This window comes from Haliotis asinina, chromosome 16, assembly GCF_037392515.1.
Source record: "Haliotis asinina isolate JCU_RB_2024 chromosome 16, JCU_Hal_asi_v2, whole genome shotgun sequence".
NCBI classification, from domain to species: domain Eukaryota; kingdom Metazoa; phylum Mollusca; class Gastropoda; order Lepetellida; family Haliotidae; genus Haliotis; species Haliotis asinina.
The window spans coordinates 9,784,083-10,031,074 of NC_090295.1; the positions used below are offsets into that span (position 1 = coordinate 9,784,083).

At 39.3% G+C, this 246,992-nt stretch overlaps 4 protein-coding genes and 1 pseudogene across 6 annotated transcripts; 1 reads left to right on the plus strand and 4 right to left on the minus strand.

Moving 5' to 3' along the window:
* Positions 1 to 556: 556 nt before the first annotated feature.
* Positions 557 to 30,168, minus strand: LOC137268290 (uncharacterized). 2 transcript variants are annotated; one of them, XM_067802836.1, is made up of 5 exons: positions 30,127 to 30,168; positions 28,171 to 28,193; positions 7,905 to 8,229; positions 6,025 to 6,786; positions 557 to 5,511 (listed from the first exon to the last, which is right to left on the minus strand). In XM_067802836.1, exons 3-5 carry the CDS (start codon positions 8,223 to 8,225, stop codon positions 4,831 to 4,833), a joined length of 1,764 nt encoding a protein of 587 aa, XP_067658937.1. In that variant the 5' UTR covers positions 8,226 to 8,229; positions 28,171 to 28,193; positions 30,127 to 30,168; the 3' UTR covers positions 557 to 4,830. The 2 variants fall into 2 exon arrangements, with proteins under 2 accessions (XP_067658937.1, XP_067658936.1); XM_067802835.1 differs by lacking the exons at positions 28,171 to 28,193; positions 30,127 to 30,168 and adding an exon at positions 19,998 to 20,080.
* Positions 30,169 to 39,071: 8,903 nt separating this feature from the next.
* Positions 39,072 to 55,789, minus strand: LOC137268292 (integrator complex subunit 11-like). The gene is made up of 15 exons (XM_067802837.1): positions 55,634 to 55,789; positions 54,641 to 54,752; positions 53,414 to 53,530; positions 53,020 to 53,118; positions 52,360 to 52,533; positions 51,752 to 51,871; positions 50,486 to 50,581; positions 48,631 to 48,753; positions 47,235 to 47,324; positions 45,946 to 46,108; positions 44,907 to 45,017; positions 42,795 to 42,859; positions 42,014 to 42,156; positions 41,140 to 41,263; positions 39,072 to 39,813 (listed from the first exon to the last, which is right to left on the minus strand). Exons 1-15 carry the CDS (start codon positions 55,744 to 55,746, stop codon positions 39,754 to 39,756), a joined length of 1,710 nt encoding a protein of 569 aa, XP_067658938.1. The 5' UTR covers positions 55,747 to 55,789; the 3' UTR covers positions 39,072 to 39,753.
* Positions 55,790 to 63,500: 7,711 nt separating this feature from the next.
* LOC137268820 (uncharacterized) lies at positions 63,501 to 67,078 on the minus strand (annotated as a pseudogene).
* A 12,725-nt stretch (positions 67,079 to 79,803) lies between these two features.
* LOC137268821 (uncharacterized) lies at positions 79,804 to 149,632 on the plus strand. Its single transcript, XM_067803384.1, has 35 exons — positions 79,804 to 79,807; positions 80,378 to 80,696; positions 81,393 to 81,598; positions 83,264 to 83,475; positions 84,551 to 84,854; positions 87,412 to 87,560; positions 89,304 to 89,496; positions 90,653 to 90,787; positions 97,701 to 97,789; positions 102,196 to 102,333; positions 103,067 to 103,162; positions 103,312 to 103,395; positions 105,138 to 105,283; positions 106,063 to 106,159; positions 107,190 to 107,348; positions 108,495 to 108,614; positions 109,914 to 110,036; positions 110,190 to 110,347; positions 112,122 to 112,328; positions 116,532 to 116,666; positions 118,219 to 118,392; positions 119,988 to 120,150; positions 121,069 to 121,221; positions 121,877 to 122,057; positions 125,870 to 125,939; positions 129,808 to 129,897; positions 130,690 to 130,822; positions 136,302 to 136,403; positions 142,793 to 142,912; positions 143,877 to 144,058; positions 144,585 to 144,724; positions 145,716 to 145,868; positions 147,699 to 147,797; positions 148,718 to 148,809; positions 149,525 to 149,632. The coding sequence occupies exons 1-35, from the start codon at positions 79,804 to 79,806 to the stop codon at positions 149,630 to 149,632; spliced, it is 5,034 nt and encodes a 1,677-aa protein (XP_067659485.1).
* Positions 149,633 to 153,171: 3,539 nt separating this feature from the next.
* LOC137268294 (phosphatidylinositol N-acetylglucosaminyltransferase subunit A-like) lies at positions 153,172 to 187,088 on the minus strand. Of its 2 annotated transcripts, none has more exons than XM_067802843.1 (12): positions 186,785 to 187,088; positions 180,330 to 180,486; positions 176,512 to 176,634; positions 173,896 to 174,071; positions 173,061 to 173,176; positions 172,361 to 172,468; positions 171,535 to 171,641; positions 171,245 to 171,327; positions 170,711 to 170,796; positions 154,517 to 154,700; positions 153,727 to 153,826; positions 153,172 to 153,474 (listed from the first exon to the last, which is right to left on the minus strand). In XM_067802843.1, the coding sequence occupies exons 1-12, from the start codon at positions 186,799 to 186,801 to the stop codon at positions 153,415 to 153,417; spliced, it is 1,317 nt and encodes a 438-aa protein (XP_067658944.1). In that variant the 5' UTR covers positions 186,802 to 187,088; the 3' UTR covers positions 153,172 to 153,414. The 2 variants fall into 2 exon arrangements, with proteins under 2 accessions (XP_067658944.1, XP_067658945.1); XM_067802844.1 differs by having other exon boundaries at positions 186,982 to 187,027.
* Between the last annotated feature and the right edge of the window lie 59,904 nt (positions 187,089 to 246,992).

Below are 246,992 nucleotides of genomic sequence, written 5' to 3' on the forward strand. Positions count from 1 at the left end.
TTTGTTGAATACTATTGGCAATGAGTCAAATGAATCATAACTGCTGTAAGCTATTGCAACGTTGAAACGTGTGTCTCCCCAATACTTTCTTTATTCAGATTTAAGGTAACATGCAACGTAAAACACAACTTTGCAGATTCTGTTACCTTTCGGTATGCACTTACCGAAACAAATTATGAAAAGTACCATTTCAACCTATAAAGTGGAAAAACAACGCGATGAAAAAAAGCCCGCGAAATCGGAGTTCAAACGATTCACTAATTTTCCCCCAGCGCTGGGGAAAAAATGGCTTCAACGGCTATGCTGCGCTGCGCTCATAACGCATGCGCAGTGAATACAATATGCATGCCCGGAGTATGAGGTCGTGAGCAGTAGTCTAATCTTGGTTGTGTACACATACAAGTAAAGTATCTACTCGTTAAATAAAAAAACCCAGACAGACAGACAGACAGACAGATATTTTATTTGAGTCTCACCTCTTTCGCAAAGTACAAAATAAAGTATACATTAACAGCATGTTTATGACAGCCATCCACTTAGGGTTATGAGAGACTAGTAAGAAGTTAAATAGTAAGGAACATACATCAGTAAAATACAAATTAACTTTTATATAAAACACATTTTCTGTGATTTAAAATAAGTGTGCAGGTTTTGGCGGCGGCAAATACAATTTCGGGACTGGACATAACAAAGCTATTTTTTCACAGTCATTAAAATTCACAACATTTAAACATTTTTCAATACTTACAGATAAAAGCTCTTGTCTTAAATCTCTGTATACTGGGCAATAAAACAACACATGACATTCATCTTCAATTAAATTACAACAGTTAAAACATACTCTTTCAGCTAAAGGTACGTTTGTGTAACGCCCCGTTTCAACTCGTAAAGGAGCCACCACGGTTCTGAATTGAGCCAACGCCTATCTGCATGTGAAGGGGAGAGAACTCCGCAGATACCACTCTGTACCGTAACACTACAGGTACACACATGTACTCGACGTGTCCTGCAGTAAATAAACATTTTAAAATTCGTCGTCGTTGCCGCAGAGATGAAATTGTTTAACTCGCCTCTGGCTAGGTCATTGTGGATTAAAAGCATATAAAAGCATTTTAGATAAAAACAGTTCCCCTATGTGTGAAAGCTGTAACTTACACTGCCCGGAAACAGTTCAGCACTACCCCATTGAATGTCCAGCTCATGAAAACCCACGTAAGGCTCTTAGAGACATTATGCTTAATACAACCAAAACTAATTTTACACTGAACGCAATACTTGGCGATAATTTAATGTATGGTTGCATACAAAGCTAAAAGAGCTGTATTAGACTTCCTCGTTAAAACGGAAAAGTACGACTTAATTTAACTGGACAAGAATATAACTGTTAAGTGTTGGGCGCATGTAGGCCTTTTAAGGCCCCAGGTCGCCCTAAAGCCTTACCTACCTACCTACCTACCTACCTACCGTACACGCCCTTGAAATTGCGATAGAGACGCAGCTTATTCCCACCTTGTCCGTTCTTGCTATTCATTGCATCAATTGAGGCTTTCCAGTCCTCGTTAAAACGTTGTTGAATTTTGCTTGCTACTTGAGAGATTATAAATTTGTTAAAAAAAAGTGTTATCCAGTTTGATGAAGTGCTCTAACTCGAGACTCCTATACATTTTATGGACACGATGATTCCAGTTTCGTTTGTTCTTCCTCGCTTCTTCGTTGGCCCACGTGAATACTTTAGCAACCAGTACTTTAGTCTTTCTGGAGACGCATCAGCCCTAACTTTATATAAGCGAGACACCGACTTCCACTGCCTAACACAGGGCGGTACCCAGCCCATGTGCCCCCCCCCCCCCCCCCCCCCCCCCACACACACACACACACGGCACTGGCAGGTGTGTGCTTCTTCTCCACACAGAAAGTTACATGTAGTTTTCTCTATAGACTTTCTCCTAAAATGAACAATTTTTTACTTGCTTGGATTAGTAGTCATCTTGTTGATATTAAACCAGATGTCCAGCTCAGCTAAGAGTGTATTCAAGTCATCTTCATTCTCTGCAAGTAAAACTATATCATCCGCACAGGCAAGAACACTGATGGATTCCTCTTCAACCATAACCCCAACTTCCATTCCATTTATAGTAGTAATCAAGTCATTTATATACAGATTAAAAAGTAATGGCGAGAGAAGACTTGGCAGCTTTGACGTAATCCGCTTTTGACGTCAAAGAATGGGGTGCACAAACCGTTAATCCTGACACATGACTGGACATCCCTGTAGAGTGAAATAATCGCATTATACAGGTTGCCCGTGATTCCAATTTTCAACAATTTCTTCCACATAATCCCCCTGTCAATACAATCATAAGCTTTTTCAAAGTCTATAAAAGCGGCTAGTGTCTGTTTGCCCTTACTTTTTCTTGTTTCCACTATGGATGTTAATGTTGAAATATGCTCCGTCGTCGACCTCTTCTTTCTGAAACCATTCTGCGCATCACATAACAGTCCTCTACACTCCACATGCTCACTTAGTCTCCTGTTGAGAATACAACAGTACAATTTGTATGTTGAACTAGCTAACGTAATACCGTAGTATGACAGAGGGTCACATTGATCCCCTGTTCCCGGCTTTGGGATTGGGTTAATTATACCTTTGGACCATTGTCTTGGGACCATTCCTTTCTTGAAACGTTCATTTAAAAAACGATGTAAAAACTTTAAACTTTCTTCATTTTCTAAAACCTCAACTGGGATCCCGTCACACTCGGTGACTTTCCAATTTTGGCTTGCATAAGTGAGTGCTGTACTTCTTGCATCGTTATTTCACTGTTGAGATAAGAGCTGCCATCTTGTATATCCGCACACACATAATCATAAGTACTACCTGCATTGCTGGTTAACAGAGACTCATAAGCACGTTTCATTAATCACGCACAATCATTCATACCACAGCGTCCATTTACAACACACATACTAACATTTGTTCAAAAATCACATAAACGGCCATGGTTATTGACATTCATATCAATGACATGTCTCTCGGGTAGAAAGTCCACTCCTTCAATATAGTATAGCAGATCCGCACATCTGCTGTTAAAGTCTCCACAAATATATCTAACATTTAAAGACTGGCAAGCATGTATCTGTTCATAATAAAGTTTCATAATACTCGGCTGCATCCACCGCACGTGTACAATGTTCAGGGGGTAATTAACACACACATATTGTTGACACATATTCATAGTGTACTTTATGACACAGCTTCAACCACAAAATACCTTCGTAGGAATTGTCCAGTACATCAACGGTAAAAACATCAAGTAACACCGTCTTCAAAAGGAAACCCACCCCTCCAGACCCACATCTACCGTCTCTGTGTATGTTCTGTCTATTGTGCCCAAACCATGTATAACCATCAACACAAAGTTTACAATCTCCAACTAGGTGCGTTTCTGCAATTCCAACAATGTCAAGATTTAAAGATTCAATAAGAGATTCACGTAATATATGGCTATCTGTTAGAATATCACCTGCGGATGTCCATCTAACCATTTTCCAAAACCCGCATTTAACCTAATAGTGACTGTCTGAGTCACCTTGCTGCTGATTGCGGCCAAGTCGGGACCTCTGACCCCGATCCACACCAGAGGCTTGATGTTGGTTGGTCCACCGCCCACGTGCTGAGTGTTTGTCAACACTATCACGTGTAACCCTGTCGACCCGGTTGTTGTCGAAGTAGCTACTACCCGAAGGCTGATCCCGCCCTCTGTTGTTGTCGGTTCCGGATCTGTTGTGTACCTTTCGACTTCCTCTATCTCGACGCACTGTAGTCCATTCGCTGTCCCGGTTGTCCTGATGGTTCGAATCCGCATATTGAATGCGTCCAGCGTTGTATCGCAGATTCCCTCATACTGCGTTTACCAGCATCCTGATGTTGTTGTACAGGCTTATCACTTTCTATGTAAACATTTCTGTAGTTCCTGTTGTCTTTAAGTTTCTTCTTCTCTTTCAAAATGCACTTTTTATCACCTAAAAACATGCTAATTGTGATAGGCAGATTCTGTCACAGAAAACGCCATGTCTGGTTTATTGACACCTATATGTCTGCCTGTCTGCTAATGACAATATGCAATGTACAACTGACCGCATGCAATTACACCTATCAGGCTTATAAGCGATAAACAAAGAGCCGGCTTAGCGTATCGGCAAATGAATCAGTGGCCAATTAAAAAGCCTCGTCACACTTGAGTGCATTCCCATCAGCTCTGACTGGGTTCAGTACCGCGGCTACTTCGTTTCGAGAGAAGTAAACCCAAGTACAAAATATTGCAGTTTTAAATGGCGAATATGCTATGCTATGCTTTTTACATATTACATATAAGTGATAACTCTGTTTTAATTATGTTTGACTTTTTGGTTGCATGTGACCTTTAAATAATGAATCCAAAGGTGAAGCCCATCATCTAAGTCTCAAAATGATATAATATGACATGATATGATATAGGATCTTTACAGAGCGCACATATACACGCACTAGTGCATGCTCAAGGCTTTGGTCTTTTTCTCTCGAGCACTGGATGTTAATCTCAACTTCCTGCGGAGTATACGACTCTTTCTGTCACTTGGCACACCAAGTTTATTGAGGCTCTCTCATCCTAACGAGGTACCCATTCACAGCTGGGTGGACTGGGACGCATAGTCACAGTACTTTGTCCTAGTTCAGTGCATGTTGCTGTACCCGCAACTAGGTGTTTGCACATATTCATGTGGTCACCATCTGGTCATATATACCAATGGATTTGTGGGTTATTTTAAGCGCGCAGGGTTGTGTACTGTTTAACAGTCATTGTCACTGGATGCTTTGTTAGGGTCAAGAGATAATTTCTCTCCCCCATTATCTTTGATAAGTCTGTCAATCAGGCTAATGAGGTCAATGACCATTTCTCTTTTTTTCCCAGGATCTGATTCAGCGTTGTTAAATAAGACGTATCGATTGTGACAGTCCTGCAACAACCTCTGCATCGGACCTTTCACTGACTCTATGTACTGGCTAAACGTTAGCGACTTTCCATCTAATTCCATCTGACGGTAAAATGAATCTCCATGACTAAAGACGCAGATGACATGTTTCCCAAGGATGTTCTGATCCGACTGGCGGAGTGACTCTATGGCAAGACTTTCTTCCTTGCTCAGGCGCTCGATTGCAGACATAACAAACAGAATTACATGAACACCATCGTGGAACCACCTTCCCGAGAAGTTAAGCATGCTCATCAAATTGTTTTGGGGTTGTTCAACCGCCCCACCAAGATCCATGACGTTAAGTTCCCGCCCCCCGACTGAATCGCTGATCTTCTGGGGCATAGATAACACAGATTCAGTTGGCATTTGGCTGGAAAACTTCTTTTGTCCAAAAATGGTGTTTCCTGTAGTGCTGGCACCACGATTTGCCTTGCCTGTAAGAATGATGTCAAGAGGTCCCCCTCGTGGAAGATCTGCCTCAGTCGTACTTTTCTCCTGAAACATCAACATTAACGTAAGTCGTAGCTCACTTTGAGTTCTTTTTGGTTTACATCATGACGTTCCACTTTTCAGTAACATACTGTGCCAGAAGGGACGGATGTCATGAAGGTTCACGATTTCGACAATGAGTAAGGAGCTGAGTGTATTTAAGAAGGACCTTGGATCACATCCTGAGCTGGCTTAAGAACAAATCTCTTTATACAATGATGCCCTAGTCTATGATGACACACATGTAGCCCCTTCTGCGTGAGGAATGCAATGTTTTACAAATAACAAATCAGAAGTATTCTTTGAAAGGTGTTTGCTGTCAACGTGTCTACATAGCATTTTGCAGATAAATATACAAATATATAAAAAAAATTATACATATTCCAATTTTACAAACATCATTTATCTTATAGTTTTGCACTTTGAACTGTCTGTTCCTGCTTCACAACTATCCTGTAAATTCTTATCTAATGTAACTTATATCTTGTAGATTTAACAGAGCCCCCTGTTCATTCTTACCTTGGATGATCTAACTTTACAGATAAACCTCCAAACTTCCTTTCTGAAACCACCTAATTTCTTTTTAGTGTCATAGACTTTGAATGCGTGTTCAATTGGTTTCGATCCTCCCTTTCTCTTACTGAGGTCAAGTTCTGCTACGACCTTCTGGTAGATCCGTAACACTTCTTTCAGCCGCTGGTCAATGTCACCACCTTCTTCCTCCTGGCTCTCTGTCAGCTCAGTATCAATGTCTCCAAGAAATGAATCTAACTCAGCCTTTGCCACAAGGAGGTCATCGAAATTTGTCTCCAGCTGTTCAAGAAGAACCTCCAGGCCTTTGTCCCTGATCATGTCAGGGAGCTTGCTGGAAAGGAATTTCAAAGGTACAAGCTCACACCTAATTGGACATCCTTTCCCATCATTTTGTTTCTTTACTTCATGTTGAAAGTTGTCCAGTACTTGAAGCATTCCATCAATATCTCTTGGCACTTGACTACTTGGTGTTGTTGAAAAGTAGGTGATGTTCATCTCCGAGCTGCTGGTTAAGTCTTTTTCAAGTTGCTTTAACTTCGCTTTGGCTCCGGCATCCACAAGGCCCTTTAAAGATAATTTCCCTGTCAAGTCAGCTTTGATTTCGTCCAGTTGTCTTTTGTCTGAATTTTTTATCCATATTCGAACTAACAGTTCCCCTCCATATGTGATGCTTCGGATGAAATGAGTCCCTTTGAGTTTGCTCTTTACACCTGATCTAATGTTTGTTTCTTTCATGGTCTCTGTTACCTGTAATAGAAATCTATTTCGAACAATCCTTGTTCTGACAAACTGAAGATGCTGTCAATGTTGTTTACACGTACTTATGTCGGTGTGCACGGGACCTTACAAGGTAATATGCCTATGGTAAAACATTTAAATTCGAAATGTTCGGTGTTTCTGATTGTTCTATAGATATCTTGAATTGAATTAGAGCTATCTTAGGGTGATTTGAAGGTGTCTTGAACTGAATTGAACATATTCTGGTATGAATTGAAGATAACTTGGACGATGACTCACCTTGAACACCATAACACAACATCAAGAGCAACCCAAATCTACGCTGACCCTGACACATTCGCCAAACTAAGATTCCCAAGTTTTGGCCAATCAAAGATTAGACTCACACCTCAAGGAGAACCATATCTCCAAAATGAACAAGGTAAAGCCGCCTGCCAAACCAAAGACTAGACCTTCAACAGATGAACACATCAATAGAAGCACCATCAACCTCCAAACTGCCATGTGACCAATACTACCAGACTGTCATGTGACCAATACCACCAAACTGTCATGTGACCAATACCACCAAACTGTCATGTGACCAATACTACCAAACTGTCATACCATCATACGACCAATGCCTACAACAAATGTCATACCCTCATATGATTAAAACCAAACTGACATATCGTATAACGATTAATACTAGTCAAACCACCAACTGTAATATTATGATATGAGTAATACTTCCTTACTTGCTTAGCGTAATGCAGTTAATACCGTCAGACTGTCATACCATCATACGACCAATGCTACCAAATGACTAATTCTATCAAACATACCGTCATATGCATGATACTACCAAACTATCATACCATCATGTAACTAATACCACCAACCTGACATACTCATACCACTAAGACTACCAAATTGAAATACCATATGCATCATACGACTAAAGTGGCATACTGTCAGAGGACTTATACTACCAAACTACCACACCATCATCCATACTACCAAACTGTCATACCATTATATGAGCAATACTACCAAAACTGTCTAAAAACTATGATACTACCAAAACCTATGATTAATACTATCAAACTGAGTTTCATCGTATGATTAATGCTCCCAAACTGTCATACCGTTTCAACTTTAGCCACAGCAAGGATTTCCAGTGAGTTTTCATCAGCAGTGCACTCCTTCAGATATTTTCCCGCTCCCTCAACCTTGACCAAATTGGCCTTGACCTTGAGTGAGAGCTCTCCAGATACTTCAAGGACGTTGTTCACGTCTTGCGCGTTTTTAATTACAGAGTAATGTGCTCTGTTCTTGTGACCATCTATAGTCTCTACTTTGGACAAAGATGCCTCTGTGAATAGGTCCAGGCCTGAACTGTAGGTCTTCAGATCATATTCTCGCCCCAAGGTCATGCCTGGCTGGTACGGAACTGACTCGGTCTGCATGGTTCTGTAAAGAATGTCATACATAGCCGTTATAATGAGACAACATTGCATATTAACAATAAACGAACACAAACACAGTCCTATTGTTATAGTGTATGCGCATTGTGCATACGTATTTAGTTCTTTGATACCTGCACTGGTGCAGCCCAATATTAATAAGTATAAGCTAGTTATTAGTCTATCTTGAACTAGGTGCTGGTTAATATTTATACATTAAATCAGCAATAAAAATAACATTATAAGCACAATTATGTCACCTCATTTTTCGCTAAACTTTGAATAGCTATGGCACTGAAACGTTGCTATTTATAGACACTACTGGGCTGAGACAGCTCTTGAAAACAGGGATCAGTTGTGATGCTATGGTTTCATGGACACTTTGTCACAGAAATACGTTTATGTGCACTGATACCTCTGACGTTTTAACACACTACATCATCATTTTAAGTTAGGGCTGACAGGTTTATCACACATGCCTGTGTGAAACGCTAAACCTCCTGTCAAAGTAGAGGCCCATGAACTAGCACATTTACGAAAAAAATATATCAGTTTTGTCTAGGAACGTGAAGTTAGAAACGGATTGGGGATTGGGGATTCGAATCCCGAATCTGAAAAAAATAATCAGATTCGAATCCCGAACCTGAATATTTTGTTCAAATTCGGAATTATGACAAACAGTGTCAGTAGACATTATCTCACCCCTTCTATGGTACTAGGGGACGCTAGTAAAACATGAAGACAAAAACCTACATTTGTCCATATTTCAACCTCAGCTTTGACTTTTTTTCATATTTAGGTTTCAGCATTTGAATCGCGAATTTTTTCAGGTGCACATTTTCGTAAGGTTTGAAAAGTGGTCGTTGTGCGAGAATTGCTCCCACGTAGTCCTGGATCTGCGTACGGACATAAAATTACACACAAATGTAGAATATTTAATATCTTATCTGTTGGTATAAATATAACTGCGACTACCTCAGGTGTTTGAGAAATAGAAACTGCTAAAAGTTGTCCCAAACTTTTGTGTGTGTTGAAAAACAGTAAATTTCTCCGTTTTTTTATCGTGCACCAATAAAAGCACTCTGCTACGATTTTTTTAACTTGGCATCTTTACGGAAAGTGTGATCGAAGAAAATACAGCTTGATATCTGAACGGCATAAGTGTATATGAAATGGATGCATGTGCTAATGCATAACGTCATACTCACAAAATCAAAAATGACCAGCAATAGATGTCAAAAATCGATTTTCCTCTATGACGTCAAACGTAGACAGACAGGCCATTCACGTATAAAGGTAAGGGGGCATAACTCCGCTATGCTTTACATTAGGTCAATGTAACTCAGATCACATGGAGAGAATTTGCTGTGGATACGGACAGTATATTCTCGTTATGTTTTGTTCAGAGTGAACCAAATTATTCCAATACAAAGTTCCCCAATGTGAGAGGATACCTTTTGATAGTTTCACAATTTGTAAAAAAACATGTCAGTGTACAACATCAAAAAGCAGGTAACAGCGATGTGGATGTCCCTATCTGATACATAATTTAGTTCTTAGATTCCCATATTCTCCTGTTTGTGTAGATGTATTTTGATTAATTTTGCATCATTATTAACGGAGTAACATCCATATTTTCGAATGTAATGAAATAACTGAAAGTAATGCGACATTTTAGTTGACGTCACGGCATGTTTTGTGCATTTTGTGACGTCAGAAAAAGACGACTGTGGTTGCTGATTAGTATATATCTAACCTAATTTCCACTCAATGTGTAAACGATCTCGGCTTCTGTGTCAGAATTCAACACTTTTTAGCCAAAATATACCAAAATGAATGGATTTACCACTCAAGTAGTGTCCTGAATATATCAACAATTACACGGTTTTACTACATATCTTATTGTGAGCAACACGCGCACCTGCCTTGCATCTACTTAGCGTAAATGAAAATTTCGCAACACCTGAATATTCATTGAATATTCATTTAGGAAATAGACTTTTCTTCTGATGATTATGTATTATTTCACTTCATAAGTATGCAATGAAAGGTACAAAGAAATCGCTTTTTCAGCACAGAAGTATAAGAATATGGGCGTAAGGCTTGTCCAAATTAAGACACGACCTGGTATATATATTTTTAACAATTTTAGTATAAATATTGTTTGAGTTAGATATTCTGCCATCAGATATTTTGTAATCGCATTTGAACTGACTTTATTATCGACAAAAATGATAATGAATCATAAAACGTTCTTGACAAACTCGCACCTGGTCAATCAATATTCATAATTGTTTTGTCTATAAAAACGACACAAACCAATACAATGAACAAGACAATTCCTTCATATATCGGTGCCCCTACATTTCATAAAATGTACAAATCATTTTCATTAATATTATCAGTTTTACTTATAAGCTGGAATTAAATCGCTGTTTATTAACCTGTTCATATGAAACTGCAATATTTGTCCCAGCGTATTGAATATTGTACATCACGGGAACTAAAGCACATGTTGCCGTAATGTCTACGTGTGATCTTCCAACACTTGTGTAGAGGCTTAAGATGTGGTATAGTACACTAAATGAGTCAATTTTCCATGTAAATATTATTCAAACAATCAAAAACGCACATCCTATATCACATATGATATGATGTTGAACATGGATAAATGTAGATACTGAAATCAGTTTCATGACAAAATATCTGAACAATATACACATCACAATACTGAAAGTGCAATCGGTATGGTATGGCCATTGTGTTTACTCTTGTTCAATCGACCTTCATCTCAAAGAAATTGCCTAATATGTGCACCAATGTTGACGTGTGACATCACTACAGATGACTGATTTCTTTCAAAATGGCGGGTTCGCTGACAAGGGTACACAGGATTTTGTGCGGACTCTTTCCTTGATTCAGAGATCTTTCTACAAAAATGTGAGATGTGAGTAATCAGAATTATTCTGACTATCTGTGTATTGTTGTGTGGTTTTATCGTTTGCATTGTAAATGACAGAAGACGCCAGAAATGCCGATACGTACCGTTGTCGTTCTGCGTGATTTTGCGTCAGTCATGGCGTCACGCTGCACTAAAGGTTTGACAGTTTCTTATGAATTATCAAATGATTGCATCGTATCTATTTTGATGTGCTATTTCTTGCTACAATACTCTTCCCCTGATTATTCTAAGCGTATTGAGCCATTGTGGGCACTGATTAGACGGCTGGATGTTGATAAAATTCCGAAAATGCTACACAGTGTAAAATCTGATTTTTCTTTGTTTACATTTCAAACAAGCGCAGTCTTTCGAGCACAGCGTTCGTTTTCATACGCAGTAGTTTTCGTTTTATCTAGACATTTGGTATTGATGACAAAGACCATTTGCAATTCTATTCTAAGATGTTTGGGGAGTTCAATGATACACATGTCGAAACTTACTATGAAATATATGTGATGTATTAGGCGTCTCAATATCGGCCTTCTCGAAACGGAATAGTTTTCGACATCTGCTCCGGTAACAAAGCCCATCTCTCCATTTTGAGACTAAGTCCGAAACGTTTCCATAGAAACCGAGAAAATAATATAAAACAAAAACCTGTAAATACCAAAAGGCACCACTTTGGGGTCTGCCACACATATCTACCAAGTTTTGCAGAAAAAATATTGAACGGTTTTTGAGTTCTGCTTCGGAAACGAAGCCCATCCTTCCATTTTGAGACGAAGTCCGAAACAATTCCATGGAAACCGAGAAAATGTTAAATCTCAAAACCCCGTAAAAAGCAAAATGCACCACTTCAGGTTCTGAGTGATATATCTACCAAGTTTTACAGAAAAATACAGAACGGATTTTGAGTTGTGCTCCAGAAACAAAGCACATCCCTTCACTTTGAGAGGAAGTCAGAAACGTTTCCATGGAACCAGCGAAAATCATAAATCAATACAGTCAGTAAATAGCGAAAGGTACCACTTTAGGGTATCCCCAACATATCTGCCAAAGTTGGCAGACAGATGTGGTGATCGGAGCCGTACGCCGGAAGCCCCGAGGGCGGAAGGAGCCGGAGATTGCCGATCACCAGCAGCAGAGTTCGTGGAAGCCATTACCGTGAGTATGTTGACTAGCTGGCAGGTTGAATCATTTCCCTCAGTTTAGTAGGCATATTCGCCCGGTGGCGTCTGCGACCGACTCTACTAGGTGCATAAACCGATAGTGAAGTAGGAAATCACTACACAGATATTTAGACGGTTTTGAGTTGTGCTCCAGAAACGAAGTTCATCCCTCCATTTTGAGACTAAGTCCGAAACGTTTCCATGGACACCGAGAAAATAATATATCACAAAAACCTGTAAATACCAAAAGGCACCACTTTAGGTTCTGACTCATGTATGTAACAAGTTTTACAGAAAAATACTGAATGCTTTTTGAGTTCTGCTTCGGAAACGAAGCTCATCCCTTCATTTTGAGATGCAGTCTGAAATGTTTCCATGGAAACCGAGAAAATGTTAAATCACAAAAACCTGTATATAGCAAAAGGCACCACTTTGGGGTCTGCCACACATATCTACCAAGTTTTGCAGAAAAATATTGAACGGTTTTTGAGTTCTGCTTCGGAAACGAAGCTCACCCCACCATTAGAGTAACACCAAATTGTTCCATGAAAAAACTATAAATAATGCCAAAACACTGTAAATAGCAAAAGGCACAACTATTGGTTGAGATTATTATTATATCTATCTAGCTTGGTCTAGAATTATTGAACGGTTTCTGAGTTATGCCCTAGAAACAAAATGATTACGGATGGATAGACAGAAGATGCGTCAACTATATCCCCCCAACATTACATGCCAGGGGTCATAAAAAGGAAATGTTATGAAGTTAATATCATTTTCTTTGGCACAGACATCTAGATGCTCACTCAGTGGGATACATCGGTTTCAGGTCACTTTATTTGTTGTTTATGGACAAGTACCCGGGCTCTCAGATTTTCTGATTGAGCAATATCCTGTTCATTACAGCACGTTATGGGATATATACATATATACTCTCCCCCCCAAAAAAACGCATAATGATGATTGCAATATCATGTAGCAATGAATTACTCGTGCTTCATTTTACAAAACGGTTTGTTCACTTTTTGAGTCACAACAAAACGCACCATCCGTAAACATCCGCATGATTTTCAATACCGGTGTGTAGTGTCACAGCATTCACAATTCACATGCAATACACGTGAACATTAGGGATCAAATAGTCTCAATGATGGGTATAAATGGTTGATCGCTGTCTGTCGATTATTCACTGTATTTGGAATATTGTTGACGAACGCAACTTGCCATGTCTAAATAAAGCCAACCGTCATATTGCAATTGGTCTACTTGAAGCTGGCCAGTCTCAATGTGCAGTTGCCCGACGCATGAAATTCATATTCACCAAAGTATTGTTTCACAGTTCTGGGCAGGACATTGCCGGCAGAATTCGGTAGCAGGTGCCCCTCGTATTGGGCTCGTATCGAGCATCCAATGCGGCACAGGGTTCATCACCTGCGTCATCACGGCAGCAACCAGTACCGCTCATCCAACACCCAGATTGAGGAGGCTTTCTGCACGGACAGTCAGAAACAGGTTGAGAGAGGCTGGTTTACATGCCAGAAGACCTTATTTTGGTCGTGTGCTTCGAAAATAACATCGTCGACATTGAGTTCAATGGTGCACCGACGTTCAGGCCTTGAACCTATAGAATTGCTGTAGAATCTGGTTCAGAGATGTATATGAAACATATGTCATATTTAAGGTTAAGCGGCTGACCTTGTGTGCTGGAGATTAGGTGCCTGGCTCTGAGGGTGAGGATTCAAAGCCTAGATGGGACTCAACCAAAAAAGCACTAGAATTTGTACTTCAGTAAGAAAGTGTAATCCCAAATGACATGTGAAAACTAAAATGTTTCAATGCATAAGATAGAAAAATATATTGATAGTGATAGGAAGTCTCTATCACAGATAAAACTCAATGTCTGTTTTATTGACACCTATTTGTTTGCCTGCCTGTCTGCTAACTGCAATATGCAGTGCAGAACTTCAATCAGTGACTCCATGGAATTTGAACTTAACACTTAACAATCTATACACCATACACACAATACACTAGAGTACACACCCACCCGCTCTGACTGGGTTCGGTCTCACAGATGTTTCGGTTCGAGGCAAGTAAACACAATTACAAAATATTGCACATTTGATTCTCGACTGTACGCTTATAATTATATTTGTTTTTGTTCACAATCAGCAATATATATTATATGCTATGAACAAGTGATAATTGTGTTTCAATTATATTTGAGCTTTTGGTTGCATGTGACCTTTAAAAGACATAGAAGTACTAGATAATTTTGATAAATGGATTGTAGAAAGTTAAATATTTTATCATTGGTAGTTTAGATGAATAACTGAAATGGCTAGTGGCTGTGCATCAAAAGGTGTTGAAGTATTGTAAAATTATTGTCCTCCTGAGAGGGTACGTAAGTCCTAAACCATTCAAGGTAAATTTGAACCTACTACTAGTTTTAATAGTGGTATATATGTTCTTTAAATTTGTGGCTAAATTACTTAAATTGATAATAGCTAAAGGGATGGTTTCAATCCACCCTGGGTCCATGCTGGAAGCAAAAGTACTCTAAGCCCCAATGATCCCAAATATGGTGATCTACTTTCAGCCACTGGCAACATATAGCCTGCCTTTCTATTCTATTGTTATACATAGTTAAAATATTTTAAAGTTCATTACTGGTTTTAAACTAAACTAGTTATTTTACCGTCCTTGTTCAGGGAGTTTCATAATTTACCTAAATCTATAATAAACATATAACCTGTCATCAGTCACCGTAGGGCTGAAATATTGAAGGACTGACTTAAACTCTTAACTCTCACATACTCACACGCACGCACGGAAGCACACATGCACACTCATACTCACACGCACACGCACACACGCACTTTTCAGTGACAAAAATGAATCCCGAATCTGGAAAAAAAATATTCAGATTCAGGATTCGAATGAGGTTCAAATATGAAAAACTGTACATTGGTTGTTTATGTTTTTAATATACACAGGCTCACAAGGAGCACCTAGTACATTAGAAGGGGTGGAATAATGCATATTGACACTATTCGTCTTTCTTCAATTGTCATGGAGGGTTGGCGCTTGCAAGCGTGGAAGGGTCACGGCATCGTGGGGATAGAATCGTTTGACAGGTGATGGTGCAAAGAGCATAGTTACAAGGGCACTGAAGTTCCAAATTCCAAATGTGTAAAAGAAATACCTACGTACACACATACGCATGCACGCACGCACGCATGCATGCATGCGCACACACATACGTATGTATGTACGTACGTACCTATGTACCTACCTACCAGCCTGCATGCACACACATACCACCCCCCATACCACACACATACCATCCACCAACACCCCACATCCACACACACATACATACCGAATGTTGAATCTACATAAGAAAAATTCCAAATGTGAACAAAAATTCAGATTACAGATTTGAATCCCGAATATGGACAATAAATTCAGATTCGGGATTCAAATCCCACATATGAATAAAACTAAATATTCAGATTCGGGATTCAAATCCCCAGTCCCAAATCCAAATTCATTTCTAACTGCATGTTGCTGTTTTGCCAATGGAAAAGACAGTTCTTAAAATTCAGGAAAATCATGCTGACACCATGAAGATTTTATTTATGGTAGCATACTGGATAGCCAAAATGAAAAAAAACATTTACAGAATTCTCCAAAATACTTGAACCTTTAGAAATACTTGGAATTAAATCAGACCAGACATATGTAAATGACAAGAAAGCAAGAGAATTTATTGCTCTGGGACTTACATACCCTTTCAGGAGGACAATAATTTTACCATACTTCTACACCTTTTGATGTACATCCACTAACCATTTCAGGTATTCATCTAAACTACCAATGATAAAATATTTACCTTTTTACTATTATTTCTCTTCACGTAATTATTGACTAACTTCCACCAACATTTGTCTGTAGTGGATCGATTTATCGTTTCATATAGTTCATGTGCATACGTCCCAAAATTATCAAGACAGCCAAAACTGGTACATTGGAAAAGATTGTGTTCTACCCTCAGGCTACCAAATCAAAACTAAAGGACCATGTGGAATACCGTAAATTTAAAGCCATAAAGGGCATTTAATAGAAAAACATTTCTAAAAACTTTCCGGACCTTGCCACTAAGAAAGACAACACAAATGCATTTGCTGCCCACTTCTCGACCACATGTAGCTCCACCAACTACCCACCCTCCTTCCAAAACACCATTCAATCCCAGCCCCTCTACACCCACAAACCACCCCACACAGAGCTACCCATACACAAAATCATAAACGTCCATGAACTCAAATCAGCACTTAAAAACAAACAACCCGCCTCAGCTCCTGGTCCAGATATCATTACACACACCATACCTACCAAACTTACACTCAAGATGCAAAACACAACACTCACTCTCTTCAACCATATCTGGACCACAGGTACTATCCCAGACACTTGGAAAACTGCCAGGGTGGTACCAATCCTCAAGTCAGGAAAACCTAAGAGTGAGCCTGATTCCAACCACCTCAACTCGCTTACCCCCACCTATGTAAACCTTTAGAAACCATCATCAACTACAGGCTCAAACACCTTAATCTCTCCAAAAACCTAATTACAGAGGACCAGAGCGGCTTCGCTCCAAACCGACAAACTTTGGACCACATTTTACATTTGGAACAAGATATCAAGGTAGCCCATGCACAAAAACAATACACTATGGCCATTTTCATCGACTTTAGTAAAGTATTTGGCATGGTTTGACACAACTGCCTTCTCCAAAAACCTCAAAAACAGAGATCGGCAACAGAATTCTAAATTTCACTCCTTCCTTAATAGACATATAACTCTCAAATCACAGAACACATATTCTGACCCCTATCCTCTCAAAAATGGCACCCCCAGGACAGCATACTATCTCCAACACTTTCAAATTCATGATCAGTGACATATTTCCTGATAAATAACCCGAATTTCCAAAGCTAAATTTGCAAATGACATCACTTTTTGGATCTCTTCCATCTCAATCAATCAAGTTACCACTAAATATCAAAAAATAGTTAACCACATTTTAAAATGGGCCCAACAGTGGAGGTTCCTCATTAATGTAAAAAGAAACATGGGCATGCTATTCAAAACTACACGAATGCAAAATTATATTACACCCAAACTACACCTAACAAACTAACAATAAAAAAATTGAATTCCAAAAGGAAACAAAGTTTCTAGGAGTAACTTTCGACCAACACATGACATGGATACCCCACATTCACAACTTGGTCAACTAGCGTCAAAAAGACCTCAACCATCAGCGGCACAAACTGGGGTGCCAACAAACACACACTAATCAACATTTATAAAACTCTAATACTGCCGAGGCTGGACTACACTGCCCAGGTCCTCCACTCCCTCTCCCCCTGCAACCTTCAAAATCTAAAGCCCTAAAACTAGTCCACAGCATGAGAAACAGTACCTCCCATAATACACTTCTTCTACTCTCAGGCACCACATCAACCACACAACGAATCAACCAGACATCACTCACTTAATGGGCTGGGACCAACACAACACTCTTTTCAAACCCATCACACATAAATACAACAACATAAAGAAATCCACACTCAAGACGTTTAAACTCAATTCATTAAAAGCTGCATGCCTCACTCACCTCCATAGTCTTCTACATGCACAACAGCGAAACAATGTACAATACACACCTTCCATTACAAGCTACATTCACGACAAACCCCTACCCCTCACAGACACCACCCTTGACACCACCCTACAACAGCTACCCAAAGACACCCACAAATCTACTACATCAAATATTACCAACAACTACATCATCACCAACTGCCCCACCCACACAGATATAATCTTCAAAAAAGAGTAGGGGGTCTTCATTTTTTATATTTACGATTAAAAATATTTGGGAGATTTATCGGAGTCATTCAATGTTGATATGATATTATTAAGTATTTTGAGAGTGCATCACCATTTGCACTTCCTTACAACCATAGTTATTTGGAATATAGTCACTTTTGAAAGATGATTGGTGTATGACATGTAATTTGCATATGTACGATTTTCATTGTAAAACAAACGACTAGAAACAAACACTAACAAATGTGTGATGCAAGATGAGTGTCAAAATTAATGTTCTAAGGAATTTCTCGACCTTCTTGAAAACCGTAAAAATCAAGAATGGGCCCCCATGCACGTATATGGGGATACTGCGTTGTGCACATGCATATCATGTGTTGTGTATAGGGGTGGTAAAATAGGGAACTGGTGGTGCATTCATAAGATGTCTGTCCTCGAAACGTTTGTGAACGTTTACACTTCCTATCCACATTGAAAGTTCAGGTTCCCCTACTTTTTTAAGAGTATATATACACAGACACTTCAATCCAAACCCCCTAAATTACAACCATGCGACCTTCACTATTCAAACCAAACCACTATAAACACTGCAGAACTAAAGCAGCCATCTTCACTAGACTGCACTTAATCCCCACACTCCCCTAAACTTCCTCATCCTCTCCGACTACCTCAGTTCCATCAAATACACAACAAGCATTCCAAATCACGTCCAGACCTCATCCACAACATAGTAATTCAAGCCGACTCACTCAAATGCTTAAACAAGGACATAACATTCATATCGATCCCCAGCCACTCAACACCCAAGTAATGACATTGCAGATACAGTGACCAAGTTAGCCACAACCCACATATCACCCAACATAAACTTCCACACCTCCAAGACAGAAATCGGACAGCTCATTAAATCAAACACAAACACAAACAAACTTTCAACACAACATAAGCACTAACATATCAACATGGGTCACTTCTATCACAAAATCACTAGTAAGAAAAATCCCTACATACCCAAATGCTAAACATATTGATACGGCCATAAACAGACTTGCACACATTGCAAAATCTCAAGAAGACATAAACCACATATTCACACACTACCAACAACAACAAGCAAACATTAACCGACTCCATAACAGTATTCTCCCTAAATTCTACAACAACATAACAATACTTCTAAACCAACACAACCCTCCCAATATCTTCAAAGCCCTAGCTGAGTCTTCCCACAAAACTCCAACCTACTACAAAGAATTTAGAACTTCCCAAACACATTTCTGATACCCCTACCACATATCCTCTACATTCATTTATCCATTCCCCTGTTAAGCGTCAACAATAGCCTATACATTTAGACCCGGTATTCAACTTCACTTATCCATTCTTTGCACTCGGCACGCTCGACAACCTCTCTCATTAATGTGAACACAGCTGTCGTCAATCACTCACAGCCAAGGTTAAGGCCAATCAATTGGGTCTCTCCACTAGCTTGTCACCATCAACTTCTGTCTTTGCCCACTGCCTTCCTCTCTCCCAGCCCGCCTTAAACCCCGTTTCTTTCTTTATAGGTCGCCTTATTCGCTCCATGCAACTTACTGCAATATATCACAGGTCCCAGTATGCTAGCCCGTCGGCTACATTTGCGCAACCCAGAACGTTAATTGTAACTGGACAGGACTGCAACCACGATTATTGCCAACTCAATATGCGACATTGTCACTTGGTATCTTAAAGGTTCCGTTTTGGATGTGAAAGAAGACTTACCGCTTTTAAAATCTTGTCCACAGTAGTATTACACAAGGTGACATTTCTTGTTGCGCGTTGTCAGGAAATGACGTAATGAAAACAGAGACTTCGTTTTCACAGGTGTATGGAATATGTAACAAGTCTTACAAGGAAGCCTATTTATGACGCATTACGCGTACTTGTCAAACGGTTGAAATAACTATATTGAAAAGGTTGGGGGTGTTTTTCTTATTTTTTAATTATATTTTTTCACGATGTAATCTCCCTTTCCTTGTGATCTACTTAGCATCATCTCGGATGTTACGTGGGAACGATTCAGGTGATTGATGGTACAAGGGAGATAAACCTGCACGAAACTTATGTGCTGGCGATGGACTCGCAACCGAACGAGACTTGAAGGGACGTGTTCCAACTGCCAGTTATGAATCGTTTTGGAATGAGTGAGTGAGTGAGTTCTGTTTTACGCCGCTTTTAGCAGTATTCCAGCCACATGACGGCGAGGGACACCAGAAATGGACTTAACACATCGTGCCCATGTGGGGAATCGAGCCACAACAAGTTTGGTTGAGTCACGTCAAGCTTCCATCGCACACTTTATGAGTGCCGGGTTGTCATGGAGGTTACATTCGGTACTGACGTTTTGAATGTTCACATTCACCAATGAATTCAACATTAAACATTCCAGGGCCCTATTTGTATAGACATGGTTTTGTATGAAAATCAGTGGCTTTTATTAACAACAAATTATTATTATTATTATTATCAACATAAAATCAACATGGATTGCTATCACTTTGTCGGGGTTTTTTATGAGTCAAAGGATCGTACGGGTCAGAAATACTAGTGTGGTTCCACCGTGGTCGCCACGAGAAGTTTATGTACGTGCTGAAATCGTATAACTGCAAAAATACAGGTGTGCTTAAATACGTTCTCATGCTCTAAGTGACTAGAAACTCTGGAAATCCAAAATGGCGCACAGGATTTTGCGAGAAATGAATCACAGGCAGAACGCATGTATTTCACTAAGTACTTCGAGTTCGTTTTAACTGACGTTTCACTGTAGACCTGAAGTGTGACAGTTTACCATCGTGATGTAACGAGATATTTAGGCCTCATATCACTGCTTATTCTGTTTCACAGTCAGCAACCCACCTTCTCTCCCACTCCCTACTATCAGAATGTACTTTCCGCAGAAAAGGCCGTTAACCCAGCGTTACCCCATCATTTTCTTGACGGTTCAAATAACGTCGGTGAAGCACCGTAATGACATCATTGTTCAAATGGTGAGTGAGTGAGGTTAGGTTTACGCCGCACTCAGCAATATTCTAGCTATATGGCGGCGGTCTGTAAATAATCGAGTCTGGACCAGACAATCCAGTGATCAACAACATGAGCATCGATCTGCGCAACTGGGAACCGATGACATGTGTCAACCAAGTCAGCGAGCCTGACCACCCGATCCCGTTAGTCGTCTCTTACGACAAGCATAGCCGCCTCTTATGGCAAGCATGGGCTGCTGAAGGCCTATTCTACCCCGGGATCTTCACGGGTCTTGTTCAAATGGGTTTTGGGGTCGTTGTGTAGGTATTTAACATGCGCTTGGTTTGGTTGTTGTTTAACGCCACACCCAGTATACAAGCTACATGGCTGCGGCTGTAAGTGATCGAGTTTGGACCAGACAATCAAGTGATCAACAACATGCTGCTCAGCTGGGATACGATGACGTGTCAACCAAGCCAGCTGACCCGCTCGTCGCCTTGGGTACGATGTGCATAGGTTGCGGAGACCCAGTTGTAACCCGGGACATCACGGATTGAGGTAATAACTTGGGAAAATCTTCTTTACTCCGAGTTCGCAGATGACAACATGACATCCCTGGCGATAATGAAAGGGATTATTTGTTCATATATAAATTATATTTGGAACGACACTGTACAGAAAAGTACAGGTTCAAATAATCTTTTGGGTGGCATTCCATCCGCATACACCCGGGTTACATGCGTGTTACACCCGTGTTACAAATGGTCTTCAGCAACCCACGCTTGAAAGAGGCAACTACAGTTCACTGAGTGTAATGTTTAACGCGTAAGAAAAATTGTTTGTGAGCGTTACGTCAAATCACAGGGCCCAGAGCTTCAGACATTCCGGTAAGTGCACTGTTTTACTGCCTCTCAAAGAAATAACAGACCTAATTAAAATATAATTCATAACTACTTCAGGAGTGTTATTTCAGCAACATTTTGGTGTGAATATTTCAACATTTACACGAGAACTAAGCATGTCGGACCATCGCTTACGTGTCGACCCTAAGTAAGTCATGGCAAATATTTGGCGTAAATATGTACGCATAACTTATTTTCTAAATAATTTTATCAATGAAAAAACACCATTAATTTTGTGTAATACCATCGGGCGGATTATGTAGAAGTTTCCATTATATACGATAATGATAGAAATAATTATTTCAGATCGTATAACCATGACACAACACCACGGTAAAATATGGTGTACGGGCTGTTAGTGTTCGACGTTTTTAAGTGTACGGACTGGTAATGAGCGGTGTACGGGCTGATAGTGAGCGGTGCACGGACTGTTAGTGAGCGGTGTACGGACTGATAGTGAGCGGGCGTTATGATTATCACTGCTTAAACGATTAAACAACTGAATATTTTCAGACGACATGCTTTGTATGCTAGAACATACATTAATTTTACCATATTTAAATTTTATGGCACAGGTGGAGATTTGGGGCACAGAGGGAAGTTTTTTTAAAGAATACATCCAACCTCTTCATGCATCCACCCCTTGTAAGAAATCTGTGGGTGCATGATAAAATTAACATACAGGTCTCAAGAGGAAAGAGAAATTCTGATTTTATACTAAAATGTACCAGCTGCCGTTATGAGTGCCACACACCCTCCAATAAGAAGAAAAACAAAAGACGTGTATACCATAGTAAATCACTGGGACGTTTCAAGTGTTCAACTTGTCAGTTAAAGGTCACATGCAACCCAAAAAATCAAAATCATTTGTTCATGATATGTAAAATGCATTGTTGATAAAGAAAAAATATAAACATGTTATAAGCGTATAATCGCAAATCAAAAGTGCAATATTTTGTATTTGGGGCTATCTCCCTCGAAACGAAGCAGCCGCGATACCGAACCTAGTCAGAGCCGGTAGATGGGCACTCATGTGTAACGATGCCTTGTCATTGGCCAGTAGTTCATTTGCCGATACGCTTAGTCGGCTCTTTGTTTGTGGCATATAAGCCCGATAGGTGCTATTTCAAATTGCATGTGTTCAGTGATCGAAGTATTAATATTGTCATTAGCAGACAGACTGTAAGAGATATAATTGTCAATAAACCAGACATTGAGTTTTGTCTGTGACAGAATCTGCTTATCACAATCAAAATGTTTTTATATAACGAGTAGATTATTTACTTGTTTGTGTACACAACCAAGATTAGACTGCTGGTCACGACCTTATACTCCGGGCATGCTCCATAATGATTATGATCGCGGCGCAGAATAGCTGCTGCTGAAACCACTTTTTCCTGGGGGAAAATTAGTGAATCATTTGAACTCCGATTTCGCGGGCTTTTTTTCATCGCGGTTTTTTCAAACTTAACAGGTTGAATTGGCATTTTTAAGATTTGTTTCGGTAAGTGCATACCGAAAGGTATCAGAATCTACAAAGTTGTGTTTTACGTTGCATGTGACGTTTAACGTTCTCTGACGAGAGTAATAGGCAGCCCCATATCATGGCAGTACATGCAGGACAGTCGTTTATGTGTGAAACCTGTGGTAAGCAGTTAAAGCCAAAAAATACTTTTTACACCATGGCCTCACGCATAAACCAGATAGATATCACAAATATGTTTTGGGGTCATTTGTGTGTGCACTTGCTGTGGAATCTAGTACACAGCGTTTGACACCTGCACATTCATTTACTTCAAGGACTCTCCTTGCAGGTTTTGCGAAATTCACACAAATGTTATTCTGGGGAATGGAAACCTCTTTCGGCTGTACTTGAAATTAGTTGTCCCTGATTTTTAAGGTCACTCACGAGTCGAAGATAACTACTGTACACATAATAACAGTTTTTTAACAGTAAAAACTTCAACCAACAAGGCGTTTTCATACATGTTAAGTCATCCATCAAATCTGAAATTTGTGGTCATATTCCCAGTTGTTGCTCTCGAATTGACATCCAACAGCTCTGGGACCCTGTGATTTGACGTAATGCTCACTAACAAATATTCTTACGCGTTAAACATTACACCCAGTGATGTTATTATTTTTTAACCGCCCGTGAAGATCCCGGCTTCGACTGATCTCAGTAACACCTTCTTGTCGTACGAGGCGCCTAATGGGATGTACCTCGCATGTAAGCGGGGTACATTGACTCTGATGCAAGCGCTATCAGCCAATCAAAAAACGACATTTATGTGTGAAGTAAGATAAAACCCTTTATGCCTGACATTGATAGTGCATAAAATGAAATAGTATGAAATGAATACCAGGTGACGTTAGCATATCCTATGTACATGCTTACGTGTTTAATTTCATGAACTTTGTAGTTCCAAAGGTGTGAATTTTGAGTCAAAGCCATTTCTTTGGTCCTCGGCGAGAGGTGTTTGTCTAAAGAGGTCGTAGATAGGACGGCCACACATATCATCGTATCTCACTATATATCATTCGCTGTATTTTCAGGCTATCCCACGTATGTTGAGGCTGTGATGTCGTGTTGAAACAAGCACGCAGCACACACACTGCATGGTTCAAGAAGGAATGTCAGATATGGACTCACGGAACTGACTCGGTCTGCATGGCTGGGATCGTGATGCATTCAAACGCATTGGCGATTTGTATTTTTAAAAATCTATTAATTACCTATTGTGTTCAAACAGTCGTCAAAATATGTAACAAAAGTGTTGATAAAATGAATTTACACAACTGCACAAGTAAAAAATAGATTTTACCTGAAAATGCTGATTTTGATGAAATTTCTTGCAAGGATGAGAAAGGCATCGCCAAAACGCAACAGAAATCATCTTTCATTTGAAATTATGCAGCAAAGACCATTTACTGTCTGGCAATAAATACCCAGATTACTTTCAGAATTTGGCATACGTTTTGAAGGGGTTTCAACATCAAATCACTACGTCTTGACTCTGCGACATGGAACACCGTCATAGCAAGAATGCATGCTTGAGATATCAATTTCCTGTTGCCAAGCGTCTGAATGTTAGTCTGAGCAAGATATCATGACTTTCAGCAAGGTATGACAAATGACCGTCCCCGTACAGGCAGAACTCGAGTTACCACTGCAGGCCAAGATCGGTACATCCGGGTACTAGAGTTGCGTGATCGTACTGCAACAAGTGAGAGCACAGCAGCCAGGATGCCTGGACTTCATAGGATATCCGATCAAACTGTACGGAACAGGTTGAAAGTCCGTTCCAAGTCTCCGTTATCTTAAAATATCCACTTGGTTGTGTAGACATTAATGTCTTGCACTAAAGTCTATTTGTGGACGAGACACACATGTTTGAAAATACAACATTTTCGCAACAGATTTCTCGTCTATGCATTTCTTTTTCTTTTTGACAGCATATCATGCTGGCAGTCAGGGAACAGTGACAGGGACAGAAGAAGTGTAAAAATATATTTTATTTCAAAATATCAATTACACAAAAAACCACAAAATTACTGAGTAATGGAGCTGTAAAAATGACACGCTACGCGTAAAATCTCTAATATTCTGGACGGAAAAGATGAAAATTGAGATAATTTAACAGAACTCTGAAAGAAAACAGTAACAGAAAGAAAACAGTAACAGAAAGAAAACAATAACAGAAAGAAACAAGAGTGGAAATGGATATATCTATCAATGATCTCATAGAGACAAGTGGAGAATATCAGCGGACAATGACGTCACGTGGACAGGTGGAAAAGGATTATCTTTAGGTGGTAACCTCATGAAGTTATATCCGATAATCTATTTTTCAGATCAGTCAGATCACTTCCAGACATTGTTGTACGAGGTCATCTCAATCAGTTCTTTGATTTCCTTCCATGTGTGTATAATATATATATATAACTTACAGCTTTTCTTTCTTTCATTTTACATCTTGGAGATTATGCATTGGATCACAAAGCCACGTTCCTTTCAGAACATCACTCTGGCAACTATACATTAGAACCTTGTAATTTCCTTCACGAGGAATCTTGAGATGTATTTATGTGGATCAAACTGACATTTGACCTTTAATCACTTACTCCATACGTTTCTGTTCATTTAATGCGAGCCAATGTTTCTCAGAAGCCGATGACGAGGCATTCTGACAATCACGACTTATGTAGCTGGAATATAGGTGTAAATGGGACGTGAGACAACACTGTCTATAAGTGAATGATACAAGCTGGTCAAGAAAGGGAGGAAACATCTGTACACGGGGCCATGAACTTGTAAATATTTATGACTTCGCGCTGTTGATCATTTTCACAAAATCTGTATTGTACATTTCTGCTTTAGACTGTCCGTATTTATGAGGTTCCACTTTGTAATACAATGTTTTATAACGAGGATCTGTCAAGTCATAGCAAGTCAAACCATTTCAGAATGCGCGCAGTACTTTGGTTCACGAATGACCTGAACAGTTTGAATCTTTAAAATACATTTTGTTCAGTGAAATAATCATTGTGTGTTATACAAAGATTTGTTCTATACCCATCAGAAGTCTAGACTTACTAGAGTAAATATGGCCACTTACTTCAGGCAACAGTTCCAAACTATATTTTGCGAATATCCTTTACTGTTTAAAGGTACTGTTTACACATGAACTGGTGCAGTCTAAAACAAATTCCCAACTTTCAAAAGGTTAATGTCATGAATTAAATAAATGATTGAAATAAGTGATAATTGGCGAATTCTTAACAAAACGTATTTGCACATGCCTTGCAGCAGCTTGATGCATGATCCCTGTGCATTTCATCTGAAATATGCAGCTGTTTCCCCCATGTTAGTGGAGAAATCAGTCTTCGGCGTAGCTAGATATTGAATATATAGTGAGTGTTTTAAGTGAGTCTAAACTTTTGATGGGAAGTATCTTGAAAGAAACTAGTCTTCACCGAACTCGTTGAACTGAGCTTGTATTGCTAGATGCTGAGCTCGTTGGAGATGTGTTTCCATGTGATTGGGCAGTTGGCGCAGTACTGCTGTTTGGTTTAATGGGGTTTTTTGGACTCGTTGATGTTGATGGTACTGTTACTGAGGTGGTTCCAGCTGTAGCAGACTTCGTTGTTGGCTTGACAGAAAAAAACGTCAGTTTAAAATATACCTGTGACGTTACTCTTTAATTAGAGGAGACATGTTTATGCCAATTCCACGCCCAAAGCATCTTCAGCAAGCTTTTCAATTTTCAAGTTCAAGTGAATGGTTTAGAATGTTGTTGGCGGTATACAAACTCGAACGAAGCACATAAATTTTGCTACGTGCATTGTCGGCAATGTGTGGGTTGTCAACTGGATGGACTTCCATATATATAATTGTATACTATATAAATATATATAATTGTATACTATATAAATATATATAATTGTATGCTATATAAATATGTATAATTGTATACTATATAAATATATATAATTGTATACTATATAAATATATATAATTGTATACTATATAAATATATATAATTGTATACTATATAAATATATCTAATTGTATACTGGAAACAGAAACGTATGTGGAAAAAGAAACGTCGACTTCGTAATATTAAATGTGACATTTAAAAATCAATGTATTTTAATCTGTTTATGAATACACCGGAAGTCAAGTTTGAGGAAAACTATAGCCTGTTTTGCCCAAGAAAGTTTTGTTTGAGGTTGAGGTAGAAATGTTTTTTGTTTGCAGATAGGGAAGAGTGCATGCATTCACGCATAAATTGCCAGCTTGTTCACTTGTTTCTGAACACACCAGTCATGGCGAAGTAACGATCGATAAACGACAACGAACAATTTGACGTCTACACAATCACACGCGATGTTTCATTTGACTTTCACTATACACATATTTGAAATTATGATTTATAAGTTTGAAATTACGCTAGTCCATCTGTATCCGTCTCATGATCGGTTGAGGGTATTTTTATCAATATTCTAAAACCTTTGGTGATACTTACGTTAATACTAGTGCCGTTTGTCTCTGAAAAGAAAAGAGAATCACGATCATATCTTGTTGAAAAAAATAAAGAATTCAGGCAGGTGGGTTAAAAATTAACTAAAATGTAAAACACCCAATTTCAAATAATAATATACTGAACAGCAACAGAAACGCAAGTTTTAAGCAGAAGACATAAACATGAACGCTTACTTTTATGAAATATCATTTTTTCGAAACTTGCGGTTCTTCTGCTGTTCGGTGTACTGTTATGATAATTAGCTTTGCTTTAAAGTTTGTAAGATCTACTTTCTTAATTTCACTCACCGATTTAATCATTAATTAATATCAACAACTACAATAATTCTGTTTAGTTTTATCTCTGACTTTTATTTGTATTCACATTTCAGAAGCAGGCGAATTCAAAAGCATTGCTATGAAAGGTTCGGATAAATATAATAAACATATCTTCCCTCAGTTTCACCATGCACCTCACCATCATTAGATATCGACAAAAGCAATGCTGTTTACCTCGACATGGATTCCTATCTTTGCCTGATTGCGTGTTCTGCAGTTCAAGCAGGGCAAACTAGTAGTTGATTGTGTATACCACGATCCACGACATACGCAGGTCAGGAATAAGAGCACAAAATGAGCCACGTGGCAAGTTATAACTGAGTTAAATGTTTGAATAATGAGCGTTCTGCAGGTACAATCTACAGGTGAGTGGGTTTTGGTTTTACGCCGCTTTTGAAATAGTCCAGGAACGTCACGGCGAAAGACACCAGGAATGGGCTTCACACAATGTACCCAAGCGGGGAATCGAACTTCGGTCTTCGGCGTGACGGGCGACCTCTTTAACACAAGCTCACCCCACCTCCCCCTAATCTACAGGTAACACACTGGTACCGCATGTGTAGTGTACTCGCTGAGAACAAAACGAGCACAGAATAGAGAATGTCCGCAATCTATGAATAACTCGTTGGTTACTTTCAAACTATTTCTTCTATAATAGAAGCTGCTGCTACTGCTACTGCTACTGCTACTGCTACTGCTACTGCTACTGCTACTGCTACTGCAGGAGCTACCAGTCCCACGTCCATTTACCTGATGAAACCGTCTGCACTGTGCATAAAATCAGCAGAAGAACAAATACCGCTGGCATCTTGGAGCCCTACTATGGTCTGAAGAATAAAGCACCAGCTTTAATAACATACGTATCTCAAAAGCTCAGAAATTTAGTTAGTGAGTGATTGCAGTGGGCTTGAGAAATATTCAAGCGATATCATGGTGAGGGACACAAGAAATGAGCTTCACACTTGGTACCCATGTGGAGAATCGAACTCGGGTCGTCACCGTGACGAGCGGACGCTTTAACCTCTAGGCTACCCCACCGTCCCTTCCGACATTCTCAATACCAGCAATTAGATCGTTCTAGTCAACTGTCACATTCTCCTATCACGGGATTATGAGGAAGTCAAAATCCAAACCCGATAACGATTTGGGAAACGCTTCACCAGCATCTCCCGTGCAAAGTATTTTTTTTATAAGTGATCAGCAATCAATATTTTCTTACTAAATTAGAATAAAACATAAATTCCTGTCTTTAAAATCGGTGCAGAACATTTTATAAAAGTAGCTAAAAAGAAAGATATATGTTCCCAAAATTATTCCCCTCCTTCTTTACGAGCATATCCTCTCAGTGACTGTGGGTTTCTGGTGTCCCTCGCAGTGATACTTACGTGAAGGTTCGGGGAAGAATAGGCCTTCAGCAACCCATGTTTGCCATAAAAGGCGACTATGGGGCAAAACTAAACTCACTCACTCGCAGTGATACTGCTGGACTATTGCTCAAAGCGGCGTAAAACCATACTCACTCACTCACTCATTTAGTGACTGCTTGTTATACGGGCAACAAGATGAATATATTAACACAAATTAATCCGAAAATACAAACAATGCACTATTGAAGTCTTACCTGACGGTTGAGCGGAACACTTTTGTAGCAAACTTAAAATTTCCACGCGGTCCATGCGGGCACGAATTTATACCGACAGTGCCACGCCCATTCTGGTCACGTGGTTTCAATCTCACCGAGAATGTTGTCTGTTGCTATGGATGAATATGTTCAGTTGCGATTGTGCAATGTCGATGTTATCTCTCTCGCGACATTTTTTCATGGAAAGATAACGTGGTTTGAGTATTTGGAAATATTGAAGGTTCGAACGTTTTGCTAGAACGGAAATTTGAAATACATGCGTGAATATTTCAGGAACACAAAAGACAACGATGAACTCATATTAACTACACTAACAAACAATATTCAAGATTTCAACATACAAACAGAAAGGTTTTGTTTAAAAAACTGACACTGAAAGTATTTCTTCCATATATTGACATCACGGTAATGAATGGACACCGTGTTTTGTTAATCTGTCAGGGATATACCTGTGTAAGAAAAAAGTCATTCCACGGTACTATTTCAACACACCATCTCGCGAAAGCGTTTCATTGTCCTACTAAATACAGATGAGGCCATGGTACACCGAAGACTATTGGTGTGCCATACATTCTGCATATAAGCTCTGCATAATGTCGGGAAGTAATACCGTAACGTTTTTCCACGCACGTATCGTTCACACACGCACGCACGCACGCACGCACGCACGCACGCATGCACGCAACAATATGTATCGCTGCAACTATGTACAATATTTTTGTCTACATGTTGCACTATTGGCATTCAGGCCACATGTACGTTTGAAGATCCGAGTTTGACATGATCTTCAGCAACCCATGCTTGTAAGAGGCGACTACAGGGATCGGGTGGTCAGGCTCGCTGATTTGGTTGACACATGTCATCGGTTGCCAGTTGTGTAGATTGATGTTCATACTGTTGATCACTGGATTGCGTGGTTAATTTAGGTTTGTTTTCTGTCTTAAGGTCCGTCGCTGTTAAATTTGTCATCTCAGAACAGGACATCTCATTACACTATACATAGGGGTAGAACAAACTGTATTTCTGCAGTCGTGTCCCCCGACCCCCACCCTCACGCCGCTGGATCAACCTATGCTAATGCAAGGATAATTTGGGCACGGATTGCAGGTTTAACAGGAAGAACACAAGTACAATAGATTATCTCCCACACTGAGAGACCCGAACATCGCCCAGCAATGTTTGTTTGCGCATGCGCACATATCTATGCAAGCCAATTCATAGCAGGTGTTGTCGCAATGTGAAGGGCATGTCCGACAGGTTGTTGCTCAAATATCTTTATTTATCTCTTTGCATTATTAAACTATGATGTTTTATATCAGTTAAGACCAGTCGAGATAAAGAGATAAGCATGCCTCAGCTTGTATTATATGCAGAATAAGACCTTCTGGATCCTTCTCAACCGTCTATGACAACTCATTTGTTCAAAGCTGAATTAACTGCAATGATATATATATTACTCGAAAGTATTGCAATTATTTGTACTTAATTCGAAATTATTTCAGTTATTATGTATATTATTCGAAATATCGAGTTGTATCAGATTAGATCGATTCTATTTTTGTCGTTTTGATAATTTGCTAGATATTTTTTTAAAAACCTTAAAATCGAAATTTCGGGGTATATTTTAGCGTTGCTTTAATTATATTTTCCTTTGAATGCCATTTTATAAGTTGGTTAGTACGAAGCTGACAAAGTTTTACGGGTAACAACTTTATTTATTTAATAAGAGAATTTGATATCTCTAATTTTAATCAGCATTTCTCACATTCTGCTCATTTTCACGATTTTCAAGAAGTTATGGGGTTTCTCTCTCCCCCCCCCCCCACCCCCATTTCAATAATTTAAAATGAAACAACAACATTTGTGCAACAAAGTGCTTTCGTAGTAAATACATTACATTGCTGTCCTTTGTTGTTATGCATAGACACGTTGCTATGTTACCAACTGTGTTTTCTGTCCTTCAGTGTTGTGCAGTGCAGTCATGTTCCCATTGCCAAACAATCGCTTTGTGGGTGACATCCCTTCCATTGTACTCTTTGTGTGTCACACAGCGTTAAATCACAGAGACAATGCTTGTGTGGATTACCACTTACCCGCACTTTGAAACCACAAAACCCAACACAACGCGGGAACCATTTAAGACATAAAAGACTAATGTTTCTTCAGTGGATATTACAGTTATCAAATTACAGCAATGTCATGAAAACCTATCCAAAATATCTACGCTGGTATTCCCCGCTGGAATGTTGCTAAAAGCGGCTTAAAACCGAACTCACTCACTCACTCTACAGTACTATGTACAGTCATCCATTACATTATAATCATTGTTGACGTCACAACCACCTTGCCACATACATCACATTACAACTACAAGGCAATTTACAATCATTCGTCACGTGACAACAATAGGTCACGTTGTCACAAGTCGCATGACAATCATACGTCAGCCTTCAATCATACGTCACATGACAGCCATACGCCACCCTGTCACAAGTTAACTTACAATTATTCGTCATGTGTTAGTTCAGACCGTAGAGATTGAGGCCAAGTGGAACGTTATGCCCATCTTGTCTTGAGTGGATAGAATAACTCTGATGGTTTCGTTGATGTGGTTATTATTGTTGAAGGGTTTTCTGATTTTAAGTGCTATGAAGAATATACTCACTATCCTTTTCTTTCTCTCTCACACACACGTGCATGCACGCGCATACACCACTTTCATGATACATGTTCATTGTTTGAAAAGTATGCACTTGAAAGATAATTACATAACTGGATTACATGTTATGGACTGTTCTCTACCGAACAGCGATCTAATTTACATTATTTTAAAATTGGAGGTTAAAAAAAGCGTTCAAAAACTCCCGATATCAGTTATTTTATTTATCAGTTTTCATGTTACAGCGATCGTCTGCTTCTTGACTCCAGAAACTCAATTTTTTATTTTTATTTTCTGAATGTTTTAACCTACTTTACTCGTTAATTAGTTTTTGTATAAAATACAGCTTCCTATGGCCCTCTGATCTGAATCAAGGGCAGCGTCTGGGTTACACGGTACTAACCGTCACAGTAGTCAATAAACACGTGTTCAACACAAAATAATGTGTCGTAAATTTAAACGAGATTTTTGCTTGTTATCTATTTTTCACAAGTTTAGGCAAGCTGAGTCAACACGTATACATGTTTGAAAACACGGAGGCATTTCGCAAGACAGTCTCTCCACGGTATATGTCAGGTGTGGTTGAAGAGAACATCCCTTTCATTACCGGGCAACTTCTGTTGGCAAACAAATAATAGTCAAGTAGCTGTTTGTTAATGTATTTTTAAATGTTTCAGTCTTTCTATTTTCAGTGACACACATAGCTAAAGGTGCACATTACTCTGACATATACAAAGAAGAAATAAAGTTACATTTGGATTTTGAAAATTGGCAATTACAAGACTTGAACAGAAACGATAACTGAATCAGTGATCTAAATAACCGACATCAAAGTGTACATTAATTGGATTAGTAATGATGACTGAATAAACAAGTACTGAATTATGAAAATATAATTCTACTAAGTGAAAAAACATACGTTTAAGAGATTGGAAGCATGTCACCGTACATTTGTAAGTGAAAACGAGGAAGGAGTATGTGCGCATGTGCGTATGTGCGTTTGGTATATGTGGGACAGTTGTGTCCGGTTTTGAGCCAGTCGATACTGATATACCCTGCTGCAATCACACGGCTCCCGTTCTCCGTGCCGACCGCTCCATGTATTATCAAAAACTCCGTCCCACAGTATTTTTGTGTAAGATCCAACGACACCACCTAGGATATAATGTTTTCACCGTAGATTGTGTACCGTGCCCTGACGTCATCAATGACATGACTCACCAACTATGACGTGGAGAATCTGATGACGTTACAATGCTATGACACTGCTGCACTGCAAATGTACAATCGTAGCTACTCGCCTCTTTCCGTGACCTAACGCCATCCGGTATGCCGGAATGACACGAGTAGTTACAAATGTGCAAATCTAACGCCAGTACCCCTTTCAGAGATGTACATTTTTCACTGAAAACTAATGGAGTGTGAATTTTGATGCTAAAAAGAATCTCACCATCGTATCTTCTGATATCAAATATATCAACACTAGTTGATAAAAGTAAAAATATCCTCGGCAAGTCTCGGTTATTTGTAACTTTATCAATTCAAGGTGATATGTGCCATGTCAAAAGACACGAAGGTGAAATTCGCTCAGTCTTATCCTATAAATACCGAACGGCAAGTCCCGCATTTTGACGTTTGGTATGGGGCGGCCGGGCTCGAACCACCTCGTTTATCCACAGTATCAAGGAGCCCTTGCTATCCCATGCGGGGAAGAGTTATCTGATGAGGGGTGGGTGATTATCAAGTGTGGCCTACACAAAGTGTAGGTTGGTTCTATTTTTGCTTAACGCCGCACTTAACACTATTGCAGCTATATGGCGGCGGTCTGTAAATAATCGAATCTGGACCAGACAATCCAGTGATCAATAATATGAGCATCGATCTACGCAGTAGTTGTACGATGACGTGTGTCAACCAAGTCAGCGACAAAATCACATACCAACACAAAAAGTGAAAGAGTTTATAAACCATCACAAAGTATACTTGTAATTATCTAAAATGACCTTTAGAAGTCGAGGTAATGAAGAATGGTGAAAACTTTATGAATACATGTATACAATGTATTTAATGTGTGAAAGGAGACGTTTCGACAACGCCATTAGAATCTATTCGATACGCCGTCTGACACTGAATAAAAATGTTGGTAATCCCTATCATTATTTCATTAAATAAAGTTTATCATTTTATTATTCACGCAACATGTAAACATAAATTTTGAAACAATAAGAAGTAACATACTGGACTAAGAAACCAAGCTTTAACACGTGTGAAGTTATCTTGACGTGCAAACTGCTGTGAACTCACTGGTGTTATTCAAGGTCAACAATCCCAAATCTCCAGGATAATATTTTTTTCATCATGCGTTTCTTCTGATTGGTTATCACTAATAGGGAAAGAGGTCTGCAAACAAGAATGACAGATCTTGAATGATTAACCAGACACACGTGATACCAGTAAACCAAATGCCATGACTCAGTACAAGTGGGGCCGTAGTGTAATTAAAGGGGCACTGATGCAGAGCGAATAATAATTCTCGTCTAATTACGAAACCAAGTTGCAAACTGGTCAGCATCCAGTCGACCGTGACGGACACGAGGACTGGGCTCCTGTCCACGTAAGCAGACTGTCTTCACCGTAAACAGTGAGTAGGCAGGATGACCGTCACATGCCGTTATTAAAAATATCCATGTATTCCTTGTCCAGTTGTAACAAAATATCCCAGCAGTGTAGTTTATTTCTGATGCCTGGATGGTATAGTGACTGATCCAATTTGATCCTATTTCTGTGTTTTTTTACCTCGATATTTAATCATGTCATATGAAAATATGATGTCTACTGGCACGTAGCAAGCCATTTGTTTCATGTAAGTCCGAAAGATTGCAAAGCTTTATATTTAGATAGTTTTGAGGGTTGACCCAGCTGTCATAGCAAAAATCACACGCACGTTTTGATAGCTACGACCCCAGTTTATTATCTATGATAATAAAAACACACAATTGGTTTATTTGAATTCGTAAACTAATAACAACGACTTTGCCATTGGTAGAAAAATCTGAAAATTTTCCTACGTAAAGAACTGATTATATCTAATTACCCAAGTACACAGCAAATGCCTGTATGTATTTCTTAAGTAACAACGAATTTCCGTTGGTATCCTCAAAACAGTTTCGGCCCAAAAGTGTTTTCAGACTGCACGGGACACAGAATATTACATCTTCCTTGCTGTAACTCGCTGTAAACCTACACGTGTTATTTGTTATCATTCACTTGATGGTCAGTTAATGAATTTATAACAGGTATAAACAGTGGTAACACCACTAACATTACTTGACAAATGTTCCCATTTGGCATTTTTCCTGTCTGGAGTAAATACTCAACATTATAAATTAAGGTCTGTAGTGGCAAATGTATTGTATGTTATGTAATATGTGGATGTAAGTGATGCAAGAGGGTTTATCAGCTGAGTTACAAAAACAAACATCGATGAAAGGGTTAACCGATAACACACTGATTGATTAATTACTTCCACGGCGGATTTGTCAAAGAGGCAGTGTTTATGCGTGTAGATTTACTAATCTATTCTGACTACATCCTGTCGTAAAGTACGAGTGTAAAAACAGCATCCTTCCTGTCACTGCCTTGATTCATTGCTCATTATTGGTCAACTAATGGCGGACATCATACAATTAGTTGCCAGGTGTGCTGTCCTGGGTGCCCAGTGAGATTATGTATACACCAATATGAAAACTTCTCAAACGATGTGTCACTTTTTCGCATATTAGACTGTTGAAATAAAGGGCCACCAATATTTTTTCCTATTGATGTTTAACATATATGGGCGCAGATAACCAAGTGTTCGTAATTCGCAACCTCTGCACAAAACAGTTTTCTCAGGTTCCTCGGTTCCACACTCGTTTTGATAATAATTCTTTGTTTTTCAGTGTCATTCCCCATGTTCATTTGGTTTCAAAAACGTATAAACGTAAACGACAATGCGAACAGTCTTCATGAACCTCTACATAACGGAAAGGGCACTGCATACGAGACCCCTTCATAACGAAATGACACTGTATCCAAGAACCTCTACATAACGAAATGACCTTATCTGATACCCTCTACATAACGGAAATGACACTGTACCCGAGACCCTTTACATAACGAAATGACCTTATCCGAGACCCTCTACGTAACGGAAATGACACTGTATCAAAGAACCTCTACATAGCGAAATGACACTGTATCCGAGAATCTCTACGTGACGGAAATGACACTGTATCCAGAAACCTCTACATAACGAAATGACTTTATCTGAGACCCTCTACATAACGGAAGTGACACTGTACCTGAGACCCCCTACATAACAAAATTACACTGTAACCGAGACCCTCTGCATAACGGAAATGACACCGTATCTGGGAACCTCTACATAACGAAATGACACTGTACCCGAGACCCTCTACAGAACGAGATGACACTGTATCCGAGAACATAACGGATATAACACCGTTCCGGATAACTAGATAAGGAAATGACAATGTATCCGAGACACTGCATCGGAAAACACTTTCAACAGTAAAGTTTGAAAGTGTTCTTATTTCCTTCCACTGGATGTCCATTTACGTTTCAGCTTTGGATAAATTCCTCCGTATGTTTGACGTAAACATACCGATACTATGAAATAGGTGGCGCTGCAATAGTCTTTACCACGTGTAAAGTTTTATCAAGACTTATGTGGACATATCATGACAAACCTGTTCATATGGTGTAAGCATGTAGGCAGAGAGTTCAGGACTATTTCATGTGGTTTCAGCAGGATGGCTGTATATAGCTGTAAGGTCCTGATACTCAGAAACCATGTGAATGAGAGAGTGAGCGTAGCTTTAAACTGATTTCAGTAACAGCTAAACATCTTTGTAGCTGTGAAATCCTGATATTCAGATACCATGTGTGTGAGTGAGTGAGTTTAGTATCACAATCATTTCAGCAACAGGAAGACAGCTTGTGCAGCTGTTAAGTCCTGATACTCAGATACTATGTGTGTGAGAGAGTGAGTGAGTTTAGTTTTACAATAATTTCAGCAACAGGAAGACATGGTGTAGCTGTAAAATCCTGATACTCAGATACCATGTGTGTGAGTGAGTGAGTGAGTGAGTGAGAGTTCAGTTTTACAATAATTTCAGCAACAGGAAGACATGGTGTAGCTGTAAAATCCTGATACTCAGATACCATGTATGTGAGTGAGTGAGTTCAGTTTTACAATAATTTCAGCAACAGGAAGACATGGTGTAGCTGTAAAATCCTGATACTCAGATACCATGTATGTGAGTGAGTGAGTTCAGTTTTACAATAATTTCAGCAACAGGAAGACATGGTGTAGCTGTAAAATCCTGATACTCAGATACCATGTGTGTGAGTGAGTGAGTTCAGTTTTACAATAATTTCAGCAACAGGAAGACATGGTGTAGCTGTAAAGTCCTGATACTCAGATACCATGTATGTGAGTGAGTGAGTTTAGTTTTACAATAATTTCAGCAACAGGAAGACATGGTGTAGCTGTAAAATCCTGATACTCAGATACCATGTGTGTGAGTGAGTGAGTGAGTTTAGTTTTACAATAATTTCAGCAACAGGAAGACATGGTGTAGCTGTAAAGTCCTGATACTCAGATACCATGTGTGTGAGTGAGTGAGTTTAGTTTTACACTGATTTCAGGAAACTTTACAGCAGGGAACACCAGAAGTGCTCTTCACACATTGTGCCCATGTGGGGAATCAAACTAGTCTTTGACATGACAGGTGAACGCTCTAACCACTGGGCTACCACACTGCCCAGGCAACAAAGACATCCAACTCAGGGACATTGTACTGACTCCGAAATCCCCCCTTACTCACCACCAGGCTAGCCAAAAGCCTCTGCTCTCCAGCACAGTGCTCTGTCAACTACATGGACTGAGTGAGTATAATTTTTACACAGCCTTTAGCAATATTCCAGCAATATCACAGAGGACACCAGAAATGGGCTTCACACATACCCACGTGGGAATTGAACCAAGTTATGGGCGTGACAAGCAAACGCTTTATTCTCTGGGCTACCCTTTTGCACACTACACTATGGGTATGACTCTCAAAACTTTACCTTCATTCCACATCTATGCCAAGATGACCTGTTTTCTCACTAATCATATTCCTTGAAGAAACTGCTTGACAGAACAGCACTGCATGTGGAGAATCACACCAACACAGAAAAGGCAAAAGACAGGCCAACATATGAAACTCTGATGTTTATTTTTGATACTTTTATTAATGGCTGTGTTTTTCTTCCACTTACACAATATGTGGTATATTCTTGATTCACAGGACCATATGAAACCAGGTTTTGTTCACAGACTGAACTCAGCAAGTCATATAATTCGACTCCTGTATTGACAAACCAGACATCAATATGACTGATCTTGTTAAGTAAATTCATGGTTACTGTTAGGAATTTTCCCTTTTGGTCCAACCATTTTACCCTCAGAAGGGTTCAAAGCATTTATGTTGGAAACAAGATATTTATATCCCAGTTTGACACACGATTTCATTCCACCATTAGGATGCTGGGTTAAATAAAAATAAACACAGAAATCAGTAAGTCGTGAGTTCTGAATGCAAAAACCAGGTTTTCTTGAAGCACTCATAAAACCTCATACAGGTTTGCTCCAAGACACAAGCTCCAACATGTTAAGGAACAAATGTCTTTCCTAGGAGACTTGTAATTACAAACAGCACCTTGTGTCATGGAATAAATGTCCTGAAGGGAGTATTCTTCAAGGTCTTCTTTCTCCAGTGAACCATTCACAACATGTACCTGTGTTGTGTGAGAGCACTTGCATATTATTCCAGTTATCCCCTCCCAACTTGTCCACGTGTCTCTTATAACTCTAATCACGAAGAGTTATCCCCCCTGTTTCATGATGTCACAAATGTTGTACGTAATGTCTGCAGTAAAAAACTCCCAAGTTCTTCATCCTGTAACAAAGAGTACAATATTTACTTGTGAATACACATCTCATGGTATGACAGTTATATATTCAACAAAATAAGTCAGGGATCATGTTTTATGATGTAATGTGTTTAGCATTCCCAACAAAAGAATGTCTACAGCCAGTATGACGGAACAACCAAATGTTTTTATGCAATGTGACAAGGCCAGCTAAATGTGTTTGCTCTGTATGACAGAACATCCAAATGTTTTTACCCAGCATGACAGTACACCCAAACATGTTTATCCAGCATGTTAGGACACCAAATGTGTTTACCAAGCAAGACAGGACACCCAAATGCATTTACCCAGATTGCAGGGCACCCAAATGTGTTTATCTAGTATGACCAGATACCCAAATGTGTTTATCCAGCATGACAGGACACCCAAATGTGTTTATCCAGTATGACATAACAACCAAATGTGTTAACCCAGCATGACAAGACACCTTAATGTGTTTACCCAGCATGACAGTACACCTAAACATGTTTATCCAGCATGATACAACACCAAATGTGTTAACCCAGCAAGACAGGACACACAAATGTGCTAACCCAGAATGGCAAGACACCCAAATGTGTTTACTATGCATGACAGGACACCCAAATGTGTTTATCTAGTATGACCGGATACCTAAATGTGATACCCTAAACATGTTAACCCAGCAAGACAGGACACCCAAATGTGTTTATCCAGTATGACATAACACCCAAATGTGTTAACCCAGCATGTCAGGACACCCAAATGTGTTTATCCAGTATGACATAACACCCAAATGTGTTAACCCAGCATGTCAGGACACCCAAATGTGTTTATCCAGTATGACATAACACCCAAATGTGTTAACCCAGCATGACAGGACACCCAAATGTGTTAACCCAGCATGACATAACACCCAAATGTGTTAACCCAGCATGACAGGATACCCGAATGTGTTTACCCAGCATGACAGGACACCCAAATGTGTTAACCCAGCATGACATAACACCCAAATGTGTTAACCCAGCATGACAGGATACCCAGATGTGTTTACCCAGCATGACAGGACACCCGAATGTGTTTACCAAGTATGACAGGACACCCAAATGTGTTTACACAGCATGACAGGACACCCAAATGTGTTTACACAGCATGACTGGACACCCAAATGTGTTTACACAGCATGACAGGACACCCAAATGTGTTTACCTATGGTGACCTAGACACCCAAATGTGTTTATCCAGCATGACAGGACACCCAAATGTGTTTATCCTGCATGACAGGACACCCAAATGTGTTTGCACAGCATGACAGGACACCCAAATGTGTTCACCTGATGTGACCAGGACACCAGCATGTCCTTTGTCTCCTCATCCCCCGACACCTTGATGAGCACAGAGTCCTGGATGGTGATGGAGCCATCGCTGGAGTATTGAATGGAAGAGTCTTTCAGATCACTGCAACACCAACATATCAACGTATGTACACTAGAAAAGTAAACATGTTTTAATGTCACATGTATGTCTAATGTTGGAAGAAACACACCCAGCAAACAAGGTATACAGACCAAAGCCCCTGTGAGGTTGCAGCATGGAATGAGTCTGCAGCAACAGTAAGTGACTAACAGATCACTGATTTGGTTGACACATGTCATCACATCACAAGGGAGCTAATTTAGGCTCATCATATCAATCACTGGAATACATACAGACCTCAGTCACATAGTTGGAACATTACTGAGTGTGTCATTAAACAGCAAACACACACACAAACAAGCAAACCAAACAAAAGTTAATATTTGGAACAATTTCTAAACTCCTCTGGATTTGGGAGGCAGGTGATTCGTTAAAATGAATCACAGATACTCTCTTCACAACTAATATGTGAATATGATAAATGCTTAAAACCAAGTATTTGGGCATAAAGTGTTTAGGCCTTTAAAACATGAAATCAAAACACCAACTTCACATGTCAGTCACACCACTGCACAATAGATGACATAACGTCTTTTGGCATTTTTACCAAATAGTTGAGTATGTACTAGTGATACGGCATCTGAGCATGCAGAGCATCTAAGGGCTATAGGCATTAGGGAAACTGGCAGACGGTGTCATTCAGTAGCCAGTAGGTTAAAATGTTGACCACCAACCATATTCAGGGCAACTGAGACTAACAAGAGTCTGGAACAAACTAACCCCTCTGCTTACCTCTTTAACAGATTATAAATCTTGTCCACAGTTTGCATAATGGTCCCTGGCTCATCAACTGATACAGTACATGTAAACCGAAGTTGATGTTCCTCCAGGCCAAGTTCCCGGAATGCCTGTGCTGGCTCCACCAGTTGCAGCTTCTGAAACACCAGGTGTTTGTGAGAGAATGAATCTGAGCAGGGGCTTGGTAAAGTTTATGATGTAACACTTCCCTGACTACGCTGTGTCAGAACAAACGTTTAGCTGGAGTCACACAATAACAGGTTCTTGGTTGGGGACATGTCATCATAGGTACTGTTGGGGCCATGTCATCACAGCTACTGTTGGGGTCATGTCATAACAGATGTGCGATACGGTCATGACATAACAGCTACTGCTGGGGTCATGTCATAACAGATGTAAGATACAGTCATGACATAACAGCTACTGCTGGGGTCATGTAATCACAGCTACTTGGTTGGGGTCATCTAACAGCAGCTGCTTGGTTAGGGTCATGTAATGGTGTATGCTTGGTAGGGGCCATGTCATCACAATGATTTTCACTGATTAATTAGAAGTTTCAAAGCACAATAACTACCTCTGATACAAAACTTACATAACACTGTAAACAAATACTACTGACTGAGCTTGCTAGTCCTTGAATAAGCCAATAATAAGTATGAGGCAGGGCAACAACAGGTACCATATTTTAACTTATTTGCTATGAGCAGCAGGATGCTTAAACCACAAGCACTACATATAACAAGATCTGATAGTCAGATAAAGATGCATGACATACATTGCCTTTCATCATCAAAGCTCCATGGAGGATACGGGGCTGTTTCGGATCAGGAGGGTCAGAACCTGGAAGAGATATGTTCTCATCGACAACTCAGTTTCATCAATATAATCAGTATTCGAAGTAGGGTTTGTACGAGTGCATGAAATGTTCATTACAATCCTGAGTCATTCCAAAATTTATTGGTTTTTTAATATGTTGCTGTTTGAAAGTACTTCTTATAATTAAGTAGATCAGAATCTATGCGTGCAAAACATGCACTCAAAAGTTTTCATGTTTTTTGAGTGAAGAACGCAGGTCTCTGTGTTATCGTGTACACTGATAATCTACACAAGAAACTTAAATGTTACACTCCTCATTACTGTAAATTTATCAGTATATATTTTATAAATACATACTGTGAATATATAATAGGTCCCTACAGTGTGCATAATTTCACAACATATACTGAACAGTAAAAGAAAAGCAAGTTTGCAATGAGTGAGTTCAGTTTTACGCCGCACTTAGCAACATTACAGCTATATGGGGGTGGTCTGTAAATAATTGAGTCTGGACCAGACAATCCAGTAATCAACAACATGAGCATCGATCTGTGCAATTGGGAACCAATGACATGTGTGAACCAAGTCAGCGAGCCTGACCACCTGATCCTGTTAGTCGTCTCTTATGACAAGCATAATTGCCTTTTATGGCAAGCATGGTTGCTGAAGGCCTATTCCACACCGGTACCTTCACAGGTTGCAAGTTTGCAAACAAATGAAAACTCAAAAAAGTAAGGGCTCTTGTTTTTGCCTTCTATGTTACATAGAACTTGCATTTCTTTTGCTGTTCAGTATATGTTGTAAAATTGCGCACACAGTATGGACCCTTTTTGCTGAAGCATTTTGTACTTGGCCTTTGGTCATTCTACTAGTTATAGTCTTCATAGTTACAAACTGCACAAAAGATCAGATCAGTAATGAGTTAGATCTCACTCATTAGGTCTGTTTGACATTTTCATACGATTTATTGTATTTTCATGCCAGAAATGTCACTGTAACTCATTCTGGAATAATCTAGATGAATCTGCATATAACCAAATGACTGGACACAATGAACATCAATCTTTGCAACAGGATACAATGAGATGAAATGGATGATGTCACAATGCCTGACCACCGTAATTGATCTCAGACAGTGCATGTTGCTTGGGAAAAGTTCTAACCAAAAGCATTCCAATGGTTGATGAGTGAGTGAGTAACCTCAGTTTTACACCACTTCTAGCAGTATTCCAGCAATATCACATCAGGACACCAGAAATGGGCTTCACACATTGAGCCCATGTGGAGAATCGAACCTGGGTCTTCAGTGTAACGAGCAAACACCTTAACCACTAGGCTACCCCACTGCCCACAGGTTGATTAACAATGTTCAAAATATATGCTGATTACCTAGGGAACAGTTCTAACCTGTCACAGACTACTCTGCACATCACGTGACCAGACTTTTCGCTTGTTTGTAAACAAACAAGCATATTCATAAGCAGAGACTGGCATAATGCAAGTGATGCGGTTTTCATACTGTTCTACACTGTAAAATATCCCTGGGTAACTGCTATAGTCAAGTTTATGACAATACATATCTACATTTCAAACTGACTGTGTTGTTTACTCTCCATAAGCAGCACATGCATCCATACAACCCATGTAAACAAAGGATTGCTGCCCAAATCGAAATAGTGTTACACACATTAAGATATTTTCTGAGTGAAACAAAACCATATCAACAACAATGTTTAATAAGATGTATAGATTCAAAAATAAAAGAGCAAAGAAATGTGTACATTATATTGAATGGACTGCTTAACATATGACCAATCGTCACATCTTTCTGGCCTGTGGCAGAGGTACTATGCTGGCTAGTTGCATGGAACTCTGGGTAGGAGAGTGTGACAAACAATGTTTAGATATATCGGTTCCTTACCTGTGATTGTGGCTTCCCTCTGCCCCTTACCTGTGATTGTGGCTTCCCTCTGTTCCTTACCTGTGACTGTGGCTTCCCTCTGTTCCTTACCTGTGATTGTGGCTTCCCTCTGTTCCTTACCCGTGATTGTGGCTTCTCTCTGCTCCTTACCTGTGATTGTGGCTTCCCTCTTCAGCAAGTTGAGTGAGATGTCCACGGGGATGTTGTGTTGAGTCACTATGTTCACTGTCTCCCCATTGGCTGGGTTGAAACAGTCTATGTCTGCAACAAACTCACTGTGATAGAGACCAGAATTTAATCATAATGTTGCAGCGTAAAGTTTGAACTTTCTGAGTCAGTCCTAAAGCGGCAGTAGGTCAGTTTTGTTTATTGTTGCATTGAGCAATATTCCAGAAACATCAAAGAGGGAACACCAGAAATCATCCTCGATATCTCCAGGGTATACGTTCCGATAAATCTCCAATATACTGTGGATGCATCTATGGTTCGGCCCGAAAATTTTATTACCTCCTTTCGCTGGCTCTGCCTTCTCACTGTACCCAATCAGCTAAGCCGCCCTTACAACTGATCTTGCAAGTGTCAACAAAGACAGCGGTTGCAGCTGCAAAGGTTTGTTCTCGGTGCGACTCAGATTTTGGTGATTTCATTGATAGGTCCGAAAATTTGAAAAATATATCCAAGAACTATTTCTGCCTCTTTCAGAGAACTTGTGCATGATTCTTGTTGCCATGTTTAATCGGTTGGATCATTTAAAATGCGAAAGTGAGTTATGATTGGTTCGCTCAACTTCCCAGTGTGTACACCTGATTGGATCAAAAGCCAACCAAGGGAGATAATAGATTTAACAGGCTTAGCCATAGATGCATCCAGGGTATATGGGAGACTGATTGGAACGTATACCCTGGAGATATCGCAGATGACCAGAAATCACATGACCAGACTTCACATGCTGTTCCCATGTGGAGAATCAAACCCAGGTGTTTGGTGTGCCAAGCAGCTGTTTTAACCACTAGGCTATCCCATTCTCTGAGTGAGTGAGTTGATAGATAACGTCACATTGGCAATACTGCAGCCATATCGTGCTCAGAACATATTACTTTGCATGGCCACAAATGAAGTATGTCAGAACATACCTATACAGAAAAGTTGTGTGTTTATTGATTGTATCAGTAATGATGATGTAACATACCAAACTCCTGCCTGATTTTCTTCTTCAGGAACTCCATCTTGGCAGCCTCTCCATGAACAAGCATTACGTTCCTGGGCTCGCACTGAGAGATAAGCTGCATGATGCCTTTAGCATCGGCGTGGGCGCTGAATGACATGTACTGCACTGACATGCGGACATCCAGCTGGGCAGCAACAAGTGTGAATTATTACACTTCATCTCATTATTGAGATTAATGTATAGTAGTGGTAGTACTAGCAATAGTGACCCGTGAAGATCTGGGACAAAATAGGCCTTCAGCAACCCATGCTTGCCACAAAAGGCGACTATGCTTGTCGTAAGAGGCGACTAACGGGATCGGGTGGTCAGGCTCGCTGACTTGGTTGACACATGTCATCAGTTCCCAATTGCGTAGATTGTTGCTCGTGCTGTTGATCACTGGACTGTCTGGTCCAGACTCGATTATTTACAGACCACCACCATATAGCTGTAATACTGCTGAGTGCGGCATAAAACTAAACTCACTCACTCACTCACTAGTAGCAGTAGTATTGATTGTAGTATTAGTATTCACAGCAGTACTTTTCACAATAAAACTAGTATTCATACTAGTAGTAGTATTCATAGTAGCAGTAGTCAGAATAGTATTCACAGACAAAGTAGCAGTAAACAGACTTGTCTGTTTGTTGCTCAACATTCCAATAATATATCAGACTTAGTCTGCACAATCAAAACCCAGTGATTGGTGTTACAAGTGGATCCATGCTTTTGAGCTACATTGTCATGCTACCATGACAACCAATAAAGTGATCCAGACCACCCAATCCAGTTATTGCCTGTTTTGACCAGCAAAGTTTGCTGGGGATCTGTTCCAACTCAGAATCCTGACAGGTGCACTGTATGATCAGGGTAGGGGATATACCACTATCCAGGTCACTCACAGCAACTTTAAAACCTGCTTAGTCAGCTTCTTTTGTGACCAGCATCAGCTTCTTTTCTGACTAGTATGAGATCACAAGTACTACCTGTCACAGAATACTCACTCACTGTCACCACCAAACTCAACTGGCCAGAACATGTCTTGATTCTATTCCCCTGAAACACCTACTCATACTGTTAAAGTTATTCAGCAGGAAAGTACTCTTCTCTGAATTCTTTTTGAGGAGTCAGTGGTTTGGTGATTTGGTACTCTTCCTACAACCTAAACTTGCCTAAACAGTGAGGCGATACCCCAAAACAGCCATGATTCTTAACTTCATCGCACATGTAAGCACTATGGTACAATGTATCAAAACTGTGTTAGAACCTACCATCTGTTTGTTTTCCATCTCTAGCCTCCGAACTCCGTTGAGGATTTTATGTCCAACGGTCCCCGCTACGCAATACCCTGGCATGATAACCTGTGCAACAGACAGATATATGTTTATGTTGCTGTGTTTACCTGGGAAAAAGCACTCAGTTAAATGTTCCAGGAACAGACAAATCTCCCTGGGCAAATTCTATGAGGGTAAAAGCCTTTCAGACAAATTTCACCAGGTCTTAATAGAAGACTGGACAGAGCATGAGTGTTTTAACAATATCAGTTGTGTAGATACAAAACACCGCATGAAGAGCACCTGAGAAATAACACATCATTTGAAATCACTGAAAAACAACACACCACTTAAGGAGCATATGAGAAATAACACACCACTTGAAAAGCACTGAGAAATAACACACCCCTTGCAGAGCACCCGAGAAACCACACATACTTGAAGAGCACCTGAGACATAACACACCAATTGAAGAGCATCTGAGAAACAACACACCACTTAAAGAGCATATGAGAAATATCACATTACTTGAAGAGCATCTGAGAAATAACACACCCCTTGAAGAGCACCTCAGAAATAACACAGTATTTGAAGAGCACCTAATATATAAGACACCACTTGAAGTGCACCTGAGAAATGACTTACCACTTGGAGAGCATCTGAGAAACAACACACCCCTTGCAGAGCATCTGAGAAACCACACATACTTGCAGAGCACCTGAGATATAACACACCACTTGAAGAGTATCTGAGAAATAACACACCACTTGAAGAGCACCTGAGAAACAACACACTATTTGAAGAGCATCTGAGAAATAACACACCACTTGAAGAGCACCTGAGAAATAACACACCCCTTGAAGAGCACCTGAGAAACAACACACCACTTGAAGAGCACCTGAGAAATAACACACCACTTGTAGAGCACCTGAGAAATAACACACTATTTGAAGAGCACCTGAGAAATAACACACTATTTGAAGAGCACCTGAGAAATAACACACCACTTGAAGAGCACCTGAGAAATAACACACCACTTGAAGAGCACCTGAGAAACAACACACCATTTGAAGAGCACCTGAGAAATAACACACCACTTGAAGAGCACCTGAGAAATAACACACTATTTGAAGAGCACCTGAGAAATAACACACCACTTGAAGAGCACCTGAGAAATAACACACCACTTGTAGAGCACCTGAGAAATAACACTCCACTCGAACCCTTATTAGCACTGTAGTGGCATCCTTCCTGTGATATTGCTGGAATACTGCTACTAACGTCTCACTCACTCTTTTCGTGATGAAAAAGAGTTCATGTTCCTCATGTTTCTAACCCCTTGCGTTTACAAATCTTCACAGTACAATCAAAATAACATCCAGTAAAGTCATACCATATTGTTTTCATTTGGTGCCCACTTCTTGAAGATCTGCAGAGAGAGACCGGCGTGAAGCATCCCTGGTGTAGCAAAGACCACCATCGGACCTGGGTTCTCGATGTACGATCTGTCAAACGGCTGTAAAAAATGAGTAGGACAGCATTCATACAATATCTTTTTACTAGGCCAGACCAATTCTATTTCTTGTTTTATGGACTTTTGTCCTCTGAAATCCTAAAGGCAGGCGGGGAAAAAAATAGAAACGAAATTTCCAATCAAAGTAATATTCCTTCTAAATATTCCAAGTATTTTACTTTTGGCAATTTATGAAGTGAATACAGTCAGGCCGCGTTAATCCGAACACGTCCGTTTTTCATTAAAAACGTTCGGATAGTGAACCGTATGGACTACTGAAACGAACTGTTATGAACACAACTACAGTAGGGTTACTTCCCTTTGACATGGTAATACAAAAACATACGAACGTATACAAGTTGGCTGAATGTGCGATGTGGTGGTTGGGGGCAAGAAATCAACTTTCACGTTGGTCAGTTTGACATTGGCATACTTGTGACTAGCAGCATTGTTATGAAGTGAGATCACATGTCAACCACGTGATTGCATCTGTCTGCAAATGATTATACCAATCACAAAACATATCCGATGTCCGAAATTGTGCTCTTGCCGATAGACTGTCCGAATGCTTGACCAAAATGTTTACACGTAAGATCAAAGTTGGCTTTAGGGTTTTCTCTTTTTTCTTTGTGCGGCAGTAATTTCACATCTTTTACGACTAGGGGCGGGACTTTTCCATTATGACTGACAAGCGTCAGGTGATCTCATTTTGACACGATCAGTGTTTTATACAGGAAGTAAGCATGACAGCTAATCTGTTACCGCTGATTAACGTTCGGATACGGAGAGTGAAGCACCGGATTACTGAATCAACAGGTAATGAGTTTACATAGTAAACAAGATTGGTTGCAGTTAGCTATCGTTCGGATATCGCGGGAATCGGATTGTCGGGGTCCGGACTAACGCGGCCTGACTGTATATGTAAAAAAACAACCTAAAAAGTCTAGTGAGTTTACATATTTAGCCAAGAAAAACAGGATTTTATCTTTTAAGTGGGGAAATTAATTTTTATGTTTTTTCTTATTCTTGAAAAAAATATGGCAGGCTGATCCGTAAAACAAGAAATGAATTTGGTCTAGCCTTGGAAAATGTTTCTGTCTGCCTTGGAGAGTGTTTCTGTCAGCACGGCAAGAAACTAATCAAATAAGCCTGGTACTCCAAAACAAGAAAACTGCATGTGATGAAGCACTTTCAAGCTCCAGAAATCAAAATTATGCCTCTTTCCCAACATGTTCAGTAAAAAATTGACTAACAAAATATACTAGGCTTAAAAAATGTGATTCCGGTTACCAGATCAAACCTTGAATTCTGGTGTGACTCCAGTTTAAGTGGTATGTATAGAATAGACTTTCAAATACCATTTTGTTTTGTTTTTTTCAGCAGTGACAGAGATGATACATTCTGACTGAGAAAGCCGACGTGATGGCAGCAAGCTTGACTGAATAAACAATTCCACATTGATAAACGTGTTGTTAGTTTAGATTTAACTTCTAAAAAATGTATGAAAAATCCTACCTAGATCCTACCTTCCTTATTTGGGCTTATGCTTAGCATAGCATAAAACAGCATTTCTCACATGAAAATCTATATTTATCAATCATGGCTCAAAATAACTAGACAATCTTGTGAATGATATTGTGAACAGATTCAGTTACATTGTTAAAAATCATATGACCAGCACTCTGTGCTGGGAATCAGTTCTACCCAAAATCCTCATGGGTTTCTGTGCAATTACCTTTATATGCTTGAACTCAAACATGTTCCTTTGAACAAAGGTCTTTTTGATTTTCTGACTGGTCCATGTGATGAACAGCTTGTAGTAGTGGTTTGCCTGTAGGGAAACAGTATCAATCTTATAAGACGTAGTTTGTCTGTGGTGAAACAGTATCATTGTTACAAGAAGTAGTGGGCTGGCAGGGAAACAGTATCAGTGTTACAAGAAATAGCTTGCCTGTAGGGAAACAGTATCATTGCCACAAGAAATAGCTTGCCTGTAGGGAAACAGTATCATTGCCACAAGCAGTAGTTAATCTGTAGGGAAACGGTATCATTGTTACAAGAAGTAGCTTGCATGTAGGGAAACAGTATCTTTGGCACAAGCAGTAGTTAATCTGTAGGGAAACAGAATCATTGTTACAAGTACTAGTTTGCCTGCTGGGAAACAGTATTATTTTCACAGGCAGTAGTTAACCTGTAGGAAAGCAGTATCATTGTTCCAAATATAGTGTCCCTGATTAATTCTTGTCTTGAACAGATACAATCCTATGATTAACATGATAAGCACTGATCCATGCAAGTGGGATATGATGACATGTGTCAGCCAAGGCCGCAAGCCTGGCCAACAGAAACAGTGAGTGAGTGAGTTTGGTTTTATACTGCACTGAGCAGTATTCCTGAGCAGTATTCATGACAGTTAATGCATGTCAATGGTTCCCAATTCTGCTGATGAATATTCCTGCGTTAGTCTGTAAATAATCAAGTCTGGACCAGACAATCCAGTGATCAACAGCATGAGTATTCATCAGCACAATTGGGAACCAATGACATGCATTAACTGTCATGAAGCCTGACCATCCGATTCCATTAGTCAACTCATTTCAAAAGCATCTAGAATATAGTGTTCTGTAGAAGAAATTTGTTAAGCATGAACGAAATTCATTAAAACAACCCTGCCACTGCAGCAACAAGTGTTGGTTGAAAGACTACAAAACTTCATCACATTTGCTAAATTGCTGTCAGTGTAAGTGGGTGATGTGCGCAGTCCACTTATGGATCAAATGTCATGCAGTCTTCCTGGGAGTTGTAAGGTGTTGAAGGATTTTTGTTTGAAAAAGAGCATTTTTACAGACAGCACCTAAAAATACACTTTCATTCTCTGGTTGGAAATGGCAGTACCAAACCATATATTTCCAGCAATTTCAGGAACAGATTATCACAATTACATATGTCTGTATGTCCTCATATCTAAAGCTGATAAGGACAACAAGAGATTGAACCTTACCTTCTCAGTAAGTCCGAGGGAGAAGTATATTGGTGCCTTGAGGTTCATGCGGTCCCAGTAGGTCTCCAGCAGGATGCATAGTTCCTGTGCCCGTCCCAAGGCAAACACTGGGATCAGCACCTGTAGCAGTGAGTGAGAGAAAGAGTGAACGAGTGAGTGAGTGAGTGATTTTAGTTTAAATCCGCACTCAGCAATATTTCAGCTATGTGGCATCAGTCTGTTTATAATCGAGGCCGAACCAGACAATCCAATAATAACAGCATGAGCATTGATCGGCACAATGGGGAACCGATAACATGTAAAAAAAAGTCAACAATCCTCATCATCCAATCCCACTGGTCACCTCTTATGACAACCATGGGTTACTGAAGGCCAAAATTCTCACCCTTTAAGTAGCAAAATCAATCTGGCTTTACAGGACATAAAGTACTGAATATAAAACTGTCAATGAATTCATATACGGAATAAAACGGAAGGTTCTAATTTCACGTTTCTATAGTATTGCAGAAGCAAGAAGATACATTTTTCTGCAACTTTTCTGTTTATATTAGTTGGTCTTCATGTAAGTAGTTGTCAGGTCAGCTGTATATAAAAGTCCATGATCTCACCTTTCCTCCTTTCTCCACACAATCATGAACCTTCTTCAAGAAGTCTCGTTCTCGGCATCGTTTGGAATCACGTATAGTGGTGGCGTATGTTGACTCAGAGATGAGCAGGTCTGGACGACATTTGTCAATCCAGGCTGCACCAAGATGGCGGTCAGGGGTCATGTTATAGTCCCCCTACAGGAACATGGAAGAGTTTCAGTCATTTGACTATCGTCAATGAGGGACTAGTTTGGGCCGACGAAAAGATGGAACAACAAAAATTCAATTTAAATAATACAGTGTGAGTAAGCAGATTTGGCTCTTCAGCATGTCAAAGAGCATTTGTGATATAGTAAGACATGGCATAGATGTCAATCAGTGAAACCTATAGGGAACGGTATAGTCCTAACATACTAAGGGAGTGAGTGAGTTTAGTTTTATGCTGCACTAAGCAATATTCCAGCCATCTGGAGGTCTGGAACATAACTGAGTGTGGAACAGACATTCCCATAATCAAAAGCATGAGCATCAATTTCAGCAATTGCAGCCTGATGACATGTGCCAACCAAGTCAGCAAGCCTGACCATTTGATCCTGTTACTGTTACTTGGGTTACTGAAGATCAGTTCCTATCTTATCCATATATCAGTTGTCAAGCATTTTTTTTTTCAGATTTACTTACTGTATACACGACTGACTGTTGTCCGACCTTCATGTGGAACATGGCTGCTCCCAACACATGGCCAGCATAATATGCCTTGATCTCCAGTTCATCATCGACCTGCAACAGACCATCACCATCATTACACAGAGAGGTTCATGAGTGTGGTAAAAGACAAGACAAGATACCATGCTTCAGTTTAATATGAATACCCCACCTCAGCACAGACCAACAAGTATAATAGCGGTCGATGGCATGAGCATGTCAGCAAAAATATAATGTTACAAAACCAGCCTGTCTCACATTGTTATATTAGTCCTCAATTTATGTCCCCTAATATTATGAAATCTAATAATTAATCAAATAAGCCTTAAACATGAAAATAAGAGCAAGTATTTAAATGAATTTCGGTCACCTGGATTGTCTGGTGTAGATTGACAGCCACCACTTTCTTCATACAAGACTTGATCATGTCCGAGGTGAAAAAATTCTGCTCCCCTTTCCTCTCCACAGCTATCTTGCGGAAGTCCTCCTGTAGGACAAGACATATTTCTGGCATTTATTCTGGATAAATAACTTTCTACTAGTGACAGGAAAACTGTGAAATTGTTACAATGTTTACAACATTAACACTGTGAACTAAAAAGCACAAACTAAACTATTTCAAGTACTGCTGCAGCTAGAAATGTAATTTCTGTAAGCAATAATGAGCTTCTAAGACAACACAATAGCTTTTTCGCTAATTCTGGAAAATAATCTTTTGAAATACAGGTTTCCTTCAATGAATATATTATTAACTGTATAATTTTACACCTTCAATATTGACCAGAAATGAGTGAGTGAGTGAGTGAGTGAGTTAGTTTAGTATTATGCCTCACTTGGCAATATTCCAGGTATATGGCGGTGGTCTGTAAAGAATTGAGTCTGGACAAGACAGTCAAGTGATCAAAAGCATGCGCATCGATCCTGAGAACCGATGACGTGCAAACCAAGTCAGTGAGCCTGACCATCCAATGCCGCTAGTCGCCTCTTACAACAAGCATAGTTGGCTTTCATGGCATGCATGTGTTGCTGAAGGCCTATTCTACCCTGGGACCATCACGGGTCGACCAAATATCAAATAATTGTGGTACATCCTAATCAAGCTAATGATAATGATGACATCCAGATGGAATCTTTAATGTGTTTACAAAAATACCATTACCAAAAACAAACAAAATGGCCATGGTATGATGAACAAACGACATGTTTTCTCCCTGCGTACCCAAACACTGTTTGTTGCTTAACACTACACTCAGAACAGATTTCAGCTATATGGTGACAGCCTGTATTTCATTGAGTCTGGACCAGACAATCGAGTCATTAGGATATGATGACATGTGATCAGACAATCCAGTGATCAACACCATGAGCATTGATCTACACAGCCGAGATATGATGACATGTGTCAACCAAATCACCAAGCCTGACCATAAAATCCTGACAGTCACCTCTTATGATAAGCAAGGTTTGCTATAGACAGTTCTAACCTGGATCTTCATGAGTCAGTACCATTACTCTGAATAGAGCTGTTGACAATTTATTATTAACATTATCAATACTGAAATCACCCAGTATTTACCCTTGATTTTCCCTCACTCACCAAGAGTATTGGACAGATGGCCTTTGTTGGATGTGTCATATAGATAGGTCCATCATAACCCACCATCTCTGACATAAACGGAAGTGCCCCACAGTGGTCAAGGTGGAAGTGACTGTTTAAAAAGATAAATGTTTAGAAATTGTCTGTTCTTTCACACCTCACTCAAATTCCAACTGTATGACAGTTATAACAATAAATGTATAACAGTGGCTTGAAAATACCTGAATCGGGATCAGATAATTCAACGAACTTAAAATCTGAGATACTGTATGCGATAATGACCAAATGAATATTGTTTAAGAAATACAGTTTGCTCTACCACCATGTATAGTGTAATAAAGCACACTTTAAACATGAACTATAAGAGTTAAAGCACAAGTACACTTGCAATACGATACTTACAGTATGACATAATGCAAAAAAGTTTTGATTACAAGGGGGCAGACAAGAATGGCGCAGTGATGCCAATACATTGTGACGTAATGCAAAAAGTGCACATTATTGTCTGATAAAGTACTGCTAGAGTCTTTGTTTATTCACCGACGCATCTTAGATTTTACAGTAATATTCCAGCTCTATTACTGTGGGATGTAAGCATTCAAATTTGGACCACACAAACAAATGATTAAAACTACCATGGGTATGAATGATTGCTCCAGATCAGCTGCCTATTGGTCATCCTCTGTATCTCAGTCCAGCATGACTAAACATGGATCCAGTCCCGAATTATCTGACCTTGATTTCTATCTTTCAGAGGGAAAGGTAGTAAGTGACCGTAAAATTTGGTTTCCACTGATACCAAACCAGGCTGGAATTTCATAGTTTGTCATTCCAGTTCCATAAGTTCTGCTGATATTTGAAGCAGGCTTTAAACCAAACAATAAATTGCTACAGTGGCTAAAAATATATCTAGAGCCTTGCACTTTATCACAGATCGGATCCATGCTGATTGCATCAGTCAACAAGATGTTCTGTTTATTTGAGTGACGTCACCTGATAATGACACAGTCGAGATGCTCCGTCAGTTTCTCAGTGCGGGTGATGTAAGTGAAGTCCGGGAACCTCCTCTCATCGTTGTAGCCCATGTGCATCCCACAATCCAGCATAATGTTCTTGCCCCCGATGGTCAACAAAATACAGCTACGACCAACATCTGTGATGGGAAATTATATGTATCAAGTGAAATGGGAACATGTTGTTTACTTTTTACTAAATATCCACTTTGATATAATTTCCAATCAAAATAAGTTTCAAAAGTTCAAAGTGGAAATACTGAAGGCTTTTGTTGGTTTTTTTGCACTCCTCTTAGCCATACTGTACCAATACAGCCAATACAACTTCTAACTGTATTAATTTCCAGTGTTTCTGCAATGCTATAGCTCTAAATGAAGCAAGTCTAGATTTCATCAGGTTCAGTCTAAATCTCTCATCAAACTGGGGCTTCTTTTCAATTAAAAAGGAAGCATTTGTTTCTGTCCCAGTTATATATCTTCAGAGAAGCCTGGAAAGTTTACATAGGCACCTGTAAAGAATCATGTCTAGACCATACAATATTGTTCAAAACAATCCATGCTTTTAGGGTAACATCAAACAAATCCTTGAATTTGACCCAAATCCATTTGGCAGCCTTCACACAACAAACTAAAGGTTGACAACACATGTTGCTGAAATTATAAGAGTTGTCAAACTCGCGCTTTCACACATCAAACAGGCTGTCAAACCTTTGTGTCATGCGAGCATGTCTCTGTCAGTGCGGTCACATGACAGCTTTGATTAACTGTGATTGGTTGTTTCTGAACAATACAAGTCTGACAACAATTCAGACATCAAACTCCAGTTTGACAACACTGAAAGTTTGATGGAAAGTTGGTGAGAATAGAGATTGATTCTATTTGTCTAACTGGTTGGTGAGAATAGAGATTGATCCTATTTGTCTAACTCTGAAATTGGTGGAATGACATGTGTTGTCAAACTTTAGTTTGCCAGGCAAATGTGCAGCTGGACACCTGCATGGTGATCCTTCAGCCAAACAGGGTGTGGCACATGCAACCAACACCAACATAATTCATGTCATCAGAGTTTTTTTTTTGTTTGCTTGTTAGTAACTCCACCCTCAGCAACCTTCATGTTATAAGGGCCTGACAATCCTGTTAGTCGCCTTTTATGATAGACTTGAGTTGCTGAAGACCATTTCTGATCTTCATGGGTGTCAGCTAAGTCAGCACAACCTGCTCTGTCCACAGTAAGCCACTCGTACATGGTGTACATCATTATACACTATCCTGTACATAATCCTTGAGCAGGATTACAACATCCAGTCTAAAGTTTTTGCTCACCTTGTCCAGCTCCTGAAAATGAAAAAAGAACATAAGAATCAGGAACATCATCATCAGACTAAATCATAAAAAAATAGAATGGAAAACAAACAAAAAATTATATTTAAATATTAGGCCACATAAGGAAGTGAACATTTCTCACATTCAAGCATCTTGCAATGTAAGATAATGTTCCGCATTCATGCCATTACACAATGAAAAAGACTATTTTTCTGCAATACCTTACTGTCGACTTTTCATAATAGATGGAGGCATGTGTGAACATATGCAAAGGGCTGACTTGTAACAAGTACAACTACCTCAGTATCTTATAGCTTCTACTAACAGTATGTTAGTGTTAACTTTTAATAGTTTCATAGTTTTACACAATTTAAACAGGCATCTAATTTCGGTGAATTCATACCCAGTGGGGTCACTCGGAGTTCAGCCATGACGAACCAATGGCCATAAATCTATGACAACAGCACAGACAATGAGTATGTCCAATATCCAGATACTGCTTCGATTTGTGTTTACAAACACTTTTCAACCTGACGGCTTCTGGGCGCAGACATATTGGTTCTTTAAAATTGGCACTCCTGCTGAAACGAAATAAGGACTTTCGACGCGATATCGAGTTGGTATTTGTGTGTTACGTACGGTTAACAACTGTCCCGCTCCTTCGGTTTTAACTTTGCTGGTATATGATCAAACAATACAGAAAGTGAAACACGTTTAAGATATCGGTTATTTACTTCCAACATACTTTGCATCTCCATTTACTTGACCCGTGAAGGTCCCGGGCCTTCAGCAACCCATGCTTGCCATAAAAGGCGACTATGCTTGTCGTAAGAGGCGACTAACGGGATCGGGTGGTCAGACTAGCTGACTTGGTTGACACATGTCATCGGTTCCCAATTGCGCAGATCGATGCTCATGTTTTTGATCACTGGATTGTCTGGTCCAGACTCGATTATTTACAGACCGTCGCCATATAGCTGGAATATTGCTAAGTGCGACGTAAAACTAAACTCACTCACTCACTCACTCTCCATTTACTTCTCCATATACATAATTGTATAATTGTGCTTGTCGTAAGAGGCGACTAACGGGATCGGGTGGTCAGACTCGCTGACTTGGTTGACACACACCGATCAGTTGTGCAGATCGATGCTCATGTTGTCGATCACTGGACTGTCTGGTCTAGACTCGATTATTTATAGACCCCCGCCATATAGCTGGAATATAGCTGAGTGCGGCGTAAAACTAAACTCACTCACTCTCTATACATTACACTGCCACCATGGAGGCTCGAGTGAGTGAGTATAGTTTTTCGCCGCTCTGAGCAATATTCCAGGAACATCACGGGGGACACCAGAAATTGGCATCTACCTCTGGAGTCATATTGGGAATTGAACCCGGGTCATCTGCGTGACGAGCGGACGCTTTAACCACTGGGCTAACCCACCGTCCCTGGAGGATCGAGCCGGAGAGCGGAAGGTCGTTAGTTCGATCTTGGTTGCATCAAAAGTTGAGAACGCTGATGCCTTGCCTGACCCCAGGTCTTTACTAAGTCCTAACCTAAACCACCCTTTAGCTAACTTATAGACATGACGTTACTACGAGAGCATAGTAGGGCCACGGTGATTTTATTTTTTTCGTCTGGCTATCCCCTACGAAGGTCTTGGCCCTACAACGCTTCCGTACGTAAGGTCCTTGGCATCGTCATCAAAACCCTGAAATGTCAGAGTAGATGTGTCAGGTTCTTCCAGCATGTCGGGGGCACCGGACACCATGGGCTTCACACACTGAATCGATGTTGGGAATCGAACCCGAGCGAACGCCTTAATCGCTGGGCTACCCCACCGCCCCTTACGTGTGTTGTGCGCCCGCTTAATGCTTTCTGTGCACTTAAGACCATTCTGCACTTACGGGCACCACATACGTGTCCGAGTAAATTCAGGTGTTTGCTTACTCAAGCAAATATTCTCCAGGACGTGCAGAGTGAGGAGTTTTAGTGTGTTGTGCTGACCTAATCCATTAACCGCTTCGATTACTGCAACTAGCTAGATCCCGTCTCTTGAAACCAAAATAAGTAGAAATTTGAATAATATTTCCATTCAAATAATTAAGAAACTGTTTCCCAAGTGAGCAAAAAAGTTAAAACTACTTGTTCTTATTACGTCAAAGGTGATCATTAACGGCGTGTGATCAGTTGGTGTTATTTGGAAGATATTTGAGAAAGGGATGTCCCAAAAGTTGGGTTGACAGACTACATATATAAGTGCATTTAGAACTGATGGCTCGTATTGTCAGTCTCATTATAATCTATTTTACGGCTAGGTCAACTGACATTGTGGACAGAGGTACCGTGTTCATGGATACCACGCAAATGTTCCAGGTGTCAAACCCGGGTCTTTGATGTGCAAGACAGATGCCAGATCCACTGCACCACTCCGTTAACGATGTTACTGGGATAATGATAGCCACGCAACAACAAGTACAACTATGAAGATACGACGCCTTTACATGTACGATCTGCAGTAAAGAACTTGTAACATGCGATCTGTCGTGACATATGGCGGCGATCTGTGAGAAATCGAGTCTTGACCAGACAATCCAGTGATCAACAACATGAGCATCGATCTACGCAATTGGGAACCGATGACACGTTTCAACCAAGCAGGGATACTCTACAACAACCTCTATACAGGTTCCCTGAACCAAGAAAGCGAGCCTGACCACCCGATCCCGCGCCTTTCATGGCAAGCATGGATTGCTGAATACCTATTCTACCCCGGGACCTTCACTGGCCACTTTAATTATAACTCTGACAAAGTGTGAAAGTATAATGGACATCTTTCCAGTTTCCCGTAGACAGCCTCATTAATTTATTTTGTTTATTTTGAGTGGACTTAGAACTCACTTTAAAAAAACTGAGATAGGTACATTTCGATCAATTTCAGTAGCGAATGCTGTTCCCTATACATCAGAGCCACAGTTCATGGCGCTTGAGACAAAAGCGATATACAAAACGCAATGAGGTATTATTTTTGTTTTGTTTTGATATTCCAGTGTCTGACAAATTAATTAATAGCCAAGATCAGAATGGTCATTCGTCAACTGCATTTTCCTTCCCTGATTTTAGAAATTCGACTAATTATATAGTATGCGGCGTCTTACTCTCTTACGTGGCGTCTTACTCTCTTAAACGGTAAGGCTGGACTAAGAGAGCTTCGAAAATCTATGCACTGAGCTTGTTTTCGGAAAACGGTAGATAGGAGGATTCGAAATTTCCGTCCCTCACACTCCACAAGTTCTAAGCAAACTAACTAGTTCAACGAATTAAATAGCACTTGGAATCATTGGTGGCACTAAGTTGCAAATCTTTCACATTTCAAGTATTTCCATGCTCCCTTGCTTTACAAACTACTATTTACGTTATGTACATGTATGTTGTGGCGCCTTCGCTTAGTCGCATCAGGGATACTCTACAACCCTCTATATAGACTCCCTGGACGCATGTACGATTCCTGTTCAATTTTACTTTCATCGTCTGTAGGTTATTAAGATAATCCAGTTTTTTCCACCAGCGGCATAATTTAATTCGAATCTAAACAGACCTTGAAGATTTTGTTCGTTCGTCGTACATGGCTCCATTTTTTCCCGCCACAATTGCCGGAAATGACGTAGGTTCAGCACGTGCGACGTTCAGGAGACGTCGCGTCTTGTTTGCCGTCACCGGATACTGGTAAAAACACATTTGGCCATGTTGTGAAGACTCAACCGATACAATGATCATTTGGCAAGTCATTATATTACACCTTGCCTGTGGTAAGTAAAGTTCTTGTGAAAGTATTGGTACGTTTGTCAGAATATGCCAACAAAGTGAACAGCGCCTTGTCACCTTCTGGCTAGGTTCTGTCGTCTGCGTGTGCTAAAGGACAACCCTCGATTAAAGTTCATGTAAATGAACAATACAAGGAGTGTACTGTATTATGTGCTTGTTTGAACTGACAGTTGTGATTAAATAACTGAAGCATCGGCCATAAATCCCTTAATATAAACGTCTTTCTTGACGCGATATAGATTGACTAGATGGCGCTGTTTTGGGTATTGTCGGAAAATGGCGGCATATCGATATCATTAGCCATTGTATTTTATACCAACGTTTGATAATATTGGACATCTGGTTTTTGATTATTTTAGAATTAATGGATGGCCAGTGCCACAATATCAGAAGTATGGCGCACTTGCCATCCATTAATTCAAAGGTATTTTAGTCAAAGGTATTTAGTCTGAATTTAACTGAAATGACTGCATTTTGACCTTGTGAAAATGCAGGGCAACAAACTGAAACAGTCTAATTTCCACAGGAACGCTGAAGACACCTTATGAACATATACATTGCTAATTTATTTTGATCAAGATTTTATTCAGACATTGTTGCTACATGATTTTATTATTAGATGAAATATTGCAAGTATTTTAAATTCTGATAATGAAATATCTCGGTGTTAGGGGTTTTCGATGATGTAAGACAAATAGGTAATTTGGGTTCTTTTGGTAAACTGAAACAAGTTCATTTAAGGTATGACTGTTTCTCCACACCATCAGATATTGTGAGTTCACACAAGTTTGAAAAAGCCTGAAATCTGAACAATTTACGGTAAGAAGGGGCCTTTAATCGTTTTAGCCTAGAACACCCCAAATTACCAGTGGTTTTCTATAGAAAGGCCCTATATTTAGCAGAAGTGTTAATGTATGGTTTTACTGGAAACTTATAAGTGATAAAAATACTTTCCTTGACAGTGGGTGTTAATTAATCTTTCACTGAAAGAAAAAACCTTCCCAGTGCAGTGATGGAGCTAAGGGCTTTTTCCCTGTTTACCCCACATTTGACCAACCTTGTGTCTTTTCAACTTCTAGTACTTATGTGTATCATGTGTTTCCATAGGTCCTTAAAACTGGTGATTGTGCCTTCAAAAGCTAGTGAAAAGCCTTTAGTAGTCCTTACATTTGATGGCTGCTGTTCTGTAAGAAGCTATTATAAGCTAACTCTGAACAAAGTAAAACAAGGTATTCAATACCATATCATTTGCATTGTCATCTGCTTCAAGCCCTCAAAATAATACATTTTCTGCAGAAACCTTCTAGTGTCAGCATTACAAACCTAGGATCAGTCTGTCAGAAGCTTGATATTTTAGACAGAATAGTGTATTTTCTGTTTCATTGAGAGTAAAAGAAAAAAATGTTGTATGCTTTAATAATAATAGCAGTGTTTTCTGGGAGAAGTCCAATTCGTTGTCTGGGCTGCGTGTAGAGGGGGTGAGGGCCTTGAGCTGGTGATGAGCCTTACCGGCCTGACTGTGCCAGGATCACCCAAACCCTCTCTGCTGCATATCAATCTTAATCTGTAAAACATAATAATAATAATAGTATTTATAGAGCGCTGACTTCCACCACACAAAGGCAATGCTCAAAGCGCTGACAAGTCACAGTTAATATGCACAAGATAATCCACGGATTTATGAAACACATTTTTGAAACAGGTATGTTTTGAGTCTCTTTTTGAAGAGTTGGCACTAGTTTTAGATGAAGGGGCAGAGTGTTCCAAAGGATAGCAGCTGCATACTGAAAGGACTTGGCACCAAATGATTTGCGTTTATAAAAAGGTACACACAGAGAAACTGATCATGGGAGTGTAGAGTTCTGGAAGGATTGTACAGTGTCATGAGGTCTTGAAGGTAGAGATGTCCCATGTTGTGAATAGACCTTCTGCCAAAATGATCGAACTAGAGTTACCTCCCTTTTGACCGGACATCTACGGTATCCAAGGTAAACAAACATGGATGACAGCCGATCGTTTGCTTGTTTGACAGTTGCTCAATTACAGAAATATCTACGCGAAAGGGGAATTTCAGTCACTGGCTGCAATAGAGAAGGATTATTACAGTTAGCTAATGCTGCAAAATGCTTAAATTTAACTGAAGATCCCGACTTATTGCACACGCACTATGATTTCACCGAAAAGCTTCGTAACCTTGGAGTTCCATCTTCGGTGACAGACCCATTTACAGCAGACGGCTACCCATCATATCCTGCTTTAGGATGCAGTGTTGATCGTGTTGTTACATGTAAATGTCATGCTGACAGAGTATTGGAAATACAGTGTCCATACTCACTGAGGAATAAACATCCTAAAGAGGTTGCTAAGACGAAATATTGTAAGCAGGTTGATGACAGTGAAGATTGGGTGATGACCAGTGACTGCCCATATTATCATCAGACTCAGGGCCACCTTGGTTTTTATGGTTTTAAGTATGGTGAATTGGTGATTATGACTAATCAAGGCATTGTTGTTGTCAAAACTGAATTTGATGAAACATTTTTTAGCCAGATGATTAACAAGCTAAACCTGTTTCATAAGAAAGAAGTCTTACAGTATCTGTTCACACAGCTTACATAAATTTGACATAATAGGATTCAGTTTACATAAACATAATTTGCTTAAAGGGATTTGTTTCTTTTAATGCTTCCTAACATCATTTCACAAGTTTCTTGTCGAGGTTGCACAGTGCTGCACATACAAATTGCATTTGATCCAAAATACTCTTAAGTCTGAGTGGAATAACTCTTTGAAAGATCTGAAACTTTTTAAGCCTTCCTATGGCACGTTCAACATGAATGCGTGAACTGGCAATTCTCCTTGTCTTAGCTACTGCATTTGATTTCAACTGCTTACCCATAGAAAATGGTGGTATGTTAAGAGTGCACATTCTTTTAGTAAGTAAATCACGTATTAAAAACCCTCTGTCAGCCATGATGTCATCTCCGTACTCAAGTTTGTCCAGGAAACCAGACGGTTGGACAATCTTCCTGTCTGATATTGAACCTGTATACAGATTTGAGAGAAAAACAAATGTACCAGATGGGGATACAGCAACCAATGACTTTACAGTGTTGTGGTACTTGTATTGGGACCATGTGACTCTCTGAGAGGAAGCAAGACTTGGTTTTTTGAATGAAAAATTCTGTGCAGTCAATAATTACTCTGGTCTTAGGAAAATATTTAAAGCACTTAGGTAAGCATGAATTTACTTGATACCGAGTTGGCCAAGATTCTAGGAATTGAAGTTCATGGTACATAAAAGAAATCCAAGTAGTGAAAATTCTGCTGACAGACGAGTTATCAATTTGAAATAGATAAGCTAAAACTTCAGAGTCAAATCCCCGTCTGAACCTCGCTAAGGTGAGAAGTAACTCCTCTGTAAGGGTCAAGTCCCGAGGACGTCCTCTCCTCCCACTTGTTTGAGCATGGTCCTCCTGAAACAGATGTTACATCATTCATAGTATGTGTCTAAAACTCAATAACATTCACCAGAAATAATGGTTTCCAAGTGATTCATTTTAGATTGTTAGATATACAGTTCTTTTCACTCTACTGTAACAAGTCACTCAAGCTAATGAGCTTCTTTCTTATGATAACCTTCACTGTGATGAACATCATCAGCCTTACATTTTTTATATTTTAGCTATTGGACATTTTAATGTAATTACTGTTAAGCCAGCAGTGCCCGATCCACGCCAGTAGTTCAGTTTCATGGCTTTCGGCATCAACAGATTCAGGATGATGGTAAAAAGAGATGTAGTCAGACCTGTGTAAATATATATAATTTATTCTCTTATATATTTTCAAAATGATTACTTATAACAGCATTGATTACCATTTTCAACAAATACCATCAAGTAACGACCCTGTTGATTTTTGGTTACCATGCCAAAGGTCTAAAAAATGTTGGTTAAATTTATGATCGCCATTTTGGACTAACAAGATAGACTTCAAAAAAAGGTAACTTATATTTAATTTAATATTGTAATAAGTACCTGTGTAGAATGTGCAGGTGTCATCATCACTTTGTATGGTCCGTATGAAATCATTCCTTTTCAGAATTCTGGGCTCTTTTATTTCTGCATCACTGTACCTAAGCATATCATCCATGTTAATTTCTGTCTGTGTGCATGCATCCACTGTGGTGCTTGCATCTGAAACAAGTGAACTTGTAATATTTAATATCAACGCTTCATCAATGTTTCAATGAATCAGTTACTTCAAATTGCATTCTGTTCTTTTTACCACGTTTCGTCCCGCCAGGACTCATCAGTGCAGCTTGGCTTTCCATACAACGAAAACTGCAGACGTGTATCACCTATTAGACATACGCTATTACCAAATATCTGTTTCAATTTGGTCAGTACAGTATTACATTTGAACCAATATCAAATTATTATACTTCATGAAAGAATGATAATTAGCTTTGTGATTTATCAGGACAAGTTACTTTGACTACTTACCTTGATGATCTTCACTGAAAACTTCAAAGTAGTCATGGAAGTTGTCAGATGGTGATGTTGGCACTATGTTCCGTTCATCTTGTTCCTCATGGGTAGGCACATTTAGTTGGAGTTCATGCAGTGGGCCCTTTTTAATAAAGAGAAGATAAACTCAAATAATTTAGACCTCTACTAGTTTACATTGCTGGATAATTGTCAAAATGGAATACTCAGGCAATACATGAATATTCTACAAAAATTATATGAATGGTTGAACCCAGCAGCATATTTTAAAATAGCTACTGCACTTCAGTGAGTATCAGTGTGATAATATTCAGTGAATAAAATGTAATCAATGATGATGTTACTATGTAAATATTGATGAGAACATTTCTGGAGAGCAAATAGCGTAATAATTTACTGGTTGAAGCCTCAGTCTCTTCCTAGGATTTCGTGCCTTCGGTGGTAGGAGATCTTGCGACAAGGCTGACAAAAGATCAGGATATTCCGTCAATGAACCAAACATGAGCACGTCGTGAATTACATAGAGTCAGATTTAATCTGAAAATGCAAATACGATATTTGAAAGTGCATTTGAATCATTACCTTCAGTTGGTCCGTTTCCTCCAACGAAGTGCAGGCTGCAAATATAAGTCTCCTTCCTGACTTTTTCGATGGTAAAATTCTTCCGTCCGCAAAGAGAAATCCACTTTTTACATTTTTCTAAATTCGTCCTCGGTTTAGGGAATGGTATGAAAAAGATGCCACTGCTTGACGAGTTCAAATACCTCGAATCAGACCGACAGAGGCCGTGACAGCAGTGTTTCACAAGCATGTTGCTAGGGACGCTTGTCCGGTAAAATGGCGACTTCCGGTTAAAATGTCGCTTACAACAACCAAAAAGGCAGAACGACTATTGTCTCTTAAGTGAGAATCAGTGTTTTGAATTTGATGCGCTCATGAATATGAAGCCAGTGGAGAGATTGTAGATTGGGTAATGTGTGACAAGATGGCCTGTTTCTTGTTATATTACGGGCAGCAGTGTTCTGAATCTTTCGTAGCTTATTGATCAATACATTTGAAACTCCGAACAATAAACTGTTACAGTAATCTAGGCGGGAGAGGACTAAAGTTCTCATGAGACATGCTGTAGCATCTTTTGTCAACAGATGGCGAATGGATCCAATGTTTCTCAAATGGAAGTAGCAGCATTTGCCTAACTGTGAAACTTTACTTTCCATAGAAAGTCAATATGAACACCTAAGTTCTTTAGTAAAGATGTAATAGCCACTGTAGATGGACCAATGTGAAGCTGCTTAGTGCCACATTTCTTTAGTCTTGTAGGTGGTCCTACAAAAAGTGCTTCTGTCTTGTCATCATTCAACATCAACATGTTCGATGACATCCAATGTTGAATTGTTGAGATGTAGCTCTCAATCTTGGAAATAACTGTTTTTAGCTGTGAATCATCAGCATAAAAGTGATGGGCAACCTGCTGTTGGGAAACGATACGTCCAAGTGGTCTCATATATATTGTAAATAATGCTGGTCCTAAGACCAAGCCTTGTGGCAAACCGCAGGTCAGAGACATATCGTCGGATCGCACATTGCCAATCTGGACTGCTTGATCTCTGTCAGACAGGTAAGATTTGAACCATGACAGTGCTGTGCTGCTCACGCCATACACACAGTGCATGCTATCGAGTAGTCCTTGATGGTCAACCGTATCAAATGCAGCAGAGAGGTCCAAACACACCATCATAGCCACTGAACCAGAGTCAACAGGCATCTAAATATGGTCAAGGACAAGGCTTGTACCCAGATTGATATTTATCAGTTAGGGAAAAAGTCACCATGTGTTCCAAAAGTTGGATTTTTACAACTTTCTCCAGGACATTGGATAAAAAAGATAAGTTAGATACTGACCTGTAACTTTTCAGGATGTCTGGATCAAGAGAAGGCCAGGGATTGACTTGGGCCGCGATATCGCGATTTTCTCGCACCAGTTGCTTTAAAATCGCACTCAAATCTACCTGCAGCGATTTAAAATCGCATCCTGCTTACCTGTATGATAGGAAGTTTTTAAATCTGTTTTACTGAGAAAGGATTTGTCGTTATTTTGTCCTGTCAAAGATATTCCCGTTGCTTTCTACCTATTTTTAATCTTCGAAACATAACTTCTGGTATGGAACACCGAACATCGTTACACAGTGCTGCACAAAATGAGCTGCGCTGCAAGGAGTATGGCAAACTCTGAACCCCGCAGTACTGTGTTGTTTATGCACAGTGCGACGGTGTACAGAGTTCGCATTTGGAAGTTGTGTTCTGCAACGTCACACAAAGGGCAGCTTCTAACGAAACCATCTTATTCGATATAAAAATCTTTAAATTCTTAAAGACTACGAATGAAAACGAAGAAACAACTTGACCCATTCAACACCGTAGGCCGAAAAATTGGCCAAGACATCGCCAGTCCCCAGGAGCTGTAGGTCGAAAAAACGACCAGTCAGTAGTTGCATCAAAATGATTTATACTTTTCGGAACCTAACTAACATATGATTCATTTATCAAATCTATCACTCTTCATAATGCCTGTCAACACTTATTACATTTAAGATAGCCATATTTATCGACAAGGTTAGAATTGAAAACTATTTTCTTTTTCCGCAATGTTATTTTTAAAAAAAACTATTCTCACACACATGCTTCGGCAACGGGTCCACATCCGAGTTCTCAGTGAGCAAATCAACAATGCGTAGAGGATATAATTAAACAAATCACATAAACTGAAGAATAAAAGCAACAACAGTAATCATAAAAATTGTCTAAGAACATTATAACTTACTATTTCAAACGTTATTGTGCGATCGTGTCATGTCATTCTTTCTCGTTTGTGGGGGGGGAGGGGGGGGGGAACAGTATCCATTGCTGTTATCTGATTGGCTGACTTAGGTCACTTGTCTGAATTTGACCGATCACGATCCTTACTGCAGGCTGAGGCTAAAAAGCGTCATTGGAAACCAATGTTTATCCAATAAACGCGCTTCTTACAACTATGAAAATACTCTAGGCAAGGATACTGTCATTTTGTTGATGTTCAGAGCTTTCGAATGATACCCGCCATCAAACGAATCGCCTCACATGTTCTTCATTATCAGACAAAGATTTTAAAACGGAGGTTTTTCACGCTGTTGTATCACGTTACCAAGCGAATTGCCACTGATATCGGGAAATACACGACCATACATATTACTTCTGAAATCTTTCTAGAATAATTTTCTGATCGTGTATAAATGAACATATGAAAGAAAAAGTGAAGGGGATGTCATGACTTGTTACAAACAGAAAAAAACGCTCCAGGTTTTTGTTCCTCCGTGGTTCATCTAGACATATAAATGTCTATGCCTGCATTTTCATTACAAATTAACTTATTTAAGTTGTAGTCGTATTACGTGAAACATATGATAAAAATAACTTTCAGATTTACAAACAGTAAGATTAGTCCTTTCAACTGGTGTATGATATGCAGTAGCAATAATGATGTATAAGTTGATATTTTCTCTTGATAAACATAAACTTCATCTATGACCTCAGAGTTGCTAGGAACTCGGTGTCATGACAGTTTATGCCGCTGGTTGACTGGTGTTGAAAGAGTTAAGTCGTTGACCTTGATGACAACCAGAATGCAGACACCAATGGTGATGCTAGTAGATCTACAGACTTTTAATTCATTGCAATTCAGGATTGCTTGACTTGAAATTGATTATGACAATGTTTTATTTGTCTCGTTATCTTTTTCTTCTGAACGATCATGAACAGTTAAATCTCATAAGACTTTAAAAAATCTCATGCTTTTGATCCCATGTGAGATTTTATCTCACATGTTTTCTGAGCCAGGTTTATCCCTGGAAGGCTTCTTGATTGTAAGCTTAATGACAGCTTTCTTGAAGCTAACCGGAACCACGCCAGTTGACAAGCTCAAACTGACAATTTTGGTTATTATGGGTAGCACTAAATCAATGATTTGAAGAAGTAACTTGGTTGGAAAACAATCTAAGCTACACCAGGTTGGTTTTGTGTCCTTGATGATTTTGCACAGTTCATTAACAGTCACTTCACGAAAGTTACTGAAATGTTCACCTTGAAATTCACTGTGGGACAGGTTGTTATGGAATGAGCCAAGTTTTCCACGTAAACTGGAAATTTTGCTAGCAAAGAAGGATGAGAAACTGTTTGCAAGAATGGTAGGGTCACTTCCTTTCGGTAATATGACATCTTGTTTTCTGCCTAATAAGCCATTACGTTTTGAGCACAGCAGTTTGGGATCACCCTCAGATTTGATGACTTCAGAGTTAATGTAATCTGCCCTAGTCTTTCTGATAATGTTTTTCAACTCCTGCTGAGCAGCATTATACATCTGGCCGTGTATCTCGATCCAAGACTTGCGCCATCATTCGGCAATACGATTGCGTCTTTTGGAGAACAAGACATCATCATGGTGACACATCTTTTGGACGCAGCTTCTTAGTCTTCAGTGGAGCAATTGCTTATTAAGAACACATTGAAGAGTATCATTGAACATGTCGACTAATGTGTCTGTGTCAAGGTCATTCGGAGGGTCTACTACAAGAGGAGAACTATTCAATTCAATCACAAGATCAGCGGTATCAATAGTTTTCAGATTCCGTATCTGCACTTCTCTCCGGGCCCCTTTCGGCCTTAGACAATCAAGAGTAAATGTTAGAATGCAATGATCTGACATCTGTGTATCTAGCACCTGAACATCAAGGTGTTTTTGACTCACGACCCAGTCAAGTATATGTCCCATGCGGTGTGTAGACTCAATGACACATTTCATCAAGTCGTGGGCATCAAGAATAGCCCATATCTTCTTCGAAAGTGAATCACTGCACACGTCATAATGCACATTGAAGTCTCCCTAAAGAAGAATCTCAGTTGAGTGTTTATCCAGATTATCGCATAAGTTCGACAGGTCTGCAACAAACACTGAATTAGTTAGTTTTTTCATTTTTGATGGTGGTGGCCTGTAGATACAGACAGCCTTGAAGGGCTTCATCCCACATGTAACTGAACATGACAGATGTTCAAATGATGAAAATGTCAGAGGCAGTTTACTGACCTTAACATCTAATTCCTGCCTGTACAGAACAGCGACACCGCCACCTTTGCGTTCCAGGCGGGGTACTTGCAACAGTTTGTATCCGGGTGGGGTTAATTCTGCACATTTTGCTTTGTCATAAATGTCATGTAACCATGTTTCTGTTATGAAAAGAATGTCCATATTAGAGTCCGCTACATAGTCACAGATTTCCAAGGTTTTATTTTTGACAGACTGTGTGTTCCACAGCCCAGCTTTAAGCATTTTACATTTTGGCCTTGGGTGAACTTGAATAAGATTATCATGATTGATCCGGTTTTGATGACAAGATGACTTAAATCTATCAAAGACTCCAAACACTGTGCTGATTTTCCTTTGTTTGGTCCTGCCACCCTGGCATCCCCTGTGAATAGGTCTGGTCTGAATGATACCCAGAGACCTGAGCTGATGTAACAAACTTGGTTCGATCCGTTGTCTCTGGTCAGCTTTGGGCTTCAAGTCAATCAGCTGCTCTCTGCAGTATGTTAGGTCACTCATGTCCCTGGTGAGGCAACACTGGAGCAGGCTTGGGGTGGTGATTGGAAAACAATAGCCAGCCACAATCAAGATCTCAGTGAAACCAGTGTTCACGAATAGTGTCTGACCCTCTGACAAATCCGGCAGATTTGCCAATGGTCAGACAGAAGTCCCCAACCTGCTGGCCCCATTGTCTGACTGAATATATTACAATCACTTTGTCTGAAGTTGTAATTTGTGGCATGTGACACTTGTTCACTGTCTATAAATTGATGTTTATAATGTTCATCATTATATAATGTTAATAATTTCAATGCCAATTATAAGAAATGTCAAATCAGAAATGTGTGTTTAATTTTGTTCCATGGGTCCTGTGAATTTTCAGTGGGTCCGACAGACATCTCAAACTTACAGGACCCAGTATCCGGTTACTTTGAAACACCAGTCGTAAACACTGTGAAACAGAATATGTAGCAAGTATTTCTCAATAAATACTGCATTTTCAGATACTTTTTTTACAAAGATTTCTCCATGAGCATGACGACAATGTTGACAATATGCTTTAGGTTATTTCTCTGTTTCATTATGAACGTCCCAGTGTTCACGAAATAGTTTGTTGCACTGCAGGACATGGGTCCTGTGACTTTCAGAAATCTCTCTGACCCATTGAAAATTCACAAGACCTATATTGAAAACAAAACAACAATATCTGGGCGACATTAAGGTTGAATATTCAAAACAATCTAAATACTTTCAATAACAATGCACTTTAGTAGACATTAAATTTTCATTGTACTGTTTCATTAATCATCTGTCCACTCTGTGATATAACAACTCTCCATATCAATGCACTGTTGTATACATAAACTTTACACTTTACTGTTCCACTAATCATATAGCAATCTCAATAATAGTTCATGATTTTAGCAATGACAGTAATCTCTGTCTTCATCGCGCTCGATGGTTTTATTGAAGACAGCAATTTCCTTTTCAATGTCTGACTCTTCTTCACCCTCCTGTTCCTCAGCATCTTCCACATCTTTCTCCTCAACTGCACAGATCACTTCAGATGTCTTGACAGCTGATTGGCTCTTCTTGTCTCTGTAATAGCTGAGAGACCTAGACTGTGTAGGTGTTACCTGAAGTAAGATAAACATTCAGTCAACTCAAATATGAACTTGAATACAGAACCTGACATAAATGTTGATGAACTGAAAAAGATATACATACCAACCACCTGTTAATGACCTCAGGATCAAAGTCCGTGATCGAGGGGGCATGTAGCTTTACTGTCATGAGAGTGTTGAGTGTTGATTGTCTCATTCTACATCTCCTGTTGGTCTTTATCAGCTTCATCTGTGAGAAGGAAGCCTCACATGACACCGATGTTGGCTGGAAGACTGTGCATTAGGTCCATCAAGACAAGGATTTCGGGAAACTGTTCTGAAAACAGGCGGTGGATATCAGTCCACTCCTGCTGTTTGAGGTTTGATCCAAATCTAAAATGTATCAGTTCAGGTGAAAACATGCTTCTCTTAAACTCTCTTTCGAGTATACAATACAGCTGGCAATTAGACACCCAGTATGCCTGCAACATGTTTTGATAAACAGAATTGTTTATATTTAATATCTGTTAGATATGCTTACCTTTTGTAAAGTATTTTCTTCATCAGTCTCCATTCTTGATCAACACCATCCTTTGTTATTCCTGCACTGGTTAGAGTGTTGCTGAATTGCCGGAATATGACATGGATATCACTGTCACCAAAATCTGAAATTGATCATTTTTACTCTAATTTTGATTTGTTTCATGAGATAGATCAATTGGAAAAATTCTTAATTGACTTATTTGTGAATAAATTTCAATATCAAAGCTATCTTGCCTTGTAATTCTTCAACTGATGGCCATGTTTGGAGACAAGCAATCTTTGTGGCAGCAAATATATCAGCTGATTCAGAGTGCTGCATGATGAACCTTTCCTCTATGACCTTCATAGTCTAGTCGAGTACATCAGATTTGTGGGTCAAAGCTGGGCAGCTACCTCTCAATTTCACATCCCGATAACTTCCTTGTTCCAGAACTTCTCGAAGATCCTTGCACTGGCTGAAAATGCAAACATAATAAATCATGTTATTCATGCTTTATGATTGAACATAACAAAGAAAAATTTACTCAATATCATTTGGTTTATTTGTTTATTTGACAGGATTAAAAAAACAGTTTAATACACAGATACAGATAATCAACTTGGGTCACTACATTCATTCAGCAGGTGATATGTTATGACCAAATTATAAGAACACCTTTTTTTGCAGTCTTGAAGCATCTCCGTAGTAGCCTCGGTCCATGTAGGACATCGACTCCTCTGTAATTGCAGTGACAGTTTCTGGAGGGGCACAAGGAGATTCTGAAAAATGTTATGTGAATTAATGCACCCCCAAGGACTTTTTTTTTCATTTTGATGTATTGTGGAAATACAATGTTTCACAGTTATTTGAATAAAAACTTATATTTAAAAAAAAAAAATCATACCTGAATGAAGAGCATGAAAGCTACCAGATGTCTGTCCTCACTAAGCGTTCAGCCTTAGCATTGCCATGACTAGCTGTTGACAGATGGGCCTCCACTGCAGGATATGACCGGTAAAATGCAGTCAGACCATATGAGAGATGAGGCAGCTATCTGGTACCAGTCACTTTAGGAGGGAGAAGTCCACTAATACCTAAGGACTTCATGGTCTGGACAAGTCCTGTCTTCTGCTTTGGTTTGAGGTAGAAGTAATGAAGGCCTATGAGCAAAGTCATGCATTTATAGAATGCTGTCTTCCTGAACACATCCCTGAAGCCCAACTCAAGTCAGTGACATAGGCAATGAACAGAAATCATCTCTGGAAAGCTCTCTTTCAGACGTGTTGCCAGACCTGTTTTTGAACCAATCATGTTTGATGCACCATCACTTCACATTCCAACTAGCTTATCTGAAATACACAATGTTTACAAATGACTGCTTGAAAACTACATAGGCATCACTTGCACAAAGGTTATTGTCATATCTGACTCCTGCGTTGTCTTTAAGATTTGAAAAGGTACAAAGGGAAGCAAAAAATGCAAAACAATTCCATGTAATTTGAGAATAAAGTTTGGAAACTTGTCATAACATTGATATGCCTCTTAATAGCTTAATTATGTCTTTCAATAGTAAGTCCATTTTCTATTACTGATTACATTAATAGTGGTCTCTTATTTTCTTCACTCTAATATAATTGTGTGTCTCTTAGTTATGCTTTCAGTGATACGAAAAAAAATGTAATGCTGTTCGAGTGTCGTTGGCTATATTATTAAGATGAAAGATTTCAATTACCTTTTGCAAAGCTGTGTTGGCCAGTAGACTCCAAGATGTTTGTGACATAAATGTACAAATCTGAAGAACATGTACTTCTTGGACTTCCTATGTTGAGAAATGTCTCTGTCACGACACCTTTATGACATGATCTGACATACATTGACTCTTGCTCATCTCCACTTATGTCTGTGCTCCCATCCATGATGATGGAAAAGAATGGTGCATCATGTTGTGTAGCAGCTATGGCATCAATAAAATTTAAAACTGCCCTATCATTGATGTATGTGTCCCCAGTTTCTGGAGATTTAACTTTGTCCCGTTCACACAACCATTTGAAATCTGAATGGGGCCTGTTTTTTACTGCTGCTGCATGAGCATTTCTAAATAGAAGTGTCATTTTGTTTTGTCAGCTTTCTTTAATTTTTGTAGAGCTCTTCCGGCCTTTGAAAAGGCTATTTCATCACTAGAACTAGTCTGGGCTTTGAATAGTTCAACTGAACAAATGTGATATCTACTCAGTTCATGATCAGTCACAGCCGATTTCTTGAAGTTTGCTGACCCAGAAATAAAACTGTTCAAAACCTAGGCCGAGCTGAATTCCTGCTTGCATAATATTTAATACAAATGCTGCAAGTCATTTTACCATCGGCAAATGTCTGCCAACCTCTCCCATTCTGCCATGATGGATTGAATGACCGGTCAGGCCGTACATAATTAGGCTGTTTCTCTGATGATTTGATTTCATCAGTTGGTGGGTGCTTCTTTGGAGGAGCCTTTGAAGGCCAAGCACCATCATAGTATTTTAAGAAATTCAACATGTTAATTGTATTTATGCCATGATACATCGTGAATCTCAAAATTACAGAAAACCTGCCTTTATTGTTATGACAGTATCTAAGCTAAACTATTCGCATCGTGGAATCTGACTTGTTGCTCAGAAGTACCTGACATGAAAGTAGACAATCAGAATGCACGATACATTAAGTAGTACATGACCTCGCTAGCCGACCTTGATTGATCGATAAAAATAGCATCAAGCCTGTTCCAGTTTATATCCCACCCAAACAATCTACAAAATTTGTCATTTTTTAAAACTTTTACTTCATTTATTGATGAAAACATAACACTGGAAGACATTTCATGTATGTAATGTCCTGTCAGACACCAGGACCGGCAGTTCAACAATATTCATCAGACCGGAGTAATTTTCATCGGAAATGTCCGGCGGACCGATGCATTTTGTGAACACTGCGTCCAGCTAACTGTCATGCCTGAAACTTTACATGGATGGAGACAGTGAAAATGATGTAATATATGTAAGAATTTTAGTCTTTTAGTCTTTGTTGACTAAACATTGTTATTCCCTGCATTGCAGAGGTAATAAAATGGATTCCCTCTGTGCTGCCTCCAAGCACATTTGTCTTTTCTGAGCAGATCTTTGAAACCCTTCAATATTTCTTAACCAAACTTGGCACATAGATAGGTCTGGCGGTGTGCTGGTGCCTTTTGGTAGTTTTGAAATTCTGAATTAAATATTTTTGGCGATTCCATTGCACCAATGTTTGACTTTGACTGAAATAGCCAGTAGTAGTAGTACTGTTTTTCTTGGCAGAACAATGTTTCTTTACCAATCTATGCACATTGATAGGTCTGGTGGTGTACAGGTGCTTCTTGGTAGTTTGGAATTCTGATTTAAATATTTTTGGTATTTCCATGGCCACAATTTTCACTTTGACTGAAATTGGTGGTAGTGTTCTTTTCCTGAGCAGAACTCGAAAAGCGGTCACTGTTTCTTCACATAGATGGGTCTGGTTTTGTACTGGTGCTTTTTGGTGGTTTTGGAATTCTTAATGAAAACTTTTTTGCATTTCTAAAACAACATTTTCGACCTTGACTCAAATTGGTGGTAGTGCCCTTTTCTGGAGCAGAACTTTTAAACTTTTCACTGTTTCTTGACCATATTTCGTACATAACATATATAGAGGTCATATGGCTCCTTTTTGTAGTTCTGGAATTCTGATTAGAATATTTGATTGTGTTGAATTATTTGATTTGAAGTTATTGCTCCTTTAAAGGGCAGAACTTATAAACCTTTCTGTAGTCTCCTTCCACTTTGCTATATACCAGTACATGCCAAACATTTGACATAATTGAAACTTTGTAGACATATTCATTCAGAGTATTAATATGCTATTGTGGGGGACTTTGTCGTCTTGTTATTATAATTATACAGCCATATTTCCTCTGAGCACAGTCAAATTGCTTGATGATGGCCATCCAAGAGTCTAATCCTGAGTTTGATTCTTCCTCTGTCAGCTAAATGCACTAATTTCACCATTAGGCAGGGATTTACCTGGAGTCCTACGTTTGAGGACTCATACTCTTAATTTTCAGGGGTCCTGGATTACGCAATGGGGGTCAAGACACTTACATATTTCTAATACCAGGGCTTGAATTAGGGCTCTGTTATTTTCACTGATGCTACCCAATATTTAAACGTGCAACCTAGTTACTCTTATTTGTCTAACCAAATTAGTTTATGAGAGTGGGTATACTTCTGAATAAAACATCTAAATAATTGTGTATATAAATTGCAGTAAAAGCAGTCCAACTGGAATTTGACTGGTGCAACATGTTTTTTTATCTTAGGTTGCACCTGGTGCAAGTAGGTAAATATCTCTTTTAAATGGACCCTCTATAAATAGAATATTATATGTAATTTTGTTGTAATTCACTTACCGTTTTTTTTTTGTGTGTCATGTTGGTGACATTGTCACAGTAAATTAAACTGCACATGATACCATGACCCAGCTAGTAGCAGACTCAGTGATAAGTTATTGTTACTTGATCGATTTTTTTACAGAAAGTATTTTGACCTTTTCTGTGTTCTTGTTGATATACAAATAAGCATTGTGGCTTCCATTGATATTTTTTAGGTGTTTAGGATGCAGGATTTTGCATGTTATGAATTTATGATTAAGTAGTGGACATTAGGCATCACATCAAGTTATCCTTCTACACTGACAGTGATTATGCTAACACACTGTGATGTAACTTGAATTTTGTTCCATGCATGAATAACCTGTAAACTCACTCAGTCACTTCATCACAAATGCTTTACCAATATGCTTTCTTTAAAACGGAAATAGTATGAAACAGATTTTGAAAATGAGGAAACAATCAGTCTTTATATGTATTCTTAAAGGGGAAATGCTAAAAATAGTATGTGTACAGTATGTCATACAGAAATTTAAGAGGGCTCTTAATGATCCTTCATCACAGTGATGACAATTTTGTTGCTTTAATCATCAAATCATAATTTGTATCGAAACTTGATCTTGGCCACTCCACTATGAAGAGGTACTTTTGCTATGGATGTAGAGAGGCACTGATTTAAGATTTTTTGTAAACTTACCCTACACATGAAGAATAACATATAGCTAATGCCTTATAGAATGTCAAGTTCTTTTATGACATCAGAGGTGGAAATAATCCAGTTTTTTTTCTGTCAGGCAAGCAAATTTGTATATCAAGATGAACCGGTGTCCAATGGACTTTCCCATGTTAATTCTTTAAACATCAACAAGAATATCTGCTGGTATACTGGAAAAATTATCAGGGTATACTGTGATGGCCATCACGAAGATTGAGAAATTATTTTTCCAGTTAAATTGCAAAATTCATAAGATACAAAAGCTTGTAAATGATTAGGCATATCTTTTTATGTATTTCCCTTTTGTAATTTTTATAGTTAATGGCATTGCAGAAATTATTACCATAATTATCATGTAATTAGTTTTGCGAGTATATACTAGTATTATTGGCAACCTCGTTTTCACGTAATTCAGTGTTTTGAAATCTCTTTTAGGTAAGAAATATGTCAAAGATCGTAGCATGTTGTTTCAAGCATTATAATGTATTGCCATTCGTAAAATATCATCAGCTATTGCCATCACATTACGCTATTTGTTTAGAACACAGTTGTACTTCGTAAGAGTCAGTGTCAACAACGTCGCCTGTCAAAACGATCTTGTTTACATTTTCAAGCACTTTTGAATTGACCGCACTTTTTTGTTATATTTCCTTGTTCTAATCATCCAGTTTTGAAAACTGACTATCAGATATGGATTAATCTTACCTTGTCCTTCGACAAACTGTGACGTAATCCCTGTGACACTTAATAATTAACCATGCTTTGGTGAATTTGTGATCTTGGCCGTGCTACGTGTTTCGGTGACGCCCGCTGTTTTAACTTTGTGACAGCCAGCCTATGTCGCAATGGGGTTACACCTACTTTTGACTGAGGTTAGTGTTTTGCATTCTAAGGTTACATAATCTTGTGAATTATGAACAGAAGAACCCAGAATTGTATTTGATGATATGTCAGCTCATCTTGCAAAGCCGATGTTAATTCTGACAACGGGAACTATGTGATTCCCACTGTTGTATTCATATGCGATGTTCAGCATTATTATTCATGAACATGTTTTCTATAAATACGACCTCCAGTGCCACTGTCAGATTGTATGAGCGACTGAGTCATGTTGTTAAACATTGCATGTGTCAGATGAGCTCCAATTGCCTCCTGACATCTGTAATCTTCCTCTTTGAATTGTCCATCATAGTTCCCAGTCGACGTTGCTCGTTGTTATTGCGTCCCCCTGAGCAGGCAGCAAGGACGTAGCAGGATGTAGAGAGATGCAGTTGTTGATTTTATGGTATTGGAGGGCGTGCAATGAATTAATGACGCATAATTAATTGGTGGGTAAAAATAGTCATTATCGTACCAAATTACCTTCTGAGGTAATGTGTCTTCCAGGTAGTTCAGTGGTTTCATGTTGTGAAAGTAGATCCCTCAAAAGAATAAGGACGTAACGGGACGTAATATCTTGTGATTTGATTGGTCTAGAACTGACATGTGACCATTTTCTGGCACCTATAAATACGATGCGATCCAATATGGGTCATTCTGACTTTGGCAGTCTACAGGTCAGTCTTAACTAAGGGCAGATAATTCAGCCCGAAAGTTATCCTTGTCCTTACAATTATAGTAGCTGATGCTATAAATAGACTGCACCTTTCGAACACAGACACAAATTATTATCTTAATAACTGTCGAGTTATTCAGATTACCAAATAATTAAGCCATCACTATATATACCTAACAGTGACTACCACTGAAGCCATAGGTCATACTTTTATTGCCCTAACACTGGTCCATGCACATAAACCTTAAGCTTGAGAGGGATCTACTTAGTGAAAAAGAGCATTGTGCTGGATTATATTTATACCCATGAATAAACAGCTATTTATTCATTGAAAATAAGTGTTTGACTTTTCCTGAAAACAAGACTGACAAGGTTTATTGAAAGTTTGAGTCCCGGCCACCACAATACTAGTAATTTTAAAGTTATTTCCACTCCTGCAGACTATGGGACTGATGACATTTTTTGTCAAAATAGAATGCTTTATTAACGTCATATTGTTTTTGTTTTCAGTGTATTTATATTCATTACGAAAAAAACCCAAAAACATAATGGGTGAATACAATATCTATTTAATTTACAAATTGTGGCACTAAAATACTAATTTTTGCATCAGTTTTTGGCCCCAAAACAAACTGGGCTACAATAGGGTTGGCATCAGTGCAGCATCACATAAATTACTGATCATGGTCACAGAAATTGCTGATCATATCTGATGAAGCAGTTCGCAAAATGTGTATCGCAATATATATATTGTTTTGTGAAGTTTGAGTGGCAATATATGTGTGGATCTTATGAACCAGTTCGCAAAATGTGTACCCCAGTATATATATCGTTTTGTGAAGTTTGAATGGCTAGATACCTGTTTCAGCAGTTTTGTCGCCCAGTATCATTCCCCTAGCCCATTGTTACAAGCCACTTACTTGTACCTCTAACCCCTTGCCTGGCTGTTCTGTTAGCTGTGCTCACTCCACTCTAGTGGGATTAACTGGTTCATTAAGCAGCTGAATGTTCGTGTTTTAAGTAGACAAGGTGTAGGTGAATACCTGGACTGAGAGAAAGGGGAGTCAGGGCTGTTGTATCGCACACACCCTTAGTAACTGAACTGTATCTTGTTTATTTCAGTACTTGTTCATGGAGCTGTGGTCATCAATTTCCTTTCGGACCGGTCACCACCGAGCTCCATCCCAGCAGATGCCGAGAAGGTATACAGTGTACCGCTAAACCAGAGGATTAGTAAGCCAGTCGTGGCTGCCATCATGGACAATGGAGTGCAAGCACAAACAGGACCTTTGGCATCAGCTATTTTTTATGTGGAGACAATAGATGCAGTAACAGCAGCGACACCATCCACAACAGATCAGTGGAAGGCTGATGGTGGCAAATTATGTCAGTGGGCATACAATGTACGATACCCGTTAAGAATGGACAGAAGATTTTGTGTGTAAGTATGCAGTTTATCAGTATCTATATTATCCTTACAATGTAATGGCACTTCACTTATACATTAATAAACTGAGATGTCATGATGGCTGTGAATGATTGTTCCTGTCATGATAGTTATGCATGACTGTTTCCTTATATAACTATCACAACATTCAATACGTGAGATAACTGGTGTCTCTCATTTACCTAAACCTTCCTCTGGGACAGAAACAGTCCAGTTTAACGGAACTTGTATTATCCCTGTTTTCATCATACATTTATCAATTTTTAATATGTATGTGATCCATAAAGACACTTTGTATTATGTCAAGATGTATGTTTTCAATATCAATTTGTTTCATTTATGAGAATAATATCCTGTTCACAGTGGTTGAACTGATTAGTATTAAACCATTAGAACTCCACCAAGGTTGCAGAGCCCACCCATCTTTTGTACAAGCGAGTCAGTCAGTGAGTTTAGTTTTATGCCTCTTTTATCATCATTCCAGCAATATCACAGCAGGGGACACCAGGAAGGGTCTTACACATTGTGACCACATGGATGATCTTTGGTGTGGCAAGCAAGCGTAAAATGTACCCCACTGCCCACTGCAATATTCTTAGAGATGATTTCCTGGTGACCACTAAGCCTTTACTTTTAAGGTTTGAGCTGTAGCAAAGATTATTTGATTAGATAATGTTTGTTTCCTTTTAGATTTTCATGTGGAAATGCCACTGGACATGGCGCCACAGTTCTTGGACCTCTTCAAGCACACAGTGGACTTATGATTGCTGAGGCTATGTATCATCAACATGATGATTTAACAAAAATTCCAGCTAATAACAGAATCTACCGTTTTACATTGCATCTCCCAGATGGAACTACAGTAACCCAGGACACAAACCAATTCAAAATAACAGGTAAGTATCACAAGTCTTTTACAAATTCATGACTTTCCATACCTGAGAAGATCTGTTTCAACCCATGCTTATTGTGAGAGGTTTGTTGATCAGCCTTGCTGATTTTGTTGACATGTCACGGTATCCCGATTGTGTAGATCGATGCTTATGCTGTTGATCAGTTGATTGTCACCATATAGCTGGAATGTCGTTGAATGTGGTGTTAAATAACAAACTAGCCATCCATCTGTGACCAGTCTTTTTTTAATATCTTTATATTTTTCTGATCTTTTCATTCCTGGGCAATTTTTTTATTTGTTGTTGCTTTATTCACTGATGTGAATTTTGTTTATGTGTGTTTCCAGTATTGTCAGTATAAAAAGATCAGTAAAGAAGTTTTGTTTGGTAATTAAAATTCTTATTGTTGTGATACTGTGTGTATTTAAACATATTTCATTATTCTTGCACAGACTGATTGAAGCCTTTTGCTTCAGGGATAGGCACATCGACTTTTTGTGAGTCTGATATTAATAAAAACTAAATAATGTGTAGGGACAAGCTTCTATCTCAAATTCTAGTCATTTCAAACCACTTGTCTGAAATGAGGTGCACACTAGTTGAATGTGACCAATGGTGTTTACTGCAGTCTTACCTGCTATCCAAGGAAAACATGATATTGCAAAGTTTCCTTTTCAAAGTCCATTTATCTCCTGATAATAATGTCAGCACAACCAGATTTGGATACTCAACAGATGTTGTTGACACAGAGTACATGCTTTTAGTCATTGTTGTGCAAGTTACTCAAAATGAATTAGTTTACAATGACTTATAATGCATATTTGACATAATTATTCAGTTTGAGTTGAGTTCATCTTTTCCCTCTATTTGTTGTGCAGGGTTTTATATGTCGCATAATTCCTGCCTTAACTCAACAATTTTGTGAAATGTTCCCAAAATATTTTAATAGGAGTCAGGCTAATGTAACCTTGAACCCAATATATAGAGAATCTTACCCAAGTGTCTACTGACATCAGTTACATCAATATGTGCTGGTAAAGTAGCAAGTATCCAAGACTTGCAAAGGATATTTTTGCCTTTGTCTATGGGTGTTATTATAATTGATATCACTCAATAGATGCGAGGGTGAAATTCTGTGTATCATCAAAAAATCATTCTTCATTAGTTTTCAGTAAAACATGTACATCTTCGAACACAGTACTTCTAACTAGCATTAGACTTGCAGTGATGTCATGGCATTGTGACATCATCAAGTTTGTGACATAGCATTATCAGTGCATTGTAAATATTCTACTGTCAAAACGATATCAAATGATCTCACACAAGCGATATCTCCTGTGGAACACAGTTTAGGATGATAACTACACAATATTACACTGCATGAGATTACTTACAATCGACAGCAATATCACGAAAATTACGTTCACATACATTGATTTATTTAGAATTCTTAATAGAGTTATTTTATTGACAAATCATTTACAAATTTAGGTAATGTGTCCAAAAAACATTTACTTTGCATCAAACTTCCACTTTTCAAATCGTGATTGTGTATGATGATTTCAGTGTTACTGAAAGTCCATTGCAAAAGGCAGTGTATGACATCATTTCAGGTGATAATCAGCTCTAGAATTAATGTTTTATTCTTTATTTCTAACTTCATTTCAGTTCCTGCCAAGACTTTAGTCATAACTTCACAACCTCCAACAACCATCTCTGCAAACAGTCCATTTGCTGTCAGTGCTAAGATTGTTGACACAGGCGGTGCTACTGTTGCTACTGGACTTGACTCCACCGCGTTTGTCGACCTTCAAGTCTCATATGAATTCAAAAAGTTCTATCACTCTGTTGGAAAAGAAATGTTTCTTTATAGCACTGATGTGAGTAATTTTATTACTTATTCAAATTAACTAAACGCAATCCAAGAACATTTTAGCAACCAAGATTTCAAATGGCCAGTCTTTAAATCTAAACCATATATGACTTCATTCTGAATTCAGTAATTCAAATAAAGTTGCTTTCAAATGATCATATTTAAAAAAATGTGAAAAGTTTTAATTTTGAATTAATCAATGGTGAAAATATTGAAGTATTAAACAGGGATGGCAATTTTCCATGGATCTGCAGAAATCTGCAGATTTAAATGCAAATTAGTCCATCTTTCGATTCGTCCAAATCCAAGGAGAAAGTATTAGAGGTGGGGTGGGGGTGGGTAGGTGGGGTGGGGGTGGGTGGGTGAGGTCCTGCTTATCAACGTCAAGTAGCCACATCTGTGTCTCTTGGACTATCAATTTCAGAATTTTGTCTCCCATGAAATTGATAATAAAATCAGTAAACAAAGCCATGCTTCCACTTTTCTAATTGCTTTCTGACTAAAGCTAACACATGTTTGGATCACTTCGGTCAATAAGAATCATCAGTTCAGACATACACTAGTTAATACAAAATACTGGGGCTAATGACGTATGTGTCTTGCAGCAATTTATCTATAGAAATATGGTGAAAAGTTCAACCCATGATTAAAAATCATTCATTGATGATATTGATTAATAAGTGAGGAATATGTTCAGGTGGAAATGGCTTGAAAAAGTAAAAAGTTAAAATTGAAAAAAAAAAGCATTGAGGAAATATCAGAAAGTTCTGGCCAACATTGTAAAGCAGGGAATGCAATTTTTTCTGTGAATCTGTGGACTTAAATGCAAATCAGTCGATTCTGGACCCTGCCACCAGAACCCTCAGCTGATTTTCAATGGAAATCACTTTCACCTGTTGCCATCCCTGTTTAAATGAATCAAAAGTATTTTTTGTGATCAAGTCCTGAAGTGGACGAATGTTTTCTGAAATTATATTGTAGTGTATTTTACCTAAATAATCATATATTTTATTCCTGATGAAGCTATACCAGTTCTATATTCCTTAAAACCATATTTTACTTTCGATGATTTCTATTTTCAGGTTCGTATGGACAGTAGTGAAGCTATCACCCATGCAAGTACATATGACAGAATAATCCGAAAGAGGGCAGTTAATGGACTTGTCACTTTCAATGATATTAGAATCTTAGATGTACATGCAGCTGTCAGATTCAATTTGACAGTGACAATGGCACGCGACCCCTGGATCAGAACACCAAATGACTACACAGATCTGGCAAGCAAGTTCATCACGACTGCGTCAGATGGAGTATTGGTGTTTTCGATAAACATGTCGTACCCCCTTAGCAATGCAGTTGTTTTAAGCAACTACTTTGCTGTTACTGGTAAGTAACAGTTTGTCAGCAGTGACAGAAATTAATCTTGTTTTCAGACAGGCCCTTCAGGCCAGTAGACGCAAACAATTACTGGTCCAAGCTGTTTTCTACTGGCCCTGTTGAAAAAAATGATGCAGTAAGAATTTTATATTTTATATTAACCAACTGTAGTGAGGTAAACACACTTAAATGATTATGGTGAGGCTTTCTATGAGTTATCAGAAGAGGAGATATGGACAGTAGTCTTTCTGTCTTTATAATCAGCAATGACACATACCCTTGTTGCCCACTGGGCTACCAGTAGCGTGGTTCGAATTCGTCCAGACACACTTCTACTTGCCTCAGGCCTCGGAGCGAGTGTTAATTTCTAACATTGGTCAGAACATCTTCAAGGTACTTCTCTACCCACGACTTGTGTTTAAAGGGACTTTAGTTATGTTTTATTTTACCTTTAAACAGATTTAAAATTCTGTTACAACATAAATTGTGACAAGGATCCGTGATTGGTTAAAATGATAATGTGTTATTCCTTTATTTTATTTATTCTATTGATAGTTGCCTTTACACGTTTCACTAATTTTATGAAAAGACTTACCAAACAATAGACCGATCCAGTCTGTCAATCAAAGCTGGCGCATGCGTTGATTTCAGCCAATCAGCAGGCCGGGCGTGCATTGTGGATTTGTCAGACTTATTTTCGGGGTCAAACAAAGCCTCTGAAGAGATGTGCTTCGAATTATGCCATTCAGACTCTGTTATACATTGCTGCAATTTGATGAGTAGCTTCAACAAAACCATTTCAGTGAAGACAAAAAATAATTTGATGTGGATCAAGGAATGTGATAGGCCTCACGATCAGTCCATCAGCACCATCGTCCTCGAAACCTATGCCTGCTCGAAGTTGAGAATTCGTATGAATTTCCACACTTTTGCACATGTGCAAAACCATTACCAATTAGATGACAACAACTAGAATTTTAAGGCTTTGCAAGTGTTATAAACAATGATAATTTTTGTAACTACAAAATTGTTTTTGCTTAACGTTTTAGTCAACACTGGGCATTGATTCTGTAGATCACAAATCTGAAACGAGACAGGCGAGAAGGCTGTGACACAATGTAAACAAATCTGACAGCGATGTGATTTCGGTTAGGGACGACCAACATGGCAAAACGTGTTACATTAAAGAACAATGTGATGGATATGGTTGCCTTTGTTCTTACATATTCTTGAATTTGTCACACATTTTATGATGTTGTCCAGTTCCAAAAGCGCAATTTGAAGGGCTACTCTGCAGTACACTATCTGTTAATAGGTCAAAATATTTTATGAGTAATATTTTTTATTGAAAGGGACGGTGTAAGCAGATGCCTATCACGTATTATCTAAAATATGAAAAGCATTGAGTGTCTACAAAACCATGCCTTAAATATTTCGGAATTTCCATTATAGAGCTGTGGATCGATACAAAAACCATGAGAGAAGAATAGTGACTTTCTGGAATATTGGAAGAAATTAAATAATTTTGTATTTCTTACTAAGAGAATATTATTTCTTTTTAATTTTGGTACAACGTAAATTTGTTAAAATTGTTGTTACATTCTGTCAACTAATATGTATCAAAATTAGAGTTGTGACGATTAATCGATACGCAAGTTATCGCGATTCAAGAGCTGCACGATACGATACATCGATACGATTGTCATGTATCGATTCAACATGATACTTACATACTTAGTAGTCTACAAAAACACCATCTCCCCTTCTATTTAGATGTTCGCGGAAAATATTGCTATTGACATGCTCCGACTGAGATAATTTTCACAAATTTATTTTGTTATGTGTGCTAAAAAGCCAGTTGTGCCAATGTTGATCCCTGCTGTTCCATTTTTGGGGAAAACACTACTTTACTGACACATGCTAAACATTTTTAATAAAATGTCTTTCTTGATGACATGTTTTATGTTTCTTGGGAGAAGAATACCTTCCCTGAAATGATAACATAACAACTCATTATTTCAAGTACTTTTATTTTTCTGTATACAAGGACAAAATATCGTGATGCGTATCGTATCGAATGTATCGTACTACCAGTATCGTGATACCTATCGTATCGTGGCATGAGCATATCGTCACAACTCTAATCAAAATCAGTCTAAGTAAACTTATCCCCAGTACTTTTCGTTACTTTCCACTACTGGTGTTTGAGTGTAACGAAACACACTGAGACTAAGTTTACTTAGACTGATCAAAAATAAAATATGTATGACTTTACATGTCATTCACAAACTACGGATACCAAAGTACCACAAGCAGAATTCATCAACAATGTTCTCAGTCACGTACGTTTTGCTGGTGGTGACGCCATTGTTATTAGTCAGAGGTTGCCCCCCTTAACATCAAAAGTGAAGTGGGCGGGGCTTATTGGCCCGGACTGGATGGTCTATTATGTGCTTGGTAGATAATTAGATTTCTGTTAGGTAGTAGATCTGCATTTGTGATGAATTGTTTTACTTCATGAAATAACATTCTGATTGAATGAGATCATGACTCTTGTCATTTCCAGCACAAGTTGCCACTCAACTGGTTTTGCTGACCCCAACTGCAAACATAAAAACCAGTGTTGGTGCAAACTTTCCAATTATTGAAGAGCTGAAAGTTGAAGTGAGAGATTCAAGTGGAAAAAGAATATACTCAGGACCAGACTCAAGCCTGGTAATTTCATATATTTTATGTGAATCCTTCACTGTCAGAACTGCCATCTATTCGGTGACCATATTCTACTATTTAAATTCTAATTTTCAGTCAGCAAGTCATGAAAAGCTAAAATTAGTCTGGTAAACATCTCGTCTATCTTGTCGCCTTAGTTGATGTTTGCAAACAAGGATAGTTTGGACCAGCGTAGAGAAGGTATTTACGAGAACTAGGTGGTGCATTTATGGCATTATGGTGAGCAAACCCATTTGGTTTATGAGAGTTTGAGCAGATGTAGGCTAGTGCACGGGTAGCACAAATGGTTATTGCACTGTTGTCTGCTAAGCAGCCTATACGCATATGTTGAGTGGACGCATGTGTGATTGATGAGCGCGAGAACAGGACATCATGTGCCTGAGTATATTATTATGCTTGCAACAGGACTTTTGAGTTCTTGACGATGATTATGCTGACAACACATGGAATTTAGGTATAAACCAAACTCTGCCTTCTTTTCATGCATGTGCAGTGCATGAAAAATGGAACATGAAATTGATTCTGCGTGTAGCTGCTTACACCTTGCTTTTAAGACTCTCACAGTGTTCATGAATGGTGTTTCAAAGTAACAGGACATTGGGTCCTGTAAGTTTCAGATGTCAGTTTGACCCACTAAATATTCACAGGACCCATAGAATATAATAAAACACATATTTCAGATTTAACATTTCTTATAATTAGAACTGAAATTATTAACATTATGAAATAACAAAGATAAAATTTATAAACAGCAAACTAGTGTCAGATGCCACAAATAACAACTTCAGACAAGGTCATTGTGAAATATTCAGTCAGACACAGGGACTGGCAGGTTGGTGACTTCGATCTGACCGGTTGGTGTAGCAAGTCACTACGCCTTGCTACACTACACTACACTTGACAACCTGGGGCCCTTTTACTCACAATGGTAACTGCCAGTGGGTGGCACTCATACATGCTAATACAGGTCAGTTGTGAGGTCAGTGCTCAACTCATCCTTGTTTAACGCAACATATGTCATATACTCATTCCATATGAAAATGCACCACTCACGAAATCTGGAATAGCTCCACGGATTGATACGTGAAGTATATGCTTATGATGCATTTGAGATAATGAATGATTTAAGAAGACATGTAAAGATCATTAAATTTCATTCACGATAATGTTAATGCGAGAGAGGCTTAACTGGTGTAGGGGTCAAACAGGAAAGTCAGTAACGGGTGTGACCACCATTTGCATTGACACATGCGGTGCATTGTCGTCACCTGGAGTTGATCAGTCTGTGGAGAGTGTTCTGAGGGATAGCATTCCACTCTTGAACAAGGGCAACCTCAAGTTCTTGGATGTTGTCCATCTGGCGTTGACGTGAAAGACGTCCAATTTCATCCCATAAGTGATCGATAGAGGAGAGATTTGATTTGCATATGACCACTTTCTAAATGGCGTCGTGTAATCATCCTTGTTTGCCAGTAAGTGTCTTCATGAAAACACCAGCTTTTATTGAATTCATGTTGAGTTTTGTAGACATTTTGCTTGTTGACCATGAGTTATCCTGAAATACCCAAATTGTCTCCCTCTTGTTAATAGGTCTTGTGCTGTAGAAAACTTTGATCTTTGCTGAAAATGTACAAAAGATTGTATATGGTACTTTCTTTGCACAGTCATTCAGATACATGCCACACCAGTTATGTCTTATTCCGTAAAGTTATTCACTCTCTTTTGCAGTCTGCGACTACAGTGGCTACACCATCAACTGCATGTTTGTCAGTAGATGCTAATTTCCAGACAACTGATGGCCAGGGCATATTTGTTGGATCTGTTTGTGAACCCATCACTGGAGTAACTCTACACTTTAAGGTGACAACAGCTGCTTCAAGTACCCTGGTTTCAACAGCAACTCCTAGTTTGACCATCACTTGTAAGTTATCAGCTTGAAGCCCCAAAATATAATTTGTTTGGTTCGTTATCTAATGCTGCACCAGCAATATTCCAGCCATTTGGTTTGTTAATAATTGAGTCTGGACCAGACAGTCCAGTGATCAACATCATGAGCATGTACCTACACGAATGGGATACGAGCAAGAACACCCGATCATGTTGAGTGTCCTCTGATCATAAGCATGGGTTGCTGAAAATAAATTTTATGCTGGATTTTCACTTGTTACAATACAGCTGGATTATTGTTGAATGGCATCAAATAACATGCACTCATTGCTCTTTCATTCATTATTTTCTGTTTCAAAGTATATCCATATTAATGAATATATTGGGTGCGTTGCAAGCCGGAAATCATTTACGTAAGCAAATGAATCACCTATTCTGGGCTTGAAGCCTTTCTCTTCGAAAAATGGTGGGGCGATTTACCGTTTGCTTGGCCCTCATAAAGAACATATTAGAAAGTCTTGATGACGAGTGATGAATTTATTATTGTCGATGTGTAAGGAATAACAATCAGTGCCCCAGCTGGCACACAAAACATTTATTGACGAGGACTGGACAAGACAGAAGTCAAAATGAGACTAATGCACACCTGTAGCACGGACGACACGCTTACAATACTCTCATCTGTTTGAATCACCGTGTCACGTGTCATGCATTGGTATCACACTTATTAAGGGAACCATCTGTACATTTCACAGATGACATCATTGAACCTGGGGAACAAACTGAGGATGCTGGGATGTAAGCTGTCTTTGCCGATTAGGCAGTCGAACCGTTCTTATTCAGCAGTCGAATTCAAATTTCTCTGAGCCACCATTTTGGTTTGAGAACAAAGTGGCCTCATCCAGCGATTGGTGTGATTGCAAGTGATTTGCACTCCGTTGTCAGGCAAATTGTTGTACATTGCATGCTAGCGATTGGTCATTTACAATGTACCCATTATTATGTTTAGTTAACTTCCTTGTTTAATTGTTTGATAAAAAACATGTTTTTGTTGATGATTGTAAAATATAAGTCATGTTTTGACTGGTTCTTGTTTAAGCTGCCACTTGCATGTTACTTTCAAACATTAGCATGGAACTTGCAAAATGTTTGTATTTATGAACTAATTAGTGTGATGTGTTTTGTTTCAGCTGATATCCACATCGCATCGTACATAGACAACTACCACTCAGGGTCAAGCTCAGATGTGCAGCCTCATGTGGAATCTTTCATTCAGTTTGCAGTGAACGATATAAACAATGATATCTTCCCGGGAATACTTGCAAGTGAGTTGACAAAATGCACAGTCTATGTAAACTTAGTCACAGTATTATTTGTTACACTGCTGTACTGAGTCTAACAAAGCCTAGTAGAGGGTTGCGTCAGTCAGCTTTCTTAATTGTGCAATCAGAACACAGCTTACTAAAATGCAAAAAATGACAACTGCACATACCTTTCAAACTTTTACCTTGAACAAGTTTGTACCCAAACAATTCCGAATGTTATTTTCTGTATGATCGCTTCCAAGCGATACACATGGAGACATCACAACAACACTGTTCATTCTAGTCTTAAGAAAATGTGGGCCCATGGCCCACCTGTCCGCAGTTATATGGGCCATTTAGAAAATAGTGTGAGTCATGTCAACTTGCTGTGACTTGTTAGACATACAATGCCTAGTAGTTACTCATTTGAGTACACGTACATGTGCAATATCTTATATGTACCAGTACAGGTGCAGTCAACAATTTGCACAAAAGAAATGAAACCAGGTGCTGCTCAGCATTTATTTAAAAGTTAGAATTAATTCAGAATAGATTTTGAAAACAGCACTGCAACACTAAAACAACAGTTTTCTCAATGGTATGTAACACAAGTCCAAGGGAAAGTGACAGTCAGGAAGGTTGAGGACAATATATTTGTCTGAATGTTGAGGAAACTATTAAGTGTAACATGTGTTCAGTTGATTTTGAGAATTAAGAACTGACATTACCTGACTGAAAGGCTGTGATTGTCATTTTTCATTGATAAGGATTGACTTTTATTCTCTACTTCGACTGATGATATGTGATCTGTAGATTTGGCATGTTTTCTGGGCATTCTGGTGTGATAATTGACTGTCATTCCCTGTAAACTCAATATTCATACACATCGTAAACCGCATACAATTTGCCTCTTTATCAAATTATACACTGGTAAAGAGTAAAGTTGCAACCACGTATTTGAAAAACGTGGACACACAGTCCTGGCATTTCTTCTCACACTCGTCATCTTTTCGGATGTAATTGTCACGGTTGGTTGTGCTCTCTATAGCATCATCATGACACTTTCCCAACACCACAAAAAAAAAAAAAAAAAAAAAAAAATCCCCTAAAGGATCACCTAGTTAGAGCTACTCTGACCTAACCTAGACAACTACCTCAAATCAGCGGACAGACTGTCAATATGTGTGACAAGGTAAGTTGCAAAATCTGCAAAACGCTCACAGATAGTGACAACTTCACAAGATCTGTCACTAAAAAGGTCTTCAATAAAAAAAGCTGTACTTGCCAGTCTTACTTGCAAATGTTGTACGAAACAATATGTTGGTGAAACTAAAGCTGTTTCAGAATCTGATTATGTTGATATCACCCACAAGTGCAACAAACAGGTGGCACTTCACTTCAACTCGGAACATCATGGCAAAAATGATATAAAATTTGACGTAATCACACAACTCAGAGAACACACCCATACTCTGAACAAACTATAAAAAAAAAAGAGATTTCTTGAATTACGGTGGATTTTTGAGGTCCATACATTCCAGCTGCAAGGACTCAATGACAGGATTGTAGGCTGAAATATACCTATAGCCATTTCTTTAGCCATTTTATTTCTGATATAACCAGCCGCAATCCTTGTGGACAGTCATGGCACCCAGTCTTCAATATGGCAGACACTCTCTATTATCTACCATGTTATCCCCTACACAACGCCAGAAATCCTCAAATGCCCTTGGTAACCACTACATCAAGCAATCTGATGTTCTGCCATGACATCACAAACAACACACAACGTCACACACGTCCAACATGGAAAGCATAAAGTACATTTGCGCTTTATGTCCGACCACATTCTCTAGGAAGGATGCTTTAACCAGGCATGTAAACAACAAGCACAGCAATGTTTGTCATGCCTGTAGAATATGTGCCAGAAACTACCGTTGTAAGGACGACTGCATGACGCACTTTCGACACGCCCATGGCTCCAAACTTGAGGCACTGGAAAACTGGGAAAAGGTAGACCCCACTAACAAAGATGCCAAACTGACATATGCCACTAAAGTCACCGCCCATACACCATACATTGGAAACACCCAGCCAGTGAGGAAGCAGTGTACATCGAATCAACCCCAGTCCCACCTCTTAGCAGTTGGTCACACATTATCGACGAGAACGAACTGATCACTAACCTTGGGCTGTCATCCAACCCCAAGTTCGGGAAGACACACCTAACCGTATCCGCCCTGGGGAGCCAGGATATACCGCCCTTAAAGCAGTGCAATTGGGCATATCTTCCAAGAGTACCAGCAAGTACAACCTGGAGCAACACATGAGGACATTCTTAGAACTTCCATGCTACTGAAAGTAATTGAATAAGTGAAAAGAAAGTTTTGGGGACCACCATCAAGTAAGCCATGGCGCCTTAGTACCAAAAGTCTACTTATGCAACATCTTTGTATCATATTATTAATCCAATATCCATAAATTATATAGAGTACCTTTATATTTAGTATTGTTATTTTTTCCCCAGTTATCCGGTGTTCATGAATAGTGTCTGACCCTCTGACAAATCTGGCATATTTGCCAATGGTCAGACAGAAGTCCCCAACCTGCTGGCCCCAGTATCTGACTGAATATATCACAATGACTTTTTCTGAAGTTGTTATTTGTGGCATGTGACACTTGTTCACTGTTTATAAATTTATGTTAATAATGTTTTTCATTATATAGTGTTAATAAGTTCAATGCCAATCATGACAGATGTTAAAATAAATTTTATTGTGTGGGTCCTGTGAATTTTCAGTGGGTCACACAGACATCTGAAACTTATAGGACCCAATGTCCTGTTACTTAGAAACACCATTCGTGAACACTGGTTATCACTCTGATAACTTGGGACCCGGACTCTCCCCTCTGGAGAGCCTTCCCCAGTCTAATTAAAACACAAACTCTGAGTTTTACTCACACTTTATGCGTACAATATTTTATGTATAAATACACCAACCTCTACACAATTGTTAAATATTCCACTCTAACAACAGTGTCTCAAAATCAAACAGTTCTCTAACAATTGTGAACCGGAATCAAAACATCACAAATCCCCTGAGTGATTAGTCAGATTACTGAGCTATTAGTCCGAATACACAGCAAAACAACACTGCCACATACCATGGGGAATCCCCCATAGGCAAGCTGTGCAGTCATGGTAAGAGAACGTTCTTGTGGCATCACCAACAATACTACCATGGAGATTCTTATCTATATAAAGGCATGACACCCACTGTATCTCTGTCTGACGAGTACATGCGGTACGAAATGCTTAACCAATCTCTAACCACCGGTAGAATCTACTATTGATGACTTTGGTAACATAATGATCCTTGTTCTCAATAAACACATGGGAAAAAAGAGTTTGATATACAACAGCCAGTAAATTTTAAGTGAGACGGTGACCTATTTCTAGTTGTCCTTATGGATGAGATGTGGAGCAACATGCTGAACTATCCTATGTGTTAGTTTATGATTTCAAGTCGTTCATTTTGAGTTCAGCTCACATGAATTTGAAGATTATGTCATTCAGCAAACATATGCTGTAGTAGCCGTCGGTAATTTGCTTACGGTCGCAATCGATGAACATCTTGTTGCTCCTGATGTTGGTCCATGTTGTCACGGGGAGCAGTTGATATCGCAGAGTGCGACTGTGAGTTGATATGATGTGTTATCGATCGTGTTCAGCAGTTACATGGACTCACTGCTAATTATTCCTGGAAGTGTTGCATACATATTGAATGATTCTGGCAGAATCAGTTCAACTTTGGTGTGCAACATGGGATGCTGCATGACTTTAGACAACATTTGTTGAGACTTGCTCAGTTGGTCCGTGTTCACGTTTCATTTCTACTACCAGATCACATGCATCATGAGATTGGCACACTGCTTCCGCAGAACACCCCCAGAGCGGAAGGTCAATTTATTCATGATCCGGCAAGGTGACAAGTATCACTGGGCATCGATAAAGAGTTTTTGCAGATTGTTGTCCGATTCATCAAAATACTGTAGAAAGAATACACTTTTGTGAATGGTTCTTGCATGGCTTCACGATAGTCTATGCTGGAATCACAGCAGGAGTATTCCTGCAACGAGGGAAAGATCGCCGTCAGAATTGACATGCCCAACAAAAAGGATAACATCTTAATATTTGTCAACCACAAATATCAAATGGTCATGCCTTATGTCATCTACGCAAACTTTGAAGTCCTCATAAAAAATGTCAACACCTTTGCTCAATACTTGGGAAAAAAGTTTCATGCTCAAAATGCAATGCCTATGGTTTAGGTTACATGGTTGTTCAATGTGATGAGTAAATGAACACTCCCGTTGCATACAAGTACACAGGTGCTGTTCACAGCGCATGCAACTTGAAGCTTAAAATCAATCTCCAAATCATAAAAATCCCTGTTGTGTTACAATTCTCACTTGATCATGTAGTCCATTCCTAAGGGCTAACATGCATCCCAAACAACGTGGAAAAATACATCATCTTGTTTGATGGTCTGAAATTCATAGTTAGCATTTAGCTCCTGCTGTCATCTCAAGACAGTCTAATCAATGCCAACAACCTGGATGACTTCGAAATCACCAAACGATACACCAACAATTGACTCGTCCTCTTCTGCTGATGAAGGGCATGTATTGGTACGAATACATGGATGGCTGTACCAGGGTGAGATGTCATTACCTACCATTGACCGCTTTTACAGCAACTTGACCAACGACCATCACAGAACATGGCCTAAATGTGTGGGACGACTAGGCTGCAAGAACTTGGGTGACTACCATGTCCAGTACTTGAAAACAGACATACTGCAGGATTTGCATGGCCGTCAAGTGGTGTGTGAAGGTCAACAAGAAGTATGTGGAAGGTCACGACCCCAAGCAGCCTGGACTGGACTATGAGTCAGTATCTACGCACTGGGGGATTCGAATGGGTATCCCCGTCCGGTACGAAGGCCAATAGCATTGCTTCGGATTTGAACAAAGGCTACATACTTCATGTTGACCTAGAATATCCCATGGAATTACATGAATCACACAACAGACATCTGCTTGCTCACAAACAATTAATGCTGAACCCAAAATGGATATCTGAATATCAACATATGTTGCTGGGGTTAAAATAAGTTCACCTATGTCAAAAAACTTGTACCAACCTTGATGAATATGAAAAATACATTGTCAAACTGTATTTATTGCTGGGAACAAAACTCATGAAAATTCAAAGGGTGCTCAGATTCAATCAAAGTCCTTAGATGGAGCCCTACATAAGAAAAAACACATATTTATGACAGCTGGCCATCAGTGATTTTCAAAAGACTCTGTACAAGCTCATGAACAACTGGGAGTTCGGCAAGACAATAGAAATTTGAGAAAATGTTTGAATGTGAAGCTAATCCGGATTCCCTGTTGATTGAAATTCACTCCAAGGATGTGTATTAGGACATCAAAAAAACATGCACCTGTACCAGACCAGCCACTATCCAGAAGACCAGCCGATGCATGACATCATCAACAAGAAAATGCTTGGCAAGGTAAAGGACGAATGCACAGGCACACCAATCGCAGAATACATCAGGTTGATAGAACATGCAAACTCCCAAGCTTCACTGGCATGGCAAAAAGGACTCAAATGTACAAGCATGTGCAAGTTGTAAACCTGTGCAAACATAGATGCTGGTTCTGACGAGGAAGATGGCAGCTGCAAGAACAGTGATAAAGACGAAAGTTGTGGGGTTAAATTACTGTAAATCACGAAATTTTTGCGAGTGGCCACCAACAGACGTTTTTACGTCACGTCATTTTTGCGACTTGTCGAATTCTCAAAACATAGTTTAGTTTGACAGTTTCAAAGCTTACTTGCATCTGAAAGTTTTATCTGAAGTAAATCCAATCACATTTTAAAGTTTGCTGCTAATCTTGAACACCATTCAGTGGAGTACTTCTGCATGTATGCAATCAGTGATGTTTTCCTAAAAACAACACTTGCTGCATTGGCCAGATAAGCTTAAAACAGTTCAAAGGGATTAGATTAAATGGAATGACTCAAATAAATTGTCACTGATGAAGGACCAGTTTAGTCAGTGTTGGCGAAGCTGTTGATCTCCAGATAAGTGTTATGAAATGTGTGTTGCGTGGTTGGTGCCTGTCTGGACTATCGAACGTACTGATTGAGTGACTTTTGTTCAGGTATCCATTTTTTGACATGTGACAGTCACACTTGGGTACGAGTAATGCTAATTAAGTAATTAGACATTTGCTTAATATATGTATTGTCTAGATCTATTGTTAATCATATGAACTAGTGAATAATAATGCGATGATAGGACAGGTTGTTTGCTGATTATTCATTGCATTCTAGCAGCAAATTGCGTTATGATATTTTTGCGAGCTCAAGTCATTTGCAATTTTCGCAAAATTATCATGCTTGCAAAAATTTAATGATTTACAGTATCTGCATAGTTACTGTCATTAAATTGATTTTTATTCAGTTATTGTTGTGTAGCTTCATTAAATGATCATCTACATTGTAATTATCCATCACTGATTGTATATATGTTAGAGAGAACATTTCTCCTTGGTTTTGGTAGACAATGGAAAACCATCAGGGTCAGGAAATCCCTCCCCATCTGGTTTTACATTGTCAACAAAAACCTCAGAGGCGTGTTTTCTGCTATACATAAAATTGAAACAATGATAATGCTACACAGAACAAGGTGAATGTTTCTGTTACTCAAATCATGGTATTTCTCATCCAAATGTTAAATCATGTTCTGTTATGTTTTAATATTTCCTGGTCTTAATGAATATTAAACCATTTTGTATAACTTAATTACTGTACTGTTTCAAACTGTATTAATTCATGACTAACTCCTGTTTGCAGATCGAACTCTACATCTGCAGCCATTTAATACTTGGAATGATATCACCTCTACTGTCAAAACCTACAGACAAATGATTGATGCAGGAAAGGTAATTAAGTCTATCTGGTCAACACCTTTCTGAATTGTTGTTCAGTGTCAGTTGTAACTGTATTCATAGTGTAAATTTTGTCAAGATATTTGGAAGGGATTGTGCATATTAACAAGATCACATTTTGATAACTATCATGATAAGGCCTAACCAGTTTTGTTTCTTGTTTTACGGATCCGTCTGTCATATTTTTTTAAGGGTGAGAAAAAAATAAAATAGTAATATTTTGATAGGCCAAAAATGTAAACTTACAAGAAAATTTTGAAAAGGTTGTTATTGTAATTGCCCAAAGTAGAATGCTCTTCGTATGTGGGAGGAATATTATTTTGGTGATTTTTTTTCCCCTCCTGCCTTTAGGTTTTCTGAGGACAAAACTCCATAAAACAAGAAATAAAGCCATAAACAATAAATAACATTTCTCATAGCATCCATACCTGCTATACTGTAGCATAGGAAGTAGGAATGCTACGAGAAAAGTTACAAGACCTTAGGCTTACAAGAGTTTTGTGAAAGGGGACCCTGACCTTGTTCGTCATGCAAGTCCTTAATAGTTAAAATTCCTTTGTTGCCCCAGTGTCTGATTTGGTTTCTTAAAGTTATATTAGTTGGGATAAAATTTTATTTTTGTTTTTATCTTCAATGGTGTTTTTAGTACAGTAGTCATTCCATGCTTTCAATACATCTCTCCAAAACCTATTTTCGATTTCAACAATATTATGGAAGTTAGTGCCATACTTCAGTACATCTTTCACCAGATAGTTGCATGGATTACTTACATTTGCTTTTATGATATATAGTCTAAACTGTATGGAGAGTTTCATGGCATTAGCAAAGGTTTTAATTTCAGTCATGCATAACCCCCCTTATTTATAATCTTTTTTTCAAAACGCTCCTTTTGATTTTGTCAATTTTATTATCCCAGATAAATCTGAAAATATTCTCTCAAGGAAAGTAATAACTTCATCTGATGGGTTAGGTAAAGTATTAAGGATATGCACCAACCTTGAAAGAGCTAATGTTTTAATAACAGTAATTTTGCCAAGCAATGTCGGTTTTCTTTTTTGCCACGATGCTAGTAATCTATTAGTATCTTCTGATCTTTTCCTTGTGTTGATAGCCCACAGATCATTGAAGTCAGAAAGTAAATTTAATTCCTAAAACTTCAAATTCTTTTCTTTGCTATTCCATATTCCAGTCTTGACGAAGTATGTCTCTGCCTCCAGCTTTAGAGCCAGTCCAGATTGCCTTAGTCTTATCTACATTTTTTCTTAACCCTGAACCCTGACATATTGTAGAAAGTGTTAATGGGCATTCTTTTTGAATTTATGTTCCCTTCATTAATCCGCTAGGTGCGCTGATTGGGATGGTCCAAGCTTAAACTGACAGCGCATGTCGTATGCGTAAGGTTTTTATTACACTTGGCGACACTTAACCAGTATAGCTTTCACCTTCACCGGTAACATTTATGCCTGTGCATGAAAGGATATCTTTTCCCTTTTATGATTATATATCAAGTGTTATGTCTAGAAATATTTATTCCATGATTCTATGATACACCTGGGATAGGCATGACTGCTTTCATTGCAAGTATAAATCGCAAAATAGCAGTTCGAAGCGAGGCAGTGGAATAAGCTGATCGTTATCAGGTCATGTTTTGTTGTCTTGTTGATGTTTTGCAGTCAGTAATTTAAGTCTGGCACTAGATGTCTCCGTATCACACATTTTAAACTGCAGTGTATTTTCATTGTATATGCAATCAAATCGTCTTAATATTACGGCTGATATGGCTGCATTCATGGAATTCACTACGGTGGGGGAGTTGACGCAGTGTGCAAAATGTGAAACACTGAAAGTCTTGTTATGTTGATTTCATTGGGTCGTTCATGATGGGATTCAGATTTCTGACAACACAGATATTTAGCAGGTACAGAGGAAAGTGAGAAACAATGGCCAAGTAATTGTAAAATAACAGTAGCAGACGAATTATGTCTATCATTGCCTACATGTAGCCAACTTTCAAATGCAGGGTAACTAAAATCTACTTTTAATTATGTCTGTAACGGTTTGTGATGCATGATATATAAATTCACTATAACGATAAATAATACATATAAATATTGCAAATTCCTAGCATGATTGCATTTTAATTATCCTCAATTAAGGGTATAAATTAAAAAGTTTTAATAAAGGAAATAGGAAAAGGAAATATTGATTTATTAAATATACTGTTTCAGACACAGAAGAAGCAAAACTACTATTAGGTTAAGTACATATTCAAGGGCACTTTCCAAAATGTATTTTTCGCTACACAACTAAACAATAAATATATTCATATTGATAATATATTTAAATCGCTTTTATAATAAATGGTACTGTTAAGTGCTGTCAGCATCAAATGGTTTACATTTTCCTGCAGTGTCTACATACATCTTGTCTTCACAATGATCAGATTATTATAATAGTCATGAAAAAGCTCATATTCTATTTTTCAGACTTCGCTCTTTATGTGTTGTTGCATTAAATTGATTTTTCAAATTGTAACACAAATATATCAATAAATTTAATATCTTTTCCCACTTTACATTGTATCTGCACTGTACAATGTTGTAATTCTATGTGATTCTTTGTATGCTGGTGCATGTGTACCGTATTATTACATTACACATGCATGACTTTATTCAGTCATTGTGCATTTTACTGTTAAATAAATACTGTTAATAATATAAATAAATGCATCAGCACATCTTCGAATTCATATAATAATTGTGGGGTTAAATTTGAATTTATATCATTTAAAACATATATCTGATTTTTAAGATATTTTCTGTGTTAATTCCTAACAAACAGACATAACGTAAAGTTTTCTTTAAGAACTGTTGAATGAAAATCAGAAAGTCAGATAGTTAAAGTTAGATAGTATATTGTCTGTCATGGGAAATATTTCATCAGCTTAATGTTACCAAAGCAAGAAAAATATGAAATATAATTCTATCATACACATCTGCTTGGGTGGTCAGAAATATGTGTTGTTTGTTGAGAGAAATCTCAGTAAATGACTATTTATATTAAGAGCTTTAAGTTAAACTTTTAAAAGAAATGACTAAAAAAATTCACATATGTAACAGGACTCACAACACTGACTGGTGGACATATTTTACAAAGGGTAAATATTTTATTTCAAGCTGTGATGACTGGTGTTATTGTTTCTGTTGCTTTAATAATAGGTGTATGGCACTTGTATAAGTATACATAAAAATATACAGTAGTGTCAGAATTTAAAACCAAAATGGATTCAGATTAGTGAGGAACTACTGCTCAAAACATAATATATATATATTTGTAACTAACTGTTACATTCAATGCAGAATTTCTTTTTTCAAAAAATTGTCAGGGATGTGTAATAATCCCAGATTCTCTGGGGAATACTCGTTCTCCGGAGTTGTATCTATGATATTTTTACATTGAGATCGATGGTAATATAGGAACTATTTGTAAGATGTTAATGTGGCAGTAGTTAAAGAATTACCATTGGAAATAACATGAGGGCAGAAAACATGTTCTGTCATAGGAAATGCCGTGACAATATACCAACTTTCAGTTCGTACTGCATTTAGAAATTAAACGATGCCTGCCTAAACTAAAAATCAAAGCAAAACATATGTCAGTTACAGTCTTTTCATCGTAAACGGTCGCTTTTTCAATGAAGGTGACCATGGCAACGCATTTGCTGGTCTCTACATGTAGCAAGTTGTCGCAGCGCACTTTGAGTCGGGAACCAAACCGGAAGCGAGAGGTTGGACCGTCGCTTATATCATTTCAAAAGGAGAGTTATTGCCCCTTGCTACAAAAAGATTGCCCATTGCATTGATCGTAGCTTATATCCTCAGAGCTTTATCAAACTTGGTAAACATGTTCGGCATGTCCACCACGATCCCTAGATGTGCCTTATGGGGGTTACACCAGTGTGTGAATTTTTGTGTGTGTTTACATGGCAACAAATTTGAGCTTGACTGAATTTGGTGATAGAGTTCTTTTCTAGAGCAGAACTGTAAAGCCTACAGTTACCTTCCACTTTGCCATATGCACACCAAACATTGGCATACTGTAATCATAATTTGTAGACATCTTCATGAGGATAATTTTGCCGTTGCAGGGGATATTAATGACTTGATCTTCTTGCTTTTACTAGTTTGACAAAATGAGCCTCCAGATTTCATTCAGGGCCTGTAGATTATATAGCCTGCAGGCCCTGATGGCCAACTGGCAAATTAAAGTATTGCAAACACTGTAGACAGGTCTCTAGGCTGGTGTCTCTATATCTCTTTGAGGCTCCAAAAGATGATGTCTCCAATTTAGAACCTTTCGTTTTGACTAATTCTTATAACCTGTTCATCTTTTTTTGTAAGGCAAATCCAAATGAAATGGTGAGAGGAATAATTGGATTTGGACACAACAAACTGACGCAGGGCATTACTCCTCTTCTCAATGGTGACAAGATGCCTGTGATATCAACCAGGGAAACCAAGATTGAATTTGGAGACAAGGTAACAAGAAATTGGAGAGAAAAGCACGCAAATCAGTGATGTATATAAAATTCTTTCCACCCCCGGCCTGTTAACATTGTGTTTTTAACAAGGGGGGAAATTTTCATGGATTTCTGCAGATTTAAATGCAGATGAGTCGACCTTGACCTGCCCTGGACCCATTTGGGTCACTTTCACCTGTTGCCATCTCTGTGTTACTTCAGTTCCAAATGTAGCAGCAAAACTTTGTGTTTCTACTGCCAGGTCAGTTATCTGTCAGAAAACATTTTAACGTCATATCAATGTTTCCTAATTTTACTGCTGAAACTTCACTGTTTGTTGTGTAACGTGACATTTACTTTGAGGGTGGAGCATCAATTAAAAGGGTAGGTCAGCTAATTACTGAAAACATATTGCAAGCAACAATTGGAATCAAAATTGTCAAAGTCTGTTATCACAGAGCCTAAACAAGCAATACATATTTTACCTTGCATAACAAGAATAGATTCTGCTGAAGTATGTATCAGTGTTAGATTTGGGTGAAATTTTGAGTGGGTCCAAATTGATGAAAATGATGTTTCTGGACCCCCTCCAATGTTAAATAGATGGGCAGATGTAAAATAGAGGGGATCCTCACTGAATTTGATGAGTCAAAACACTCCAAAACCCTCTCTTGAGCCAACACTGATGTATGTTTGGGCATATAAAAAACCTGCTTTTCCAATGTCTGAACACCTCTCTTGTTGCCAACCAGTCACTGTACCCATACTACAACAGACTGGCTTGGAATGATGGTGCTGCCATTCACAGTGTGTTTCTTGCTGCCAAATCAAGAAAATGGACCCATATTGTAAGTATAATTACATCAACAAACATTCTGAAATAATGTTTTAACAGGTAGATGTTGTCAGGACCTTTTAATGTATGTATACTATCTATATGATCCCAAATTATGATTGTAATCAAAACTGTTCATCACCTTCTCATTTTGTATTTCAGTTGATTATACGATCTGCAGGATACGAACTTAACAACATCATCTACGACAAAGCTCAGAGCAATGGAATAAGAATCATGGGAGAGGTAAATATGTTGGATGCACGTTGTCACTCCTAATGACATTTAAAAATAAAAAAGACCAGTATTTAATGTCTCAAGCTGTGTTTCCATTCCGTTTGTAAAATCATCCACACCAGCACTTGTTACAAGAAACAAATATTTTCCATTAAGAGTTCACAATACTTTCTGATACTACCTGTGAAATACTTCATGATAATTGATCTGTCATGCAAATAACACTGTACACTAAGTATTGAAACATGAAATCAGAACAGGATCGCTTATGACAGAAAAAGTAAGAAGATGTCCATTCATGTCAGCCATTAAATTTGTTTTGTTGTTTTTATGACATCTTAGGTTACGTTTAAGACCTGAATTCCCACGTATGTTCAATGTGTGAAGCCCATTTCTGGTGTTCTCTGCAGTGATGTTGCTAAAATTTGACCTGTCAGATAACTTTGTTCTTTAGTAAGGCTGCTGTGTACTGCTTGGTAGGCAGAACTGGCCCCGATTTCTCGAAACAAACTTAAGTCTGAGTTTTGACTTAAGTCAAAGATTGTACTCAAATTTGGGAAAAGGCATTTCTCTGAATAAACTGAAATCGGCACTGAACTCAAACTATTGGAAACAATTTGAGTTTCATGAATAGATTACTTAATTTGTTAGCGTTTTATATGTCAAAAATGCATTTGAGTTAAAAAAATTCAGCTGTTTCAAATTGTGAAACTCAGTTTCAGATTTGAGTAAAAACTTAAGTTTGTTTCGAGAAATTGGGCCCTGATTTCCTACCTAGTTGAGGTTGAATTAAAGTACTGTTGGAAATAGACAAAAAAAACCCAAAACTTTTTTGTTTCACATTCATCTCTACAATTCATGTAGTTGATATGCGAAAGTGTGAAATATCTGTTATAACAAGTTTGGCCTAACTACAGTTCCAGTGGTACAGAGATAGGAAACTTGGAAAAAGGATTTTACTGAGGAGAGATTAGAGATTATAAAGGGCACTTTTTAACTGCCTGTTTGTAAATTGGACCTAGCTTCATCATAAACGATAGTTGTCATTGAAATTGATAACTTTCATGCTGAAACTATTTAGGGCTTACCTACCATCGAGTTTCATTATCACTAAGAAAAGAAACAGGAAGGAGGAGGTCATCTCAAAAGCAAAACCAGGTTCGCAGATGATGGTTGGGCTCGGGCTCAGGGATAAAGATGCCATTCCTTTAAGGGAATTAAACTGGGGAAATACATGGTGTATGATAACAATTTACAAGTAATATCCAGTCATGTCAATCTCTGTGTGGTCAAGCCATCTGTATATTTTGAGACAAAGCACAAAATGTCTTTGAGATGACCCTTTGCACTGGCAGTACATGCGTTTCATACCATGTGTGCTGACTTTATGTCGTCATACCTGACTGAGCAACCTAACTGCCACCTATAGTGCGATCTATTGTCTTTAGCAGTTATTCATATTTTATTTCATTTTTTTCTACGTTTTGTCCATTTTTACGAGTAAATATGCTCTTCTGGATATTCTCGAAAACATCCCACTGAATGCCAAGTTAACCCGAAGTGAGTAATTTTGACATATCCTATTTGCAATTTGTGTAAATTTGAGGGATACACAGTAACAGCCGAAAAACAGGTAGTTTTTTTTCTATATCCGATAGTACTTTAATATGAATTATTGCTATAGGAGTATTTACTGTGTTAGCTTGATAATACTATTCAGTCAATGCTCACGTATGTTCTTTGTTTCTCAGGTTGTTGTGCCACAGTTACAACCAGCGGACTGGGTGAGAAATGACCTGGACGCTACAATGGAAAAAGTGAAAAGCTTAGGAACAAGGATCATCTTTTCATATGTCACAGCTCCACTTATTTACCATGTTTTGAGAGAAGCTTACAAGTATGTATTAAGTTACAAGATGATTGTGAATAAATAATTGTAAAAGAGTATACATGGCCCAAACATTTTCAGTTGATAATAGATATTGTCAGTAAACTTCTTAAAGGAATAATAATGTTCTGACTCAGCTATTACAGCAGGGTCCTTAGACTGTTATTTAGTACCCAGTATATATATGATTATTTGTGACAAAATAGTCACTGTGCTTGCAATAATACGTAGTGTTTGGAATTATTACTTGTACACCAAGTAAAGATTTTTGTTGTCAGAATCTGAGGTTTATCTAGAAAATACTAACTGTAGAACTACAAATAATTAATGAGAACAGTCGCAACTGAATATCCTGTTTCCCATTCTAAGAGATGCTGAGAACTTCTGGATTGATTCTATTTTAATCATGGTGGACATATTTGTAGATCTTTGTTGAGCACCTCAAAATGCATGTTTCCAAGATGGTCCTTTGAGTACTAGGATATCTGGAGAGTAGAACACCCAGCTGACTGTGATCATCAAAGTCAAGAGTAATCCTGTGTGATAAATTCTTTCCACATCGAAGCTAGATGTGCACAAACACTTGTAATTTAGACTTCCTTGCTATTCATAGTAGCCACCATCCAGTAGATATGTTTCCATATTCAAAAACAAACAAAATTGTGCTCAATAGATGAAAGAAAAAATATTTCAGCATTTTAGAACAGTTGAACCAGAACTTATGACAAAATATACTACAGGTCAGGTTTCAGAATAGTTTCATATGTTCAAACCATCTTGATTTCCAGCTATGGAATGTCCGCCTTGCATGGATACCAGTGGGTGTTTCTTGGAATCTTCATTTGGCAATTCCCCTGGGGGAACCAGCATGCGGAATGTATGATGGTAAGAAAAAAAAGGAATTATTGATAATATTGGATAACCATTCTAATAAATGCACAAAGAATCAAGGTTATCATTGATTTGTCCTTATTGCTTTGTTAGAAAACTGAATTCCTTGATAAAAATAATAGAAATAACTGCTTATTTTATTGCTAGTATATTCATCCCTTTGTCATAATGCCTTCTCCGTCCATAATCATATTGTTTCCATAAGGCTGCATAAAAAAAATAAAATGCTTCTGGGACACATTTTTGTCAAAAGTGACGAGGGTGGAAGGACTTCATTTTTCATTTTTCATAGAAAAAGAAGTAACGAGGGAGGAACATGTATTTATTTATTTATCTCAGAAGTACAGCTTGGAAAGTTTAGCATGTGTTGATGGGTTGTATAGATTCAGTCACAGTCACACTTACTCTTACAGACAAGACACCGACATTCATTCTTATACTGGACATGTATAATGTATAATGTATAATCGGGACGCGGCCAAGTCAAAATATTATTTTTAAAATAGCAATAAAAATTGTTATGTGGACAAATAAAAGTGACACGCCGATGCCTGAGTAACATTTCACTTTTTTATTTAGCCTGACATAACTCATAAACTGTTCAATGTTTTTCAACAAAAATTGGTAGGTATTTTAACTGGAACCAATTTATAGATTCTTGGCATTTCTATTTTTCTTGATATCCATGGAAACAATCTGGACTTAGTCTGAAAAAGGGGTGGATTTCTTTTCAGGAACATCACTCAAAAATCTCTGAATGTATATCAACAAAACTTTGCAGATATTTCTAAACAGGTCGTGAAGTGGTGCCATTTTCTACTTACTGTTGAATTTTCTAAGATGAAACCAACTGTTTTGATGGGATTTTGACATACTCAAGAACATTACTATTTTTGGTCAGCTTTAACAGAAAGTATCTAATGAGTCAAAAGAGGGATAAATGTACAAGACACATGATTAGCATGAAGGTGAGCGGCTGTTTTCTCCTGATAGGTGTTGTTGCACATTATGTTCTGTTTTCCAGACACCAATCTGCACAGTAGCATACAGAGGGACACATGGATTTGCTTCAACATATGATCTGACTGCCTACACATCTGATGACTGGTTGAGAGTCATGGGTTATCACATGTACAGTGATCGATCAATTTACCATGGCCGAGTCAAATATGTCATCCATGAGGTAGATATTCATTTACAACCTATGTGGAGATTCCATGTTTCAACTGGTTCCAAGCAACTGATGCTTGGTGAATGAGGGACTGCAATACAGGCAGTTGTATTCAATGCAGCATTTTTACATCTCAGATCATGTCAAATTTCCTACCAAAAATGTGTGATTAACATAACTGCTAGAATCCCTGTTGTGTTTATTTTCAGGTGCACCGTTGTACCAAATGCAGGTTTTGACTTTGCAATTCAAGGCACTGTAGACTTCAGAATTTTCTATCTCATGGTTTAACATTTAAAACAGGAGTGAAAAACAGAAGTTGGTAAATGTTCTCTAACCTTCTTTTTTGCTGACAAGGAAAACTATTGGAATTTAGCCACACTTTATTGTACATTAATAAAGTAAGATACAATGAAAAGTTATTTTTCATTTTGGATAACTTGATATTTGACATTCCATTCTTGGGTGTTAAAAAACCCCGTCGCCTCATCCCCAAGACAAGTCACTTTCTATTTTCGGCAATCAAATAATGGTATCTTACCATTATTATTAAATTTTGCAATGATAATATAGTAGGGTTATCTTTCTTGGCTATTTAACACTTTTCAATAAATAGTCCAGAAAATATTTAAAATCAAATGCCATGTTGATTTATTCTTCCATAATTTCATCATCGTGATTGTGTGATAAAAATGAAGGCAAGTGGAAAGTTCTACCAATCAGTTAAGCTTTTCACCACAAAACTGTGAAGTAGTTCAAAATGAATGTTGAGTTTATTTCAATAAGAAGGGCTGTGTAGTAATTCCTTCTGCAGTTGGTCCCCATTGTCATGTAGCCTGTGAAGATCCTTGTTAGAATTGGTTTTCAGCAACCCATGCTTGTCGTAAGAGGCAACATGGGATCAGGTGGTCAGGCTCGCTGACTTGGTTGACTCATCATCGTATCCCATTGCATAGATTGCTGTTAGATCGCTATTCATGCTGTTGATCACTGCATTGTCTGGTCCAGACTCAGATTAATCATTCACAGACTGCCATGTAGGTGGAATATTCCTGAGTGTGGTAACAAACCAACCAACCAGATATATGTAAGAAAGAAGGTGACTTTATTTCCTTTACTGATCAATATCTACAAATGTGTTCCATGTTTTCTTTCAAGGTGGGAGCAGAGTTTGGCATGGGCTATGATGCAGTCAGGGCAATGGCCACAGCAATGTCCGACCTGATTGACCAAGGACAAACAATTACTGGAGACAAAATTGCACTGGCAGTGAGAAATGTAAGAATCAGAGAAAAACGTTTCATGTTATTTTAGGTCAGGATGGCTGATCACAAGGCTATCTGGTCAAGATTCATTTATTTTCAACTATTACATTTGGTTATGCGACCATGAATCCACAAGGGCGGGTTGAAGTTGCAGACTCTAACTGAAAAGAACTGATTGAAGTGGTACCCTTGAATGGAAACAGTGATCGATGAATCGTCCCAGCATAGGAAGTGTCTCATGATGCCTAAGATTTCCATGAACTAAAGTACTTATTTGAGAATCAGTGAGCCAAAAGTATTCTGACAGTATAGCTGTCTTCATATATATACAGTATAGACTCTGAAAGATTATGTAATCTTGGAAAGGAACGCTTGATAGCTGAAAAGTTGTCTAATATTATAAATAGCAAAGCACATCACCAAGTCAGTCACACAAAAGATGTCATACCAATTAAAAATTTATTGAAGGAGATTAAAATTGACGAGTTATTACTCAAACAATTTTCTTTCATTGATGTTTGAATTAAGTTTGCTCCCTACCAGGAAATGTCTAGAATGAACTCTAACCTGTTTATGGTGTGTAATATCAACCCCTTTGTCAGATCTCCAGACACTTGTCTTAAGCAAAAGTGAACACTGTACGCACTGACATTCATGTTTAGTGTGAATTAGTTTGTTTATATACAATTTGTTTATGAAAAACATAGGTAATAGTAGTAGAACAGTTCATATAGGAAAAGTGCTCAGAAATATACTGATGTATCATCACCAGCCTAAAATTATTGTATAATTGATATCTGTCTTCCATCAGAGGGTGACTGTCTTAACATACCCAAGCTGAAGGTTTGGTTTATTGCCAATGTTGCGCATTGTTTTACGTCAGCCTAACAGTCATTTACCTACAGCATTTACATGTCATTTTCTGATTGTTATCAAAGATGCTCTAAAAATATTTTTATGTGTGTGTGAGTTCGGTTTACATTGCTTTTTAGCATTATTCCATGGATATTAGGTGGAGATACAAGAAATGGGCTTCACACGTTGTCCCATATGGTTAATTGAACCCAGGTATTGGATGAGACAAGCAAACGCTTTACCTACTAATCTACCATACCAAGCTGAAACTATATAAGAATGAAATACTCACATCTCCACATGTTTTGAATATTGGTAATGTTGATGATGGTATACATATGAGAGTGCCATCATAACATTTGTCATCAACTTATCACTGTATGGGTGTACCACTAAAAGCTAAGTGCACTTTAAACTTTCGCAATGTTCACTCAGTCTGTGTTTGTATTTGTTGCAGGTCTCTTTTCCTGGGTTAACAGGAAGTGTATCATTCGACGTTCATGGCAACAGACCTGGTTATCGAGGATTTCTTGTACATGTTAATCCTATACCCCCAGAGTTTGGCATCATGCCTACAAATGCAAGTATTTAATGATTTATATTAGTTTGATCATTTTCCCAAACACAATATTCTGCAATATTCAAAAACTTGAAGTTTGATACATATTGTGGTACATACGTTCAAAACATGAGGGTAACTTAATTATATGTTTCAAAATGGTTGATGTTGCAGGTAGCTATCTTCACTCGAACCATGATGATGGAAAGTGAACAGGCCACAGAACAGTTAGAGGTTGTAATGGAGGCCTTTTATCCTCTCTACTTGCCGCCATATAATTATACACTTGGACAGACTGCATATCCGAACACAACAAAAATGAACACAAGATAGTAAGTACTGTATATATTCCCGTCATTCGTCCCAATACTGGTGTGAAGATCGATTGTAGATCAATACTCTTGATGTTGATCACTGGATTGTCTGGTCAAGACTTGATTCTTTACAGATCGCTGCCATATACAGTGGAGGCTGTCTTACTCGGACCCTAAGTAACTCGGTTTTCTACATAATTCGGATCGAATTGTTGGTCCTGACAGAAGTTAACTAAGTTATCATTACATATAGGCTAACGAATTCGGACTTCATGTAACTCTGATTTTGGACTGAAATCTCTGCCTGTCAAGGTAATTTACTATGAAAACATTGCTGATTAACTCAGACTAGCGAGACTGCCTGACGTGAAAGTGCTTTGTAGTTAGCCGGATTATCAGGTGTGATGATAACCAATTAACTAAAGGAATTGACATGACTCACTCAGTGTCATTTTGATGGTATGTGATTTTGTTATAAAAAGACGATACTCCAGTAATTTCTCATCATCGACAAAATGGCCGAACCACCACCAAAGCGGAGACGTCCAAATGCAGCCCTTACCTTACTGACAAGGTCAAGTTGATGCTGAGAGGCTACCGGCAGTGAAGCAAAAGGACCTTGCTGAAAAGTATAAAATAAGTAAACAGACAGTCTCGAACATTCGAAGAAGACAGGAGTTTTACCACTTGCAGTTCGAGACGAATGTCAATGGTGACTCAAAAAGACTACACAAGGGGAAGTTTTATGAGATCAGTGTAATGCTACATGACTTGATTTCTTGTGTGCAAAGCACGAATATGCTTCAATGCTTCAGACGGATGGTTTTCAAGCTGGAAACAATGATACAACATAAAACAGTTTACTGTTAGTGGTAAGACTGCTTGTGTTGACAGTGATGTGACTGACAGCTTCAAGGACCGCCTTCCGCCTATTGTGATGAAACTGGATTGTTTTTCCATGCCCTTCCCGACAAGACTCTATCAGATAAACACCACGCGTTGAAAGACAGAGTTTCTAAGGAACGACTTACTGTTCTTTTGTGCTGCAGTTCAATGGGAGAAATGCTGAAACCTCTTGTAATTGGTAAGGCGGAAAATCCCAGGTGCTCAAACCATTGCTTCAATCAAACCATTGAATGAATAAATTAATCTATACAGTACATGTTTACTTGTTCATTTGTTCATTTATTCATTTAGTTTTGTCTTTCATCATAAAAGTACTCTGCATGCATATCTCCTGGTCAAGCTAACTCTTGACTCTCACCAGTCCATTTCGGACTCCATATAATTCAGTTGGTCCCAGTCGAGTCCGAATTAGACACTTCCATGGTAGCTGGAATGCTGTTGAGTGCTGAGTTGAGTACAACAAACAATCAATCAATCGTCCAAGTATTCATTTGTGTTATTTCAAGTTGTAACAAACTTGTCACAATTTTTGACAGTGCATGTATTTCTCATCAATTGTAAAGACTAGGCATTACCATTGAACCATGAGCGTATTCATCTAGTCCAAAGTCAGAGCCTTCTAAGATGTCTCTTGGTGTTGAAGATCATTTTATACTTTTCAATTTCATGCTACAATTTACCGAATATATCTTAACACCCTTTTTTAGTCGCTGACTGTACAGTGTTTGACACCAGCTGAACTCACTGATGACCATTAATGTTTGCAGTGGTAAACATGTCATGTCTGTTTGGTAGCTTGCAAATAACTAGTCTATTTATGTTTTGACACTAAAATATGAAGACCTCCAATAGTTCTTTTGTACTGAGTATTTTTTGTTTTTCATAGCTACAACTCAACAAGTGGTATGCTTTCTCGAGATGGGCAACAGATAATCCCAATACCTCCTTCCACAGCAACACCTGTTCCAGTGGTTCGAGAAGAGCCAGCAGTAGCCCCGTTCTTCTGTTCTGCTGGATGTGGAGGGGCTCTGCTAAATCCTGCTGACATCAATTTCTATACATACGGAACATGCACTGCCATGGAAACTTGCACGTGAGTAGTTTTGTCATTTCTTCTTCATGTCTGTTTATCTTAGATTGGACATTAGACAATGGAGCTGTGTCTCTGTCCAGCCACATTTGTTTTGTTATCAGCCATTTCATCTTTGTGGTTGATGACAAAAGCAACAAATGTTGGTATTTGATGGTCATTTGTAAGGCTAGTTATCTCTAAAGATCTTAGAGACTGATTATCGGTAAATAAAATTGATTGATTATCAATAAATATTGGCAGAAATGACCAAAAGTCTGAAGTTGCTATTGTTGACATGTCCACTGATTCCTGTCTCATTGTAGGACTCTTTTTGAATGAACTTTTTGAAAACTTTTAAGTTCAGCCCCATAGCACTTAATTAATACATTTGGGCAAACACCAGAATTACAGTGAATTTTCAAAGTATCGGAAAATGATTTCAGTCTGTAACGTAGCATAAATATCGCGACTCGCATATGAGTCATTCTCAAAAGATGCAGCTATTTCATGTATCAGGATTCAAACTTCAATATAGCCGTCAAAATTTTTACCAATATGTTAAAAATTCTGATTTCTCCTTCATTAGCAATATCTAATCTATCTTGGGAATTTTTTATGACAAACAAAATGATCAAATACTTTTTATTTTATTCCTTTTTGTAACAAAGGATATGCATTTTGTCATGTATCCGGGTGCAGAAACCTAACATCGAGTGTCTGCTGTGCATGAAATTTCATTTGAGAAAATATTGTTTCTGGAGTAGTTGGAAAGAATAGACCTTTTCTCCATTCCTGGCAGATGTTTGTGATTTTCAAGCTGAATTTTGAAGTAAAACACAATCTTTTTCACTTGTATACAAGAAAAATGCCTTTCCTGTAACAGTTCCATAAAAGCATGAAATAATCAGTGATCTGCCATCTTGTGAAAGTGGAACTCCCTATCATACTCATTAACAACTTTTGATTCAGAGTGGTAAACATGTGGCGTGAAGTCCAAGAAAATCAAGTAAAAATGGTAAACATTTGCAAGCATTTTGTACGGATGTCTTTTAAGTAACATCAATTAACAAAGGAAAATAACACTTTTCCAAAAATATGTGTTTCTCTCTGCATTTGGAACCATAATTACAACACAAGGATGTTGTCTGAAATGGGAAAGGGAATAGTCTTTATTTTTTTTCTGAATTTGCTTTTGCAATTTGTCTCTCAAATAACAGTCTTTTCTTGAACATTTTTTTGTTATTGGAAAGAACATCGGTGTTACTTCAAAGAAAAATATCTTGATTAGTCACATATTCTTTTTTTTTTCAATGTCAATGTCATTAACTGCTTAATTGTGATAAAGATCTGAGGTGTATATATGCAGAAACTGAAACATGTTTTACACTTTCTCTTCAGAATGCAGCTATACTTATTTTTGTAAAAGGCTGTTACTGGAGAGACAAGTTATGTAACTACAAGGACAATTCAATACAAATTTGAAAATACCCAATATACCTGGAAGGTCTTTGTTCATCTAGATTTGCTATGTCCTTACATTAGGACCATAAAGTTTATATTTGAAGTAACAATTGATATTTTCCTTAACAATTTGTAGGTTTCACACCTTGAAAAAAATACCTGTTAATTAAAGGACGTATGTTGTTACTGCAAAGACAGTTTAATGTAAATGATCTTTCATTTTTGTTTTTCTTTCGTGATTTATTCAGATGTGCATTAAGATATGAGACAAAATTACCTTATGCTTAACACAGAAGTCTGTTCTTGAAACTTTGCATGCTTATATCCATTTTAAAGACTGTTATTTGAAAGACAGTGTGTGACTGATCATACTAATTAGGACACTGTAATAATCAGTCCTGAGAAACAGTCAAAGCGTTGAACATCCAGTTTCCTAAATATATTTAATTGGTGATAATGTAAAACAAAAAATCTGTGAAAAGTTCATTTCTGTATGTTTTTCATAACTGGCAACATGGTATGACAAATACAGAGATTAATTTTGTTGATTTATTTGTTACTTGGACAGCTTGAGGAAGATGATGAAAACTTTGATACTTTATTAGTAGCAAGCCTGTTTAACAGTTTGAGGCAGATGATCAAAACTTTGATACTTTATTGGGAGCAAGAATAGGCCTGTTTAACAGTTTGAGGCAGATGATCAAAACTTTGATACTTTATTGGGAGCAAGAATAGGCCTGTTTAACAGTTTGAGGCAGATGATCATAACTTTGATACTTTATTGGGAGCAAGAATAGGCCTGTTTAACAGTTTGAGGCAGATGATCAAAACTTTGATACTTTATTGGGAGCAAGAATAGGCCTGTTTAACAGTTTGAGGCAGATGATCAAAACTTTGATACTTTATTGGGAGCAAGAATAGGCCTGTTTAACAGTTTGAGGCAGATGATCAAAACTTTGATACTTTATTGGGAGCAAGAATAGGCCTGTTTAACAGTTTGAGGCAGATGATCAAAACTTTGATACTTTATTGGGAGCAAGAATAGGCCTGTTTAACAGTTTGAGGCAGATGATCATAACTTTGATACTTTATTGGGAGCAAGAATAGGCCTGTTTAACAGTTTGAGGCAGATGATCATAACTTTGATACTTTATTGGGAGCAAGAATAGGCCTGTTTAACAGTTTGAGGCAGATGATCAAAACTTGGATTCTTTTGTTAGTTGTAAACCTGTTTGACAGTTTGAGGATGGTGATCCAAACTTTCATACATTTGTTACTTGTAAACCTGTTTGACAGTTTCATAAATTCATGACAAATACTGTCAAACTTGTCATTAATTTTTTTTTCTGAGTTCCTAAAAGAAACAGATTTCAAGATGGTAACTGCTACTTTAATTGTTGTGTATTTAAAGCACGAAGTCTATAGTTTTTTTATTCTTCTTTGTCTTCCATTAACTTGTTCTGAAATGTCTTTCCAGTAACAATTCTCAGGACCCACACAATAAAATTAAACACACATTTAAGATTTAACATATCTCATAATTGGCATTTAAATTATTAACATTATATGATGACAAACATCATAAACATTAATTTATAAACAGTGAAAAGTGTCACATGTCACAAATGACAACTTCAGACAAAGTCATTGTAATATATTCAATCAGACAATAGGGCCAGCAGGTTGGGGACTTCTGTCTGACCATTGGCAAATCTGCCAGATTTGTCAGAGGGTCAGACACTATTCATGAACACTGTATAAGTATGGTAAAAACAATACTTTTAAAAACTGATTGATATGAACCTAACTTATCATCAGTGCCACTGATGTATTCTTGTCCTAACTAAAAATACAACCTAATTGTCCTTTCTGTAAGAAACATGTCATTGTTAGTCACCTTATTTGGAGACACGGATGTAACATGTAACACTTACTATACTTCTGAGGGTATAACACGCAAAGAACTCTTTCTTTCATTACAGATTGATCAAAGATTTTTGTTACAATTAAATAGTTTTTCAAATTCATTTCACACATTTTCCTTCCAATAACATAGAGTGTCTTTGGCATAATGATACTGTCTTTCATATAACAGGACTTGAAAGTAAATGTTTTATGATCTATGGAGTAAGACATTGTCAGAAATCAGTCAGAAATATCAAAATATTCTCTTCAAATCGCCTTCAGTGCAATATTTTTTTATGACAGACAGTTGAGGAGATATCAAGAACATTGAAAAGTACCAGCAGATTTCACTTTTTCATCTGACACAATGTAGATCAGGTTTATCTCATAAACATGCAATTATAGAACTGAATTTTTAAGTGTGTGTAACAAAATAACAGGTAAGGTAAAATTTACAATGCAATATCTTTAGGTATCAATGTATTTTTAAGAAAAATATAAGTATTACTGTTGTTACAGGAAAGACATTGTGACTTTGACCTAATTAGTTTAATTAGTCTTCATGACAATACTGAACATAATTAAGCCTCAAATATTATTGATATGTAAACCTTAACAATGTAGTTTGCCATTTGTGTAAATAGTGATTGATTATTTTGTATTTGAATTATGTTGTCTTTTGTACACCAAATAGCTGCAACTTTTGAAAATGTCCCATACGTGTTTGTTTCTAATTTTTGGTCAAGGGATTTTCTTTTGCTCAGTAGTGTATTCCGACTGTCAGCTTAAAGAGTCACATGCGATACCCATAATATTCAGCAGAGTTGAGCACATATATGAATGTCTATATGTTTTCAGATGCCTTGCTGGATACTATGGTGATGATTGTAGCAATATGATTTGTTCCTGCAAGAATGGCAGATGTAATGTCCCAAGTGTTTGTATCTGTGACCCTGGATGGCGTGGTTCCCTTTGTGATGAAGCCATATGCAAGTAAGAACTGATTTGATATTATTATAAGCATCAGTAGCAACTGTTTTATCAGTGTGACTTCATCTGGGGTTTTATTTTAGCCAGAGTTTAAGAATCAGAAACATCATCAGCATCAGGGTCTAATCATTTACCGAGTAAATGTGTTGAACTCTTCACCATGAAACTGTGAAGTAGTTCAAAATGTATTTAGAATTTGTTTCTGTAAGAAGGGCTACGTAGTAATTCCTTCTGCAGTTGGTCCCCATTGTCATGTAACCTGCGTAGACCCGTGTTAGAATTGATCTTCAGCAACCCATGCTTGTCGTAAGAGGCAACAAATGGGATTAAGTGGTCAGGCTCGCTGACTTGGTTGCCACATGTCATATCCCAATTGGACCCGTGAAGGTCCCAGGGTAGAATAGGCCTTCAGCAACCCATGCTTGCCATAAAAGGCGACTGAGCTTGTCGTAAGAGGCGACTAACGGGATCGGGTGGTCAGACTCGCTGACTTGGTTGACGCATGTCATCGGTTCCCAATTGCGCAGATCGATGCTCATGTTGTTGATCACTGGATTGTCTGGTCCAGACTCGATTATTTACAGACCGCCGCCATATAACTGTAATATTGCTGAGTGCGGCGTAAAACTAAACTCACTCACTCATATCCCAATTGCAAATTGTGTGTCTAAGTGGGGTACTCATGCTTAACTGCAGCATGGTATCTCAGTATGTGAGCATTATATGACCAGCTTAAGTCTGGGCTAGTACAAGCAGCCACACATACACACACATGCATGTCATCATATGAGCTGAATATTCTTGTTAGTACGCCATTAACCCCAATTTCACCTCATCTCAGCACTTTTGACATGACCTTTGACATGTCCAAGAAGTGACATACGAGATTCAAATGTAGCATGTTGTGAATGTGAATGAATATAAAACTATAAATCTAGTCTTCAAAAAATGGGAATTGGACTATTCATCCTGATGAAAACAGTGATATATTTCATTAAAAGTGTCCTATTACATATCAGTGTTGGAAGGAAAAACAGATAAGAAGATGGTCTTTGAGGGTTGTTTTCTTATTTGATGCTCAGTTTTCCCATTGAATGTGATGTGTACGGGCAGTGGAAATAACCCATTGCCCGACATCCCAGTCCAGTGTTTTTTCTGTCCAGCATGCAAATCTGTGTATCTTGCTGTAGCATTGTCCAGTTGACTTTTCCATGTTAGTGTGTGTGTGTGTGTGTGTGTGTCAGCGAGAGAAAGAATATAATCAACAAGAAAAAATGAACACTTTCTTTCTGTTATCAGCCACTGTGCATTTGTTACGTTCCTGTATATTCAGTTTAATACATAGTTTATTGTTGTTCTTCAAACTCATGTACTGTGTATTATTACACAATGTCAAAACGGCAATGGCCATCTTAATATTGTAGATGTTTATTTTACTGCTACAGTGGGAAAATGATCAGAGCAAGTGATCCTACATGTGCCTCTGTACTGAAGTACACTAGCTGTTTACATTATTTCCACCCCTCAGGCATGCATACTTCTTGTACCTTTGCAGCCCTGGTTGTGGAGAAAATGGGTTCTGTAAATCCCCAGATACCTGTCAATGTGATGATGGCTACACAGGAGCGACATGTGGCACTCACTTGGCTGTTGCTGTGATTCTGCCATTAATGTTTGGAACAGGTTTAGCAGTTGGACTCTTCTTCCTCATCAGATTTCTCAGCAGAAGGTAATGCTATTTGATCATGTGCTCCATGGAGCCCCATGTAAGATCAGTATCAAATATTTCTTTTGTTGTTAATCTTGTTTTTGACAGGACGTGGCACCATTTTGCCCTTGAAGTTTGCAGACATGTCTTTTCTGCATTGCAATTCATGGTTAGGTGGATCTTCATTTGTTCTGTTTTTGATGTCATCTTGATTGCTTTAAATTTGCAATGCAGTGAATCCATTATGAAGATCAAATATTACATATAGTGATATTGGGTAATGAATACAATATTGGTTAAGAAATACAATATGTGGCAAGGCAGCAGTTCTTCATTGAAACAAAAGCAAAATAAATTCTTTGACATGTTTTGACCTCCTTCACCATAACACTCCTCACATCCTCTGGTCCGTCAGGGAGGTAGGGTAGCTTAGTGGTTAAGCCATTCACTTGCCACGCTGAAGACCTGGGTTTGATTCCCCACGAGCACAGTGTGTGAAGCCCTTGTCAGGTCTTCCCCTCTGTGATATTACTAGAACATTGCTAAAAGCGACATAAAACTTAACTCACCTGCAATATTCATATTAGGGGTGCAGCGGAATCGAGACCCAAACGAAAGTACCTTTACACGATCTTGTTCATCTAATTGGATTCTCAGAAACAGTAGCTACATGAGGATGTTATATAGGTTAAAATTACATGGAATATTTGTCATGAATTTAAAAATGTAATGTGCATGAGGTGATTTAGATGATAATTTTGGTTCGAAAACTGAATATACCATATGTTCAAAGTGAATTTCAGTGTACCGAACAGAAAAAAAATACTGCCTGCAGTGTGAATGTGTTGTCATACAGTGGACTCTGTCCAACTCAGACTCTGTCTTTCCTGGATTGCTGTATATACTGGACTGAACTTACATTATCTGTATCTTGGATTCTCATTTTGTTTTACATTTCGGACTACAGTGTAGGTCCGAAAAGGTCGTTAGATGTAAAAGACTGCTTTATAATCCGGGCTAAACAGGAAGCCTGCTAATGGCCACTAAACCTTAAATAAACAACACGTTGGCTGGTTTGGGTATTTTGTCTTGATTACTGACCAGGATGTCCGCATGGTCGAGAAACTTTGAATGAAGAACCCTTGATTGGCTTATGTATTTTGTCTAATGGTGAACTCTTAGATGTATAGCTTTTCTACTCTGATTTCTGCATCAAATTTGACACAGAGATCTTGCGTTCAATGTTTCTCAATTTTTGCACATGCAGATAATTAACATACTTGTCATGTAGGTGTGAAAAAAGTGATCTAAATTTATATTTAATTCATTGGCAGTGTTACAGTGAAATATCCTCTGACCAACATAATGTCAGTTCTCCAATCTTTTGACCAAGAAAAAATTCGAGCCTTCTGGTATCAATGTAGGAAATTTCTGTGTAAGTGGGAATACTGTCTAATTCGGACTGCTTAGTTGGTCGAAATTAGACAGAGTGCACTGTATTTCGTGTCCGCCCAAACTCATATTATTGTTGGTGACAAAAGGACAACCTCACTATTTATGCCATGTTTGATCAGTCATTAGTGAATGCTTTCAGTATTCATACCATATTTTGACAGGCATGCACGTTTGGCGTCTCTTGCGAACCTTGATTGGTTGGTGAAATGGGATGAAATTACTGCTGCTGACCGGGCGGTCAGTCTGATCTCTACAGCCAGTGATGCTAATGACAAAGTCACTGGTAATGTTGTTACATGGAGACATCAGAAATGTCATGCCCAGGTAGCGTATACAATCATAAGCTACAAAAATATATTTGCCTTCAGAAAGGAAACATTTTTATTTTTCAATAAAGATTATTATATGTGAATGGGATGATTAACATTCTGTACATGGAATAAACATTGTATTTGCCAACAGTGCCACACAACCATATGCATTAACAAAATCCCAAGGAAATCTTTTCGATTTTGTCAGTAACTTTTCCGGCCAGTCTATTATTAAGATTTTCCTGATCTTAAACTTAATAATGGTAATAATTATTCCAATAATCGTTCCTGCCATTACCTTTATCCTGCAGAAAACCTGAATCCATGTATATGATCATTAAATGGTTGTGGAATGGTTTGATTTTTGGAAATACACTTGACTAAGTGAAAGACTGTGTTAGCATCTTAAAATGTGAAAGGGACGTGTGTTCTGGCATGAATATGCATGGGTACATACTCTAAAAAGCCTTTCTTCAAAGAAAAGCAGGGATTTACAGGAATTCCTGCATCCTGTAAAGCATAAAAACTGACAATGGACACAGAGATTCAGAAAAAGTCTAAATACTTTTTGTAAATATTCCACTCACATGACAATGAGTTATCACTGAGTTTGTCTCAAGCGGGGTTATGGTATCATTTGCAGTTTAATAATAGTAATAATTTTTCTGATGATCATGATACACAATACAATAACTGTATTGTTTAAAATATTATTATTAATATTAATAAGTGTTTGGGACCCTGACTATGTTGGCAAGGACCCCTGAAAATTGAGTGTATGAGTCCCAGGGAACCTCAAATACAGGACTTGATATAAAATCCCTGGTAAAGCCTTTACTACACTTTGATCCTTTATGATGGCATACATATATGACGGGTAGTATTATTGTTATTATTAATATTGACTTAGAGTAGTCTCTTTCACTCGCAGGATTTCAACATTGATTCTCTTGACATCAACAATGAAAGTCTGAGATTAGAGATGGTTTTGATGAAGGAAGTACGTCACAACAATATCTTGACGTTTGTTGGTGCCTGTTTTGATGCTCCACATGTCTGTATTCTTACAGAGGTGGCACCTAAGGTAAGTGCATTTTTATGGAATTGAGCCGCAGGTGCACTGCTAAATGTTGTCTCTTACAAGACTAATGACTACTGCTGTGTAAATTCTAAAAGAAGAAAAATATTACAACTTTGGATCAGAAAATCATAAGTTAGAAAAGTGGCAAAGCAAAGTCAGCAAATGGCTAAGTACAAAAATTGTTTTTGAAAACAAATCTGAAATGAATAGAATTATCATAAAAAAATCCTGAAAGTTATATGGCCAGTGCATGGAACTGTATTTCCACATTCGTAAAAAACTTTTGTAGATTTTCAAGAAATATTTCAAGAAGAATGTCACAGAAATCTCTTTTCTGAATAATTGAGCAATTATTTTCTCAGTTTGCCTGCCAAGGGCACTTAGTCCAGAATACTAAATGCTGGCTGTCTGTCAGTCCTGATTCAGACAATAGCCAGGCTTAATTAGGAAGTTCTCTTAGCGCTAAGATAGTTGAAAGTTTCATACATTTGCATTAACTTACGTCTAACTTAGCAGTAAGAAAGCCTTGAAAATCTATGGCCAGGCTTTGTGCTGGCTTGATGTCAAACAGACAACCGTTTGATCCAAATATGCTGTTAATGATCTTGTAACACTATGAAGATGTTTTAGAAATTATACGTTTTTCTCTTGTTTTCAGGGTAGTTTAGAAGACTTACTGTCCAATGAATCTGTTAAACTGGGCTGGGATTTCCGCTTCTCTATACTGAAAGATATCTGCAGAGGAATGGATTTCCTACACAGATCAGAAATAGGATCTCATGGTCGATTGAAATCCACTAACTGCTTGGTTGACAACAGGTGGACTTGCAAAATTGCAGGTGAGGCAGTCAAGATGTTTGTGTAAACTCAACTGGAAACTAGTGTTGGGAACTGGTTGGATTTTTTTAATAAAAACAAAATGCATATATTAAAATGAAAACAGACTAAAACAATGTCAGGCCTTTGCCTTGTTCAGAACTACATCCATCAATATCTACACAAAAGAACTATATGCCATTCTGGTACGAAATCCCTGTTACATGTCATGTGTCTTTTGACAGATTAATATGCAAAAAATGAAACATTGTTTCAGGTTTTTCACATTGGTGTATGGTCTCATTGGTCACCCAAGATATGACACTTGACAACTAATTGTATGATGTAATTTAGTTAGTTAGAAGTAATTTAGCCAATAATGAACAATCAAGCAATGTATTTGTGGTTAATTGTTTGAAGGAAGGAGTTTCTACCCAGGCACTTTACAACAGGGTGTATTCAGTATAGATTAGTAAATCTACACACATAAAGGTTACCTTTTGACAAATCTGCTGTGGAAAATACAAGTAATTGATCAGTTACCCATTTAACGCTTAAACCTTTCATTGATGTTTGTTTTTGTAACTCAGTTGATCATTCCACAGGCGCTCATGTCATTGCTAGGACTAAAGATTTTTTAAAAAGATATGAAAATTTTGAGATGACCCATAACTTGAAACGTTTCACAGTACAATATATCTAGACAAGGCCGGACACTTTGGTGTACCCGTCCCACCTGCTTTGCTGATCACTGCATTGCATGGAATCGATTAAAACTTCATGTACAGTCGAACACCTACTCAGACCCCACATATCCGAAAACCCCATCTTCTGGAAGATTTTTATGTGAAACGAACCTTACGTTCATTAACTGTACTCGCTTAACTGGACCCCCTGCTTCCAGACAAGGACGCTGAATTTTCAAACCATTCCCATAGATTTCCATTGAAAAATGATCCAGTTATCCGGACAGAGAGATCTGTGCAATGTGCATGTTGATGAGTCACGTCAATACCGTTTACCACACGACTTCTGTCAGAAGGCATTTGGAGTGAGTTGATTAATTAGCCATCAAAACACTAATGACGTGTCACTCGGGTTGTTCATTAGGATTTGGCGCATCTGAGAACATTTCATCAGTAACGGAAACACATGTTAAGTAGGATTAAGGTAAACTACACTGTAATTGTACTGTATATAACACTTATAAATTGACCCCTGCTCTCTGTCGCGATGCAAGTTGAAAATAGCGTGCCACATGATGTAAGTCATGTGATCCCGTCCGAAAGTTTACTTTCTGCAGACAGCTTAAATATGCGACGCAATGTCATATGTTTTAAGGGCATTTAAAATTAGAAAAAAGAATATGCAATTGGCAAAATAGAAACATTTTACTATCTTACTATCTGAAGCTCCACATGCTACACGATTACATTCAAGATGATCTGACAAATGGTAACCTGCGTTCACCTTGCATGTATTATCAGTACACTTATATGTTATGATGATTCAAAATTATTGCTATTGACTGTTGATTTTTTATATACGTGTATGGAAGTTTTTTGCTTTCACCTAATTTTCAAGTTTTGTTTGTTGGGTCCAGTTAACTGGACGTCTTGCTATCCGGATGATTTTCAAGTGAAACTAAAACATCAGGATAAACGGGGTTCCATTGTAAACATAATCATGGATGATTGGCCTATTGATCACCACTCGTGACACCTACCAGTTCTTTATTGTTATTTCTACAAGTCAACTGAAAGCCAATTTTGACTCTCAACTAAACAATCTTCACACAATTGGCGAATGATAGCAAGAACGTAAGGCTGCACAAAAGGGTGTGTGGTCAGACCAAGCCCTCTCGTTGGTCTACGCATCCTATATTGTATTGTGAAGCGTTTCAAGTCTAAGATCATCTAAGAAATTTCATACTTTTAAAAAATTGAATCTTTAATCTTTAATCCTCATGATGACACAAGAGCCTGTGTGTCTGCATGCACATTTTACATAACATGTACTACATTTGCAAACGAAAGACCTTCATTTATTATGTTGAGTGTTTACTTCAGACACAAGGAATACCAAATGATAACCTTTGTTGGGTAATCTGTGTGGCGTTACTACTAATTATACCTGTTATAAATTCATTAACTGACCATCAAGTGAATGATGACAAATAATGTGTAGGTATATACCACCAAACACAGGTTACAGCAAGGGAGAAGCAATCGCTGTATTGCATGCAATTTTAACTGCCTGTGAAAACTTATGGGTTGTCTCCGTTTTGAGGATATGAACAGAAGTTCATTGTTGCATAAGAAATACATATAAGCATTTACTGTATCTGTAAGTTAAAAACTGTAAATACGTATTTACCTGAGAAAATTTTCAGATTTTTCTAGCAATGGCGAAGTTATAATTAGTTTACAGATTCAAATAAATCAAATGCTTATTGTCATTGGTAATAGACCAGGGGCGTACACATATAAAAAAGAATGGGCTTGCACATGATATTTACTATGAAAGTTGGGCCAACTCAACTCTCTCCCAACAACTATCTATATATAAAGCTTTGCAAGTAATTGGAGATATATACGAAACAAATGACGCGCTACATACCTATAGAAATCATGGTTTTACATGACGTAAATAAATATCGAGGTAAAAAATAAATAAGATCAATTTGGATCAGTCATTATGCTACCCTGGCCTTGGAAAATTTCAGAAGGCCTACTTTGCCGGGATACTTTTTATTACAACCAGACCCAAACTATCGTGGATATTTTCAAATAACAGCATGTGATGGGCATCCATGCTTCCCAATGTTCCAATGTTGAAGAAATTCTGCCATGGTGAACAAGTAGCCCAGTCTCAGTGTTCATCATGGTCGAGGGAGCAGATGCTGACCAGCTTGCAGTTTGGTTTCGTAATTACACTGTTAATTAGAAACATAAAACGCTCTGGATCAGTTTCCCTTTAACCAATCATGATCAATCACAGAAAGTATAATCAATTCCTTGATTACTATTTTCTCCTGATCAATCGTCTATGAGATTGATTAATCGGACCGTCACTACCAGCAACCTCTCATGAACACATAATCTTTCTGTGTTTTTGTCATCTTTTATGACATCATGCAGATTTCATTAGGCTTCCCTAGAGAATCATAATAGGGGAACCTTGAAAACTTCGATTGTGTGCTTTCATAATGCTTAATAATAATCCCAATAGCCTTCTCTTGACTAGCACTGTGAAACATTCAGTAGATTAAGGCTGAGATGCCACCAATACTAGTGTTTCCTGATGAATGAATTATGTAATCAGGTTGCTCATATTGTTGAAAGCAACAAGCCTCAAAATGTTTTGTGTCCACCAGTTCAATTCTTAAATCATAGAAACACAGGTGTTGACATGAGCTGTCTTAGCTTAAACTCTGCAAATAGACTAGGGATATTTTGGGGGTTGTTGTTTTGTGTTTTTATACTACTGGAACTGACAGCAATGAAAGTAAGTGATTATTACAGCAAGAATATTTTTACAGAAATCAAGCATCCCAATATAGCTTGTGTGCAGAGTTTTGTAAGCGAGGCATCCATAATATCTGCATTACCATTTAACACAAGCAATTTCACATTGATCTGTTTGTTATCATTTGCTCTTCCATTTTAAGTGATATAATGTGAAATTTTCTGCATGCATGACATGAAACTAGTATTTAAAAAAATGGCCATGTGCATTCTGTTGATGTGCACAAAATATGCAAGAGTTTGTAAAGCAGAAATCCATGCATACAGTTGTACTTCAAGGAAGGAAAATGAAATGTTCTGTTTTCTAGGGTTCGGAGCTCCTACAATGAGATATGGCGCCAAAAGATTGTCTGAAAATGAGGAAGCAAACAAACTCAGGTAAGAATGATGTGCTGAAACATGAAGAAATAGTGTATTTAAGTTAATGGGAATATGTATAGTTTTGATCATTTTCAGGTCACTCTGATTATTGTGTTTCTTTTGTGTTTGGTCCAGAAATGACATGTATTTTTGTTTTTACCCAATAATTTTTATTCAGAGAATTGAGCGAACACATGAAAAATGCAGAACATGTTGCATCCTCATTTGACCATTTCTGTATTAGGAAAGTGGGGAAAAGTGAAAGAATAAAGTCCCCATAACAAAAACACAAAAAAATATTGAACAAACATGCTCTCATAAGCTTGAAAAATTTTCTCGTAGGATTAAATGAAAATGCAAAACTAAAAACAGTTCTGGGGTTTGAAGTGGTGATTGACAATTGAAGCTTTATTAAGGTTTTACTGGCTCAATATGTTTTATTGCAGAATACATGAGAATCATATAATGCAAGAGTGTACAGGGTTATGTAATACGAGGGGTGATTGATGAGTTTTGAGCTTACCACTGAAGGAGTGTGGTACAGATGAAATCGCTTGGTGTGCTGATAGAGCAATCAAGTAGAGCCACAAACACAAAAGGTGGAAGTATTTGACGCATTATTTAAGAGAGAGCAAGGTATAGACTGCAGAGGGGGTCACCTGGTGACTACAAATGGAAAAACAAGAGAAACGAGCCGTGATCAAGTACCTTTGGATCATATGCAACAGTAAAAAGATGGGTTGCAGAGTTCAAACGTGGGCGAACGAGCATTGAAGATGAACCCCGTCCTGGCCCAAGTGTTGTGTCTTCAACGCCAGAAGTGGTCCAGCGAATCCTGGTTAAAGTTATGGATGACCAAAGAGTGACACAGCGACAAATAGCCAACTTAGTGGACATCTCTCAGGAGCGAGTGCATTTCATTCTGACTGATATTTTAGGAATGCACAAGGTTTCTGCTTGATGGGTCCCCAAACTTTTGTCAGAGGATCAGAAACACCAAAGAGAGCTGCTCTCCACGGAGAATCTCAAGCTTTTTGAAGGTGATCCAGAGACTTTTCTCAAACGATTTGTTACCATGGATGAAACATGGGTCCATCACTTTGAGCCTGAATCAAAACAACAGTCGAAACAATGGAAACATGTCACATCTTCTACTCCAAAGAAAGCAAAGTCAGTTCCTTCAGCTGTGAAAATCATGGCTTCTGTTTTTTGGGGATTGTGAATTCGTAATCATTTTGGACAGGCTTCCTAAAGGTCGTACTATCACCAGGGCTTACTATATAGAACTCTTGAAACAGTTGAGAGAAAATCAAAGCTACATGACATGGAAAGTTGACAAAACGAGTCTTTATCACCATGATGATGCTCCAGCTCACACGTCAATGATTGCAATGGCAAAAATCCATGAAATGGGCTTCGAACTTCTTCCACATCCGCCTTATTCACCTGATTTGGCCCCGTCGGACTATCATCTGTTCCCTCAGCTGAAAAGACATTTAGCAGGAACTCATTTCCAGTCTGATGATGACGTCATTGCAGCCGTAACCAACTTTTTCACTAGCAAAGAAGTTGACTATAAAAGTGGCATAACGGCACTTCAGCATTGCTGGCGATAGTGTGTAGACCTGAAAGGTGATTATGTTGAGAAATAAACAGGTTTCATATCAAATGGATTATGTTTTCCTTGTTAGGCTCAAAACTCATCAATCACCCCTCGTATGTGTAGATTATAGAGGAAAAGAAAGAAAGTCCTGAAAATTAATAACAGTTGTGAACATCCGAAACATTACCCCAACCTCATTTTTTTTAGATAGTGACAATATTTGAGTCATTACAATGACTTTATTCAGATCACATACACTGCACAATACACACTGCACAGTGACATCCTTAACAAATTCTCACTTACCAAAACAGTTCAGTGTTACTCCTGGTGGTAGTGGTAGAAGTGAAGGTATGTCAAAAATGGAGTTACAATATTCAACACCTATTACTACTTATTATAACAGATACAAACAGCAAAATTTATACATTGGCTTCTTGTCCACAAAAATAGAGCCAATAAGACAATTTTCTTTACAATCTGAAGCATTGATACTCTTTTCGTCTGCTGCAACATATGGACTCATGGACTTATAAAATGGACTCTTTCCGTCTGCCAGTGCAAAATAGCACAGAACTTTGACAGAAATTGATAAGGTGCATTTTTGGCATCAGAAATATAAAACCATTCATTATTTCTTTCACCAAACTTGGCACATAGAAAAGTCTGGTGGTGAACTTTTGGTAGTTTTGGAAATCTGAATAAATTTTTTTGACATTCCCATGGCAACAGGTTTCACTTTGGCTGAAATTTGTGTTGGTGCTCCTTTACAGAGCAGAATTGAAGAGCCATTTGGTACTCTTCTTCCACTAAATCAACAGTACCACTTTATTTCAAGTGTTACAGTTAAGAATTCGCCGTTACAAATGATGTAAGAAACCCACTGTGAACCAGCAAAACAGAACAAAGACAAATCTGAAACATTCATTATCGTATTATTAATATTAAAAAGAGAGCAAGGCATACAAAGTCACAAGTCAATTTCACAATACTGATCTCAAATACAATACAAGTGAGACAAAATCTAAGGCAGTGGGTCACAAAATATAATATAGCAACCCAATAGTAATTATTACTTAATTAATAACAAAATGTACAGAAAATACACAGTCGTAACACAAGTATTAACATTACTGAGGTATCTCAAACTGTGCAGCACTCAGGCAGTATGTTTTTAATACAAGCATACTAGTACATGAATAGTTACATCTGTACGCGTTTGTTAGATTAAAGTTAAGAACAATGTTTATATTGTTTCACAGATTTTCTTTATGTGTACATGATAACATATGCCATAACTAGATGACATGTTCATGAAGAGTATTTTACCATTGCAAGGGATGTTAATGACATTGTCTTTTTGTTGTAGTAAAACCAGACCTTTTTGGGTTTCTTTTTTTTTTTGTTTATTAAAAATTTTTTGAAAGACATTTATTATGATAAGGGTCTTGGGTCCAAGTGAGAGTTCCAGTGAAATCCCTTATCTAACTGGCATGCTGGTCTGCTTTGGGGAATTAATTCAGCAAAGAGTCCGAAGTCACCAGAAGCTAATTGCAATTTTATTAACAAGAAATGAATAACAAGGGTGGCCATAGAGAGTTGGTACAACCCTCAGGGCTGAGGGCTAGAGCTGATGTGAGTTGGGAGTCTAAACCCTTCTGCTCAGTACTTGGAATTGGTGACTTATTTATCTAAACTTGAAAGAATGCTTTGTTAAATGATACAAAATGGCGTGCCCTATAATAGCCAATGAAATACCGAATGTACAGAGTGGGGTGTGACCTATTTAAATAACCAGGCAGAGGGGAGTGCTCTTATTCCTGTTAATCCTATCTCAAGTAGCATTAATCCTTCTGACACATTTACTGTATGCTTGGGCTGGATCTAAACAAGCCTGTTTTGATGTGTCAGTTATAATTTTAGTAAGAAAGTGTTATCCCAAATATGACATATGTTGTATAATTGCTTGGATTACAATAGATGCGCTTCATTGGGCCATGGTTTAATGACCCTAACTTGAAGTGTTTGCACAAAGCTATGCAGTTGTAACTCTAAACCCTTTTGGAGTTGTAGATCTATGAAATTAGTTCTTGCTTTAAGCTGGTGTCTTTCTCTAGGCTACTACTGATCATTATGAAATTAAAATTCTGTGTGTATATTATCCTAATATCTGCTGAATCCTAATATATAATGCTTGTAGTGGCAATAAATGTATTCTTGTAAATTACCATTCCATGATACATTGACAACTGTCAGTATAACCTTGTCTCCTTGTTTTTCTAGTACGCTGTTCTGGACAGCTCCAGAGTTTCTGGCTGGCTGTTCTTCTCTTGCTGATGTTCAGTCTGGATCCAAGGCTGGGGATGTTTACTCGTGAGTGCATGGAGTAACTTCCAAGGAAGAAATGTTTAGTAGATATATCTTGGTGTTATAATGGCAGTGTTTTCGTCTCTTCCACAATCTGAGTGAGTGAGTGAGTTTAGTTTTACGTCGCACTTAGCAATATTCCAGCTATATGGCGACGGTCTGTAAATAATCGAGTCTGGACCAGACAATCCAGTGATCAACAACATGAGCATCGATCTGCGCAATGGGGAACCGATGACATGTGTCAACCAAGTCAGCTAGTCTGACCACCCAATCCCGTTAGTCGCCTCTTACGACAAGCATAGTCACCTTTTATGGCAAGCATGGGTTGCTGAAGGCCTATTCTACCCCGGGACCTTCACGGGTCTCCACAATCTGAGACACTAAAAAAATTAATGTTTGATTGAATTTTTTTCTCTGTATATTTATAGACCATGGTTCACACTGAAACTGGCAATGTAATGATAGTAATTTTACACACAGGTCATGCAAATGTTTAGTCCTGATTTAGCGCCTAGATATCAGACTGGTACATCTTGCTTCTGAATGGCTGTAAATGGAGGACCCAGGAAGATCCAGGCCAAAATTGGTCTTCAGGAACCCTTGATGATGCGACTCATAGGAGGCGACTGACAGCATTGGGTGGTCTGACGTGTTTAGCACATTTAATCGTATCCCAAATATGTACATTGATACTCATAATGTTGATAGTTGGAATAATTGTTTTTATTGCAAATATCTGCAGAAATAGTAGATGTTGGATTTATATATTTATATATGTTTTTAAAATGTTGGCAGATTTACAGTCATTGTGACGGAGGTGTGCACTCGAGAACAACCTTTCACATATGAACTTCAAGTTATGGAGCCGAAACACATCATTCAGATGGTTATTGACAAAGATAATCCAGAAAACAAAGAGGCTCAAGACGTAAGTTCACAATAAATGTGTTCTTTCCCTTTGTGCCCCAGCGACCATGGAGCTTGGTGTTTTCCTCAAGAATACTGATGAGTATATGTTTATGCTGCTTTTAGCAACATTTAAGCAATATCACAATGGAAGATACTAGAAACAGGCTTCACACATTGTACCCAGATAGGGAACCGAAGCAGGTATTCAGAGTATTAAGAGAACACCTTATCACTTAGGCTAATCAACACTGATGAGTATATGTTTATGCTGCTTTTAGCAATATTTAAGCAATATCACAATGGAAGATACTAGAAACAGGCTTCACACATTGTACCCAGATAGGGAACCGAAGCAGGTATTCAGAGTATTAAGAGAACACCTTATCACTTAGGCTAACCAACACTGATGAGTATATGTTTATGCTGCTTTTAGCAATATTTAAGCAATATCACAATGGAAGATACTAGAAACAGGCTTCACACATTGTACCCAGATAGGGAACTGAAGCAGGTATTCAGAGTATTAAGAGAACACCTTATCACTTAGGCTAACCAACACTGATGAGTATATGTTTATGCTGCTTTTAGCAATATTTAAGCAATATCACAATGGAAGATACTAGAAACAGGCTTCACACATTGTACCCAGATAGGCAACCGAAGCAGGTATTCAGAGTATTAAGAGAACACCTTATCACTTATGCTAATCAACACTGATGAGTATATGTTTATGCTGCTTTTAGCAATATTTAAGCAATATCACAATGGAAGATACTAGAAACAGGCTTCACACATTGTACCCAGATAGGCAACCGAAACAGGTATTCAAAGTATTAAGAGAACACCTTATCACTTAGGCTAACCAACACTGATGAGTATATGTTTATGCTGCTTTTAGCAATATTTAAGCAATATCACAATGGAAGATACTAGAAACAGGCTTCACACATTGTACCCAGATAGGGAACCGAAACAGGTATTCAAAGTATTAAGAGAACACCTTATCACTTAGGCTAACCAACACTGATGAGTATATGTTTATGCTGCTTTTAGCAATATTTAAGCAATATCACAATGGAAGATACTAGAAACAGGCTTCACACATTGTACCCAGATAGGGAACCGAAACAGGTATTCAAAGTATTAAGAGAACACCTTATCACTTATGCTAATCAACACTGATGAGTATATGTTTATGCTGCTTTTAGCAATATTTAAGCAATATCACAATGGAAGATACTAGAAACAGGCTTCACACATTGTACCCAGATAGGCAACCGAAACAGGTATTCAAAGTATTAAGAGAACACCTTATCACTTAGGCTAACCAACACTGATGAGTATATGTTTATGCTGCTTTTAGCAATATTTAAGCAATATCACAATGGAAGATACTAGAAACAGGCTTCACACATTGTACCCAGATAGGGAACCGAAACAGGTATTCAAAGTATTAAGAGAACACCTTATCACTTAGGCTAACCAACACTGATGAGTATATGTTTATGCTGCTTTTAGCAATATTTAAGCAATATCACAATGGAAGATACTAGAAACAGGCTTCACACATTGTACCCAGATAGGCAACCGAAACAGGTATTCAAAGTATTAAGAGAACACCTTATCACTTATGCTAATCAACACTGATGAGTATATGTTTATGCTGCTTTTAGCAATATTTAAGCAATATCACAATGGAAGATACTAGAAACAGGCTTCACACATTGTACCCAGATAGGCAACCGAAACAGGTATTCAAAGTATTAAGAGAACACCTTATCACTTAGGCTAATCAACACTGATGAGTATATGTTTATGCTGCTTTTAGCAATATTTAAGCAATATCACAATGGAAGATACTAGAAACAGGCTTCACACATTGTACCCAGATAGGGAACTGAAGCAGGTATTCAGAGTATTAAGAGAACACCTTATCACTTAGGCTAACCAACACTGATGAGTATATGTTTATGCTGCTTTTAGCAATATTTAAGCAATATCACAATGGAAGATACTAGAAACAGGCTTCACACATTGTACCCAGATAGGCAACCGAAGCAGGTATTCAGAGTATTAAGAGAACACCTTATCACTTATGCTAATCAACACTGATGAGTATATGTTTATGCTGCTTTTAGCAATATTTAAGCAATATCACAATGGAAGATACTAGAAACAGGCTTCACACATTGTACCCAGATAGGCAACCGAAACAGGTATTCAAAGTATTAAGAGAACACCTTATCACTTAGGCTAACCAACACTGATGAGTATATGTTTATGCTGCTTTTAGCAATATTTAAGCAATATCACAATGGAAGATACTAGAAACAGGCTTCACACATTGTACCCAGATAGGGAACCGAAACAGGTATTCAAAGTATTAAGAGAACACCTTATCACTTAGGCTAACCAACACTGATGAGTATATGTTTATGCTGCTTTTAGCAATATTTAAGCAATATCACAATGGAAGATACTAGAAACAGGCTTCACACATTGTACCCAGATAGGGAACCGAAACAGGTATTCAAAGTATTAAGAGAACACCTTATCACTTATGCTAATCAACACTGATGAGTATATGTTTATGCTGCTTTTAGCAATATTTAAGCAATATCACAATGGAAGATACTAGAAACAGGCTTCACACATTGTACCCAGATAGGCAACCGAAACAGGTATTCAAAGTATTAAGAGAACACCTTATCACTTATGCTAATCAACACTGATGAGTATATGTTTATGCTGCTTTTAGCAATATTTAAGCAATATCACAATGGAAGATACTAGAAACAGGCTTCACACATTGTACCCAGATAGGCAACCGAAACAGGTATTCAAAGTATTAAGAGAACACCTTATCACTTAGGCTAACCAACACTGATGAGTATATGTTTATGCTGCTTTTAGCAATATTTAAGCAATATCACAATGGAAGATACTAGAAACAGGCTTCACACATTGTACCCAGATAGGGAACCGAAACAGGTATTCAAAGTATTAAGAGAACACCTTATCACTTAGGCTAACCAACACTGATGAGTATATGTTTATGCTGCTTTTAGCAATATTTAAGCAATATCACAATGGAAGATACTAGAAACAGGCTTCACACATTGTACCCAGATAGGCAACCGAAACAGGTATTCAAAGTATTAAGAGAACACCTTATCACTTATGCTAATCAACACTGATGAGTATATGTTTATGCTGCTTTTAGCAATATTTAAGCAATATCACAATGGAAGATACTAGAAACAGGCTTCACACATTGTACCCAGATAGGCAACCGAAACAGGTATTCAAAGTATTAAGAGAACACCTTATCACTTAGGCTAATCAACACTGATGAGTATATGTTTATGCTGCTTTTAGCAATATTTAAGCAATATCACAATGGAAGATACTAGAAACAGGCTTCACACATTGTACCCAGATAGGGAACCGAAACAGGTATTCAAAGTATTAAGAGAACACCTTATCACTTATGCTAATCAACACTGATGAGTATATGTTTATGCTGCTTTTAGCAATATTTAAGCAATATCACAATGGAAGATACTAGAAACAGGCTTCACACATTGTACCCAGATAGGCAACCGAAACAGGTATTCAAAGTATTAAGAGAACACCTTATCACTTAGGCTAATCAACACTGATGAGTATATGTTTATGCTGCTTTTAGCAATATTTAAGCAATATCACAATGGAAGATACTAGAAACAGGCTTCACACATTGTACCCAGATAGGGAACCGAAACAGGTATTCAAAGTATTAAGAGAACACCTTATCACTTATGCTAATCAACACTGATGAGTATATGTTTATGCTGCTTTTAGCAATATTTAAGCAATATCACAATGGAAGATACTAGAAACAGGCTTCACACATTGTACCCAGATAGGCAACCGAAACAGGTATTCAAAGTATTAAGAGAACACCTTATCACTTAGGCTAATCAACACTGATGAGTATATGTTTATGCTGCTTTTAGCAATATTTAAGCAATATCACAATGGAAGATACTAGAAACAGGCTTCACACATTGTACCCAGATAGGGAACCGAAACAGGTATTCAAAGTATTAAGAGAACACCTTATCACTTAGGCTAACCAACCAACCATCAAGGATAATAGAATAGTATAATAAATATATATTTATACAGGGCCTCGTATCCATCACTGTACGCTGTAATCAGAATACAATCATATTATTACCCTAGTTAACCCAAGTTGTTAAGCACTAGACGGTTATCCCATTTCTTGGTGAGTGAACAGAGACAATATTGAACAAACTCACTTGCCTAAGGTGAGACCACATATATCACATTGCTGCGCCATGTGCTTTGTTGTGGGGCAGGACTGAAGTCCTACAGAATCGCAAGAGTCAACCTGCGTAACAAGGCTTAAAATCCGAGGACTCTCGGAGCTCAACGTTGCTTAACTGAACTGGATACAACTGATTCAACTGAATCATTTGAAGACTACTATCATTAAGTAGAGGTGTAACGATGATGGAGGTCATATGACATATATCCATGTATCATATGACCCCCATGGTTGCCATGCAAATCTTTTCCGTACACAACATTTTATGTTTCATATAAAAACAGGTGATGATTATAGTCTGTTTGATTCAAAAAGTGAATTGATGGAATGCAGTCTAACTCGAAAACAAATAAACATAAAGGACTCATGAAACACTGATCTTAATCAAAACATCATGCCTCTTTGAGGTCTTGGCAGAATTGGTATCCTAAAAATGAAAAAGGCTGTATAACAAACTGTCATTAAAAATTGACACAGTTAACAGCAGTGAAAGGGACTGTCAGGTGTACGAGAAGCATGTGCCCAAGTGCCTAAGAAGTTATTTATTCATTAAACCTGTGCTCTACAGTCTCCATCTTTCTCTGCATACCTCCCTTGTAACAAATAGTGAAATGTGTGGTTTGGTTTGGTTTTCATACTGTTCATCCAGTGTTCTCATTGATTAACTAGCTACCTTACCATCCAAAATTATCTCAGTTTTTGTGGCATAGGTGAATTGGAACAAAACAGTCTCACCCTATATTTCCAGGATGGTTAGCACAATACTTGACTTTTCCAAAGTAGATATTTCTTAGTCTGTAAGTACCTGCATGTATATCCCTCTCATCAAGATGACTTAACACTGTGAAGGTCCCGGGGTAGAATAGGCCTTCAGCAACCCATGCTTGCCATAGAAGGCGACTATGCTTGTCGTAAGAAGCGACTAACGGGATCGGGTGGTCAGACTCGCTGACTTGGTTGACACATGTCATCCGTTCCCAGTTGTGCAGATCGATGCTCATGTTGTTGGTCACTGGATTGTCTGGTCCAGACTCGATTATTTACAGACCGCCGCCATATAGCTGGAATATTGCTGAGTGCGACGTAAAACTAAACTCACTCACTGTGTGCCTGCAGTGATGTTCAGTAATGCTAATGTTTGCCAATATACCTTGCCGATTTTCAGTTGTGGAGAGAGCTTAAAGCTGATACCATGAAGCCATTCAGACCGTATGTAGAAGAGAGCTTTTTACCAGAAGACTATGATGCTAGAGCCAACATGAGGAAGGTAAGCAAGATAAAAAACAGATACAAGATTACAGTAGTATGGCTCCCAAAAACACTGTTCCAAAATGTTGACCAGTGACGGTCTGGGGTAGAAAAGTTCTTCAGCAACCTATGTTTGCCACAAAAGGTGACTAGGCTTGTCGTAAGAGCTGACTAACGGGGTGTGTTTGACATAAAACTAAATTAACTAAGTCACACGCTTAATGTTGTCACTTTCAAAACTAAATGATTAGAGCTCTGTAGAGTCTAAACATTGATGAATGTAACAACTTTTTAATGAGAAAATCCAATAGTAGCAAAGCAAAGTCAGGAAGTTGTGTTAAATATGGAAATTGCTTTTTGAAGTATTATAGCTAAAATGAACAGGATTGTCATAAAAAATCATGAACGTTAAATGGCCAGTGCAGTGAGGTGTGATTTGTCTTATTTTCCTTATGACAGGCAATTATAAATTGTATTGATGATGTACTATGTCATCGCTCATTTCCTTGTTAAAGGAAATAAAAATTTCACCCACACAAAAATGTCCGTTTACTTGTGAAATTTAGTTTTTTGAAAACAATTGTTTTAAACTGTGTTTCGCCAAGATACATTCTGTCTTTGTATTCAAAGGTCAAATTAAGCTCAACTGACAAAATGAAGTAAACATCTGAGAAATGGAGAAAATATAAAGTTGAAACTTCGTAGGCTTGTTCTTATCAATGATAACTACTGAATGTGTTCAGAGCAGTTACATGCGAATATCTGACTTCAGTTTACTGCCCAAAGCACTGCTGCAATGTGACAGATTCTTCAGATTTGTACCCTATGCTTTCATTGAAATTACCTTAAAATTTCAGTTTGAACCAGAGTTCACGAATAGTGTCTGACCCTCTGACAAATCTGGCCGATTTGCAAATGGTCAGACAGAAGTCCCCAACCTGCTGGCCCCAGTGTCTGACTGAATATATTAAAATGACTTTGTCTGAAGTTGTTATTTGTAGCATCTGACACTTGTTCACTTTTTATAAATTTATGTTTATAATGTTTGTCATTATATAGTGTTAATAATTTCAATGCCAATTATGAGAAATGTTAAATCTGAAATGTGTGTTGAATTTTGTTCTGTGGATCCTGTGAATTTTCACATTTCATAGTATCCCAATTGTATTGATTGGTGCTTATGACGTCAGTCACTGGATTGTCTAGTCCAGGGTCAATTATTTACAGACTGCTGCCATATAGCTCGAAAGTTGCTGGGCACTGCGTGAAACAACAAACCAACCACATTTTCCTGGTTTGGATCAGCTGACTGAGCATTATGTTTTTAAGCAAAATATAGATTTTGCCTTATCCTGACTCATGCTTATTTGCTTATCACCTCCCTCTATGCGAAGATAGTTGAACACATGAAATCCCATGAAGTTCACTTCTTTTGAAGTGGACGTACAATCTCACTCGCTCACAGGAAGCCTCCCCGTTTCCCGCTAGATTGGTCACATGACCAGCCCTGTTTGTCACTCTCTCCTCCATTGGCCGACGACAGGGTTGGAGTCAACTTGAGTCCCTATACAGCATTTAATATCCGTTTATATTTCAGTCCTTTACACAAAAGTGGTATACTGCTTGGGTCTGTATTAATTATCACTACGATATGAAATTGTGGATAAATTTACAAATTTTTATGTTGTTGATCATGTATTTCATTATGTGAGATTATTTTTTTATGATTCAAATACATTTTTTACGTAGACTCTCTCAAGCCTTGTCTGGCAATTTGATTCTTATTGCATCTGGTAGCCATGTGCTAACTACTGCTGATACATATTCAGGTTTATAGTGAGTCGCCAGACATACCCTAGGGGTTGCTGTCAGGATAGTATGGAGGCTAGGTCCTAGTCCCAGAAGAGGTCGTCAGAATCGATGTCATCTGAACTAAAGAAGTTGACATCATTTACATCCTCCAAGACTAGTCTTCAACTACTAGATACTACTAGATCATTTACTACTAGATCATTGCTGAAACAATGGACAAGCTCTTCTATGAAACCCTTCAGTGATGATATCATCCCTCCTGACGATCGAGACATCTAAAACAAATGTGGTCTCCTACTACCTTAGGTAGAGAGCTTCAGGAAATCAGCGCAACATGCAGAATCTACTAGACATTCATTTACTACATCTACAGTGACACTGCAACCTTCACAGTCTACTTTCAGTGCAGAGATCGACAAGGTCTACGCTCAACACATCGGATACTTCTTCAAATACAGCCACCGTAGCATTTGGACGTCATCAGTTATCAAGAACTATTACAGTCACCTTGCGTGATGATTCAACAGCTGCAAAAGGTCCATCAGATGATGAAGATGCATCCTGTGCGAACACTCCCATTCACGAAGATCTTCACCATCAGCTGTGTCAGCTCGATGCAGTTTAGAGGATGCACTGTGTGAACACTCCCATTCACGAAGATCTTCACCATCAGCTGTGTCAACTCGCAGTTTAGAGGATGCACTGTGTGAATGCTCTCATTCATGAAGATCTTCACCATCAGCTGTATCATCACAACGCAGTTTAGAGGATGCACCCTTCATCGACTCGGCGAGTGCACACATGCATGTATCCTGCTACAGACGAAAGGATTGACTACATCCCCTGATCATCACAGACGTCATCATCGTTTGTCAGATGTGGTCTCCACAACCAGGCCTGCGTGGAAGCATTCCCAGAATGATGACCACTCCACTGGGATGCATGTAGACGTAAAGATCACTCTGACGTTTGGCGCAGGGACGACGATCGACAAACCCTTTCGGACCAGTTGCAAATGCATTGCGGAAGAATAGAGATGACTCATCGCAGAGTCGCCGGCTTACATCAGAGGGAAAAAGAAGTTGTCACATGCTTGAACTATTCTACTAGACTGATGCATGCAGAATCAGCATACCAACAATTGCTGTTTAACCCCAGAAGTTTGAAGAAGATGAGTTGATCTACTCTACTTACTTCGAGGAAGGATCAACAATCCATCTTCAAGCATCTGCCACTAACATCAAGTTGTTGTGCATGAGCAGCGAGGAATTCAACAAGGTTATTTCGACGCTTCATGGAACCCGGTTACGAGTCAACCTGTACCAACGTAGGGAAGCATGAGAATTGCTTCGCAACATCTGTATAAGATAACAGCTGAACATCTGTATAATCTTCAGCTGAACGACAAAAGGACAGTCTACCTACGTCAGTATTAAGTGGCAGAAGGTTCTGCGTGCTTCTACTCAGTCAGCTATACATATACTCACTCGTGTATGTCCGAAACAAGCCCAAATGCTAGTGAGGGAATCACCGACTGCACAAAATTTCACAATGATCATTTGGTTGCAACCCCGGTGACGTCACATCTGGAATCTGATTAGTCTTTCAAGTACAATGCCTTGCTCAGAATGCTGCAAGTGTCAGGAAGTTGTCTACAGATGTAAACAATCCTTCCATCATTGGAAAGACATGATTTACAACCCAGATAGCAGTCTACAGCGGCATTATTGATGAAGTCAGACTTGGATCTGATGCAAGTTTTTCATTCTGGGGAAGAAGAGTCTTTGCAACACGAAAGTTCTGAAAAAAGATTCCAGCCATGATACCACAAGTATCATCTGCTCATGTCTACTCATGTCAGTGCAGCATTTGACCTGAAGGGAAAGACTACAACAATGCCCATTACAACTTTGCACAGAGACTTATCTGACAGATATGAATTGCAACAGTCATCTCTATGTTCATGTGTCAGTACAAGGTTGGGGTGCCCACCTAGACAATGAGGTTGCAGCAGGAAATTGGTCGAGCAATGAACGCACTCTGCATATCAACTACCTGGCGACGAAAATAGTAATCAATGCAGTACAACACTGGTCGACAGCCTTGAGGAACAAACTACTGATTGTCCACACCGACAATTCCACAGCAGCATTCTACATAAACATGCAAGCTTCAAAATGATCTCACATGCTGATACAGCTAATTTTCAACTCTTCAACATTGTCGATATCTTGAATCTCTGCGTAAACGCGTGCCACAGGAGGCGTTTCAACTCATCATTCAGACATTCGAATCACCACCTATTTGCCACCAGCTTCAACAGATACCAACTTTTGTATCTTAAGTACTGGATGGACAACAGTTGCTCTCAGCATCTCATGGGAGGAAATGAATGGTTGCGTTCCCACCTCCAGTCGTACTACTGGAATTCATCAAAAAGATTAACTAGCCAATGATGCTGCAAATAACTTGGTTGCACCTACTGGCCAGTGAGAAAATAGTTCCCAGTTGTCAATGAGGAACTAGGACAACCATGCCTGAGACTCCCAGAATGGAAGAACCTACTTGTCCATCCACAAACCAAACAAGCACCTGGCAATCAGACATCGTTCCTAGTACATGCACTGATTGTATATAAGCCTGCTTGAAACATCGAGGATATTCCGCTAGAGCAGTGAAGGCAGTCACCTTAGCTCTACGTAGATCTACTTGCACCTTATATGATGATAAATGGATGTGATTTGAGACATACACCAAGTGGAAGGGCTTCACTCCAACGAAAGCCATCAAGTCTTCATGTAGTGGACTACTTGTGTCACCTCCGGCATTCTGGAGGATTTAAAGGTTCTGCAACATCAACCTTCTTAGCAGCACTCCGCTTCATCATCACCATGTAATCTGGTATCAAGCTGATGAAAGTGCCAGAATTACTCGCCCTGCTACACTTGTTAAAGCTGGAGGTCCAACAATGCAGATTTAAGGCACCAGCTTGGGACGTGAGTGTTGTACTCCAACATCTCACAGTGACATTTGCGAGTCTCTATATTGGACGACCTGAACTGTTGACAAAGAAAATGTTGTTTCTACTTGCCCTAACAGCGGCAGCACATCTGAAAGAAATACATGCTCTGAACTTCAGGTATGCATGATTTGACAACGGTCATCGTGAGATTGTGCACTGCAATGGGATTTAATCGCCAAACAATCAACCATCTGGAAGACCGGTATGACAGTTCCACATCCTGGCTTATCGACAGTCCACAGGCCACATGATACACAAGATTTTATCATTTTGCCCAGTCAGAGCATTAAAAATATATCTTTAGCGAACTAAGCCAAGGAGACAAACTTGAAGGGCCTATTCATCCCACTAACTACTGAGACACATACGGAAGGATCCAGTGACACAATATCAGTGTGGATGACAGCCTTTAGAGTAAGGGCCTACAAGACAGCAGGACTTGGTGTCGACACCCACTCTACATGGAAGTAACCCGCTTACAGCAATAATTGAAGGCTGCCTTTGGAGATCATCCTCGGTGTTTGCCAATGAGACATCACCACTGAGGATGTCACATTCACCAGTTTGGGCCATTTCCACAAAGGCACTGAGTTACACTCACCCCTCTTTATCAAGAGTGATGATGACCATGTACTTCTAAAGGAGTTACTTGTACATGAAGAAGAGTCGCAACTCTATGACGAAGACATCATGAGGAAAGCTATAGATAGCTAGTTGGAGGAAGAAACTAGTATATCTAAAATCTCACTCTTTGTCACATGACTTGTTGAGACCAAAACCAACACACTCAGCAGAGTGAAAATGTTGCGAGTCCATGCGCACGTCTCGAAGAGACTAGCATGAGTGATAATGACCTGGTACTTGTTATAAAGATAGGAATATTGACATATAGTTGAATTAGACACTAGAAAGATGCTAGCTGATCTCTATATCATCATGTTCAAGTCAGCGATCGCTTCACAAGATGAGAAGTTCGACTGGATGTGATCTCTTCCCCCTCCCCGTTTCAAGGATGAATATTGGAAGAACACTACCGAATTACCACCATTACAGATCCTGAAGGTGGGGAAAAACTGGACATACTCACATGGCAGCCAACAGAATCCACTGTGGTCTGATCCACCGCTAATTCTGTCAGATTCTGTCAGCAAATAAGCATGAGTCAGGATAGGGAAAAATATGTAATTGTCTGAATGTAATTGATATTTTATACTTACCCTGACTCATGACATCAGGCCCTCCCTACCACCCCACTCAGACATGTTGGGTTCTCTGTAGTTCTCACATCAGGCTTATGGAATTACTGAGAGAGTGATGCACATCATGTGACCGATGTGGCGGACAACAGGGAGGCTTCCTGTATGTGACTGTCTATACGTCCGCTTCGAAGGAAGAGACTTCAGTGGATTTCATGCGTTCCACTATCTTCGCATAGAGGGAGGAGGTAAGCAAATAAGCATGAATCAGGGTAAGTATAAAATATCAATTTCCAAAAATTACATAATTTGAGCCCAGAGAGAGGTTTTTCAATAGACATTTAGTGTCAGGAAAGTCATGTTTGTATTCTGTTTCAGATGTTAGAAGCTGGGTTTCATCAAAATCCAGAATCAAGACCAGTGTTCAAGGAAATGTTGATAAGGTTGAATGAAATTCATCCTGTCAAGGGTGAACTCATAGACAATCTTGTAAACATGGTAAGTAGATTGTACTAAAGGGTAGATATCTTTACATGAAGTAGTTTTCTTAAAAGCATTAAATGAACATTTTCAGTGATGCTTAAATTTTCAAAGCCCCATATTTCAGCTCCATATGCAAAGATTGGAATCACAGTAGCCTCAAACAACTTCAGCTGGCTGGCGATAGATAATTTAAAACTAAAACATATAGCTTTTGATAAAATATAGTTCATAGCTTTAAGAGCCTTCTCAAATAAAGACCTGTGAAGGTCCCTGGGTAGAACAGGCCTTCAGCAACCCATGCTTGCCACAAAAGGCGACTATGCTTGTCGTAAGAAACGACTAACGGGATCGAGTGGTCAGGCTCACCGACTTGGTTGACACGTCATTTGTTCCCAATTGTGTAGATCGATGCTCATGTTGTTGACCACTGGATTGTCTGGTCCAGACTTGATTATATACAGACCGCTGCCATATAGCTGGAATTTTGCTGAGTGGCGTAAAACTAAACTCACTCACTCTCAAATAAAGATCTTCTTGCTGACGTGACGGTACATTTCTTATTATATAAGACACCCTGGTATTCATATTCATCAATATTTTCTTCGTGAGCATTACAGATTGCAAATTTATGACTCTGCTCATTTCTCCATATATTATCGAAAACATTTTCGAAATATATGAGCACACAAAATAACTTTTTCTTCTCACATGGTGAGAGGTTGTATAACCCTTTCTAAGTCTAATGTTGTCTTTGTTATATGGGCACATATTATTTTCAAGGGTACAGCTTAATTAAGTTTTATGCAGCCCACCATAGAATGTATTGTTTCATGCGGTCTGTTTTTTGGAAGGTCTGTCCTATGGGAAGATACCTTAGGCAGTATTGCTTTGTTGGTATAACAACACCCTCAATAAGGCCTCATTTCCAGTCCTACTTAGAGAAAATAGATGCCTGAGCAATGCATATGGACTTTTTCAGCTTGAGAAATACTCAAGTAATCTGGAAGCAATCGTGGCTGAAAGAACAAAGGAGCTGCAGGTAGAGAAAGCCAAAACAGAGCAACTTGTCAGTCAGATGTTGCCCAAGAAGGTTGTAGAGGATCTCAAACATGGTCGAAAAGTTGACCCGGAGAGTTTTGAATGTGTCACCATTTTCTTCAGGTATCTTATTTTTGTCATAATTCTTTACAAATCAATTCTTGTCTCTAATATTTCCACAGCAACCTAGTTATGTAGGATGTAAAGCAATGGATTATTTCAGATGTTGATCACTAATTTGTCTGGCCCAGTCAGAGTTATGTACATACCACCCACATACATCTGGAATATAGGGGCCATGTTAAACAACAAACATGATTTTTGCAAGAGTAATTTTGGCCTCTTCATATATTTAATAAATGAGAAGGTCTGTTTGTTAACTTCTTTTTAGTTTCTTTGTTGCAATTTAGCCTCAGTCACCGATGATGGCCATATTACTAAGCAGTGTGTAGTGGATTGAGTTGTCAGTTTCAGTGACCTGATTGATAGTGTGTGACTAGATTGTCTGGTCCAGATTATATCTGTTTAAATATTAATATCACAGAGTCATAAAACACAGGCACATTATCATACATGCACTTTCACTCACACTCACAAATGGAGTTTGATAATGTGTTTTTACACTGGGTATGCTCATTACCTTTTTCAGTGACATTGTGGGTTTCACGGCCATTGCAAGAAACAGTACTCCCCTACAAGTTGTAGACTTGCTGAATGATTTGTACACAACATTCGATGCTATTCTGGACAACTATGATGTATACAAAGTGGAAACAATTGGAGATGCATGTAAGTTTAGACTTTACAGTATTGCTATATTTACAGTTATATTCCGACACTTGACGCAATTTGCATTGACGTACATATTAATTCAGTGTAGCATAAATGAATTTCAATAATTCAATTTACGTAACATCCATGTCACATTTCGTACATTTGTGAGGAATCATCCTACCTACAATTGCATAATTTCTGTTATATTTTCCGGTGACTATTTATTGAATGGCAACAATTTAATCAAAATGTACAGCGCCGTGAACTCCTTTAACATGGCACCCTGTGGGATTGTGCATTGTGGAACCATAAGTAAGTTCATAAATGCGATGCATTTGGGTAAATAGTGGTTAGAAAATTGAACTGAAATTATGTGCACAGAGCAAAGATGATTTCACATTTGCCAGTCAAATTTTACAAAAATCTATCTTGCACTCGCTTAAATGACATGTAAATCTATGGAAATTATGTCAAGTGTCCAAATATAAATGGCACTAGTCTGAACACTGTATACTTTACCTTCATTTAGAGATATATCATTCTAACATGTATTCATTAGCAAGGAAGTAACAGTGTAAGTCCAGGTTTTAAGAAAATGATTTTTCCTGAGGAGTGTGACATTGCTGATTGTTGGTATCATGCCCTGAAGATCAGTTTTGCCTGGATTTCCTGGTCAAGGTTTACATACACCATTAGGATATAGGTGGATTGTACCTAACCGTGGTGTTAAACAGTCACTGATGTTATAACTCCGCTGTATGATAAAAACAATTTTTCGGGTATTGCCGTAGCTGTTATTCTACAGACAAGCATGTTTATTGTGTAAGAATTTATGTAGAGTTTATTTTACTTTGAGTGAAAACACTTGGTAGTTTTGATCAAATAATTTATCGGCAAATATTTATGTTGTGAATGTTGAGTGCACTGCAGTATGACTTGATCATGCAGTATTTTGTTTTGATGTTGTGAGGGATAAATAAATGTGAAAGTATTTTGCTTCCTCCAGACATGGTAGTGAGTGGCTTGCCAATCAGGAATGGCAATCTCCATGCAGGAGAAATTGCAACAATGAGTCTTGACCTACTGTCCTCTATGATTGGCTTCAAGATACGACACATGCCTGATGAAATACTACAGCTCCGTGTGGGGATGCACTCTGGTTTGTAAAATATTCAGCTGTAAAATTCCATTGCTTTTCATAGCGATGCCCTGATTAGAAATGCATTTGTTATCCAGTATTACAAAAATAAAACAAAACAAGGATACTTTATGATCAAAATGTCCTGTCTCTATGTTTTCTTGAACAGAAGCTCTAAAACATGACAAGCACCTCATGAGTTCAATGCTTTTTTGTTTCATCACTGATGACATTTTTTAAAGTTATCACTCTGGAATTCCATCATTGTAACATATTATCATGCCATAAATTTATCTTTGATTTAGAGTAATTGCTCTCGGCAGACAGATTGGCAGAATCATTATTTAATTCAAAATTAACATTTTTTCTCTTAAGTTCTTATTTTTTCAGAATTTAGAGGCACCTTTATCTTCGTTGAATTTAAACGTCACATTTCCAATCTAAACATTAAATCTCCTTAATATCTCGGTTGGTGAAACAGAAGTCACCTTGTCATATAGACAGTAGCTATGACTGAACAACAAATCTTTCCATTCTAGGAATTATACTTATTTTTGCTGAAGACTTTGGCCTTTAGAATAACAGCCATTGGGAAGACATTGATGACAACTAGTTCTCTCTTGTTATCCACATGTATGTCTGTACGAATTGGAATATCTTAAGAACTGTTGACTAGATTCTTTCATATATGGTACATAGGTTCATCACAGTGTACAAAAGCTCACAGTCAGGTTTGGTGACCTTGACCTTCATTTCAAGGTTGCATGTGGCCTTCAATTTTTTACCCATGTCAGCGAGATATCACAAGAACTGTTCACTAGATTTTCTTATATTCAGCACCAAGCTTTATCTAGGGAAGGCACAGGGCCCAGCTGATTTGGGTGACCTTTACATAATTTTCAAGGTCATGGTGACAGAACATTTCAGCATGTTAACCTTCTTGTTAACCGTTGACTGGATTTTCTTCATATTCAACACCAAACTTTATCTAGGAAAGACGCAGGGCCCACTTGATTTGGGAGACATTCACATAATTTTCAAGGACAAGGGCAACTCTGAAGATTTCAGCATGTTAACCTGTATGTTAAGATGGATATCTCAAGAACCATTCACTGAACTTCCTTCACATATGACAACAAGCTTTATCTAGGAAAGGAGCAAGGCCCCGTCGATTTTCGTGACCTTCACTTAATTTTCAAGGTCGCAATGACACTGAAAAAATCAGCATGTTAACCATGCAAACAGTTCTCTGGATTTTCTTCATCGACTTTCAACACTTTCCTTGAATGTTCATCAAAAAACTAATTTCTTCATGACTGTTTTTGCATATTTCATACACTCTGACAAGGTCAAAGTCAGTCTTGAAAATATTTCTGTCTTTGAACAACTAAAGAGTAAGATATCAAGAGAGGGTTGACTGGTCATGTTTTTGTTGAAATTTAACTTCAGATTAAACCATCATTACTTTTGAAGTCTGATTTGATAATTTGTATCAGGGGATTATGTCACCATAATGACAATGATTGCTTACTTACATTTGACAGTCCATTGTGCTTGCATCATTTGCAGAATTTTTTCAATTTTCAGTAACTTTTTGCAATTTTAAACAACAGGGCAATGACATGAATATCTTCCTCTTCTCAGTGCTTCAGATGAATATTATGAAATGTGATCCCTCAACTGGTACAGGTCTACCGAGATATCTTGGGATGGTAGCTTTAGGTTAGCATGATATGAATAGTTCCTCTATAACATTTTACACATAGACACAGTACCTTACAAGAATTCATGCAACAATATACTATATATCTGACTGTACATAAAACAGGATGTTTGGTTTGAAATCCTCAGGTCCTGCTGTGGCTGGTGTGGTTGGTCTCAAGATGCCCAGGTATTGTTTGTTTGGTGACACAGTCAACACAGCATCTAGAATGGAGTCTAGTTCAATGGGTGAGTTGGGCAGAAGAAGGATAGAGAAAAAGAGTCAGTTTTGGTTTTAGTTATTTGCTTATAATGAGGATGGTTTATACATATGTTATTCTTATCATTAATATATTTCATTTATTTAATAAGAGTTATTTGTTTATCAAATTTTCAAATGTCATGCATAATCCATAAGCAGTGAAGAACATCATCAGCTACGTTTTTTCAACTGTGAAAAAGAAAACATTAATGTCAGCATCTTCAACAAACATCATGCAACTTACACTCTTAGCATATTGACATGAATGGATCAGTCCACGTGTGGATTGTCAGCATGTGCTCATACTTCTTTAGACGATGGCTGGGTTTATGGTGCCAGTCACACCAGACTACAGCTCAAGGTCACTCCCCATTAATACAGTATTGAGAGTGAACATTATACCTTTTGATAGGCGTCAGCCTGGAATTTAACAAACAACTTTCCACTCTGCAGGGAGAGACCCCTTTATCCAATAGACAGTATAGGCGATCTAGCATGAATAAATATAAATATTATCAGTTATGTAGACTATTGTTTCTACCGATCATTGTTCCTCTCTTTTAGAGGTTTTGTACTTATTTTGATGCTGCTTTGAGCAGTATTGCATCTCCATGATAGTGTTGAGAAAATGATTGAGCCTCATCGAGATAAACCAGTAGTTAACATAAGCAAGACCTGTTTTGTATTATGAAAATGTATGTTACCAAATGAGACCTCTGAATCTCCTTTAGTTGTTGTGATCTGTCAACATTAGCAGGGATATGCAGCTTGTCAGATGCTTATTGCAGACTAATGGATTATGTAAGTTAACTCTCAAGTTAGGCAGAAAACAACTGGTCCTCAATGTTTGGAGCTGTGAAACAAAGAAATCAATATGTCAGTTTTGACATTGTATGTTTTTTTCCAGCCTTGAAGATCCACATGAGTTCGAAGACAGCAGATATTCTCATGATACTTGGTGGCTACAAATTGGACTGTAGAGGAGAGCGCGAAGTCAAGGTACTCTCGTGCAAACACAAAATGTATTGAAGAACAGATCAGCTTGATTTTTTATCTTTGGGGTCCAAACTTAAGCAGTCACCAATAATTTTTTGCTGGGTGGGCAGTGTTAATTGTTACTTGACTCTGCTCAAAATAATTAATGGCCATGTGGGGGAAACAATAAACCCAGAATGAGACTGTTTTCTGTGTCAAAGAAAATGATGAAGAAAAGTGGCTGAAAATATTTTGAGATGACAGACAGTATCCTCTTATTAATGTTTTAGTAGTCTTAAAAAGTCTTAGCTTTGCAGTTCAGCCTTAAATTTGAATGCATCCTTGATAAGACTATGATCAAACAGAATTTAATAGGTTTTTGAGCAAGCAATAAAATTAAACTATGCTACTTTATTTAGGCGCTATGAAAAAAATCATAGTTTATAGATAATGGTGCCTCAGAAACAGACTTACCATCATCGTTGTTATTATGAGCAGCAGTGGGGTAGCCTAGTGGTTAAAGTGTTGGCTCGTCACACCAAAGACCTAGGTTCGAATCCTCACATTCTGTTAAGCTCTTTTCTGGTGTCCCCCTGCCCTAAAACCAAACTCAGTCACATGTCATATTTGAGATGTGGTCAGTGAGTGGTTATTATGGTAATGTTTTATAGATAAAAATAAATGTATTATTATGATTTATTATTATTATTATTTTTCTGAAAATTATTCCCTCTTACAGGGCAAGGGAGTGATGACTACATATTGGCTCCTGGGTAAGGAAGGCTACACAAAGCCTCTCCCTGACCAGTCAATGGCTGCTTCATTGTCGAAACACGAGTTCAAATAAAGTCATAAAGAGTTGGATGTTGCTGAAGACTTTCTGTCACTTGTGCCAGAGTTCTGTGGGTGATCCCGAAGACGTCATGATTTCCTTCAAGATTTGTTCTCTTATGTATTGTTATGTTGACCAGTGTGTCAATGGTTTCGTGAATTCCCTGTGAATTCTGTGTCTAAGCAATGACTGTGATGGTGTAAAGGATATTGTTGAATTTCTTGTTGAAAATTGTTGACATTATGGTCTGTTGAAGTGGTTCTCATGAAATGTGTATGTCACTTCAAATCTTTTCCCTGCTGACATTCAGGAAAAGCAAGAAGTTCCTTCAACGAACAATTACACCATTGCATTTCTGGGCATCTCATAGTCTGATACTGTCTCAAGAAAGTTGAAATTGTGTGGGTGTCAAGCATATATACATTAGTTCTTGGATATTACTTTTTGCAACAAAAGGTACTTTAACAGTGGAATTTGTATTGTGTAGGTTTCAAGCTAAAACAATTTTTATCTTTCACCTGATGCCGCTGGAAATGTTACATTAGTGAAATATGTAAAAATTCCATTCAACTGGTAAGTTATGTTTGTAAATCAGACAAAGATTCTGATTGATATGTATTTGTACCTGTTACATTGAAACCATCATGAATATGTTCAGAAGACTTAGGTACTTGATACTGAAGATAAGGCATTTTCATTAACATCTTCATCATTACAGATTGAACCTCGAACCATAAGCTCTTGGTTTCTGTGAAGTAAATCTTTGAAATTTGATGCTTGGATAAAGACGCTATAGTTGATATGCTGGCTTCTGGTTACAGTACTTGTCTCCAAATTTGAAAGCTCATTCTAGTAAACATAGCTTAAGACCCAGTCAGATGAGGTACAATCTACAAAGTGTAATCCCTAAATACTATTTCTGGCTTGCAGACACCAGTGATTTTTGCATGTTTAGCTGGTTAACATTTAAGAAAATACTAGGTGGACACTTTATCAAAACAAGAATCTCATTTTGTCATTTCTACAGTCATTAGGATTAGACGCTCAGCCTTGATGTAGTAACTTCTTCTGATGAATAGATTTTTTCTTAGACATATAAAGGCCCACACAGGATGTCATGTCAAATATTTTTATGTGAACATACATAAACTGCAGAGTTTTGGGGCCAAGTATTCAGTTTGAGACAGATTACTAATAACTTATACACTATCTATGAACTATTAACCACAAAGGATGTAGTCTCTCTCAGATTGAATATTTTCCCTATTTTCATGAGTGCCTTTATTTATCAAGTATTTATTGTGAAGAACTAGTTCCTGTTAATTGCATGAGTTATTTTTGTTAAGGAAATCTATGGTGGGGTTGTAACCAAGAACTGCTCACTGTAAAGATGTCAAGCTGAAATAAAATACTTAAAATTTGTATTTTATTTGTACTTGTTTCAGGAATGTTTAACATCCTTTCTCTCACAGGCTTTTATTCTTCAGTGTGATACTTACTTTTAATGAACACTATATTGATGAAATACACACTCTCTGAATCAAATGATCAATATTTTAAACTTTGCTTGATGAGATGAGTGAGTTTATAACGTCCCACTCAGCAATATTCTAGCTATATGGCAGATGTCTGTAAGTAATGGAATCTGGACCAGGTCAAAAGCATGTGCATCAATCTGCGCAACTGGGACACAATGACATGTCAACCAAGTCTGATCCTCATCACCTGATCCCAGTCAATAAGCATGGGTTTATGCAGATCAATAATAATACTTAATACGTCATCTACTGTTGAGAACAGTCTCCAAACACCTGCTGATTGCTGGCAGCGCTTAATCAGAATTCCTGAACCTTATTATCCCAGATAACCCAAGCTGCCTGTTAGGTGATAGAAGGTTATAGTCACATGACTATCCAACTGGGTACCCATTATCTGCAGGGTGAACAGAACCAATTTTGAGGCAACAAACTCGCTTGCCTGAGGTGAGACCACACGTACTGCATATGCTTCTGATCCATTTTCATGGGTATTGATGAGATGAACAACAAGAGCATCAGAAGATGACATATCCCCCGGCCCCCCACATATTTGAACGGACAAATCATTTGACAGATACTTAATGTTCTTTTTTTAGACTAAGTATAAATTGTTTCCGTCCAATTCATGAAAAATATTAATGCCATATATCTGTAAACAGCAAAAGGAACCACTTCAAGATCTGTCTCATGTATCTGCCAAGATCGATCTGCTGAAAGATATCAAATGGTTTTCAAGTTGAGCTCCGGAAACGAAGCCAATCCCTCCCTTTTGCGACTAAGTCCAAATTGTTTCCATGGAAACTGGGAAAAATAGAAATGCTGAAACTTTGTAAATAGCAAAAGGCACCACTTTGTGGTCTGTCTCACATATCTGTTTTGCTGAAAGTTTTCGAGTTGTGCTCCAGAAATGAAGCCCCTCCCTCCATTTTGAGATTTCGTCAGAATCGTTTCTATGGAAACTGTGAAGATAAATCACAAAAACCTGTAAATAGCAAACCACTTTAGGTTCTGGTTGATATATCTACCAAGTTTTGCAGAAAAATATTGAACGTTTTTTGAGTTCTGCTCCGCAAATGAAGCCCATCCCTCCATTTTGAGACTAAGTCCGAAATGTTTCCATGGAAACCAAGAAAATAATAAATCACAAAAACCTGTAGATTGCAAAAGGCACCACTTGGGGTCTGGCTCACCTATCTACCAAGTTTTACTGACAGATATTAAGAAGTTTTTGAGTTCTGCTCCGGAAACGAAACACACCTCTCACTTTCGAGACAAAGTCCGAAACGTTTTCATGGAAACCGAGAAAACAATATATCACAAAATACCTGTACATAGCAAAAGACACCACATTAGGTTCTGATTGATATATCTACCAAGTTTTGCAAAAAAAAAAAATATTGGACGTTTTTTTAGTTCTGCTCCGGAATTGAAGCCTGCCCCACCATTAGACTAACACCAAAATGTTCCATGGAAAAACCAAAAAAATAAAAATACCAAGAATAGCAAAAGGTATACTATATCCATCAGTTTTTGTATAAAAATATTGAACTGTTTTTGAATTATGCTCCAGAAACAAAATGCATATGGATGGATGGACGGACGGACAGACACGAGGCGTCGACTATATCCTCCTGCATTACATGCCAGGGGGGATAATAACAATGCCAAAAATCTGTAAATAGCAAAAGGCATAACCATAGGTTCAGATTACTGAATCTATCAATTTTGGTCTAAAAACATTGAACAGTTTTAGAGTTATGCTCTGGAAACAAAATGATTACAGACGCACAGACGAACAAGGCGTCAACTACATCCCCCGGCATGTAATGTGATAAAAAGACACTAAATGTATCATTTAACATATATTGCAGTTTTTTCCTGGTATTTTCGGTTAAAAGCTTCGTTATGAATTGAAGTTAACACTATATGATCTCTCCAAGTACACAATATGTCCTATTTTTTAGTATATTATTCACATTTTTCTTTTAAAAAGCAACAAAAGAGAGTGCAAAAATATACACATAGGAAAGTATGAATTTATTTAATGAAACAAATCCATGAACATATATATATATTTGCAATAAATGCTTATATACCAAATGACATGCATCTGGAGTTCATGAAGGCAGATGTGCCAGGGTGTAGCACTGACAATGGTTTGATTATTTGACTACCACATGTTGCTAAACCCAGATTGTCAAAAATCCTGATGTAATACGTTATATGTACACTTAAATATTACTGTGATGGGTTGCGATGTCATCTTCTTGTCTTCTTCCAGGGAACAGGTGTGGACAATACAGGAGCACTTCCTATTGTCTGAAATGTAGAAAACTTAGTTCATAAAACAGATCGTTCATTATTTACTAGTGTTGGTCCTAGTGCTAGAAACATTTGTAACGATAACATAATTAACACTTGTTGATGGACAAATGTGATTTTCATTCAGAATTATTTTATGCTGCACATAGAGTAACAACCTTTGGTCCAGTCGAGAGCCAAGTTATCACAAAAGAACATGTTTCAACAGTCTTTCCACATACTAAATCTGTAATTCATGCTAACACTTACATTATCAGGCCACAACAACTGTAGAATCCACAAGACTGCTACATTCAGGACAGCAGCAATCACAAACAGCTTCCCTGACAGTGGGCCACACTGGTAGTATCTGAAGTGAAACAGTTCTAAATCAACTTTCTGACACAAGTAGGGTGTTATATTTCACCAAAATCATTCTGCAGACGCACAAAGGTACTGAGACTGCTACAATACACTCGGATATTTGGTGATTTGAACTGTAGTCCTTCATGAATTCAATTCGTTATTCGTATTCTCCAGAACTGAATATGAATGACTATTTACATTTTATAATGGAGCATGTTTCACTTGACCCCTTATGTCCTTTTGTCAAAGTGAGGTATGCAAGAATGGAGTATGCATAAGCCTTGCAGTAATGCAAGTCACGTTAGTTTGCAATGGCTGCACATAGTACTGTGCACTATAACTATTAGTCATGTCAGATCACTGGTTATTACTATGACAAATTAACATTCAACATGGGCGTACCTTATTGTGCATCAATCACTTCACTACAGTGTTGTATTGATGAATAATAATTCATGTTCGTTACCCACTATTCATGAACATATACTTGCCACATAGTGAATTTGCTGCAGCCCTAAAATGTACCGTGTCGGGAATCAATCATGAGGAAGCAAACAAAACACAAGGCTACCACATCAACAATATTTTAAGTCAGCTATTTACTAAAGGGCAAATATGCAAAACTGATTGGGTCAATAATATGAGTTTATTTGATCAGTAACGATGAAAATTAGGAAAGGTACTGGTTGTTAACCTCAAAAGTCGATCAGGAAGGTCTCGTGTTGGTTTCTGGCTGACTGCATTGTACACAACCTCTGTTCTCTTTGCAACATTGCGCCATGTGTAAAGGTCCTTTATCCGCTTGTGTGCTTCATAAGGGGACACAACTCTACCAAGCCTTTTATCCCTGATCGCTTTTTCAAGTTCCTCAACCAGACCTGAAAAAACAAGTTATGAAGAGGGTAAATCATGTGTTCCCAGGTATTTTTTAAAACCACAAAAACAGAGATTAAAATCATTAAAATCAAAGATTAAAATCAGACACTAAAATTGTCTTTAGTGATAGACATTGATTGTTGTTTAATGAAATATTTCGTAATATTCCTGCTATATCACAGTATCCCCAAACAAAATCTGGTACAGCCAAACCAATGTTTGACAATATGAGCACTAATGTATCAATTTACATTGAAAAAGACTCTATCCCTAATCAAGCAGCCTAGGTACTGTAACCACAAACTCCACCAATTTGAACATGTTTGCTTTACAACAAACAGAACGTGACATACATATATCACAGTCAAACTGTCAACCAGTCATTTCACCAAATGATTGAAACTTTCAGTCATTTGATCAAAAGACTAAAATTTCAGCCATCTGGTAAAAAGAATTGGCGTTCTATCTCGTCTGACTGCCTGAAGACTTTTAGTCAATCCATCAAATGCAAGGTATTAGTTTTGATGGTTGTCATAACTGATTCAATTTGTTTGATCCTATTTGAGATTTACTGGTTTCATTTTACACACTAGTTTACACACTGTGGGGGTTTTCTCCCAATGCTTCACACATCAAAACATTCAGTTATGGGTGATTCAATCACTAAGACATTCACACAGAAGCTGTATGAGGAGCTAATGAAGGTGTTCATCTCTGAACTACAGTACTTTGCCACAAATGAAGAGCTCAAACAAGAGCTACAGACCATGCCAAATGACTGGTTGAAAATTTTAGTTATTTGATCAAATGACTGGTTTGACAGTTTGACTGTAACATGCATATTGTTAGTAGAGATTTAGGTCACGATCAAGACTGACTTGGATTGGATGCCATCTATTCAGGAAGTCACAACCACACATCAACAGGTAAAGGCAGTTTCACAAAGTTAGTTCTGTTTTGTGCCACTTTTGTAATATTACAGCAATATCACAGCAGGGGATACAGGAAATGGGCTTAATAATAATAATATGTGCATTTATATTGCACCTAACACCATTCGCAAGGTGAAAGCTCATAGCACTAACAGTCAAAGCAGGCATATTATTACCTCGGATAACCCAAGCTGCCTGCTAGGCGCTAGAAGGTTATAGTCATGTGACTTATCCCACTGGGTACCCATTTTCTGCTGGGTCAACCGAGGCAATGTGAACACACTCACTTGCCTATGGTGAGACTACATGTGTTATGTTCTTCGTTGTGGGGCAGGACTGAAGTCCTAGAAACACTCAGGAGTCAAGCTGCAGGTCCCCCATCTGAGCACTGAGTGCACCTATCACTGGTTAACTTCAACTGATCGTGACCACATACAGCCACCAATGTATCACTGTGAGGAATAAAACACAGGTCTACGGTGGGACAAGAAAACAAGTAACGACTATCCAGTCACATCACCCCATTTTCACAGAGAAACTGAATACAGGTACTGTAAATCTATGTTCAGAGTATAAGGGTTAGAAAAGAGTAGTATATACAATGGGGGTTCTGGACCACTTTTAAAAAAAGTCTCTACAAAGCCTTATTTAGTAAATAAGGCTTTGGTTGGGACCTTAGCTCTTGCTACTATTACCCCTACTACAAAAAAGTTGGCGGTAATTACTATGCCTATGTCACGTTTATATCGATGAAACAGTTTAACGTGAACCGCCTATGATCTCTTTGGTGTTCATAATAAAGGCTTGCTGGGCTTTTTGTATCCACTGTTCTATGTACTTTTTTTTCTCGTCCTCGCTGATAGCAGACTTACGAGACTTGGACCGAATATCTTGTTTCATTCCGTTATATTTTGTGAGTTCAGAGAGGATTGAACGAAACTCCTCTTCTGAGATCTTACTATCAGAGAGTGCCGTGGAAATACGATCACTCACTGTGTTGAGCTTTGCTTCGGCCAGAACCCTGATCTCGTCGTGTTTCAATGCCTTACGATGCAGTCTGCGTGATAATAACTTAAGCGCCAACCCTGCTAACCCTGCCACCCCTGCCGTTATTTCAATACCTAGCACTATAGGTGCAGCCACGATGGTAGCCAACAACCCAACGCCTGCCGCCCCTAGTCCCATGCTGGTTGCCATAAGGGTAGTGTCAGCCCCGTCCACGATATTGAAAGCTCTATTGTACTTCTTACATAGTGCTTTCCGCGTGTCACGGTCTTGTTCTAGTTGACGTTTCACATCACATAACTGCCTCAAGTGGAACCCATCTACGGTTTCCAACGTCTTCGCTACTTCCTCTACGACTGGGTACAGACCCATCCTATAATATATATTATGAAAGATATTTTAATTGGGTTTCAGTTAATAGTCCATAAGTGAATTTGAATTCTATAAGGTCTATACCACTATTCAGGGTAATAGGTGAGAGGTTAATAGACTTTCCTGTTGTAATAAAAACCCCACTGAGACTTATTAAGCGGTTTATATGACCCGGGGTATCCCGTTGTATAACAATACGACAATGTTGACCTATGTGTTCGTCATACCAGTGTATTGACACCCCGGGTACAATTTGTTGTACTCTTGAGTTGTTTTCAGTGCTTAAATAAAAGAAGACTTCTATGATGAGTGTGGAAGGGGAGAATATATCAAGAATATTTATATTACTCAAACGATTGCTAAATGTTAATTTATTTTTTCCTACAGACTTTAAACTATTTACAGAATTAATAGACATCATGAATCCCCTCTCCGGAATGATGAAATCCCCGATCCAGCTACCGTTGTTACTAATCTTAGAGATCCACTGATTTATGTCCATTGTGATATAAGGTGAGGCGAGTGTTAAGTTGATCTTCCATTTGGGCTCTTTAAAATCTGATAACGACACCCGTCTGTACACGTTGTCTTTGAAGTGCAGGATATATAAGGTGTCTTCCTCACCAGGCTGATCGAATCCCTCCGTATCTCCTAGGTCGTTAAGCGTTGTGTTGGGACGATGACTGGCCATTATTATACTATTATGATATAATTTCCAACTGGTTTTTTGATAATAGTTCAGGGGTGAACTTCATACCCATGAAGTGTATGTTGGCAGGCAGGAAGATATTGGTTAGTGATATCTTGTTTTCCACGATCACGTTGACACCCTGCAGACTGGTGTTGGAGTTGGAACCCACCCGCACGTAAACGTTGCAAACTTGATACTGGTGTCGTTTCACCCACCCGAGTTTGATCCCCTTCACTATCTCGACATCATTCCCCGATGGTTCCCCTAGGTAGACTTTGATGATCAGTGTTGAGTTTGCCGGTAGATCCTCTAGTATAGTGACCACGCCTTCGAATTCAGACACCAACTGCAAATTCACGTTTTGTATGGTCAGTTTACTCGATAGCATGTGGGCTGCCATAGTGTTGAGTGGGTTGACGACTACGCTACGTCTCTGAGTTGGGACGTAAGCCACTAGCAGGGTTCCATTGTTCACGACTTTGTTTAGGTGGTTGTCTTTGTTATCCGTGAACACGTAGGGAGAGACGAGTCTAATATTGAGAAACCAGTCGTCGTTATCGGGTAACAACACCCACTTGTCATCTTCGGTGAAGACGAGCATATATGGTTTGTTTTGGACGATGGTAGTGCTCTCAACATCGTCTAAGTCGAACAGTTTACCCCCGAACGATGGGTATATTATCCAGTTATTATCACCGGTGTTGACAAGGGCGTACTTAGTGTTGACTTTTGCTCTTGTGGTATCTATTATATCACTTAGGGCTCCACCGGAGGGGACTTCAACGCGTTTGTAAATGTTGTTTTTCAGTTGAAAGGCGTACGATGTACCATCTACTCCGGGAGCGTCGAAACCGCGCGTGTCTCCGAGGTCGGAGATCCCGATATTGACGCATTTTTTCACTCTGGGCCCTTGTGCGCTGGTCATTTTACATGAAGCGTTAAGCTGAGGTATCCTATATTTACAGGATTATGATTTATATCTAACACCGATATTGTCAGCTCAGGTATGTTGCCCTGGATTAATCTCTTATACTGCCGTGGTGAAAACGACTCGGTTCTACCGTCGTTGTATTTCTCAGTTTTCACCGGCACTGCTCTCAATATAGTGGAAGGGTGACCTCCTTGAATGTTGTACGTTGTGCTCACCTGACCGAGATGAATGTACAGCTCTCGGTACGGTACTAGGTCGGGTAACTTCGTGCCTGTGACGGTTGTTGTTGGTTTTATCTCGTCAGGAGACATACCGAGTATCCTCGCTAATGGTCGGCCTAGCCTCAAGGGGTTTCTTCCGTTGTTGATTAACACCACTGTACCGTTTGAGTCGTTCATCTTGAGTTCGGCTCCCAGGGGTTTGAAGACCTCGTCGTTTAGAGAGCACACGCTGTAGTAGCCGTCAGTTATCTGACTGCGAGTTCCACTGACGAACAGCTTATTGTTGCTGGCGTTGATGTTAGTCCATTGCGGTAGGTAGGTGATATCGCAGAGTGCGACTTCGAGTTGGTCTGACGCGTTATCGATCGCGTGCGTCAGCTGAACGGCCTCACCGCTCGTTATTCCTGGCAGTGTTATGTACATGTTAGAGTATATATGCTCATTATATAAGAGTTTTAAAATGTTGTTTTACCCTAAACTGGAAGTAGATTTCTCCCCCATGAAGATCGTAGTTGCTCCTGAGTTGTATTTCAATGCCCAGCTTTTAGATGTGTTTGATAAGTATAAGCTTTCGGTGACTAACATCAAGGCAGTCCACGCTTGGTTCAACAACCCTATGCAGTTCTGGCAGAATCAATTAAACTTTGCCGTGTGGTGCGCTACAACGGGGTGTGGTGTGACATTGACCGACACTCGGCATGGACCGCTGAGTCAGTCTGTGTTCAAGTTCCACGTGTACTACCAGGTCAGACGTATCCATAAAGAGATCAGCGCCCCCCTCCCACAGGACAAAGCGTGGGACGCAACAAACAACCCGTACGATAGACGGGTCTACGAATGTATTTGCAATGAATTCAAAATAAGCCCGAAGACGGATTGGCGTTTGCCGGGGCTGAATCATGGGTTGGGTATTCCTTACAGCGATGGGCTCTCAGTAAAAGCATTTAAGAAAGATTTACTAACAAACTTTATGAAACGAAAAATGTTTAGTACTGGGAATTTTTTCCATGCATTAGATGATATTGTTCCTAAACCTACCAAATATGGACCAAAACCAGTGAAAGATGCAAGTGATGATTTAGTGAAACGAGGTATACTTAGGCAGGACTTTGCTTTATCGAGTAATGAATGGAGGGATGATCGTATGGACTTTGAAGGTGGTGTTGCTTTCACAATCCAGAAAGTGGAGCAGTCAACCGCAGACGGGTGGAAAATGTTTATGCTGGACAAGTCGAAAGAATTCACTCGTGCCGGGGTAGTCAGGTTGAACGACTCGATTCGAACGTACGTGTGGGCACTGTTGGGTGCGCAGTCGATGACGCGTTCCAACATCCTCGGTAAGGGAACTGCTTACGACGCTCAGAAACAGTTCGTTTCCAACGTTGAGGATGCTATCAATTCTCCAGTTGATCTCCCGCGGGCCATCGACCGTTACCAAAACGTGTTAGAATACGCCAGATCGAAAGTCAATTACGTGTTCGGCGTGGGGCTGTACATGGCTCCGAGTGATATGCAACTGAGAGTAAAAAAAGTGGTGGGTTATAACAACAAAATAGTCATAGCCACGAAGGATCAAAAGTTGGGTATCAACCCGATATTAACACCACCTATATCCCACACATCCCACCACGTGAAACAGGTATAGTGACGTCACCCCCGGAGTCTAAAGTTAATGTGGAGGTACCCCCCACACACCCTAATATGCAGGCTCAGCAGCATATTGATAGTAAAACGGCCCTGGTGGTTGGTGGGGTAGCTTTGGGACTTATTTGGTTAAAGATTTCTTAGCCGCTACGTACACCAGACCCGCCACGGCGACGATGGCTGCCCACAGGTTTTGACTGAGCCACATGGCAGTTTTAGACAGAGCGCTCAACAACCACGAGACGATGCTACCCAGGATGCCGGGAAGGGCTTCGGCGGCTTTACCAGCCAGTTTAGCTAGGCCTTCCCCGAGTTTTTTTATCCAGTCTTTAACACCCCCACCGCCACTTGGGGTTCCGCCGCCGGCAGGCACCACAGTACCCCCTGTCAGTGACACCACCAGGGTTGATATGATGAAACCCAATGCAGTCAGAATGCTGGCGATGGTGATCCCTTGCTCCCGGAACAATATCCGAATCCTGTCTGCTAACATGGTGTCTCGGTAGAGGACTTGATTGATGGTTTCCCGCACACGGTTGGCCTGGGATCGAAGCTTTTCTTTGTAGCCGGACGCTGTCTCCAACCAGACCTGCCTTTCATCTTCCAAATTACGTATTCGTTCCTCGATGGTGGCTTTAATAGACTCGTCCTCAGTTTCACCGAGTTTTTTCTTTTCATAGGCGATTTGGTTGTCTATCTCACTCACTTTGGCCGTGCTTTTCCAGAGATGGCCACGAATGGTTTGCATCAACAGGTCCAACCCCTTCAGTTCCCGAAAGGTAATTTCGAGGCCCGGGAAGGGCTTGTTCTCGTAGTCAGCCAACACCTTTTCAATATCATAAGTCATGTTTTGAACCGATGTGGCGTCCCTGATGACTTCCAGATCTTGACGGGCCTTCGGGGGAATCTTAGGTCGCGCGCCACCGTACTCTGTGAAACCTAGTTCATCTTGGACAAAGCCAATATCATATTTACTGGCCAATGTTGATAAAGCAAGCGGTTTTCTCGTGTGTTTTTTCATGAGATCGATCTCCTGGTTATTATATAAAAAACGCAGCTTACCCTTGCTATCGAGGGTAAACTTGGTATAGTCTCGCCCCAACGGCTTGATTTTGTCTCTTTCTTCAATTGCGTAGTAATAATCGTCGACGGTGTCCTTCACGAGTTTGGTCCTTGGTGAGAATGAGGTCTCCTGCTCGACAGCCGGCTGTAGGCTAGTACTGAATGAGGTCTCCTGCTCGACAGCCGGCTGTAGGCTAGTACTGAATGAGGTCTCCTGCTCATCGTATGCCTGGGCACTAGCGCCCCGCAACTCCTCCATAGGTATGTCTACATCCATAGGTATGTCTTCAGCCATTATTTAGTATTAAAAATATATTTCGTTTATATATAATAATGTACGGCAGAAAATTAGATCCTTTCAGAAGATTGAGAGAGCCATTAGGAGCCAGAGCCGTGCGTCAGTCGGTGACCATCACCAACAATCCCAGCAAGATAGACCAGAATCAAACTCTGCTGGTTAGATTTCCAAACCTTGGTGAGAATGACCTTATTGTACCAGGCACTGTTCGACTGGTGTTCAATATCACGTTGACCTCCGACAACGACAAACGCGAGCTAGTGCGGAACGTGGGGCGAGCTATCATCAAGAAAACGACCGTCAAGATCAGCGGTAACGAGGTGCTGAGCATCGACGACAGCGACGTGTTTCACTGCTACTGGGATCTCTGGAAAAGCGAGAGAGAACGAGTCAATGATGTGTACCAGGGCATCAGCAAATCAACCCGGGCGCGCATAGGGTATGTCTTCACGCAAGAACAGCAAGACAAGCTATCGGACGGTGAAAAGGCCATCGCTCGAGCATACGGGAATCGATTCTGCGTGCCGCTCGACTTCGAGTTGCTCACGGGACACGCGCCGTTTTACCAGGCCGCGCTGGGTGATAGGCTCGAATACGAGCTCACGTTTAACGACTATAGCAAAGTAGTGCGTACGCCGAACGGTGATGAGGCCAGTTATGCCATAGACAACATCTCTCTGGAGTTCGACATGGTCACTAGCCCGGAGCTGGCCAGGCAGGTTCGAAGTCAGTACTCTGGGAAGATGGCTATCCTGTACGATCGCGTACTGAGGCATAGATCAGTCGTGCGAGATAAGAGCGACACTGTGTGGAATATCAACCTGAACGTGCCGGCGCGATCGATGAAAGGTATCCTGGTCGTCCCCGTGGAGTATTACGATCCATTCCGGAGGGACAGCGAGAAGTTTTTCAACCCCGAGATTGAAAAGGTGGAAGTGACCATCGAGGGCGTGCCCAACCAGCTGTTCAGTCATGGTATGAGACCACACCAGCAGTGGGATGAGATAAAAAAGCTACCAGTGGGGGATTACATAACAAAGGACCTGGACCTCGGCTCCGTGCAGATCGGTGAATACCTGACCACCAAGTACGCCCTATGGTTGAACATGCGATCCACAGATGATGATAAACTGCACGGTAGCGGGCGCCGTATAGATAACGGCAGCGAAGGGATAACCATCCAGATTACTAAGAAGGCTCAACCCGCTGGTAAGTTGAAATTATATCTGTACGTTATTATGGACGTGCAACTTAATATAGACAATGGGAGATTCGTGCAAGCCATCTACTGATGGGGGGTACCCCCCCACACCCCCCAACAATAAACAGTCCCCACTGCCCCACCTCCCCACTGACCCACACTGCGCCATAGTATGCGGGCAGACTGGCTGTGGGAAGACCGTTTTCGTGTTGGATATGTTGGAGGGTTACTACAAGGATGTGTTCGATAACATCGTTATCATGTGCCCTACTCTGAGCATGAATAAAATGTACGCGCGACCTTGGGTGATGACGGACCCGGACGTACACAAAATCGACCCTGGAACACGCCTGCAGGACTGGTTGAAAGCTCTTCACGAGAAATTTAAAGGGGAACCGACGCTGTTTATACTGGACGACTGCAGCGCTAATCGCGAGATAACAAAAAAGAGAGACATGCTATCGTACCTGGCCTTCTCCGGCCGGCATGCAAATCACAGCGTCTGGGTGCTAACGCAGAAGTTCAACTCGGTGTTGAAAGACCTCAGGGAGCAGACGCGATGGGTGGCCTTATTTCACTGCAAGGACAGGGATTCGTTCGAGGAGTGTTTGAGAGAGAACGATGTGATGAGCAAATTAGAACGGGAACGGGTGAAGAAACAGCTCGCTGAAACTAAACACGCTAAGCTCGTGCTAAAGACCGACCAACCAGTAGCATATATAGTATGCTAAAGCTAAGCAAAGCTAAGCAAAGCTAAGCAAAGCTAAGCAAAGCTAAGCAAAGCTAAGCAAAGCTAAGCATATAGCTATGATATTTGAAGTGTTTGTCGTGTGCAACTTAACCTTCATTTCTCTGTGTTTTGTCTGCATCGGGTATTATATAGTTAAAACTAAATCTTACTTATTATATTATAAGATGGAGTGTGAGGAATTGCTCGAACAGTTGGTACCTGGGGGTACCCCCACGCCGCCGGCAGGCCCCACTGATGATAAGCGAGAGAAACTGGTGGCGTTGGCTGTTGGCGGCAAAGCCAAACATTACTTTGGAGACTACACTCCGGATAAAATTCATAAAATGTCAGCCGAAGAAATCGATAAGCTGTACGCTAGATACGAGTCCCGGCTCGGAGCAGAAATGACAAAGACAATAGGATCGGCTAGGACCCAGATATACACCGGTATTGTGTCATACTTCCTTCCCATTCCACCAGAGCGCCGACTTTACCTGTGGGAAGACCTCGAGAAAGACCCTTTTATCGAACACGCCGTGAGCTATATTAGCTGCGAGCTGTACCACAAATATGGCATGTTGTTGGCTCCAGTGACGGCGGCGATTATCACGGCAAAGCATTGTCAATTTGAGAGAAAAAATAATAATAATAGTATAGATGGATGCTGCACAGGAGACCCCTCCTGAGGTGAGGGAAACCCCTCCCGAGGTGACGGTGGAGACCCCTTCACAGGAACCAGTGAGGGAAGTGACCCCAGTGGAGGTACCCCCAACAGTAACCAGACAGAAGAATCCTAAGAGAGTAGCTGCCGGTAAAAAACGGTGGTGTAACCAACATAAAGTGACCAACCCAACCCGACTGTAGTTGGCTGTAGGCGTAACTGCTGCCTTGGCTATCTCGTGGTTATACGTGGGGGTACCCTCCCACAGTGAGCCACCACCCAACAGTGAGCCCCCCACCCCCACAGTCGACCCGCATATCATGTTATAATTTTAATATTTTATATCATATACATAATGTCTGAGGGGAAAACGTTCGTCAACGACGCATACCACGCCACAGTGGTCGCCAGTCTAGCCGTAGGGTACGCTCGGTTGACTAAAATGGTGCTTAAACAACCAACTATCAAGCTAGATTTCAACCTGCAGGATATGGGTATGCTCATAATGAACCTTGGTATGGCGATGGCCACAAAAGACATCCTAGTAAAACAAGGAATAATACCTGAAAATATAATGAAATAAATATAGGATGGCCACGATAGCTATGATGGCCGGTGGGGCGTTAGCGAATGCCCTGGCATTTTCCGGGAGTAATTTCCTCTTCTCGAAACTACGAGATGATCACGCAATACAGGAAGAAAGGAAGCGGCACGACCTCGCTACTGAGAAATTACAAAGGGCACAGGCCGAGTACGCTAAAAAACGCCTCCAGAGGATCGATTTTATTAACGAGCAACTCACGCGTGAAAACCATGCCGTTCAAACATTCACCGATGTCGATGAAGCAATGAAAGAATACTACCTACTAACTGGTAAACGATTGGAACCGCTAAATAAACCCACACTCGCTCAGTACTACACACCATCCAAGGGACAAATGAATCGTGAACTGGTCTTCATAGTGTTGGGTATAGCAGCTACTGCGTTGGTTGCTAAGCAATTAAATTAAAATACCTATATAAGTAAACATGAGACCCGCTCCATACCGATGCGAATACATACTTATGGGGAAGACCGAGGCCTGTGGTAGGAAATGCAGGAATCAGGGGTTCTGTTGTTTCCATATAGGAAGTCCTAACTACACGTGTTCTGTGTGTGGTATCGGGGTTAAAGGGCACGGAGCGAACGTAGTCAGACATCAACTCATCTACGAGAATAAAAAAGGCTACATAAAAGAACGTAGGCGACTGCTCAAGATAGACTCCAATTAAATGTTTTACACAAGGAACACTATATCCAACAGTGCGTGAAACAGCCACTTAAGGGTTACCTCCCTTTACTGTGAACCAATTAGACATTGGTTCTCTTAGGTGTAAACACTATGACTACTGTGCGCGAGCTGAAGCGGGTCGCAAAACAGAGAGGTGTGATCGGGTATTCTCGAATGCGGAAGTCAGCATTGTTGAGATTACTAGGTTTAGAAGCCCCTCCTACGGTAACACAATTAAAAGCTCAAGCGAAACAGCTTGGATACACGGGTTATTCAAACCTGGGGAGAGCCGGGTTAACCGCATTGTTATCACATGCCCCCGTAGCAAAACCTCCTACTGTAAAACAACTGAAAGCCGAGGCACATGATTTGGGTTTAGGCGGGTATTCCCGTATGAGAAAACCACAGCTTGTAGAATTATTACGACAGAATAGAGCTATTGACCTACAGTTCGTGCGGACTGAGCGCGCTGTAGGCAACTATTTGAGAGGTTGGCGCATGCACGTTGATAGAAACATAGACATTACAGATATCAAGCCTCTGATAGCTGATAAGGTCAACCAGGAACTAAATAACCTAGGAAGTATCAAGTTTCAGATCACAGTGAAAATGTCGCTCGATAAGCAGGTTGGGGACCTCACTGAGTATGTTCAGCCTTACTTCCGAGGTAAACAAGAGGTTGTCACACATACAGAGACCATTGACGCATCAATCGATACCAGTTTTCAGCAGATACGAGAATACCTAGAACGCTACACACGGGTGGGCTGTAGATAAAATCGATAATGTCTATCTAGACATAGCTAACTACGTGCCGTTCAGAGGCGGGTCATACCTAGCCTTGCCCCCATACTATAGGAACAAACATGCCATAGTAAACGTTAAGAATAGAGGAAACGATTGCCTGAGGTTAGCTATCAGGTCAGCCTTATTTCCAGCTGACACTCATTCAGATAGGCTTTCTAGCTATCCCCAAGACGATGGGCTCAACTGGGATGGTATAGATGAACCCACCCCTATATCCCAGATCACTAAAGTAGAAAAACAGAATAATCTGGCTATAAATGTCTTTGGGCACGAAGGTAACACAACAATAGTACACAGGGTCAGCCCGGTGAAGGATCGCCAAGTTATCAATATATTCATGATCCAGCGAGGTGACAAGTATCACTACACATGGATAAAACACTTTAGCAGGCTGTTGTATGACCAATCGGCACACAGAGAAAAGACCCACTTCTGTGAACGATGCCTACATGGCTTCACACGAGCTGATTTATTAGAATCCCACCGGGAGGATTGCCAAGGTGTGGGGCAGACGGACATACGAGTCGACATGCCTAAGGAAGGTGATAATATCCTAAAATTCGGTAACCACAAGAACCAAATGTCTGTGCCTTATATCATATACACCGACTTCGAAGCCTTAGTTGTGGGTGGGGATTCCCCCAGTGGTGCCGCCGGCGAGGCTCCCTTCACCCACAAAACACAAGAGCATAAAGCCTGTTCGTTTGGATACATTGTCGTCCGTTGTGACGGGGAAACGAAAGCTCCGGTAGTGTAAAGGGGCCCTGACGCGGCTGAAAGGTTTCTAAAGTGTTTGCAGGAGGAAGAAAAAATTATTAGGAATGCATTGTATAAAATCGCTCCCATGCGTATGACCCGAGTCGACAGGCTAGCTCACGCTAGTAGCACTAACTGTCACGTGTGTGACTCACCACTTAACGGTGATTCAGTGAGAGATCACTGCCACATAACTGGTAAGTATAGAGGCGCCGCTCACAGCGCGTGCAACCTCAAGCTTAAAATCAACCCTAAGACAATAAACATCCCCGTTGTCTTTCACAACTTGAGAGGGTACGACTCACACTTGATCATGCAGGCCATCGCGAAAATCGATGGTAATATAACGTGCATCCCCAACAACATGGAGAGATACATCTCCTTCAGCTTAAACGGACTTAGGTTCATTGACTCGTTTCAGTTCCTCCTGTCGTCACTTGACAGTCTGGTCAAGGCCAACAATACCTTCCCTATCACCGATCGATACACAGACGCCGAGACTAGACCCCTGCTTATGAGGAAGGGTGTGTACCCCTATGAGTACATGGATAGTTGGGTCAAGTTCACCGAGACCAGACTACCCCCTATTGACTGCTTTTATAGCAAGCTGAATGAGGCGTCCGTCTCACGAGATGATTACTCGCATGCGACTAACGTATGGAATAAACTGGGTTGTAAGAACCTGGGTGATTATCACGACCTGTACTTGAGGACAGATGTACTGCTGTTAGCCGACGTGTTTGAGACGTTTAGGCGGACGTGTTTCAAGCAGTATAAACTCGACCCCGCATGGTATTACACCAGCCCAGGTCTGTCGTGGGACGCCTTGCTTAAAAAGACCGGAGTTAATTTGGAATTGCTCACAGATTACGACATGCACCTATTCATTGAGAAAGGCTTGCGAGGTGGGATTTCCATGGCATCCAAACGATACGCTAAAGCAAATAATCAATACGTGAAAGGTTACGATCCTAACAAGCCAACCAATCACATTCTCTACCTCGACGCAAACAACCTGTACGGCTGGGTCATGAGCCAGTATCTACCTACAGGGGGATTCGAATGGGTACCCCACGTTGATGTTATGGGGGTTGCACCAGATTCGAACAAAGGGTATATCCTCGAGGTTGACTTAGAGTATACCAAGGAATTACACACATCACACAACAGCTACCCCCTGGCCCCCGAACGTATGAGGGTTAACCCAGACTGGATGTCTGAGTACCAACATAACTTGTTAGGTGGGCGTGTGACAGACGTTGAAAAACTCGTTCCTAACTTAATGAATAAGACCAAGTACATCGTTCACTATCGCAACCTACAGCTGTACCTGTCGTTGGGTATGAGGCTGACCAAAATACACAGGGTGCTCATGTTCGACCAGAGCCCATGGATGGAGCCCTACATGAGAATGAACACAGACCTACGAAAAAAAGCCACCAGTGATTTTGAGAAAAATCTCTACAAGCTCATGAACAACTCGGTGTTTGGTAAGACTATGGAGAACCTGAGGAAACGCGTGACCGTGAAGCTGGTTCGGTCGAGTGAGGAAGACAAGCTCAGGAGATTGATAGTCAGTCCGGCATTCAACCGTAGTAAGATATTCACAGACAACCTGGTTGCCCTACACATGAAGAAAAGCCACATAAAATTCAACCGGCCTGTTTACGTGGGGATGAGCATCCTCGATTTATCCAAACACCTGATGTACGACTTTTACTACAACGAGCTCAAGAAACAGTACGGCGACAGGTGTGAAGTGCTGTACACTGACACGGATTCCCTGCTGTTAGAAATTCGAACCGAGGACGTGTACGAGGACATGAAAAAACACCTCGATTTATACGACACCAGCGACTACCCTAAGACCCATACCATACACAGTACGGTAAATAAAAAGGTCCTAGGTAAGATGAAGGACGAGTGTGCTGGCACGCCCATAGCCGAGTACATAGGTTTGAGACCTAAGATGTACTCCATACTGAAAGCCGACAATAGTGAGATCCGGAAGGCTAAGGGGGTTAAGAAGTATGTGGTGAAACAACACATCAAACACGCCAGATTCAAGGAAGCCCTGTTCAAGACCCGTACCTTTAGGCATAAAATGAACACACTTAGAAGTGATGGACATAAGATATACGGACTGACTATAAACAAGACGTCCCTGTCGCCTATGGACACTAAACGTTGGATAGCTATTGATGGGATAAACACATACGCGTATGGACATGAAAAAATTTGAGGCTATTTACTACAGCCCGCGTGGGTACTGGAAAGGAGCTAGCGCAGTAGATAAGCTAGCTAAAATAGCGCGAGTACCCCCGGAGGAAGCCAAAGCGTGGCTTGAAAAACAAGCCCTGTGGCAGATCTATTTGCCGGCACCACGCTACGTGCCTAGAAGGAGGTTCGGTATTAACATACCTAATAGCGTTCACCAGGCAGACCTACTGTTCCTACCCCACGACAAGAGGTACAAGTATGCCTTAACCGTAGTGGACGTAGCCAGTCGTTACAAGGAAGCCGAACCCTTGACCACGAAAGATTCGGCCCAGGTAGCCAGAGGATTCGAACGCATATACAAACGCAGCCCGCTGACGTGGCCAACAGAGCTGCAAGTTGACCCCGGACGGGAGTTCATGGGTGCCGTGTCACAACTGCTAGCCAAACACGATACAAAGGTCAGGCGTGGCACGGCCGGAGCCCATCGCAGCCAAGCCATAGTTGAGAGATTTAATAGGACTTTGGCTGAGCGCTTGTTCGGCCATCAGTATGCTAGGGAGATGGTCACCCCTGGAAAACGATCGACTGAATGGGTCACGAGGTTACCCAAGGTGGTGTCGGTAATCAACCATGAAGTCACCCGTCTCACCGGTAAGAAACCGGCAGACGCTATCAAACTAAAATCAATAGTTGCAGAGTCGGCCGCTCCATTGCGTGGGAAGGAGAAACAGATACCAGATAGGGCCCTAGTGAGGTATCTATACCAGCCAGGGGAACACGAGGGTGATAGCCGTAAGCGGGCCACCGATCCTATATGGTCAGTCAAAACTTACAACATAGATAAAGTGGATATGAAAGCCGACGAACCTAACTTATACTACTTGAGGGATGGGCCGGGTAGGGGGTTTGTAAGAGAAGAATTATTGATCGTACCGTACGGCACAGTGTTACCTCCAACACACGTTAAGTAGTAGGGGTAATAGTAGCAAGAGCTAAGGTCCCAACCAAAGCCTTATTTACTAAATAAGGCTTTGTAGAGACTTTTTTTAAAAGTGGTCCAGAACCCCCATTGTATATACTACTGAAAAGACTTCAATCGTTTTGTGACAGTCAGTCCAGCTTTCGTCCAAAGCTGCCTTGTGACCACGGCTGATGCTGATACATGTGAGAGACCAATTCTACTTTCAGTTTCAAAGTTTTCAACACTGACCTTTAACACTGGGTTCGGCCAGGTAGATGAGATCAGGGGGCAACACTTCCCCAACACCGCCGACTCTTGTACTTACAACTTGCAGCCTACAACACAACAATATATGTATATTGTACTCCTGTGAATACTGAATTTCTCAAATCTGAAATAGTTAGTGTATAAGAGTTTGTAAACACTATTCAACATGGTGGAATATTCACTTCAGCCTTTGTTTTGGCACATCTTTCTCTTGAGAAATTCCTTAAACATGTAAAATATACTGAGCGAAAAAAGTCCAGGTTTCTTTACATGCTTTGTATTGCATAACTAGTGAATAAACTTGGAAAAAAATAAGGGAACACCAGTGTTCTCATGTGATCCCTTATCTTTTTCCGTGATCCCTTATCTTTTTCCGTCAGTTTATTTTAAACTTATAAATTTTGAATAAAATCTTTGCTTAATAAACTGGAAAAACAAAACATCCTTCAAGTCAAATTAGAGAAATTAAGTTATCAGACAGACGGAAGCTATACAAACATACGATTTTAGACTCACCCACAACATGCTGCCTCCACTATTGCAATACAGAAAGCTTCGGTCAGGGAGGTATTCAGCAATATATCTCCCTGAATAAGTACCTAAACAAAAAATTGTTTGTTAAAAGTGATTAATATGTCAATGAAATTAAGACTGGAAACTATGTTCTGGTTAAATATCAATGTTTATGATACACTTAAGCTTGTTTGATAATTTATCATGACTGAAGGAAAACTAAACAAGTTAGCTGAAATTACTGTATCTGCACCATCAAAACTGTTTTAAATGAGAAAACAGTCGGAGCTTACGTCCCGAACTTGGTCGTGTTTGAGTGATCCGAGAAGAAAAACGCGGTCATGAAGCTCATACTGCTCTCTCACTTCCTCCAGAACAACACGCTTTGGTCCATCTCCCCCTGAAACATTCAACAATCAGGATACTTTACTCCCTGAAACATTTAGCATATAATCAGAATGTGGTTCTCCTGAAACAAACACTGATTTGAATGCAGTTCAAACGAACCATTTAACTCATGATCAGAATGCAGCTCTTCCTGTAGTGTATTTAACACATGATCAGAATGCAGCTCTTCCTGTAGTGTATTTAACACATGATCAGAATGCAGCTCTTCCTGTAGTGTATTTAACTCATGATCAGAATGCAGCTCTTCCTGTAGTGTATTTAACTCATGATCAGAATGCAGCTCTTCCTGTAGTGTATTTAACTCATGATCAGAATGCAGCTCTTCCTGTAGTGTATTTAACACATGATCAGAATGCAGCTCTTCCTGTAGTGTATTTAATTCATGATCAGAATGCAGCTCTTCCTGTAGTGTATTTAACTCATGATCAGAATGCAGCTCTTCCTGTAGTGTATTTAAATCATGATCAGAATGCAGCTCTTCCTGTAGTGTATTTAACTCATGATCAGAATGCAGCTCTTCCTGTAGTGTATTTAACTCATGATCAGAATGCAGCTCTTCCTGTAGTGTATTTAACACATGATCAGAATGCAGTTCACAGACAGATGAATGGACAGCTGGACATAATACAACCTCATTTAGTACTGTTACATGTGGGCTGACTATTCAGTGTAAACATACGAATGTTTATTACTATAATAATCAACTCTGACCTATGATGAACTGCACATCAGGATGCCTGGATGTGATCTGTGGGATGATGTCCACCAGAAAGTCCATGCCTTTCCTGTACACCAGTCGACTGACCACCAACACCGTGACTGCAACACAGGACACTGACCATAACAACCTACACTTCACATACCAGTAGTGTGGTCTGCTCAAGCCAGGCTCAAACAACAAGAGAAAGTTAAAAAGTCTATTTGCTCAATAATGTATTAATTTTACCTGGCACAAAGCTGATGTTGTGGGGAAAAAATAATTGTGCATAACATATGCTATTTTATGGTAACATATACCAATATGAAAATCATGCCAGATTTTGAAAGGGGATACATCAGTGTATGAAATACAGCCTGTCTGACTTCCCGAGACCAGTTGTGTTAGCCAGCTAATTTCATCCCTAGTCCTCATTATGCTGTCATCGTCATATCAGTGCTTGTGAGTTTCAACAAAGTTGTAAAATGTATTATACCAGCATTACTTAGTGCTTTCCTCACAGAAATGCAACTCATGCTTGTCAAAAGTGGCAATTTAAGACACTGAGTAGATCAAGTTCCCATGCCATTTTCCAAAAACCTACTGCAAAAAAAAGAATGTGTGTTTTCTCAACCCAAGTAAACATAAAATTAGAAGTCATATGGCTGTCCATAAAGGTGCAGCCACTGGTAACTATGGCAACAGAGTATTTACTTTTATCTGGAGTCCTCTTGGTTGGGTCAGGTTGAAACATGGTAGCATCAACAGCGTTAGGTATGACTGACACAAGTTCTGGGTTGATCCGCGCTCTCAACACTGTGTTCTCCTTACTGAAACAAGGGCTCATCTTACAGAAAATGTGCATCAACACAACATCAGAGTGTGCAAGTGCTTTGCAGGGAGAATTGATTCAGACAAGCATATTCCTCCCATTTGAATTACATATTGGCAGGGAAGCTTATAGAATCACAGATCAAGGGAGATAATAACTAGGTCATACAAAGCAACAACTGGTGTTTTGTTTTCACAGCAATCCATACCATGAAACTACAATGATGCACAGTCGCTGTACAATGATAATAATAACGAGGCCAAATGCAGGCGTTGAATTCCACTATGGACTAAATGCATTCAACATGAAGGGCATTATCACCCCTGATAACCCAAGCTGCCTGCTAGAAGGTTGATAGTCACATGACTTATCAAACCAGTTGTACAGATTCTGTTGGGTGAAGAAAGGCAGTTTTGTAACTTGTCTAAGGTGAGACCACATGTGTGATGTGTGCATCATTGTGGAGTAGGACAGAAGTCCTTGAAATCCCCACTAGGCGTCAAGTTGCCAAACATGACTTCAACCATCCAAGGACTCTCCATGTTCATTGCTGCTTAGCTTCAACTGACTTGAGACCTGAGCTTTATTCAATGACCACACATGATCCTAAGTCAGAGTAAGGTGATACACAACCAAGATGTGATGATACACAGTCAGGGTACAATGATACATAGTTTCATTACTAAGCGAGTTTTGTCAAATACCAGCAATACCTACCTGGTATGTGAGACACATATCACATGACTGCAATCAGCTAGGGAAAACTTGAGCACTTTGTTTGTGAGAATTGAGCTGGCATCTGCGAAGCCAAACAGTGAGTGGTCTGTGAACACAGCCTTCAGCCCCAATGTACGTGCATGGAGCATGGCTTCATGAGCTAAGGTGGAGAATGCCTGCAACAACAATATATGAGACATTTTAGAGACACAGCCATCGACATGATGTGATGATTACTCTGTTATGATACTTTTTTATGTCTGATGTATATTTCTTCTGACTCTAAAAGTGAACAAAAAGTTATATTTATAGTGCAAAGGGATTGTTGATAATTTATGCCGTGGGTGGGGTGGTGGGGTGATAATCACCATCAACTAAATCAATCACCCTCAACTTTATTCCATATTTTAGGCCACATGGCCGATAGTACAATTGTATTATAAGGTATACAATCATAGTCACTTGATAATGATTTTTATGGAAAAGCATATACAGTTTGAATGACCCTCCCCCTAGAGCTAAGCTGCAATTCATCAGTCCACTTTTGAGCCAAATGCATCTGGACTATACCTCCTCAGATGAGTCAGAACAAAATGGGTGATCCTGCCTTAAATCATTATTATGAATGGTCCCTATATGAATTGTGTGAATTTTGAACAGTATTACACTTACTCAAAAATAGTTATTGTCATCATAAAATGTCCTCATGTAATTTCTAACTATAATGATGCACTTCCTGATGCATTTAACAAATATATGTCAAACTGAAAAATTTTGAAAAAATTTTCCTTTTGCTTATGAAAATTGTCCAACAATCCTCTTTCATATAAAAATATATAAAAAGGAAGTTTAATGTCAGTTTAGTTTTACTTTGGAAACCAACCAATTTCATTTAAAAAAAAATAAAAGAAATTACAAAAAACAAACAAAATACACAGAATATTTATGAGTCAGGCACACATTCTCTGACAACCGACAGTCAAAGGGGAGGCAATTCACAGAACTGCTAAGTCATAATTTCAAATCTCTATGTATTTCACTAGTTTTTCACATTAAAGATAAATTTACACAGGTTTAGTTAAGTTTGATTATAAGCATGACACATTCAGTAGTACTGTTATGATATGGGTCTCTGGTCCAAGTGAGGGTACCAGCAAAATCCCTTATCTAACTGGCCTGCTGGTTTGCTTGGGGGAATTAACTCAGCAAAGAGTCCGAAGTCACAAGAAGCTAATTACAATTTTATTTACAAGAGATAGAATAACAAGGGTGGCCACAGAGAGTCAGTACAACCCTCTGGGCTGAGGACTACCCTACTGATGAACAAATGGAGTTGGAGACTATTTAACTACAATTGAAACAATACAAAGATTATGATGGGTGTAACCTACAGAAGCCAATTAAATGCAGGATAAACAAAATGGGGTGTGTCCTACCAGAACAACTTCAATGACCAGGCAGGGGGAGTACTTAATCTTATAATCCTGTTCTAAGTGGCATTAATCTTGTTGGCACATTTACTGGATACTTGATTGCTTACTCTGGGCTGGATCTTTAACGACCCTTAACTGGTGTTTCCGTAATGTTATTTTACTGTAGGCGTAGCATGTCTACCTCATCAAAGCAGTTTATTAACCTGTCTAGACATAACCCTTGTTTTAGTGAGTGGTTTGTCTTACAGTGGAGTTCTGATTACCTCAGGCTAGGATTTTAACTCTGTGAAATTGTGTGGTCATAACTTATACCTTTTTCAGTAGAATGTCTGTGAGATAAGTTTTACTACTTTTGACAGGAGTCTTGTTTAACCTATTACAGATACATGATGAAACTAATATTCTGTATTCATCTTTTCCTAATATTTGAGTGCTAATGTATTGCTTGTACTGGTTACAATTAATAATGAATTTTGGTATGAATTATCTTTTCATGATAGTACACTGAAAAAATACAAGACAAGAAGCCCCATAATTTCTTTAATGTTTGTTAACTGAAATGTTGAGAAGATCTGACTTACAATAAATATTAACATAAGTGAAGACAGCATTAATATTTGAATGACAAATGAACTAAAAAATATTTCACACATCAAATATTTGCATCGAGTAATAATTACAGTTAACTAAAATATTTAACACAACATGGGACATAGTGTTCTCAAAATGAAGGGAGATAACTATGAAAATTTGTAATGTGACATTTCAGCATCTCAAAAAGTGCCATTGATGGGAATGAGATAACAACCTTAACACAGTCAAAATAACAAAGTGTGGTCTATCAAAATAATTAAAAGTATTATGGAAATGAAACTGAAATGCAACTTTCATTAATTTTCAATATTTTGTTATACCCTAACATGAGCAGACAGAAAACAAACAGGAAACACTGGAAACAAACAGGCGCTAGAGTGACATCAGTTGATAATGCCAACTTGGTATTAAAAATGACAGACTCCTTTGTAACTTCTTTGAGTGGCATTCTAGAAGTTGGGGAGTACAAGGTTGACAAATGTTTTGGATAACAACTTCTTTATTATGTTAAAGCGACATTTCGGTACAGATTCTAGCACCGTTGTCAAGCAGGAATGTTGTACAGACTCTGCTGTACAGTGATACTTACGGAATGTCCATGAACTATTGAAATCTTTTCTCTTATGAATATATTCCTCAGCAGGGGGAAGGTGGTGTAGATTGTGGGCAGTATGCACTGGTTGTAGAAAGGAGGAAACGGCAAGTAGTACACCTGTAATTATAATGAAGAATAACAGTTAGGAATGATTCACAGATTCTAATCTTCAGGTGTGTAACATAGTGGTCATGTTGTATTGGAATATTGATGTACTGAAAAAGTTTGTTTGCCACATATTAGCATGGGGTGTTCTTGATCACCCAGCTTAGGGGGACTAACAGTTATCATAGGCGACAGGAAAAAGTGAATGAGTGAGTTTAGTTTTACGCCACACTCAGCAATATTACAGCTATATGGTGGCGGTCTGTAAATAATCGAGTCTGGACCAGACAATCCAGTGACCAACAACATGAGCATCGATCTCCGCAATTGGGAACGGATGACATGTGTCAACCAAGTCAGCAAGCCTGACCACCCGATCCCGTTAGTCGCCTCTTACGACAAGCATAGTCGTCTTTTATGGCAAGCATGGGTTGCTGAAGGCGTATTCTACCCCGGGACCTTCACGGGTCGAGAGGGAAAAGAAGGAAGGTGGGGGAAGAAAAGAGAGATGATCCTCTTGGATCCGCAATGGTTTTGCTTGATTGAGTGTGCTAAATACTGTTCAATGCCATGATATATGATCCGGCCTACTGATCCAGAATATGACAAAATTAACATTCAAATATTTTGATTAGTTATATTGACTAATAACATCACTGAAAATTTATGTTAACTGGACACTATAGACAGGAACGTAAAAATAACAGTTATGTCAATAGAATACATAACAACTGCAACAGTTACACAAAACAACAACAGTTAGGCAAATTCTAACCCAACCTCTGTGTTGGTTAGCAAGTTTTATGACAACTTCAGATTTGCCTTAATTCCTGTCTGTTCGAGTAGTAACATGAGTGAAAATAGCAGACTTTGAAATTGTCAGCAATACTGCATTCATTTTCTTACAATGATTAACTTTGTTATCAAAACTTAAAAGTTATTTTACTACTGACACAGCATTGCTGCAACAGTGAGGGCTGCTACAGACATGGGAAAAAATATACAGTCATCCCCACTAATCTCCAAAGCATGTGATTAAAACATGATATTTGATACATAACCTTCAGCATAAACAGAAGCAAATAATAAGGAATAAATATGAGATCCATCACCCTGAGTATTCATTCAGGTGAAACAAAAAAGGAGTGAGAAGGATATAAATAGTGAACTTAATTTTAGCATTGTTACAATTGTTTGGCAACAATTTTAGATCTTATGAAATGTAGGTGTAACTGTAAAATAACTGCTCCACAGCGAAATATTGTATAGAGTGATCTGATACTGGATCCGGACATATTGTATGGACATGCTGATCAAAAGAAGTCTGATCAACACACGCAGTTATCAGCGAATCTACATAATTAGAGGTGTCAAGCCAGTCCTGTTAAACTAGCTTCACATTAATCTTACCTTTGATTGGGCTAAGTGGTCATGGTTAGTAAGTGTTTTGTTTTATCCACGATGGGTGACATTTTCTAATGAAAAAGTAAATACCAAATACTAAGATAAAATAACAGACATGACATAATCATGACTAGGGCTCCAGATAACCACCATATTGCCATATGTATGGACAACAAGAGGCATCATAATATAGGAATTGTTTTAGAAAACGTAGCAGATATGCGCCACGGCAATGGTGTACAGAGTTAGAATCATTTACAGAGGTATCTATCTAAAACTTAACAGTTTCCCATCATTGAATTTACGTGAAAGTGACACATTGGGGTTTCCCTTGAGTTTTAGGAATCCCAGTTACGTTGGTTAAATTTGGTTGGTCAAAATTGTGCATGTGTGAACATGGTGGCACAGAAACAAATAACAAGTTTCTTTCAGAAACAAGACTGTGTCTCGATATAATAACTGAGTTGCTTACAAGTATCACTTGTTTGTCTTGTTGTAGTCACACCCCATGAATTGCATTCAGTACTTCAGTATAGTACTCTTAAAGTTTCCCAGTACTCCTATATTGAAAAATAAGGAGTATGTACTCCTAATGTTGAAAAATTGTCTGGAGCCCTGCATGACATCACAGAATGGTGTTAGCCCGGGAGCGCGAAATTTGGAATTTTACCGGGAGTACGTGAGATCCAAAGACCTGGGACTGGGACATTTGTTAATTGATAAAACAACAAATCGTTACTGTAATCCGACACTATCGAATAAAAAGAGTAGGAGATAGGGAGTAAATAATCCTTTACTCCAAATGTAATGTAATGGGTAATTAATAAACCCTTTTACTCAATATGTAATCGTCTCAGGTATACGTTTTCATAACTCGGAGTAGGAAATAGGTATTAATTGAGAAAATCCTTTACTCAAAATGTTAACATCTCGTACATATGTTCACTGAAATGCACATGTTCATTATCAACATGGCAAATGCACAGATTTGAGCTACCTTGGTTATGACACTTAGAGGAGGACAACATTTATTTTACCACGGATTTCCATTCAGATGTAGGAAAACAAGAAATGACACAAGATATTGGAGTTGTGCTGTTCCCGGGTGAGCAGCCGGCGTTACCACCAGGGATGGCGTTCTTCCAGCTGCCCTCGGCATACAACATACTCATGAGAATGCTGCTCTGCCCTGAGACCAGATGGAAGATGTATGGCTGGGCCCCATTGCCAACAGTCCAGAGGGTCCATAGGTAAGCATGCATCATGTAATCTACATGTATTACTTTTCCTAAATACAACTTTTTGTAATTTGTAATTATAAGTTTTGTAACTTATAAATGCTGAATTTGTATTAGGTAGCAGCATTCATGAATTACATCACAACTATCTGGGTGGAAGGGGCACCCAGTTCCTGCCAGCAGTTTGGAACCCGTTTGAGACGGCACATCACCAAACAAACAACAACGTCAAGGGCTGGAATTCCAAACTAAACAAGCTTGTGAGAGAGTGCCATCCTAACATTGATGAGGTCGTCCATCTATTTGAGAGGGAACAATCAACATTCTCCGCCTAGAACAGCACTGGAAGGAACCAGCCAAGAAGAAGAAGTACAGACAAATGTACAACAGAATTCGAAGTTTGAAGGAGGATCTTTGCAACAACAGGTTGTGCTGCAGTACACCGACTCTGTGTCTGATCTGCTGCATTTGGAGTAAAGATTGCGAAATTGGGACATCGCAGTGGTGAACAATGTGAACATTAGTGGTGTTAGCAATGAAACATCGCAGCCCCAAAGAGGATTATAAACAATAAAAAAATTGAGTGAACATTGAGGTATCATTAACATTAAAATTATTTAAAATAAATAACACAGCTTATCTGAGTTTTGTTTTCTTGTGTCTTTTGTTGTATCATTCCCTAACTTCCTTCATATAATTTTCTGTGATGAGTGCGGTAACAGTGCATTTGACTCCACAAAGTACTGGGACTGCGACATCACTGAACCAGAATGTATGACAAAAAGTACCGGAACTGCGACAGCATTTTTGGTCTAATTTTCTCAAATTTGGGGCTATAACCTACAGAATAGTATAGAATAGCATACCATAGCAATTAGCATAGCATAATCTGATTTCTCATGCCCCTTGTTTATAATTACATTCATGTTTTACTGCAATAAGGTAAACCAAAAATCATAGTAAGGACACATTCACCAACCAATGTCCTTTAATATTAACCAAACACAGTATGATGGTGTTGAAATGATCATTGATGATTCATAAATATCTGATCATCAAACTTACCTTCAAACCATTTGCAAGATACCTGACACCTCGTCTGTTGCCATAGAGATGGGTGATGACAATAACTTTGTGACCACGTTCCAGGAGGCAGTGAGACAGCTGGTATATGTGACTCTCCACTCCCCCCATGTTTGGGTAAAAGAAGTCGGACACCATGCTGAAATGATATCAAAGTTTTCCTAGATAACTGACTTTGGACTTCACAGACATTGATAAAAGTTTAACCTGAAATACAAGCAAACATTTGTCCACCTATAAGACATTGTTGACCTTTTCCATGTTCACCATGGTTGAGTTAATGTTTTATTTGGAATTTACACATTCTCAGTAAGGAACAGATTCTAGTATTTGTTGGGTTGACTCCATCATGGATTTGAATCCACACACCCTGATTTAGGTACCAAATGTTACCTTTGAAGTGGAATACCTTTTTATGGATAAACAACTTCTTCATGTTTATTGTGGTGTAGTCATCCATAAATTTTTCTTACCAGCTTCTAAATGCCACTTAATGACGTTACATGTTACCTTTGACCACTTCCTAAATGGCATGATGAGTTGATGCATGAGTTGTGTGAAACACTTTTGACACAGTAATTGCTGTATGACTGTTCACTGTTCATATTTGTAATGAAGTACAAATGACTTCACCTCAGTTGATCTGTCTATAATTAAACTATCAGTTGCGCCTACGGACTTCGCAGCAGAGGTCACGAACCAGTCACGAATTCTGGGATATCATCCGGGTACTCACGGGAGAAAAACAATAACAAAAGTATACACCAGTCCACGGAAATTGCTCCGCATTAGTACCCCTTTAAGATATACTCTTAAAAGAAAGTAGGAGAACCTGAACTTTGAAGTCTGGTAGGAAGAAAACCCACTGAAGAACGTTACAATGACATTCATCTTGTGTATGCAGCATTGGAATGCATGGGAAGTACGTACATGTGAGAGCCTCCTACACGTGCATGGGGTGTCATTATGAATCTTGACGTTTTTCAGGCAGGTCAATAAATCACTGTAGACCATTTTTTTCGATAATTTTCTTGAATCTGTGCATGGTCAGGGTATTTAGCGTCAAATCACACACTACAGACTGAAAATTGTAAACCTGAAATTTTCATGTCATACTCCAGTCACCTAACAAGGGGGATAACTGAACAAACAGCTTTGCTTTGAATGAAATCCATGTGGTGATGCATTTTTAAAACATCCATTATTACTGTATCAGCATTGATTGATTCAATCCCATATATCTCCCTATTTCGACAATTGTACATTGAAAGTACAGTTCCCCTACATTTTCTGAAGAGAGTAGATTTTCTTATGCAATTCTTTCAGTTGTTTCATTTCTGTAGCAATGTTTTCTTAATTAAAACATTTTATTTCAAGACCCTTCAATAACTGGGTAGTGTTTTCAAGACATGACAAATACATTTGTGATACTTTTCTATATAATCCTGGAAAGAATTTACAGGATATTAGTTCCCTCTAACATGGCTGTTAAAGGGGCACTGATGCGGAGCAAATAATGTTTCTTGCCAAGTCTAATTACGAAACCAAGCAGCAAATTGGTCAGCACCTGCTCCCTCGACCGTGACGGACAAAGGGGCTGGGCTCCTGTCCACTTTAGCAGAATTTCTTCATCCTAAAAAGTCAGGAGGCCTGATGCCCATCATATGCCGTTTTTCAAAAATATCCATGGTATTCATTATCTGACTTTAACAAAATATCCCAGCAGTGTAGTTGTTTTCTGATGCCTGGATGGCATCGTGACTGATCCAATTTGGTAACATTTCTGTGTTTTTTACCTCGATATTTAATCATGTCATGTGAAAATATGATGTCTACATACACGTAGCAAGCCATTTGTTTCATATAAGTCTGAGAGATTGCAAAGTTTTATATTTATATAGTTTTGAGGGTTGGCCCAGCTGTCATAGCAGACATCATACGTAAATTTTGGTAGCTACGACCCCGGTTTATTATCTGTGATAATAGAAAACACACAGTTGATTTATCTGAATTCATAAACTAATAACAATGGCTTTGCCATTGGTAAAGAAATTTGAAAATTTTCTTACGTAAAAAAATCATGATTATACCCATTGACCCAAGTACACAGCAAATACCTATGTGCCTTTCTTATGTAACAATGAAGTTCCGTTGGCATCCTCAAAACAGTTTCAATCCAAAAGTGTTTTCAGGCTGCATGTGACACAGAGATTACATCTTACTTGCTGTAACTCGTGTTTGATGGTATAAACCTACACGTTACTTGTCATCATTCACTTGATGGTCAGTTAATGAATTTATAACAGGTATAAATAGTGGTAACACCACTAAAATTACTCGACATAGGTTCCCCTTTGGCATTTCTCCTGTCTGGAGTAAATACTCAACGTTATAAATTAAGGTCTGTAGTGGCAAATGTAATTGCATGCTATGTAACATGTGCATGTAAGTGATGCAAGAGGATTTATCAGCTGAGTTACAAAAAAAAACATCGATCAAAGGATTAACCGATTTGTCAAAAAGGCAGTGTTTATGAGGGTAGATTTACGTAATCTATACTGAATACACCCTGTCGTAAAGTATGAGTGTAAAAACAACATCCATCCTACAAAGAATTAACCGCCACTGCCTTGATTGATTGATTGTTGCTCATTATTGGCTAACTAATGGTGGACATCACACAGTTACTTGCCATGTGTGCTGTCCTGGGTGACTAGTGAGATGTATACATCAGTGTGAAAATTTCTCAAACGATGTGTCACTTTTTCGCATATTAGACTGTTGAAAGACACAAGACATAGATGAATGGAATATCTTTCTTTTATGTGGATACTGATGGATACATTCCTGAACGAGGTAATAGCCTGACATTGTTGCTATCACTTTCGTCCATCTTAGATTTAATATTTGCATTTTGTTTTAATTTATTTCTTGTAGCATTCAGCAGAATCTGTATTACAGAAAACATGCCCTAGGTCGCGAATAGGGTGTGTGTGAAATATGATTCACGTTGGCAATCTATACAATGCTTAGATATTAAAATCATGATAGAAATTCACTGTAAGTATAAGCAGAACATGTGGGTTTTTTTTAATTTACTTTCAAAATGCATACAAATATGACAAGGAACTAATTAGGTTTATAAGACAAAATATAAAGACCTACACTGACTTTGTTATTTTTCAGTCCTAACATGTTTTTTTTTTATATCACTGGCAGATGAGTAAACTTCAAGCTGTTTGATTTTTTTCATAATAACAAAGTAAAATGACTTCATCTTTGTTGATCAGTCTACACATAAACTATCAGTTGCGCATATGGGAGGCGCAGCAGAAATCACAAACCAGTCACAAATTCTGGGATATCATCGGGGTACTCCTGGCAGAAAAACAATAACAAAAGAAACCACCAGTCCACAGAAATTGCTCCGCATCAGTGCTCCTTTAAGTGTGTGAAGGGCATGGGATCCCTAGTCTCCCCCACCACACCCCACATCCCTCTAGCCCCACTATTGTTACAAGCCACTAATTAGTACCTCTTGCCCATCATCTGACTGTTCTGTTAGCTGTACTCACTCCCCTGTACCTGTTTCATTAATCAACTGGAGGGTGTTGCTTAAACTAGGGAGAGGAGGCAGGAGAAAAAGGCTGTTGTTTTAACTATGCAGCAGTTAATTGCTGGTAGTCAGTTGGGAGGGGACTATTCATGAATTTGTTCTTGGGGTGTTGGTACGACTTGTGTTTGGTTTCCTGCTGAACAAAACTGCTGAAACCTAAATGAGATTCTACAACATACTGTTGGACAAAGCTTCAGCTGTAGGCTACCACTTGAGTCCATCCCATGTGATGCAGGACTTTGAACTTAGTTTGATGAAAGGATGTGTTTCTGTGTTTAGTGAGTGAGTGAGTGAGTTTAGTTTTACGTCACACTTGGCAGTATTCCAGCTATATGGCGACGGTCTGTAAATAATCGAGTATGGACCAGACAATCCAGTGATCAACAACATGAGCATCAATCTGCGCAATTGGGTACCGATGACATGTGTCAACCAAGTCAGCAAGTCACCTTTTATGGCAATCATGGGTTGCTGAAGGCCTATTCTACCCAGGGACCTTCACAGGTTTTCTGTATTTAGAGGTGTAGGGAAAGATGTTGTGATTATGGGGTGTTATTTTCATTATGCACAGTGCTTGTATAGAAAGTGACAGAAGTAAAATTAGCTACAGACTACGCAGCAGATTCTACAGTCAGTGGTTCAGGATGATTTTATCCCTTCCCTTTATCCCAGTTTCACACACTGTAAAACAGGCTCCATCTGTTGACAGTGTTGTGGAGTTCCACAAGCACTTAAAGTCCTCCTGGATGAATGGACAATATCCACTGGACACATGGAACTTCTTTGAATATGTCGGTCCTAGAACCAATAACCTTGTGGAAGGGTACCACATGTGTCTTAAGAAGAAGGTCAGTAAGACACACCCCAAGATATTTGAGGAGGCCTCCTTATTTATACATGAGGAAGCATCCAGACAAGTACAGATTTTGCAAATGAAGTGTGGACAGTCTGCTCCCAAACGCAGGAAGAAATATGTAGACAGAGATAACAAGATTAAACGCCTTGGACTAGAGTACATGTTATGTGAAAGAAATCTTGATTCATACCTGTGTGCCATTTGACATATAATGGACACTATGTATGTCGCATAAAAGCAACTGATCTGACTCTATCTTCTACTATGTTGCAACATCTGAAGTAATTCATTTGTGAATGCTAATAAATATGGAATTGTCATATTTGTTTTGTCAATTATTAGCAACAGTGGCCATCTACAGTGCAATAAAGATCACAGAGCTGTGATTTTCTATTATCTCCAAAAGTATCGGTAGTACCTACTCACTGCCAAAACCTAACCTAAGAAGCGTACCAGTTTATTAATAGTAGCAGTTACTCAAGCTACAGGGGAGTGAGTACAGCTAACACAACAGCCAGACAAGGGGCTAGAGGTAGTAATTAGTAGCTTGTAACAATAGGGGACATGAGGGTTGGAGTCGTGTGTACAAAGGCCGTCCAGAAAACCTGGCATGAGACTGTGTGTTATTTATGCTATTTTACGGCCATTTTGACGTAGAAATTTTGACTAGGACCCTTGTGAAAAGTGGATTCATCATACGAGACATATGACAAAACCAATCTTTTAAAATGGTCAATAACAGATCAGAATTAATTGGAATCTTCAGTGCCAATATTCCATTTCTGTCATAGTCGTTGTTTCTTTTAAAATGGTCAATAACAGATCATAATTAATTGGAATCTTCAGTGCCAATATTCCATTTCTGTCATAGTCGTTGTTTCTTTTAAAATGGTCAATAACAGATCATAATTAATTGGAATCTTCAGTGCCAATATTCCATTTCTGTCATAGTCGTTGTTTCTTTTAAAATGGTCAATAACAGATCATAATTAATTGGAATCTTCAGTGCCAATATTCCATTTCTGTCATAGTCGTTGTTTCTTTTAAAATGGTCAATAACAGATCATAATTAATTGGAATCTTCAGTGCCAATATTCCATTTCTGTCATAGTCGTTGTTTCTTTTAAAATGGTCAATAACAGATCATAATTAATTGGAATCTTCAGTGCCAATATTCCATTTCTGTCATAGTCGTTGTTTCTTTTAAAATGGTCAATAACAGATCATAATTAATTGGAATCTTCAGTGCCAATATTCCATTTCTGTCATAGTCGTTGTTTCTTTTAAAATGGTCAATAACAGATCATAATTAATTGGAATCTTCAGTGCCAATATTCCATTTCTGTCATAGTCGTTGTTTCTTTTAAAATGGTCAATAACAGATCATAATTAATTGGAATCTTCAGTGCCAATATTCCATTTCTGTCATAGTCGTTGTTTCTTTTAAAATGGTCAATAACAGATCATAATTAATTGGAATCTTCAGTGCCAATATTCCATTTCTGTCATAGTCGTTGTTTCTTTTAAAATGGTCAATAACAGATCATAATTAATTGGAATCTTCAGTGCCAATATTCCATTTCTGTCATAGTCGTTGTTTCTTTTAAAATGGTCAATAACAGATCATAATTAATTGGAATCTTCAGTGCCAATATTCCATTTCTGTCATAGTCGTTGTTTCTTTTAAAATGGTCAATAACAGATCATAATTAATTGGAATCTTCAGTGCCAATATTCCATTTCTGTCATAGTCGTTGTTTCTTTTAAAATGGTCAATAACAGATCATAATTAATTGGAATCTTCAGTGTCATAGTCGTTGCTGAATATATTTGCTTTTCTTTCGAGGAATTATTGACCATGATTTTGGTACGCGACTGTTTTAACCAGCTGTCTGTTCGACTGGGAATAAATGCATAATTAGTTGAAAACAGTACTCGTTGTTTACGATGCAGAAAATATGTTACCATATGTTGTGCCTCATTATTGTCTCAGGAGAAAACCAAACAGGTTTATGATGAAATACTTCTCAACTCAAGACACTGCTAAGCAGACGACTTCTACGGAATAGTTGGATTTAGAGTCATTGTTGAGCAGGCCACTGAAAGTAAGACATAGTTCTTCAACTTTAGCAGAGCTTCAAAAATCGAAGTAATGCAATCACTTTCCCGGGTATCCAATGATTCTGTCTATAGGAAACACAACACAAAACACATGTCGATGTTGTCAAAAACCATAACCCGGAAACGAATAGCTTATGTATTTCCGAATGTGAAGAGCTCTAAAATCCGGACAATTTCAACTATGGGAACCAGGAAATACCAAGCTTTCCAGCACATTATGCCAAGCTATGGCAAAAGGGCAAGTCAAACGAACACACTTTCCCCACCTTTCAAGAATCATTGTGCAAACATATGAAAGCTTGTATTTATGTATGAATTATAAAGAAAAAGCCGTGTATGCTGTAGTAATAGCAGCATATTCCTGTGATACCTGGCATATTCTACTGAGCCTTCGAGTCAGATGGGTAGCATATCAAGACAGAACAGTTAAATATGCACAGTGGGATATTATAACAATATTAATCAATAATATTTCATTCCAAGCACGCCATGATATATCTGAAATATAGATGTGTGGCCATATATAACCGAAACAAACAAACAAATAAATAACTGTTTTGGTAATTAACCTCGTCTTAAAACAGAATTTAACGCGAATGATGTTTCACGATAGTTACTGATTTCAAATTTATCTAACGTGTCTTCGAAGGGACTAAATAATGAAAGTTTCGGAAAATATGAATTAGAAAGCTGAGCACTGCGATGAGAAACTAAAATATGAGTTATGTTTCAGAATATATAAAGTTGTAATTGAGATGGGTGAGCAGGGTTTTTTTTAAAGACAGACGAAAAAGTGATAATCTGGTTAAAGCTGGATATGCGCTAATACAGTTGAGTAAATATATTTGCATATTTCAGTAACACATGCTGTAATATTTTGCTCTGATAAAAATTATTATTATTATGATTATATATTATTATTATTATTTGCTAAACGATTATTAATGTTATCACAGCGAAAATCTGAAATTCAGGTTATCAAGTGATAAAGTTATGGAAACTCTTTTCAACTCAGTAAAAGCTTTAGTGCATAAAGTTTAAGGATTGAAGATGAAAAGCAAACAAAAACAAATCATCCATAACATATACACAAACAAACGAAGGAATAAATTATTTCAAGAACAAACAAACCCACATATAAAACATATATCAAAGAAAGTTTGAAATTGTTTAAAAGTTATAGTCTCCGATTATCAGCTGGACTTTTCTAATTCATCTTTATTTCTTAAAAAAAACCCCGCAGGGCCTTGACACTTAATACTGACCATTGGTGCGCTTCCCCAACTAATCTGCATGCGATGCGACTTGTAGTCGCAGCATGCAACGGTTGCAACTGTGCAGCAATTAAATGACACTGTGCATTACGACAATACCAAGCATTGCTCACTATGTATATATACCTGAATGTTTAACGTATAGAGTATACTCCGTCACGTCAAGACGATCACCTCGCCGCATAACGTCAACTGTCACAATGAAGCTGATATTCGTCCTCGCTCTCCTTCTGTTTGGTGAGTAGAATCAGTTCGTTTGGTTTACTAAAACAGTTTTGGGTCTACCTTAGTTATCGGATATACGTTCATTTACAATGAGCGTTTCCTGTATTGGGAGCTCGGGTAGCCAAGTGGTCAAAGCGTTCGCTCGTCACGTCGTAGACCCAGGTTCGATTCCCTACAGGTACAATGTGTGAAGCCTATTTCTGGTTCCCCGTGATATTGCTGGAATATTGCTAAAAGCTTCTAAAACTGAATACCTCCATGACTGAACCACTATTTGTCCTACAACATTCATCAAAACACGTACCTTTACAACCTTAACGATCTTTAAATTCAAACCATGTTCAGTTTGGGGGGATGTTGTGTTTAGATGGTGTTTAGGCTGTTAGATGATAATTCATTTCAGGTTTTTACACGTACATGGACAGACCACATCAAACGTGATTTAAATACATTCCTAAATATTCTAAGCAGACTTTATACTGTTTGAGGCGACGACTAGCTGAGACACGTACAGTTGGTAGTGAGCGTGTCATCTTCTTTCGATACCACCATAACTAGTTTGTCTTGTGCAGTAAGTCCGATAGAAATCCAGATCTAAGGGTGTCGAGTACTGCACATGTTGTCGAGTAGATGCATTGCACCCAAGAGAAAGAAAGAAACAGCCTTTAATCAGTAACCATATTCACCGTCGTTTTGAAACAGAAATACGAAAGAATTATACGATATTTAGACATTTAAGACTTACAAGGAGACGTAAAACCGTAAGAAAAAATAAAGCAGAAAGCCAAGCAATGCAAAGGGAAGCTTGGGATTACACGATGCCATTTAGAAAGTGGTCAAATGCAACATATGTCATATTTGGGATTTCACTTTCTTAGTAAAGTACAGATTCTAGTACTTTTTTGGGTTGTGGAAGTCGCGGTGGAAGTCGCGGTGGCTGAGCGGGCTAGGCGGCTGACTTTGTGTGCTGGCGATTAGGTGCCTGACTCTGAGGGTGCGGGTTCGAATCCCGGATGGGACTCAACCGAAAAAAAGTACTAGAATCTGTACTTTACTAAGAAAGTGAAATCCCAAATATGACATATGTTGAAGCTGAGATATGTGTGAATATTTCTTAGCATCACATTTTTAAAACAAATTGAAATCGAGCTAACTGAAATATCGTTGATCCATACACTATTCACTGACATACTGTACCCTTTTAGCTGGTCTTGCGACGCATTCCGACGCGAGCTGCTGTTGTCACCACGGTAGTCACAAAAGTCATCACAGCAGGCACGGCATCCCCGTCCCTATCCCCTACTCCATGGGCGGTAGCAGCGGCGGCAGCCACTCCTCCAACGTGCCTCTCGTCATCACAACACCTGGAAAATAATTACAGCGCCGCAGCAGGTATGTAACGGCTAAGAACTGTCCTGTATAGTTTATGTAGCGTTTGCATGATGTGCAGTAATTGTAAATTCATGTTTGTTTCTTCCTCTTTAAAGAAATAAACTGATTCCTTAATTACCGTATACTGGTAGTCAATCAGACATGAAGATCCTCGTTAGAACTGATCTTCATCAGCCAGTGCTTGTAATAAGAGACGACTAACGTGATCGTATCCCAACTGCGTAGATCGACCCTGAGTGTGGCGAAAACCAACCAACCAACCAACCAACCAACCAACCAGCCTTAACACTTCTGAGTGATGATTACAGTACCTCGAGAAAGATCACATTCGTTTAGGTCATATTGCTGGGTTTTGATGCCATAATACAACTCCATTATGGAGTAACATTATCTTTCTTTATGTTCTTTTTTTTTCAGATTTACCTGCTCCACAATCCGCTTATGCTGTACAATCATCGCTGGTCATGCCAATCATCTGTCGGACAATGGCGGGATGCGATTCTGTACTTACAAATTTATATATTATGTATTCACAACAAAGGTCAATAAATATTAATCACGCTAGTGTTAAATGTGTATTTGGAGAATATTGAAGGGTATTCAAAACAAGAGTTCCAACAATTGAGAAGGGTTGCCATTTTGCCCAAATGTTGCCCAAATGTACTTACAATAAAAGGTTACAAAATTTTGTTGAGTTATATTTCAGTGTATATCGATGCATGAACCATTCATTAACAGCAACATCTTTGACATTTTATTGTAATAACAATCCTGTATCCCAAGCTTCCGGTATAAGCGAAGATCACAACGGTTACCCAATGAAATAACCGACGGAGGCGAGCACAACTCTGTACTGAGTGAGTGAGTGAGTATGGTTTTACGCCGCTTTCAGCAATATTCCCGCATTATCACGGCTGGTGACAAAAAAATGGGCTTCACACATAGTAACCATGTGGGGAATCGAACTTGAATCTTCGTCGTGATAACCCAACGCTTTAACCATAGGGCTACCACACCGCCCAGTACTGTGCTGAAATAGTGACTTGAGAGATGGCTCGGTGTCGTCACTCTCAGACGAAGTTGACTGGCATCCGATGACTTGCATCAAACATTCCCGTTAGTCGACCTTAACGACAATCATGAGTGGCTCGCGACAAATGCGAACTTCCATGGGTGGTAAATACAGACTAATGTCCTGTCTTTCGCCGCATAGCAGCTACACAACGTGCGGCTATTAGTACAAGCGCTCTAGGGCAAAGAAACCGGTCAATGGTAGATTTCAGGATGTAAATTGGATAATCAAGGATTACGTGGCAGGGTGGCTAAGTGATTGTGTGTGATATGAATCGACACCAAGACTTGGAACAAGGTCACCCTTGTATGGCAGTATTCCGGCATTTCGTGTATCACACGGCAAGCATAAAATGATACATGGACAAAACGAGGAAATCAAGACTTTACGGTATTGACGAACCACGAGTCAGTCATTCGAACCAGCAATCTTCGGATCCTGGTTCAGTTAATTGGTATCTTTTCCATGAAAGGATATCTATTTGCAGAGAAGAACATCTTTGGGCTTGACGGTCATCCAGTTGCAGTAAGTGTAACTAGATAATACTGCATGATGACCCAGACAAAAGGCTCGAACGCAAATAAAATAGAAAGTTTGTTGGGGTGTATAGAATTTATTACAACATCAGTACAATAATGAGTAATTGTTAGTTTCAGTCCGAAATTCGTTGTATTTCCGTCAGAAGCAGTTTGTTGAAGGGGAGATAACTGCGCAGGATTACAATCATCGTTACCTTCTGAAATACAGATCAGAAAATTACAAATTAGTGAAAATACGCGGTGTTGAAAGGCGTGGTTTCATTGAAAGATGGGCTCTCATAACTCTTTGCTTTCCGTTTGTGAGTTTACGTTTCTAATTTCTCAGTACTTCCATCAGTTTGATAAGAGTTATTGCCCCTGTTCTCTCAACATTCAGAGAAACACAGCCCTTGTGTAGGACTTACCTGTGCCTATTTTCCAGGTGTTGTGATGATGAGAGGGATGTTGGCGGAGTGGCCGCCGCCGCTGTGGCCGCCCATAGGGTAGGGGATGGGTATGGGGATGCCGTGCCTGCTGTGGTGGCTGCTGTGGCTGCCATGGTGACAACAGCAGGCGTCGGTGTATGTTGCCAAGAAGGCTAGGATAAACATTTATATTTTAGTAAAATGAATTCATATACTCAAATTCCCTACACCATAAACAAATGTATAAATGTGTTAGCATAAACACAGAAGCTAAATGCAAGTGGTTATGCATTCAAACGTCAACCATGTTTTCACATGTCAACACTTTTATTCACAGACCAAAGAATTCTGATTACTCCCAAACATTCAAAATAACTTACATGTCAAATATATATTAAATAACAACAAATACTTCTCACACCGTCACTAGATGAACATACAAAATACAAAATTTAGACATATTTCAAAAGAATGTCTTACCCATAGCAATGAAGACGAGGCAGATAGTGAACTTCATGATAACTTGTAAAAATGTTGTCGATTGGAGTCTGATGCTAAGCCTTAATACTGAGGCTTTTTATATTGACATAAAAAACAACCCACTGATCCACCGTCATAATCCGATAATAAATAGTTTCTTTCTTTGCTTGCCCGAACTCGCCGGAAAGGGGAGATAACTCAGCTGGAGACTGGCTCCTATGGTGGTTAACACGTCAGTCAGCGTCACGCCGCCCTTTGGCAGTCTTTTCCTGTTGTAGGAGACTAATGTAACTTGTTGTTTAACGCCTTTGATCATAAGTGACGTTACTGGTATAAGATGTTATGCATCACCAGGATGAAAGAGGCAGAACATCAGATGTCGTTAGCTATGCTCACCAGGAGTATAATGTGCTAAGGGGCGATGGAGAAGTGCAGTGGTTAAAGCATTTGCTCGTCAAGCTGAATACACGGGTTCGATTTCCCACATGGGTACAATGTACAAATTACTTTAGTTGTTTTCTTGAGCAATAAATTGAATGAAAATACTCCAGTGGTATTTTGTTATTTATAATTTAGCTTCCACTTGATAATTTTTTAAGTAACTCGATCCGGATGATCCAGTGATCGATGCAAAGAATGATTCCAGTCGTCGTTCAGAACTAACTCTGGTGCTAGTGAGACTACTACACTTGCTGTGTAGAGTTGTATCCCTTAGTCGTGTCGGGATCCAGCAGCTTTGTTTATTGCAGCCTGTCAAGATAGGATTAGAATTGACATTCAGTAACCCATGCTTGTCCTAGATGGCGACTAACGGGATCAGGTGGTCAGAATCTCTGACTCGGTTGACACATTTCATTGTATCCTAGTTGTGTAGATCGATGCTTATGATATCAGTCACTGGATTGCCTGGTCCAGACTCAATTATCCACATACCGTCGTTACAGAGCTGGAATATTGCTGACCGCTACAGTTTCAACTTGTTTTATAACATTTTCGAAAAAAAATGTATTTACCATAAAGTGAGTGTTTAAGCGAGTATGGTTTCATGCAGTATTCTGGGCGGCGGGGTAGCCGAGTGGTTAAAATGTTCGCTGTTCATCCCGATGACCCGGGTTCTATTCCCCATACGGGCACAGTGTGTGAAGCACATTTCTGGTGTCCTCCGCTGTGATATTGCTGGAATATTGCTAAAAGCGGTGTAAATCTCTACTGACTCACGATCACTCACTGATGCAATATTCAAGCCGTACAGGACAATAATCGAACACAAACCTCTTGTTTTACATGCGTGACTATTCTTCCAAAAAAGTGAAAACTTTGAAAGTGTATCAAGCTACCTGTGCCCTCAGTACGTCACTACAAGCGATTCTGCATGACTGTTTTCTTGACACATGCTTATCAAAATCACATCAGATAAACCCAGACTGATATTAGCTGATAACCACTTCATATAAAGTATGAATGTTGATGCGTACACGTGAAGTGTCTCAATGTATCAAAACATCTCTTTCCTTTTCCCTTTTTGCGTGAAAACCACATTAAATTATAAACATTTTTACAATATTTCTGTGTGGAATAACATGGTTTCTGATCCATACACAAGATAACCAAAGTGGCGTGTTATTTCATTTATTTATCTTTCAGCAGATACATAGATGGAAAATATATGACGTGTTGACAAACACAATTTCTGGACGTGAGCCTGCTGGGGATGTCGGGTAGGTCTGGAACATTGAATAAATGTAACTAGTTGTAATGGAAATAGTTCATGTGGGTTTTTACTCTTTCATTCATTTCTCACAGGTGTGAAAATGAAAATTTCGTTTGAAAGGAAATGGTAAAGACTCTTGAACATTGAATAAACATCAAATCGATTACATGATAATACATTAATGTTCTGTCTGTTGTTTCAAACTCTTTTTAACTTTGAATACAAAACATTTATAATGAGCCGTTTACTTGCTTCTATTTGGAAGCTTGCTGGGTTGGATCCCAAACAACAGGCTTATTTTATAAAATAACAATTCCAATAATTTATAAAAGTAAATTTGTGTGTATTTTAACAATACAAAGAACTCAAGCACCGCCCATAACCGTCACACTGGCAGACACAAAACATTCTTTGAGTTTTCAGAAGCAATCAAAATGGCTTTGGAACAATGGGAATAAATAGTGCTAAGAGTGCGGCTAAAACCAGAAGAAAACTCCCTTTAATTGTATTGTGATGACTTGTACATTCTGTTACAATTTTGTAATGGTCTGGGCCTGATATATACTTCAAATGTACCTGTATTCTCCATAATAGAAAAAAAAACCAGATGAATGTTTAGATAATTTAGAATACAAGAACCAAACATTAATTCATAATGGTTTTGTATCTTGAAAAAATACTATTTAGGAAAAGCAATACCTGTGTCTCTGTGCTAGCTTTACATCACCTGCTGCAGCCCTGTGTCTATTTTCCGGGTGTTGTGATGATGAGAGGGATGTTGGAGGAGTGGCTGCCGCCTCCGCCGCCGCCGATAGGGTAAGGGATGGGGACGGGGATGCCGTGCCTGGCGTGGTGGCTTCTGTGGTTAGCGTTGTGACAGCAACAGCTCGCGTCAGTATAGGACACCAGCATTGCTGAAACAAGACAATGACATACTCATCATCTGACTGATGGCAATGTTAATATTTTAAAACTAAATCTGCCATATTCGATGCTTTTAGTGCTCCATACGCAGATAATCTGAAAGTAAAACATATACTCGTGGTTTTACAGGAACAGCGAACTAGGACTTCTGACTTTGAAGATTTGTAACCTTGACACTTTAGTTTTTAACTATAATTGAGGATGAGTGAGTTTAGTTTTACGTCGCATTCATCCATATTCCAGCTATATGACGTCGGTCTGTGAAAAATCAAATCTGGACCAGAGAATCCAGTGACTGACATTATGAGTATTAATTAGTGCAACTGGGATACAATGATATGTGCCAACCAAGTCAACGAACCTGGCCACCCGATCGCGTTAGTTGCCTCCTACGACAAGCCAAGGTTAAGGAAGATAAATTCTAATCTAACCCGGATAATCACGGGTACACTGTAATTGACAGAGAGAAAGTTCAACATCGCTCTCGGATCCCAGCTTGAGAGACGGATAGGTCAAACTTTCAAAATAATTCTCGTAATTTTAGCCATTTAACCAAATGAATTTCATTTCTCACACCCTCTTTAACATAATGTTAACTTCAGTGTCTTTTTCAATACGTATACGAAGCAAATGCTTCATTCGTCTTGTTTGTGGTGAATCTTAATTTCTCTAATGGGAGGTATGTTTCCACACTCTCAGTATCTAATCTAAATGTCATTATTCTATCTTGAAGCATATCAAACCAATTGTTTATGTGGTGAAAAGAGAGTTTCCATCCAGAGCGTTGTTTTTATTTGTTCTAAGACACCTAAGATGGTCGTCACAGTAGGACCTGGCCAATTTGAAAGAGTGATACGGTGCAGTTTAGTGCAGCATTTCAGTCTTAAAATACCCGTGGCAGTGAGGTAGCCTTGAGTTCACATACAGTGGTACAAAGGTACAGTGTGGCAAGATAACTTCTAGCGTCACCCGCCGTGATATTGCTGGAATATTCTTAAAAGCGGCATAAAACCAGTTAAATAACAGAGTTATACAGCCTTGGAGATTACCCAGTATAAACACTGCACGTCGTGTAGGGTTCGAGTGCTGAAGGGAGCACTGGGTCCCGTTCTACAAAGCGACCGTAGCGCTAAGCTGATCGTAACTCCCATACTTTAAATTACGCTGATCGTAGCTCTAGACCGGTCGTAACTCCCATACTTTAACTAAGGCTAATCGTAGCTCTAGACCGGTCGTAACTCCCATACTTTAACTAAGGCTAATCGTAGCTCTAGACCGGTCGTAACTCCCATACTTTAACTAAGGCTGATCGTAACTCTAGACCGGTCGTAACTCCCATACTTTAACTAAGGCTGATCGTAGCTCTAGACCGGTCGTAACTCCCATACTTTAACTAAGGCTAATCGTAGCTCTAGACCGGTCGTAACTCCCATACTTTAACTAAGGCTGATCGTAGCTCTAGACCGGTCGTAACTCCCATACTTTAACTAAGGCTGATCGTAGCTCTAGACCGGTCGTAACTCCCATACTTTAACTAAGGCTAATCGTAGCTCTAGACCGGTCGTAACTCCCATACTTTAACTAAGGCTGATCGTAGCTCTAGACCGGTCGTAACTCCCATACTTTAACTAAGGCTAATCGTAGCTCTAGACCGGTCGTAACTCCCATACTTTAACTAAGGCTGATCGTAGCTATGATCGCTTTGAGGAACGGAAACTCGGCTTCTGGGTCGGTGGGATTAAACTGCAGTCGTTTGCAAAGGCAGATGCAGAGGTGGGGTGCAGGGGTGCGCACCCCAGTTTTGCCCTGAAACTTTGCTAACTGACCATTGAAACTCGGGTGAAAATGAAGTGTGCACCCCACTCTTTTCTCAGTAGCATTTTCTTTCAGAGACAGTAAACTTCGGCAATACATTTAAAGAAACCATTAATTATAATCAAAGACGCAAGTGACCGGAGAACTCAGTTCGTTGTACCCATCAGTCACACGCTGGCTATAACGAGTTCGTCATAAACAGAATCAATCATAATACCTGGTTGATCGAGGACTTTGAACCAGTTGGAAAATATTTGCTTTCGAAACAAGGATCTTGATTTTGTAAAACGATGTGTGACATGAGTATCGATATGTGCCAAAGCTTACTCATATTTTAGCACAGACAAGAAGCTTTCCTAAGTCAAGGATGGACACCAGACATTACAGGCTGGCCGAAAGATGATTTGTGTTAAATAGAAAAACCCAACTGCATTTTTACCAATATTCCGACCATATGACGGCAGTCTGTTGATAAGTGACTCATCCCGTGCAACTAGATACCTTGAACCTATATCCTCACCCGGAGACTCCGCAGGTATAATATGTGAAAACGTACCGATGAATTTCAATTTAAACAAAAACGAAAACCCATTAAAGTAAAATTAAGTTTACGAACCTCCTAATTTTACCTTGCCAATTGAAATTTAAGTCTCAGAATTTTATTCAGCTTAAGATAAAAGTTGTTTAACAAACGATCACAGTTTCAAACCGTTATTATTGGTTAGTATTACAAGGGAGTAAGCGCAGTAGTTGGAACAGTAAAACAAATGCACGCGCAATACGTGATAAGCGGTAAGTTAGACCGTCATTTCTTGTTCACGGTGTTTCATTTAGTGTGGATACCCCCTGTAATACAAACAAATGAAGCGATTTGAATCTATGACCGATTGTTTAACAAATTTTATCCTAAGTTGATTAAAATTCTGAGATTTCAATGTTCCATTGGCAGAGTAAACTTATGAGGATTCGCAATCTTAATTTCACTTTACTCGTCTTACTTTTTGTTTAATGTGAAATTCATTGGTATACGTTTTCACTGCAAACAAACTATAGAGGGGTGATTACATGGAGAACTTACCCACGACAGGGGCGAACAACCAGCAGGTGCTCGTTATACTGAAGCTTTTCATACTGTCGTTGATCTTCAAAATGGATGATCATTGTTGATATTGTCGTTTATATATACAACTATAGATGTACATACCGTTTGGGTGTGGAGTTATCACTTTTTAACAAAACTCTTATTGGCATATTTTATCATGAATTTTAAAAGGATTACGTAAGAAAAACCTTGTTTGTGCATTCCACATTAATATTTAATAAGATTATTTCCCTGTTAAAAAGTCTCCAAAATGATATAATCACCCCAAAATACAAGATATTAATTTGCACACTCATACGCTATCTGACGTGAATATGGTTCTGACTAACTCAGATGGTCAGTAACATGCTGTCGGACAGTGTTCAGCCTTAGCCAGTAGATGCGTGTAGTGTACACGCTCTGTTTGGGATTATTTTGCCGACTCCGTGTTTATATACTTGTGGTGAAAAAAGCCCTTTGATTCCTGGCAGGTACTTTCTGAATACCCAATGAGACCACCACGTTGGTCCAGTGGTTCAGAGATCAGAAAATAGACCCGTTTCAATATTTGTCTCTATTATATGGTCCATGAGGATACTGAGCGCCTCCCCAGACGCTGTTGTGTTCGATCCCAAGTCATACAAGACTTTTGAAATTAAACTGGTTGCTACCTTGTCCGGGTGTGGGAATTATACTATACGGTATATACCGTACATATCCAGATAACGGTATTGCTTGAAAAGCGGTTTGTTTACTCATCGACTAGCGGATACGCATTCATTCCAACTGTTGTTCTGCCTTTGGAATATAAACCCCAGGTCTACTACGGTTGCTGTTTTTTTTACATCATCTGTCGATACGCTATGCTCTTCTTGTGTCACGTAACCAGTACTGAATATTAATCACTCCTTTGACGAAGCACTAAGGTGATCACAAGTCACTGAGGTAACCTTTGTTCAATGTTACAGAATGGGTGTTAGTATTAACCTTAGTAAAGACTGCTTCGTGAAAGGGGCTCGGCCGGATACCATATACAATACTTTACGCTTGCTAGGAGGGATAAAACAAGGACTGGCTGGTGTGAAGTTAGAAGCCTGTGTCTTAGAAGTGTTCACCATGTTACACTTAGGTAACACACACTCAGACACACTAACCTACAGACCCACACCCACAGACACACGCTAACACAGTCACAAACACACACTCACAGATACACGCTAACACAGTCATAGACACAGACACACTCACAGACACCCTAACACCGCCACAGACAAGGACACACACTCACAGACACACACTAACACAGTCACAGACACACACTAACAGTCACAGACACACACGTTAACACAGTCACAGACACATAGACACACTCACAGACACATGCTACCAGTCACAACCACAGATACACAGTCACAGACACACGCTAACACAGTCACAGATACACAGTCACAGACACACGCTAACACAGTCACAGATACACAGTCACAGACACACGCTAACACAGTCACGAACACATACATACACTCGCCGACACACGCTAACAGTCACAAACAATAAAACACGCTCTTACACACTAACACACTCAAACACACAGACACACATGCACACACACACACACACACACACTAATGCACAATCTCTAATACACACTCACAGATACACCCTAAGGCTCACTCTCACGTACACAAACGCGCGCACACACACACAAGCTCGGCTCACACGCACTCATACATATTGGTGTATGTCGCTGAAAATTGCAATAGTTTTGTATACTGAATAACTTTGCTGAATCAGCCATTTGTCAGTTTCACTGCTGACTGTCACTTCCGGATTAGTAGGGACTCGTTGAAATTCACGCATGTGTTTGAAAAATGTGCATTTTTAAACGGCTTATACATTTTTGGAATAGGACAGTTCTGCCAATATTGAAGATAATCCTGTGACAATTACATCCATTCCACGGCCAGGCGTGGCAGCTATGTCATACATCTGCATTCTGTACAGGTGTACTCAGCGTGGTTCGTAAAGGATATGTAAGTCAAGTGACCGCGCACATCCTCCTCTGTGCTATATAAACGTTGGGTGTCGGACTTATCATTGTAGCATCAAAAACAGCAATGAAGGCTCTTGCGTGTTTGTTCGCCATAGTGATGATTGGTAAGTTCAATTTAAAATATTGTTTTTGTGTTTCTATTGTTTGTTGTTTAACGCCGCGCTTAGCAATAACCTTCTCGCTCTATGACGGCGGTCTGTAAATATACTGAGGATAAAAGTAAGGGATCACATGAAAGGACAAATGTTCCTGTATTTTTTCCGAACGTTACTTTACAAGCTTTGTATCGCACAGGTTGTGAAGGAACCTGGACAAAAACAAGGGAACAATTGTGCTTTTATGTGATCCCTTATCCACCCCCCACCCCCTCCCAGTTTAATTGAATGTGGACCAGATAATCCAGTGAGTGACATCGTAAGTATTGATACGATGAAATACGATGACTTACATCACTGGTAATACACACCCGGGGTGGATTATTTTATTGCTGAGATTGATAAACGAGCAGTCTTTAAAACTGAAAATATTTATGATGATTATGTGTATACGTCATTTCTAAGAGGTCTCAAGAGAAAATGCAGGTTTGTCCTAATTCACGTTGATGTGAAATGAGGTATGTTCGCCGTCTCTAGGAAGTAATGGTAACTGGCCTTAAGCTGCTGATATTGTTGTTCGACTGCCTCAAACCCGCTTGTATCGTATTCCAGTGTGCATGGTGTCGTCAACAACGGCGTGTGGTTGTGGCAGTAGCAGTAGCCACAGCAGTCACCATCACTCTCACGGCATCATGATGCCCATCCCTTATATGGTGGGAGGCGGCGGCAGCAGTCACAGCCATAAAAACTACCTGCCCATCGTCCTCACAACTGCTGGTTAAGGCCGGTCTGGTAGGTCCGCCCTTGTCTTAACTTGGAGAAAAAAGAAGTTTATTGCATTGAATAAAAGATGGGCAATCAAAACATTTGAGCCTAAAATACTTCTGGTATGTGCATGATAAAAATAACTGTTTGATATTGAGGAATGGTTTATATCATTTAGAAAAACGTTACACTCACTTGAAGATTTAGCTTGTTTCTCGGTCACGTGACATATAATTACATGTAGCCTTATTGAGCATGAACATATCAACAGGTAATACAGTAATGAGCCTAACTGCGCTTCCTTAGACACAAGGATCCGTAATTGTGGTTTCGAATTCTTTTCCCGTGATTATTTTAATCCTGTAGTTGTCCTTGGAAACCTGACATTGAAGCTAGTAATACTCATAACCTTATCACGAATGCATTAAAGCACAATTTTAAAGTGAGGCGTTGTTGGTTACTTAAAACATTGAAATCATGATATTTCTTTCAAGGTGAGCTCGAGGGGTACAGATGGATCCACGGAGTTTCATTCACCTACTTCAGCCCTTCATAACTTTCTTCATCACACCATCAATGAAAACCTGGTTATAACAAACACGTGGTTTTGTATGGCTTTCATTCACTTCACGTGGACTTAACTGTTGATGTACGTTTACTGTTTATAGTGTCCCCACCCCTGACTGGAATATTGTTGACTGTGGTGTAAAACCTCACTCACCCACCCACCTTGCTTCAAGATGAGTCGAAAGCAGGTTAATTTTGCAATTTCAATAACGGTTGAATTTGAGTGAGTTAATAAGTGTTGTCAAAACCATTCCAGTAAATCAGTAAATGATTGAGTCTGGATCAGATAAAGCATGGCTTCACGAGAACCACATAGCAACAGTCCGAACTTTCGGGAAATCCGAGACTGGCCTGCATAATGTCAGCACCAACATGTGACGGAGGGTTGCACACGGAGACCTGTATCACCATTTATCTTCCACCACATTAATCTCTCTTGATTAAATTATAATACTTATACATACATTCAGTCTAATTAGCTTTCTCCATTTATGACCTTAATTGCAAACAATACATCAATATATATACACATTACGTTAACACTAAAGTTGACAGTTCGTGAAACTAGATTATTTGATTAAGGGCATGTGCAGTAGTTCGGCGTGAAAGCGTTTGCTGGTGATGTCAAAGATTCGTGAAGAACATTTCACGTGTTTTTACCGTGTTATGGATGTAGTGTTAATGACAGAACTTACTGGAAACGCAATGGCAAAGAGGTTTATATACCGTTAGTATGTATACTCCCTCCTGACATATGTTATCGACCAGCTCATGGCTGGAGATTGGTGCATGGTTTAATCCCAGTACTGTCGGAAATAGGAAAAAACTGATTTTTCACGTTTATATCTACAATTCATGAAGTTGATATGTATGCTAAAGTGTGAAATATCTGTTAAATAAGTTCGATCAAACTACAGTTCCAGTGGTAGGGAGATAGGAAACGTGAAAAAGGACTTTACTGAGGAGAGATTAGAGTGAAATGACCAATGCAGATTTTTTCAAAGTCCAAAGCGACTTATTTGGAACACACAATGGCTTTATGCAAATTAGTGTGTGGTCACATTGTATTACAAAGGGCACTTTTTAAAGTCCATTTTGAAATTAGACATTTCGTAAATAATTATATAACTTTCATGCTAAAACTGTTAAGGATGTAGCTACCATGGGACGTCTCAAAAGCAAAACCTGGATGGATGAAGCAGACGATAGTTGGGGTCGGGCTGGAGGAGAGAGATATCAGCTAAGATACGATTATCCCATAGGGGAATTAAAGTAGGGAAATACACGGCAGGTCTACCACATATAGCAATAACCAGCCCTGTCGATCTTCGGGTGGTCATGCCACCTATATATATTTGACACACTTATTATGATGCTTTTCTTTTGGTATCAGGTATCATACAGTTTTACATATCTTAACATAAACCTCATGAAAGAAAGACGCGAACAATGTCAATCAACGGATGAGACATATTCAACATACATGAAAAAGCATAAAAATATCTTTGAGATAATCCCTTGTGCATTTCATACCAGGTGAGTCGGCGGTCCGTCGTCATACATGGCTTAGCGACCGAATTACCATCAAAAGTCTGATCTATTGTTTTCAGCAGGTATTCGTATTTTTTACTAAGTTTTGCTTGAGCTTACGTGTAAACATGCTTTTTCTGGATACCCTCTTGCGCATCCCGCTGAATGTCCAGTTAGGCCGAAGTGAGTTATTTCGACATATCCTATTTGCAGTTGTCTAAATTTCAGGGATACAGAGTAACAGTCTAAAACAGTATTTTCTTGTCTATTTCCGACAGTACTTTAGTGTGTTATCAACTTTGTGCATGACTTGTATTTCAAACGTCATCAATAAAATACCACATAAACAGTTCTCGTGTTTTTCTGTCACAATATAATGAGTGAGCGAGTATGGTTTTACGCCGCTTTTAGCAACATCACTGCGGGGACATCAGGAAACTGCATATAGAACGTCGAGTGTTTCTGATCAGGATTCAGAAGTTTTGTTGAAGCCTGTGTGAACTGTTACAACCAGTTCTTCCTCAGAGTGAGCGACTAAGTGAGTTGAGTGCATTTTTGCGCAGGTTTTAGCAATACTGGAGCAATATCACTACGGGGGACACCAGAAAGGGGCTTCATATATGGCAACCAGGAGGGGAATCGAACCCAGATCTTTGGCGCGATGAGCGAACGCTTTAACCACTAGGCTACCCCACCGCCCCTTGCGTCAAAATATAACCAAACATCAAAATGACGGCTGTTGTAATAAAGCAGACGACAAAATATCCAATGAACAAATCCAGACATTCACAAACGGTCAGTTGTATCATGCCACTTATAATTAACGGCAACATCGAGCCCAAATGCTCTTGTAAATCCTGAATGCATCATTACAACTGGGTCCTGGTAGATTTTTGCACGTCTGGTTTTGTTTGTAAGAGAGTTTTAGAAAATGTCATAGTGTGAAATATAATTTCGTCTCATAGTTAGCGTTAGTTAGATGACTCATCGATAACCTTTCATTAGGAGTTGGGTATGTTGTGTTACATCTACCACCAAGTGTGGCTGTGACAAGAGGATAAAGAAGTGGGTAACAAACCCACTTCTAGCTAGGCTTTTCAACATCAACATTCCGTGTTCTTGAGAAATTAGTGATGGGATTGAGATAGTGATGTTCTGACACAATATCAAACAATTGCTCAAAGAAATAACAGGGGCATGACCCTCAAGAGCATGCGGGCTTCTTTCGTGAAGTCGATTTCACAAAACAGCAATGTCTGTGAATTGTAAAATGTGTTACAGATGTTAGAGGTAAAGTTTTCCACAGAACAATGTTATATTAATGGTTTGGTCTCCAAAATCTTATTTGAATGCAAATACAACAAGCAATACATTTTCAGAAAGAGTTTTAATTGCTGAAGGAAAACAGATAAAGCTTAAGGTGTTCCAGTAAATCTACGAATGTTTTCTTGCAGCCAAATGACACACGTGACTAGCATCGTGCTGATAGATTCACGAATGGTTGCCATAGAGTTCATACTGAAATAAAGGAAAGGCACGATTAAGTAACATGCAGTGGTCAGACTACTGTGTTTGAACTAGAAGTTGGCAAAATTCAGTTGAAACGAACTCAAAAGGACCAGTGATACTCATTTCGGGCAAAATTTGTTGAGAAAGTGACCGTGGCAAAAAAGCTCGATGCTCGAACAGGTCGTAAAAAGCATGCTGTTATGAACGTACTTTACTCTAATGTCGCGTTGACCGTTGTTTGCTTTAACCAGCCGTTGTGAGGACGATGGGGAGGTAGTTGGAATGGCTGTGACCGCCGCTGCTCCCGCCCATCATGTAAGGGATGGGCATGGGGATGCCGTGGGAGTGATGATGGCTGCTGTGGCTACCACTGTGACAACAGCACGCCATCGTCGACGACACCAGGCACACTGGAAAATAAAGAAAATGGGACTGTAAGTGTTAGCTTGGAAATATATACAAAGTCACCTACTCGAGGTGGATACTTCAGGTGGATACGCCAACCCTTAAACCACAAGACTACCCTAAGGCCCTTTGAGTAAGTTTAGCTCAAGAAATGTACCTAGATAGCACTCTCTCAAAAAGGAGTAAGAAGACTTGCGCCCAAAAGACTTCTAAGAGCCCAAGCAGTGTTATCATATAATAATTTATTAATTATTATTAATTAATTACATTTTTAGCAATACTAACCCAACATGATCACGGCAAAAAGGAAAGCGAGGCACTTCATGTTGAGATGACAACAGAAAACTGAATGATATACCAACCACAACATCTGCTTTTTATACTAATCTGTGAAATTCCGGGCCCTGCTGAGTAAAGCCGAATTAATCCGGATTAAACCGAGAGAGGTCTCATGTGTTGTCTCACAGCAGTGGCCCATGTAGAGACGCTGCGACGCCAGGAATGAGATAACACCCATACACAGGGAAGTGATATACTTGCTTTTTATCAGTGATACACAATCATAATTACAACAGTTGGTTTCGTAAATATCGTGTAATGGTTAGTGAGTGACTTTAGTTTTACGCCACTTTTAGTAATCTTTCAACATATCACGGCGGGGACATAGGAAATGGGGTTCACGTTCTACCACGTAGGGAATCGAACAAGGGTGCTGAGCGTGACGAGCGAAAGTTTTAACCACTGTTTATTATGCATCAGTGACTGACAGTTTATCATATGACTAATCCTCTGAGTAAAGTCACTCCAAGGACATTCTGTTGGAGAATATATAATTCCATAAAGTTTGTGGGATTGAATTTTCGAATGATCAATTGTAACTTGTTAGCTGTCAACCCAAGCAGAAATTCAACTTATATTGTTTAGGTAGATGGACAGATTTTCAACAATAGTTATTTCATATACTAACGTGTCATCCTGAAAATGTTTGATGTTGCTGTCAACACATTTCGCAATGTCATCTGTATAAATAGTGAAGAAAAATGGCACCAGAACTGATCCTTGTTGTACTCCGACCAAACTATTATAACTTACATTCTGAGTTTTGTATACTGCAAATTTCCCATTTATGCCAACTGATCATGAATTATGTTTGTACTGTTCCCTTGTGTCAAACTTTATGGAAACTCTACGATATAAACACAAACAAATCCAGCTCTAATCAACTGACGGTGCTTTGAAGTAGTACGAATGCCTCATTTCACATTGACTCTGGCACAGTGCCAGTGTGTAAATCAATAAGCGAATTTGTATGATCTGTAAAAATACCAAAGTCAAAACCAAACAAAAATTAAAAATGCAATTTTCAAACGCCCTTAAATGTCATTGACTTTGAGAGAGCCATCGAGTGTGTGGACAGAACATCATTGTGGAAGATCACTATGGAATCCCAGGCAAGTAGATGTCCATTATACGATCTAAATATGAAGGAAGTAGAGCACTTCTCTCAGAAGATGCAACAGAGAAGTTCTAAGTTCAGACTTGGTGTCCGACAAGGCTACGTACTTTCACCATCCCTCTTCTTGCTGGCAACTGACTGGGTGATGAAGGGAACAGCAGCAGGGAGAAGAAACGGCATCCAGTGGGCAATCTTTAAGCAGCTACATGTCGATGACCTGGTTTTTCTTTCCTACAGACTCCAGAACATCATTGGAAACAACAGCTGCCAGGATAGGTCTCAACGACACCAGTGAGAACCAAGATCAAGCGGATTAATACCAAAAGCGAAGAGCCAATCAAGCTGACTGATGGAGATCTGGAAAATGTGGAAGACCCTACCTATGTAGAAAGTGACATCAAAGTCAGATTAGACAAAGCAAGCACCGCCTTCAACCTGCTAAGAAGAGTATGGAATGTCAAGAACATCAGACAGATAACAACAATGCGAATTAACTCCAGCTGTGTTTTTTTTCGGAACTGAAACCTGGTGCACAGCAGTCTCGTCAGACAAGATTTTCCAGTCCTCGAGTAACGAGTCACTGCACAAGATCCTCGTATGGAGATCAGCAGCCAGGAACATTGGTAAAGAACAGAACAGCTGGACATGTATTGGGCACACCTAACGAAAACACATAGAACACACCTCCCGAGAAGCTCTACAGTGGAGTGACTACAGTGAGTTTAGTTTTACGCCGAAGTCAGCAATATTCCAGCTATATGGCGGCGGTCCGTAAATAATCGTGTTTGGACCAGACAATCCAGTGATCCAGAGCAAGAGCATCGATCTGCGCAAGTTGGAGCCGATGACATGTGTCAACCAATCCAGCGATCTTGACCACCCGATCCCGTTAGTCGCCTTTTCCGACAAGCACAGTCACCTTTCATGGCAAGCATTTGCTGCTGAAGACCTATTCTAACCCCGACATTTGCGGGTCTTCTTCAAAGGAACCCACAAGGCAACCGATCGAGGGATCGTTCCAGAAACCTATGGCAAAGATCAACCATGGAGGAGATGACTAGACTGGTTGCTCCTGGAGCACCACTGTACAACACACCCAGGACCGAGTCAGATGGCCTGGGTGTGTTGATAGAGGCCTATACTATACCATGGCCTATGGCCTATACTGAACATTCTGACTTTTCAGAAGACTTGGATTTTGACATGGATGTTGATGATGACTAGTTAGTCATTATTCTCTTTAACGCTTTGTTAGTTGTCACATTTTAGTTTGCTGTGAATTATTTATATTGTAGCTAAAATATCGGCCCAACGCATGATCAAGACCCACAATCTTCCTTGGTTCTGGGTCCTTTGGACCTGCAGCTTTTCAGAGTGAGGGGCCCGCACTGATATCATATCATCCTAGCACTGTGAAAGTGGAAACAATATAACTTTGCTAACCCCTGAAATGCCTGTTTGTTTGGACAGGACACGTATTGGCCACCACTGGACAGGACACGTATTGGCCACCACTGGACAGGACACGTATTGGCCACCACTGGACAGGACACGTATTGGCCACCATTGGAGACATTTTCCCTTGTGCGCCAGAATCCTTGTTGACTTTAGAGTGTTTATATGCGTTAAACAATTCCTTTGAGACCATCTCTTCCACATTCAACAATCGCATAGCATTACGCCACATGTACTTAGTATGTGCTTTTCATCTGCAACTTCAACCAACGAATGAGCGATCAGGCGATAAATTAATACGTGTAAATCATAAAAGTGTTTTTTTCGCTAATTGTGTTATTTGTTTCATGAACGTTTAAACGTGTCACTTGCCAGTAGTGTTTAAATTTAGTTCTGATATTGGTCAAGTACGTTTCAGAGCCAATGCTTCAAGAGATGTGCATAAAGGTAGGTCAAGCTGACCTGGCTCTTTTTAGAGTGTGTAAGGGTGAGAACGCACACAACAAGGCGTTCAAGAGCGGCGGAGAATTGTAACATTTCACGACGGAATGTAATTCCAGAGTTGCCGTGTATGTGAAACAAAGACTACGGACATCCTTACATATGTTCACGAGCCTGATGTGAAGATACGGGGGTCGACTGCTTGTGAATATGGTACCCTGAAGCTGTCAGTTACCCTTGAAGATCAGGCTGAGATCTGGTCTTCAGCAACCCATGCTTGTCGTTCGTGATGTTACACTTACCTTCTTGAAACCAATAACATACAGATTTTCTTTGAGTGGCATTTAGATGTTGGTGTTATGAACAAAAGGGAAGGATCTATGGATATGCAACTTCATTATTGATATGAGCATCAAGTGATGCTTCATAACGGTGTTAGTAGCCACAATGAAACGTCGTTCATATTAACAATAGACAAGCTGTATACCAATAGTATCCTTTCCCCGTTGTATAACCCTTGCTTCATTGCATAACCCTTTCCTCATTGTATACCCCTTTCCCTACTGTATAACCCTTTCCCCGTTGTATAATCCTTTCCCCGTTGTATAATCCTTTCCACGTTGTATAATCCTTTCCACGTTGTTCAACATTTCAAACAGCATGGTATTATAGTAAATGCTCTCCTTTCGTGGCACCGGTTTTATGCTTGTCAGTTACACCAAGTCCGTGATATTCTTCACATATTTTTGTGAAGGTATTTTGTTGCCTTGCCCGACATATTAACATACGTTTCGTGTGGAGCAGCGAGGCTTTGGACCACGGACTGCTTTACAGAATGTGGGTCTTAATGGTAAAATCCATCCTCTTTCTTGTTCAGCGTGTACGTTGACATAACTCACCGGAGGTCGAATTCGCTCCATGGAATAATATCCGACTGCATGCGGCCTGAGGACGTAATGTCCATTCGGGTTCACTTGGTTTGTTACTCTTATTGAATCTTCAAATATGGGATGAGCCGATTGGTAGGTGATGAAAAGAAACTAGCGGGAGATAACTCTCCCGATATTGATTACCTCCGACAGCGATGTGAACAGACAGTCTTACAGAACATCAACAGAGATTGCAGTCTCTGAGTTCGTGAAGGTAATACAAAAAGCAAGGACGTTTTACCAAGTTTTATTATGGAAGAAAAACAAACAATAACATTCTGTTAAATAATGCAATGTTTTCTTGCAACCCGTCACTTTTCCGAAGACATATTGAAACACGCGACCAGCGCATGTTGACAGACAAATTGTAGTTATTGTACTGAGGGCTGTGAAAGAGTCCATTCTGGAACAAAGGAGAGGAAAATTCAGATAAAAGTGTGGATCTTGTCATTGGTTTCGATAACACCAATTCAACGGGCCAGACCACTGTATGTAAAAGTATACAGTTGCTGCTAGCGACCAACAGGGGCTCCCAAAAAACCCCGAGGTCCTGTGCTCAGCCCAGTGAGGTCATGTTGTGTCGAACTCATGAGGATCGGCGGATACCTGCAGCGTCGACAAACTGCGTGATATTAAATCACAACGCTGATAGGGATCATGGGGAATTAACAAATATATTCTTCCCTATTTCGACACGAAGTGCGAAATGTCGACGTGTCACTGTATTCGAGATTGATTTACGTTGCCATACTGTCATATCCGGTCATATGGGTGAAATATGTGTTGGACATTTTACAGTATCTCTGCCGCTAGTGCTAAATCAGTGTAAAAACATACTGAATTGATGATTATTTTATTCCACAGGGGCGGCTGGTAGCCTAGCGCTTAAAGCAATCGCTCTTCTTCGCCTCGAAGACCTGGGTTCGATTCCCCACACAGATATGTGTGAAGCCCATTTCCAGTGTCCCCCGCCGTGATATGACTGGAATATAGCCAACAGAAGCGTAAAACTAAACTTACTCACTCATTAGCAGTTTGCCAATACTATTACGTCAGCCGATTTGAGAAATGGGCATGACAAACTGTACCTACAACTGTCAGCTTTCTCTGGATGCCGTGCTGTCGTCGACGGGATACATACCAAGGTGGCTTTAACCAGCCGTTGTGAGGACGATGGGGAGGTAGTTGGAATGGCTGTGACCGCCGCTGCTCCCGCCCATCATGTAAGGGATGGGCATGGGGATGCCGTGGGAGTGATGATGGCTGCTGTGGCTACCACTGTGACAACAGCACGCCGTCGTCGACGACACCAGGCACGCTGGAAAACATGAAATGGGTGACTGTGAGGAGAAAACAACATGGAAATATATGACAGATTGTGCTTAACATCATTAGCCAACCAGTATGAACTTAATAAAAAGTAAAAGCCGATATTCCATTATACCAGTCATAAGGGGGCGGTTTGGTTGCCTTGTGGTTAACGTGTTCGCTTGTCACGGCCAGAGTTCGATTCCGAACACGAGTACAAAGTGTCTGGTGTCCCCCACCGTGATACTGCTGGAGTATTACTAAAAGCGGAGTAAAACTGGACTCTCTACATCACTCACTTAAGAACTGACACAATGAAGACCTGTATGGAATCGAACCCAGACCTTGAGGTTGCATTAAACAACGTCTTAACCATTATACTTAAGCCATAACAAGATAGTGGACACTTTGGTGTCTTGCATGGAAAATATCCAAATCACGATTTAGGGGATTGCCGAGTTTGTTTTGTCAGCCTACGGTCTAGATATAGCAGCACATCAAACAAAAATCCATAATATTTTTACCGATATGTCTAAGAAGGTTTGGTGGGCAAGAAAACAAACCCATCTTAAATAGTATTCATTACTGTTTGTTGTGTTTATCAAATGAAAAAAAGAATACAAACCCAACATGATCACAGCAGTAATGAAAGCGAGGCACTTCATGTTTCGATGACAACACAAAACTGAATGATAAACCGACCACAACTCCTACTTTTATACTTATCTGTTAAATTCCGGACCTCGCTGAGTCAAGCCAATACTGATCCGGATTAAACCGAGGGAGGTCTCACTGTGTTAACTCACAGCAGTGGATCATGTAGCGATATACTGTGTATTATGATGTCAGGAATGAGATAACACCTAGACACAATTGTTAGTGTTACGCGAGGTATCATTATAGTAATGTAACCACAATTCTAATGAAAAATGAAATAGCTCAAGAATAGCCATTCAAAAATATATTAATTTTTAACATAATTTACATATCTAAATTTTCATATGACTATTGCAGGACCTGTGTTCAAGCAAAAAAACAAGAGTAGCAGTATGCACATAAACAACCAATAATAAAATATTTCATTTGGATTTCACCAAAATATTACACACGTTATCAAAACATTATAATTGGTTGAAAAAAGTCTAGGAAATGCTGCAAGCTTAAAGTCCAAAATACAACAATGGAATACATAAAATTCTATAAAATAACCATTTTTCGTTTGTCATTTTTTTGTTATGTTTTCAAGATAATAGTATACTTATGTTTGGCATCATAAAAATATTTTGTTCATATCAATAATACTCCTTCACTGACCTCCAAGAGTTCAGTAATCCCAGACCACCTGTATTGTTTTCATAGACCACCTGCATTGTACACAGACCACCCAGTTTTGTTAAGATAGAGTATACTAGGCGTGGTGATCCATAGTCCAGCTATATAAACCCACATTTACAGCGAGATCAGCACACATTTTTTTCTTCCTTAAAGAAACGAGACTCACACAACTTTGAAATGAAGGTGTTCGTTGGTTTGATTGCAGCTGTTCTCGGTAAGTACTGCGTGTTATTTTCTTTGACGTGTCATGGAGAGAGTGGTGATTCCGGCGTTTTTTAACCTGTACAGAAAATTTGCATCAAAAAGTGTACTTCGTACTAAAATGAAGAATCTAGTCTTCTGGTTGTATATCTGAGGTGTTGTGGTCGTGGTAGGGGTGGTGGGATGGCCCAGTGGATCATAGTTCAGACGAACAGATTCGTTATCGCGAGTGTTTACTCAAGACGCATGCGTGTACTTTAGCGTTAACTTAATCTATCGTTTCTAAACATTTCTCTTTCATAATTTAACTTTATAATATATAGGTATGCTGGTGTCGTATTCTGACGCCTGCTGTTGTCATAAGGGCAGCCACAGCAGCCACCACAGCAGGCACGGCATCCCCGTCCCCATCCCCTACCCCATGGGCGGTCACAGCGGCGGCGGCCACTCCGCAAACATCCCTCTCATCATCACAACACCTGGAAAATAGATATTGGTAAGTCATTACGGTTATCTTATAGAAATACTGCTTGACAAGTATTAGATGAGCCACGACCTGACAAATGACCACTTGCATGTATGGGAACGTCCTCCAGAACATTTGAACCAAGAGGGAAACAGGTTGTCGTCTAAATATTGAGAAATTCAATTTCCTCGTGCGAATCTTGTCGTGATGGTGTCTTGCTGAACTAAATCGCTCTACGAGACACTTGTTAAACAGTACCGGTATTGTTTTCACGCCACGGTCAGCATGTATTGTACGTGGTTAAAAGCCAATCTACCTGTAGCAACAAGTGTATTCGCACTGATTACTTTCCACGTCTACTTGTCACAAACGCGTTTACTGCCCTGGCTCATCTAATACTTGTCAAGCAATGCGTACTAGGTTCCTCTGCAGTAGTCATCCTGGTTCCCCGGCCGCTCGTTAATATGTTATGTTTTGACCTAATATGACGATTTTGACATTCAACGGCTGATTTCTTTCATGAATTATTTGGACGTTTGTAATAGTTTGGTCAAATACCATTTTCAAGGGTTCTTTATCATTTTTTTATGATTTGAGGAAAGTTAGGGCATCATTTATACGTTATAGTGGTCACTGAATGTCATGTCTATGATGTGCTGTTACAGATGTTTCAGCCGCTGTTGGAGAATACCTCAAGAAGATGGCGACACATGTTGACAAGTGTAGGTTAATCTCTCACTGTGTTGTTTATTGTTTGTTGTTTGTTATGATCAGTGAATAAACTTCTTAAAACTCGCAACAAGACCAATGTTATAACCCATTCAAGCAACCACATCCTGCACAATTGAATCTCAAAACCTGTTCTCTGCGCCCTCGTTCGGAGTAATGGATTTCGGTTTTGACGACCCCAAGTAGCAAGGTCTTAATTTCCATTTAAGTACTTTGTTTTCACTGGCTACTATTGTTGCCCGATATATTCCGCTGAGAGATGAATTATTCACATGTCACTCTGGGGAATATCGACCGTCTTATCAATACGAACATAACGCATTATAACTGTTATCCATAACAAACGAAGCTGCGCTAACGAATGTATAGAATTGTGATGCAAGGGAGACAACTCTATCTGTTGACTGCTTGCTGTCAATATTCAAGTGGAAACAGTAGCCGTGATGCGATGAAGATATTCAAGTTACAGGATGCCTGTAGTGCCGGAAAGATAATTCGGTTTTCGACTGGTCCATAGCTGCAACGTTAGCCATTATAAAAAAGTTCACTGTATTGTGAACCAACAAGTATGTAAATTTGCTATGGTGTTCAGAAAAACATTTGTCCTCACTGTGACCTCGACCCTATACAGTGACCTATTACAAACACGCCAACAACGTGCTAACGGATATACAGAAGTTGACCTAGATTTCCGAAGCTCTCTTAGTGTTATAATGGTCGTAAGTGCCATACATTAACATTCACTTACGAATATCTCAGCGCTAAGAGAGTTTTATCGTCCCGACCTCTTGCTGTACATGTGTAGTAAAACTACGGACAACAAACTACGGTTACATCGAAATTAAATAAGCGATGTTTGGGGTTTGTCACTGTAATTCGACTGGAAACGGAGAGATTTCGACATTGAGCAAAGGATCTGACTGGAAATGATCGCCAATTAGTCAACAAAAGACACGTAAAATAACAATATATGAAATGAATTTACGTCTTCTTTGTTATTTACAAACAAAAAAAACCCCCAAAAAACAAAAAAAACAAAACAAACAAAAACGTCTGGGCTACTTCTTGTCCCTCCATCGTGAGCCGCCATACAGCTGAAATATTGCTGGATGCGGATTTGTTAAACAACAAACTAACCAAATCAGTAGTCACCCGGAAGTAGCCCGGAAACATTGTGTTGTAAATAATAAAGAAGTTGCAATCCAAACCATATATTTTTGTGTTATGTTCCAGCTTCTAAATGCCCATCAAGCATCTGAACATACCTGTATACTTGATCATATTCGTGATCATATGAGTGCGGTGAGGGAACACTGCTGGGAAGATAAACTGCCGGGGAAAATAAAGAATGCATCCCAGTTTGCTACAGACTTAACATTAACATGAGACAAGCACGACGCGGTTGTTTGTGAAGTGTTGTATTTGGCATGAATTTCATAGTTATGTACTCCGCGACTGTCACGTTTACATCTTCAAATTGTTGGTCAAATTCGTTGTCAAGGTCTACCTTTAACTCTCATATTCAATAAGTTGTACGAAGACTTAAAGAGTTCGCTCAATGGTTTGTATAAATAAATAAATAAATAAATAAATAAATAAATAAATAAATAAATAAATAAATAAATAAATAAATAATGTGTGTGTGTGTTTCATGAAATTATAGTCGTTAGAATTCATTGAATATCCTAAAACATTTATTATTTAATATTTCTGTTCTACTGTTGGAAATTAAGTGGTAGATCATCACGAAGGATTTGATAAATTGGACAAAAATACACAATATGGATTTCATCTTCTGTTATATTACGCAAAGGACATTTAGAATCCTGACTTTCACAAAAGTCTTCTCAAATGGTTATATGCCATACTACCTACAGTTCTAAACTGCTTACATCACAAGCTGTCTGTATTGTAGGCAGCGTGGGAATTGTTTTGCCCTGTAAAATGACGGAACAGCCCAATTATCAATGAAGAAGGGGTGCGTCGCTTGGGACAACACGAACAACGAGTAGAGTTCTAAATGGCACTAAAAGAAGTTATGTTGTTACATGTTAAGTCTGTCCTTGTCAGATTATGTCTAAAACGTGGTAAGGACTAAATTGTTGAAAAGATCTCATCTTCACCATTAATTAAACTCCTAATAGATTAGAAGACGAACCAACTGCATACAATCACACAATGGCAAATGTCCAGCGCGTTGAATTCATCACTTCTCAAGCAGGACAGCAAGTTTTCTTTGCTGGGCACCGGCATCACCTCAACGCCAGACGCCAGACCACAAGACACTGGAAGTGTGTACATTCTGCATGCAAAGGCAGCTCTTCTACAACTGGAGACTTCGTGAAATCAACATCACGCAACCATGTCCCAATGAAATCTGAGGATGAGGCTCGACTCCTTGGCAGACTGTGTCAGCATGTACAGGAGAACACCACATCCATTCGGCAACAGTACGCCGAAGAGTTGTCCGAGGCTGCCGACCCAGCGTCTACTGCCACAGAAAAAAGTCTGACCAAACCTACCCAAGTCTCTAGCTGACGTGCACTTCGTAGGACCATGGACTGAGACAAATGATGGACAGCAATTCCTGTGCGTAGATGATGGTGAGGACAACAAGTTACTGGATCGTTCCAGAAACGTGCCAAATCGTTCAAGGGGTACTTATGTCAGACTATTTACATTGTTGACTGATGTTTTTCGGGACAAAGTAAGGACAGAACTGTGCCTCGTGAAATCCAGATTGACTAGAGGTGTCTAGCCATGAGGTCAGTCGAGGAAATCTATGAGGATTGTGAGGTGCGCGGATGCTTCTTCCACTTCACTCAGGCTGTGTGGCGAGATGTGGCTGAGGAAGGACTGACAAACAACTGCAAGGACATCCCACAGGCACAGGTCCATGTCCGACAGCAGGTGCCCTTCTACTACTTCAGCGTAACCTGAACACTTTGATCGCTGCCATGGACAAAGGTCTGGATTCAGAGAAGGTCAGGAACTTCAATGACCACGTCACGAGTACATACAGGGTAGACTATGAGACACGTTATCCGGCACGGATCTGGACGCAGTATGGAAACATTGATCCGTGGACTAATTCATTGCATTCCTAGACGACTGTAACATCTTCTAAAAATAAGCTGTGTCCTCCGATATTTTAACATTATTGAGATCATAGATGTACAATTCAGAAGTAAAGGATGGTTTATAGTAGAATAAAACTGAAAGGAGGCTTAGATTGGTCTGTACGTTATTCATGCCAGTCTTGATGGACATAGTTACTTAAATTACAAAATAAATCGATAAATGAAGAAAGCAACCAATCAACATCCCTTACTCCCTACTGTATCCAGATATGACCGAAACATAGGTGAATAATTAGGGTGTTTAACAAGCAAGATGTATTCTGGAACGTTATGTGGACATTTCATCTTCGTGGCCTCCAGAGGCTAAAAACAAACTAGACCCGATGATAAAAGTTATGATGGAATACCGATGTGTCGAAGTTGAAGTGATTTAATAAAGACGTATATACAAATATACAAATATACGTCCTAGGACTTAGGTAAATACTTTAGTTGTCCGAGGCTCGAAGCACACGGAAAATAAACATGGGATACATTTATCGTCTAAGATTGGACAACATATGCGACAAATAAACAGCGAAGTAATTATAAATACATCGTATCAGCGAGTGTTGATATATTTTGATCTCGAAACAATGGGTTCACGATTATCAAAATCATTCCTACAACATTTTCAGTTTCCGAAGAATAGTTATAAATATTATTGTACCATGACTTCAGTTAATACAGGATGGTGACTGGTTAATCAAAGTCATTCAGAGGTATATAATCACTTTATATACCTCTGATTTTTCAACATAGTATGTATTTTTTTTACAAAAAACAAACATTAATAACACAGATATGGTAGAATGGAGATACACTTTTTATGCTGGAAAATCACACATTTACGGAAATTATGACCTGATAATGTACAGCTATATAGGTCAACATTGATCGTGTTCGCCCTTTAACATTCCGAAAACCACTGGCGGTCTCCCGACGTGTCCGACAGTCTAATGGAAACTTGAACAAGCAGAACACTGCTTGCGACATGGAACTCAAATTACCATAATAATTGTATTTGACTGATAGCTCGTCGTCTGGCAAAAATTGTCCCAAGTCGGCTTGCGGGCTTCTCTTTTGCAACTCCAAGTTCAAGGGCGTCTGAAGGTTGACGGTTGTTCTGCTACCTTAACAGTATGTTATATTTATTAGTGATGCTCTAAAACTCTGTTCCGCGGAAACATTTTTTAACTTAAAGAGTCAATGCGATGTTTGACTGAGGCTGCACAAGTGTCCAGCTGGTGTTAATATAGGAACCGAATCCTAAAATATCAATTCTAGATTGGATCTGATCTGTATGTCGTGCATGCTACATTCATATCTCAATATTTCGGTTTAGTCCCTCTGTTATTGATCTAGCCACGTTTTGTTTAAGTGCCATTCTAGAGGTTGCTGGTATAGAGATGACACAACATAATGTATGATCAACTTCTTTATTTTGACAATTGTATTAACACGGGAAAATTGGGCAAAGTTTTACCAATATTTTATAACGGCATGTGTTATTGAAAACTGGAAATTTACAGACCAACTGACCACGTTCCTAAATGTTAAACCTGTCAAGGGTCACAGTGATGACGAGTATTGGACTTAATCCAAGACCTCTAAAGCTAACAGAACCAAGGTGCAATGCATGTATCTGTCGGCGGTTTGTAGTTCAAAGTGGTCAAATCACGTGCGTGCCATGTATACCCTCGTGGCTTACTCACGATTGGCCATCGATGCGTTGGTCCATCTATATGACATAATCTGAAGTTTACAATAACCACATTATCTGAAGCGCGATTATCTATCATAGCTTGATTAGGTATATAATACGGATGACAGTCACAAATCAGGGGGTGGCTGTCTAGTAAATGTTATCTATTGTATTACGTTGTGAATACTGTACAGTTTTGTACACTGTACACTATGTGTATTGTATAAATGCCCTCTGGCTTGATGTGTAGATGTTACGTTGGGAATACTGTACAGTTTTGTACACTGTACACTATGTGTATTGTATAAATGCCCTCTGGCTTGATGTGTAGATGTTACGTTGTGAATACTGTACAGTTTTGTAACTGTGTACAATGTGTATTGTATAAATGCCCTCTGGCTTGATGGGTAGATGTTACGTTGGGAATACTGTACAGTTTTGTAACTGTGTACAATGTGTATTGTATAAATGCCCTCTGGCTTGATGGGTAGATGTTACGTTGTGAATACTGTACAGTTTTGTACACTGTGCACTATGTGTATTGTATAAATGCCCTCTGGCTTGATGTGTAGATGTTACGTTGGGAATACTGTACAGTTTTGTACACTGTGTACAATGTGTATTGTATAAATGCCCTTTGGCTTGATGGGTAGATGTTACGTTGGGAATACTTGCTGTTCTGTAACTGTGCACGTAGATTGTGTAAACGCCACCTGGCTTGATGTGTTGAGTATTTAACAATAACATAGCGTTGTATACGTTTGAATGTGTGTCGTGATTACTGTAGTATGTATAACGAATCTGCGTTTGATGTTTATGTTCTTTGAAAGCTGATTGATCACTAAAATAATTGTACTCATACTATTTTGGAATGATTATGTAACAGAGCATCCTGTGTCTGCGCGTATTAAACTCCCTGTTTGGTTTACAAAGGTGTTGTGTTGTGTTGTGTTGTGTTGTGTTGTGTTGTGTTGTGTTGTGTGTGGGTTGGTATAGTCATACCTTTAGCCAAGCGAGCCAATTCCCCAAACTCGCGATTTAATAATTGTGACGTTTCGGTACAGGTACGTGAACCGTTTTCAAGCCATTTGTCCCAATTTTGACAATGAGCTTACCGGTCGGTTCCGACTCATGACGCCAACCTTTCGACCAAATTTTACGGTTGAGTGAAATATAATGATCTGCGTCCTGAGACTAGTTCCATTTTGCCAATTAATTATATAATAATTAAGAGAATTCTCCGGATTATGCCGATGAGAGCCCACCTAATGAGAAGATGACAAAAGTTGTGATTTTTATCAGTTTATTTTCATACTCAGCACTCATCAACAAAATCATTTGAGACAATTTTAACGGTTTTTTACAGTAAATAAATACAAAATAAAAACATCGCGAAAATAGAACCTGCGTGATCTATAATACGTTTAGAGTAGCAAGCTATCGGCGGTGGAATTTTAACGTTGTTTACAATAAATAAATACAAAATAAAAAGTGCGAAAATAAAGCCTGCGTGATATATCATACCTTTACTGTAGCAAGTTATCAGCGGTGGAAAAAACACTCGGCGTCCTGATCCACTCGGTGTAATGGCACCAGTGGAAAATCGAAGGTCGGCGTCCTGAGACAACACCTCTGTCCTTCTCTCCGTTGATTGCGTTCACATAATTACCCTGAATTGTTACAGCTAGTGATCCCGGCCTGGACAGTGGTCATTCTGTTAGTCCCAGTCTTGACACCAAATATTTCTTTTGTCTTACAAAAAAGAAGATGACAAGTAAAGTTTCGTTTTTTTCATACATTTGAAAATGCCATGACAATTACAGGCATCCGAGCGATCTGGTCAGGTATTTCAAAGGTCGAACTATCAAGAATTTCATATTAGAAATCACACCGATCACGTAATGATGTAACCTGGACTTGACTAAAAAAATGTAACCGATTCATAAATTTCTAAACATTCAACACCATCGTCCCATTCTGGTCACCGATGTGTCGGTATGGTGACCGCACTGCACACTGATGCAGGGCATGTGGTGTTGTAAGTCCAAATCACTTAAGCCTGGGAAAATATGCAACAAAACACGGATTTCACTAACCTGACCGATGGGTAATCGGTTTATACTGATTAAAGGTGGAGTTAGAGAGGCATATAAAATATCTTAAGTGGCAGAACCGTCAGTCCTCAGTCCTTGTTGTCTCATCAACATCGTCAACATGAACATCGGCCTCTGCTTCGTCTTCGCCTTCGTTGGTGAGTAAACTCAACATTCATCAGCTTTTTGAGTTCGTTTTCTCCATAACTACACAGGGGCAAGCTTTTTATTCCGTGGATTTATGAATCTGGGGAACCCAAATGAATAACTAGTTTTACGCCGCTTTTAGCAGTGCTTCAGAAATATCAAGGCGGTAGACACGAGAAATAAGCTTCATGGATACATTGTAGCCATGTGATTTATCGAACCACAGGTCCAAGGCGTGACGGGCTAACGTTTTAACCACTACCCCATCGTTCACCAATGTGGTACCTTTCCGACAAACATCGTGGCAACAATATATGGTACAGTATCATCTTATGGCGAAGGATGTAATAGGACAAGATTTGCTCACAGAATTTAACATAAGGTTACTAAGCTTTTACTCGTATGACGAATATCATTGCTGTTTCTGTTCTAGCCATGTTTGTGTCCCTCTCCAACGCATGCTGTTGTCACAAAGGTAGCCACAGCAGCCACAGCAGCAGGCACGGCATCCCCGTCCCCATCCCCTACCCCATGGGAGGCCACAGCGGCGGCAGCCACTCCGCCAACATCCCTCTCATCATCACAACGCCTGGAAAATAGACTCGAAGTGAGTGATCCAATACCTAATCAATCGTTGTGAAGGGTTACTTCCCTTCCACATGCTTGATACCTGTAATATTTCACAATTAAAGATCATCACGAGAACTTACCTCAGAGTAAAGAACCGCTAAGTATTCTTACATATATGACCATAGGGATACAAGGCTTTAACACCGCAATAACTCGGCGGGGACACCAGAAATGGCCTTCACATGTTGTACCTGTATGGGGAATCAAACCCAGATCTTCGGCGTGACGAGTGAAAGCTTTACCCAATAGGCTACTCTAACGCCCCATGGGCATACATTTAAATAAATAATTTCAAAGTTACACGGACTCTCTATCTTTTCAGGATAAGCCTCGGTTGTGTGACATTCTGGTCAGACACTGCACATGCGCAGAACATATCACGAAACGCGGAGTCTTCTACAAACACATATAATTTTTATTTGTATTGCTCAATGAATCTTAGTAAATAAATGAATTCAGATGTGTTTTTCCATTGTTCGAGCCTTTGGTGCTTTAGCTCGTATTGGCGACAGTTTGTCACAATTAAACCGGCACTCCCACGGCATGCCACTGAATATATACTGAAGGACACTGTCAGATAATTTCATAAAAGTTAATTTTTCATAACGTTTTTATATATCTTTTGTCCATGTGACTGGACATGACAGGTTAACTATTATCATATATGTAAAAATCAGGTGTTGGAAGTTATTGGTTGTAAAGATTTTCACAGTTAGCTGTAGCTCGACTGGATGTGAGGTGCGGATGTTCAGCCACACAGGCCAATTACACGCACAGGTCACGCTGCCTGGTGTCCTTGTGAAGTCAAGTTCACAATTAAAATGACAGGGCCAATCGTCCCACAGCCTTTACTATTTGCATTCACTGTGCTGCGTTTAGCCATCAGTCCTGACAGAATTCTCAGAACCTCAAACGCAGACGTGATTATTAGCCGTGTTTGTTGTCAAACAGATGAAGGTCTTACACATGCACATTTCCTCCTACTTTTACTGATTAAATACACAAAGAAACAGGAGGTAAATAACGGAACAACTGCTCACAGCGCTACTGAACTCAACTCACTGCCAGGTTTTAAGCTGAAACGAACGATTCAAGGTAGTCGAGTTGGTTGAAACGCTAAATCAGCTGCTCAGAAAAGACTCTAACAGAGCGTAATCATACTGGTCAAACCGTTGTCCATCAATTGTTTACACGGTCCACAACACTCTCTAGAAACGGTGTAATTTAATGAGCAGAGTTACGCCCCTTTCAGTTTATTTCTCAGATGACTTTACTTCCGTTCTTGTCGGTGTTACAACTCATCACATCTAAAAAACCGTAACTGTTTTGGTTTTCATTTCCTATATACCATGGCTATATCATAAAGCAAAACAACACAGCAGCTCATTTCACACGGTGTTATTGATATTGATCCGTGTATCGTACCGGGAATCGTTGCATCCATAAATTCAATTCGTGCTGGAGTTGTCTGGTATCATATATTGACAACAATACTTTGTTGTTTTTACACCATATGTTGCAGAGAAATATGACCCGCCACACATGTATCTATCTGTACTATCATGATCATTGTACATGTATATTGCGACAGGTGATCTGCTTTCAGTGTTTAAATAAAACCGCTGAACACGTCAAGCATGAGTGATCTTTGTGTTGATACATATTTTACGATAAGCTTAATATGAATTGTGATCTTTTTAGGATACGGGGGAAATAGTGTTATATACAGAACAAAGTAAAACCCGGTCACGCAAAACATATGCCTCGGAACCGACAAGTTCCTGTCATTTGATTAAGAATTCACGCATAATTATTGTAAATTGTGGAAAAATATGGTATTCAAGAGGCAATCTCTCAGGGCAATCTAAGTGAATGAGTCAATATGGTTTTACGCCGTCTTTAGCAATATTCCATTAATATCACGACAGGGGGCACCAGAAATGAGCTTAACATTTTGTACCCATGTGGGAATTCGAACAAGGTGTTCGGCGTGACGAGCGATCGCTTTAACTACCAGGCTACCTCACTATTAGCGGGTAGTGACTGACTGAGTGAGTTTAGTTTTACGCCGCACTCAGCAATATTCCACCTGTATGGCGGCGGTCTGTAAATAATCGAGTCTGGACCAGACAATCCCATGATCAACAGCATGAGCATCGATCTGCGCAATTGGGAACCGATAACATGTGTCAACCAAGTCAGCGAGCCTGACCACCTGATCCCGTTAGTCGCCTCTTACGGCAAGCATGGGTTGCTGAATTGCCTATTCAGCCCCGGGGCCTTCACGGGTCAGCGGATAGTCAGAGTCACAAAGAGGTAATTGGTGAAAAAAACGATAGCTATAATCATAATCATCATGTCAAAATTTACTATGAGGTTTATTATGAGGAACACGACGTTTCGGAGAATATCCTTACTCTTTCATCAGGTGAATGTACAACACATAGCGATAAGATGACAATGGCGCGGACTATCAGTGTGCCGCTAGGTAATTATTATCAAATACAGTTAAGTTCAGTGGGCTACCCAAGTGGTTAAAGCGTGCGCTCATCACACCGAAGACCCGGGTTCGATTCCCCACATGGACACAATGTGTGAAGCCCCCGCCGTGATATAGGTGGCATAAACCTAAACTCACCTATATATGCCGTTCAAACGCTTTAGAAGACGCATTGCTGTGAACTTTTACTCTAACACACTCATTGAGTCTGCGGCAGGGTAGCACTGTGATGCAAGCGTTCACTTCTCACACCGACGATCTAGTTTCCATACCTGATGCGGGTAAGATGTAAAAAAGAAGCAGAAGAAGACGAACAATAATAAGAAAAATTTTATTCATTCTTTATAGTCACATGACTAAGAGTACAAAATATAGCAAGTGGAAACATACAATTTATACAGGTAACTGTTGTTTAACATAAATCACAATGTGATCTAGGTTATGGATCCAAATGACTTTTATCTTACCATGTCCAGTTAACACCAACAGGCACAGAATGGATTCATGTGTTTTTCTGGTAAAACCACGGGTATTGAATATACGTTTAATGTACACTAACCGCATTTCAATGCAAATTATACATCGATGAAAATTACAAAACAAATCAAGAAATATACATGTACTGGTATATCAGCGACAACCGTCGAGAGAAATCGTGATCATTCGTGCCATTCCGGGACCTGCCAAATCGCTTCGAAAGGCACTCATCACCACTCGCCCCTTTCCGTTGGTCACGAATGTTCGAAATGATTGACATCAGGTTATGGAATGTGCTGTCATAAGGTGTGAGAGATACTAACAACGTGAATTTACATACAATTTCCACATGTGGTTTACATGCGGTTAGAACAGCTTGGTGCCACAGCTATACAAGCAGCTAATCCGATTTCATGCGTCCGAACTCACTCGTCTATCACTATATATACCAACACGAAATCACAGAAAATCATAATAACAGTCTACCGAGATAAAACCTCATCAACATGAATACCTTCATCGGACTTTTTATGGCTCTACTCGCAGGTGAGTCTGTCAACGGTTTTTAAACAAATGTTGTGTTTTGATACGCGAACGAAACGAAAACGAGAGATTTATATGAATGTTTTTTAAGTTCATTTTCCTCCAAGATGTGGTTATCATTCATGCTTTCACTGAAATCTCTCTGACGGTTGCAACACTGCTTGTGATGTTGCTGGTCCTGGTGAAGGGTCACCATGTTATTCAGCATAAGAAGACGGAAAGTTTAGTGTCCAGAAACAAGTGAATTGTTACCGCTGAAACCGATGGGGGAGGAACCTTGGATAATATATACACTCCCCAGGAAGCTGAGAACAAGCTTATATGCATGCTTACTCAGACCATTAACTATTTCAGCGTGCCTGATGTCGTTCTCCGACGCCTGCTGTTGTCACCATGGCAGCCACAGCAGCCACCACAGCAGGCACGGCATCCCCGTCCCCATCCCCTACCCCATGGGCGGCCACAGCGGCGGCGGCCACTCCGCCAACATCCCTCTCATCATCACAACACCTGGAAAATAGACACAGGTAAGTCCGACACAAGGGCTGTGTTTCTCTCAATCAATCTCAGGAATATTACGAGATCAGGGGCAATAACTCTTAACAAACTGTTGGACGTTCTGAGAAACTTCCCCACCCACCCCCACCCCCACAACACCTAGAAAATAGAAACAGGTGCTGATTCTTCTAGCTGATTTAGAATTGAGAGACGGTCATTATTTCAGATACAAACAGTGTCAGTATTTCAAGATTGTGATTTCATTTAGTGAATGAAGATGAATAAATACTACATGTATATGAAGTAACAATTTCCAAACATACTTATAAATTCCGCAATAATCCCCATGGGTTTCAGCGAGTGGTTGTTGTATACAACCTTCATCACCCTATGCTTTCCATCCATATTGAGCTGTCAGGAAGTGTAAATCGGGTCTCTGTCCACGGCGGATTTATTATTGCTCAGTGATGACTCATTCCCTCACACTGAATGCGTGGTCTTAGTTTTAAGCCACATTCCGCAATATGCCAGCTATATGGAGGAGGTCTGTAATTAATGGAGTCTGGACCAGAAACACCAGTGATCAACATCATGAGCATCGAACTGCGCAACTGGGAACTGATGATGCCTGACCATCCGCTCCCGTTACGTGCCTTATACGACAAGCATTGTTTGGTTTTATCTGAAGGTTAGGTAAAATCGTATATGCTTTTATTAGGTCATAGGGCCGGGTGTTTTAATTCATGACAAAATAATGTATACACTTTTACCGTTGTGTAGCCCAATTCAGGTGTTCGACGCAATGATATTGCTGGACTACTGCTGTCAGAGCTTTAAACAACATTCACTCACTCACTTGCATAGTAATAACCACGCTCATTAATTCAACAGGTTGATATTTGTTGATTTATCACATGGATGCTTTCTCTTTGACAGGTGTCAGGTGTCAGGTGTTCGTGGAATCGTGTACACAGTGTCAACACAGGTCGGCAGTCAACACGTCAAACACCTTACACCTACTGCTGTATATATGTTTGTGATAATAAACAAATTTCCCAACTTCGATTGGAAGTATGAATTTTTTTTCGCGCGAGCGAGTTAGTGAGTTTAGTTTTACGCCACTTTTTACCAATATTCCAGCAATATCACGGCGGGGGACACCAGAAATGGCCCTCACACACTGTGCCCATGTGGGGAATTGAACCTTAGTCTTCGGCGTGACGAGTGAGTGCTTTAACGGCTAGGCTACCCCACCGCCCAGGCCTCTAAGAACCATAAATCTACATAAAGACTTCCGGCGCTTATGATTTAGCTGTCAAGGACGAAATCCTTTGATTGTCGTTTGTAATAAAAGATCGATGATCACATCGATCTGCGATAAAAGAAACCCAAACTAAATAGGGTCAGGAATGAGGAGGATCAGAGCTGGAAGTAGTGCTTTGTTACAATATCTGCATTACCATTCGAATAGCATGTCACACAATGTTTCAAATAACAATCACAGATAATGATGTATTCGTTATTGTGGGATATTAGGTACATGCTTAACATAAATAAACATTGACAGCTGACAGTAGTGATGGTTTTAAAATAGTTATTTGTCATCCAATATGTATGTTGTAAAATCTTCTTAATAAACTTGCGCCGTCCATCATGTTGATAGTGTTGAATTACCGAACAAACATCATATCAGGAAACTAAATGCGTTTATTTAATATATTTTTCGACAGAAAACTATACATTCAGTGCTAAATGCGGATACACAGAAAAGAAACAATTAATTTACTCTAATAAATTAACTGGGTCAATTCGCATTACAGGTGAATCAGATAATGCTCCCTTCTGCGCGATTGTAAGGTGGTCCGATCCTACAGAATTGCTTGAACAGAGTTGCCTACCGTAGATCCGGTCATCTTGTTTCCAGTCCACGGTTTACCTCGAATATGTCAGTGAGATTCTAAACATCATACTTTCTGCGTGTTTCACAAAAGTGGAAAACGTTCTGCTTGAAACAAAAACTTCACAAAAAAAAAAAAAAAAAAAAAAAAATTCGTGATATGGCTAAATGTGTCAACGAAACGAAACTGCAGTACTATAACAGTATCGTCTCAGATCACCAGATGCGTCGTCGGGTACGACAGTTCCGATAAGGCGGCGCATTTACCACATTCGCGCAGACAGCTCGTGTTGATCGTGAGGTCTCGACCCTTGGCGATACTGTGGTAGAATTCCTTGGCGGTCGACGAAAATGGACAAGATGACCGGGCTTTGTTGTGTGGCTAATGTATCAGCTTGTTCATCAGTGTGAAATGTTCTTCATGCTTTCAGTTCTTGTCCAGACTGGATGGTTTAAAGACCACTGAGAACCAGCAGGGTGGTAATGCTAGCGGAATCAAACAAGGTTCACTCATTCGTACGCGAGCTCCGACTTAAAGAACAATTCTAGATCTTTTGTTTGTTTTGTTTTTTGTTTAACGTCACACTCGTCATGTTCTTTAACGCGACAATGTTCCAGCTATATGACGACGGTCTGTAAACAATCGAGTCTGGACTACACAATCCAGTGATCAACAGCATGAGCATCGATCTGCACAGTTGGGAACCGATGAAGTTAGCGAGCCAGACCAACCGATCCCGTTAGTCGCCTCAGACGACGAGCATTGTTTGGTTTAATCCTAAAGTTAGGTAAAATGGTATGTAATGCTTTTACTGGGTCGCATAAGCCCTAGGGCAGGGTGTTCAAAAATGCCTGACAAAATTATATATACCCCTTTACCGTTGTGTTTTAAATGGTGTCATTTCGTCCAGTCATAGGGACGGTGGGGTAGCCAAGTAGTTAACGTCACGCAGGGTTCCATTCCATTGGTACAATGTGTGAAGTCTCGTGTCCCCCGCCTTAATATTTTTTTTTTTTGTGAATGAATGAAAGAATTAATATTAATTTTGCTTAATATTGCTGCTATGATGCTAAAAGTGGCGTTAATCCATACTCACTCACTCACTCACTCATCTTTCAGTCGTAATTTGAATATTTGAGATACACGACGTATACAAAGTTTGCTCATCTGACAATAATTTGTGATGTGTTTTTGTGGTATTTCATAGAATAGGAATTGGAAATAATGACTACTCAGTAATTCTCTTACACATTCAAACGGGGGCATGCACAGGTGTTTTGAGTGAGTGAGTTTAGTTTTACGCCACACTCAGCAATATTCCAGCTATATGGCGGCGGCCTTTAAATAATCGAGTCTGGACCAGACAATAGAGTGATCAACAGCATGAGCATCGATCTGCGCAATTGGGAACCGATGACACGTATCAACCAAGTCAGCGAGCCTGACCACCCGATCCCATTAGTCGCCTCTTACGACAAGCATAGTAGCCTTTTATGGCAAGCATGGGTTGCTGAAGGCCCATTCTACCCCGGGACCTTCACGGATCCACGGGTGTTTTAGATTGAAAATCTACTCATGTATAATTGAAGACAATTATTCCGACAGATGTTAAACTAACGATGATGCCGAATGACATAATGCTAACGTTAGTGTATAGCCATGACTTCATTGACAAGCACATATAAATTTACCCTCTTTCCCCATTGTTAAATGTATAGTTATGAAATAAATATTTGCATATCCAAAATGTTTCTTTGGAGAAGCTTTACCGTCAATGCCATAAAGGCGACTATGCTTGTCGTAAGAGGCGACTAACGTCAGGCTCGCTGACGTGGTTGACATATGTCATCAGTTCCGAATTGCACATATCGATGCTCATGCTGTTGATCACTGGCTTGTCTGGTCCAGACTCGATTATTTACAGACCGCCATCATATAGCTGGAATATTGCTGAGTGCGGCGTAAAACTACGCTCACTCACTTTACAGTCAACGTTTGTTTTCACATTTCACTGTTTTACATGCATTTCACAAATCAAACGGCTTAAACGGCAGTTTTCTCAGGTAGTGAAATATGTGAGTCGCTCTGAGCGTTAACGTGAACAAATCGTCCATGTGCCTTTTGCACGTGTTATGAAATACATGTCCCAAGGCAAGACTGCAGTTCCGATGGGACCACGTTGACTACCTTTACCATTATATGAATATCTCTTGCTGATGCCCCTATTAAATGCAAACACAGCCCAGGCCAAGATAAGGCTAAAGTTTTTTTCTGTTTGTTATCTTTTGAATTGAAATCAAACAAATCACAATCACAAATCACGATACCGAAAACGTTAGCGGAAAGCATGTACATCACCGTTTGCAGACGGATACAGTATTCATGTATCCCAAAGTGACGACAGAAATTGAGATCCTGTACCGACTACACGCGTGCATTTAGCACTGGAGAATGAAAATACAGTCTTCCATAAGTAAAGTCTACAGTGTTGTGGTGGATAGAAAAGTCGGACTGGAACAAGATGTTGAATGAGGAACATTTATCCAAGATATACTGATCTGATTCTGACACTTAGCACAGCACAAGCGGTTGTATAACTTTACAGAAAATAGCAAATCTATTCACATTTCGAAAGAAATATTTTCAGATTTTTATACATATTTATTTTTCCGACCAGTTTAGAGCTCATTACGTTTACATTTTTTGTAACATTGTGGCAAACCACAGTGGCACTGTTTTTCTTACGTTCAGAAACCTGCAAGTGAACTGACGTCTGCTTTCCGAGTCTTTCCATTTGGGATCAGATGAGACTGACAAATGTAATTGCTCCAAAGTGGGATACGTGGACAAAGCACAAACAAGGTACAGTGTCCTGAAATGTCGGTACCCTACAGGATCTGAAATCTGACCTTTATTGGTCCACTGTGTTCAAGAAACCATCACGTTATTGTGTGCTATTTTCATGCTTCACACTGGGGAATGACAAACGGCTGAAGGAACAACACCCGTGTAGCTGGGTTCATCACACCTGGCTGTGCTGAGTTGCAGCTGAATGTGCGCTGGTGCTCTTCTAGATGCTGTTCTGCCAGTCGTTTAGTGAGTTTGACAGAACACTGAATAAGTTAGTGATCAGATATCTGTTTGTCTCTAACATCAACGACATCTAGAACATCACAACTATCCTTCGTTATGACTTGTGCTAGTGCAGGACCTGATCGTTGAGTTGGACCAGACACGTACTGGAGGAGACAGAAAGACATTACATAAGGATGTAGGAAAGAAGTCAGACACAGAATATACATGGATACTGAAATCCACCATTGGTACCAGATGACCTGGTGCCAAGGCTGGACTAACATTCAGGAACACTTCCTAAATGATTTTGGTCGTTGACGTTTTGCGAAGAAAACCTATTCCAGGGTTAATAGAGGAGCTAGCAATCAATACCTGTAAGCAAACATCTCATTACCTAACTTTTCCCAGAACATTCCTGCATCATCAGCTTAAATTTCTTCACCAAATTTTAAAAAATAGAACATGTGTTACTAAATAATCAATTGTTTCATTTTCACGATGATCCTGCCGATGTTTGTATAATGGAACATATTTTTGAGTTTTCTTCACCACACCATTAACCAGATCTTCATGAGACTGAAGCGTTTCTGACAATGGGATCCAGTACCAGTATGATAAAGGTTAATGGTCCCATTGTCCTCCCGTTAAAAACTTCACTTACTCGACATGAATAGCCTTCTGTCAAAACAGTGGTTGATGATGTCTCACAGTGTTCCAGAACAGTGATATGAACTATCCCAAACATTTTAAAATTCTCTACAGTTGTGATGACCGTAAATTTGCACTGGTAACCTAACAGAGAAACAGAATCCCCACGTCACGCAGAACACGTGTTACATGCCATTATGCCATTCTTGTAATGTTTTTATCATTTATGCATTAGGTATTTCTTCCAGGTATTTAATATATTCATCAATTAATGTCGACGTGTGGCTGACATGTTGACAAAACAGTAGGACGTCACAGTCAGAGAAAGGTATAAGCGGATTAAAGGCGTGTGACGTTTAGTCCGCCGACACTATATATTCTGATAGCAAGACCAATGAACTTCACAGTATCCTCGAATAAAAAATATCTTCAAGATGAACACTTTCCTCGGCCTGTTCATGACGCTCCTTCTCACAAGTAAGTTTCACATACATTTATCTTTTTAACCAGTCAGCAATTTTGAGGGGCGGTGGGATGGCTTAGTGATTAAAGCGTTTGCTCGTCATACTGAAGAAACAGGTTCGATTCTCCACCTACGTACAATTACTGACGCTCATATCTGTTATCTTCCCGATCCGCTGACACACTCACTCAACAACCTAGGTTCATTCACTTATAAGACACAAAAGATGCTTCAATGGCGTCTGTTTCTGGACTAAAGCGTCTCCCTGACCTGGACATTCAGAATAGCCTTATAAAACTTTGACCAGTATACTCCCGTATCTCCTACGAAAAACGCTATCTAGAGGAGAAGAACTTCTTTCCAAATATATAAATCATAATTTCGTTATTGATATCAGTTAATATTCTAGTTTTTATCTTAGCTTTTCTCTATTCCCCACACGTTCTTTAATGTTTTGTATGTTTGTTAAAGGTAAGATATTTAGCGGCCACCGTAAATAGAGCATTTCAAAGTTTCATTATGTTATGATAGATTTATACACAAGTGTGTACAAACATGAGTTGTTTCTGTGAGGCTGGGAATCATGTTTGGATTTTACCTGGGTGGTAAACATCTTGGCTCACTTTTGGTTTTCTGAAGACATTTATCTTGGTGATATTTATTCAGGGGCATTTATTCCGTTTCAGCCTGCCTGATGTCGTTCTCCGACGCATGCTGTTGTCATCACGGCAGCCACAGCAGCCACCACAGCAGGCACGGCATCCCCGTCCCCATCCCCTACCCCATGGGCGGCCACAGCGGCGGCGGCCACTCCGCCAACATCCCACTCATCATCACAACACCTGGAAAATAGACACAGGTAAGTCCGACACAAGGGCTGTGTTTCTCTCAATCAATCTCAGGAATATTACTAGATCCTGACTCCGCCAACATCCCTCTCATCATCACAACACCTGGAAAATAGACACAGGTAAGTCCGACACAAGGGCTGTGTTTCTCTCAATCAATCTCAGGAATATTACTAGATCCTGACTCCGCCAACATCCCTCTCATCATCACAACACCTGGAAAATAGACACAGGTAAGTCCGACACAAGGGCTGTGTTTCTCTCAATCAATCTCAGGAATATTACTAGATCCTGACTCCGCCAACATCCCTCTCATCATCACAACACCTGGAAAATAGACACAGGTAAGTCCGACACAAGGGCTGTGTTTCTCTCAATCAATCTCAGGAATATTACTAGATCCTGACTCCGCCAACATCCCTCTCATCATCACAACACCTGGAAAATAGACACAGGTACGTCCGACACAAGGGCTGTGTTTCTCTCAATCAATCTCAGGAATATTACTTGATCCTGACTCCGCCAACATCCCTCTCATCATCACAACACCTGGAAAATAGACACAGGTAAGTCCGACACAAGGGCTGTGTTTCTCTCAATCAATCTCAGGAATATTACTAGATCCTGACTCCGCCAACATCCTTCTCATCATCACAACACCTGGAAAATAGACACAGGTACGTCCGACACAAGGGCTGTGTTTCTCTCAATCAATCTCAGGAATATTACTAGATCCTGACTCCGCCAACATCCCTCTCATCATCACAACACCTGGAAAATAGACACAGGTAAGTCCGACACAAGGGCTGTGTTTCTCTCAATCAATCTCAGGAATATTACTAGATCCTGACTCCGCCAACATCCCTCTCATCATCACAACACCTGGAAAATAGACACAGGTACGTCCGACACAAGGGCTGTGTTTCTCTCAATCAATCTCAGGAATATTACTAGATCCTGACTCCGCCAACATCCCTCTCATCATCACAACACCTGGAAAATAGACCCAGGTACTTGATATACGACCTCAACCGAAACAAGATCAGCAGCGTGGATGTGCAGTTTCGTAAAGCAATGCAACTTACTATACAGAGTCGCCTTCCTTAGTCTCGCCAGGCTCTGGGACAATGTCACAAATGCCGGATTTGACCTGAAAATAGTTGGCACAATACTAACACTCCACGCTTTTCCATATGATGATGATACACCCAATCACTAGGGCTCCACGGTATTACAGGTATAAACTGGTATTTCTAAACGATATGTATTGCAATATGTTTCCTGAGAACCAATATATTGGGTAAAGAACATACATGTACTTTCATTTACATCAGATATTTTGTTTCGCTACTAAATGACAAAACTGTTTACTGTAATAGTATATATGATATAAAAAGGGAAATAGTACCCAGGACTTTATAGCCTACTTTTGGGGTTGTTGTTATCAGAACCATGACATATATATTTAGGGACTTATAATGTAGGAAATAAGATTGACATGCAAAATTTGTATCACTCATTGTCTAATATCTACGATCCCATTATATCGCAGTACGTATCGCGATACAGGTACCTATATCGCAATACATTGCAATACAATTTTGTAGCCAATACACAGCCCTGCCTATCACACTCGTGATAATCACTGATGTTTTATGGAGATTAACTTGAGAAAACGCGGTACATAACTCAAAGTGGGTAAGACCATCTGTAGATGAATCTCTACGAGTTTCTACGCTGCAGTTAACTCCCTTGACATCCTTGAAGATGGCCATCCTTGCGTAACTAATAACAATTGTTTTTTAACAAATGGACAATATTCGCCCACTATTTACTAAATGAACTTGACAAGTCATCAGAATTACAGCCAGAATACACAGTTGTATAGTCTTTAATGATACAAAGATGCCACGTGGTTATTTCAATACAAGTGTTGTACATTGTACTGCAGGTGCTGCCTCTCCTGCTGGCGGGAGATTGTCTGCTACATCAACACGAGACGACGACGACGTCGACGGGGCGTTACGGATTCCAAACGCTGTGTACACTGATCATCTCAAATTAAAGAAGCATGTATACATATTTATGTTGGATGTTTTCAATGAGATCGGAAGATGTTCGTAAAATTCAGGATGGGGTGTGCATTAGGGCTAGAAAGACAGTAATATTGTCGATGTCATAGGTGAAGGTCTTGTTTAATTTGATTCAGTACAGATGTTACTTGTTCACGCACCTGTTGATTTCCTGGTCAAACACTGGTGCAGTCACTGACTACAGCAGTACACACATGCAGTCATGACATATTTGGATAAGCACATTGGTACGTTTGTACTTACACAACGGTTCACACACCAGTACACACCGTGGTGATCACACATAACATGGTACACACGGAAAGTGGTTCACACGCCAGTACACGCCGTGGTGATCACACTGACACATAATATAGTACTCACGGACACTGGTCCAGACGGCAATACACACCAAGATAATCACACAGACACATAACATGGCACAAACGGAAAGTGGTTCACACGCCAGTGCACACCGTGGTAATTACATTGACACATAACATGGCACACACTGACACTAGTTCACACACCAGTACACACCACCGTAATCACATAGCCACATTACATGGCACACACGGACATTGCTTCACACACCTGTACACACACTGTACACGGACGAGTTTACACACTGGTAGACTCGTGGACATACACAAACTAGCACATTTACCAGTTCACACGGTGATTTATACACATGTTCACATACTGTTCACGCATGCACGCACGCACGTCCGCACGTACCCTCACACACACGAACACAGACTGTACATATTCAAACAGTGATAGACACACTGGTTCTCACAGACAGGTTCACACACTGGTAGAAACACCGGTTTATACAATGGTGTTCAAATGCCGGTACATCAACGTGCGCACGCACTCACGCCCGCAAGGCCACTAGTACACTCCCACGTCAAGTACATGATGTGAGATACAAAGGCCATCATACGTTATTGCGACACGTGGTGGTAGACACCGACTACTGCCAATATGTAAAACCCATATATTGCTTGACAAGTATATGATGAACCACGACCTGACAAATGACCCCAATTTGCATGCCTCCAGCATTTTCCATTTGAAACAAGATGGAAACAGGTTGTCGTCTAAATATTGAAGTGTTTCATTTCCTTGTGCGAATCGTGTCGTGATGGTCTCTCGCTGAACTAAATCGCTCTACGAGACGCGTATTAAACAGTAGAGGCATTGATTTCACGCCACGATCAGCTTATATTGCACGTGCTTAATCGCCAATCTACCTGTAACAACCAAGTGTATTCGTTCAGATTACTTTCCCCGCCTGCTTATCACAAACGAGTTCACAGCTCTGTCTCATCTAATACGTGTCAAGCAGTAGGTAGCTGTTTGCAGCATATGTGATACTGCGTTAGGCTTAAAACACACAAATCTTGATCTCATGAATACGCATGTCTTTGCAACAGTAGAACACACTTTAACACCCAGTAATGTTACACATGTGACGATGCTCACTGACGGTTGGAAACCATGACTAAAATCCCAAATCACCTACATTTTACTGTTCAGTTGACACCATCGCAGCTGTTTTCGTATGCATCAGTTTATAATATTCATGCAGGCACGCATGATATTATGACCGGCGTTATGGGATAAAATAGCCAACTCGAGGCAAAACATATTTAGAAACTGTTTGTAACCTACGTACGTACCTACCTACCTACATACCTGCCTACCTGCCTATCTACCTATCTACCTACGTACATACCTACCTATATCCCTACCTTTCTACCTCTTTACCTCTCTATCTACCTACCTACCTCTCTACCTACCTCTCTACCTACGTCTCTACCTACCTACCTACCTCTCCACCTACCTCTCTACCTACCTACCTACCTACCTACCTACCTACCTACCTATGTTTATGCACCAAACACTACAAGATAATACACTTAAATTTGTACGATATTAAATGAAGACAAGTGCAGTCTATAAAACATATCATATGATATAATAATGTGCATTTGGTGCCGATATGATATTGTATTACATATGTAAGAATTACACTGACAAAAAATATCATGATGATACTGTATCACGTCAGCCCAACACATGACGTCCACACGCGATATTCCACTCATGCTGCGTCTAGTTGTTACAGCATGCCAGTCCAGGAGAAGACGAGCGGAAAGTCATGATCCTTTCTCGGTCGATTTATCAGCTTGGCAAAAGTGCAAATGAAAAAAAACAACATGAAACATTATGACAAATATGCCATCATGCATGATATAAATATAAACGATGCGTTGTTTATTTCAAAAAGTGATATAATTATACGCTTATATGAAAACATTGGTGGGTCTTCGTTAGCCATGGTTACCAGTGAAGATGGGGTTAGAATAGGTTTTCAGTTACCCATGCTTGTCGAAAGATCGGGTAACGGGATCGGATGGTCAGGCTCGTTGACTTGGTTGACAGATGTCATTGTATTCCAGTTGCGTACATCGCAGAACGATGCTCATGATGTCGATCACTTGATTGTCTGATACAGATTCTCGCCAACTTACACACAGCAGCCATATAGCTAGAATATTGCTCTGTGCGGTGTTACACAACAAACCAAGCAAGCATTGACCATGATTGGTAATCGTTATCATATCGAGTGTTTAAAGCGCATTTAGAAGTGATATACATATAGACAAGAGTTTTTAATGGATGACAACTTCTGATTGTAAACAGTCATGACGTTTCGAAGTATGTCCTTACTTCTTTATCAGGTGAATGAAACAATCGAGTACAGCCAGCTATATATGTACATGTAGAAACAATAACAGTTTAACAAAGGATGCCAGTAGTTAACTGGCGGATGGACAGAATTGGTGGTATTTGATGAAAAGTATCAGTTAAGTTTGACAAGAGGTACTGGTAGTGTTTGAGGAGAAGTGGCTGCTGTAATTTACGCTGAGAATTATTGGTAGTGTTTGCTGAGAAACATGGATAGTGTCTGATGAAAATTATCGGTAGTGTTTGCTGAGAAACATCAATAGTGTCTGATGAAAATTATTGGTAGTGTTTGACGAGAAGTATCAGTAGTGCTTGTCGAGAAGTATTGGAAGTTGTTGACAAGATGTATCGATGCTGCTTGATGAGAAGTACCAGAAATGTTACAGTTATACCAGCAACAACAAACTCAATGAAGACAAAGAAAAAATTAACTTGTTGGATTGACATCAGCGATCGTTTTAAAATGAGCTATACTGATGTGTAACTTGATTGCTGAGCAACAAATCGCCCTGACAAAAGTCTCTTGTCACCCGTGCTGGAAGGTTTCAACAACTGAAAGGATCGGGTGGTCAGACTCGCTGACGTGTCCAAGAGCGTTACATTGTCCCAGGTGCGTCGGTCGCTGAAATACCAAGTCCACGATAAGCTTGGGAGACAGCCACTTTCATTCTGACTGTATGTCCACGTATGGGGAAAGATTATTCCATGTGTTCATCAGAAAACATGTTTAATACAGCTTGCCATCACCATGGGCTGTCTCAGAGAGTGTCACTTTCCTACCACGAAGACAGCAGGAAGGCTAAGTTTAGCGCTGTCCCGCGGTTCGACATGGGATTTTAGGCGTATTAAATGACTTGCGGATCTTATAAAAACATCACCACTAACTACCACGGGCACAGTGTAGTAATTTACACAACACAACCTCAGCATGAAAACTTTCCTTGGTCTCTTCGTTGTTCTCTTCATGGCCGGTAAGAAACTGTTTCGTTCTTGTGGGCGATAAGGATTTTTATGTTATTATTTTAGAATTGGCAACTCGATGAAATGGCGTGTAAAAAAGATTGATTGATCGAAGGGTTTGACCATTAATGAATCTAACAGCACTAGTTACTTAAGTGAACTGAGGTCACAGTATTTTGGCAAAAAGATATAAATATTTACTCGGTATTGTCAGTGGTCGCCCCATATATGTAATTAAAGGTATATTAAGAGTGAAGTATTCCTTGTCACTGAAATCAAAAGTTTATAAAATTATCATTCTAGTTTCAAACCTGTTTCAAAATAAGTGCATTCCGTTTAAAAGAAGCATTGGTTTATTATCGTGTTTCATTAAACTTTATGCAACAACGGCTGATTGTGCCATTACATCAAAAAGGTTTGCAAAATATCGGAAGCAGTGTAGCCAGATAACCGTTTTAACAAGGTAAATGGCAGTTCTTGTTTTTGTTTCGTCTAGAATTGTTTGATTGCGTTTTTCTCCTTTCTGGAAGTAAGAGTGCGTAAAATACACATTCTGACGTCCAACACGATATTCTGGTTACCTCGTATTAGGCTTGGATCATTTGACACTCGTTCACTCAAACGCTACGATAACCCGTTATATTCATTTGTGTTTACAGTGTGCCTCATGCCATACTCTGACGCGAGCTGTTGCTGTCACCATGGCAGCCACCACAGCCACCACAGCAGGCACGGCATCCCCATCCCCATCCCCTACCCCATGGGCGGCCACAGCGGCGGCAGCCACTCCGCCAACATCCCTCTCATCATCACAACACCTGGAAAATAGAAACGTAAGCCTATCCGTGATACTGATGGAATATTGCTAAAAGCGGCGTAAAACCAAACTCACTCACTAAAGAGGACGTATATTTTGAAATACCCACATGGTCTATACATTCATAAATACTTATTGTCCAAGAACATCTTATTTCCTGTCTTATTGTGGTGTGATAGCTCTGTGGTTAAAGCGTTAAGTATAAAACCCTGGAACGGTGTAAAGCCCATTTTTGGTGTCCCTTTTCGTGATATTGCTGCAAAATTGCTAAAAGCGGGTAAAACTAAACTGGCCCACTTACTCTTTACAACAAGATATCAAGTAAATAGCATATTTTCGCCTTAATCATTATTTAAAAAGTTGCAAAAACGATTTCTATGCAATGTAGGGGGTAGCCAGGTTTCGTCACTGTATTGTCACAACTGACAGTAAATGTAGAAAGATAACAATAAGATTAAAGGCTGATAAGTAGGCCTGCAACCGAAGTTCGACTCACCTCAGTGAGAGCAATGGATATTGACCAACCTCCCATAAATGGCTTCCCCCAAAACTACTGCGGTCTTCAGAAATTCATCCCATTCAGCTGAGCTATTGTGTAAAACCCACGTTAAGTGATACCAGTGATACTAAACAGAGATATTAAACAGTTTTCAAATAATACCCTTCATGTTTTCTTTCCAGGGGACTTGGTGAACGCCAGGCATGGTCAAACTCTTGGTTCCAGTCTTTGTCCTCACGCTCAGACCTTTGTCTATCTGCGTTGGCCCTTAACACTTCTCTCTGAATAAAATCTTGCAAATCGTCATTTAGTTATGTCTGTGTTTAGCTGAACTAGGTACAAAATCTTCACCAAAACAACAACAATAACAACAAAACAGAGTTGCATTTCTTCCCTGGTCAGTATACCTAACATATACATGATGTCTTCCATCTTCTCCATGCACGGTCGTGTTTGAAACTGTTTCCGTACTATAACATGCTTGTTGACATTTATTGCCAGCTCCCTGTAAGATGTGTTTAAAGGTGAATCAGGGACAAGTACTCTCCATTACTTGTTATTTGGATGGGGGGATCGATTGAAACACCACTTGTGATATTCTCAGGGCGAGGCCAAGCTGATACGATCACTTACAGTGGTGTGTTGTCCTTTGGATCGAGTGCAGAGTGCAAACACCGCTGTGACTGCGTTTGAGAGGATGGTCCTACCCAACAAGGAATCCGAGCTTGTTGTTCACAGAGCAGAATATGGGTACCCGATGACAAATGCCACAAGTGCATGGAAATAGGCCCTTTATATACAATCATTATTTATATATTTATTATGTACATAGAAGCAACAAAACCCATTTCTACGTCCATAATATACAATTCTTACTATATCATGCAAACATACATTTACATAACTTAAAATACGACCAGGTAACAACACACACCCGTCACAAAGACCTATTCGTAAAGATCTGGAAAGAGATTGGCCTTTAGTTACTCATGCTTGACGTAAGAAGCGACTGATAGGATCGGGAGGTCAGGCTAGTGTTCACACGTCACCATATCCTACATCCGTAGAACGATGTTCATGAAACATCATGATCACGGGATTGTCTGGTACGGACCTGATGATATACGGGCCGCCGCTATATATCTGAAATATTGCCACCCCCAACAATAAAAAAATCATCCCCAAAGGCCATGTTAGCAGGAGTGACAAAACGATTCCGACAATATATGTCAGTGTGTCTGTAGGTTTGTTTGAATAACATCGCCACGTTACATCAGTGCAAAGGGGTCGGCCCGGGAAATTTCGCGAAATTTCAACATTCCCTAATCCCGTAAAGCGAAAACCAAAGTTGTGCAAGAACGAATATTCTTATGAAAACATCGGATTACCGTACTTCAAATTAGAGCGCGGCCGAGAGCCTCTTGATATGAAGTTTCCTGCAACCATTGGTTTTACTTGCGTGTTGAGACTCCAGGGAACGGTAGATTCTGTGTTCACTGTAGGATCCTTCCCAATAAAACTACATCTAAATTGAGGAGGTTTGGTCCAGATTTCTCTTTCCCTGGACATAACCTGTGTGACCAGATAATCAAGTGATTGACTTCAAATGAGATACTCGAACAAAACATGTTTGTATGGTAGTAGAGACACTGGGTGTCCTTCCCCTACCGTTGGCATCCGTCACAAACACATGCGAAGGCAAGTCAACTAATCACCTATAAACATTCGAATGAGTCAAAACAAGGATTGGCTATATTTTTGTCACCCATCCATTTTGAAATGTTTTCCATAGCTGCCATTGACGGGCATTGAAATCTTAATAGCAACATGTAGAGAGTGAGTTTAGTTTTAAGCGGCTTTATATAATATATTCCAATATCACGGCAGGGTACAATAGGAATCACTCTTCACGCATTATACCAGTGAGGAGAATCCAGCTCGGGTCTTTGGCGTGACGAGGAACGGTTTAGCCATCAGCCTATCCCACCTCCCCGTAGTGAGATGTCAATAATGAAGGCTGGAAATCGTTGAATATTGCTTGACATGAAGGGAAAGTTGAAATAATTTATTTGTCATGCTGCTATGGGAAAAGGAGTTTTTGGTTATTCTGAATCTTCATGAATAGATCGAAATATGAAACACATGATATGGCTCAACTGGTTCCTTAATCACAAGTTCGGATGAACAAATCAGTGAAAGAAAATTAGCCTTCTGAAGGTTATTGCACGATATTACTATGCCCAATGCACATCTGTCATTTCTATGAGTGAGTGAGTTTAGTTTTACGCCGCTTTTAGTAATATTCCAGCAATATCACGGCGGGGGACACCAGAAAATGGGCTTCAAACATTGTGCCCATGTGGGGAACCGAACCCGTGTCTTCAGCGTGACGAGCGAACGCTTTAACCACTAGGCTACCCCACCGCCCTGTCATTTCTATGATATACAGTATAGATGAATGAAATGAGGTCAATGTCAAAAGTACGTTGTCTTAGCAATCGAGGAATCATCCATCTTACACTTCAATTATACTTCCTTGAATTGTATACAAAAGTATCTGTGAGAATATTTCACAAAAAGTATGTGTCACAACTAGATCTCTAGCCATAGAAGAATTGAACACCGCAAGTGAACCTACCATTTCCTGGTGTGGTTGTCAAAAGCCTTACAATACACCGCTCATCGCGACGTAGTTGAAACTCCGAAGTCGCAAAAACTGTTCTTCACTTCACTTTTCCAGGCGCCCGATCATGGTGTTTGGTCGAAATGTACGAGTGAGTGAGTTTAGTTTTACGCCGCACTCAGCACTATTCAAGCTATATGGCGGTGGTCTGTAAATAATCGAGTCTGGACCAGACAATCCAGTGATCAACAACATGAGCATCAATCTGCACAATTGGGAACCGACGACATGTGTCAACCAAGTCAACGAGTCTGACCACCCGATGCCGTTAGTCTCCTCTTACGACAAGCTGAGTCGCCTTTTATGGCAAGCATGGGCTGCTGAGGCCCTTTTCTACCCCGGGACCTTCACGGGTCTCGAAATGTACGAGCAAGTACTAGCACACGCTGTAGCAAGCACATCTCTGTTGGTCCGGCGGAGGAGCCTTATGGTTAAAGTGTCCGATCGTAACGCCAAAGACCCGGGTTCGATTCCCCACATGGGTACAACGCATGAAGCTCATTTCTATTGTCCCCGCAATGATATTGTTGGAATATTGTCGAAAGCGAGGTAAACCCCAACTCACTCACTCGCAAATGTATCTCATACGTGCACATATTATTAGCTAATGCTGTCTCATGATAATGATGTTAAGAAACACCCAACTACTTTCCTGTACTTATTATTTTTCTAAGGCCATTAACTCGGTTGCTTTCATAAGTTGCGATTTGAAATCCTTAATTCATCAGTCAGTATCCGTCAGTTTCTTAAGCCGCGGTTGGGGTTTCATTTGTGATCGCCCTAGGTCGACTTATGTGGTCGAACATGTGTCTTTCCTGCAGTGAACATAGTTGGAACAAACAATGCCGCAACCCCATGGATCCTAATCGGATTAAAGGCGTATTGGAGGCTTTCTGAATCATATAAAAAACATCTCCATGAGTTGTCAGATCACAGTTTCTGAATCAGCCCTACAAAACATCAAGATGAGAACTTTCGTGGGACTCCTTGTTGTTCTATTTATTGCCGGTAAGAAAACTTTGAGTTTCATTTATATCAAACCGAAAGGTTCAGTTGATCAATTGCGTGAGGACGTTTGTGTATCAATGAACAGTATCTAGTCTCCGTTTTGTGTTTTTTGAAATAAGAGAAATCAGGTTTCTTCTCAAATTGTGTAACTTCAAAACAATTCTTTATAATTTCGCTAAATATACGTCACCGGCAGGCACCACGGACCGCCTCATCAGTACCTGGCGTAGCCACTCCTCACATCTGCCAGTCTCTTTCTCAAACTGCCAGGCAAACTGAAAATTTGCTTTCTTATTGAGTGCGTGTGATATGTCCTGTAGGTTTAGAAAACGGTGTCAGATAGTGCCAGTGACGTTCGAAGGTGTTCATATCGGTACACCTTGTGAGCATGGACATGTTTCGATGATGTTCTACAAATGGACAATGATGGTTCACGATCTGGCGGGGTGATCTTTGAAAATCGGACGCAGCCAAGTACAGTCGGACTCCCAGTCGCCATTGCCGGCGTTTCTCTATAGCATGGGTCATGGGATTTCCGACGAATTCGGACTCGGTTATTTAAGCTCACGGCCAAATTTCCACTGGGAAACGTTCTGAACTAACCATCGTACTGCAGAGATGGTGCCCTCGACGGTGAGGAGTCCCCGTCAGAAGTCCGTTCCAAGGTGATAGAAGCTCCCAGCCTGGCTTATGGTCATCACAGAGTTGAGATCGCTCTGTGGTACAGGGCACAACTGTGCAGCTGTACGGTGATCACGTAGTCGGCACTTTCAGCCCTTGTCTCTTCGTCAGTTTCTTGTCTGATGTTGCTGCGGAATAGTATCATAGAATAATGTATTTATATTGGATCGCATGTATACTCAATCTGACTGATTACTATCTGTTGTGCTGGCTTCTGAATGTTTGCCTGTTCAGGCGACTGAAAATGATGTTAGTAATCACTACAATACTTATTAATGATTACGGACAATGTTCTTTCACTTAATTGCTCTGGAGTTACATCAAACATGTTTCTGCCGTATAAACAAATATATTTGACTATAATCCGTGTTTACAGTGAGCATGGTGCCATTCTCTGATGCCTGCTGTTGTCATCACGGCAGCCACAGCAGCCACCACAGCAGGCACGGCATCCCCATCCCCATCCCCTACCCTATGGGCGGCCACAGCGGCGGCAGCCACTCCGCCAACATCCCTCTCATCATCACAACACCTGGAAAATAGACACAGGTAAGTCCGACACAAGGGCTGTGTTTCCCTCACTCGATATCTGGAATGTTACGAGATGAGGGACGATAACTCTCAACAAACTGATGGAAGTTCTGAGAAATTAAGAAATGTAAACTCACAAACGGAAAAAGAGAAATGACAGCTCATCTTTTTAAGAAATCCCACCTTTCAACACCATTCATGAATCTGCATTTTATCGACCTTTTTTCAGAAGGTATCGATGATAATAATCCTGGGCAGTTATCTCCCCTTCAACACACTGTTCTTGGTGGAAACCAACAATTACTCATTATTGTACTGGTGTTGTAATAAATCAGAAATTTCCACCCAAAACTGTCTGTTTTATTTACGAACGAGCCTTATTTTCACATCATCACAACACCTGGAAAATAGGCACATGTATGTGTTATCTGCATTTCAGATAATGAATAATGTATCGCTACACATGCCTCTCACATACAGGTGAGTGAGCGAGTTACGTCTAACGCCATATTGGGCAGTGTTTCATCTACACCCTAAGTGGCGAATATTCCTCTTGTTTATTACATAGGTGAAACCACAAAAAACTGAAACATTCGTCGAACCCGTGTTCGAATCCCCTATCATGGGATTCTGACGTATCCCACATAGCAGAATTTGCAAACAACCGTTGGAGAGAACTTGGGTGGGTGGGAGTGGTGGTAGGGGAGGGAACATTACCTGCAAGTCGAACAAAGGCCATTCTGTGTTTTTACAGGCACGTGGTGGATTAGAAATGGTGGATAAAAAAAGTTAAAGCGGAAAAGAAATGAAATAGGTGTAAACTGATATTTGACATTTCATGAATATAATTTACTGGTACTGATGTCACCACTATTAATCACTAGATAAAACGTATCTTAAGAAATGCCAATATATCAAATATCACACCAATTATTACCAATGACAAATTATACATTCTGTTATATGGACAACAAGTTCTGACTGTTAAGTAATTACTTTATCAATATGTCTATAAAGTAACAATTCATATCACACATATTACATTATTTTGAGCGAGTTTCGTTCCACGTGATAAGCCTTATTCTACCATGACAACAGTAAATGCTAGATTGTGATTGGCTAATCAAAGTCATTCAGAGTCATTCTCGTTATGTACCTCTGATTTTCCAACACATTATGCATTTGTTTAAAATGTTGGGTCATAAAGGTCACTGTTTGTCAATGTAGGTCATCTGTGCACGCGACAGGTATGCAAGGATGTGTTTTAACTTTCTTGTGGACAGGTGTTCATTTCTAGCAAATAGCTGGCGAATGACATATATGATGACCCTAATGTCAAAAGAATCTAACTTTGGATGCCTGCTGTTTTGTACAAGGTTTTGTTTACTGGTTGTTTGTTTCTCACAATTGTTAGTACGATGTTCTTTTTCATGCCAAGAGGAAAAGTTGTACGTTTCATGTAATCCGACACCTTATAAATCGGTTTGCTACGTTTATTCTCTTTTTTTTTGTTTTTCAAAAATTAAACACCTTTCTAATTAAACGTTTAGCATTATCTGAGCAAGCTTTCATGATGACAGCTAGAAGTAGTCGATGTGAATGATCCAAACGGTCTATCACTGTGCAGTGAACAGGTAACTATCATGAATTGCACGTGCATTTACCTTTCTGACCCAACACTGCCGCTGTTACGGGTCATTGGCTCCCTCCCTCTGCAACCAGTCTACCTTCTGCTGCAGTCTAAGTAAACTTATCCTCAGTATTTTTCGTTACACTCCACCACTGAGTCTAAAAAAACCTTATGGGATTGACCAATCAGCACACAGCTTACCAAATCGCGAAAGTGGACATTCGCACATACCTTGTGAACTTTTTATTTCGAAAACGTTCGTATCCGAACGATTCCGAATGCTATTTAGCGTATGCTTGCTTCCGGGCGATGCACACGGCGTACGTACAGCCATGACAACGGTGAGTAAACAGTCGCTGAAAGTAGTGTTTTTGGCAATATTCAAGGACGTCATCTTGCAGAAATATTGGCTAATGGTCAACATGTCAACAGAAACCCCAAATCGTATATACTTCTGGTCAAATAACTGTGTTATATGCGGATTTTTGTATGTGGAGAGATCTGTGCCCGATCCCTAAATAGTAGCCGTTGTCTGATTGATTAAATCTATTTAACCGTCTCGCGTTTGATTGGCCGGTCATTGGTCGTTCACAGGTTACCTGACGCGACCTGCTACTAGGTGTTATTAGACTCAGTGGTGGAGTGTATAGCGAAATACACTGAGACTAAGTTTACTTAGACTGCGTTCTGCTGTTTATTTTGTTGACAGTTACACAGACAGATTCGTTCATACAAATGCATAAAATCGGTGATTTACAATGTGATTAGATTGTTTGACAAAACATCCTTTTGCAAAGTTTGAGATCGATAAGATCATTGGATGAAGAGATATTTAGAAACAAACCGGTTCCACATGCATTTCATGCCACACAATAACAATCACACGTCATGTTTTTGATATGTACGATTTTCGGCATTTCCGCTGATCATGAATGTACCCAGAAAAGTCATTTGATTTACAATTTGACATTTACTACAGTTATTTCTAATCCCTTTTTGAAATCCAATTAATCTATTACCAATTAGAAGAATTTGAAGACCCCATGTATCATTTAATTTACAGTCTGATAGGAACTAACAAATTCTGGATGAAACGGAATTGTTAATCTGCTGTCTATAATGTGTTGGCCAAGAAATTCCCAAGAATCCTCCAGATATATGCCGAAATTCTGCCGACTAAGTTGAATTATTTCTTGTCTTGAAAACACCTTTAATGACATGACAGCACGTATGTATGAGATAGAGGAAGGCTATAACTGATATGTCCTTTCATTGCTCCAGGTGGCTTGGTCAGTATTAAGGGACGTCAGTCTACTCGTACCAGATATTCTCTCCTCCTACCTCTATCTATTTACCTACTCGGGCTGTCATTGCGTCTTTGTGAATAAATTCACCTTGCAAATCACTATTTCTCAGATTTCCTACGGTGGTTTGCTATGCAACAGAAACGCGAACGCGAACATTTACGTATGTACACAGAGGAAATCTCACACATTTAGTTAGCGAGTAAACAGTACGTTTGAATCAAGAATCAAGAATACATATCAAAATATACATTGATGTTAGAGCATTCAACAATATTCATTTGGAGGTTTGATTATATAACATC

Coding starts and splice junctions, on each gene's coding strand:
- LOC137268294 (XM_067802843.1), bottom strand. Junction 171,642..172,360: donor TGATGTGCAGTTCATCATAG/GTCAGAGTTGAT, acceptor TGAATGTTTCAG/GGGGAGATGGACCAAAGCGT. Junction 170,797..171,244: donor GTGGAGGCAGCATGTTGTGG/GTGAGTCTAAAA, acceptor GTTGTGTTGTAG/GCTGCAAGTTGTAAGTACAA.
- LOC137268292 (XM_067802837.1), bottom strand. CDS start 55,746: ATGCTGGATTGTGGGATGCACATGGGCTACAACGATGAGAGGAGGTTC. Junction 50,582..51,751: donor CCCTCGGACTTACTGAGAAG/GTAAGGTTCAAT, acceptor GTTTCCCTACAG/GCAAACCACTACTACAAGCT. Junction 47,325..48,630: donor CACCAAATGAAAACAATATG/GTATGACTTTAC, acceptor TCTGTTGCACAG/GTTATCATGCCAGGGTATTG.
- LOC137268821 (XM_067803384.1), top strand. Junction 89,497..90,652: donor TCCTAGTTTGACCATCACTT/GTAAGTTATCAG, acceptor GTTTTGTTTCAG/CTGATATCCACATCGCATCG. Junction 116,667..118,218: donor TGTGATGAAGCCATATGCAA/GTAAGAACTGAT, acceptor GTACCTTTGCAG/CCCTGGTTGTGGAGAAAATG.
- LOC137268290 (XM_067802836.1), bottom strand. CDS start 8,225: ATGCAGACCGAGTCAGTTCCGTACCAGCCAGGCATGACCTTGGGGCGA. Junction 6,787..7,904: donor CTGTGGCTAAAGTTGAAACG/GTATGACAGTTT, acceptor TTTCTATTACAG/GTAACAGAGACCATGAAAGA. Junction 5,512..6,024: donor GTAAAGTTAGATCATCCAAG/GTAAGAATGAAC, acceptor TTGATGTTTCAG/GAGAAAAGTACGACTGAGGC.